At 47.2% G+C, this 287,609-nt stretch overlaps 6 protein-coding genes across 7 annotated transcripts; 3 read left to right on the top strand and 3 right to left on the bottom strand.

Annotated features, from left to right (window-relative positions):
• Window positions 1-51,730: 51,730 nt before the first annotated feature.
• LOC123932061 (C-C chemokine receptor type 3) lies at window positions 51,731-70,744 on the bottom strand. The gene is made up of 2 exons (XM_045989699.1): window positions 70,629-70,744; window positions 51,731-54,730 (listed from the first exon to the last, which is right to left on the bottom strand). Exon 2 carries the CDS (start codon window positions 54,718-54,720, stop codon window positions 53,638-53,640), a length of 1,083 nt encoding a protein of 360 aa, XP_045845655.1. The 5' UTR covers window positions 54,721-54,730; window positions 70,629-70,744; the 3' UTR covers window positions 51,731-53,637.
• A 21,646-nt stretch (window positions 70,745-92,390) lies between these two features.
• Window positions 92,391-98,741, top strand: LOC123932102 (C-C chemokine receptor type 1-like). Of its 2 annotated transcripts, XM_045989787.1 has the most exons (3): window positions 92,391-92,756; window positions 93,220-93,311; window positions 96,258-98,741. In XM_045989787.1, exon 3 carries the CDS (start codon window positions 96,320-96,322, stop codon window positions 97,388-97,390), a length of 1,071 nt encoding a protein of 356 aa, XP_045845743.1. In that variant the 5' UTR covers window positions 92,391-92,756; window positions 93,220-93,311; window positions 96,258-96,319; the 3' UTR covers window positions 97,391-98,741. The 2 variants fall into 2 exon arrangements, with proteins under 2 accessions (XP_045845743.1, XP_045845741.1); XM_045989785.1 differs by lacking the exon at window positions 93,220-93,311.
• Window positions 98,742-178,094: 79,353 nt separating this feature from the next.
• XCR1 (X-C motif chemokine receptor 1) lies at window positions 178,095-189,111 on the top strand. Its single transcript, XM_045989686.1, has 2 exons — window positions 178,095-178,217; window positions 184,187-189,111. Exon 2 carries the CDS (start codon window positions 184,204-184,206, stop codon window positions 185,197-185,199), a length of 996 nt encoding a protein of 331 aa, XP_045845642.1. The 5' UTR covers window positions 178,095-178,217; window positions 184,187-184,203; the 3' UTR covers window positions 185,200-189,111.
• Window positions 189,112-192,485: 3,374 nt separating this feature from the next.
• FYCO1 (FYVE and coiled-coil domain autophagy adaptor 1) lies at window positions 192,486-264,945 on the top strand. The gene is made up of 18 exons (XM_045989684.1): window positions 192,486-192,880; window positions 203,272-203,408; window positions 206,887-206,993; window positions 208,591-208,716; window positions 212,454-212,560; window positions 213,907-214,050; window positions 217,576-217,666; window positions 219,133-221,514; window positions 222,623-222,715; window positions 223,364-223,482; window positions 225,921-226,088; window positions 228,572-228,721; window positions 229,456-229,667; window positions 232,393-232,531; window positions 249,982-250,077; window positions 253,283-253,493; window positions 259,243-259,352; window positions 261,243-264,945. The coding sequence occupies exons 2-18, from the start codon at window positions 203,354-203,356 to the stop codon at window positions 261,316-261,318; spliced, it is 4,386 nt and encodes a 1,461-aa protein (XP_045845640.1). The 5' UTR covers window positions 192,486-192,880; window positions 203,272-203,353; the 3' UTR covers window positions 261,319-264,945.
• Window positions 237,960-242,985, bottom strand: CXCR6 (C-X-C motif chemokine receptor 6). Its single transcript, XM_045989685.1, has 2 exons — window positions 242,863-242,985; window positions 237,960-239,570 (listed from the first exon to the last, which is right to left on the bottom strand). The coding sequence occupies exon 2, from the start codon at window positions 239,547-239,549 to the stop codon at window positions 238,527-238,529; it is 1,023 nt and encodes a 340-aa protein (XP_045845641.1). The 5' UTR covers window positions 239,550-239,570; window positions 242,863-242,985; the 3' UTR covers window positions 237,960-238,526.
• Window positions 264,946-275,462: 10,517 nt separating the features above from the next.
• On the bottom strand, window positions 275,463-285,848 carry CCR9 (C-C motif chemokine receptor 9). Its single transcript, XM_045989733.1, has 3 exons — window positions 285,724-285,848; window positions 278,365-278,470; window positions 275,463-277,202 (listed from the first exon to the last, which is right to left on the bottom strand). The coding sequence occupies exons 2-3, from the start codon at window positions 278,383-278,385 to the stop codon at window positions 276,117-276,119; spliced, it is 1,107 nt and encodes a 368-aa protein (XP_045845689.1). The 5' UTR covers window positions 278,386-278,470; window positions 285,724-285,848; the 3' UTR covers window positions 275,463-276,116.
• Window positions 285,849-287,609: the final 1,761 nt, after the last annotated feature.

Here is a 287,609-nt window from a genome sequence, read left to right as displayed (position 1 = left end):
TGGTTAGAGGCCACCAATTTGACTATGATTTGGCTAGCAGAAGGGAAGAAAGATCATTGTTCTCAAAAGCTGTGGCAGCCAGATGCAAGGGCTCTGTAGACTTCTCTCTCAGCTCTTGCTTCACTGTCAACAGAACCAGGAATTTTAGTGTTCAAAGGTATTACCATAGGGTCTTATTTATTACCTGGGGCTCAAGGGGATGTGGAGGCTAGCTGGGCACTTTTCATATTTTACTGTCTTTTTCTCTTTCACTCATTAATATGGCCAGCCAATATTTAGTTGGCTTTAAAGTCAGATGGATGAGTATTACAATATGTAATGATCAGCCTGTAGGATTTTTTCAATAAATCGTCTTCTATGTTTGTTAATGACTTTGCATTGGCCCTCATTATTTATTCTTTAGGTCCCTATCAGGAGAAATTAATGGTTCACTCAAAATACATGCAAATATGACTAGAAATAGAATCTATGCATTCATTCATCAAATACTAGCTGAGCACATAAAGTATTTTGGATGCTATGCTAATGAAATCCAAAGATGCATAAGTCATGATAAGGTTCTGTCCTTAAGGGGATGAAAATATGGTGAGCTAGGGAAATTTTAATACAAGGCAACATGGGATAATGGCCACAGATATAGACCTCCATGTTTTGCAGAGCTCAGAGGAGGGAGAACCTTCTGACAGGGGGTTTCATGAAAGACTTCATGGAAGAAAGGGTGTCTGAAATGAGCTCTGAAGAATTTAAATCTTGGGAGGTGATGAGGGAGGACATTTCAGGTAGAGTAAATGGCATGAACAAAGTTACGGATAGAGAAAGTGTGATAGCATGAAGTATGTGATGAAGACCTTAGGGATGAAGCTAAAATGTTAAGTTGACTCATGGAAGTCAAGGAAGACTTTGAATGAAAAGTTCAGGAATTTTAGGCAACAAGGAGGAAGAGATTTGTTACCCAAAACTGCCTTAAATAATTTAGAGTTTTGACAAGGTAAATCCTGATGGAGGTGAGCAGTATGGATTGAGGGCAAACAAATCTATGGGGTAGTTGAGGTAGGGTAGGAGGCCATTATAAGATTTACCTGGTGTGAGGTAACTGGAGAGATGGATGTGGATGAGCAGCTAAAAAGAAAATGGCCAGACTGTGTGTATGTTACTGATTGGGAGTGACAGTGAAGATACTGGACTCTGAACTTCAGTTCTTATTTATTTGCCACATCAGCCTGATCCATCTTCAAATTAGAGTCTAGAGTCTAACAACTCCAAGTGTGGTCCACAGACTGGCCGCATCAGCATCATCTGGGACCATGCTAGAAATGCGTGGGCCCCACTCGAACCTATGGAGCCAGAAGCTCTTGGCGTGGGTTGATCTATGTTGAAACAAACCTTACAGGTGATTCTGATGAACACAAATGTTTGAAAACCATTGGTCTAGAGAAAAGATGTTTTCTGTAACAGCCAGGGCATGAGATACATAGTTGAGAACACTGACTATGGGGTCCAGGGCTGTCCCTTCATCATCTGGATGACCAAGGATGATCCATGCAGACTCCCTGAACAGACAGGCTCTGGAGATGGATAGACTACATTCTGATTCTGGCTTTTCCAGGCCCACCTGGTGATCCTGGGCAGGCAACTTCTTTTCTCTGAGACTCAGCTTCCAACCTGACAGTAAGTCTTCAGAAAATGGGAGCTCTTCATATTATTATTTCTTCTTCTGGACAATGACACAATTGACCCAGCATTATATGTTTCTAAGACTGCTCTAAAAGGATGCCCTAGTTGATAATCTTTTATTTAGAAGTGATAAGTGGTAAGTTTTATCTGGGAGTGCCTTGGAGTAACTATTAAGTCTGTTGCAGTTTGGGCCCTGCCTTCTCCAGATCTGCCATCCCAGCAATTTGGTTATCCTCCTTGCATCTCATCTCTGAGGTCATGAAATAGGTATATCAGTCCTGGACTCTACTCTCACAGATATTTTAAGAGGGCCACACCATCAAATAAAAAAGAATGCAGTTAAAAAGCTCTTTTGTAAATTGTGAAATGCATGCTGATTATTACTTCTGCAATGGATAAAAGGAATATTACTTCTTCTTCCAGTGGTTCTCAAACCTTAGTGCACCAGAATTCCCCAGTGGGCTTTTTAAGACCAGTTCTCATTCCCAGAGTTTCTGATTCCATGGGTCTCGGGTGGAGCTGGGAATGTGCATTTCTGACAAGTTCCCAGGTGCTGCTGGTGCTGTTGTGTGGGGACCTTACTCTGAGAACCATGGTCTTGGATGTACATTGGTCACTGAGGAAAACTCAGAGGGAGATGTTAATTCAGTGCAATGATTACATTACATTGATATGGGGGTCCAATGAAAAGAACACAGGACAGATGTCCAAAGTGACTTTCCAGACTGTCTCTGACCTCTGTTAACTCTGTGACCCTGGGAGAGCTTCAGAGGCCCCTTTCCTTGAGATGTGAGAGATGAACATTTTCGAGACAAGCCCTTTCATCTATAACACACCTGTAAATTGGGAAATTGCATGGCTCTTTGGGTCAGGTTGCTTGAATTCTCAACTGTAATGGTGCAGAGACTTATTTTTCTCAGAGCTGTTTCCCATTGACTATTTTTTCCCCTTTTTTGATGGAGTCGTCAGGGAAAAGGGGGAAGCTTCTGGACTTTCTTTGTAAGAAAATTAAATTTCCATTCCTCTTTTTTTTGTAACTAGAATTTTGCCTTCCTCTTTTTGTTTCTGGCTCTTAAGCCCTGCCTTCTCTGAAATGTTTCAGTTCCCTCTCATGTATTTTTAGGCCAATTTTCTTTCTTTCAACATATGTGGCAAGGGTACTTTTTGCACAGCTTTTTAAGGCCAGGACCCCAGAGGGAGACTCATTCTGGAATAGACGTAGCCTAGATTGGTCCCTGAAGTCCTTCTTCATTCTTCCAAGGCTTCTGGTTTTAAATGCTAGGTTTTGTTGTTTTAGCTTAAAATCAAGCCTGGAGTCTCCTTAGGAAGTCATTGATGGGGCAAAGCCACTTTATTCAGTGATACTCAGTCAACTTTTGGCCTCTCCTAATACCTTGCTTTATTTTTCATCCTTTTGTGATGTATTTAACACCTATGGAAAACTAGAAGTATATGTAACACACTCAATGCATTATATTCACCAGATGCTTTCTATCTCTTCTCTCTCTTTTTTTTTCTGATTGCTCCACATTATTGCTAATTAAGTTAATAAGATGACCTCCAACTTTGCAAACTTCTGAAGTTCTTTAGCTCCAAGAGTAGATGAAAAAGTCTTTCAGGCCATGGAAAACTGAGACCTTTTTCTCTAAGAGTAGGAAAAGATGGGGATGCCTGATTTTGCCACTTTTATTCAACATAGTACTGACAGTCATGGCCAGAGCAATTAGGCAAGAAAAAGAAACAAAAAGCATCAAAATCAGAAAGAAAGAAGTAAGATTATCTCTGTTTCCAGATAATATGATTTTACATATAGAAAACCCTAAAGATTCCATAAAAATACCTGTTAGAACTCTTAAATCAATCCAGCAAAGTTGTAGGATACAAAATCTATACACAAAAACATGATGCATTTTTATATAGCAACAATGAACAGACTGAAAAGGAAATTAAGAAAACAATTTAATTTATAATAGCATCAAAAGGAATAAAATAGTTGTACACTGAAACTACAAAATACTGCTGGAAGATATTAAAGAAGACAAAATAAACAGACATCCTATGTTCATGGATTAGAAGAATTAATATTGCTAAGGTATGAATACTAAAAAAATCTACAGATTCAATGCAATCACCATCAAAACCCCAAAAGCATTTTTTTTTTGCAGAAAGAGAAAAATCCATTCTAAAATTCATATGGAATTTCAAAGAACCCTAAACAGCCAAACAAACTTGAAAGAGAACAAAATTAGAGGTCTTACTCTCCCTGACTTCAGACTTCTATGAAGCTACAATAATCAAAACAGTGGCATAAAGACAGACATAAGGATCAGTGGAATAGAGTATGATATGCATGTATGGTCAAAAGATTTTTAACAAGGGTGCCAGACCATTCAGTAAGGAAAAGACAGTATTTTCATCATGGTGGCTAGATTTCCATATACAAAAGAATACATCTGGACCTTTACCTTACACCATTTACAAAAGTTAACTCAAAATGGATCAAAGACCTAAGTGTAGGAGCTAAAACTATAGAGCTCTTAAAAGAAAATGGGAAAATGGAATGGGAGAAGATATTTGCAAATGACAGTACAGACAAAAGGTTGATATCCAAGATCTATAAAGAACTCCTCAAACTCAAGACACACAAAACAGATAATCATATCAAAAAATGGGCAGAAGATATGAACAGACACTTCTCCAATGAAGACATACAAATGACTATCAGACACATGAAAAAATGTTCATCATCACTAGCCATCAGGGAGATTCAAATTAAAAATACATTGAGATACCACCTTACACCAGTTAGAATGGCCAAAATTAGCAAGATAGGAAACAATATGTGTTGGAGAGGATGTGGAAAAAGGGGAACTCTCTTACACTGTTGGTGGGAATGCAAATTGGTGCAGCCACTTTGGAGCACAGTGTGGAGATTCCTCAAGAAATTAAAAATAGGGGCGCCTGGGTGGCTCAGTGGGTTAAAGCCTCTGCCTTCGGCTCAGGTCATGATCCCAGGGTCCTGGGATCGAGCCCCGCATCGGGCTCTCTGCTCCGCAGGGAGCCTGCTTCCTCCTCTCTCTCTGCCTGCTTCTCTGCCTACTTGTGATCTCTGTCTGTCACATAAATAAATAAAATATTAAATAAAAAAAACAAAAAAAAAGAAATTAAAAATAGAGATTCCTTATGACCCTGCAATTGCACTACTGGGTATTTACCCCAAAGATACAGATGAAGTGAAAAGAAGGGCCATCTGTACCCCAATGTTTATAGCAGCAATGGCCACAGTTGCCAAACTGTGGAAAGAACCAAGATGCCCTTCAACGGATGAATGGATAAGGAAGATGTGGTCCATATACACGATAGAGTATTATGCCTCCATCAGAAAGGATGAATACCCAACTTTTGTAGCAACATGGACGGGACTGGAGGAGATTATGCTGAGTGAAATAAGTCAAGCAGAGAGAGTCAAGTATCATATGGTTTCACTTATTTGTGGAGCATAACAAAGAACATGGAGGACATGGGGAGATGGAGAGGAGAAGGGAGTTGAGGGAAATTGGAAGTGGAGGTGAACCATGAGAGACTATGGACTCTGAAAAACAACCTGAGGATTTTGAAGGGGCGGGGGGGGTGGGAGGTTGGGGGAACCAAGTAGTGGGTATTAGGCAGGGCACGTATTGCATGGAGCACTGGGTGTGGTGCAAAAATAATGAATACTGTTACACTGAAAAGAAATTTAAAAAAAAGAGCTGTGCAAAGGCTTAAAACAAAAAAAAAAAAAAAAAAGAAAAAGAAAAAGAAAACAGGGGGAAAACTTCATGCCATTGAACTTGGCAGTGACTTCTTTGATCTGACACACAGGCAACAAAAGAAAACATAGACAAACTGGATCTCTTCAGAATTAAAAACTTTGTTCATCAAAGAACACCATCAATAGAATGAAAAGGCAACCCATTGAATGGGAGAAAATTTGTAAATCATATATTTGATAAGAGATTCGTATCCAAAATATGTGAAGAACTCCTACAATTCAACAATAAAAGCCAAACAACCCAATTTAAAATTAGGTAAAGAACTTGAATAGACATTTCTCCAAAATAGAAAATGAATTAAGTACTTGAAAAGATGTCCACATCACTAATAACTAGGGAAATGCAGGTCAAAACCACAATGAGGTACAGAGGGTATAGAGTACAGGTGTAGGACCTCTACACATATTAGGATGTGTATAGGATTATTAAAGAACCAGAAAATAGCACCTGTCCATAAAGACGTAGAGAAGTTGGAACACTCATGCACTGCTGATGGGAATGTAAAATGCTGCAGCCTCTGTGGAAAACAGCACGGTGTTTCCTCAAAATTTAAATGTGGAATTACCATATGATCCAGTAATTCCACTCAAAGAAGTATGAGAGTAGGACTTGCTCCGAACAGATGTTTGTGAACCCATGTTCCTAGTGGTATTATTCACAATAGGAAAGATGGAAGCAACCTAAGTGTTCATCAACAGCTGAATGGATAAGCAAAATGTGGGCTATACATACAGTGGAATACCATGTGGCCTTAATAAGGAAGGAAATTCTACAAAATGGATGAACCTTGAAGACTTTACACTGATGAAATAAACCAGTCATGGAAGGACAAATACTATATGAATCCACTTAGCATGTGGGTCTTAGAACAGTCAAATTCATAAAGACAGAAAGTAGAATGGTGGGTGCTGGGGGCAGGGGGATGAGGAAATGGGGACTTAGTGCCTAATGGGGACAGAGTTTCAGTTTGGGAAGATGAAAAAGTTCTGGAGATGGATGGTGCTGATGACTGCACAACAGTGTGAGTGTGCTTAACGTCACTGAAATGTGCACTTAAAAATGGCTAAAGTGGGAAATTTTATGTGATGTGGTATTTTACCACAATAAAAAAAAGATCTCTCAGACTTAATTTCACCACACTGTGTGTAGTAGAGCGGGGAGCAACCTTTCTGGTTATGTGATATAACCCATCCATGTTACAGCTAAAGACTAAGGCCCTGAGAAACGGTATCACTAGACCAAGGCTGCATGGCCAGTAGTGACAGAGCCAAGTCCTGACAGCTTTCCTTCTATTGCAGTGCACTAAACTCCCATGTGGCTTCTCCAACCAGCCTTCTCCAGTTTGATGCCCTTGTCCCCAGCCCTATCTTATCTCATGTGCTCTGTAAAACCTCCAGACTGCTCATTTGAGACTATGGTTCAGATCCAGATTCCCACTCCCCAGATTAAAATCCTCCATGCTGCTTTCCCATGCCCCACTATATATTTAAAATCATATTCTCTAGTGTGGAAGCAGACCTTCTGAGATCTGGCCCTCGGTCTCCCCACCCCCTCTTCCTGCCCCTACCTCACATGAGCCCCAGCCACACCAAACCCACTCCAAGTCTCTGAAGTTATTATGCAGCTCACACCATGTCTCCTGCCTGAATGCTTTTCTTCCTCTCATCTACCTACAAAACACCATTCTAGGTGTCCTCTCTGCCGGGTAGCCTCCTGGAGGACCTGTCTAGAGTCAGCCCCACCCATGCTGATGTCAACACAGTGCTGAGTCACACAACTTCCTGTACCATTGCTGGACCATGAGTATCTAAGAGACAAGGGTCAAGTCTCTGATCAGCTGAGCAAGCAATTCTCAGCCCCAGACAAGGAATGCTGCAGAAATAACAGATGTTCAGGTCTCTCCTTAGACCCAGCTCAATCAGATTGTAGCCGCAGAGTGCTCAGCACACTTGGCGGACAGTGAATGACCAACTGCAGGGACTGACAGTTTTATATAGGAATATGCTAGGAGATAGGCCATAAAATAACAAAGGTTGGTGCTGTGGGAGGATCTGGTCCAGAGGAGTGACACAATGAAATGTGGATTTTAAGATGGTTAGTGTGGTACTGTATGTGATATGAATTGGGAGGATGAGATGTTGTGGTCAGAGGGTTGAGTGAGCATCTGAAGTGTTGTTTCACATTTGTCTTTCTGGTGCCAAGTATATACATTTTGCCTTGTACAGAATAGATGTTCAATGAATGAGTGAGTGAATGAATGAACTAAACTCACCATAACAAGAATGGAGCAGAAAATTTCGTCCTGGGTGTCAGCTCAACTGCAGACAGAGAGCTTAAGGGTCAGTTTGAAATTTTCTTCAGCATCTTCTAGCATTTTGAGTTTTTTAAATATCTAAGACTGTATTGATTACACTCTGACTCAATAGCGCCCTGACAGGAATGGAACATATGCATGTGTGCACGGGTATGTGTTCGCAAGTGTGTGCCGATGCATGCACACACACACACACACACCTCAAGTGTGAATAGTGGTTGTAGCTGAGCTCAGCAGATTTCTGCCCCACTTCCCCTGTGTCTATGAGTCAACTGCAGGGAGGAAGGAGTCATGCCTTTTCCTGGACATATATAAGGTTTGTTTAGGTCAGAGAGGAGTTGGGGTTTCAAGGTTAGGGGTGGTAAAGTGAGTGCTTCTTGATCTTGGCTATGCACAGGAATCCACGGGAGATCTTGTTAGAAGGCTGTTTCTGCTTCAGTGGGTCTGGAGAGAGTCTGAGATTCACATTTGAAACAAGCTCTTGGCAGAAGCTGCTGGTCCCCAACTGCCATTTGATTATCAAGGCTGGGTAGAGCTTTCCAACTGGTATTCCCTATAAAGGAAAGGATCCTGGGTGGACCAAGAGGCTGAGTGTCCTGGCTGCCAGTAGCTTCATCTCATTTACTCCACTATGCTGAGTAAGTATCATCTTCTATGATGGTACAGCATGGAAAATGTTGAGAAGCATGACACCAAATCATTGGTTAACTCTTGTTTGGGTACATACTAGAATCACCTGGGGATCTTGGTAAAACTACAAAGGACTATCTTACTTCAAAAAACCTGGGCCTCTAGATAATTCTGATACACACCAAAGTTTGAGAGGCACTGTACTAAAAAATCACTTCCGATGCCCCAAGTGTTGAGCTCTAGTATGTAAGAAAATAGAAAAAACAATGAGACGACTGGTTAGAAACTAGGAGACTCATTTCCACTCCAGCTTTATTGAGGTATAATGGACAAGTCAAATTTAGGGAGGTTCATCATGGTTCATTCATTCACTCGTGCATTCAGCCATTCAACAAACATGCACTGAGTACTTACTATGTATTAGGCATGATTTTGAATACAGGGAGCGTGGGTGTACAGAGATTCTGCCCTCAGGAAGTTCACAGTTTAGTCGGGGAGACAGATGTTGAACATATCATTGGAGTACTGTTAACAGTTCCTGGAGCTCATACTGTGGAATGAGATAGACATGCATGTTTATAATTTGCCAAACCTTCAGGGAACAGCTATTCTGGGTCAAGTGCCAAGGTGACAAAGATGAGTACGACAGACTCCTGCCTTCTAGAAACTCCTGGGCTGCTGAGGGAAAAGGGGGTGGGATACAAAAAGGCTTCCCTGGAGTCCTGGGTGTTAAAGAAGACAAGGACTCTTCTGACCCATGGATTCTTGGAATCGATGCCAAGTAGGTCGCCATGGAAACAGGATGGGTTCTCATTCAAAGAAGTTAGCTCTCACAAATATTCTGAAGTGCCTTCTTAATAATATTTTCTCCAGCTCCATTCTAGTTACGCCTGCCTATGACCATAATACACATTCCACAGGAAACTGGAAGGAAGCATTTTGATGTTTAATTTTTATGGGGTTTCACTTTCTTGTGATATACTATGGCCCACGATGCTGCTAGTGTTGTCCCCAGACACTCCAGCTTCGGTGCTTGGTTATGGATTTCAAATCCAGATGGGTCCTAAGTCCTAAATGACATAGACTTTACACACCAGAGCAAGGAGATGTGCATCTTGGCTTTCCTCATTAGAAGGCTACAACCTACGTCAAGCAGAAATGAGTCACTTCCTCTGGCTTTCCTCTGCTTTGATGTTAAGGCCCAGAGCTATATGGCCAAAGTCAGGGTTTAAGAAAAGTTCTGGGGGCGCCTGGGTGGCTCAGTGGGTTAAAGCCTCTGCCTTTGGCTCAGGTCTTGATCCCAGGCTCTCTGCTCAGCGGGGAGTCTGCTTCCTCCTCTCTGCCTCTCTGCCTACTTGTGATCTCTGTCTGTCAAATAAAAAAATAAAATCTTAAAAAAAAAAAAAGAAAAGTTCTATTGGTTGGACTCTGGTGTACCTTCAGCTGCAATCCCTCTTGTGATGAGCCCAGTTGAAAGGTCATGCACCTGAAATAGAATGTGTTTAAATCTCAGCCTTTGAATTCTTTCACCAAATATAATTAAATGAAGAGAGAAAGTTATCATCTATAACGTCAACAATGAGGAACAAGTGTATATTGCACATTCAATAAAGAGTTAACGCCAACCATGTCATTTTCAAAATAGACTGAAATCATTTTACATAGGAGATGACACAGACATCATTTTACACATTCTTTCTTTTCACATCTATAATTTTCCCTTGGCTCTATCTGTACAAAACCCATAAGGATTTCCTCCCTCTTCTCCCATACAAAATTATTTTTCTCCTCTTACTTTTTCTCTAAAATAATTCATGAAATTATTCTGTTTTATCTATGTAGTGATGGGTCAGCATGCACTGAGGACTGAGGGAGAAGTACTACTGTGTGTCCTCAGGGAGGATGCCTTCCAGTGAAAGAGACAGGATTTAATCACCATTGGAAGGACACTCAACAATGCTGGATTGCTTGTATTTTTAGAAGAGTAAGGTCTCAATTTATGATTAGGGTTATATTGCTTTTTGTTTACATTCATGAGAAAATATTAATGTGTCATTTTCTTACAGTGTCTTTGTATGATTTTGGTGTCAGGGTAATGTTAGTCTAATAGAATGAGGGGAAAGTATTCTCTCCTCTTCAGTTTTATAAAGGAATTTGCTAAGAATTGGTATTATTTTTTTCTTTAAATATCTACTGGGATTGAAGCCATCTGGGTCTAAAGTTTTCTTTATGGGGTTAGCTGAGGTTTCAATTCCTTTAATAGCTATAGTGCTGTTCTGTTTATCTGTTTCTTTCTAGGTGATCTTTGTTTGTGTCTTTCAGATAATTTGTTTTATTTAAGTTGTTTAACTTACTCATATAAAATTGTTCATAATAGTCCCTTATTATCTGTGAGGTCTGTAGTGATAGTACTGCTCTCATTCTTGATTTTGGTAATTCATGTCTTCCTTCTTTTTTTCTCAATCAGTCTGGTTCCAGTTTTATTAATCTTACTGACCTTCTCAGGGAACTAGTTTGTCATTGATTTTTCTCTGTATTTTTTGTTTGTTTTCTAGTGAATTGATTTATGCTCTTATCTTAATTATTTTCTTTCTTCTGTTTACTCTGGGTTCACTTTTGTTCAACTTTTTCTAGTTTCTTAAGGCGTAGGCTGAGGTCTTTGATTGGAGACATTTTTTTTTTCTTTTCTATTATTGGAGTTTCATGCTATCCATTTGCCTCTAAGCACGATTTTAGCTGCATCCCCCAGATAGATTGTAACCTAGAGTGAAACAAAAACTAAACAGAAACAAAGAAATGTTGTCCTTGAAAATCCTGAGGAAGACTAAAAGAAAAACATTTTTTGTACTCTGCTCACAAAACTTCACATAAAGGAATGCCCTGTTTCCTCTTCCTACAGAATACTTCTCAAACCAAAAGTGTGGGAGCCTCCCCCCACCATACACACACCAATCAATTCTCCAGCATTCTCCAGACATCAACTTGGCGTCCTACAACTCAATTCTGACACTACTTGGAGTTAGCGCACACCCTTCAGGTTAAGGGCTCAGTCCATTAGACTGCTTCCACTTCAGATACTAACTGCAAGTTGGGTTCAACAATTTGCTAGAACAGCTCATAAAACTTGGAAAATGAATTCTTACTAGATTACTTGTTAATTATAAAAGGATACAACTCAGGAACAGCCAGATGAAAGAGATGCATGGGGCACGGTATGGGGGAAGGGATGTGGAGATTCCATGTCCTCTTGGGATATGCCACCCTCCCAGCAGCTCAATGTGTTCACCAACACAGAAGCTCTCTGAACGCTTTTGGTTAAGGTTTTTGAGGAGACTCTCTTACAAAGGCATGATTGATTAGATTATTGGCTATTGGTGATTGAACTCAATCTCCAACCCCTCCCTCCTCCCAGGAATTAAGGTGAAAAGGAGAACAGAGAAGGTATATGAAAGGTTGGACAAAAAGTTCCAACTTTCTAATCCAGGGAATCATGGCTGGTTCCCTGGCAATCATCACCCCATCCTTAAAGGCTTTCCCAAAGTCACATCATAACCATGAACTTGTGTGGTTGAAAGGGGTTTGTTATGAATAACAAAAAATGCTCCTTTCAGCTTTATCATTCCTGAACTATTTCAGGAATTGGGAACAAAAATCAAATATTATAACAAAAGATACTTTCTTATCACTTAGGAAATTACAAGGAGTTTAAGATCTCTGACCAGAAGCCAGGAGGAAAACCAAATATCTATATTCTTACTATATCACAGTTTCACAGAAGACAAAATGAACAATTTGTTGGTAAATGCAACATAGTCATTCAGGACCTTTGAGAATGGTTGTGTAGTTGGGGTACTACTGGAAGCTGACATACAGCCGAGCCTCTCCTCATCATGCTGAATGCCAACTGTGGCTCCTTAGAAAAAATAACTTTTTCTAATTTGCCTGAAGATGCCCTATAGCTGCTCCACCAATATTTTCCTTCACTATTGGAACTGATCTTTTAAAATTTATTTTAGTTTAGTTTTGCTTAAAATAAAGTATTGTTTGCTTTAAGGATCCATGTGGGACAAATTAAAGAGACATCTTTAAGTTGAGGTATTCTTACATGAGGCTGGATAATCTTTGGTCTGTTAAACATAAATATTTTCTTCTGCTCTGTTGCCTTTTAAATTGGTTTATTGTGTCTGATTATCTCCCTTTATTGCCATGATTTTATGTTTTAGTTAGTAAGGCCTCCCTACCCCAAAGGAATAAAAATATTCTTCTATATTTTTTTCCAGTACTTAGAGTTTTATTTTGTACATTTCTATATTTAACCCATCTGGAATTTTTTTCTTATATATGGTACAGACAGCTGAACTTTATTTCTTTCCAACGTATAACCAGTTTTTGAGTAACCTATCCTTTATCAGCTGATCGGAAATACCCCTCTTACTATATGCTAAATCCCTATATGCACATGAGTTTGTTTTGACTATTTCATTTCATTTTCTTGCCTATATCTGCACCGGTACCCCCCCCATTTTCATTATTTGTCACGAGCACGCTGTAAAGGTCCCTACACAAGTTGAGTCTTTCCACAACGTCGGCTTTATTTAGTCATAAAGTGAGGTTAACATAATTGTAGAGCAGATTCAGGATTTTGAGCTCAATGACATTTCACTATGCATTGAACTTGGCTTCATACATGTCACACAAAACAAAGCAGTCGCACAAAAACAAGACACAAGGGCTAAGAAATTAATGAATAAGTATGAAGTCAGCCCATGAGGGCACCATTTAGGTGAGGCCTTGGTCTTGTCCAGATCAGCTCTAGGTGCCTACGGCTTATGACGTTCAAGCAGTGGACAGTCTCTGTTATGTTCAGAGATGAGTCAGACAGAGTCTTTGCTGCATTTGCCTTCTTATTTTTACTATTTTTTTTTAAATTTGAGAGTGAGAGTGCAATGGATTGAGAGTGATAGCGCTAGCACAAGGCAGGGAGGGCAATGGGAGAGGCAGAAGCAGGCTCTCCACTGAACACGGAGCCTGACACGGGGCTCAATCCCAGTTCATGGGGCTCAATCCCAGTTCATGGGGCTCAGTCCCAGGACCCCAGGATCATGAAGGCAGACACTTAATGAATTGAACCACCCAGGCACCCTAGTATTCTCATTTTAAATATGAGGAACTTACAGTTAAGATAGTTTGCATAATTTGTCTGAGGCCAAATACTACCAGAGGTAAGCTCCATCAGATACTAATACATCTTCCATTATACCTCGTTATCAGTATTTTGTTCTTCATATTAAAGATATTAATCAGATGAGGGTTTTGAAGGGTCGGGGGTGGGAGGTTGGGGGAACAGGTGGTGGGTAATAGGGAGGGCACGTATTGCATGGAGCACTGGGTGTTGTGCAAAAACAATGAATACTGTTACGCTGAAAAAATAAATAAATTTAAAATATAAAATTTGAAAAAAAAAGATATTAATCAGATACTTTCCTGAATATTGGCTTTGATCTGGAGAGAAAGAAGAGCATGTGACCTCATTAGAGACTTCAGGAGAAAAGAAGATACATAATTGATGGAGTACAATGCATTTAACTTTGATAATTATTATTTTGGCTTCCCAGTATGCAACCCTTTGTATTTTCAGAAATAACTCAGATCCTGCTTGAGAAGCCAAAGCAGGGAGAAATGTGCTCTTCTCACTCTCTGACACCTTGTGAATGAGTATGTGATCTAGGCTGAACTGTATGCTGCCGTCTGGACATTTTCATCTTGAGGGAGTGGTGCTTAGGTGTAGTTCATTGAGCAACGAGTGCTGGGCAGCCTCAGAAGTAGACAATTCATGTCACCAGGTTAATGGATGTGCCTTGGATTCTGCCCAAGCCTGGATTCCCATCTCTTCATCAATTATGGCAGCCACTGGTACCCTTTCTTCCATCCTCCTTCTTGTGTTTTTTTTTTTTAACATAATCCTCTCTTTATTTTTAATTTTTATTTATTTTTGTTTTAAGATTTTATTTATTTATTTGACAGAGAGAAACACAGCGAGAGAGGGAACACCAGCAGGGGCAGAGGGAGAGGGAGAAGCAGGCTTCCTGCTGAGCAGGGAGCCCCATGCGGGGCTCTATCCCAGGACCCTGGGATCATGACCTGAGCTGAAGGCAGACACTTAATACCTGAGCTGCCCACGCGCCCCCACTGGTACCCTTTCAATAAAATTCTTTGTTCCTTTATCAAATATGATGTGATGCATTTTAACTTACCCCTAAGGATCGTCCGGGTAAGATTAGCCCATTAATCAATTATTGTTAGAGACCAGTGTTGAACCAGTCTTCATATCTCCTTTAAGCTATCCCATAGGCTATACTCAATCCAACCCAATGCAATTAAATCTATTTCTCATGATTTAAGCTCCAAATGCCAAAATACGTACTAGGCAGCAGAAAGTGGGCCAAATAACTTGTTGTCACTGAGGTTCATCAGGCATTCCTGGTTTTACCAATTGAGTAACTTTGTTTAAAAAGGGAAATGTGGTTGGCGTGGCATGAATTGTTGTTAGTGGATTTAAGTTGTCCTATAGTGGAAGAGCTGGTTGTACTGCCAGAGGAGGGGATGGTGGCAATAGGCCAAGGGGTTAAGCAACAACAAAACCAGGAGTGGGCAAGTGGGGTGGAACTGAGAAGCTGTTGCTTAAGCACGCACAAGAGGGGCTAAACCAGAAGTAGTTCATAAGCATGGTGGACTCAATGCAGGAAAATTTAGGTCAGAGGCTGGATGGAAATGAAAAAATAATATTCAAGAAGTTTACAAACTTACAGTCTAGTCTTACAGTTTAGCTATGGGAAAAAGACATAAAAGTAAATAAGTAAAAACTTCCAAGGAGATGAAGCAAAAGAATTTTTCCCTGCTTTTCCCATTAAGTATGACCAAAACCCTGATCATCATATATAAAATAAATATAGGGAAACTCTCAAAGTTGGAGAGAAGGCAGACAAGCTTGAGATGTCAGGACTTGTAAGGAACAATACACTAGTGACGTCTCTGGCTTTTCTTTGTGTCTCATATATCCCTGGGTGCTGGAGAAGCTAGAAACCTGGAAATGACAACAGATAGGGACAAAAAATAACTAACTCCAACAAAAGCTGGCTCTCTCTAGCCAAAGGACTAGAAAGACAGAAAAACGTTTATGCATCAAACACTCTACTCCAGCCAAACACCACAGAAAAGCTGTGGCCCCAACCCCACCCATGTAACCAGAGGTCAAGTGGGGACCACAAACTTTCACCTTCCACAGGGTGTAACGAGACTGCCCAAACTTCTCCCTTCCTCCCAAGCTGGTGTCATGTCAGAGAAGGTCAGCTAGAAAGCAGGGACTTTCATCCCCAGCAGGTGGAATGAGGCTCATCCATTCCTTCCTGCAGAGTCAGTAGAGACAATGTGAGGAGCCTGGACTTCAACTCCCACCCAACAGTAAAAAAAAAAAAAAAATCCTCCCTCTCCCCATTGGGGTGGTGTCAGAGGAGAGTGAGTGCAAAGACAGGACTTTTACCACCACCCATCAGTGACAAGGTCTAGTGGTAATGTGGTGTCAGGGGAGACAGCATGGGAGAACAATAATGAGGCACACCCACCCCTCCCATCCAGAATGGTATTAACTGAAACCTCATAGGGACTCCCAGTTCCACCTGGCAGTATAACAGTCCCTCTTCCCCTTTGGGTGTCAATGGAGACCAGGAAAATCTGGACTTCTAGCCCTGCCTAACAGTAATAAGGCAGTGCTCTTTTCTACCAGAGCAGTGTCAAAGGAAGACAGCAAAACAGAGGGTTTAAATAAGATCCAGAGTCTTATATTATGTTACTTAAAATGTCCAGCTTTCACTAGAATGTCACTTGTCACACCACAAGCCAGTAAAATCTCAACTTGTACAAAAAAAAAAGATGATCAATAGATTCCAACACCAGAATATTTATAAGCAGTCATCATATAAAGGCTTCAAGGAGCAATTATGTACACACTTGAACAGTATGAATAAATCAAACATCTAAGCATAGACTTAGAAAGTCTTAGCAAACAGAGGCGCCTGGGTGGTCTTTAGCTCAAGCCATGATATTGGGGTCCTGGGACTGAGTCCTATATTGGGCTCCCTGCTCAGCAGGGAGTCTGCTTCTCCCTCTCCCTCTGCTGCTCCCCACTGCTTGTGATCTCTCTCTCTCTCTCTCAAATAAGTAAATAAATAAAATCTTTAAAAAAATTCTCAGCAAAGAAATAGAAGTTATAGAGAAGAACTACATGACAATTCCAGAACTCAAAAATACAACAACCACAAAACGTTGCTGGAAGGGCTCAACAGCACAATGGAAGGAACAGAGGGGAAAAAAATCAGTGAACCTGAAGAATAAACAATAGAAATAACCTATACTAAACAACAAAGAGAAAAAAGATTGAGAAATAAAGAAAAAAGAGCAGGCCTTCAGGACCTGTGTGTGTGGGGGGGAATCTAACATTCACAGCATCAGAGTTCCAAAAGCAGAGGATAAAGAGGATGAGGCTGAAAAAGTACTCAAAGAAATAATGAAAGCTTTATAAAGAATAAAGAAAATAAAGAATAAAGAAAGCTTTATAAAGTTGGCAAAAGATCTAGTTTGAAATCCACAGATTCAAGAAGCTGAGAAATTTGCAAACAAGGTAAGTCCCCCAAAATCCATACAAAGGCACATCATTGTCAAACTTCTGAAATTTAAAGACAATATCTTTTTTTTAAAAGATTTTATTTTTTTATTTGACAGAGAGATCACAAGTAGGCAGAGAGGCAGGCAGAGAGAGAGGGAAGCAGTCTCCTCGCCAAGCAGAAAGCCTGATGTGGGTCTTGATCCCAGGACCCGGAGATCATGACCTGAGCCAAAGGCAGAGGCTTATCCCACTGAGTCACCCAAGCACCCCATAAAGACAAAATATCTTGAAAGCAGCTTTACTTATGGGGGTAAACAACTAGAGTGATAGTGAATTTCTAATCAGAAATCATAAAAGCTCAGGTGAGTGGCACAACATTTTCGAGGGCTAAAAACAAAAGCAAACAAACAAACGATCCTCTATTAATTCAGAATTCTATATCCAGTGGAAATATCCTTCAGGAATGAAGCAAAAATCAAGACATATGATGAAAGAAAAGACAGAGAATTTGTTACCAGCAGAGCACTGTAAGAGAATGACTAAAGGCAATTCCCTAAACAAAAAGGAAATAATAAAATAAGAAACCTTAGAACATTGAAAAGAGGGCAAGAACAAGACAAGAGTGAAAATGTGGGTAAGAACAATACATTTTCCTTCTGATCTTGAGTTTCCTAAATGATGTTTGATGCTCACAGAAGAAATTGTAACACTGTTGGATGTGGTTTAAAATAATATGTAGAGGAAATATTTAAGACAATTTAAATATAAATGGGGAAGGATAAAGGGAAGTTAAAGGAAGTTTCTATGCGTCATTTGAACTGGTGAAATGTCAGTACCAGTAAACTGTGTTGTTATGCATGCATCATGTAGTAACTAGAATGACCACCAAAAAAAAAAAAAAAAACAAAAAACACACACGCACACACAAAACAAAAAACTGTACAAAAAGAGATACCTTCTAAGGCACCATGGCTAAATCAAAGTGGAATTCTAGAAAAATGTACAAATGTCTCAAGAAAGGCAGGATAAGAAAATAGAGAAGTGAGAAACGATAGAAAAAATAGTAAATAAAATAAATTGCAGGCATAGCGCATTAATAATTACATTAAATATAAGTGGCATAAACATACTTATTAAAACACAAAGATAGCTATGATGGATTAAAAAATATGACCCAACTATCTGCCCTCTTAAGAATCTCACTTCTAATATAACAATACATTAAAAATACATGTAGATTGAAAGTAAAAGGACAGAAAAATAGACATCATGCAAACATCAGCCAAAAGAAGCACTAATGTCTATCTTAATATCAGTCCAAGCAGAGTTCAGAGAAAAGAAAATTAACAAGGACAGAGAAGGACATTAACAGGGACAGAGAGGACAGAATGATAAAAGGGACACTCTACCAAGAAGACACAGAAATCCTAAATGTGTATGTACCAAATCAGAGCCACAAAATAAGTGAAGCAAAGACCAAAAGAAAACCAAAAACATCAATCTACAATTATATTGGAGACTTCAACATCCTTCTCCCAATAACTGATAGAACAACCAGAAAAATATCAGCAGGGTTATAGAAGAACTTAATAACACTCTTCACTTCCAGGATCTAATTGACATTTAAAGAACACCCCACTGAACAACTGTAGAATACACTAAAACAAACAAACAAACAAACAAAAAAAAAACCCAAAATCTCACAGGGCACATATGAAGTTATATACATCCTAGGCCATAAAACAAATCTCAACAAATTTAGAAGAGTTGAAATAATACAGGATGTGTTCTCAGGCCACCATGGAATCAAAATAGGAAGATAACGGGAAAATCAACATATATTTGGAAACTAAGCAATACACTTTCACAAAATCTATGCATCAAAAAGGAGGTCTCTAGGAAAATTTAAAAAAAGCATTAAACTAAAGGAAAAAGGGAATACAATGTATCGAAATCTGTGGGACATTGCTACAAGAGTGCCAGGAAGGAAATCTATAGCACTAAATGCTTATACTAGAAAAGAAGAGAAATCTCGTGTCAAGTATCAACTATCTAAGCGCCTACCAAAAGAAGCTAGAAAAAGAAGAGTTAAATAAACCCAAAGCAAGGAGAAATAAAGAGTAAATATCATAGAAATTGAAAAGATAAAAACAATCAAGAAAATCATTCAAAAACTAGTTCTTATAAAAGATCAATACCATTGACTCACTCCAGTAAGATTAACAAAGAACAAACATTGTACAGATGGTTCTACAAACATCAGTTTAATCACCAAGACAAAATGAACCAATTCCTCCAAGAGCACAAACTATCACAATTCACCCAATATAAAATTGGTAATTTGAATATTCATATAACTATTAAGGAAACTGAATCAATATTTTAAAAAGTTCTCCAAGAAAGAAATTTCCAGGTCCATATGATTTCAGTGGAAAATTAAAACCAATTCTATGCACTCTGTCAAAAAATAGAAAAGGAGGGAACATCTGTAATCTTACATGGCTAGAATTACCTTTATACAAAACCAGAAAAACCCAATACAATAAAAGGTAGCTACAGGCCAATATCTCTAAGGATTATAGACTTAAAAAATCCTTAACAAAATATTAACAAATAGAATTCAGCAATATTTGAAAACAATTATTCATCATGCTAAGTGGGGTTTATTGCAGGGACACAAATTTGGCTTAATATTTGAAAATCAATCAATGTAACCCACTATATTAATAGGCTAAAAAAATCACATGACCATATCAATAGATTCAGAAAAGCATTTAACAATATTCAACATGTATATGCAGAAAAAAAAACTCAGAAAACCAGGAATAGAGTAAAACTTCCTCAACTGATGAAGAGCTACTACAAAAAACCTACAGCTAGCATCATACTTAATGATAAATATCTTAATGCTTTTCCAATAAAGTCAGGACTGAAGGCAAGAATGCCCACTTTTACCACTCTTATTCAGCATTGCACTGGACCTTTGGTCCAATAAGGCAAGAAAAGGAAATAAAAAATACACGGACCCAAAAATAAGAAATAAACTACCCTATTTGTCGATGATTTGGTTATGTACATAGGAAATCTCAAGGAATCTACCAAAAAAAGAAAGAAAAATCACCTAGAAGTAATGTTAGTTCAACATGGTTGCAGTATACCAGATAAGCAAATAAAATTCAGTCGTGTTTCTATATCCTAACAAGGAACATATGGACACAAAAATTAAAAGTACAATACAATTTCATAATTATTCAAAAATGAAATATTTAGGCATAAGTAATAAAACATGCCCAGGATGTATATGCTGAAAACTATAAAATGCTGATGAAAGAGATCAAAAAAGATCTCCATAAATGAAGAGACTTACTGGGTTCATGGATTAGAAGGCTCAACACCATAATGACCTCAATTATCCCCAAAATGACATAAAGGCTTAAGGCACTTCCTTTCAAAATCCCAGTTGGGTTTATTGTAGCTATGAAGGATATTATCCTACACTTTATATGGAAAAACAAAGAAACTAGAACAGCTCTAACGAAAGATGAACAAGAATAGCTGTAACAATTTTGAAAATGAAGAATAAAGTGGAAGGAATTAGTCTACCAGATTTCAAGACTTGCATCACTACAGTATCAATGTTATATGGAATTAGTAGAGATATAGCCACAAAGATAAATGACACAGAATAAAGAATCCAGAAGTGGGCTACATAAATAAAACCAACTGATTGTTGACAAAGGCACAAAAGCAATTCAGTGGAGGAAGAGTAAACTTTTCAAGGAATAATGCTCAAATTGTTTCACCCACACGCAAAAGGACCTTTATATCTTATATGAAAATCAACTCAAAATGGATCATAGACTTAAAAGTTAAATATAAAACAATATAGATTTACCCAAAAAAAAAAATCTTTGGGATCTGGGGGTAAGCAGAATTCTAGACTTGATACTGAAAGACAATCCACAGAAGAAAAAAACTGATAAGTTGGGTTTTATAGAGGTCAAAAGCTTTGGTCTGCAAAGAGTCTCTTAAAAGGATGAAAGACAAGTTATAGAGTAGAGAAAATATTTGCAACTCATAAAGGACTAACATCTAGAACATACAAAGACTTCTCAAAACTCAACAGTAGAAAACCAAAGAATCCAATTTTTAAAAGAACAAAAAACATTAGCAGACATTTCAACAAAGAGGCTAAACAGATGGCAAAAAAGCACATGAAAAAGTGTTCAATGTTGCTTCCCGTTAAGCCATCATGAGCTATCACTACATACCTAGCCAAAATCAAAAGCTGGTGACAATGCAGAAACAGTTCTCAGACCCTGCATTGCTAGTGAGAGTGTAAAATTTCACAGCCATCCAGAAAAAACATTTTGGCAGTTTCTTAAAAAATTAAACATGCAAATACCATGTAGTGCAACTAGAATTTTTAGGCATTTATTCCCAAAGGAAAACTTATGTTCATACAAAAACCTGTACATGAATATTCATAGTAGCTTTATTCCTGATAGCAAAAAACTGGAAAGCACTCAGATGGCCATCAGAGGTTGAATGGGAAGCACACTGTGGCTCATCCATACCGTAGAATACTACTTAGCAGTAAATAGGAATAAACCAACACCCCATATGGACGAATCTCAAGGAAATTATGCTGAGTAAAAGAAACCATTCCAAAGGGTTACATGCTGTATGACTCCATGTACATAGCATTCTTTAAATTAAAAAATTTTAGAAATGGAGACTAGATTAACAGGTGCCCAGGCTAAGGACTATGGGTGAGGGTGGGATAGGGAGGGAAGTGGGTGGGACTTTAAAAGAGAACACCGAACCCTTGTGGAGATGGAATGGTTCTGTATCTTGACTGTATCCATGTCAATATCCTGGTGTGATATTGGATTTGATTTTCCTTGCTGTTACTAAAAAGGTATGTTACCGTAAAGAGTAAAGAGTACATAAGATCTTTCCACATTATTTCTTATGACTAACTGGCCCTGAATCTGCAATTACCTGAAAATAAAAAAACATTAATTTAAAAGAACACACAAGTGGACATGGGGAGATGGAGAGGATAAGTGAATTGGGGGAAATTGGAGGGGGAGACAAACCATGAGAGACTGTGGACTCTGAGAAACAAACTGAGGGTTTTGGAGGGGAGGGAAGTGAGAGGTTGGGTGAGCTTGGTGGTGGGTATTAAGGAGGGCATGTACTGCATGGAGCACTGGGTGTGGTGCATAAGCAATGAATTCTGGAACACTGAAAAGAACTTTAAAAAATTTTTTTAACTTTTAAAAAAAGAACACACAAGTAAATGGATAATTATGAATTTTAAAAATGGATAAAATACGTGACTGGAGGTCTGAAAATAAAGAAATGTGCTTTATTAGAATAGCAACTGACACAAAGTTGGGGGTGAAAAGTGATGATTTAAAAAAAAACAGAATTGGGTGCCTGGATGGCTCAGTTGGTTAAGCATCTGCCTTTGGCTCAGGTCATGATCCTAGGGTTCTGGGTTCAAGTCCCACGGGGAGCCTTCTTCTCCCTCTGTCTCTGCCTCTCTGCCTCTCATGAATAAATAAATAAAATGTTAAAAAATAAAATAAAAAAACTTTAAAAAAATTAAAAATAAAAAAAACAGTTAAAATTCAAAAACCCATAATAGGCTTTAATAATGGACCAAAATGAATGGGATAAAATATATTGGATTTTAAGGTAAAGCCCTGTTTTTATACACATAAAAACTATCTGCTCAAAAGTTGAAGTAATGAAGGTCCTGTCCTCAATCTTGAGAATTTAGGTTCTCTTGTCAATTTTAGTGAAAATTTTCTAAGAAACGTCAGAATTAAGAAAGTCTTCTTCCCTTTCTCTTTCTCTACCAGCCCACCTCTCAGCAACTGTAGAAGGCAAAGTTATGAATCATAATGGAAGTTCAAGGGTCAGTTCTATAATGTATTAAGTTGAAAACATTCACAAGAATATTGGTCCGACTCTGTTGTCTGTTAGGAAACAGGGTGAGAAAAGTCATTAACTGTGATCACCTTTTACTTGTATCATAAAAAGTCATTCTTGCTTTGCATTTCTAAAAGATTTTCAAGACATCTAGACTTTAGACGTTACTATAATTGCTATGAAATGTAGCTTGAAGTATCTAATTGTCTGGTTTGTGAAACTGGTTCTCTTGCTTCATCATCTGCTACCCTTAGTAATAATATTCAAACTAGCTTTTCTGATTTCAGAAGGTATAAATACTCATAATGAAAAGGGCACATATAATTTCTTTCTGAGCCAGAAGAGCGTAGAAGGTAAAAGAAACTAATGAGGCAGATAGATTTATCTTAAAACATTAAGCATGGTTGGTTACTGTCATGTCATTTTCTTACCTCTGGACCTCCAGTTTTATGAAAGAATGACCCTCCTTATTGTTGAAGTTGTTATTTTGGTTAGCTTTTCTGTTACTTGTGTCTAAAATTATGCTGCTTTAAAGGTACTCTGGATGAAATTAGTTATTAATTAATTGAAAAAGACTTTTTTTTTAAAAAAGACTTTATATTTAGTAGTTCACAACAGTATGTCTAGGTACATCTTGAATGGAAACAAGTATGCCCAACCAGTTATTGTGGAAACGCAGCACATCAATAATCCAGAGGAATTTTTCCAAGGCGTCAGAGAGAAAAGATGGTTTTTAAGCAGATGCCAAAGGAATAATAACATCCAAGTGTTTACAGAAAATGGCTGTTAACTTTGAGTTTTGATACCCAGCTAATTTTTCATTCAAGAGTGAAGACAAATTTAAGAGATCTCAAGACATATAAGGATTAAGGAATTTTACTATCTACAAACAATAAAAGGACTATCAAATAAAAATCTATTGGTAAATTTAAATGCGGATGGGAGAAAACTTGGTTCTTGTTGTTTACAAATGTAAAACAAACATAAACACAACCTTCAAGGCAGTGATGATTATATAGTAAGGAAGCGATGCTTGATGAGTGAAAAAATTGTACAAAAATCTATGTTGTGTTTAGGAGGAAAATAAAAATATTACATAATTTTAAAATCTTTTGGGGAAATCTGTAAATATGCATGTTTAGGGGTCCCTGGGTGGCTCAGTTGTTTGGGTATCTGCCTTCAGTTCAGGTCATGATCTCAGGGTCCTGGGATTGAGCCCCACTTTGAGCTCCCTGCTCAGTGGGGAATCTGCCTCTCCCTTTCCCTTTGTCCCCCCTCCCCCCGCTCATGCTCACTCTCTCTCTATCTCAAATAAATAAAATCTTTTTTAAAATGTACATTTAAAAACATAAGAGGAGCTGTGAAGAGAATTAAGTACGATATCTAGCTTCCAAAATAACACAGGAGAAACAAACAAAAACTAAAGACAAGGAAAGAGATTTAAGGATGAGGTAAAGGAGAAAAGCTCATAAATTGAAACAAAATAGGATGGCTAGGGTCATTCTGATTATATTGGTAATCACAAAAAAAGAAAAAGTAAATGGATTGACATCATTTGTCAAGAGACATAAGTCACCTGGCACTGCTTACACAGAACTGTAAGAAAACCACATGGGCTGAAAATAAAGGGTGAGAAAGAGGTATTCTGGGAAAAAACAAACCAAAAAAATATGCTGAAGTAGAATATCAAAATAGAACTTAAAGCAAAATCCCTAAGAAAAGAAGAAAACTGTTTAATTTTAAAGGAATGATTAGGAAAATAATACTCATTTTGTTAATATTATAGTTATAATAAACAATATTATATAATTAATTAGAAATTATTGTAATTTTATAGTTTTTTACTTTTATATTTATTTTTCTAATTGTATTATAATTATTATAAAATGTTAAATATTGGCTTTTTATCAGTTCTACACATAAGGTGTTTTCCCATTTTTAAATGAGAAATGAGGCTGCCCTTACAGTCATAAGCCTTTATGGTATTTTATGCTAGCGACTGCTAGGCGCCTTGCAGATCAAGAGTTTTGATGATAACAATTTCAAAATCTTGCTCATCCCCATCAATGAGAAATTTATTCACTTAAGCGGGGGATAGAAATTAAAGCAAAATGTTTACAAGCAGACAAACTTTTGCAATATTGAAATTCTGTTTGAGAAATCTAGTAGTTCTTTCGCTTTCATGAACATAGGTAATGTTGAAATTTCTTGTCATACTGAAATACGAATGACTATCAGAGGTCATCAAGTGTTTTAGACGAAGAATTTTAAAAAATGCCGCAGCTTTGGGGCACCTGGGTGGCTCAGCGGGTTAAGCCTCTGCCTTCAGCTCAGGTCATGATCTCAGGGTCCTGGGATCGAGCCCCCGCATGGGGCTCTCTGCTCAGCAGGGAGCCTACTTCCTCCTGTCTCTCTACCTGCCTCTCTGCCTACTTGTGATCTCTCTCTCTCTGTCAAATAAATAAATAAAATCTTAAAAAAAAATGCCGCAGCTTTACTTTACAAATCATAATTACATGCTGAGAACAGACCCCTGTGGCTGGTTTGGATGCCAGTAAAAGGGCGCATTAGCCACAAATGAGCAGACGTGACCAAAAATGTAAAGTAGAGAGTCAGTGCTGTTGCCTAAAGCTGTGTAGCCGGGAGCCCCAGCAAAGCCTCTCTGTTCCCCAACCTCTACCAACCCGATGCCTCAGCTGTACTCTACCTCCGGGGCCCCCTGGAATATGAGGGACCTTTCCTATAATTCTGTAGACCCCTTGTCTTTGATGGGCAGCCATGAGCTCTGCTGGTGATGTGAATGTCCCCTGAGGGGGGCCTCTTTGCCCAGGCTCAGCTCATGACCATAGAGCCCAGAAGTCATGTGCTTACTGCGCATGGGGTCACCAGGTGAGCTTTCTGGACTGAGGGGCCTGACTGCCAGGAACCCCAGATGAGGTTGCTTAGGATAAGGCCCCACCCATCTGTCCCGAGGGCTGAAGAAATCCATCTGTTGTGACACACCCACAGCCCATTCATGGCTCTCTGGCTGGGAACGTTGATGAAAAGCTGAGCGTGTGCAAGTACAGAATAGACTTATTCGCAAATGGTATCACACAGACTGCATTCCCTGACTGCAATTTATTGAATTAAAGACCATCCTAATGTAAATTCTAAACAACATGTTTCTTACTGTTTCCAAAATTCCAAAAACATGTTTTTGGGAACGGTAAAATATATTTCTAAATGCGCTGTGAGTTAAAAAGAAAAGCAGAACAAAAATCACCAAGTAACGAGAGTTGGATGAAAATGAAAGCATTGATTTGTAATCCATGCAGTCCGCGATTCGGAAATCCAAAGGATTCTGAAAACTGAAACTTTAGTTCATAACTCACTCGGTGGCAAAAATCTGACCTGAGGCTATTCGATCTTCATTTTCCCACCTCTAGCAAGATAATGAAGGGGAAAAACCAACTAACCAACCAACCAACCAAGAATAAGCATAAATAAGCAATATTGGCAACCACAACCACAAAATACATAACTACATAAAAGAGAATAACCATCCTAAGAGAGTAGTTGGCGTGACTTTTATGCCAATACATTTGGAAATTCAGACAAAATGAATAATTTTCTAGAAAATCGCACATTGCTAGAATCAACTCCTGAAAATTATATTAAAAAAACAGAGAAAACATTTTAAGAAACTGAATTGTTAAAATTTCTTCTCTACCCCAGCATATTTCCAGACTAGGAACTATAGATGGTCAAGAAACAGGCAAATAACCTAAGGGTTTTGAAGGGTCAGGGCTGGGAGGTTGGGGGAACAGGTGGTGGGTAATGGGGAGGGCACGTTTTGCATGGAGCACTGGGTGTTGTGCAAAAAGAATGAATACTGTTACGCTGAAAAAATAAATAAAATGGGGAAAAAAAAGAAACAGGCAAATATGCTGAATTTCTATCATAATCAAGAAAATAGAAACTGAAACAGTATTGGACTAACATTTCCCACCTGTCTGATTAGTAAAGATTACAAATCTTTAATAGGCAAGTGCTACAGACGATGTGGAGAGCAAGCCCTCTCCCGTCACGTAGGCCGGCGTGTAAATGGACAAATCCATTTGTAGAGCGATTTGGTAATATCTAGAAAATGCACAGATGCTCTGATTCAGCACTTCCATTTTTAAGTATATATCTGACCTGGAGGAATGCAACAGTGGTGCCCAAGGAATGGCCAGGAGACCAGCGTAGCTAGAGCAGAGGGGAGCGAGGGGGAAGATGGGGGGCGGGACCGACACTCAGCAGAGGTAGAGTTGGGAGCCACGTTAAGTGGAGGCTGGCGAGCATTGGGTGGGGCTTTGCCTTTTACTGGGGCACCAGGTGGAGAAATATTGCAGGTTCTGGGTAGTGGAGGGATTGATGTTTTAATGGGATGGCTCTGGCAGCTGCATTGGACATAACCTGTTTAGGCACAGAGAAGGCGGGAAGAAGCCCCAACCAGGGTGGCATGGCGGCAGCGCAGGTGGGGGGAAGGGATCAGAGCCTGGGTGCAGCCCGAGCCGGGCCGCATGACTGATGCTGGGCATGCGCATAGCCCTGGCCTCACTCCTACACACCGTCCAGTCGCGTGGGTGGGAAATTTTCAAATATCCTTGTGGTAAACCGGTTTCTCTTGGGGCGAGCAGCTTTCCTCTCCTGCTCCCCGTGGAAGTGAGGAGGCCACTACTATTTCTGTTGGCTTGATTTCGACCATGTAAGGAGTGGGCGTTTAAGAAGGTTGTCTAAGGAGAAGTGGTCTGACAATTCCTAGTCCCATAAAGCATGGAGGTGTCTTGGAATGACATAAGAAAGCAAATCCTGAAATACATTATCAAAGTCCCTGAGATTTTCAGAATATTAGTGGCAGAAATAGACAAGATGAAATTTTAAAAAATAATAATAATGATAATAATAGTAAGGAGAGTTTTTGACAGGCTCCAGAAGCAGTAAGGCCCCACACTGTAGTTGGGGCTCCTTCCTTAGAGCCCATCTGGTCACTCACAGTGTTCTATCAGTTTGTTCCAAGATACTGATTCGGAATGGTTGCTTGTATCTCCTAAGTTTGGGACTTTATAAAGAAAATACAGGAATTATTTGAAAAGAACCCAAGTCATATTTTGGGGGTTTTGGGGTTTGTTTTGTTTTAATTTTTTTTAAGATTTTATTTATTCATTTGACAGACAGAGATCACAAGTAGGCAGAGAGGCTGGCAGAGAGAAAGAGAGGAAAGCAGGCTCCCTGCCGAACAGAGAGCCTGATGTGGGGTTTGATCCCAGGACCCTGAGATCATGGCTCGAGCAGAAGGCAGAGGCTTAACCCACTCAGCCACCCAGGTGCCCCAGTTTTGTTTTAATTTTAAGTGAATGTGTTGTCGGTTACTTTGAACATACATACATCAAATTACAAATCCCAAAAGGATTTGTATACAACCTAGCAGTGTTCAGGGTACAACCTGCACAACCGTCCTTGGCCACCCCTCCTCCAATGTACAACTTGATAAAACCCAGCAGTGAAAGCCTCCAGAGATTTCTTGGTTTGGGTTCAGTCCACTTCCTCTTTTATCCTTGTTCTTTTTTTTTTTTTTTTTTTTTTTTTTTTGCTGTTTGCTCACCTCCTTCTGCATCCCACACATGCCACGCTGATCTACCCTAATTCAGAATGGACTTGTCACTTCCTTTTATTAAGGCTGGCACATTAACCATTAACTGCCACGAGTATTTTTCTTTTTGTAGTTTCTCAAAGGCCAGACTTTAAAGTAGGTCATTTCCACTGCTCTGTCCACGGTGTCTTAGCTACTTTCCCCCGTGGGACCTGTGAAAACACAGATCCATTTAAATCTGAGAACTTAGAGGCTTAGCTTTCTGTTGCTATGGCTCTGCAAAACCTCTTCTCCTCCCCTTTCTTAGGAAAGCCTTATGAATATTCTAATTTTGAGGTAGCCTCGAGTTTAGGCTTGCCTGTTTTACGAGAAGCTCTTAAACACAATGGCGGCATCTGAGGCTTGATAGTCGGTTGATAATTCTGACCCAGGATTCCACAAAATGACACGATAGATGCAAAACCTTTACACCAGCTCCACTGGCTGGTTCTGTATGGCTCTTAAATATTCCTGCAGCCGTCTCACAGGGCTCTGTTCTATCTGTCTTCTCAGTGACTTTTCTCTTTAACCGAGAGAAGTTCCATTTTTCATCATGGTGGGTTGAAGCCTGGGGGCCTGAGCTTCCGTCCTCCCTCTGCTGATGAATGCGAGACATAGGCTGTGGCGTGTGGCTCCTTAGGACCTCAGTTTCCCCAGCAGTGCAGAGGTCAAGATCAGGCTCTCTCCCAGCCCTGCTAGTCCATGGCATTGGGAAGTTGGCCCTTGCTAGGCATCCTGCATTAAAGCAAGAAAAGTCAAGGGGAGCCAACGCCCCTCCCCCGATGGTTTTTCTTCTCGTGTCTTTTCTGCTTATTTCACTATGACTTTAAGGAAGTGGGGTGAGAGACAGACGAGGTTATAGAGATGATTTGTCTCTCTGATCACTGGAGTTTTTGCACCTTCTCCGAGCCCACCCTGAGAGCCGTTCTCTGCCGCATCCTTGCTAAAGCCCAGACAGACAAGCACACCGGAGAGCTTCTGGTTCCGTAGGTCTGGGGTAGTGGGGCCCTAGACTGCTTTTGTAACGGCATGTGGCTAATAGCACTGCCCTGTAGGACTGCGCCCAAAGCTTATAACTCCTAAATTTCATTTCCTCACCTTGACCTCCCACGCACCTGATTGACATTCCAAGCACAGGAGACTCACACTCACTTCCATCCACTTGAGGGGTGGGGGATGGGAGGGGGAAAGGCCCCTGGGCTCAGATGAAGTGACTCAGTCTGTCTCTGGTAGGGCCACTGAGCTGCTTCCAGAGTGACTTAAATAAGAGTCGAGCCTCCTGGTCAGGCCACTTTCTGTGGCAAACACCCCCGATCCCCCAGCCTGTGCAACTGTGCAACGGGACTCAGAAGAATCTGCTTTGCAGCTGCAGGGGAGGCAGGGCGGGGGGGGGGGGGTGGTGGATGGAGAGGAAGCTCCTGTTGCCTTGGGCTCCCGTCTTGGCTTCCTGTCTTCAAGGTCCTGCTGTAGTTCTGTCCTTGGATGCCCTGAGGAGCCCCCGTATCCTTCAAATCGATTCCTCTGTTGGCTGAGACCACCAGTTTCACATTTTTTAATGCACCTCAGCTTCCCCAGAGGGCTGGTTAAAATGGGCTACGGGGTGCTACCTCCAGAATTTCTGACTGTGTAGGCCTAGTCAATCCCCCCCACCCCCCATGCCCAGGTCCTGGTTGTGAGAAGTTAGTCACCCGCCTGAGGTTCCTCTCTCTGAGGGTGCGGAGCTAGGAGGTGAGCCCCCGGCTGCCTGACTCAAGCTCCCGCTCTTAACTACTGCTCGATTTCACTTCCCTCTCCGGCCAGACTGGGTCTGTTGTCACCCTCTGGAGCGCTGGTCTGCCCCTTCATCCTCAGAGGCTGTTCCAAAGTCTCCCTCTCTCAAGAAGCTCCTCTGGATTTCCTAATCTCTGCCCACTCACCGTCCAAACTGTGGATAACATGGTCCTCAAAGCCTTGCACTTTTTAAGAATTTAAATTCAATTAATTAACATATACTGTATTATTAATTGCAGGGGTAGAATTCAGGGATTCATCAGTTACATATGACATCCAGTGCTCATCACAACACGTGCCCTCCAGTTACCCCAGCCCCCAACCCCCTCCCCTCCAGCAACCCTCAGTTTGTTTCCTAGAGTTGAGAGTTAAGATTTCATCTTATTCTATTTTTTTTATTCTATTTTTCCCTCCCTTCCCCATCACCTCACACCAGTCAGAATGGCTAAAATGAACAACTCAGGAAACAACAGATGTTGGCAAGGATGTGGGAAGGTGAACCCTCCTCCACTGTTGGTGGGAATGCAAGCTGGGACAGCCACTTTGGAGAACAGTTTTTCAGCCAAGAGTGTGCCAAGAAGTCTAACAGCTGAGACTGTGTTGGTGGAACTCTCCACACCAGGGGGCATGAACCCTTCAGCCTTATGGGGTGCTTGGGGCACAGAATCCCCATATGTGGCTCGGCCACATCTCTGGGTCCTGGTACTCCCCTTCCAGTCCCTGCCACCTGCTTTCTGCATCTTAGACTCATTTCAGGCACGTGAGGTGGTCTCTGGTGTGGGGGAGCACCCCAGCTGACTGTCCCTTGTTGTGAGAGGTTGGTCACCTCTCCTTCTTCCTTGCCAACTGCAAATATGCAACACGTGGCCTGGAGCTGCAGGTCACAGATTACGGGTCTTGGACTTGGGGAGCTGATGAAAAGTCTTGGAAGATAGGGAAGGGGTTCTACAAGGCATCTTGTGGAAGGGGCTAGGCAGCATTAAACAAGCATAGGGAGAGGGAAAGATTAACCTCAATCACCCTGGTTCAATTGTGGTCATTTCCATGGACCCTGTAGGACTAGGGAGGTGCCAAGGCAGAGAGTGGGCATCAAAGTTGGGCAGAGCTGAGTCCGAATCTTGGATTCCTCACTGATAAGCTGTGTGACCTTGCCAAGTCACTTGGCCTCTCTGAGCTTTTGCTTGGAAAAAGATTTAAGGTGACTTGGAAACAGAGGTAACCTCCCGAAAAACATCTCAAGTACATGAACGAGGAAATGAGAGAGAAGAAGCAGATGCCATTGAGTCAGGCCACAGAGGCTGTGCTCCAAGGCTCTACACATTTGCCAGAGGACCTCCGACAGTCTGGGTCCCAGTCCAACAGCCAAAAAAAAGAGCCAAACACATCCAGTTTCAGATTCTCGGGACTCACAGAATCAAGCAAGGTAGTCCTGGATTCAAGGACAGAAATGTCTCCATGGGTCTTCTTGGAGAAGACATGCGCATTGGGGAAGTCTGTTCTGAAGTGTTTTACATAAAATCATCTTCAAAAAAAAAAAAGGGGTTAAGTTTGGAAAGCCCCGTCTATCAGACATCCTCCTCGGAGAGTCCCACATCAACGTATTAAAGGCTCCATAAATCCCAGAGCAAAAAACTAGCTTCCAGAGGTTCTCGAGAATAGGAGAGTATCTTTGTCTTCTTGCTCCTGTCTTTGTTTCTCTGTAAGACCTGCTAACTAGGGCATCATGGCCCGAACTACAGCAACCACTGGGGCGATGTGATCAACGTCCGTAACAAAATCTACAGAGCCCATATGGCAGTGCGCTGGAAGGAGCCATTTTAAAACAAAACACTCCTCAGTGTAGGTCAGTGATGACACGCCGTAGCACAAATCAGGACAGGGTGTTCGGAGTTGGGGGGGTGGGGATGGAGGGCAGCACCTGCCCGCCTCACACCAGCCTTGTTAAATGTGTGCAGATTAATCTCCCCTTTTGGGACCCAGAGGACAGTCCCCTTGCTAAGGGATTAGGGCCATTCTTAGGATATGAGCTCTTTCTTTCTTTCTGGATAACTGAGTTGGAATTTGTCATTTATGGGTTTCCTCAAGGCAGAAGTAAGCATCTGGGACATAGTGAAACGGAATATACTGCTTGGAACCACACACACATTTTTCCTGACAGGAAGGTCCCGCGAGTAGGAGAAAGAGAGGCCTGGTATGGTGGGGTCATTCCCGGGCGGGCCTCCTGCAGAAACCTGGGCCTGCTTCTGGAGTGTGGCCAGCACGGGATGACAGTCTGCAGCCTTGACCTTGGCAGTCCAGGCCCGTTTCTTTGGGTGGGTCAGGTTGGGAGCTTCCACAGAAGCAGGAGGCTGCCTCTCAAAGCCATCCCACTCTCCAGCCCATTGTCTTTCCGGGCTTGGGCTGTGGCTCTTCTTTGGTCCAGAGCGTCAGGAGGCAGTGGCAGTCACGTGGCCCTCAGGTAGAGGAGAAGCCTGACCGGCGTCTCCTGGGAGTGGGACTCAGTGACCTGCCTCGGCGGAGGGATGAACTGAAAGTCTAAATTAGTGACGTATGAAACTCCCCCCGCAGGGCTCCTGATGAAAAGTCAGATGTCCAAGGAGAGGCAGACTTTCAAAAAGCAAAGGGAGAGATGAGTCACACAGATAATTTAAAACCTGCAAGAAGGAAATTACTTTAAGCTGTATATTCCACTCCACTATGTCCCAGGCCTGCATGCCAGGCCTCTCTGAATCTGAGTTTCCGGGGGAAGAACCTGGGCACCGGTAGTTTAGCAAGTCTCAGGCGGTTCTTGCGACTGGGCAGGGGTGGGGGCTCGCCATCCATCCTGCTCCTTATCTCTGCTGTGAAGATGGCTCCCCATTGTTGCTTCACATCTGAAAACCAGAGCCATTTCCTGGCTGAAAACATCCAGTGAAGTTTGCTGGAGGCGGGTGGTGGGGGCAGCCCCAACGGAGATGTCCTTCTGAGTTCAGAGGTGCGCAGCACTCCAATAGGCCTTCGTGGGTTTGCCCCGCTCCCCCATCCCAGGACTTCTCAGTTTATTCAACCTCCGCATCTGAGGCCCAGCTTGTCCACGGAGCTTTTGGTAGGACCTCGAACCCCAGGCTCTCTGTCCCATCCGCCTTAGTGCCCAGTGGTGTTTCTCCAACTTGAACACGCCTACCTGCCGTCCGGGGATCTTGCTAAAATGTGGATTCTGATTCAGTAGATCTGGGGTGGGACTCGACGGTCAGCCTTTCTGATCAGCTCCCAGGTGATGCAGACGGTGGGGGTCCACAGACCTCCCACTGAAGAGGGAGACCTTGGGCCCTGTAGCACTGTTGTTTACTGCCGTCTGATTGTTCCATGTGGAGAGTAGGTCTTCCATCGCCCCTCCTCACCCCTCCCTACCCTTCCCCAGCTCAGCACCACGTCCATGGTCATGCTTGCTCAACCTTGGTGGGTTGGTGAGCAGGAGGAGAGCTATCAGAAAATCATAAACCTGGCCCAGTCGGTCTGCAGGGTTCCATGGCCAGGAGCCGGGACCAGGGGGAATTAGAGGAAAGCATCTTTGCTCCTCTCTCACCCCTAGGCTGCCTCAGTTTGGACTCCTGTCTCTAAATCCCCTTACCCCACTTGTTCTCTGCCCCTTTGTCTTAACCTCTATAGAAGGATTGAAACTAACAACCTTCAATTTTCAGTGCTTAAAGTAATTTCCTTCTTGCAGGTTTTAAGTTATCTGTGTGACTCATCTCTCCCTTTGCTTTTTGAAAGTCTACCTCTCCCTGTCCCCTGCCCATCCCCACACCCACTTATTCCTGGGATGTGTCACCTTGCTTTGTCATGACAACTTCCTCTCCAGGGCACAGAGCCTATTGGAGCTTCCCCCATCCACACCTTATTAACCCCAGCTCTTGGTTGTTTCTCCACCTGGCCTCAGCTGTCACTCTCTTCTGTCACTCGCTGCCCTCTCTGCAGAAGACCCACACAACCTCCAAGAGGAAGGGGACAATTCACTGGTCATGGAGGCTCCCCACAAAGGGCTGGGATCAGAATGCATCTTAGAACCTCATGGATTCTTACCATATCATTGCGGTTCACCTCACCCCATGTCACCAGGCAATGTCCACGTTGTCTTAATTGGCGTCTGTGGATCAACCCATAATGGGAGGAAGTGGGGACTGGCCTGGAGCAGGGGTCGGGGAAATGGCTGGACTGCCCAGTTGCACCCAAAGGCGTGTCATATGGAGCAACTTACCCAGTGTCCATGAGGGAGTCCTGACCCAGGTCCCAGATTCCACCCAACCAGCTCAGGGCAGTGGTTGGTGCCTGGTGGCTAAAGTTACAGACACCACCTAAATGCGTATCCCAAACCCACATGACCCCGTCCTTTAGGGCCACACTGTGGATCAGGAGTATCAAGAAGGCTGGGGACATCCAGGGCAAGGGGAGAGCGTCCTCCGTAGCTCAGCAGGATTTCAGGGTCCCACATGGATGAACTGGAATTCACGGGGTGTACTCTCAAGCCAGAACCAGAAAACATTGCTCCAGAGAATTAAGGAGTGCCAAAGTTTCTCTTTTGTCTGCAGTGAAGACAGCCCGGTACAAGATCCAAGACCAGCATTTGAAGACACACTATTTCAGGTGGCGTTGGTGGAGTTTGAAAGGAGGTGCATATACTTTCCCCTTTATATTATTATTTTCAGTATTATTTATGTACTATTTATTATATTATTATTTATTCTTATGTTATTATTTTTTTAAGCGTGTTGAAAGCGGAGTTGTAATCTGATTGGCGATCTAGCACAGTTTGCTTTGCTAGAAGCCACTATTTTGGGGGAAACCTGCTCTCGGTGATAGAAAGACAAGCTCCTTATCTCATCAAGTTGTGACTTTCAACGCATGTTTCTATTGGGTTGTTTATCTTTTTCTTGCACATTTTTAGAACTCTCTACATTGCAGATTTCAACACTTTATTGGACGTGTTAGCGCAAGTGTCTTTCTCAAACAATTATGTTTACACTGAGTTTGCGATGGTTCTGCGGAAATTTGAAAAAATTATGTCATCAGACATGTTTATCCTTCTTTGATAGTGTCTGAGTTCCTGGGCCACTATGGGTAGTCTAAGGAAAAGTGATTGATTTTTGTGTGTTCTGGAAGTTTCTTTCTTTCGGGTTTTCTAGGTGTCTGGACATGCAAAGTTTTACCAATGTTTTTTCTTGTTGTACTCATCATATTTGTTAGACCTTCTAAGATAATATTAAATTATAATGATGCTGGCAGGCATCTATATGTGGTTTCTGAATCTCATTGGCTTAGTTTTAATATTCTACCATTTAGGGGGATTTTTTTCGAGGATTTTTGGTAACAGATTTCATCTCAAATAGTTCCATGATTTCCCTTATTTTGGAACTAATTGCTGCAATTTTATCTAATAATTCCTCAATTATTACAATCATTTGGGTTTTGTTCTTTAATCTTTTTTTTAAGTTTTACTTATTTATTCATTTAAGCAACCTCTACACCCAGTGTAGGACTTGAACTCACAACCCTGAGATCAAGCTTTTCCAACTAAGCCAGCCAGGCTCCCTGGTTTTTGTTCTTTTATTTATTTGTCAATCAAATGTATTAAGAGAATGGGGTTCCTAATTTGTACTACCTTTTCACGTTTACATAATATCACTTGATCATATATTATTATCGTTTTGATGCATTGTTGAATTTTATTCAGTCATGTTTGGGTTTTTACAAACTTATGTAAGTAAGGTCCATATATATTTGATTCTATCTTTGCAACAGACTGACTTCACAAAATTTAATAAGAAGTTTTCTGTCTTTTTCTATGAGCTGCAAACATTGGAATATCATAAAAAAAAATCTATTCTTAAAAGGTTAGGTAGAACTTAGTTGTGAAAACATCTGGTTCTCATGGGCTTTTTTTTTTAAAGTAGATATTACTTCACCTTCCTAATTTTCTATTATTAACTGATCTCTTCATATTTCCCTCTTGGCTGAATTTTGATAATGTAAAACTCTCCAGGTAGTCTCCTGCATCCTCAAGATTTTCAAATGTTTTGCCATGATGCTCTAGTAGAATTCACCTGTAATTGTACAATCCCTTCCACATTTATAAGTATGTCTCCTTTCTTATCCCTGATGAATGGCCAATTCACAGAAGGGCAAATCAAAATGGCAAAAACAGAACACACACACACAAACAGGTGAAAACACACAAAAGTGTTACATTCAAAGCAAAATACCACTTTATGCCTTAGACTAACCACAATGGGAAGAGTGGGAATGTCCGGGTAAGGAGTTTATGAAGCAGAGGCAGAAGTGGGATCTTTCTTCATGCACAGTCTGTGGAAAACATAAATTACTGGGATGGTTTCAGAAATTAATGGGGCAGGGTCTTTCAAACTGAGAACACATATCCTATGGCTGCCCCAATCCCATTCTTGACATTGATGCCATAGAGATAAAAGTAGCACAGACTGGTGTTTAAGGATATTTAAGTAGGGGGGGAAAAAAAGCCTGGAAAGTGATTAATTCTAAATACTAGAAAGGTTTAATCAACGAGGGCCCATCCATACCCTAGAAGTACGACGCCATTAAAAAGAAGGAATTCAAGCTTAAACCAGCTGATTTGGAAAAATTTTCTGTGAGGCATTGTTGAATGAGGAATTAGGGGAATAAGTACCATACAGTTACATATCCATAAACGCAAGCAAAGAGAACTCTGTATGTCTGGATACGCTCGTGTTACTGTTTGTATGAGCAAGGGGAGGGTAGAAGGAGAGATGCTCGCCTTTGCCATTATCTTCTTTATCCATCTCTATATATTAAGATTTCATTTGTTTCAACATGTGTATATTATCCTGGTGATCTGAAAACCATCAAAAAAGGAAAAGAATGCACAAAAAGAGAAAGAAAAACTAATTTGTAATTATTATTAACATTTTAAAATATAAGCTTCTGGTCCTTTCTTTATTAGAAAAGGCTGTCAGATACTTACAGATGGGAGTAGGCTGTCCCTTTTCTTGTGATGTTAACAGCCACTGATGACCATTGCTTGCACGTATTGATTCATTATGGGTTACAGAGTGGTAATATTACCATCCTATTGTTTTTCTTGATTTATTAGCTAGACTCCTTCTATAAAGAGAAACGTCCTCTCCTCCACTAGTTGATGGCAATAATAATTTTAATTTTTTATTATGTTCAGTTACCCACTGTATAATACAGGAGTACGTCATTAGTTTTTGATGTAGTGCTTATGCTAAGTGGAGTAAGTCAAGCCGAGAAAGAAAATTGCCATATGGTTTCACTCATATGTGGAACATATGCAATAGTATTTTTAAGGACTCCACTGGTTAGATCATCTTGCTGTGGCCGAAGTCAGTATTTAGTTTTTACACACACACGCACACACATACACACAAGCACCCCATTCAACACTTGTTCCTCAGAATGTACACATCCTGAAATCGCTCTAGTCTGAGCAGCATGCTTGACCATGGCCTTCTTTCTTATCCCACAATGATTCTACCCTTTCTCTGAATCTGCCATCTCTAGTCCAATCCAGTGTCCTCCAAGACCAGATCAAATTTCCTAAAAGAATCCACCCTTCATGTTTACATCAGTTGCATTTCTTCAAAAAGCTACTACTGATACTGACTTATGCCCCATAAGGTCTTGTCGGAAGGACGCACAGCAAAGTTACAGAATGAGCAGGGCAGCCTGGCGTCGGGAAGGACAACAACTGAAAACTCTGGGAGGGTCTCAGCCTCTGGAGTTCATGGACATGTTCTCCAGAGCTTTGAGATGACTCAATTCTACCCACCTTTGGCCCCAGAATGGTCTCATTTAAAGGTTCAAAACGATGTTGTTTGAAATTTTTGAATCTGATCATGCAATGTGGGTTAGCTCCACAGCCAAGGAGCAGAGGGATCTTCTGTGAGCTGACTGACACCTTTCTGGCAGTTCATCACAGTCCACCCATTGGCTACATGCAAACATACACTTGACCTTTCTTCCCGATTATCCAGAGGTGACCCTGGATAATAGGTCAACTGCAAAAGTGCTCAAATCCTCCATGGAGGTGGTAGGGAAATGCCCAAAGCTGTCCCCCCTGCTGCACCTAGAGTGAACCTTGAGTTCCCCGTCCATGCTCTCCCAGGGATACCAATTTCTACTGGAGTGTCACTGTGAGCCTGTTGATAATTCACAGCCTGGGAACCAAGTGCTAAACGTAACCATAACCAAAATTACTGATATACAATATAGTGAGAAGTAAATAAGGAAGAGAAGCACAGGCAGAAACAAGACTTATTTATTTTTGCAACTGGTATTTAAGACCCTCCTCCACAACTGTTGCATATTCCCCTTTCTTTTGGCCACCACCTCCGTGAGTGAAGTCCTTTGGAGTGCCCCAATCTGTTATTCCTCAGCCATCTGAGATACCCCTAGACGGTCTATATAGGACCATAGTAATTTCGGTTAACTCTTATTTGGGAATATAATAGTATAAGATGCACAAAATGTTTCCCTAGATTTCACATATATAATCTTCCAGAATATACATCTTTCAGGGGGTGGGGCATTTCTCTAACTGTGCAAGGAAATGACAGCAAGGTCAGGTGGCATTCTCAGTTTCCATCAAAGGGGAAATTTTGGGGTCACTTGGGCACTAACACCCTGTGACCAGCAGGGTCTAGAGGTGTGAGGACAGGAAGTCATGTGACTAAGTCACATTTATGAGTGGATCATTAGGTAAAAACATGAGATATGTCATCATCTCTTGCCTATGTCCACCCATCTCCACCTGTGGTTCCTGGACCTATGCCTTCTGGTTCTGGTTCAGAGGCTAGATCCTCCCAATCTCCAAGATCCTGTCTCAGCCGCTAACTCAGCTGAATGTTTATACAATTTAAAAAAATCCAGGGATTTTTGAGGCACACTAACAAAAAGAAGAGTGTTCTCCCAGTACATCTTTAGGCATCTGTTAAGACTTCCTGATACATCTATAGTTCTTGAAATAACCACGCAGATGTTGCTCTCCTTTCTTCTATTTTAACTCCTTCTGAGTCACAAGAAACAAAACAGCACATAGAGATTTTTTTGTTAATTGTTTAATTAACAATTAATTAATTAATGTTAATTGTAACATCCAGAAATGTTTACTCATTTATTAGTTCTAACAGTAATTCTGTGTAATCTTTAGGATTTTCTATATATAAAATCATTTTGTTTGTGAACACAGATATATTTAATTCTTCCATTTCAAATTGGATATCTTCATTTATTTTCCTGACTAATTGCTGTGGCTAGGGCTTCCTGTATTATCTTGAAAAGAGTTAGTGAAAATGGATTATCCATGTCTTATTTCTTTTTTTTTAATTAATTTATTTATTTTTATTTGCTTATTTACAGCATAACAGTGTTCATTGTTTTGGCATCACACCCAGTGCTCCATGCAGTACGTGCCCTCCCTATTACCCAGCACATAGAGATTTTGACGAATACCCAGGATGGATACAGTTTATGTGAGAATGCCATGTCATTCAAAAATAGGGTTGAGGGGGTGGGTAAACAGCATGGTAGAAAGAATCTAATTTTGACTTCAACTTTGACCTTGGGCATTGGAAGGGCAAACATCGAGATGCATGCCTCAGTGTCATTTTGGGGATTTCTGAACTTATGGCTACTCGATGGTCATGGGATCGTGCTGGTTCCCATTGGAGAAATGCATGCAACAGAAGCAGAAGCTCATTGCAGATAATCGGATACTCACGGCCAATATAAAGAAGCATTTAGGTGTCACTGAGAGTGAAAAATCCCCTTACTTGCTTTATGTGTTGAAGTCCTGTCAATCAATTGAAATATGAATGCACTTTGACTATGGCAAGAGCAAAATGTGACCAAAACTCATGATAACACCAGCTCTCCCTTTTAGGTATGAAAATCAAGATGTTTCAAAAGGTTAAACAAACACACAAAATAAAATGAAGTTAAAAGAAGTAAAAAGAGAGAATGCATGTCATCTGACAATATAGTAAGCACACTGTGTCAGCTTTCGGTAGACAGATGCATACGAGTACAGAAATAACACTAAAAGGCAGACAAGAAAGAAAGGAGGTCATGGAGATTCGGTGGGATCACACTGACTTCTCTCATGCTTTTACTTTATTTGCCTGTCAAGAGATTTCTAGGTCTTCTAGGGATAACAAAAAGTGAATCTGAAAGAAAAAAAAAACATGTATTTATTGGAAAATGTTGACTGGTGCCAACTGTTGTGTAAATATTGCAGAGAACAGAAAATACGGGGCAATGCAATGAGTGGTTTAGGGATTACCAGCATGGTATGTTTTGTTCACACCTTTCAGAAAGCACCCACAACACAGCATAATGCAGCAGAATTGCTGGGTGTAAGCAAAATGGCAGAAGACCACTTGTATTCAGGTTTTAGTTGAAGGCAAGCTACATGGCATTTCCAAAACAGTGAAACTGGTTTGATACACATTTATCCCAAATGCTCAAACAAATGGCATAGCATCCGTGATGCGTTAGAAAGACTGCTTGATCAAAAGAAGTGGAATCAGGGGCACCTGGGTGGCTCAGTCACTTAAGCGTCCGACTCTTGATTTCAGTTCAGGTGATGATCTCAGGGTTGTGAGATGGAGCCCCACGCCGGGCTAATTGCTTAGAATTCTCTCTCTCCCTCTGCCCTTCCACTCACCACCCACCCCAGTCTCTTTCTCAAAAAAGAAAGAAAGTGTAATCATACACTTGACAGATAACAGTACTGGCATAGAACCCGAGTTGCTTGTGGAAAAATAGCCGATTTACTGGAAGCCTTTCAAGAAGTCATGTTGAAAGCACAAGTATTTTGGACTCGACATGCTGTAAGGTCCTGCTGTCCTTCCACTCCAGAGCTGTGTGTACAATGAGAGCTGAAATGCAGACAGAATCTGAGACAATTTTTAAAAATATTGAATGCTGGTCACATTGCTTCAAGGTACAGTATTAGACTAAAGACTTAAGAATAAAGTTTTCTCAAGCACTTGTAGGGAACCCCAAGTGCATGGGGAAATATTAGAAATTTAAAAATGAAAGTGAAGGTGATCATCGCAATCCTGTGTCTTCGCTTATGTTCCCCAGAAGGCAGAGCCCGAGGTCCAGGCTTCTGTGCCAGAACCTCATCAAGGTATGTGACCTCAGGTGGCAGAGGTGAGGGATGGGGGTGGTAAACAGGGAGGGAGCAAGGAGTACAAGGGTGTTCTGTAGCCCCTGCCATAGGTATTGGAAGCTGAGGTGCTTCTTAGGATTGTCCTAAGTTCTTAGGAACTTCTTAGTTAGATGAATATTTAACTACACCAGCTGCTCTCTCCCATTGGTCAAATTTCCTCCCACTGGACACTGAGTCCCCAGCATTTGCAGCTTACACAAGTGTGGGTGCCTTGTGTGAAGGAAGCATCCTGGGCTAGGTGGTGTGAGGCATGGCCCTGAGCTGGACCAGGTGCCACCAGGCTGCACCTGTTGTGAGTGGACTAGAGCCCCCAGCAGAAAAAGCTGAGAAGATTGGAATTGGCTCTTAAGAGGTATTCAGATAGTCAGCTTCTGAGAATATTGTTCCAAAGGCATCTTTTTTTCAAACACTGCTCAATGAAATTGCATTATCACTGGTGATGGTATCTTTAATTCCAGGAGTTGAGGAAGAGATAAATCTTGGTTGATGACCACGAGAGATAAAGAAAGGAAAGCTTAGTAATTTGGTGATGACGGCACTTCCATGGACACTTCCCCCCAATGGCACAGCAAACACAAAATCTTCTACCTCCACCAACCTCAGTTGGAGGCAGTAACTGTATTTCTTACATGTGCCACGTACTGACCACAGGAGCCACGGAACACTGATGGTGCAGAGAAGTGATTATCTCTGCACCATGATGTCAGACTTTAAGAAGTAGAGCACTCACTTTGAAGAATACAACTGCAGTGATAATTATACATTTTGATTTGTTCTTCAATCTCAGCAATTTTTTTTTTTAGCAATTTTTTTCTTTGGTGGTGCCCATCCATTCGGGCCTTAGATGTGGCCAGGTATTGAGTTTCAGTTAACACTGGACCATTCAGCATTTACCTAGAAGGTGCAGTTGGTTGCCTTCTAATTTAATATTATCCTAATAGTCTAATAATATTTTAGTGACCTTACTGGGCACTGTTTGCTTGGTGCTTGGGCTACTGAGAACCATGTGGTCAAGTGTGTGTTCATCTCTGTCAATTGTCGGGGCCTTTGTCAAGTGGGCAATAATGAATTCTGTTATGGCTTCATCTCACTCTCCTACTTTTATTTTCTTTTTGCTCTCATTTCCTCATCTAGTAACATCAAATACTTTAAAGGTACTTTTTGTGAAAATTGTAACAATGTGTCATTAAGAAATACCTCTCCCCACTCCTGTACATGTCTCTGAGGCAACCACTGGTATTCCTACTGGCCATTTCTCCTGGAGCTTACCTACTTGGTGTATCATGGTGTATCAATTTTAGACATTTTTTTTTATTGATTTCCTGTTCTTGTAGATGAGGGTTTTGCTCCCTCGCACTTCCTTCCCCTCCCTGCCTCTTCTCAGTAGGGTTATTTTCCAGTTTCTGGTTGAGTCAATACTTAGCGTTCACGTTATTATGACTACATGAATAACATTCACTGTGGAGCCAATGTGTTGTGTTCCTGGAATTGGTAGCAAATTCTTCCCCACCCTCTCCCCAAACTGATAAGGGTTTTTTTTTGGTACCTGTCACTAATTTTCCAAAATGCTCCAATTTGATCTGTTGATTATTGCCTAGCAATAATTTTTCGGAGTGCTCAAACCTCACAAATTCTATGTTATTTCTCAAGACTGATCTGGACAGATCGCTCCAGGGGTCCTGAAGTTCCCTTTGCTGCTCTCCTATGTTGAACCCCGTTTCCGGGATCCTGGGACCCTCTCTTTCTCACTTGCTCCCTCACTTTGCTGATGCATATATGTTGTCTCTTCTTGAGAAATGTTCAAGTCCTTACATGTCTCAAAGTATTTGTTCTCTCCCTTCATACTTGATTCTTTACTTGGGCTTTGAATAGATTTCCAGTTTTGTTTTGTTTAAGGTTTTATTTATTTGACAGACAGAGATCACAAGTAGGCAGAGAGGCAGGCAGAGAGAGAGGAGGAAGCAGGCTCCCTGCCGAGCAGAGAGCCGGATGCGGGGCTCGATCCCAGGACCCTGGGATCATGACCTGAGCCGAAGGCAGAGGCTTTAATCCACTGAGCCACCCAGGTGCCCTAGATTTCCAGTTTGAACACAACATTGTTTGAAAACTGCGCAGTCGCTGCCCCACCATCTTTCATCAGTCAGCATTGTTGAGGGTCTGACACTAGGTACATTTCAGTTCCTTTTTTTTCTTTTTTTAAGGATTTTATTTATTTATTTGACAGACAGAGATTACAAGTAGGCAGAGAGGCAGGCAGAGGGGCGGGGTGGAGGCAGGCTCCCTGCTGAGCAGAGAGCCCTATGCGGGGCTTGATTCCAGGACTCTGGGATCATGACCTGAGCCGAAGGCAGAGGTTTTAACCCACTGAGCCACACAGGCACCCCTCAGTTCCTTTTTATTGCCCATTTCTTTTTCTTGCTAAAAGCTCTCAATGGACGTGTCTATCCCTGCTGTTCTAGAAGTTCAAAAGGGTGCGTTTAGAGAGAGTCCATTTCTATTTATTGAGCTGGGCACCTTGTACCCCCCTCATTCAAGAGAGTGCTGTACTTCTGTTCTGGAAACTTCTCCTGGCTCACTATTACCAAGGTGACATGATAATATGCTTTACAGCATTTTTTTTTTTCCTGTTCTATTCCAAACTCCTTTGGTCAAATTTTGGACACCATCCTACATGCCACCCCCTCTTCTTTCCTATGACCAACTTCTGATTTTTCCCTTTTCTCTCCCATTGCACAGTGGCTAAACATGTGGACTCTAAAGCCGGGTCTTGGTTCTGATTATTACTGTTGTCTGTTCACAGTTTGTTTTTCTACTCAGCTTTATCTTTCAAGCCTTTTGTTAACTTTTTTTACACAATTTGTGACATTATAATTTTATTTTCCAAGAATGTTTTCCAATTTCTTTTTTTTTTTTTAGGATTTATTTATTTATTTGAGAGACTGTGTGTATGCACACATACAGAGGGGAAAAGGCACAGAGGGAGAGGGAGAAAATCTCAAGCAGACTCCACACTGAGTGCAGCGTCCTGCCCCTAGAGGGGTTCCATCTCATGACCCCAAGATCATGACCTGAGCTGAAACCAAGAGGTGGAGGCTTAACCAACTGAGTCACCCACGTACCTCATGTTTTCCAATTTGTACCTACCTGCCTACCTAGTTATCTCTCTCTCTCTCCCTTTTTTCTTTGCTTTAGAAATTCAACCCTTTTTTTTTTTTCTCTGAAAATGTATACTACATGATTTTGGGGTTTTGTTTATTTGTTTGTTTGTTGTTATGCCTTCATATTTCTCTCTCCTCTGAGTTCCTTTTCTCCCAGATGTCTCCTAGTCGCTATCTTCCATGTAGGCAGTTGTCTTCAAATGTTTGCGTTCCATTTATATTTAAGATGCCACACCACCGCTCATTGGAAGCACTGAGTGGGCGGGTTTGTCCCCTGCTGAGTTTTACCATGGGTGATGGGGAGCTGATCTTTATGTTGGGGGACCCCTTGAACATCAGTACTTGTAGGTATCTTTCTCTGGGGTCATTTGTTTCTGCAGAGAAGAATCCCCTAACCTCCTAGTTGAGGGACTAATGTCTGACTGCAGAGTTTTTGAAGGTGGGGCTGAAGAAGGGGGCTGGCAGTCTCAATATTTGGCACAAGGTCCATTTGGGAAAGACTGGGCCTGAGTCTCAATATTGTAAAGCTCTTCCTCAAAGATATGTGGTTTCAAGAGGTCCTGGCTTTATGAAGACTCACTTCTGAGAATTTGAAGAAACCATATTCTCTACTAAAGCAATTCAAGATTGGTCTGGCTTTTTTTTTTTTTCCAGAACTGAAAATTTCTTGAGTAAGACATGATTTAATTTCTGGGGTTCCCATGATAAATAAGCCCTTCAGTCCTAATTACCACCCTTTTCAGACAGCTTTTATATTGGTAAGACCTGTTGTTTCTGGCAGATAAAACATGCAGGCTTTGTATGCTCTCTACCTCAAGGTCAAAGTTATATTTCAATTATAGCCCTCCCACTACCATTCTAGATGACTTGTATTCTGTGCTCTAGAGAGAATGAGAGTGAGGTAGATTGGCCAGAACCAATGAGGTGGAGGTAATATGTTCTAGTCTTCCTCTAGGTTATTCCAAGGGATCCCTGATCTTTCACATTCACCTAGCATGGACGAGTGTTTGGTCCACGTCTATATTAGTCTAATCAGCTAACTCTTAGAACCCCAGACATTGAATTCAGTACTTCTGATAAGTGCACACATCCATAAATTCAGCCCAATCCAAAATTCTACTCTGCCCACTTTTATTTAGCACTCAAAATCCAAACCCAGATATTTTTGATATAAACAATTAAACAATTTCTCTAATTTCTTCTGGAATTTTCTTCCCGACTCTGATTTTGCATTTTATTTTCTGGCCTATGTGAAATTAAAATCCTATGGAGCACAAGCATGAGGAGTGTGCCATGGGGTGAACTCTTCATCATTTTTTAAAAAGTATTTAATTAATTAATTTATTTTTTTCAGCATAACAGTAGTCATTGTTTTTGCACAACATCCAGTGCTCCATGCAATACGTGCTCTCCCTATTACCCACCACCTGGTTCCCCCAACCTCCCACCCCCGCCCCTTCAAAACCCTCAGGTTGTTTTTCAGTTAACTTCATCATTTTAAGGATGAAGAAGAGAGAGCTGTAGGAGGCAGTGTACCAGAGGACAATGGAGGATCGGGGTATCCCAGGTCCTCTGCATCCTTCCAGATATCCCCATTCCCCCAGGTTCTCTGTTTGTCTCCATTCATACTCGAAGAGTCACACGTGTTTTTTTGAATGTGTACATTCAACATTTTGAATGTGCATTTTGAATGTGTACATTCAACATTTTGAATGTGTACATTCAACTCATTATAATTCAGACACGTGCCAATTTAGGCTCTTAACTGGTTTCCAACATTCTTAACCAGGCAGCTGCAAGTAACAGAGTTTCTTTCCAACATGGTAACAGAAAGGCTCTAAGTTTTACTGTAACTTGAAGATTAAAATTTCAGTGTTTGGGGTTTTTCCCCCCTTACTTAAGGTGCTTGGTGCTTTCGGAAACACCCATCCTACCTTCTGGTTCTGCCAAGCTTCATCCTCTGTAGACTGGTGAATGACGACATCTTCCTGCCCCCCGCCCCATCACCCACTGCTGGCCGGGCTCTGTCATTAGTGGATGACTAATTGTTTCATTACCAGATCACATAGGTTGCCACTTTCCCACTCTGGGACATGGGTATGAGCCTCACCTCTGTGGAAGTCTCTGTCTGCAGCCTGCTCCCTAGCATTCACTTCCATCTCCATTAATTTTCTTAACGGATAAACAGCCCCAGATTCAGCTACAAATGACTGCATGGGTATGGTCTGGACAGCTACCACAATGGAAAAAGGAAGGGAAGGAAGGGCCACCTGGCCTCAGGAGATCATGCAGCCTCTCTCTGGGCATGAAAAGATCAATCCTTCTGTTCATCTCTGCTGTCTTCAATAGAGTTTTCGAATTCCAAGTGGCCTTGCTTATGTCAGGCTAGGGTCAAAAGCCCTTGAATCAAACAAATCAAGAGAACCTGAGAGGATCCTGGTGATGGTTATCATGAGCCAGGCAGACAACCCCCCTCCCTGCCCCCACCGTTTGTGTCTGGTGGTGTTGCCGATGACAGGGCACATTCACACCTGTGGCTTTAAGGTCCTTAATTCAAGCCTCACAGTGTCTTTGCTTCCAGACCTCTCACTCCTAATCTTCCCAATTTCTCCATTCCATACCCACTGGTAGTCTCTGCTCCCTAAATATTTCCCCTCATCCCAAGGCAGCCTTGCTTAGATACTTTCCCCAGCTCTCCTCAGGGTATAGCTTCCTGCCTTTAAGAAGCAGCCTCCTGCCTCCTTCTCCAGGAAGTCTTCCCAGAATGCTTACTTGACACCCTATTTTTTCTCTTTTTGCCAACTTCTTTTCCTGCGTTATATATCGTATCCTGTGTCACTCACGGTCCCTATAGAAAACAGCTGACATACTCAAATTGGGCAATTTGAGGAGAGTTTAAAAAAAGGTCCATTTACAAAGGTGACAGCAGGTGAGTGGAGACTGCAACCCCCGCCCCCCCTCCCCCCCAGTAAGACGAGTAGCAGCAGAGCTTGTTACCAGCTGTAAAGGGGTAAAGGTGGGGGGAACCATGTAGAGAGGTCCACCAAGGCTGGTTGGGGTTCACCTGGCCCCCAGTGCTGCCTCAGGAGGGACTGGGGGGAATAAACACTCAGACCTCACTCTGCCCCTTTCTTCCAACCTCCTGCAGGGGCTCCCAATGGGATCAATCCAGACAGCAAGATAGAGTGCTGGCCACCTCCATGCGGGGCAGCTTCTCGGGCACAGGGCAGGGTGGAGAAGGGCGCAGAGTGGATCCAAGAGCATTGGCCAGGATGTCCTGTACATTCTTTGATTAGATAGAGCGTTATCTTCTCGTGGCCAGCCACCAAGGCTTTGTTTTGTCTTTCCTTTCACCGCCTCTTCCGCCCCTGCCCCCATAAAGACTAGGACACTGTAGATGTTCAGTAAAAGTGACCAGCTGGGGTTTGGCAGATGAACAGCCTCCAGATTGAACAACACAGCATGGGCTCCATCCATTCTGCCTTGTTCTGGGCCACAGGTGCTGCTGTTCTGATCATTAGATTTCAGAACACAGATGGGACCACACATACCAGTAGCCGGGGGCGGGGGGGGGGGGGGGGGGGGGCTCTGGATATTAAAAGATCCCGCACAGGCACTAGCAACTCTGTTTCCACCCGGCAAACAGCTGCATGTTTCATCAGGGGCAGGCTCCGCTATTCTCTTTATCTCTGTTCTCTTTTATTCACACGGGTTTTTGACATACGCATATCCTTAGGCTTGGGCTTGGCCCTCTGGAATAAGATTTGAATTTTCGTTTGGGAGGACCTGGTGGAATTTTGTAAGCCTTGAACTATAAACAGTTTGCCAACATCTATATCAAGGAGCTAGGTTTAGCCCAGATCATAATAAATCGGACCCGGGGTTCCTTTCTGGGGCACTCACTGCATTGCACAATTCCTAGGGATGTAAATGGCACCCCCTAAAGTTTTGCCGCACAGTTGGACCACATCAGATACAGGCATTCCTGAGTTTCTTGCTGTACTATCCCGCCTAGCCCACAGACATCTTCTCCGCTTACTGAATGACCGCATGGGGCTGGCTGCGCCTCCGGCATGGGCGGACGCCCCCTGGTGTTCATATTTCCCACTGCACCTGTGACCGAAGCCGGTGTTAGCGTGGCGGGAAAGCTCGAGCTTCCGCTTATGGGGGTCAATTTGCCAGGACCTCAAAGTAAACCAGGAAAAATTTTGTCCTCTCTGGAAACTGAGAGTCTTTCCTCAGTTCCAAAAGTTTAGATTGCAAGAGGCGGCCATTCTTTGGATGGCACTGAGGCAGCTGTCTGTGGACTAACCCTCCCTTAGCCGGCTGGATCCCATACTCCGAGCCTCTTTAACCCAGTGACTCATCTCAAGCTCCGGGTCGGTGCCATGGACCTCATTCTTGCAGGCTTGAGGTGAGACACGAGCACCCACCTGTCTCCCTCTCTTCCCCTACAGGGGAGGGGGCACCAGCGGCCTTCTACAAAGAACCCCTTTTCAAATATCTCCCTATTTTCATCAATGCAATCCCTTTGTTCCCAATATAGTTGGCCAGGGGGGTCCTATAGAGTCATAAAACCTGTTTTTACAGTTCCTGTGTAGGTTCTGCTTATACTCTGCTTTGCAATACGGCATCTATGGAGTTCTGCTGTCTCAGTAAATATTTCAGTGTGCCATCCTAGTACCTACGTCAGCCTTTTGCGTTGGAGACCAGCCTTGGGCCGCTACACCCCCTAACCCTATGTTGTGTATTTTGAACGGCTTCCAGGGTCAAGGTAGGACTAGCCTGGGCATTTAAGCAGCTTGTCTACAGACCTACATCTCAAGTCCTCTCCCACAATCTGGTCTCCTTTGTCATGGCATGGTCTATCAGAGCCCCTGATCCTGTGCAGCAGTGTGGACGATCAGGGGTCAGGGAGCTTCTTCTGTAAAGGACAAGAAGATAAACCATTTTAGGATCTGCAGGTGGTACGGTATCTGCCACGATCCTTCCATCTGTCATCATTGTGCAAAAGAACCACAGACAATTTATAAGTCTAAGAGCATGGCTGTGGAACTTTATTTACAGAGCGGGCAGTGGGCTGTATTTGGCTCATGGGTCACAATTCACGGACCCCAGGAAGAGATCCGTGGATGGAGAAAGATGACCCTAACCATACTGGGGACTTACCTGGGAGGAAATGGGAGAAAATGCCGGTGAAGTTCTTGCAAACCCACAGCTATGAAGGATGGGAACCTGCTTTGTTAAGCATCAGACTTTTGAAATTTAGCTCTGGAATTTGAAAGAAATCTCAGAAACTCAAGCTTGAAAAGGATCATCTTTTTTAAACTAGTAGAGTGTGATGCTCGTCATGAAGGAGGAGGAGCAGGGAAGTCAGCGCTGAGGTGTGTTCAAGGCCACCTGCCATTGTCAAGGTCACTCCAAGCTTGCCGCAGAAGGTTCTCCCTACTGACTTTTGTGCCTTTGTGCCTTCCCACAAACTGACCCACCTGTCTAGACACCACTCTCAGGCCCACCCGTTGTTTTACGGAAAAGTTGCTCACAAACCTGTTAAAAAATGCAGCCAATGTGTTATCCTTCAAGCCTTCACTGAGTGTGCCCATCTGGCTTCCAACAACAAGCATCCACATCGCATTGCCTGGGAGATTTCTGCAAAGCTGGAAGGGCCTCTCTGCCAGAGCCAGTCAGGCCAGAACTGCCCCGGGGAATTAACATCCCCCAGGGGCTGCCATTAGCCAATGACTCCCAGGGCTGCAGTATAAATACCCGACCTCTTTCTGCCTCCAATGGGATCACCGAATGTGAGTTACACTGTTGCCAGGAGTTTTCTAGTGATTTTGAGCTCCAGTCACCCCCAGTGGAAGTACTTGATAATGAACCCTTTGATGGCATCTTTCCTGTCCTGTCTTACTTCCCCGCGCTCCCTACTGGATTTCCCTGCACTTTCCAAATAAATTCTTTGCTCTCCAATTCTTGCTCAGGATCTGCTCTTGGGGGAATCCAATCTAAGCAAAATGTGACTTTCTCTGGGTACTTTTTTTCAATGTTCCCTTCTACTCCCTACTGCTGGAGAAAGCACCCGTCGTGTTTTATTATAATCGCTGGCTTCGGATGAGTCTCTTCCAGAGAACAGCGAGCGAGTTTTCTGGAAGTGGGTCTTATTCATCTTTGCATCACTGGTATTTTCCCTAGTCTGTCGTGCAGGGTTCAAGATGTGTGTTTGCTGGCTAATGGAAGCCTGATGTGTAAACAGATGCAAAGGGGCAAGGCGGCCGAGGTCAGTGCTGCACCGTTGACCCCATGTAACCGCTACAAGCCACTTGTGGCTTTCAATTAAAATTAGAAATCCAGTTCCTCAATCACAGGGGCCACATTTCAAGGGTTATGTGTGGTTAGTAGGTGATCCTGCTGGACAACACAGTATAGAACATTTCTCTTTTTTTCTTATTTATTTATTATTATTTTTTTTAGTATTTTATTTATTGACTTGACAGAGAGAGACACATCGAGAGAGGCAACACAGACTGGGGGAGTGGGAGAGGGAGAAGCAGGCTTCCCACTAAGCAGGGAGCCCTATGCAGGGCTTGATCCCAGGACTCTGGGATCATGACCTGAGCCAAAGGCAGACGCTTAATGACTCAGCCACCCAGGTGCCCCCAAAACATTTCTATCCCTGTAGTTAGTTCTATTGGACAGCATGGGGGTAGAGGGCCAAATGGAGGATACTGAATCCGTGATTTGGTTACGTGCCATTCTGTGAGGGTCCCAACACTCCTAAAGGTTTCGGGGACCTGGGTCTATGACCAAGTATCTGTATTCTGCACTTGTACCCACCTAAGGACAGACGCTACTTCACCAGGCAAGAGAAACACAGTGACGTATAGTTAAGTCTTCAGATGATTGCTTTATTTACGTTCTGGCTGAACCACAAAAAAGACAAAAGGTACTTCAGAGTTTCCAATGCCCTTTTGGCTGGTAGAATGGATACCACATCAGAAGAGCAGCCTAGCTTTTTTTTTTTTTTTTAATATATATAATTCTAAAGTTTTGTTTATGTTTTTAATTGCTAACATGTTCCCATAGTTCAAAAGCCAAAAGGCACAAGGGTATTCAGAGAAAAGTCACACTTTTATTCTCCATCCTCATCCCTCCCTAAAGATAATAAAACATTGCTGTTTCCTTTACTATTTTTATAAGGGATGGGGAATGCACCCAAACACAGCACATAATCTGTTTATTCCACCCCGCCTTTTTTTTAACATAGGATACATGCTGTTTTGTCTTTGCTTTTTTTCCAGTCAATTATATATCACTCCTGGGGCTTTGACCTTTCCTTTACCGATGTCTCTTAACTGAATTCCTCTCTAGGTTCTTCTGGACCTCTCTTATTGCCCACTGGTCTCTCCTTGCCTCACATGTGCCCTTCCCTTCTAACCAACTCCCTGCATGGTTCTGGGGTCTCTACTTCATCCTGTGTTACCGGATTTATCTTCCTAACGCACCATGGTGATTATTCTCCTCCCCTGCTCTAAACCCTTCAGTAGCTCCCTCTGTCTTCCCAAAAAAACCCAAGATGCTTGCTTGAAATCCGTGGCCAATCCCAGCCTGCCCATCCCACCCTCCTGTCCATCCATGTTCATGACCTCCCCCCTCACCTTTGTACTGGGCATCCCACTGGCTTCAAGTCTCTTTCCTGTGTCCTCTCCCTTTCCAAATCTTGCCCTTTTTTCAAAGACCTACTCAAAAGCCACTTCTTCCATGAAGTCTTCCTCCCTCAGATTCCAACTAAAAACGGTCTCTCCCTTCCTGGCCCAGGGAGAGCACTGAGGATGTTTCTTTTTGTTCTGGAGTTATTTGTTTCTGTCTCACACCCCATAGCAGATGTTTTACAGGGCAAGGACTGTGTTTATCTTCCACACTTTTTGCATCCTTCACTTAACTTAAAGCAATGTTGGTGCAGACTGTCTGTATCACCTGATACACAGTTGTTGAATGAATGGTAAGCCTAGTGTTTAAGAGGACAGTGTCTGCACATTTCAGGGCTCCAAGAAGTTTCAGTGAGCAAGGTCTTTATTCTCTCTACTGAAAATATCAAATTGCTCTTCTTCTACTGAGTTGCTCATAAGAAATCTGGTCATTTGGTATAAACAGGAAACCCATTTACTAATAAACACACTTGAAAGGGGGGGCACCTGGCTGGCTCAGTCAGCAGAGCATGCAACTCTTGACCTCCGGGTTGTGAGTTCAAGCCCCATGTTGGGTGTGGAAATTATTTAAAAATAAAATCCTTAAAAAAAAAATACTCGGAACAAGGATGGCATGTCATTATGCTGCTTGAGAGTACATATACACTAAAAAATAAAAAGAAAAAAGCCTTTTCATCAAGCAAGGAGAGAGCTAGTCATGTTAAAAGGATTGTGATTGATATATTGTATTTTGTGAAATATGTTTCATTTATACAATAGCTGGCTGAAGTTAAGGTTTACATTTAAAAGGATTTACCTGTAGGTAGCTGCACGTTGTAACTCTCTAATACTTGGGGGCATTTCAATGTATATAACTCTTCAGAGAACCAAGCAAAGCTCTACATTTTGTGGTAGACAGTAAGTGAACGGACTAGCCAGCAACCCCTGGTCAGCATATATACTGACCCCATTGTGTATATATTTTAATGTCTTTAAGAGTTTCAGCATTGAGCTGGAAGTTTAAGGGCTGGCGTTGAGGTCAATGTGATCGACATAATGCTTCTGCTCCTTGGGTCCAGCACATTAGGTCATTTTCCACATCTGTCTTAAAATACAAAAGAGAATTCCTGCTCCCCTGTTGATGGGGATACAGAGAAGCTGGCTCTGTCTGACTTCTCGCTGGGAAGGAACGGGATGTATTTTCCCAGGTAGGTGACCACGTGCCTGCGGAAGAAGTGGCAGAGATGCTTCTGGAACCTCTCCCCGACGAAGGCATAGATGATGGGGTTGACGCAGCAGTGCGTGTAGGCGATCACCTCTGTCACCTGCATGGCCACGTCCAGCTGTTTGCTCTGCTCACAGTTTGTCTCAAAGAAGATTGTTTGAAAAGCAGAGAGGAGGAGGACCAGGTTGTAGGGTGTCCAGAAAATGAAAAAGACCACCATGATGACAAAAATGAGCCGGATGGCCTTGTACTTTTTCTTACTGGGGCATCTCAGCAGTGTTTTAATAATTCCAGAGTAGCAGACCACCATGATGAGCAGAGGCAGAGCAAGACCCAAGATATTCATTCTCAGGGCATGGAAACGCTTCCATCTATCTTCTTGGTTTTTGGGGTAAAGAGGCAAGCAGACATGTTGGGAGGCCTCCTTTTGGGACTCGTGGAAGATAAATTCAGGGATGGTTGCTAGCCCTGCCAGGCCCCAGGTTAGAAGACTCGTGACGACACCAAAAGTGACAGTCCGGGCTCGTAGGGCGAACACGGCGTGGACGATGGCCAGGTACCGGTCTATGGTCAGCAGGATGATGAAAAAGATCTCACTGTATAAGCCCATGTAATAAAGCCCAGAGAGGAGTTTACACATGAAGGGACCAAAAACCCACTCATTCCACATAACATAGTGAATCCAGAATACCAGAGAGACTAGAAAGAGCAAATCAGAAATGGCCAAATTGAGCAGGAAGATGTTGGTCATAATCCGGAGCCTCTTATATTTTGTGAGGATGACCACCACCACCACATTGCCCAGCAGACCAACCACGAACACTAGGGAGTAGAGCGGGGGCAAGAACTGGGCTCCCAGCTCCCTGATGTTGACTTTTTCACATGGCACCGAACCCTCATAGTCGAACGCTGTGGCCTCAACAGACTCATCCATGCTCTTCATCACGGCCGTGAGGGTCTCCATTATTTTGTTCCTGTGATAGATAGATCAACAACAACAAACACCAACCGCACAATTAGGCACGATAACCCTTAGTGAGCCACACCCACTGATTTACCCATTCGGCCACCAAATTACGTGTGATTAAACAGCCTAGACATTTAAAGTTTCTTCAGCATGTATTTCAAAGGTATGTTGGAGAGTGGGGGGAGCGAGGTGTCAGGAATGAAAGATGTGAAGTTTTGAAAGTCAGCGCGACTCATATGGGAAAAGAAAAAGAAATGCGATGGACGGTGGTGAAGAATGGGGATGCTGACTTCTGCAAGCATTAGGAGGGAGGAAATACAAAGCCAGAAAAAAGCAGGCTGGGGAATGAGAACAATAATATTATACTGGTTATTATTGCTGTATCTTTTCAGGCATTTTGAGTTTTATGTTTCATAGTTTATATATGATTTCCAAAAGCATCTTCCCTATTTAAAAACTAAACGCTAATAATAATAATAGTGATTGTTATTATTACAAATAACTTCCCCTCTGTGTGGCCCCTTAACAAGGCACTGTTCATCATAGCTGATGGGGAAATTGAACTTTCAAGAAATTTAGTAATTTACCCCAAATCCTCTAAGAAGTAAATATACAAGTTCAGGCTAGGTCTTCAGTATCTATGAACAATTCTTTTCTTACTAGATTCTAGTGCAGTGGTTTTTAAGTTCAACTTTTGAAGACTTCATCATTGTAATTATAATTAACTAGTGTGACAATTACAGTTCTAAGCACCAGTAACCTAGGCTCCTGCCCTTTACCTGCTCCTGATGATGCTGAGATAAGCCAGTCCTGTGCCAACAGCAAACACCTTGGAGTTCCTCCTTCATAAAGGGACTGAGTGGGAGGGATAGGACAATGGAATTTCTTAGCGGATTTGATAACTTTTAGACTGGGATCCCTAGGTCCAGTGGCTGCCTTTCTTAAGATTACAGACTTTACTGGAGAAGAAGGTGTTCCGCAGAGGGCAGTGAGTCCCTGCACTGTTTCCTTGGAAGACGTTCTACTGACTTCCTCTGAGGAAGGGACAAGTGTGAAGACATGAATATCTGTCAGTGGGCATTTCTTGAGGTAAGTATTAGAAATGCAATAATTGGAGCCAAAGGCAAGGCACTATCTTTGCTTCTTAATAAAATACTGGGACCGCCTCTCCACCCCCCACGTGGTCAGCACCTGTCAGTGTCCTGTGTAGCCAAAGTGAGAATGGACAGGGGCAGGAGCTGTTCCCAGCCATTCCTCTCACCAGCTGTAGGACTTGGACGAGAACTTAACTTTGAGCCTCATTTACTCATCCCCAAAATGCAGATCTTGATACCACTTGAAGTTATGTTCAGGATCAAATAAGATTTAAAAAAAAAAAACTGTAAAACTGGTAGGAAATGGGACTGAAAGAAAAGCAACGAGAAGCCATTTTATATAAAATTAGTAAGGAAGTCAGGTCTCTTGGATAGAACCTGATCTATTTCAATGGCTCTGTCCTAATACATCCCACTGATCAGTAACACATCCAGGCTTTTGTGGTGGAAGACAGGATTGAAAACAACTGATTTCTATGATCTTATCAGCATTCTTATTACTAATGGTATAATCCACAGTCGTTGAGGAAAAAAACAAACACCCATTATTTTGTCTGTTACATAGTTACAATCACAGAGAGCGTCCCTCTCTAAACTTTAGTCACTAAAGAAAAAAAAAGAACAGAACTACTTGCTCCAGAGAGCAAAAGTATAATACTCTCCACTTAATTATTTCTATTATCTTCCCTTTTCTCTGAGACAGATCTAAAAACAAGTCAAAGTAAAAAAAATATATATATATATATATATCACTAAGGTTTTGTTTAACTTGATGATCATGTCTTGAATTCATGTGTCACTTTCAACATGACCACGAGAAAATTACAGAATCTTTTTGGGGGCTCTAGAGTGCAATGAACAGGGAAACCAAGAAGCCAAGTCCTTGACTACTAGTTACGTGGGTTCAGTGATATGAAAACTGAAATGGTTTTCAGTCCAAATCAAAATGACTATTTCAGTGTGAAATAGTTAAGAGGTTTGAAGTAAGTTCTTAAAAATCTTTTTTTTTTTTTCATTTTGGAAATATGGTACAATAAGAGTAAGCAGACAGACAGCACCAATAATAAAGAGGCAAAAAACATAAAAGTAAAAACCACCCCAAATTCCCCCATGCAGTCTACTACTAGTAACATTTCTCTATGCAGATATGCATATACGGATACACATTTTACCCAGAAAATGAGTTCATATGACTTCAGCTGGTTCACTAAAATCACTCACAGGACCACCCAGCTGTGCATGCAATGAAATTTCTTTAGTCTCCAAAACAGTTTGGATCTTACCAACTTTCCGCTGGGAAGTTGGAAAGAGGATTCAGAGTTTAGTCCAAAGGGGTGTAAACTTAGACTGAACCATTCATTTGAAGGGTGATTATGGTTTTGCTCATCCTCTTTACGTTGCCAGCTTATTTATTTGGGTTTCTGATCTTTTCTCATTAGTCCTTTCTAAGATGACAGGGGAGATATGGGGGAAGGGCAAGCACGGGCAGAGTGGGAAGAAGGTGCCTTGGTCTCCTGTTGGTCCTGTTTATGAGGCTGGTGTCTGCTGAGGAAGGACAACCCCATACCAACCCGAACTTTTGGTTGGCATCTGCTACTTTGTAGCTAATGGCCTCATGATCCATTCATTCTCCATCCTGCCTGGGCATAGCGACCTCTCCAGTTCTGGCTGGAATGGAGGACTGTTTCTGTTCCTGCCACATCATTAGGCTGCTGGCCCAGGCTGAGCATCTTCAGAATTGGCAGGAACCTAGACAGACATACTGCTCCTTGACTCCACATCCTCACCAGGTACACTAAGGGACACTCAAGGGTACAAACTAAATTATTTTTCTGCCTGACCACCAGTTAACCATGCTGGCTACCCATGAGGGTAAGGAAGCGACTTGCAGAAAAGACATCCTCTCAAAGGGTCCCCCTCAATTTATCAAACAGGCTTTCATACCCCCCAACTCTGGTCAAAACCTGGATGGGAAAGATAGGAACCCATAAGCATGACTGCTTCCTTCTGTGACATTTGACTCTTCTCTCACAATTCCTGGAGTCAGAAGGAGAGGAGCCCTCCTCCCTGCCCCCACCCCTACCCCCAAAATCTTTAATTTTTACTGTGTAAAATGTAATGTATACCCTCCATGGAAACAAGCAGAGTTTTACATTCACCAGTTTAAAATTTTAATGACTGTTGCAAAGTGGAATTGAAAATGAACAACTAGAATTAGAGATGCTTCTTTTTTTTTTTTAAGATTTTATTTATTTATTTGTGAGAGAGAATGAGCAGGGAAAAGGGGCAGGGGGAGAGAGAGAGAAGCAAACTCCCTGTGAGCAGGGTGCCCAACACAGGGTTTGATCCTATGACACGGCGATCATGACCTGAGCTGAAACCCAGAGTCTGACCCTTAACTGACTGAGCCACCCAGATGCCCCTAGAGAAGCTTCTTTAGAAAATAGAGTGAAGGGAACCTGAGTGGCTCAGTGGGTTGATCCTCTGCCTTCAGCTCAGGTCATGATCCCAGGGTCTTGGGATGGAGCCCCGCATGGGGCTCTCTGCTCAGCAGGGAGCCTGCCTCCCCCCCCCCCCCCGCCCCGCCGCCTGCCTCTCTGCCTACTTGTGATCTCTCTTTCTGTCAAATAAATAAATAAAATATTTTTTTAAAAAATAGAAAATAGATTGAAGTTTGGAATGTCATTTTAATCATCAAAAAAAAAAAAAAAAAAGTAAATGATGACCCCCAGTGCTGGTGAGATTGGAGTGACCCTGGAGCAATTATGCATTCTGGATACAACATAACTGGGTTCAGTAAGTTTAGGAAGTCTTGCACAGAACATGTGCAAGCATGTTACAAGCATGAGATACACATGGCTTTGACCCAGGGGTTCTACTCCGAGGAATTTACCCTAAGGGGAAGAAGTCCCCCAAACCAAACCAGGATGTTCTTTGCGGCCTCATTTTCATGATGGAGAGAAATAAAGAAATGGAAAGGGTTTAAATGTTTGACAGTGAAGGAGACTTTGGATAAATCATAGTCCACTTACTGCAACAGATTATTATGTAGTCATTAATAAAACTAGTTTTAGAGGGGCGCCTGGGTGGTTCAGTCAGTCAAGCATCTGCCTTCAGCTCAGGTCATGATCTAAAGGTCCTGGGATAGAGCCCTGCATCTGGATCCCTGCTCAGTGGGGAGTCTGCTTCTCCCTCCATCTACCTCTCCTCGACACTCCTGCTCTCTTCTCGCCACTCCTGCTCTCTTCTCTCACTCTCTCTCAAATACATAAAATCTTTCAAAAAAAGAAAAAAAAAAAAGAAAAACAACTAGTTTTGAAGGGGCACCCGGGTGGCTCAGTCCATTCAACTTAAGTGTCAGACTCTTGGTTTCAGCTCAGTCATGATTTGAAGATCCTGAGATTGAACCCAATGTTGAATTCCATGCTGGGTGTGGAACCTGCTTAAGATTCTCTCTCTTCCTCTCCCCCTGCCCCACTTTTTCCCTCTCTTAAAAAAAAAAAATGGCAATGGGCAAATAATGAAAATAGTTGTAGAAGGGAGGTGGATGATCATGTTTAAAGTTGCAAGATGTGGAATTTTTCTATATCCCCTTAGCCATTAAACTGTAATAAAAAGCCAGTGCCTTCCTGCAGGCACTGCTGGGGATTTGGTAAACACATCTTCTAAAGGTAACTGGGTTGAAAGTGTGGGCAAATTTCAAGATGAAGGGTTTAGTCATCAGAACCTGAAACCACAAATTTGAGATCTAAGAAACTTGAAGTGGAACTCCCACGCTAGGTAGAGCATTTGAATTTTGGTTTAAAGATCTTAACGTTTGGTCCTCGTCGATCTTGGGTGGCGTTAACGTGAAACCAGCAGACCGGGGGAGGGGAGATTTCTCTTAGAAATTTCTCTTTAGGTCTTGATACCTGAACTGGCCAGCTTCCACGGAAGACTGAGAAGCCCTTCAGATGACCTAGCGTGCACAAACTCGTGGATGTGTGGGCTGTGTAGACACTGGCTCCCAGAATGCTTCCACATTATCTTCGCAGTGTAACACTGCGACTCCCACATTTTCCTCCTTCTACTCTGTGAGTCTTAGTGCTTTTGGCAGATGCTGAAGTTGGAGGATAATCACGGGGCCCTGCACTTCTCTTGCTGGCCCCAGGCCTTCAACCTATGTGACTGGACTCTGCGTTTAGATGTCCCTGAGTAAAATGGGTTTACAGTAATTCACACCTCTCTGCCTTTGAAGAAGCAGAGTCCATTTCCCTGCACCCTTGAACACCTTCCCAGATGCAAGCTGGACCTTCTCCTAATGAGTCAGCTCAGAGAGGCCTGTTAAACTCCAAAACCATCCCAAGTAAAACCAGTGAGCTGTGACCCCAACCCCTTTGTCTTAGGCGCCAGCCCTCACGGTACTTCTGAATGAAAGAAATACTCATTTTCCAGCCTAGATCAAATAATGCATGATATGGTCCAATTCTTTGATGCTTTTTTTTCCCTTATTGTCAGCAACCCCCTGCCAAGGGACAAAATATCGGGAAGAAAATGGCCTCTGCATTCCGGAAGTTTATTTTCTTTACACATAACCAGTGTGAGATAAGAGTCAATGATAACTGAGCCTTCCTTAGGCCAAGCGCTTTACATATGTTTGCTTGATCTCACAACTTCACAAGGTATAGGTTTATATAATCCCCATTTTACAGATGAGCAAACAGAGGCTTGGCAAGTCTTGGTCACTCACCTGAAGCTATTCTGTGCGTGGCAGAGCTGAGACTCGATCCTGTGCCCTTTTGCCCTAAAGCCCACACTGTCATTGCCTTGGGGTTCCATTTAATAAGGACCTACACACCCCAAATTGCATGAATGTTTATATATATATTTTGGTATTTGTGTGGTTCAATATCTCATGCATATAAATCTCTAATCCTTTTTAATTCAGTTTGATATGGCATAAGTGCATTTCCTTTTTTTTCTCTATAAATGGGTGAATAGCATCACCTTTGTTATATAATATTTAGTATTGCTGATTCTGTTTGTGTCCTTTACATTCCACACCTCTAAATCTCTTGATTTGGTGCCAGAAACACTCTTTTCACTATTTGGATGTATTAGGTCTTTTATGCGGATTGTCTGATTATGTGGCTCTTTCATTATTCATTTCCAAATAGGTCTTGTCTGTTAGAGCCTTCTGTCCTATTAGATAAACCTTAGGATCATTTGGTTAATTACTTATAAAGATATAATTTTGAGTGGAATTGTATTACATTCATAAATAAATTTGGGGAGAATTGATAACTTTACAGTATCAAGTGTTCATTATTTGGGAACCTGATCTGTGTACTTATTGTACTTATTGTTGTTCTTTTAGTTCTCAGTCTCACACATTTTTTTATTGTTTTTATCTATCTGGTTTTGTTTTTTTTCTGAGGTTAAGCAAATGAGATATTTTTTTCCCTAATGAGTTTTCTGAACAATGGTTGGTATGTAGGAAAGCAAATTACTTTTTTTTTTTTTAAACTGGTCACCCTACTGATTTTTTAAAATAATTTCCTTTAGGACTTTTAAATAATCACATTAGCTGTGAAATAGGGCTGACATTATAACTTCCTTGTTCATATTCCTCCTTTGTTTTTCCCACCTTGTGGCTTTGGTTGGAATTTCCATAACAATGTTAAGTAACAGTGGTTCCTGATTTTAATGGGACATGATCCTCTCCCCACCCTCAGCCTTTCAAAGGCCTCAAAGCACAGACTAATTAACAGGCCTTCATTGGCCTTTAAGATGGTTTAATATTGATCAAAGCTCTGAAGAATTTCAGTAAGGCTCCCCAAGAGTGGACGGCAATTTAAAAACAAAATCATTGGACATAAGCCTGAAAAAAATTCAAACAGGAGGCTTTCTGAATACTTGTGGTCTTCAGGGGGGATGAAAGAATGAACATTTTTGAGTCACACCTGTTTAAGGTTCTTCCCTAGAAACATATTTCACGTGATTACTTATCACGACAGCCATGGGAGGTCAATGTTTTTATTATTCTTATCGCTGAAACAAAACAACTGAGCTCAGAGCAATTCCATAACTTATGATCACACAGAGAGCAAATGGCTAAGTTGGGACTTGAGTCCGGAAACTTGACTCAAAGAAACCTAGGCTCTCTATAGCCACACCTGCCCGTCAGCTCCTACCCATGGGTGGGGACCTTCAGTGTGGCAGTGAACACCTTTCTCAGTTTCAGCATCACTTCCTCAATGTGGACATGCACTGTACATGGAAGTCATGACCCCCCCCCCCCCACAGTTCCCCTCACCCCCACACCCCCCTTGGCATCAATGCTAGAGCCTGGGGTCTGTCTATGGCAGTCAAAGCCAGAGACACTCTGAGCTGATCTCTTGCAGTATTTCTCGGGCTTGTCTGAATGCTTTTAGAAGTAAATGTCAACAAACTCTAGTCAGATGGATGGAAAAAGGTACTGCTAATTTAAGATCCATTTTATAACATTATGGAAGTGGAAATCCATTATGCTACTAATGAAGAGTGCTGATCCTTGGCAGTGAGGGAGAGATTGGTTAAAACCAGGCATGTCTGATAGAAGACCACATGGGGAATGATATTCCAGTTCAGTGAAGTTACTAATCTGGATTGTATGTGTGTGTGCATGTGAATATGTGTGTATAAGTGCTTTGTCTCTTTGAAGGGATCATCCTCTCCGGTGAACTTGATAAATCATCCAAAGAATATGGAGAGGAGAACAGGTGTGACTGCCTGAGGGTCTGGCATCACAGCCTGCTACCCTGACTCTACTTGCCCATCTGGAAGAGCCCTGTCCATAGGTGACTCCCACTAGTGATCATTCCTGCAAAAACCACCTGGTGTTAAGATCATGTCTTGTGACCAAGACCCTAGATACTTTTTTAAAAAAAGATTTTATTTATTTATTTGACAGAGAGAGGAAAGAGAGAGAGGGAACACAAGCAAGGGGAGTGGGAGAGGGAAAAGCAGGCTTCCCGCTAAGCAGGGAGCCCGAGGTGGGGCTCAATCCCAGGACCCTGGGATCATGACCTGAGCAGAAGGCAGATGCTTAAAGAATGAACCACCCAGCTGCCCCAAGACCCTAGATACTTTTGACTTCATTAGTATCTGGTGCTAAGAGAATCTGTAAGATTTTCTTTCTTATGTATCCTTCGTCCTCCTGAGTGTGGAATAATAATTCATTACTGTGTCTGAAGAAATCACTATGTGACCTAGAGCAAAGAACTTAACCACTCTGTGCCTCAGAATTCTCATGTGCAACATGGTGATGAGAAGAGTGACTGCCTCGTGGGGTTCCTCAGCCGTTCATTCAACAATTACTTATTAGCACCTATGACAGACAAGGGGACACAGGCAACATCAGGGAACAGAACAGACCAAACTTCCTGACTTCGTGGAACTTATTTTCTAGGTGGGGACCCAGAAAATAAGTAACTAAAAACAACAGGGTCTCAGATGGTCATGAGTGCTACAGAGAGAGATGAAGTAGGAGATAAGGAAAGGGGATAGGGTGGGGTTGGATGTGGACACTTTTAAATTGAAGGAGGGGTCAATAAGGAGCCCACTGAGGTGACATTTGAGAAAAAACTTGGGAGAAGTGAGGGAATAAGTTGTACAGGTATCTGAGGGATGAGAGCCCTTGGCACAGATATAGCAAGTACAAATGTCCTGAGATGGCAGGCATCTAGATATGTTCTTAGAAGAGCAAAAAGCCCAGTGTGGCCAGAGGAGGAGTGAAGGGTGAGTATATCTAGAGAAGGTTTCAGAGAGATGTAGGGGAGAGGTGGGCAGGGGTTCAGGTAGCTGTGCATCCCCTGAAGAATTTTGGCTTTTCTCTGAATGGGGTGGGGACCAATGGAGAGTTTCCATTAAAGCTGTGACATGATCCAATTTATGTTTTGTAAAACATTTTCTGGCTGCCATGTGGAGATAGACTATGGAATTAAAGTTAGAAACAGGGGACCAATAAAGAGGCTTCCATGATAATCCAGGCAAGACAAGACACTGGATTGGACATGGTAGTAAGAGTAGAAAGATGAGAAGTAGACAGATTGAGCATAAATGCAGAAGGTAGTACCAAAGGATATGTTAACAGATTGGATGGGAGTGAGAAATGGTCAAAGAGGCTCTGAGAGTCTTGACCTGCATGACTGGAAGGATGGAGCTGTCACCAGCTGTAGTAAAGAAGCCTGGGGCATGTCAAGTCTGAGATGCCTGTGTGTCATCCAAGTGGAGACGGCTAGCAAGTAGGTAGTTGGATATATGGCTCCAGAGGAGAGCTCTTGGTTAAAGATCTAAAGTGGACAGTTGTTGTCATATAGATGGTGTTTGAAGTCATGAAATGAGTGTAGATAGTAAAGGATGGCATTCTCAGGTATATCAAAAATCAGAGGTCAGAGGAACAAGGAGGACACAGCAAGACAGTCTCAGAAGGAGTGGACAATAGGAGAAAAACCAGAAGAGTGGGTGTCTCAGAAGCCAAGTGAAGATGGTGTCAAGGAGGGAAAAGTGGTGTGAGGATAACATGAACTAACACAGATGAGAACATCTAGAACACAGAGCCAGGCAAGCATATGTTGGCTCTTCTCCCATGCCCCACCCATTGAACTTTATCTTTCAAGTTCTCAAGCCTTTCCAAAATATCTTAGATTCTTGTCCAATGTAGTATAATATGACTTCAGAGGAGCATGTGTCTCTTCCACCTAAACAGAAATGCTTATCTTTCCACAAATATCTAGTCAGGAGTCCATTACCCAAGGTTCTAGAAAACCTACAATGATTGGCATCCAATAATTTATTTTAACCAGATATTTCAGTCTTCATTAAAATCTTTAGTTACTCTAAATGAAGAGTTTGAATTTCTACAAACAAGTCTGGATCTCAACCAAATTATATAACCTAATGGGAACCCTGGATTATATTAATCCATTTACTCATTGACTTGCCCAATGGAGAGCTATCAGAGGTCCCATTACCTTTCACAAAGATAATGTGAGTGATAAGTAGAGATAGAGATAGAGATAGAGAGATAGATAGACGAATTCTCAGAAAACTGAGGACAACCAAAAACCAGGGAGAGTTCTACTGGACACTTCATTCTGACCACCTTAGGATGCTGAGAAGTGATCACCTCCCATAATCTGCATGCAACACTTCCATTAACTTAATCTATATTTGTATGAAAGAAGTTGTTTTCTTTATAAGAGGAACATTTTTATTTCAAATTACATGATATTTATGATAGAAAAGGGAATACACACAATCATATGGTTCAAAACATAATACTATGAGAAGATACGCAGTAAGAAGTCTCATCCTACTTCATCCCTGTACACCTCTTCTGCATCAACAGCTGTGAGGGGTCTAAGATCTTACCTTACCCACAAGCTAAAAAGCAAGCCTGCCACTTTTTCACAGATACCAGAGAAAGGCACATGACAATTAGATAAGGACAAAAGACCTACAGCAGGCATGTGGCTAGATGTCCTCGGTTCATGCTGCCAAGTTGCTCAGGAGCCATGTGGAGTGGCCTGGGGAGTGGGGAGCCCCTGCACACAACAGGATTGGCTCACAGATGAACAATCTGAGTGTAGGAACCCCCAATCTTTTACACTGGGCTGATCACAAACTCGCCCACTCTTTGCCTGGGAGGGAAACATTTCCATATGCACTGTAAGCAAATATAAATGTATCTTCTAATCTTACCCTGTCGGTTGCATAAAAACAAAGCATTACATTCATCATCCTGCACTTTGCTTTTTCAGCTTCACAACTTAAGTTTTTCTTATTCTTTGTTACTGCTGTCTAGAATCCATTGTGTGGATACACCAGTTTATTTAGCCAGTCCCCTACAAACAGGTACTCTTTGTTATTTCAAATAATGTTGCCATTGATGATCTTACACAGGAAGTTTTTTCAAAAAAACAGGGATTTAAAAAAAAAAATCAGGGATCTCTGGGTGGGGTTGTAGGGTAAGCGTCCAACTCCTGGTTTCTGCTCAGGTCATGATTTCAGTGTCATGAGGCCCATGTCAGGCTCCATACTGAGAGCAGAGTCTGCTTGAGGTTCTCTCTCCCTTTCCCTCTGCCCCTCCCACTGGTGCTCCCTCTCTCTCCCCCTCTAAAAAACAAAAAGAAATCTTTAAAAAATAAATAAAAATTTAAAAAACCCCATCATGCACTAACTTTATGGTCAACTGGAATTATAGGTTAGCATGTGATGGGATTTTCAAATGGTCTGAGACAACATCCAGAGCACTGTGCTAGGTCCCAGGCAAGACATTTAATGTGAACACTGTCTGACTGAAATGTAGGGGAGAGGAAACCGCACCTGATAAAGATAAGTTGAAGAAGCCAGAGGTATCCATCTACCCAGGAGAATAGACACTGCAGGTAGGAAAGAGAGCAAATGCTGGGGTATATATAAGAATCAGAATCGGATTCACAGTGGTGCCCTCCAGAACCCATAGGAGGTTGTTCCCAGAGGCAAACTGAAACACTACATAAGAAAGAGCTTGAACAGGATTACCCAAAATGAAAGGATGCCTTTCGAGAGGCCAAGCAAACTGTGCCTGAAGGCATCCAAGCAGAGGCTCAGTGGCTGCCTGGCAGGGACATTGCAGAAGGGGATTTCCATGGTGAGAAGAAGTTCAACTCCAGCAGTGGTTATCAGCCCAGGTTGCACACGGAAACCATGGGGGAGCTTTTGAAATCCCGATGCTAGGCTATACATCTGAGCAGTTAAACCAGAATTTCTGGAGGTGGGATCCAGACCACAGTGATTCTTAAATCTCCCCCACTCTTGGACGAAGTGACATGAAGTCTCTTCTAAATTTTATGAATCTATTTCTGTCTCTGAGCTACATACCCTCCAACCTCCTTAAGCTTAGATGAGGAGAAAAGGGGAAATTCAGGGGTGGACTAAAGAAGGTCAACAATGTGACACAGCAAGCGAATTCAGTTTTAGTCTGTGTTAGTAGATCATCCAGAACAAGAGAAATCTACCTACCGGATTCTCCACCCACTTCTCTACCCAGCTCCCCCTCCCCCTTCATTTATCCATCCAATTACCTATCCAACTAGCAACTCAAATTGCTTCCCACCTATGCAGTTAAGCCAGACCTCCCTCCCCTTTTACCTTTTTGTTTTACTTTGTTTTACAGAGAAACTGGAGTCGTCAGAAAAAAATAATTACCTGGCAGAGCACCAACCAATAGAAATTTTCGGCAGTGATGGTAGCGTTCTGCCTCTGTGTTGCCCAACAAGGCACCACTAACCAGGCAGCTGTTGGACATTTGAAATGGGGCTATTGCTGTTGAGAAATTGAACTTTTCATTTTATTGAAACTTAGTGAGTTTAAATTCAAGTAGCCACGTGTGGCAAGTAGTCACCATACCGGACAGTGTGGAACCAGTGACTAATATCCGTATAATATGCCCAACAATTAAGAGCTGCTTAATAAACACGTCTGAAATGGACAGAAGGATGGACCAGAATAATTTTCATTCTGCTTTTTACTGTGCAGACTACACTTGTCAAGTATTGTGTTTTGGTACCCCATTTTAAGGGAGCTAGTATCCATCTGGAGTACAAGACAGGCTAGAATGACAAAGGTCCAGAGACATCAGAATAGCAACTATGATTGACAGAACTTGGAATGTTTTGTATGAAAAATACAAGTCTTCTAACTTTTGTTTTTGTTTTTTTTTAATGTATTTATGTATTTATTTATTTAATGTATTTATTTGACACAAAGAGAGCGAGCACAAGCAGGTAGAGCAGCAGGCAGAGGGAGAGGGAGAAGCAGGCTCCCCACTGAGCAAAGAGGCCAACATGGGCTGAGCCAAAGGCAGAGGGCCAACCAACTGGTCCACCCAGGCAGCCCTCTTATTTTTTAAATTAAATTAAATTTATAATTTAATTCATCTTTAAATGGGGCAATGTTTTAGGTCTGAGATGGAAGAGTCTCTTTGAGATAGACTGATAACTTTTCTTGCAGAAAAGCGATAACTTTTCCTGCAGAAGAGGAGGTTGACTCCTAGAGCACAGCAATCTGACTGCATTGGAGGACACCGCATTCAGTCCCACATGGGCAAGGATTGCGGGAAGCAAGGTTGTGTGGGAACAGAATGGGCTGCTTGGCGAGCCAGGAAGCTCCCTCCTTGGAAACACACAAGAATCTCTCAAGCTTGAAACCGTGAATAAATACAATTGTCTTGCCAGCTGAAGACCCAACCCAGCACTGTATTTTAGGGCAGCTGGTGGACTTCTACAACCGCTAATCATTATCATTAGTTACTAGAGCTAAGGCTATCTATACTCCGTTCTTGGAATGTAACCGGTTCATTTTAAGTGACTTGGTTTTATCTACCTGCCAAATAATTTTGGATTATTTTTACCAACTTCTTTGTAAAAGATTAGATTTACTCCTTATAGTTAAGCATTAGGTGTTTCAAATGTGGCTGAATTTTCATTCTATACAGGCTGGCATGTTATTTAGTTGAAAGAGATGATTGTGAGGAATATGTTTTCATAGGGAAGGCATGACTATGTAATCAAAATAACATGGTTGGGGGGGTTGTTCAGCATGAACGGAGGGGTCAGCTTCCCGGCCACTGGTACTGGTGCTGGTACTGGACCACGTCCACCTGAGTCATGGAGAAAGAACCATTGTCTCGGGGCCCTGGGTGGCTCAGTGGGTTGAGCCTCTACCTTCGACTCAGGTCATGATCTCAGGGTTCTGGAATCAAGCCCCGTATCTGGCTCTCTGCTCAGCGGGGAGCCTGCTTTCCTCTGTCTTTCTCTGCCTGCCTTTCTGCCTACTTGTGATCTCTCTCTCTGTCAAATAAATAAATAAATAAAATCTTAAAAAAAAAAAAAAGAACCATTGTCTCTGCCTCTTTTCTAGGTACCACGTTTGTTAGAATGGATATCACACTTCTATATCAGTTTTCGTATTCTGATATTTTCAGTTGCATATTCTGCACCTTGTTCCATGTTGTTAATAATTATTTGAAAATGTAATCAGTAGGGGCACCTGGGTTAAAGCCTCTGCCTTCAGCTCAGGTCATGATTCCAGGGTCCTGGGATCAAGCCCCACATCGGGCTCTCTGCTCCACGGGGAGCCTGCTTTCTCCTCTCTCTCTGCCTGCCTCTCTGCCTAGTTGTGATCTCTGTCTGTCAAATAAATAAATAAAATCTTAAAAAAAAACAACAAAAAAAGAAAATGTAATCTGTAGAAGCTCCTGGGTGGCATCCAACTTTTAACTCTTGGTTTAGGTTCAGGTCATGATCTCAGGGTCCTAGGCTTCATGCTCAGTGTGGAGTCTGCCTGAGATTCTCTCTCCCTCTCCCTCTACCCCTCTTACCTGTTCTCTCTCTCTCTCTCTCTCAAATAAATAAATATTTTTAAAAGATATAATTTGTTAAGATTCCAAAATATTATATAGATATTCATGGTTATACAATCGTCTTATTTTTGTGTGACCAAGTTGTCCCAGATATACACTTTTATAAATAATGCTGCAATGAACATCTTTGTGTTTTTAAAATTATTTCCTTAAAGTAGATTTCCCAAAGTGCAACTTCTACCTATGATCATATTTCTAAGTCTGTTGATGAATTTTGCTGTATTGTTTCCAGAAAGTATGTAGCAATGTATATATTTTCTTGGCACTCATAGATGTTGGTGTGGGTCTCAGCAAGCATCCATCAACACCAAGAAATCAGAAAAGAAAAAAAAAACTGGCCAATTATATGGGTTAAAGTGATGCCATTATTGTGTAACTAATACTTATTTAATTACCGAGAAATTTTTTAACTGTAATTAGTAGTCATTTGTATTTCCTTTTCTGTGAATTATGAGTTTGTGCCCTTTACCCATTTCATTCCCCTGAGTACATCTGCTTTTTTCTTATTGAGTCATACAATTCTTCCCCCAGGAAAATAACTCAGTCTGCATTGTTCAATGTCATCCTCGCCACCTTCTGAAAAGAGTGGCCAATACCCCTACCGCTTCCACGTACCAAAGACACCATTTTCCCATCTTCCTTCCTGGAGACGCTTGTCAAACAACAGTTAGCTTCCGTCCCCATAAATCAAAGTTTTCCCAAAAGATTAGGAAGGATTTCTACCCCTGTCCTCTAGTTACAGGTCCAGGAAAAACAAAGAGTCAACCTTGTATATCTAGATGCAAAGACCAAATCAGTTAACGGGTTCATCTCATAGCCTTAGAGTGGATTTTCAATGAGCACTTAAAAAAAAAAATACGCAGACACACACAAATTCTATACAAATGTAATATATAAATGTATGTACACACACACTGTTTCATACAAGTCAATATCCATAAACACAAAACTATGAAGTGTAATCCTTTTGGGGTTCTCACGTTCTCAACAGTTGGGAATTTATGAAAGCATAGTGAACACACCACGCACTCAGCCATGGCCATGTTGACTACAGAGGTATAAAGAGCCAAGTTTGGGATGACTGGGAGTAGCAAGCACATCGTGGTAACGTGTGGGAGAAAAGAAGGGAAAATGGGAGAAAAGCAGAAGAAAATGGACATATGTCACAACAAACTTTCCCACTTTAGCCCTACATTATCTACTAAATTGTGATGGGGCCCCTCTCCTCTGCTTCCTCAACCCAAGAGCACCTGTCTAGACCCCTCTCTCCAACTCCTTGTTCTTAGAAACCCGACAGTCTACCCAGAAATCATGTCTAAACAAACACCATCTATCCCATTTAATAAGTTCTTGCCCAGATGAGAACAGAAAGAAGACAAGAGTACCTGCTACTTTAACAAAGTCCGTTATGCATCCAGTGACAGCTAAGTCTCGCACTCGAAATGAAGATACCATCTGATCAGAGACATTGGTAAGGTAGGAAACAATACGGCTTCCTCTTTTAAACAGACCAGCTGCTCAGGTTTTGCAAGTTTTCAGAAGATATCAAGTTTGCTACAGTTCTTCTTTTCTACCATTGACATGACATTTTAAAGCACTCAGTTGAGTAATCCTTGAGATGAATGCTGCTGATGTTGAACAGCTATTTTAGGGGTTCTGCATTCTCTTGGCCTTGTTCTTTTATTTTTATTTTTATTTTTTTTTAGAGATAGTTCTCGAATAAGCATTGCCTTGACCTGGGGGAGGCAGAGTTAGAAGTAAAATCGAGTGACAGATGGTGACTACAGCTGGCAGATGGTGGTGAGCTTTGTAATGTATAGAATTGTTGAATCACTATGTTGTCCATGACAACATACAACAAATACAACAAGTGACCCATGACACTAATTGTGTGTCAGTTACTCTTCGATACTAAAAAAAATTTTTTTAAATATTTTATTTATTTATTTGAGGAATAGAGTGAGTGAGAGAGAGCAAGCATGAGCAGGGAGAAGAGCAGAGGGAGAGAGAGAAGCAGACTCCCCACTGAGCAGGGATCCGGACTTGGGGCTTGATCCTGGCACTTCAGGATCGTGACCTGGGCCCAACCAACTGAGTCACCCAGGTGCCCCATACTAAAAAGATTTTGTTGTTGTTGTTGTTGTTGTTTTTAATTGCACCCACATGCTATTTGTTTTTTTAATAATTTTTAATTTTTAATAAATATATAATGTATTATTAGCCCCAGGGGTACAGGTCTGTGAATCATCAGGTTTACACATTTCACAGCACTCACCATAACACATACCCTCCCCAATGTCCATCACCCCACCACCCTCTCCCTACCCCCCTACCCCCGGCAACCCTCAGTTTGTTTTGTGAGATTGAGAGTCTCTTATGGTTTGTCTCCCTCCCGATCCCATCTTGTTTCATTTATTCTTTTCCTACCCTCCAAACCCCCCACGTTGCATCTCCACTTCCTCATATCAGGGAGATCGTATGATAGTTGTCTTTTTTCCTATTGACTTATTTTGCTAAGCATAATACCGTCTAGTTCCATCCATGTCGTCATAAATGGCAAGATTTCATTTCATTTGATGGCTGCATAGTATTCCATTGTGTGTATATATATACCACATTAAAAAGATTTTTTTAATAAAACCAGAATTTTCCTGTCCAAAGGAACACGTAGACTGTGGGATAACCAAATTATTCTACAGAACTCAATAGGAGACTTTGATGAGTCAAGGTGGAGCCCATGGCTGGATGTCCCAAGAAGACCTGAGAATGCCTTCCAGCTGTGGCCCCCTTGAACACAGCATGACCTTGTGTTCATCATTAGGTCTTGCTGGACCTCAGCCTTCTCATCTGTGAATCATAGGGTAGACATAGAAACAACTAGAATATGGGGAAAAGCTCTGTGGAATATATAGGGCTAAGCAAACATAAGCTGTGAGTAGAATACCACTGTGCTATGTGCCTGTTCTGAGTGCCGATGTGTCCAGGGGACCTTTCATGAGGCTGGGCACACAGCACGTGTCACCCAACATTTGTGGGAAGAGATCTGATAAACTGGCAAAGTGGACATGCCAATCAAATTCACCAAACATTTTTCACACATCTGCTATGTACGCAGGGCTGAGCCACATGCTTCAAAGGATAAAGAAAAGATAGGGGAAAAAGCAAGGACTCTGCCGAAGAGGGCTCACGGGCTTCCTGGAGGCTGGAGTTTGAGGGAGTTTGACAGCCAGCATTCAGTGTCAGGTGGTCCTAGAAGCCCTGCCAGAGAAGAGTTAGGGGAACTAGAAGCTTCTTTTGTGAAGAAGAAGATAGGAAGTTGTTGTACATTATAATGGAGTTGGCCTTTCCCTTGGGCTCTCCGCCCCAGAGAGCTAGAAATCTCAGCAGGGTGTCCTGCGGGGGTGGGGGGCATCTTGGGAGCCCCAGAAGAAGCTGGGGATGCATAGCCTGGGGCGCTGTGCACTCACGGTGCGAGGGCAGCTCCCTGGAACTCGGAGCCAGCCCCTCCCCCATCACCCCTTGCCCTGCCTCGTCTCCCCTGCAAACCAATGGCGCTGGGTGAATACCCACTGAACAAGTGAAACGTACAGGAAGGACCTCATTTTTGTAATTGTTCTGGGGAAGATATTCACAACAGCAGTGTTTTGGGTTTCAAAAGAGAAAGAAAACTGTGTCATTATTGTAGAAACCTAATAGAAACAGAAGAGGAAAGCAATCTACACATACATGAAGGGAATAGAAGGTAATAAATGAGAACAAGGCAAAGTTATGTCAAATCGGGTGCTTTCGACATACGACCTCGCTAACTGGGGAAGCCGGGTGGAGACAGTCAGGCTGGGGTCCAGATGGAAAGGCCTAGGTGGAGGGTCCTCTCCTCTGCCATATTTATATGGCAAATGACAGGGTTTGAAGTTACCCATTTGTTGCCGATGTGCAGTTTGGAGTGAGCTGCATTTCTGTATTATCACGCTTTTAGAGTTTCAAGGAGCCTGGACTATGGGTGTGTGTGTGTCTGTACCCCACTCCTGGATTCCACGCCTGGATTTGTAGTTCTTCCAGAACGGAGGGGCCAGTTCTGAGCTGGAGGCCAGATAATATATTTTAAGTAACCAGGGCCCCAGGGTCACTGACACAGCAAGAGTCTCATAAACAACATTTCTCAATCTGCTTGTGTACGTACGAGGCCAGGTGGTCTGTTACGTGACACAAATCACAGAAACAGCCATCCATTTGGAGTAGTCATGCAAATTCTATTTGAGAATAAGGATAACTCTCTCCGCATGTCAGGGGCTGGATTGGAAAATCCCAGGATTTCCAGCTGCATTTCTCAGGACTCTCTTTCTGCTCCAAGTCTCCCATTCAAGCCCCACGGGGGACTCAGAGCTGCTTGAGACAGTCCCACCGTCTCTCCCCTCTGCTGGTCTGCCCCCCATCTGCAGTCAAGGTCCAGCTCCTCTAGGAGGAGCTCCCTTTCTGCTTAGGATGACTGGACTCCGAGGCCAGGTAGCTGGCACTGTGCTTGGCTTCCTCATCCGCGAACAGCACACACGGATGGGAGCGTCAGGCGAGATGGCCCATAAAAGTGCCAACCACAATGTCTGCTTGTGGGAAAGGCCCAGCCACTGCTGACCAGGACTACAGTGTCTCATCCCGGAGCAAGCGCTTGGTTCTCACCTCCTCTGTTGAACTTCTGCGGCATTTGTGGCTGACCTAGACTTCTGGTGCTCAGCATCATCTGAAGAGAAGTCAGCACCCCTGCCCTCTCCACCTGTCCTGTTTACTCTCTGGTTCTGAGCGAGTGAAGGCACGAAGAGGCCACAAACAACCCTGTTCCCCAAATCGCAGGGCTGGATGCTTTACTGAAGCAAAGGCAATACCAAGACCTGCCAGCGGCTCTCCTGCCTGGGGAAGGAGGACAGAGCTGAGCCAAGCCTTCCCTGCTGTGCTTTCCAAACTTTCCAAATTCAAGTCACTGCACCTCCTGCAGCGGGGAGGATGGAAGCTGGGTGATCACGCCGAGTGTCCTTCAGGAGGAGGCAGGTCGGTGGCAGGGATAGGGCTGGGTAGGGAGTGGGCTCTCTATCTCATACTTGGCCAACTGCCCCTGAGCTCAGTCCCCCCCCCCCCCGCCCCTGCCACTGTGGACTTAGGATTCTTCTGGAATGATTTAAGCAATCGAAGAACTTCTTTACGTTGTGGAACAAGCCAAGTGCTGGCAATGATGATAGAGAAGAGCTGACAAGAAGACGTCGAAACAGGTTTGGGGTACATTGCTGGGGCGTGTGGAATCCAGCAGTGACATGGATCCTCTGGGAGGGACACCACAGTGCCCTCAGCGTGCAGGCAAAAAACCTTGGGAGCCCTTTCCCTGGGGACTCTGGTCAGGGGCATATTTTCTCATCACTTGAGAGATGAAGCTTTAGAGAAAGTTACTGATGGGAGTTAATTTATGTGAGGATAAACACAACTACAGATGATTTGGGTGGAAACAGGACTCGGGAGCCTGTGTGGGCTGTGGAAGGGCATGCGGTGACTCTGGGAGATCTTGGTCAGACTCTTCACATGTCAAGGATCCTCCTGGGCTTGTTTTGGTATCAAGAAGCTCAGGTCCCTACAGCCTGTAGCTCCTCATTGCCCATCTGTTGCTTAAACTAATCCGTCCCAATGTGTTTGATGTCTCCTATGACCCGGCATTAGCACGAGAGCTGGCCCCAAATCTGAAGCCAACGTCCTGCAGGAATCGCTGTGTTATCTCCTATGGCATTTCCACTCTAGGCTGCTGTGTGGGAGCCCACAAGGTCCCACATAAAGATCGTCTCATACACTAGTGGAAAACACTCATGGAGAATCCACAACACACTAAAGTCTCTGAGAAATCCTCTAGTGTAGAACCCATTTAAGCTTTGTTAACCCAGCATTTCCCCCAAACTATTTTTTTTTTTTTTTTAAAGATTTATTTATTTGACAGAGAGAAATCACAAGAGAGGCAGGCAGAGAGAGAGGAAGGGAAGCAGGCTCTCCGCGGAGCAGAGAGCCCGATGTGGGACTCGATCCCAGGACCCCGAGATCATGACCTGAGCTGAAGGCAGCGGCTTAACCCACTGAGCCACCCAGGCGCCCCCTCCCCCAAACTATTTTTAATGCAGGAAAAAAAATTGTTTTCTTTCAAATAACACCTGTTCTCATTCTTCAAGACTGGGATTCCTTGGAGCTCTGGAAGTTGGTGGTCTGATGATTGCTGCGTACATGGACGCAGCAGAGAGGAGCTAGCTGCAAACTGCCTTCCGGCCCATTCTGTCATTTTGATGGGGATCTCCAGAGCAGCCCACAAGGTTGGCGAGGATGCTCTTGTTACGTCGATGTTGTGGATGACACAAACGAGAGACGTCAAGGGACTTGGCAAAAGCCACAGGGAGGGTGAAGAGCAGAGCTGGGCTGCAGCCCACAGTGTAGACGACCCACTGAGTACTCTCTTTTCCTGTGCAGTTGCACCATCTGAAGGACAGGGGCCCATGGGACTTCAGCTGACCGTGAGGATGACATTGTGCCAAACACAGGGGCAGAACCCAGGGAGGTTTTCCTGAGGACCGCGGGGCTTGCTCTGTCTTGACTCTTCCCAGGAAGGACAAGAGACTTTTGGTGCTTCCTTCAGGCCACTCGGGGCATTAAGCTCACAGGAAAACCTGACCCCAAATGCTAATACCCGGTGATCTTCTAGATTCTCAATGTCACATAAACTAAAGAAGAAACATTTCAGAAGAAAAACAATCCAAACCACCACCACCACCACCACCACCACCACAGACCAAACACAGGACACCTTAGGAAGGTAGGAGCAAGGGCGGGAGAAATAAACAAAGACCTTTCAGGAACTAGGAAAGGGCCAGAAGTCTTTTGCAGGAGAGGTCAGGTCCACCCCAGCGGTGACCGTGTGAAAGGAAGTGATTGCCAGAGTAGCAGAGAGTATGTGGTTCCTTGAATTGCGCCCAGCTTCCGGTCAGCAGCTCCTGGGTGCATGGTCTTGGGGCCCACCTGGGGCACAGAGGCTGAGCTCGGACCACACACCTTCTGGGGCCAACATTTTCCCAATGGGGTTGTGGAAGCGGTGAGGTCGGCGGCTCGCTGGTGGCCCAGTGTTATCTCTGAGGTCCCCCCATCCACAGCACACTGCCCTTCTGTGAAGCTCAAAAATCTATGGAAGCAAGCCTTCCCCCTCCTAGACGGTTCGCAAGAAAGACTGGAGGGAGGCGGTGGCCTTGGCGGGATGTGCAGAAAACAGAAAAGCAGAGTCTAGTCTCAGCATTGGCCTCCAACTCAAATAAAGCCAGCTGGACCAACCCCCCCACCCCATGCAGCAGCCATGAGCATGTACCCCGACCACCTCTGGCTGCCATGTAGGGGCCTGATCTTTGCACCCTGCTGGGCTCCAAAACCAGGGCTGTGCTTGCCCCAAGGCCCCACGTCTCCTGGTCCCCATCTGCCCCGGACCTAGGGCAGTGCGGATGCTAAGGCAGGCCCATTCCCGGGACACCTTCCTCCTCTGCTGGCTGAGTTCAGGAGGAGGACTCCTCAGTATGACACCCGACATCCCTCTGTCTGTGTCTGCGTGATGGCCAGCAGGCTTCCGCTGTCCTGCCCTGTTCTGCAGGGTTCCTGAGAGCTGTCCCAGCTGCCCCCCTCCCCAATTTCCCCTCACAAACCCTAACAGATATAAAACCTCCTTGGTGCCCACTTTCCAGGATCTGGGCTAGCACTACCTACGTATTCTGATTAGCCTGAAAACAGACCCCGGGCCCCACTAGGCCATTCCTATAAGGCTCTGGGCTCAGCTGCTACTGTCCCTCTAACCATTATGTGTGTTTCGTTTTGTTCTTTTTTGTTCAACTGTATAAACAGCATAAATCTAATGTGAAAATTAGTAAATAAATAGGATGGGGAAGAAAAAACCATGCAGTAATTAGAAATGGTGCAGAAAATACAGTTTTCTCCCCGGAGGTATGGGCAAGAATACAGCAGGAGCAAACTTGTGTGAGGTCTGTGGAGTAGAAGAGTGAAGTCCTTTCTTCCGTGTTCCTTTATACTCTGAGATGGGCTGCCCTTGGAAATGAAAGTCGGGGGAGGGGAGGGGAAGAGGTGGAGAGAGGAGGAGGAGGAAAAAATAGATAAAACAGACAAGAGAAACAGGAGCTAGAAGGGATGGGAGATTATAGATCATCATGCTCATTTCTTTCTCCAAACAGCAGCCAGAAATGTTTCTCCCATTCGAGAACAGTTCATTTCTGCTTCATTCACGACCTAGGAGTATGGCATGTGGGAGACTTCTACAAACCCCAGGGGCTGGAGGGACACCCAGAGCGGGAGCTCAGGGTAGAGAGGTTTGATGGTTTTCTTTCACAAAACAAGATTTATCTGGACCCTTTTGAAACGTGTCAAGCTTCTGTTTGGCCCAGTGCAAATCCTGCATGAATTTAAAAACATGCTCAAGTCTCTGCTCTGGGGAAGATGAAAAGAGCCAGTGTGGGGACTGGGGGAAGGGTTCATCAGTCCGGAATGCAGGAGGACACAAGGGACTCAAGGCCACCGGGAGTGACAGGACTGGGGGCTGTTGTCCACTGTAGGGGAACTGCAGGAGGAGAGGATGGTTTAATAATGAAAACAGCTTTTCCTGAGCACCTGTGTCACAGCAGGGCCTCCGCGGAGGGCTTCACATGCTTGGTCTTGAGTAAAGGTGTCTCCCTGAGCCTGTGAGGTAAGTGAAATTGTTTTTTAACATTTCTCAGAGGAGGAACTGAAGCGAGTTGGTTAAGCAATGAGCCCAAGACCACACAGCCAGAACACAGTGGGGCTGGGTCTGGATCCCCTTGCACAGGATCCCCAGCTCCACCCCCCATCCCCCACCAACGCCTCCCCCCCCCCACCCAGTCCCTTGCAGCTGCTGCCTCCCTGGAGGTCAGGGTGTGCAGCTGGCCAGGACCCCATCCCCCTGCAGCAGCCCATGCCCAGGATCCAGCCATTGAATTCTATACCTGAATACCTTTGCTTTAATTCTACATCTCTTCAAAACCAATCAGAAGAAAATGTGTACATTATGTACGTGGGGCAAAGAGGGGGCTTTGCTCTCCATCACTTGTGCTGATTTCCTCTTGGCCTGTCCTGCTTTCTCACTCCCTTGCTTGCTGGTTGCTTCTGAGAGCACTCAGAGAAGAAACTGAGGGTTGATGGAGGGGTGTGGGTGGGGGATGGGGACCGAGGAGGGCCCTGCTGCATGAGCCCTGGGCTTTGTGTGTAGATGATGAATCACTGAATTCTACTCCTGAAACCAACGTTGCATTTTATGTTCACTAGAATTTAAATTTAAAAAAAAAATCACTCGCATGTGATTCCTCACCTCAAGGGTCTGGGAACCTGATATAAGAGAGGGAGTTTATCATAGATGGTGGTTGCTTTTTTTGCATCAGCTTATTCAGATACCATTTCTGGACAATCAACTGTATCCATCTGATGAATTTTGACACTTCCATGTATCTGGAAAACAACTGCCACAGTCAAGATACAGAACTTTGAAATATCCCCGAAGAGATTCCTTGTGCCTCTTTGTTGTCCAACCCCCGCTTTGCCCCCAACTCCAAGCAACCACATCTTTCCAGTTCTTAAGATCAGTTTCTCTGCAGCCCACTGCCTGAACATAGAGCCAATACTACATGGTTTAAGTTTTTGAATGGCACTCCTGCAAGGTACGAGTTTCTACCTCAGTTAAGAAAATGCTAGCTACTCACAAACACACTCCAAAATGCATAATGAGCTTAAAGACACATTTCTGGATCATGTGTAGCTAATCAGAAATCACTCACCAGTGGCGGTCTGCTTCCAGGCATTAATTCAGGGATCAAGGCACCTTACACACCACCCTAGCTGGCACCCAGATCACAACGTATGCAGCCGCCTCACCTAAGAGGTAGGTCAAAGAGTATGGAAAGGTTTTGTGAACAGGCCTAGAAGTTGCTCACATCATGTTTGTCCCATTCCATGGACTAGAATCCATGTGATACGACCACACATAAATGCAAGAGAGGCCGGACGGGCGGTCTGTCGGTGTGCCCATTATTAACACTCTCAGGTCTGCATACAGCTCTCTGAAGGTGAAAGGAAAGCTGGGAAGAAGAAGGGGCAAGACATACTGACATACGCCTCCAAGTAACACAAGAAGAGAACTATCATCTTTTGAACAGTCTCATGCCAAGGGTTTACCATGGGTTGTCAGGTTCTTGTCACGATTTACAGGTGTCCAAGTTATAGGCGAGGAAGCCATGTGAGCTAACACGACCCACAGTGGCTGCACGGCCATCCAGTGGGATGGCTGTGCAGCATGGGATATAACCGTCCTGTATCAGTCAGGTTTTTTTGTTCATGGAAAAGTCTTCTGCAGGTCACTTTGGCCAGGAAGGGAATTAATATAGGATTTCAGTGTCTTCATATTTAGTAAATATTTTCCAGTGCCCATGAAACATTCCCCAAGATAAACCACATCCAGGGCCTCAAAACTAAAAAAAAAAAAAAAAAAAAAAAAAAAAAAAAAAAAAAAATTGAAATGACACAGAATACATTCTCAGAGCAAAGCAGAAGAATCAACTGAAAATGAATCACAGGAACGTTTCTAAACACTTGAAAATTTAAAAATGCAGAGGTCAAAGAGGAAGTCTCTAAGGAAATAACAAAAATACATAGAACTAGATGAAAACAAAAATATAATGAGTCAAAATCGGCGGGGTGCAGCTGAGGCAGCTCTGAAGGCCAACACACAGCATGAAATGTTTAGGTTAGAAAAGAGCAGTCTCAAATCAGTAATCTAAGTTTCTTTCTCAAGAAACTAGAAAAAGGGGGAAAATTTAAGGAAAAAAAACCAAAATCCCAAGGAAGCAGGAAGAAACAAATCAATAAAACTGAAAAAAGAAACAACACACAAAATCAATGAAACAAAAAGCAGTAAAAAAAAAAAATCATTAAAAGTGGTAAACCTCTAGCAAGACATGAAAGAGAATAGAAACAGAGAGAAAAGACTAATCACGAGTCCACGTCAGGACTGAAAGGAGATATCACTACAGATCCTTCAGCCAAAAAAGGGATCAGAGAGAATACTTTGAACAACCTTACGCTCATAAAATCTTACAGGAAATGGGTTCATTTGCCAAGTAGTAGCACAGAGAAAACATTTGGCAAAATAGTTCACCCATTCATGGTAAATAGTGAACCGTGAATATAAACTTCCTTGACACGATAAACAACATCTACAGAGAGCCAGTGACTACATCGCACTTGCTGGTGAGAAACTGGGTGCTTCCCTCTACCCATCAGGAACGAAGTGAGGTGCCCATTCTCACCACTCCTACCCAACCACAGATCCTAGCCAGCGATAAGGAAGAAAAAGAAATAGGAGGTGCATCAACTGAAAAGGAGGAAATAAAATCTAGTACCTGTTTGAAGATGACATGGTCATCTGCGGAGAAAATCCAAAAGAATCTACCGAAAAACTCAGAACTAAGGACTGAGTTCAGCTAGGTTGTAGGAAGACAAAAACCCAACAAACAAAAATCCATCACGTCTTTATTTAATGAACAACTGGAAACCAAAACTGAAAACACCATACCGTTTACAATTGCTCAGAAGGCTTCGGGACCACTCTAACAACACATTTGCAGGACTTGGTGCTGGAAACTGCAAAATGCTGGTGAAGAAAACAAAAGACCTAAATAAACGGAGAGAGACAGGCTATGTTCATGGGTGGGGAAACTCAACATAGTAAAGAGGTCAGTTCCCCTCCCCCCCACCCCATGCCACAATTGATCTATAGGTTTAAAACAATTTGGGGGACCCCTGGGTGGCTCAGCGGGTTAAAGCCTCTGCCTTCAGCTCAGGTCATGATCCCGGGGCCCTGGGATCAAGAGCCTGCTTCCCCCTCTCTCTCTGCCTGCTTCTCTGCCTACTTGTGATCTCTGTCTGTCAAATAAGTAAACAAAATCTTAAAAATAAAAGAAAATTTCAGCTTAAAAAATATATAAAAATAAATAAAACAATTTGGATTAAATCCCATCAAGGTATTTTGTGTAGAAAAAGACCTAGACGAGCTGATTATTCTTAATTTACATGGATAATCACAGGACTTCGGACCCGCTAAAAACAATTTTGAAAACAAGGACTAAAGCCAGAGGAATCACTTTATCTGATTTCAGGGTGTCATACAGAGCTACGGTAATCCAGGCACTGTAGTTTTGACAGAGGGACCAACAGATCAGTGGATTGAAACACAAAATGCAGAAATGGACTCACAAAGATGCCCAACTGCTTTTTTTTTTTTTAAAGATTTTATTTATTTATTTGACAGAGAGAGAGATCACGAGTAAGCAGAGAGGCAGGCAGAGAGAGAGGAGGAAGCAGGCTCCCCGCGGAGCAGAGAGCCCGATGCGGGGCTTGATCCCAGGACCCTGGGATCCACGGGCGGGAAGAAAATAAGACGCCTCTGCCTCAACCTCACATCTTACACAAAAATGAACTCAAATCGATGACAGCCCTAATTCTAAAATGTAAAACTAGAAGACTCTGGATGACAACGGAGAAATCTTTGGCATCTGGGCCACGGCCAAGTGTTTGCAGACTTGACACTGACAGTACCATCTGTAGGAAGAAAAACTGATAAATTCGCCTTCATCAAGAGGAAAACCTTTCCTCTGCAAGGGACTCTATTGAGCAGATGAAAACACAAGCTCCATACTGAGAGAAAATATCTATAAACAACATACCCAACAAAATATCTGTGTCTAAAATGTACAGTACTCTTAGAACTCAAAAGCAAAAAAAAATCCAGTTGGAATCCGGTAAAGACATAAACAGACTTTTCCAGGAAGAAGACATACAGATGGCAATTGGGCACATGAACACATCTTCAATATTATTAGGCGTTAGGGAAAAATGTAAATGAGGGGCACCTGGGTGGCTCATCGGTTAAGCATCTGCGTTTGGCTCAGGTCATGATCCCAGGGTCCTGGGATCCAGTCCCACATCAGGTTCCTTGCTCGTCGGGAAGCCTGCTTCTCCCTCTGCCTGCTGCTCCCCCTGCTTGTGCTCTCTCTCTTTCTATCTGTGTCAAATAAATAAATAAAATCCTTCAAAAAAGAAAAAGAAAAATGGAAATGGAGACTACCGTGAGATATTACCACACACCTGTCAGAATTCCTGAAATAAAACACAAGGACACAACCAGAGGCTGGCCACCCCCGCCCCCACATTGCTGCTTGTGGATATAAAACAATACAGCCACTCCAGAAAAGAGTATGGCAGTTTCTTTTTTGTGTGTGGTTGTTATTTTAAAATAATTTTAATTTTTAATCAAGCTTGTTTTATTATTTTCTTCAGACCTTATTTTATTTTTTCAGTGTTCCAAGATTCATTGTTTACGAGTATGGCAGTTTCTTACCAAACTCAATCATGTGCTTACAGTGCAACTCAGCAGTCACATTCTGGGCAATGTATCTCAAAATAAAAAAAACATATATTTAAAGATTTTTCTTTTTTATGATTTTATTTAGTTATTTGACAGACAGAGATCACAAGTAGGCAGAGAGAGAGAGGGGAAGCAGGCTCCCTGCTGAGCAGAGAGCCTTATGTGGGGCTCGATCCCAGGACCCTGGGATCATGACCCGGACTGAAGACAGAGGTTTTAACCCACTGAGTCACCCAGGCGCCACAAGATTTTTTATTTATTTATTTGACACAGAGAGAGAGATCACAAGGCAGAGAGACAGGCAGAGAGACAGGCAGAGAGAGAGGAGGAAGCAGGCTCCCTGCTGAGCAGAGAGCCCAATGCAGGGCTCCATCCCAGGACCGTGGGATCATGACCTGAGCCGAAGGCAGAGGCTTAACCCACTGAACCACCCAGGTGCCCTATATTAAAAGATTTTTAAATTGAAATGCAGGATGCATCTAGTAAAATGCTTGAAGGACACTAATCTTGGGTTTTTGCAGATGCATACACCCATGTAACCACCAGTTAGGATGTTGCCAGAAGCCAGAATGTTCCTTGACTGGGTACTTCCCAGGCAATACCCATGGAGGTAATTGCTATTTTATTTCTATCACCATGGATTAGTTTCGACTGCTCTTGAACTCAATAGCAATGGAGCAATACAGAATACAGCAGCAGCAGATTATACCTTTATGCTGTTGGGTAGCACTTCATCATATGAAGATACCACAATTCACCCATTTTATTGTTGATAGGAATTTGGGATTTCCAGTTTGGGACTCTTCTGAATGAAGTTCCTAGCAACATTCTTGAGCATACCTTTTGGGTTCATATGCCCTTCTTTCTCTTGGGTATGTAGCTTGCAGTAGCATTCCCGGCTCTTAGAGAAGCCCTGTGTTTCGCTTTACATAATTCGGGTTGGTGCAGGAGGGAAGTTTTCAGGGCACTCCCTTGAGATACTCTCTCATTCCCCTTTTCCAGCATGGAGGTGGGGGGAAGGGGACCCTAGGATAGTTTTTTTTTGCACATAGGAGGCACTCTACCCATGTTTGCTGGTTCGATTGAGGTTTGTGTTGAAGACTTAGAGAGCTACATAGCTCCCATCAGCTGAACACCCACCAGATGTCAGGCACTTAGAAAATCACATTTAGTTCTTGCAACAGTCCAGAGAAAGAAATACTATCATCCCTGTTTTACAGACGGGGAAACTGAGGCTGGGACAAGGGGTAAAGAAAATTGCCCACGATCCCATGGTTGGCATCTGATAGAGCTATCATTCGAACCCAAGTCTGGCATGCTGGGGTGCTTATTGCTGGCTGGGAGATGCTTGGACAATGAGGGGAGGCAGGAAAAGTGTACAGAGGGTAGAATCTATCCCTTAACCAGGCCTGGGGCAGCCAGTTCTCTGAGGCAGGGGCCCAGGAGAAGGGCACCCTGGAGGCTTTTCTCCTGAGCTCTCCACCAGCATGGTGGCACCCTTTGAAAGGAAACCTGAGGGTGCCTGACCAGCACTCTGAATGGCAAGGCAGCGGCAAGAGAGAGACAGACAAATGAGATGAGAGAGCAACACAGCCAGGCTGTCGGGCCCTCTCCCTGTCACATCCCAGAGTGGAATGCTGGACCCCTCAAGTGCCCAACGGGGCTAGAAGTCCCCGTGATGCCACCATCAACTCCCCTCCACCCTGCTTACCCAGGAAAGCCTGAGGCCGTGCTCCGGGCGAAGGGGAAGGGTGGGGCTTCTGTGTTGATGGGGAGCCTTGGCGATGGCATAGCACTCAGTGCTGGTTCCTCGGGCCTCACCACTCTGGAACAGGACTTCAGCAGCCCAGACCTCAGCAAGATCTTCAATGTCAGGGCCTTGGAAGAAGCCTCTGGCAGGCTCCAAAACTGTCCTCGAAAGGACTGAGTCATGGCGGGCCCGGGAAGTCATGGCTCTTCGAGCCAGAGCCACTGTCCTCTCTACTCTTGCACAGCTCTGGAAAGGGCAGTCCCTTGACACTGTCTTTCCCAGGGGTAATTTGTTTAGACTGCCCCCTGGGCCCGCTTGAGCTCCGGGAAGAAGGATGGGAAGTCTTTGCCCCTTCTCCCTGGGAGAGTCCCTCCGTGTCACTAAGACCACTAATGATGAAAGTCCAGAGTAGAGAGGCCCAACTGGCCTCGAGTTCACCCAATCTGGGGAGGCCCCCAACAGCCATCTTTGTAAAGGCCTTTGATGGGACTCTGGGTCCTCCTTACAGAGACATCAGGAAACAGGCAAGACTGGAAGCATCAGAAAGAGGACAGGAAGCTCCAAGTGGGAGTTAAAGATAAGAAAAGAGGGCTGTCCGGACAGTAGGGAAGAGGGGAGGGGAAGGCCCTGGAGCAGGAGGAGGGGGACATGCTGGGGGGGGGAGGGGAAGGCCCTGGAGCAGGAGGAGGGGGGCATGGTGGGGGGAGGGGAAGGCCCTGGAGCAGGAGGAGGGGGGCATGCTGGGGGGGGAGGGGAAGGCCCTGGAGCAGGAGGAGGGGGGCATGCTGGGGGGGGGGAGGGGAAGGCCCTGGAGCAGGAGGAGGGGGGCATGGTGAGGGGAGGGGAAGGCCCTGGAGCAGGAGGAGGGGGGCATGCTGGGGACACTCTGCAGGGAGGAAATGCTGGTGCAGGACAAAGGAGGCCAGGAGCTGCTTCCCTTCATGAGCTCTCCCCTTGGCTGTCCTGGGGGACCTTGGGGAGGCCTGGTCTACAAGAAGCAAAAGAATACAAGATTCTCAGAAGAAATATTTAAACATGCCCTTCAAAGACAGGAGAAGCTGCCAGCTGGTGCTAGTGGGGAGAGTAAACACCAAAGACGAAGGCCAGAAAACAGAACAAACTAGGACCATCCCCTCCTCGTTCCCCCGCGAAAGCCCACAGAAGGAAAAGGAAGACTGGAGGGAGGTTAGAAAGTCCAGAAAAGGGAAGTACAAAGTGAGTACAAGATGCCCGGTACAGACCCGGGGCTAGAACTTCTGTGTGTGTGACATGACCCGGAGCCCCTTCCCCAGCCGTCTCCCTCCCCCCCCACCCCCACACACAGGGCAGCGGGCAAGGCCAGCGCCTCCCTCCACGGAGAGGACCAGGCTGATGAGTGGTGGTCTTGTAGTGTGGGCGGGTGCACCTCGAATGGGAGGGAATCCCCCTGTGGTTGGGGAACTGGGCCCCAGCTAGTTGTGCAAGGGGCAGACATTCAAATAAAAGCGAGTTTCTGCCCAGACCAAAGGTCTGTACCCACTCAGATGCAAAATTTCTTGTTAGGTCCCTCTGCCCTCACAGGTGTACCATTAAAGCCCTGCCAACATTATCCCTCCACACACCCTCTCCCCCTTAGTGCATGGCCTGTGGTTGCCCTGCAGAGGCGAGCTGGTTTCAAATCAGCTCTCTGGCAGGGAGGAATGAAAAAGGCATTGACATGTAGCGTTAGCGTTGGCCAATTCCTGGTATGAAGGGGACCAAGTTCCATCTGTCAACTTAATGTCCCTGGAGGGTCCGCTGGGTAGCCTGAGTCGGCTGTGGAGTTTAGGGACCTATCATAACAGCGTTTACTAAGTATATACCATGTGCTAGACATCTTACGTGCACCATCTTATTAATGCACACAGAGCAAAGCTGAGAAAAGTAGTTAACTTGCCCTGGGTCCCTAACTACTAATGGCAGAGTCAGGAATTCAGAAGAACATACCTGTATCGGTCTGCCCAGCACCCGCACCGGGTTTGCGTCTCAGGAACGTGGGTACTCTACAGTGACCGCAGGCACGAAAGACCTTCTGTTGACACAGGTTATTAATATTTACTGTTGCAGAAATAAAAACTGAGAACTTATTACAATGTCATTCTCTTAAAATAACAGGAATAAAAACTGCTCCGTAATAACATAAATAATACTTTCAGGAAAACAGTTATATTTTCCGAGATGAGAAAAAAGGTCTGTGGGAAGAGTGGCCGGATCCCCGAAGCTGCTGCAGCCCCGTCCGTCATGACTGCTTCGGCTGACACCTGCGGAGGGAAACCAGCCACCCAACAACTAATAGTTGGAAAAGGGAAGGCGTCAGGGGCCCCTGAGATGGGTTTGGGAGACCCCTTTGGACCACATTTTAAGAACAGCCCGGTAGATGCAAGCCAAGAGGTACCAACTAACACACAGTGAAAACTAAGCTTCCTCTCTCCCCACATCACCTGTTTCCCTCACAGGGCACCTGCACCAGCAGCCCCTCCCCCACTGGGAGCATCCTCGGTCCCTCCAGTCTGGAGGCATTTTGTACCGACACAGAAGTTTGCACACTATTCCTGAACCAGTCCCCACAAACCAGGGAGCATCCTTGTCGCCTGTATCTTCTGCCCCCAGTGTAAATACTCGTAAGATCTATTCCTACAGGCGGAATTAGAACAAAAGAAGCACACATTGGATTTCTTTTCCTTTTGAAAGATTTTATTTATTTATTTGACAGAGGCGGAGGGACAGTGAGAGAGGGAACACAAGCAGAGGGTATGGGAGAGGGAGAAGCAGGCTCCCCACTGAGCAGGGAGCTCGAGGTGGGGTTCAATCCCAGGACCCTGGGATCAAGACCTGAGCGGAAGGCAGATGCTTACCAACTGAGCACACCCAGGCGCCCCCACATTGGATTTCTCTCTCTCTCTTTTTTTTTAAGAGTTTATTTATTTGACAGACAGAGATCACAAGTAGGCAGAGAGGCAGGCAGAGAGAGAGGGGGAAGCAGGCTACCTGCTGAGCAGAGAGCTCAATGTGGGGCTCGATCCCAGGACCCTGAGATCTGAGCCGAAGGCAGAGGCTTAACCCACTGAGCCACCCAGGCACTCCCCACATTGGATTTCTAATGGACATGGCCAAAGAGCTCTCCCTGGTGGGGGACCTGATTTCTACTCCCTCCAGCAATGGGTAGGCGTGACTTCCTCAACTTCAACACACGAGGTCAGGGCCCAGGGTAGCCCCACTAAGCTTCAGGGTGGGGCTTGGAAGTCATGTCTATCTGGGCAGCCCAGCTGGCGCTCTCCTTCTGTGCGACAAGCAGTCCCCCAATGTTTACCGAGCATCTTCACCCAGAGGGGCATCCGGCTTAGGTGTCACCATCTCTGCAGGATGCTTTGGGACTCCACCCATCTTCCTCTGGGCATCTCTTGGCCCTTAACACAGATATCATCACTGGACCGTGACGTTCTAAAACCAGGGTGTCTCACACCATACTGTGCAAAAAATCCCCAGGGGGGGTCTGGTGAAAATGCAGTTTCTCCTTCTGCAGGCCCGCGGTCTGCATTTCCGGACGTGGGTTCAGGTCTTGCCATCACACATTCATCAGCAAGCGTTTAGCAACGATTCTCAAACTCCAGCATAATAAGTAAGATGCCCTGGAGGGCTTCCAGCTTCTTGGGTCCAACACCCAATCCTGGGGATTCTCATTCAGCAGGTCTGGGGTGGGGCCGGAGAATCTTTCTTCCTAACCTGCTCCCAGGTGATGCTGATGCTGCCCGCCCGCAGACCACCCCCTGGAGTGAACGCGGCAGTGCCAGGCCCTGCCTCCCTCACCTGGGGCCTGTGATGGCCCCGAGCGTGACACAGACACAGGGCACGTCCTGGGTGGGGGATGGACGGAGTGGGAGGGAACCAGTGCCCGCAGGAGCCTTCTCCCCCGCCCCGCCCCACAGGGTTCAGCTTTCAGAGGAGATAGAGGAGGCGGCAGGTGCATGCACCTCACAGCCTGCCGCTTCGATCTGAGGCACGAAGGGTTATGATCGCCTTCTTCACAGACCCCTGCCTCCTGACAGTGAGTTACTACTCAGTCCTTGCCGGCATTTCCCCCTGCCACCTGCCGTGGTCTGGTGGGCAGCGTCTGCAGGCCCAGCGGCTGGGCTCTGGGGGGCTCTCGACCACCCCGGAGACTAGGGGGTCTGGTGGGCAGGAGGGGGAGAGGAAGGAGACTAGATGAGGATCATGGGCTCGTCCTTGCCCTTGTCGGTTGGTTCTAAGCTTTCAAACCCTGCCCTCCAGTGTCTGTTTCCTGCTAAGCGTTGCCCTGTGACAAAAGAATGGGGAGGAGGGTTCTCCCTCCTGTGACGGTCACCCAGGCCCTGCCCCTGGGCTCACTGGAGAGAAGCGACCTCTCCAGAGGCTGTTTTCTCAAAGAACTCCCTGGAGCTTCCTTTTTCTTCTAAACTGACGAAAGGAAGAGGCAGCCCTGTCTTCTGATAGATGTCACAATGCCTGAAGGTGTCGCCAGCAGCCCTCTCTGGGCCCGGGCCGGAGCTGGTCTGAGTGCGCCAGAAAGATAGACAGAGCCATCACACTGCCCATGGGTGACCGTGGGCCCTCCCATGGGGCCGCCATCCCTTTCGAACCATCCTGGGCGGGATGCTTGCAGGGTTCCCTCCGGCCGTGCTCAACTTTGTGGGGGTATGCGTGTGGTGTTGGTTCTGCCCGGGACTGGATGTTGCTGGGCGGACACCACAAGGTCAGAAAGGAGCCTAGGAAGGGAGGGAAGGTGTGGGTCAGGGAGGGACTACAATGATGGACAGCAAGGGCAGGAGGAGGCGGATGGTCTGTGGAAAGCTGATGACTGGGATCCAAGAACCACTGGTGCAGGAGGGAGGAAAGTGGGAGTGGGGTCAGAGGCTGGGGTGCTGGGGAACCGAGGTATGAAGGCTGCAGATGGTGTGATGGGGAGAGCCAGGAGTTAGGATCACAGGAGTGAGCGGCTGGGGAAAGTGGAAGACATGGCCAAGGAGGGGAGGACTTCAAGGAACCCATTGGCCCAGGAGCTGGAGGAAATCTGCACTTTGGGGGAGGATAAAATAGGGCTTCCAGGTCCCCCCTGTCCTGGGGCACATGGCCTTCTACAGTGTGCCTTGATGGCTCCAGCTGAAACATTCCTTCCATCCCCCGGCTCCTTGGTTGTGTCTGGGCTCTGTGACTTTCTGTGACTGATGGGATGCAGCCGAGGGGACATCGGTGACTTCTGATGCTATGCCTGAAGACACTCTTCAGTCTCTGCTTATGCCTGAGGACCACCCCCCCCCCCCAACCGACCCATCACCACCACCACCAGGCAAGGAAACTGGTGTGGCCAGCTGGAGGACGGGAGGCCGTGTGGAAAACTGGGTCACCCCCGGTCGAACACCAGTACCCACTGCCACACAGGGACACCCATGCCCCACAGATCCACGCCACCGTGTCAGCACGATGTAAAGCCCCTAAGTGTGAGGGTGTCAGACTGCAGACATGTGTGGATTGTGAAATCATCAAGAATTATTACAAGGGGATGTTAGAGATTGTTAGCTAAGATCTAGGTTCAGGAGACATGAACAGTTTTTAGTCTTTTTTTTTCATTTTTATTTTGAACTATTTCGAGTGGACTGCCTTGCTATTTATTGTCAAAAGTATCCAACATATGTCATTAGGTGTAAATAAAGGGACCCCCACCACTCCCCCAGAAAACTCTCAGAGCTCCAGCGTCTGCCCCTCCCGGATGGACTTCTTGCTGCAGCGTGGGAAGGCTTCAAGACACGAGGTGGCGTCTTGCACGATCCAGGCAGGAGGAAAAGGGTCATGGATGTGGCCAACACCCTTGATGACATTGGGACGTGACACAGCACAGTAGAGAAACAAGCAGAACTTAGGGGAGAGAAGATGACACATTGAGCAGCAGATAGAGCTCCATGGTCCTGGCACCGCCAGTCCCTCTTGGAAATTTACCTACAGGTGCACCACTTGAACCTGAAGGGTGAGCCTCCATGAGAACCAGGTTCCACACAGTCCATGAGCCTGGACTTGCCCTGTCTTGATTAAACAGAGCATGAGATTTCTGGGATGTTGAGGTTGAGACAGGAGAGGAGCGGCAGAAATGGCAGGGTCAACATCCGATGCCCAAATTCCACACAATGGAAGTGTGTGAGATGAAAGGGGAGGGTCAGCAGGCTAGGTCAGGGGTTGACACAAATGAAGGGCGTGCCAAATGAAGGGGTCAGAGACCTAGGCGAAGTCAAGGTCAGAATCTTGGGGTGTGCACCTTACTGATACTTCCACCTGTCCCCGCTATGTCTAGGGCGATGGCCAGTGCCCGAAGGGCCGGCCCTGTGCCCTGGTGGAGAAGCTCCTGGGAATGATATTCAGTGACACAAGCCAATGAGAAGGAGTCCTCTGCCAGTGGTGGGCAGGTAGAGGTTTAATAGATACAAGCCTGGTCTCCTCACCTCTGGCCCCACAGTAGGGGTGACTCCCTGAACTCCCCCTAAGGTCAGGATGGCCCTTGCCTTCTACAGTGCTACCCTCATCATCACATTCCCTTCCCTGGCCCGCTTTCCCCTCCCCTGCAGTGCTTCCTAGGATCCCCTGAAAATACACTACTTGTGTCTGCATTCCACCTCAGGCTTTGCACCTAACCGGGAAACCCAAATTAAGACAGGCATCGATAACGTCTCAGCACTCCACCAAATCATTCATTCATAGGCATGTCTATATCTTCATCTAATCCTCTATAAAGTCGGCATCATTAGCTTTGTTTTACAGAAGAGGAAAGAGACAGTCAAAACCATAGATAATACACTCAAAGTTACCAAGAAGTGGACTCAGGATGTGATGCAGGTCTGGTTTGCCAGGCTCATCAGAGCGCGCCTCTCGCACCCTGCTCTCCGCACAAAGGCAGCAAGTTCTTAGGCCCGTCTCCCTCTTCGTCCATCTCGTCACCTTTGGCGTCCCTCTTGCCCCATCTCTCCGTCAACAGGCTACTGAAGAGGGGAGACTCGATCCCAGGAGACTCATGGAATGTTCCTTTGAAGACCTTGTCTAAAGTCTTCATTTTATGGATGAGGAAACAGCCTTGAAGGGACAAGTGACATTTCCAAAGCTCACAGGCATCCCTTTCTGAATTGGTGCTTTGCACCATCTGTGAAGAAGGCTAGCGGGGTCCTGTGTTACGGAAAATGAGCAAAACCCAAGCAGGCTGCAAGCTAGTGGCAGAGCAGGTGTTGGCCGCCGCAGGAAAACTCACAAGAGGCATCTTCCATCAGACCTTTTCTCTTGCGCCAGGTGCTCTAGGACACCCTTCACCTACAAGCTGACCTGGGCCATGCCGCTACGAGCCAAAGCGTTCAGCCTTCTTATGTGATGGAGCGGGAGCCAAGACTTATCAAGGCATCCTTATCTGCCTTTGGCTCCGGGACCGAGCTGGAATTTGGCCCTGGCCTCTGGTTGGATCATCACACACAACAGGAACCCGGAATCAGAAAGGAATGGCCAAAGCCCAACCTAGAGACCTGGGCTCACTCCAGGCTGGGGGTTCCTTGAGGTGAAACTGTTCAGTGGGGTCTGGTCCCGCAGGGAATGGGGTGCAGAGAGGGACAGCAAATGGTCAGAGGTGAAGGACCTAGGGGCCCAAAGAGAAAAATGCCAACTCTCTTGGGCTATCAGCCCTCTCATTTTGAGGAACAGGACTGAGTTCTGGTTTAAACCCTTCCATCTGCAAGCTTTAAGAAAAAAAAGGCTACTCACTGACCACAAGACGTCCGCGCCCCGCCCACCCTCAACCCTCAACACACACACACATAATCTCAGCCTTCAATTGCTTCACAAATTCCCAGAACACCTCATACCACCTCTCCCCCACTCAACTCCACCCAACCCCACCCAGCCCAGTCCCCTTAAGGCAGAGCTCCCCAGGGAGAAGCACAATCCTTTCTCTGTGCTTTCAATCATTCTCACGATCTCTGTGAGCAGAGACAATCCTTTGAGCAAACCCAGCATCGAGGAACAGCCACTGGCAGGTGTCGTGGCCACTCACGGACACCCAACCAGATACAAAAAGAAGAACTCTATCCCCTTCTTGTCATTCTGAAAGACTGTGAACCCTGGAGTCCTCAATCATCACACAGGAAACAGAAGACTTCCTGCTCAGTAAGGACGTTGAATCTTGAATTCATAAAGATTCTAAAAGCTCCAGAAACAAAGACTTCGTGGACAAAACCCCTAGGGACCAGAGTAAGTGGCACTTGTCTGTTCTGTCTCCTCAGTTACCATGAGGTCAATCTGATTTGCAGACATGCATGCAGCCAGGTGGGACTGTGGTCCTCGTGTTGCGGGACATTCTTTACCTGTCTCCTCAAAGGTGAGGAGTTCTTCGAGGGTCAAGCAAATGCCTAAGTAGACCATCAATGCACCTATAAGGCAATTAATTGTATAGCAATACTCACAAGGGGTGAATTTATAAGATGGGGTGCTCAGATGTAAAATGGGTTCGTAAAAAGCTTTCCTGAATGATGGGTTTTTGGTGACTGATTTGAGAAAATCTGCCTTTCTATAGTCAGTTAAGAACAAGAGGATCTCTGAAAAACCATTCAAGAGGAAATCACTTGCCAATCTGCTCTGTGTAAACAAAAACCAAACACGGTGTATGAAGAAATTGTAGCGAAAGGGAAATACTAATTAGAAAAAAACATTGCAGATGCGAGGATGATTTGATACTGGACCAGTTTCTTGAGAAGACTAGACCCAAGGAGCCTTACAATCAGGACTGCTGGTTTGTCTTTTGAGGAGGTAGGATTTTACCCTCCCAAAGGCAGGGAAATGTCCCCTTGGGATGCATCCATTCTGCTCTACTAACAAAGAGGCAGGTCAGAATTTTCTCTGAGGAGAGAGAGGTATGGGGGTTACTTGGAGGTATCTATTTCAACTTTTCCTCCATAAACTCTGGAGTGGCCCAGAATTTCAGAGTTAGAAACTCTCAGAAGTTTGCAGAGGTTTTCGTCAGGCTGTGTACCACTTGCTGGCACTTCAGCCCCCAATCTGACTAGCAGGACAGCTCTAGGCTATGCAGACTGTGGGGAGTGAAGGACCAGTAAATGTTTAACAAGTGGCTCTCCTGGGGGGCGGAGGGAGCCCTGATTTCTAGTGTTTGTGGATTTCTATGGGGTAAATAACCTCACTTCGGTTGATTTCAAGTTATGGAGCCCCTGAATGTTGAGCAGGGGAGATAAAAACACGATTGGTTTTTTATGACCAGGATAAGCCAGCCCCTACACACCACCACTTTTGGGTGTCTTATCCCTACAGCTGCCCTTTCTCGGCTCAAGGCCTTCATCAACTCCCAGGCTAGAGGATGCTGCCCCTACAAGGTCCCAGATGGTGTCCAGGGCTCCAGCTGTCTGCTGCGCAATGGCCTTGGGGCGGAATTTGCAGCAGACTCCAGCAGGGCTGGGTGGCAACAGGGTCCTTCTGCCTCCCCCCACCGCCCCATGCCAGGCCATCTCTCTCCCAGAGTTGTTGAGTGGTGCCTGGCAAGTTGGCAAAATAGTTAATACAGTTAGAAGTAGATGGGGGAGGGGACTGGTGTTAAGCGGTTCTCTGTTCAAATGGCATGAGCAATGCTGACTCGGTTTGCCTTCACCTTTTCCAAAATTCCCCAGAAACTGGGCTCCTGGGCTCAGTCTTGCACCAGTTGTTCCTAGGGCTTCCAAGCTGCTTGGAATTTCTGCTGAAAACCTGCCAGCCCAACCAAAAATGCTCTCGGCAAAGCCGACCTGTCCATATCCGGACGGGAAATCAGAAATCGTTCACACAACTTGCACGGTCAGCCTGGGTTTCTCCAGAAGCAGGGCTGGTCGGGTAGAGGCAAGTCCAGAGCTGGAGGAGTTGGCCATAAGGGGGGGATTTGACTGGAAATGACAGTCCCCCAGCCAGGCTGTACGACACTCTCGTTCCCTCTGCCCCCAACCCCATGTGCCTAATTTTCCAACATCCACTGCAGAAATGTGAATTTTGTAGGAAGGAAACATTCATTAAGCAATTTAGAAGGAAGAGTGCGAGAGACCCCGATTCAGGGTGCAAATTATGATGTAGGAACCGGCTACTTTTCAGACTGGTGAGAACCTACGGAAAATTTCGAAGGGCAATTCGCATGGAGGGGACTGTCCTGGTTCACCACTCTTGAGTAGAATTCATTTTCCAGATTAACTACTGAGAGAACTGGTGGGGGAGCTTGGGGAGCAGGGTACATCAGCCAGAACAGGACTGGAGCTGGGGACTGGTCTCAGAGAAGGATCAGTGCAGGGAAGGAGGAACCCCAATATTTGCTGCGGGCCTGGTAAGTACTAGGGGGTGGCTTTTCTCATACATTATAGTAGTCCCACAAGGGGTTACTTTCTCACATTACGGATGAAGAACTGAGGTGCTCGCTTCGGCAGCACCTATACAGGTGAGGAACTGAGGCTCAGAGAGGTAGATGAACTCATCCAAAGTCACACACTGGTAGGTTCTACGAAAGCCCATGCTCCCTTCAAGGAGGTTTCTGTCGTAAATGGAAAGGATGGAAAACGAATGCTGAAAATCGGGGGCTGGGAAAGTCCCACGAAGGCAAGCTCTCTAGAGGTTTTTTTGTTTTTCTTTGTTTCAAGCCAACCCTGGGTAAAAATATCTCAGAGCGCATCTCAGCAGAACTCCAGCTACTGGTCGTCACATGATGCCTCATGGCTCGAGGCTATTCTGAGCTCTTCCCCTGCCCACCCCCAACCCTTCTTCCCATCAGGTTGCCCCACTCCTCCCAGACTGTACTGTCCTCTGAATCCTCCTCACAGCCCTCATGGGAGGTCTACTGAGTGACCTGTAGGTCCACGTGGGCTCCATCAAGGCTGTATGATGTGAGCCAAGCTGACCTGCTCTGGTGTCCTCAGGGTCCTCTTATACTAAGAGATGGGGCTGGCCTTCTAGAATTTCACTATGACAGCACTATGGGCCTTTGGGATATGATAATTTTTGCATTAGAGGACATCCTTGGCCCTGCCTACTGAATGACCAGACAGTAGCATCCCCTAGTCACAGTGGCAACCAAGAAATACAATAAATAAAATAAAATAAAATAATAACCCTACACACTTTCATGTGCCCCCACCATGCTACATAATCCCTGGCTAAGAACCTGTTTAGCCCCCTCAGCCATGAAGACCCATTTGCAAGTCTGGGACGCTCAGCTTCCTTCCAGAGAGCCCACAGTGCAAAATCATTGCTCCGTGATTGGACGCAAGGATGCATGTGGCTTCAGGAATGCACGCGAGAACAACTTCAGCTCTCGTTCTCCTAGATACGTATCCTTACCACTTCTGACTCTCGCATCATCACTCTAAGCCAGGGAACGATAGCAGCACCCCTCTGGTCGGGGTGGGAGGAGTTATCTAGCGCTAAGTCCAGCCAAGGCCGTGGGCAGCACTGGTTCGGGGCAGCGTGGCCGGATCTCCCTCTGTCTGTGCTGTGCAGCCGGTGGCCTTTTCCTTCACGACACTTAGTGCCAAAGTAATTGAATTAACGACTGATGGGCTTGTTTACTGCCTACGCCCTCTGTTAGACCACAGGGTCCACGAGGGCAGAGAGGACCTGGATCCCATCTTGCTCAAGGTTGAGTCCCAGGGCCTGGTACATAGTCGGTACTCAGTAAACAGTTGTCGGGTGGGTGAAAACCTATAATCACCGCCTCGTCTTTGTTGTCCGCAGCCCACCGTCTTTCCTGGCCAAGTAACCACAGAAATCCTCTTCCTTGACTCGTGCAAAAATCCATGATGGAAACCTCGGCCCCCACAAAGAACTATGACATGACGACGGAATATGACTATGAGGGCATTACCCCATGCCAGAAGGGGGAGGTGAGGGCCTTTGGAGCCCAGCTGCTGCCCCCCTTGTATTCCCTGGTGTTCATCATCGGCCTGGTCGGCAACATCCTGGTGCTGCTGGTCCTCATGCAGCACAAGAGGCTCAAGAGCATGACCAGCATCTACCTCCTCAACCTGGCCATTTCCGACCTGCTCTTCCTCTTCACACTGCCCTTCTGGATCGACTACAAGCTGAAGGATGACTGGAGCTTCAGTGATGGCACCTGTAAGTTGCTCTCGGGGTTTTATTACACGGGCTTGTACAGCGAGATCTTTTTCATCATCCTGCTGACCGTGGACAGGTACCTGGCCATCGTCCATGCCGTGTTTGCCCTGCGGGTTCGGACCGTCATCTTTGGTCTCATCACCAGCGGTGCTGCCTGGGCCCTGGCCCTCTTGGCCTCCATCCCAGGCTTCTACTTCTCCAAGATCCAGTGGGAGTTCTCCCACACCACCTGCAGCCTCCACTTCCCTCATGAAACCCTCAAAGCCTGGAAACAGTTCCAGGCTCTGAAACTGAACATGTTGGGTCTGGTTTTGCCCCTGTTGGTCATGATCATCTGCTACACTGAGATCATACGGATTCTGCTCAAACGACCCAATGAGAAGAAGGCCAAAGCCGTCCGTCTGATCTTTGTCATCATGGTGGTCTTCTTTCTCTTCTGGACCCCCTACAACCTGGCCATATTGGTCTCTGCTTTCCAAGACAGCCTTTTCACTGACGAGTGCAGGCAGAGCAAACAGCTCGACCTGGCCATCCAGGTGACGGAGGTGATCGCCTACACGCACTGCTGCGTCAACCCCGTGATCTATGCCTTCGTCGGGGAGCGATTCCGCAGGTACCTGCGCCAGCTGCTCCGCCAGCTGCTGTCCACAAGCTTGGTTAAAAGGCTCCCCTTCCTCTCCACGGACAGACTAGAGAGGGCCAGCTCTGTGACGCCCTCCACCGCGGAGCAGGAACTCTCCGCTGGGTTCTGACTCGGGCCCCTGGAGGCTGATCCGGGACCCAGCAAGGGTGACCTGCCAGGCGCGCTGACCCAAGCCGAGGCAGGCTGGGACACCTGGCACAGTGTGGAATTGCAGCCGTGTGGGGGTGAGTGAGTTTAAAGGCAGTCTAGACTAAATCACTTCTGGGATGACTGAATCCTCTCCAAGAACTCCTCCCTGGTAGAAAGGAAGTGAATGAGCGAAATGGGACATTCCAGAAGACTGGAACAGAGGGTGCCAGGGAAGAACTTGGGCCCAAATGGGATTTTATGATTTGTGAGCATTAACGTTTGTAAACAAGCCACTGAGCATCCCGGGCCCCTGCCCCTGCCCCCACCACCAGTGAACTTGGAAGTGGGGATTTCCTGCTGACTCCAATCTGAGTGTTGTAGGACCCAGCAATCTCCTCCCCACCCTCACCTGCCCCCACCCCCGCCCCACTGCAGGGTTCAGGCTCTTAGAAACCCCAAGGAACAGAGGACTCTATGATGGAACAACTCGAGCCCTAGTGGGAAATAGGATTGGGGAACAGCCCTCGGCAGTGGAATGGAGAAAGCCCTTGGCCAGAATCGTTACATTTGCAAAAACCAAACAATCCAGGCCCTGGGCTAGACACAGATCACACGCATAATACATTTGACTTCTTGAAATAGCCACGGAGGGGAGGGAGTCATTATTTCCATTTACCAGTTTCTTCTTTCTGAATATTTTCCAGAATCTCCCTTCCTTGTAAATTGGATGAGGCGGGAGTACATTCTGCTGGCTTTATTGCAGAAACTCATATAAGGCAGAAGGAGACAGGGTCAATTTCCCTGCTCCGCTTCCCCACCCAACCCTTCTGGTTTTACCAATCAGAGCTCCGGCTGTTACCCTGGACCCATCCGCAGGAAAAAATGACCTGGTGTGCAAGCTGACAGTGAGGCTGAGAGAGAAGGGGGTGAGGTGGAATCTCACCTTCCCGTGGAAGGTTGAGAGGACCCTTAACTCAAAGAAACATATTTCCCCTCAATGTCCTTAACACCTGATCTCTCACCAGAGACCTCCTGGTCATCACGTCTTTCTTCCCTTTTCCCTAGGACGTGTATTTCTTTAAAAATAACAACAACAACAACAAGAAACAAACAGCTTAAAAACTTCAAGGGGAAAAAGAAAACACCCAAAGCGCCCAATTCTCACCACCCAAAGACAACGACTATGCCCTCTTCTATGTATTTTCTGTCAGTTTGGTGTTTGCTCTCTCCTGTGTGTATTCACGATGATGACAAAGACAGACTTCAACTGTACTCCTGCTGGGTTTTTTTCAGTATGTTGGGGTCACTTTCCCAGGTGAATAAATCATATTAAAGCACTTTCTGAAGGCTGCACTGAGTTCCACAGCAGGGCCGCACCCTAATTTATGCCACCCATTTCCCCATTATTGTTTGCACAAGTCAGTTCAATCTAGCAGTGACCACTGTCGACTTCTCTGAGTCCTCTGAGCCGTGGGAGGCACACAGGTACAGGGACACCCGGAGACCCCAGCCGGGGTGAGTGGGGCTGTGGTGGAGTCTATGGAGCTGGGCAGCAAAGGGGAGGAAGGAATTCATCAGTCAGAAAGGACCCTGAGGGAGTGGGTGTCCCATCTTACAACACAGTGACATCATTGGGCTGGCTGCTCTCTTTTTGGACCCTAGAATTGTGCTTTTATCCAGCCACCCTCCCCATCATGCAGGGACCTACTATGTAGGCGTGCTTTCTTTGTGTAAAGAGGCCGGTATCATGAAGGTCTGGATAGTTTTTATCTGGGAAGGAGATGGTCACACTGCCCTGGGCTTATGTTTCCATCCAGAAAATGGGGACAAATCCAGGCTTTGGGAGTCAATGGGGAAGTCCGTTTTCCACTTGTAAACCTGCCAGTTAGTCTCTGCAGCGTGGAGAGAAGTCATAACGGAATTTAAAAAAAAAACATTTGTCTGCCACTTTGGTCAAATAAGACAGCATCAAGAAACAATGTTTGAGCCACAGAACTATCCTAATGAGAAAAGCTGTCATGACGACGTCCTCCAGGTCCGTTTCTGAAAGAACGCTTGTGTTTTAACTTGTCACAAAGGCAATAATGTTCATTGTAGAAAACTGCAAACAGATAAGAAGGCCAAAGAAGAAACCAGAAGTCTTTGTGGTCAGTCGCCGCTACCTGCGTGCAGCGTCTCTTAGCATGTTAATGTCGCAGGGCATCTCCTTCCTGTGTTGGTTTACACACACACACATCTGCAATCACACAAACACTTTTTCACGTAGCCGTGGTAAAACCGGACCACAGTGAGTGCTTACTAAATGCTGGTTGAGTGGTTGGATCTCTGAGCTCCCCGTTTCTTTATAAATTGAGGCTAAGATGAGTATCTACCCCCATGGGGAGCAGATTTAACCTGAGGACTGAATGAAGCAAAGCAAGGAAAGTGAGTGATTTCTTTGTAAGTTTTTATTTATTTATTTATATTTTTATTTTATTTTAATTCCAGCCAGTTAACACACCGGTGTACGATCGAGGAATTCAACACTTCATACAGCAGCGGGTGCTCACCCCCAGTGCCCATCACTGATTTCACCCACCCCTCCCCCACCCCCCCCAGCAATTTGTTCTCTGTAGTTAAGTCCGTTTCTTTCTCCAGATCTATCAGCTAAGAGATCTGACGCCCCCTGCCAGGACTCCTCCTCAGTCACTCCAGCCCTTCCTGAGATGCCTTCCTGCCTCCAGCTCTGCTCCTTGCTCCCGTGTGTGGGGGTCTCGCCCCGGTGATTGCTGTTTCTAGCATTTCGTGCTTCAGAAAAGTTGTCAGAAGAGCCCAAAGAACTTCCGCCTCTCTCACCCAGATTCCCCACCTGTCAGCATTTTACCACCTTTGCTCTAATTTATCATTCTCTCGCTCCCTCCCTCTCTGTCTCAAAAGATAGACAGGGAGATCACTAGCTATAAATGTACTACCTTTCTCCAGCACCATTTGAGAGCAGGGTGCAAATATGATGTCTCATCAGCCTTTTGTACTTCAGAATGATTTTACTAGACACAAGGATGCTCTCCCACGTGATCAAGGCAGAAACAAACTAACACAAGATCACCAGGTAATCGTAGCCTTCTTTCCAATTTTGCCCACTTTGCAAATAATGTCCTTCATAGTCCCAAGACCTCGAATTGTTTAGTTAGTTGGGATGCCTTCTTAGTTGCTTTCAATCAGGTACAGTTCTTCAGGCTTTTCTTGTCCTTCCTGACCTCAACATCTTGAATGCCATGGTTACCTGGCTGATGGTTCCTTGTTGTGGGTTTCCTGATGTTTCCTGATGATTAGTGTCAGGTTATGCAACTAGAGCAGGAATCTCACAGAAGTGATGCTGTGTTGTTCTCAGTGCATCATATCGGGAGGCGTTTGGTGCCAACCTGTCCCATCATGAAGGATGTTAAACTCCATCACCTGCTTTAGAAAGCCTCCACCAGGTTTCTACACTGTAAATTATATTATACTTAATAATTAGTAAGTGCCCATTATTAGAGGGCATTTCACTGTAAAAAATAAAAGCATCTTTTCTCCTCTACCTATGTATTCATTCATTCATTTATTTATATCATCATGACCTCATAGATTCCCTTTTTATTTAATGGGATAGAATCTGATATTATCTTTACTGTTTTGATGCACAAACTGTCCCAGATTTATCTACTGGGAGCCCTTCAAGCTGGATCCCACGTCCTTTTGTTATCCTTTCTATCAATTTTTAAGCCCTTTCTTATTTTTTGACATATAAGGTATAGGTTCTGCACAGCACAAGGAAGCATCAACAAAATGAAAAGGTCACCGATGGAGCGGGAGAAAATATTTGTAAACCACATATCCATATGACGTTAATATCCAACTTATACAAGGAACTCATACAATTCAAAAGTAAAAAACCAAATAACCCAATATGTAAACAATGAACCTTGGAACACCAAATCAAAAGTAATGACGTACTGTATGGTGACTAATATAACATAATAAAAAATAATTTAAAAAAATAAGCAAAGAACCTGAATAGACATTTCTCCAAAGAAGACATACAAAGAGCCAACAGATACATGAAAATGTGCTCAACATCACTCAGGGAACATCATCATCAGAGAAATGCAAGTCAAAATCACAGGAAAATATCACCTCACACCCATTAGAATGTCTATTATCCAAAGACAAGAGATGACAAGCGTTGGTGAGGATGTGGGAAAAAGGGGGCCCTGTACACTGTTGGTGGGAATGTCAGTTGGTACAGTCACTATCAAAAACAGGGTGAAGTTTCCTCAAGAAATTAAAAATAGAGCTACCATATGATCCAGCAATTCCACTTCTGCTTCTAAGTCCAAAGGAAGCAAAATCCTTATCTCAAAGAGACAACTGTATTCCGGGGTTCCCCATAGCATTATTCACAGTAGCCAAGGCATGGAAACAACAGAAGTCTCCATCAACAGATGAGGGAAGAAAATGGAATGACCCAAGGTAGAAGTCCCATTCTAAGGGTTTTTTCCTTCAGTTTTATCGAGAAATAATTGAACATAACCACATGTTTACAGCACACAGCATGATGGCTTGATTTACATATATTGTGAGATGACGACCACAGTAGGTGTGGCCAACATCTACCTTCTCATACAGATATAATTTTTTTAAATGAAGGAGAAGAAAAGAGGAAAAAATTTTTTCCCTGTGATGCAAACTCTTAGGATCTACTTTCTTTTCTTTTTTTTTAAATTTTTAAAATTTCTTTTCAGTGTTCCAGAATTGATTGTGCACTACACCCAGTGGGATCTACTTTCTTAACACCTTTCCTATATACCCTACAGTAGTGTTACCTGTGGTCACTATGTCATACATCACATCCCTAAGACTCATTAATCTTTTAACTGCAAGTTTGTAACTTTTGACCCCTTTCCTCTGATTCCCTCTTCTCCACCCTCTGCCTCTGGTGACCACAAATCTCTTTTTCCATGAGTTTGTTGTTCCTGTTGTTTTTAGATTCCACATGTAGGTGAGATCATACAGTGTTTGTCTTTCTCTGTCTGACTTATTTCACATGGTATGATGCCTTCTAGGTCTATCCATGTTGTCACACATGGAAGGATTTCCTTGTTTTTAATGGCTGAAAATATATATCACAATTCTTGATCCATTCATCCACTAATGGACACTCAGGTTGCTTCCATGCCTTGGCCATTATAAATAATGGGGACATGGGGGTGCAGGTATCTTCTTGAGCTCGTGTTTTCATTTCCTTTGGATATATTCCGAGAAGTAGAATTGCTGGATCATATGATAGTTTTATTTTAATGTTTTGAGGAAACTTCATACTGTTTTCCATAGTAAATGTTCCATATACAATCCCAATGGTGCCCAGGCATTCTCTTTGGGTCACATCCACACTGGCATTCCTTATTGCTTGTCTGTTTGATGATGGTCTTTAAAACAGGTGTGAGGTGATACCTCACTGTTATTATAATTTCCTTTTCCCTGATGACTACTGATGCTGAGCATCTTTTCATACACCTGTTGGCCTTGCATACATCTTTTTTGGGGAAATAGCTATTCAAGTACTTTGCCCATTTTTAATTGGGTTATTTCTTTTTGTTTTTGCCTTGTTTTGTTTGTGATTGATTTCCATCAGTTCTTTATAGATTAGATACTAACCCCTTATCAGATATGTGGTTTGCAAATATTTTTTTTTCCATTCTGTAACTTGTCTTTTCACTTGGTTGTTGGTTTCTTTCGCTGTGCAGAATCTTTTTAGTTTGATGTGGGCCCACTTGCTTATTTCTTTTTTTGTTAATTATACTTAGGTATCATATTTTTAAAAATCATTACCAAGACCCATGTGAAGAAGCTTTATTCCAGGATCACCTGGATGGCTCAGTGGGTTAAGCTTCTGCCTTCAGCTGAGGTCATGATCCCAGGGTACTGGGATCAAGTCCCACATACGGCTCTCTGCTTGGCAGGGAGCCTGCTTCCCCCTCTCTCTCTGTCTGCCTCTCTGCCTACTTGTAATATCTCTCTGTCTAGTAAATAAAACCTTAAAAAAAAAAAAAGAAGACGCTTTATTCCAGTGTTTTCTTGTAGGAGTTCCATTGTTCAGGTCTTATATTTAAGTCTTTAATCCATTTTGAGTTAATTTTTTTGAGTTAATTTTTTTTCTTCCTTTTATGTGTAATATCCAATAAGTTCTGGTATGTTGTTTTCATTTTTTGTCTCAGGGAACTTTTGTATCTCCCCCTTTAATTTCTTTCTTGATCTATCAGATGTTCAGGACAGTGTTATTTAATTTCCATATATTTGTGAATTTTGCAGTTTTTCTCTTGTTGCTGATTTCTAGTTTCATGCCATTGTGGTCAGAGAAAATATATGGTAGGATTTCAATCTTCTCTGATTTTCTAAGACTTATTTGTGTCCTAATGTATGATCTGTCCTGGAGAATGTTTCATGAACACTTGTATTCTACTGTTGCTGGATGGAATGTTCTGTATATGTCTGTTAGGTGCATTTGGTCTAGAGTGTTGTTCAACGCTGTTGTTTCCTTATTGATTCTCTGTCTGGATGATCTATCCATTGTTTGGAGTAGGGCAACAAAATCCCCAACTATTATTGTATTCCTGTTTAGTTCTCTTCTTAGCTCTGTTAAAGTTTGCTTTACATAATTACGTGCTCTGATGTTGGGCACATAAATATGAACAATTGTTTTATCTTACTGATGTATTTACTGCTTTGTCATTATATAATTACCTTTTTCTTTTTAAAATTTTATTTTTTCAGTGTTCCAAGATTCATTGTTTATGTACCACATCCAGTGCTCCATGCAATATGTGCCCTCCATAATACCCACCACCAGGTTCACCCATCCTCCCACACCCCTCCCTTCCAAAATACTCAGTTTGTTTCTCAGAGTCCACAGTTTCTCGTGGTTCATCTCCTCCTCCGATTTCCCCCAATTCACTTTTCCTTTCCTTGTCTCTTTTGCCATTTTTCGTTTAAGGTCTATTTTGTGTGGTGGAAGGATAGCTACTCCGGCAATTTGTTTTGGTTTCCATTTGTTTGAAGTGTCTTTTTCTATTCCTTTACTCTCAGTATGTGAATGTCTTTAAGGCTAAAGTGAGTTTCTTGCAGGCATTATATTGTTCAATCTTGTTTTTTATATATTTAGAATTCTATGCCTTTTAATTGGAGAATTTAATCCATCTATGTTTAAAGTAATTATTGAGGGGCGCCTGGTTGGCTCAGTGGGTTAAAGCCTCTGCCTTCGGCTCAGGTCATGGTCTCAGGGTCCTGGGATCAAGTCCCGCATCCGGGTCTCTGCTCAGCAGGGATCCTGCTTCCCCCTCTCTCTCTGCCTGCCTCTGCCTACTTGTGATCTCTCTCTGTGTGTGTCAAATAAATAAAATCTTTTAAAAAAAAGTAATTATTGATAGGTAAGGGCTTGCTATTGCCACTTTGTTTTCTGGTTTGTTTGTTTTTTTTTAAATAGATCCATTGTTCTTTATTTCTTATACTGCTGTCTTTTTTTGTGGTTTGATGTCCTTGAGTATCAGTATCTTTGATTTCTTTATCTTGTTCTTTTTTGTAATTACTTTAGGATCTCCCTTTGTGATTATCATAAGACTTACATAAAACAGACCCTAACAACAACCCATTTTAAACTAATGACAACTTAATTTCCATAGAATTCATACACATTACACTTTTACTTCTCCTCCCCCTCTCATTATAGGTTATTACTGTTACATTTTACATGTTTTTTAAGATTTTATAGCTAATAACAAATTATTGTAGTTATAACTTCTTCCCTACACTTTTGTTTAACTTTTAAACTAGAGTTGTAGGTGAATTATGCACCACTATTACCATATTGCAGAATCTAACTACATCTTTACCATTACCATGAAATTTATGTTACCTCTTTATGTTTTTATGATGTTAATTAGCATTCTTTTACTTCCACTGAAATAACTTCTTTTAGTATTTCTTGTAAGGTAGATCTGGTGGTAAAGTTTTTAATATGTATCATTTTCTTTTCTTCCCCATTTAAAAAAATTTGGTAAAATACACATAAAACTTACCATCTTAACTATTGTTAAGTGTACAGTTCAGTGGTACCAAATACATTCATAATGTTGTGTTAGCCATCACTATCATCCATCTCCAGAACTCTTTTCATCTTTTAAAAATGAAACTCTAAACCCATTAAACAACATCTTATTCCTCCCTCCCCTCCAAACCCTCATATATGTGGAATTGTGCATAAAATATGTGTATTTTGTCTTTTGTGTGACTGGATATTTCACTCAGCATAATGTCCTCAAGGTTCATCCATGTTATAGCCCAAGTCAGAATTTCCTTCCTTTTTAAGGCTGAATAATATTGCCCTGTATGGATGGACTTCTTTTCTTCTCTATTTATTTGTTAGGAAACACTTGAGTTGCTTCCATGCTTTAGCTATTGTGAATAGGCTACTATGAACATGAATGCACAAATATCTCTGTGAGACCCTGCTTTCAATTCTTTTAGCTATATATTCAGAAGTCAAGATGCTAGTAATTCCAAATCATTCTTTCTTTTTATGTATTAAGGGTAAGTATTTTTGTTTTTTATGTATGTGTTTTATAGTATGTGGTTTTCAAGTTCAATTCCCACCACCAGGCTCACCACCAGTAGAATATCCAATCCATTTCTTTCCCCTGCTGCCACTACTCCATAGAGTGTATCTTGCACTAATCTACTCTCCTAAAGATGGGTGTCAAGATTGCCTCCAACTCAGTGCTCTCATAAATAAAGCTGCAATATCCTCATACAGACTTGGACTTGAAATGCTGGATCACGAGGAGCCATAAATCAATTTGGTCCATATTTCTATTCCCTGTGCCTGAAGTTTCCTCTTCCCACATCCTTACCAACACCATGTTATACTCTTTTCTAATCTTTGTTAGTCTAAGTAAAGGGACACTCACAGTTGTTTCATTTTACATTTCTCCAATTATTGGTGAAATAGAATATCTCTTTACATGCTTGCTAGGCTTTTGAGTTTCTTCTGTAAATTACTTGTTTTTATCATTTTTTCAATTGGGTTTGCTGTCATTTCTTGTTGATTTGCTAAAGTTCTTTGTATATTTTGGATTTTAAATTCTTAATGCCTTAGACATTGCAAATGACTCTTATCATTGTCTCAGCTGTATTACTTTATGTATACATCCTCATTAATTCTTGATTTTTGATGTAATAAAATCCATGAAACTTTGTCTTTTGTTTTATGCCATTTACATGTAGTTTAATAACTCTTTCTCTCCCCTTACGTACCAATGTTATTCCATTTTGTCCTATATATTATTGCCTTTTAGCATAATAGTATTCCATTTCTCATTTAGGTCTTTAATCAGGTGTGTTACTATGATAAGTTGTTTAATGTCTCAGAGACTCCATCTTTGAAATGGAGATAATAGTAGTATCTAGTTAACAGGGTGGTAATGAAGCTTAAATGAGTCAATGGATTTGGAGTGCTTAAGAGAGTACCTGGCACATAGTAACTTATAAGGGATAACTATTACAATGAAAGTACACTTATTTATTTAAGTGCCACATTTAGTAAGTTATTCAACATGTGAAAATGTAGTAAAAGTTAAAAAGATGGTTCTAATAACTAAAGCTTGAGAAACACCAACCAAATGGAATACATTTTGATTTTTTCCATAGGTAGAGGATTCAGTATTGGCAGGGGCAAATAGAAACCCTGATATTGTCTGATTTTACATTTCCTTCCCTGTCACAATCACTCCTCCTCTTAATGGGGCACCCCAAATTCAGTGCAATAACTAAAACTTTTGACCATGAAACTCTCTGGATAAAATTTTGAAAAAGAAAACTGATTTTCAAGTCCATAGCTGTCACTCTGTTCAGACATAGTTCAATGCAATCAGATCTCTGTCATGCAAGAATCTGGATAGAGTAGGGTCTTCCTGCTCTGAAGTTGTCCAATCTTTATTCCAGTCCTTCATTTCCCATCCCTACTTTCTGTGGTAGAAGCTGGGGAATGGTGTAAAGACTGATACCTGGATGGCAGCAAAAGAACAAGAGCCATGACTGTCTAAGGAGAGCCAATAGAGTTTCCATTCTGTCCCCACTCCTGGGCACTGTGCCTCTTGGAAGAAGAAAGGGGTTATTCAGGTCCCCCCCCTCAGCCCCTTGCCATCCCCCATGGGAGGGAGCGCCTGCCCATATGCACTACCTCAACCAGAGTTTCCCTCCAGTTTTAGCCTCATGCAGCTGCTACCCTGGCCCATCCCTCTGAAGCATCTGTATCCTTTGGCCACCATGAGTGGGTGGGCTTGCTTGCCTTGTGCCAAGGCTTTAGGATCATTTAAAGCACAGGGACCCTGAAAGCCCGGAGCTGTGACATGTTCTGAAGCCATCAGCAGAAGTTTTGGATATTGTTAAATTATAGAAACCCTGTAAGTCTCTTTTGCTACCTGTCTTCATAGGAAAGCAAGAGGAAACAGTCCCGGGAACAGGGCAATGAAGGGGGAAAAGAAAAGCTAGCAGTAAACTTCATTTATCCATCTATGTGTTTATCCACTCATCCAAATGCCACCACTCACATGTGCATTCATTTATCCCTTCATTCAGTATAAGCTCCTTGAGCAGATACCTGGGGCACATAGAGCACTGGGAGAAGCACCTGCCACCCCCACGGGCACTGGAGCCTTCCATGTGCCGAGATGGGATAGGAGTTGCATGGTGTAGTCAGTTCAACACAGGGGAAACAGGCTCAGTGAACTGATTTTGGCTAGAGACTTGGAAGTTCAGCACCAACTGACCTTGTAGTTTTTGTTCGACCTCCAGAGCATTTTTCTTGGCTCTTAATTTAACAAATCTAAAATTCACTTGGAAAAACAAGATGTGAGGCATTCTAAGCAAATTTCGAAAAAGAGAAGTATTTTACTGAAAGAGAAATGTGCCTGATTGTATAATGACACACAATACAAAGCATGCAATACAAAGATGTCAGGCAAAAAACAAAAACAAAAATAAACCCACCCAAACTAAAAATTAAGATGACAAAGGTCAAACCTCTAATACATAAGGCAATCTTACAAAATCTATAGGAAAACCACTGGGATTTTCCCACTACACAATCATTCCATATACCCAACGATTTTAGGTTATGAACAGAGATATAAATAGATAGGTCATAGAAGAAATGCAATAGTCATTAATATAAAAATACTCATCAGAATAGTAATAAGAGAAATGTTAACGAAAATGAGATACTTCTTTTGCCTGATAAGACAGTGGAGAGAGTTTATTTCATTCCGTTAATGAAAATACCCAGTGCAGGTATCTATGTGGCGAACGATGTTTAACAATCATCTGTGAAAGCCATCTGCCCCAGAGTGTTCCCTACTTTTCTTTTCACTTCTTATAAGTTCTCCTCAGAAGGAAGGTTTGGTGCATTTTCTTTGAAACAATGTCACACTCCAGTGATTTCCTCCTGTTACTTTGATGCCTGAGACACTTTAAGGAAGCTACTAAAGCACTGTGGTGTTCACACCTAACCTCACTGTGGTGCCTTATCAAGACAACTCTGTCACCCTGCAGCAATTGGTTTACTTGGTTCCCAAAAGGGAGGGGGAAAAAAAGGAGAAGTCACTCCCATAATTTAAATTTTGAACATGCGTCTTTGTAAAATTGCAGAAGTTCAAGCAGCTTCGTACTTCTGTTTTGTCAAAACTCAATTTTCTTTATCTTCACCAGGAAGCAAGGCTCAGAGTTGTCCTGAAAGTAAGTAGAATGGGCATCACTAAATGTGACCACAGAAAATCTGCAAGGATGTTGTCCACAGCTGTGCTCACCATGAGGGAGAACTAGAAACTCCCTGGAGGGCCAGCATTCATTTATAGCAGTGAATAAAATAGCCTGCTTCTTCCTGCTTTGGGGGGGGGTGTCACCTCTTATATATTGAGGGTAAACAAGGGGACAAACAAGAAGCAAACCAAAACCAAAAAAAAAAAACAAAAAACCCCAACATCCTATAATGGGCTACAGTCAGCTTGAAATAATTCAAAAAACCAATTGTGCAATCTCTTCCCAGTTCCGTGATGAATTATGTAACATCTAGGTTATATACTTTGAAATCAGATGTGGTTGGAGTATTTACACCAGGGAAACTGGCAAATGCTACAAATCAGGGCTTATTTTGAAAGCCAGTTGTCAAACACTTTCCAGGTCCCCAGTGTTTATAGCATGTTTGTGGAATGGAATATTAAGCTGATATCAATATTCACATTATGGAAAAATGTCTCATCATAAAACAGCATGTGAATGCAAAAAAAAAAATGAACTTAGATCCTTACCTCACACCATACAGGAAGATTAATTCAAAATGAATCATAAACTTAGATATAAAAGCTAAAACAAAAAACTTGTAGAAGAAAACACAGAAGAATTCTTCAGACTTTGAGCTAGGCTAGCATCAAAAAGCATCAAAAAGAATGGAATACTTAGGAATAAATTTGACCAAAGAAGTGAAAGTTCTATACATTGAAAATTACAAGAAACTGAAGACACAAATAAATGGAAAGACATCCTATGTTCATGGATCAGAAAAATTAATACTATTAAAATGTTCATTCTGCCCAAAGTCATCTATAGATTGATCAAATCAATCTCTATCAAAATCCCAATGGCATTGTTTACAGAAATAGAAAAAAAAGTATAATTTGTATGAAACCATAAAAACCCTGAGTAGCCAAAACAATCCTGAGAAAGCAGAATAAAGTGGGAGGCATCACAATTACTGATTTCAAACTTTATTACAGAGCTATAATAACCCAAACAGTTTTACAGATATACATACTAAAGGAACAAAACAGATATACAGACTAAAGGAACAGAATCAAGAGCTCAGAAATAAACCCACAGGTACACAATCCACTAATATTTGATAAGGGGGTTAAGAATAGTTAATACTTCAATAAGTAGTACTGTGAAAACTGGACATTCACATGCAAAAGAATGAAACTGGACCCCTACTTTACAGCACTCACAAAAATCCGCTTGAAATGGATAAAGACTTAAAACATCTGACCTGACACTGTACAACTACTAGAAGAAAACAGGGGAAAAGTTCCTCGATGTTGATCTTGGGGAAATGTTTTGGATGATACGAAAAGCACAAGCAACAAAGCAAAAATCAACAGCTGGAACTACATTAAACTTTACAGCTTCTGCAGAGCAAGAGAATAGTCAGCAAAATGAAAAGGCAACCTACTGAATGGGAGAAAATATTTGCAAACCATCTAACTGAAAAGAGGTTAATATCCAAAATATGCAAGGAATCATGTAACTCAAAGCACCATGAACATTCATATGTTGGACCTATCTGTTCAGGTTATTGATAGGAAACTTTAGTTAAAAGTGTGGAGCCCTTTCCTTCTTAGTCCAGCCTGCTGCCTCCCTTTCTGAGAAGAATGCATCTCACCTGTGCGGTGCAGGGACGGCTCTGCCAAAAGATCTGAGCTGGGGGTCCAAGTGTCCCCTTCCTCCCTTGACTGATTTGAATCTACCCACATCAACTTTCCTGCCTCTGCCTCCCCTTCTCCCTGAGTTGATCCCTCTGCAAAAGATCTCAGAGTTGCAGAGGCTCCTTTCATTCTACAGGACCCCAAAACAAAACAAAACAAAAACAGATTCCTTTCCAAAGACTATTACGTATCAGAACACAAGGAAATAGCCGATTAAATGAACATTGTGAATGATGAGCTGATAAATAAAATGTGGTGTGTCTATATAAAACTATATTATTCAGCAATTAAAAAAATGAAGTTCTGATATATGAAACCTTGAAATGTGCTAGGTGAAAGAAGCCAGTCACAAAAGACTACTTACCATATGACTCCTTTTATGCTAAGTATCTGGAATAATTGGCCAATCTATAGGGACAGAAAGTAGGTGAGCAGTTGCCTAAAGCTAGGGCAGGGGTGGAGGGTTGGCTGTTGGTGAGAAAGGAGGAGTGACTGCTAATAGGGACGGGGCTTCTCTTTGGGATGATGAGAAGTTTTTAAAATTGTGGAAATGGTGGCACAACTCTGAATGTACTAAACACCACGGAGCTTTATCTTTTGTATGGGTGAATTGTATGGCATGTGACTCATATATCAATAAAGCTGTTATATTGAAGGAAGGAAGGAAGGGAGGGAAGGGAAGGAAGGAAGGAAGGAAGGAAGGAAGGAAAGAAGGAAGGAAGGAAAGATAGAACACTAGCTGACAGAAGTTGAGATATAAAGAAGAATACGGCAATAAGTGGGATGGAGTAAAGGATGTGTGACGTCAGCAGATGCAAAGACCTGGAAGTGAGAGGGAGCTTGGCTCATTTCAGGAACTAGAACTAGCCCACAAAGACAGAAGCACAGAGTGGAATGGGATGAGCCAGGAGAGAGAGGGGACCAGGGGTCCAGCAGGGACCTGACCACCGGAAGCCTTCTAGACCAACTGAAGTTTAGGACCTTACCCAGTCAGCAACCAAGTCTTAAGCTTAGGAGTGCCATGATCAGAGTTGCATTTTAGAAAGATCGTTTTGGGTGTAGAAAGGATTAAGAGGGTAAGACAGAAGATGGGGACTCTTTTATCAAGAGGAGGTTGTATTTCCCAAAGGATGAAATGATGATGGTCCAACGTAGGGAAGTGGCACTGAGGGTAGAGGCAGGTAGGTAGGAATTTAGGAGGAAGGATCAGCAACACTGTGCTGATGAGGTCTGTGTGAAGGGCAGGGACCCCCAGGTGTCTGTTTCTAGTGGAGGGTGTCGCCATTTGCTGAGACTGTGAACCCAGCTGGGGGTCGTGGTGTACTGATGAATTGGGTTCTGGGTGGACATGTTTCCAGTGGCTGCAAGATGTCCAGGGGGTACCTGGAGACAGGTGCTCCCAGGAGATCTTCTAAATGTCAGCATTTGGTAACCAAAAGATTTCAAACAAAATCTGGGTTTCTGGCTTCTCTGGAAAACCAGAAGTTCTAGCCACCATGGTCTTACATTCGGTCTTTACCAGGGCTTAGCAACCTACATTCTGCACACCAAATCTGACCCTTGGCTTGTGTTTGCATGACTTGTAAAGCTAAGATTGTTTTTTTATACATAGGGTTGTTAAAACAAAGAATAGTGACAGATGACACGCGGCCCATATACCTACAGGGCTACCTATCTGGCTTTTTAGAAAAATGTTTGCTGACCCTGCTTTTGGAAGTTATCTACTCATGCTGAGTTCCTGTCACCACCTTCCCAAGGCTCTTGTGCTCCCCGATTGCCCCAGACCCCACTGCTCCCTATCACTCCCACCCAGCCTAACTCACTTGTGTACAGTTTCTCCCTGGCCCCTGGCCAGACCCTGACTAAGGTATTGTGACAAGTGAGAATAAAGCCAGAAGCCAAGGCAAACAACTTTCCAGAAACAGGCAGGGAGAAGCCTGAAAGAACAGTCAGGTAGGTAGGAGGACCACTAGGGAAGGGAGTTTCCTAGGTAAGAAGTTAGAGCGTTTCAGGAAACAATTGGTGGACAGGGTGTTGGGTTGGCTAAGCAGCTGGGCTGGGGGAGGCTTGCCGAGGGAAGGTGGGGCCATGAGCTTCTATGGAATGCGGAAAAACTGGGAACACAGATGTCAGATTGGAGTGGGTTGGGAAACAGGGGGCTTGATGAGGAGGAGGGAAGGAGACCGGGCAGCAGCTAGAGGGATCAAGGGAAAACTTCATCAGATGGAAGAGGCTTGAGCTCAGAGAGGGAGAGGTGGAAGTTGAGGGCAAAGCTGATGGGGCATAGTCTGCCGAGGGGACAGGGACAGGCAGGACTCGCCCTCACTGTGTGTCCGGTGAGAACAAGACTGGGACGGGTGAAGTACGGGTGAAGTGGGAGGATTTCTAGCAAAAATTGAGCGTTTTGTCCCTATGGCTTCTATTTTCTTGGTGAAATAAATGATGGGGTCACCTACTGATGAGGGCAGGGGGACAGATGGAGAATTCTAGACTGAGAAGGTTTAAGACACATATGACCCAGAATACCCAGAAGAGGGAAACTCAGAAGTGTTGCTAGGTGGCTCTGAGAAGTCCACCAGGCCTGGAGGCTGTAGCTTGTGGGGGCTCCGACTCTTCTAGGCTTCACTATGTTCCCCTGTGCCCAGGGAGTAGCCTGGGCATTCTGGGCAGGAGCCTGAGAGTCACCAAGGCATGACTATCTTCCCCTCCCTCCCTCCAGAGACACTGTACGTGTGAACCGGCAGGAAGTCAGAGCTCTTGGCCAACACAAATATTTGAATCTGCATACTTCAACCAGAATTTTCAGCAGAATAGGAGCTATAAGTTCTTTCTTAGAAATGTGCTATGTTTACAATTTTAAAAGCAGAAGAAAAGAAAAGCAGAAGGAGCCCTTTCTTAAACCTTCCTTAAAACCAATGCAATTAAACATGAGTTCCAATTATCATTTGCCAAGTAGCTCATCATTTTTCTTCAGTTTGCTGTATATGGTTTTAATTGGTCTTCCTATGTACAAATGGTTGTTTGTATTTATTTATTTGTAATTTGAGTATGATTGACATACAATGTTATATTAGTTTCCAATGTACAAATAGTGATTCAACATTACATACATTATTAAATACTCACCATGGTAAGTGTACTTAGCATTTGTTACCATACAAAGTTATTACAATTGTATTTACTATATTCTCTACTCTGTACTTTACACCTGTGGGACTTAATTTATTTTATAACTGGAAGGCTACAGCTCTTAATTCCTTTCCCCCATTTTGCTCATTCCCCCAAACCGTCCCCTCTGGCAACCACCAGACTGTACTTCTGTATCTGTGAGTCTGTTTCTGTTTTGTTTCGCTTATTCATTTATTTTTAGATTCCATGCGTAAGTGAAAGCATACAGCATTTGCTTTTGTCTGACTTATTTCACTGAGCAAAACGTCCTCTACCTCCACCCGGATTGTCACAAAGGGCAAAATTTCATTCTTGTTTATGGCTGAATAATATTCTATTGTGTATATACCACATCTCCCTTATCCACTCATGCGTCGATGGACACTCGGGTTGCTTTCACAATTCAGCTACTGCAGATAATGTTGCAATGAACATGGTGGGTGCAGATAGCTCTTTGGATGGGTGCTTTGGTTTTCTTGGCATAGATGCCGAAAAGTGGAACTGATGGTATTTCTTCCTTTTTTGAGGAGCCTCCATTATCTCTTTGCTTTAAAGAGAGTGGTCACACTTAGCAACAATCACACAGATCTGGTAGCACCTACTCTCCCATCTCACCGCACAATGGCGTTGGGAGGCAGAGAAGGCAGAGGGCAGGGCAGAGGCACAGGAGAGAGGAGTGTGATATGCCGCAGGCAACTATGTTAGGCTTCGGATAAACCCAAGTTATCCCAAGCTACCCTGTGAAGGGAAAACTGAAATCAGAATTCTGAACCCTCCCAGCTCCTGCGATAGAGGAAACGACGAGAGGGTGCTGTTGGCACTGGGAACCCTGAGGTCAAATTCCAGCTTTGACCTTGGTGTGAGGCTTGGTTCCCTTGTCTGGGAGGTGGGTATTGACGGTGGTATTGATTACAGAGGGTGCAGGGAGGTTCAAAGGCGCTGGGGTGGGGCGCCTGGGTGGCTCAGTGGGTTAAAGCCTCTGCCTTCAGCTCAGGTCATGATCCCAGGATCCTGGGATCGAGCCCTGCATCGGGCTCTCTGCTCCACAGGGAGCCTGCTTCCTCCTCTCTCTCTGCCTGCCTCTCTGCCTACTTGTGATTTCTCTCTGTCAAATAAATAAAATATTTGGGGCGCCTGGGTGGCTCAGTGGGTTAAGCCGCTGCCTTCGGCTCAGGTCATGATCTCAGGGTCCTGGGATCGAGTCCCGCATCAGGCTCTCTGCTCGGCGGCGAGCCTGCTTCCCTCTCTCTCTGCCTGCCTCTCTGTCTACTTGCGATCTCTCTCTGTCAAAAAAAAAAAATAAATAAATAAATAAATAAATAAATAAATAAAATATTTTAAAAAAAAAAAAAGGGACTGGGGTGCATGGCGTGTGGCAAACAGTCAATAGGGCTGCTGTTTCCAGTTATGATATGGAGACAGGAAAAGGGGGTTTCCGAAGGCCTGGCCCTCCGTCTAGCTTTAACACCAGCTTCGGGACCCGAGGGGGGTCCTTTTCCCGCCCTGGACCCCCATTTCTTCATTTACAAAAGGAAGCCCCTGGATCCAGCACTGACACCTCTGGGTGTCTGAGCCTCAGGTTCGGGAAGCTGCAAATGAGGAAACAGAGATCAGGGGTGTCCTGCATCCTTGCTGGTAAGTAAACTGGAACCGTCTGTCACTGAGCCTTAAGCGGCTCTTAATAACCTCATTATTCAGGCTTCTTTATATTCTCTGTCTCATTCACTTGACCCACTTACACTACTATGTGTTTGTTGTCAGTCGCCACACTAAAACAACAAAAAACCCCTAAAACTTCGTGCTTAAATTAACCAAACTCTTATGTGTCAGGATCCCGCAGGTGGCCGAGGGCTGCTTCTGCTTCGCGAGGTCCTGGCCAGGGTGCTGGGATGGCTGGAGGGTCCAAACTGGCCCCCCTCACATAGCTGGCAAGTTGACAACGGTTGTCCCCCAGAAGGTCAGTCCCCCACATGGCCTCTCCATGCAGCTAGCCTCTCTGTGCAGCTCAAAGCTGGGCACTGGCTTCTAGAGGCGGCAACTAAGAGCAAATGTTCTAGGAAGACGAAAGCAGAAGTTGACAGGCCTGCAACCCCGGGGCCCAGAAGTCCCACCACTTTTGGCCAAAGCATCACAGGACCAGCCTACATACAAGGCAGGGGAAATACGCTCCATGCCATTGATGCGTGCGGGGAAGGACAGAACTGATACTGACCTCCTTTGAGGATTAGCCACCACCTGGGACAAATGCATATATATATATATGTTTTTTTAAATTTCTCCCATTAATGGTCAAGAAGACTCAGACACAGCATCTGTCTGAGGTTCCCCCTCAAATTGTGCAAGAACCTTGAGGACTTGAAAGGCTCTAATCTTTCTTCTGAACTCAGGCTGGGAGAGAGCTGAGAGGGCCACACTGCATTTGTGTTCTAGAGCTAAGCCCAATGAGCTCAGCTGCAGGGACACCTGCCTGCTCATGAAGGGTTGCCCCAGCTGCTCTGGCTCCATCTAGACCGCAGAGCAGGTGCCACACACTGGCCTCCAAGACTGCGGCTCTTTACACTCACACATGCTCACCCATTGTTACCGACCCATGACACCAACACCATGCCACCGTCACTTGTCCCGGGGGATGCTGGTCTCAGCGGCTTGCTATTCCAGAATCACACACACACACACACACACGCACACACCCCAGAGCCTTATGCTCTTGCATTAACCTCTGATCTCCCTCCCTCTGATGAATTTGCCTTTGACCTTGGAACCTTTGTCCTTTCCTGTCATCCCAGGCCACTTTGCCAGATCTCAAACGTCAAAATCTGCAATTCATCCCCTCTCAGGACTACTGGCACCTTATATGTACTCCCTACAGCTCCAGGCACCAAGGAGTCCCAGAAGGGGCTGCTTTCATCAAATCCCACACAGCACATGTATGTTGGACCTTCGAAAACCAATGCTCCTTGCCGCCATAAGTTTACATGGCCAAACAGGGACACTCCGGAAAGACGGCTCCCAGGTTACCATTCTGGAGGCCTCTGGTCAAAAACTAATACATAATGTAAACTCTGTGAAGACGATAGCATAAACAAGACTACCTGGGAGTCAGTAATTATTAATATCATTACTGATAAATTATTATCATTAATCAATATCAATATTAACAAATATTATTATTAATAAATAGATTTCAGTCGATCTTCCACAGAGGAGGATTTTTAAGACAGCAAGACAACAACAACAAAAACCAACGTTTGTTCTGTCGTCCCCTCATAAATTTAAGTTATTCTCAGCCCTGAGTTGAAGTCCCAGCCATAAACAATCCGACCCCGAGCCTTGCTTTGTTTCCTCATAACTTTTACATTTGACGTAATTTCACATTTACACCCAAATTTCGAGAATAGTTCAAAGAATTCATGTTCAAAGAACGTTTCATCCAGATTCACCAATTGTTGACATTTCGCCTCCCTTCGTGTGTCCTTTCTCCTCCTCCTCTGTATTGAATGGGTGTGTGATTTCCCTGCACTGTTTGAGAGGAAGTTGCACACATTGAATTCCAAAGACTTCCTACACAGTCTGGCATGCGGTTTTGAAGAACAAGGACATTCTCTTATGGGGGTACAGACCGATGACTGAAATCGGGAAATTCAACAGCCTTCTGATGTGGTTTTCCAACCCAGAGTCCGTATGCACATTTTGCCAGTTGCCCTAAAATACCCCCTTGGGGATGGGTACCTCCCCACCATCCAGATTCGATCTGGGACCATGTTTTGCACGAAGCTGCCATGTCTCCACAGTTGTTGTCCATCTGGAAGAGCCCTGAGCCTCTCTTGGCTCCCACCTTGTCTTCGGGCAGGTGCGTTTCTGTGCGCAGAGCCCCATCCCTTCCTGCCACACCTGTGGCTGGCCCCAGTTAGAGCCACTGTGCCTTATTAGTCCCCTAATCTTTCTTAGGGCATGGCAGGAAGTCCTACCCAGCAGCTTCCCCTTGAGGTGAGAGAAGAGATACAGACCCAAGCGTTCTGCATTTTGCTGTGACTTCTTTCCAGCCAGGAACATGTGATCTTGGTAACCCCATACTTGTTCCCTTTTTACTTTAACCACATTTTGTTGTAAAAACAATGAGCTGGCCATGAGGAAGATAACTTCCTGAGAAGGAAAGAGAACATAATCTGTGAAGCGGTCTTGCGTTGTATAGTTGGTCACTGTGCTTTCTGTTGTGGTAGTTGCCATTGTTGTCTGCTTTTTCACATCTAAAATGCATATTGCTCCCTGTTCCTCCCCTCCACACCCAACACGCAAGCCAATGCACAAACATGACCTAGATGGCTTGCGACGGCCCTGCTGGCCCTCATCCCCCACCACGTGGCTCCTGTGCTCCCCACGCTAGGCCACTTGGGAGCCTCCGAACACACGAGGCTCTTTCTGGGCTGTGTCCTTCCCCACCCACTGTGGCTGCTGATCTGCCGTGTCCACCGGGGAACATCCCTCAGGCTGACCTGAGCATTGCCTCCTCACTGCAACGGCTGTGGCACCCAGCAGCTGTTATTCCGTTTGGTTTTGGGGCTTCTAGATGGGCCACCTGCCTGCCTCGCACCCTGGGCTGTGAGCGCCACATTCCCGTGCAGGGCACAGCCCACAGAGGTCCTGGGAGTGAATGGTGCTGGTGTGAGGTCTAGTCCCAGTACCTCCCTGATTTCACTTCTCAGAACTGCTTACAAACACACCTCTTTTTTGAGAACCTCCATGGGGTTTGAAGGTTTGAGACCCCTCCATGAGGGATGACTGTGCCTCCCTCCACTGCTCTCAATCATTCCCACTCATGCTTTGCCCTTTGACAGCTTTTTCTGGATTTCCAGTGGGGTTTAAATCCTACAAAAACTCTCACTGTCTGACTGACTGGATTTTGTCAGGCTCCTGGACTTTCCACCAGGCCCATCTGTGCTCTTCCTTGTAAGATCCCATTTGAGCAAGGACTGCAAAGTCATTTGAGCAAAGATGTACACCCCCCACATCTGAATGAGCCCCTCTGAGGCACCATTCCCGAGTGGCATCTGATCACCCTGAACTGCCTCAGCAAGAACCGCCCCCCTCCCCCACCACTGGTGTTTCCTCTCTGTGACTTTCCATCCGCCTGCCCCTCCCCTGCTCCTCCACTCCAGACTCCCTCTTGCCCATTCTGAATTTGAACGTGAGCCTTATCTCTCTCCCTCACTGCAAAATTCCATCACACCTATCTGGATTGCCTCCCCTGGAGGAAAGCCCGCCTCACTGTGTTGAACAAGAGTCATCGAATGTTCCTTATGCTCTCCAGCAAATCCAACCTCTCCCAGTGAATGGCTGTGTTGTCTTGGGGAAGTGACTTTACCTTTCACCCTTGGTCTTCTTGACCTCGATTCCTTTGCCTCCCCCTTCAGCCACCCACACTCTTAGTCCTTGTCACCTCCAGGATCTGCCTTACCAAGAAGTCTTTAACTCAACCTCTTCTTCTCTAACCACAACTTCCTATGGTTCCTGTCCTCTTATACCCGTACCCTTATCCTCCCACCTGTTTTCCACCCTGTCAGGAGTTCTGGCTGCTGGCACCCGCCATTTTCCCTATTATCATCCCCTAACTGTCTTGACTTAACTCTTGATCCAACTGGGACCCACGGTCACTACCTCAGTCCATCTCTTGCCAATATCCTTCTGACATTGTCCTCCTGACACATCAGCCTGGAAGTACCCCAACCTGGACACTATCTAGCAATTCCACTTCTGTTTTTATGTCCAGCCTTCTAAAGAAATTCACCCAAGTGTGAGGACACCACAGATCCAAGATGTCTAATTTCAGCTGGGCCCCCAGCACCCAAGAAAGCTGGATCTATAATTAGAAACCATGAGGTCAAGTCCTACCTCTGCCATTTCAGGCCATGAAATGCTAGTTACCTTATCTCTGTAAGGCTTGGTTTTCTCACCGCCAAGTGGAAATCCCCCAGCCGTGCTCCTCTCTGCAGTCTCCATGAGGATCAGGGCCTGGCACACAGCCCACCTTTGGTGATGTCAGCATTCGTGACTGTGATCACTGTTGCTGGCCAGCCTGCTATGTGAGCGAGCAGAGGTCTCCATGAAACTCCTCACAGCTGGTCCAAAGTTTTGTCATTATTCCTCAGTCCCTCACTCTGCCTCTTCCTTCATCCTCTACACTCAGCCTCTGCCCTTATGGAGGAGACAGAGCCACAAAAGCAAGGTTTGGCAATCTGTCTCATTCCCATTTCTCTGCACCCTCTGCCCATTCTTATCTCCACTTTCAGAGTTTATCCTTGCCCTGCCCAAGGTTAATCCCTTCCTGGGGTCTGCAGATCCATCTTGCCTGTTTCCCCAGCATCAGCTCCAGTAGCAGACCCCCAGTGTCTTGTGCCTTCAACCTCTCCCTCTAGCCCACAGAGCGGGCTCACGTCTCTCCTAACAGAAAGCAAACGTCTAAAGAGATTTTCACATCTATGAAGATGGAGTCAATATACTTTTTCCTATTCTCTTTTCTAGGCACAATGGAAAGCCCAGGGCACTGTATATAAGACAGACGTTAAGACTCTGGAAGGTGGAGAGTAAAAGGCCAGGGAGGCCAGGACCGCAGGAATGATGTGACGGTGAGTTCTTGTGTTATCTCTTTGACTCATATATACTCAGATTAAAGCTGAAGAAGCTGTCAACCAGAAAACACCAAAAGGCAAGTAGAGGGGGGAAAAAAAGAAGCCCTGACCAAAGTCTGCTCTCCCCAACTCCCTACTGGGGTGGGGCCAGAGGAGGTCAAGTAGGTAGAAGGGACCCTCATCTCCACTGCACTGTCATGAGACCCCGCCACGCTCCCTTAGTGTCAGTGGAGACCGTGTGGGGGTCCTGGACCTCCACCCCATCCGACAGGAACCAGGTGGCCCTTCCATTCCCACCACCCTGACAAAGGGGGTCTCCTGAAGAGTCAGGACTTTCACCATTGCCCAGGGCTGGCTACCACCCCATCCCCCTGTTGTCAGTGGAGGCCACATGGCAGACCATAAGGAGGCACTTCCATTTCTCTGGGCCAAGAGTATCAGTGGAGGCCTCTCAGGTGGCTGGAACTCCCAGCTCTGCCCAGTAATAAGGAGCCTCGCCCCCTTTGGTATCCGCAGAGGCCTAATGGGGAGCCTGGGCCTCCACACCACTTGGCAGAAATCAGGCAGTGCCCTCCCCTCCCCCTGCCAAAGCCAAGTCACACAGAAGGTTCGAATAAGTTCCAAAGTCTCCTGACAGAATGCCCCAAGTTTTCAGGTTTTAGAAATTGTGATAAAACATATATAAGACTTACCACTTGACCATTTTTACGTGTACAGTTCAGTGGCATTAAGTACCTTCACCTGATTCTACAACCATCACCACGAGCCATCCCCAGAGCTTGTTCATCTTCCTGGTGAACGGTCTACCCATTACACACTAATAAGAAAAGCATTCAGAGACCTCACGACCAGCCCCTGGCACCCACCATTCTACTTTCTGTCTCTATGAAAATGACTATTCTAGGGACCTCACATAAGTGGAATCATATGGTATTTGGTTTTTGTGTGTCAGACTGAGTTTCATTAGGCATAATATTTTCAAGGTTTAACTATGTTACAGCGTGGGTCAGAACTTCCTTGCTTTTTAGGGTTGAAGGATAGCCCCTCATAGGTATATACCCCATTTCATTTATCCATTCATCTATCTGTGGGCATGTGGATTTTTTTCTACTTTGGCCAATTAGGAATGGTGCTGCTATGGAGATGGCTGTACAAATCTTTGATGCCCTGCTTTCAATTCTTTTGGACGGAAGTAGAATTGCTGGGTCATAGGGTGTTGTGCACCCCTGCCTTTCCATCCTCCCATGAATCTTCCTCTTCTTATAAAGGACACCAATCATGCTAGATTAAAGGCCCACTCCCAAGACTTCATGTTAACTTAATCACCTCTTTTTTTTTTAAGATTTTATTTATTTATTTGACAGAGAAAGAGATCACAGGTAGGCAGAGAGGCAGGCAGAGAGAGAGAGGGGGAGGCAGGCTCCCTGCTGAGCAGAGAGCCTGATGCGGGGCTGGATCCCAGGACCCTGAGACCGTGACCTGAGCCGAAGGCAGAGGCTTAACCCACTGAGCCACCCAGGCGCCTAACTTAATCACCTCTTTAATGACTTTCTCACCAAATGGAAATTTACCTTCTGAGGTACAGGGGTTGGGGGCGGTTAGGACTTCAACATATTAATTTGGAGGGGACAGAACTCAGCACTCCTGTTGAAAAGGCTTTTTTTTTTAATATTTTATTTATTTATTTGACAGAGAGAGATCACAAGTAGGCAGAGAGGCAGGCAGAGAGAGAGAGAGAGAGGGAAGCAGGCTCCCTGCCGAGCAGAAAGCCCGATGCGGGGCTCGATCCCAGGACCCTGAGATCACGACCTGAGCCGAAGGCAGCGGCTTAACCCACTGAGCCACCCAGGCGCCCTTGAAAAGGCTTTTTGAGAGTTTGATCTTAGTTTCTCTATTCAACTGATCTATATGGCTGTTTTTATGCCATTACGGTCCTGTTTTGATTATTGTAGACTTATAGTGAGTTTTGAAATCAGAAAGTGTGGGACTTCCAACTTTGTTCTCCTTTTTCTTCAGAATGGTTTAGCTATTCAAGGTCCCTCGAGATTCCATATGAATTTTAGAGTAAAATTTTCTGCTTGTGCAAAAGAAGTCTTTGGGATTTTTATAGGGCTTATACTGAATCTGTGGATCATCTTGGGTAGTACCGACATGTTAACTGTATTAACTATTCCAACCCATGACCATGGGATGTCTTTCCATTTATAGTGTGCCTTCTTTAGTTTCTTTCAGCAATGTCTGTAGTTTTTAGTGTGTGAGTCTTTCATCTCCTTAGTTAATTCCTAAGTGTTTTATTCTCCTTAATGCTACTGTTAATGCAGTTGTGTTCTTAATTTCATTTTCATGTTGTTAATTGTTCATGTGTAGAAGTGCAAATAATTTGGAGGCATTGGTTTTATAACCTGCAACTTCGCTGAATTCCTTTATTAGTTCTTACAGTTTTTGTGGGGGGGGGCACCTGTAGAGTTTTCTACATATAAGATTAAGTCATCTGTGAACAGAGATAATTTTAATTCTTTTCCAATTTGGATGGATTTGATTGTTTCTTTTTCTTCCCAATTTGCTCTGGTGAAGACTTCCAGGACTATGATAAAAAAGAAGCAACAAAAGCAAGCATCCTTGGGGCACCTAGGTGGCTCAGTGGGTTAGAGCCTTTGCCTTCGGCTCAGGTCATGATCCCAGGGTCCTGGGATCAAGCCTCACATCGGGCTCTCTGCTCAGCAGGGAGCCTGCTTCCTCCTCTCTCTCTGCCTGCCTCTCTGCCTCCTTGTGTTCTCTGTCTGTCAAATAAATAAGATCTTTAAAAAATAAATAAATAAATAAATAAATAAATTTTAAAAAAGCAAGCATCCTTGTTATATTTCTTTCTTGTTTCTCTCTCTCTCTTTCTTTTTTTTTACCTTTTTAAAAATCAGCGTATAATGTGTTATTTGTTTCAGGGGTACAAATCTGTACTCAGCACTCACCATAGCACATACCCTCCCCAATGTCCATCACCCAGATACCCCATCCCTCCTACCTCCCACCTCTCCAGGAACCCTCAGTTTGTTTTTTGAGATTAAGAGTCTCTTATGGTTTATCTCTCTCTGTATTTCTGATCTTTGAGAAAAGAAACTTCATTTTTTTCACCACTGAGTCTGATGTTAGCTGTGAATTTCAGCCTCTGTTATGTTGAGGTACTTCCATTTCTAGTTTCTTGGGTATTTCTCCAATGAAAGAGTGTTAAATTTTGTCAAATCTTGTTCTACACCAGTTAAGATGATTGTATGGGTTGTTTCCTTTATTCTGTTAGTGTGATATATTATTATCGATTGAGTTTTATATCTTGAGACATCCTTGCATTCCAGGAATAAATCGCACTTGGCCTGTGGTATATAATCTTTTTAATATGCTGCTGAATTCAGAGGGCTAGCATTTATTGAGGGTTTTCACAATATAGATACACAGGGATATTGGTTTGTAGTTTTCTTCTCTCTTCTCCTGGCTTTGGTATTGGGATAATGCTGGCTTCACAGGTCTGAGTTAGGAACTCTTCCTTCATCTTTAATTTTTTTTTTTGAAAAGTTCAAGAAGGATTGGTATTACTTCTTCTTCAAATGTTTGGTAGAATTAACCAGTGAAGCCATCTTGTCCAGGGCTTTTCTTTGTTGAGAGGCTTTTGATGACTGATTCATTCTCCTAACTAGTCTATTCACATTATCTGTTTTTTCATGATTCCATTTTGGTAATGTTTGTCTTTAGGAGTTTATCCATTTCATCTAGGTTATCCAATTTCCTGGCTTGCAGTTGTTTATATATAGTTTTCTTATAAACCTTGTATTTCTGTGAAATTGGTAATAATGTCCCCACTTTCATTTCTGATTTTAGTTATTTGAGCTTGTTCTCATTTTTCTTGTCAATGTAGCTAAAGATTTGTCAATTTTGATTTTTTTAAAGAGCTACATCTTGGTTTTGTTGATATGCTCTATTGTTGTTCTGTTCTCTTTTTTAAAAAATTATCTCTACCCTAATCTTTATTATTTCCTTCCTTCTACTAGTTTTGAGTTTAGTTTGCTCTCTTTTTTTTCTAGTTCCTTAAGGTGTAAAGTTAGGTTGTTGATGTGAGATCTTTCATCTATCTTAATGTAAGCATTTATAACTATCAAAACTTCTAGGTCTTAATAAAAACAGTCACTGATCTTACTAAAGACGAGGAAGATCTGAAACTGAATTTTTTTATTAATTATTTTTACTAACATAAAATGTATTATTTGCCCCAGGGGTAAAGGTATGTGAATCATCAGGCTTACACACTTCACAGCACTCACCATATCACATACCCTCCCCAATGTCCATAACCCTAACCACCCTTTCCATACCATACCCCACTCCTCCCAGTGAAACTGAATTTTTAAAGAGATATTACAATTATCTGACAATGATTTCAAGCAGCTATCATAAAATGCTTCAGCAAGTAATTACGAGAACCCTAGAAAAGAAACAAAGTAAGTCTGAGCAAAGAAATAGAAAACCTAAGAACCAAGTGGAAATTTTAGAACTGAAAAATACAATAACAAACAAACAAACGAAAAAACAACCTTAGAGGATGAGTTCAACAGTAGACTGGAGGATGTCAAAGAAAAATTGCCAGACAGAAATAAAGGCAAGAAAGATTTTATTCAAGACAACCCTGTTAGAGATCAAAACTGTTGCATTGGAAGATAGATTGAACTCAACTCTATTGAAACAAAAAGCAGATGAGTTTTAAGTGCTGGAGTGAGACAGTGAAAAAGTACTGGAGAATGTAAGCTGGGTGACTGATCAATGGGATTAGGACCATCTATGTTTGCAATTGGTGCTTATCAAGGTTAGGCTCCTACTTCTTTCTTGATGATGGCATTTCTAAAGGATGGCACCAAGTCCTCAAGACAGACATTCCTGGTTCATAAAACACATGAGGCTGGGAGAAGATTTATATAAGAAAGTTTGTCTATGTAGTTTGTTTCAGCATATTTCTGTTGTTGACATACTAATGGAATCATGTGTTGAGACTTAACAAGGCAAGAAAGCAGGTGTCAGTGAGGGGGGTGGTTTCTATGGAAAGAAAAAGAATACTAATGATTGGAGCATCATAAACCCAGTTTCTGGGTTCAGAGGACAGCCAGTTGAGTTTGTTTGTTTTTTTTTTAACAATAGACTGAAACAATCTTTGGACAGTTGAATGAGGATGGCAATGTGACAAATTTCCCTATTTGCAGCTTGAATGCTTTTGGTGATGGCATCAACATTAAAGAAATTTTTATAAGATTGCCCACAGTCATGAGTATTGCCTGGAACAGAGCATAGATGAGGTGGGAGGTAACCTTCCTGAGTGGTCCACAGAACAGCAGCTCCAGGCACAAAGACTGTTCACAGGCTCTGCTGTGGGGATGAGTCCTATATCAAGCAATCCAAATTCAGTTCATGGGGCTTCTTTAGATCCTGAAAGAAAATCCAGATACAAGGCAATGGAGACGCTCAATAATGATCTGGGCAGTCAGGTTTTAGTTCTCATCAACACCAATTCAGGAGGATTGGAGAAAAATTGGAAACATTAGTTTGGATAGTTGATCCAGACACTGAAGTATAGTGGAAGAATTGAGAATTTGGTAACGACTGACAAAATGTCTAAGATAACATGTTCCAGTCCGATTTACAGGTAGGTAACAAAACCACCTACTTTATAAAGAGGTAAAAAAATAGCTCAAAAACAACGAACAGGATGAGGATCTAATAACCCAGAGGGTGTGCTATTGTTTTCTATTAAAATATAGGATTTTTATGGTCACTTCCCCTTTGGATCAGATAATCAAAATAAGTTTATTCTTGTTTGCAAAATATGTACAACCTCCTTATTTACACAAGTGAAGAAAGAAAAGTTATTGACCACACAGGCTTTTTTTTTTTTTTAAGTTTGTTTTGCTATGAGAAATCTCAGATTGAACTTTTAAAAGCCTCTCAAGGCTAAGACATTAATCCAAGAACTCACCACTAGACTTCACCTGCAATACCTACTGATTTAAGTGAATTCCTCACTTCTTGGGGACCCCAAAATATCCTGGGCCTGCCAGAAAGTGACCTTTTTACTCACTCATAAGGCTTGAGAATGCTATAAGCCAAGATTTCCCAAGAGAGTTTTATAAACGAGGACTGTTTTCTCGAGGGCTTTGTAAACATTGATTCCATAAAGTCATCATTCACTCCTTAAAACTGTCAGGTCATATCTGATTCTACCCATTTTTCTTAAATATGACATTCCAGTCCAAGTCTTGGTTGTACAATCATTTTTCCCCAATAGTTACAAGGAAGGCAGATTCTTATTGAACCTATGCAAATAATTGTATTGCTATACAAATGAGAATACTTGGGCGCCTGGGTGGCTCAGTGGGTTGAACTGCTGCCTTCGGCTCAGGTCATGATCTCAGGGTCCTGGGATCAAGTCCCACATTGGCGGGGAGGGTCTCTGCTCAGCAGGGAGCCTGCTTCCCCATCTCTCTCTCTGCCTGCCTCTCTGCCTGCTTGTAATCTCTCTCTGACAAATAAAGAAATAAAATCTTTAAAAAAAAAAAGAATATTCAATAAGAGTATTTCTGAATGCTGGCAAGGAGAAAAAGATACATGTTTTGCTTCTGCTTATGGTTTCACTTACTTGTGGAGCATAAGGAATAACATGGAAGACATTGGGAGATGGAGAGGAGAAGCGAGTTGGGGGAAAATGGAGGGGGAGACAAACCATGAGAGGCTGTTGACTCTGAGAAACAAACTGAGGGTTTGGGAGGGGAGGGAGTGGGGGTTGGGTGAGTCTGGTGGTGGGTATTAAGGAGAGCACATATTGCATGGAGTACTCACTGAGTGTGGTGCATAAACAATGAATGCTGGAACACTGAAAAGAAATAAAACAAAATAAAATAAAACGAAAAAATATATAATCTACTAAATTGTCATGAGTTATAGGTAGTATAAGAAAAAAGAGAAAGGAATTCTTTATATCCAGAAAATAGAACACTAAAGCATCACTGATATTCCAAACAAAAGCGAGAAATCATCTGTTATCAATTAATTTCATCTTTATTATTATTTTTTTATTATGTTATGTTAGTCACCACATAGTACATCATTAGTTTTCGATGTAGTGTTCCAAGATTACTTCCTCAATACCCATCGATTCCATTTACAATAGCACCAAAAACCACATGATACCTTGGAATAAACCTAACCAAAGAGGTAAAGGATCTGTACTCTAGGAACCACAGAACACTCAGGAAAGAAACTGAAGAAGACACAAAATGATGGAAAAACTTTCCATGCTCATGGATCAGAAGAATAAACATTGTTAAAATGTCAACGCTGCCCAGTTAATTTAGTCTTACGTTATTAATTCTTGTTATGCTTGATCTTCTGTTAGCAGGTTCATGAAACAATCAGTTTATGTTTGAGAGTTCTGGAAATCCTGATTCAGTCCAATGGTACAGGTTGAAGTTATTTAAGTAACCATCAGAAGCCTGTGCTCCAGAGTACCTGACATAGTTCTTTCCGTGGGTTTCTGAGATGAGACCGTCCCTTTTGGCTTATGACAAGCACTTTGGCCTATAGTTGATTGTAAATGTTCTTAGGGAAGCATCAGAGTAAAATAAAAACTGTCTGTAGATAACAGAAGACTTAAAATGATGTGACGAAAGATCTGATTAGTGTTCATTTGACAAAGAAATACGGTTGTGTCTAGGCATTCAACTTTTTAAAATAATAGCTATAATTATGGCTAGTAACTATTGTTTAAAATCAGACAAAGCAGTCTCTGGACGTATCATGGACTGAGAGGGTACTGAAAATTTTAGGAACTTCAGACAATTTATACAATATTTGTATATATTCTTAAGATTTTATTTATTCATTATTCATTTGAGTGACAGAGCAGAAATGGAGAGGAGATGTAGAGGGAGACAGAGAAGCAAACTCCCCACTGAGTAGGGAGCCTGACATGGGGCCCAATCCCAGGACCTGGAGATCATGACTTGAGCTGAAGGCAGACACCCAACCACCTGAGTCACCCAGGTGCCTCCAGTATTATATTAATAATATTTTACCCATACAAGTATAACCTAGTGAAGTTTAAAGATTTCTTCTTATGTGACATATTCTTCCCATGCAACTCAACCTATCCAATAAATCTAATTATTTTTAACATCTCTCTTTTTACAAGGTGAAAAAACAAATTCTTTTTTATTTTCCAAGGACCCTTTAGGAAATCTCAAGGTCAGTTTGAACCAAGATTTCATTTAGGATTTGATTTGGGAATGCAAAATATCAAAAGTTGTCAAAAATATAAAAAAAATTTCAAATACTTAGAAACTAGGATCATGGGTCACTAAGAATCTACCTGGCTCTCTATTTAAACAAACTGATAATAAAAAATTTAAACATTTGATAAAATTCAACACTTGTTCATGGTAAAAAAAAATTCTCAGGAAAGTAGTAATAGAGGGGAATTTCAACTTTATAAAGAGCATCCACGAAAAACCTACAGCTAACATTATATGTAATGGGGAGAGACTGACTGTTTTCCCTAGAAGTCTGAGAAAAAGGCAAAAATGTCCACTCTCACCACTTTTAGCTAACATAGTTCAGGAAATGCTACCTGTGGACTAAGTCAAGCAAAGGAAATAAATGCACAAATATTGGACTGAAAGAAATAAAATGGTCTTTATACCTGCAGATGCCATGGTTGTCTATACAGAATATACCCAAGGAATCTACCAAACAACAAACAAACAAACACCTCTGAAACTAATAAGTGACTTCAGCAATGTCACAAGAATCAAGACAAATATACATAAATAAGTTCTTTTGTGCATTTTAGCAATAGCAACAGTCCCCCAAATTAAAAATACACACCATTTATAACCACTAAAAACAAAAAACAAAAAACAAAAAAACAGCAACTACTTAGGTGTAAACCTAACAGAGCCTGTTTGGGTGAGTATACTGAGCACTACAAAATATTGAGGAAAATAAATAAATGGAGAGACTTACCATGTTCATGGATTGGAAAGCTCAACATGGTAAAGGTGTCAATTCTCCCCATATTGATATACAAGTTTAACATAATTCCTTTCAAAATCCCAGAAAGATTTTTACAGATACAGACAAGATTGTTCTACAATTTATATGGAAAGCAAAGGAACTAGAATAGCTACAACATTTTTGAAAAAAAGAATAACAAAAGGAGAGGAACCACTCTACCCTATTTCAGGACTTATTATGTAAGTACAGTAATCAAGATTGTGTGGGATTGGCAGAAGGAGAAACACATATGATAATGCACCCAGAAAGAACCCATCCAATTATAGCCAACTACTTTGACAAAGGTGTTAAGCCAATCATTAGAAGAAGGACTATCTTTTCAATATAGTGAGGTTGAGTAATTTTATATCTATAAGCAAAACACTAACCTCAACCTAACCTCACATTTATTTAAAAAGTAACTCAAAAATCCCAGATTTAATGTAAAACATAAAACTAAAAACTTTTATAAAAACTTCTAGAAAATAAGATAAAAGAAAGTCTTTGAAACTTATAACTTGTGAAGAGTTCTCAGGCATAACACCAAAGCATAATCTAGAAAATGAAAAATTGAAAGGTTGGATTTCATCCAAATGAAAAAACTCTTACTCTTCAAGAGACCCTGTTATGAGGATGAGAAGTCAAGCAACAAACCGGAAGAAAATCAGCAAACCACTTATCTTATAAAATCCCTATCTCTGATATATAAAGCTCTCTCACAACTCAACATTTTTAAAAATCCAATTTAAAAATGGGCAGAGACATGAAGACACAGTTCACTGAAGAGGACATGGAGATAGCAAACAAGCACATGAGAAGATATTCAACATCACTAGGCTTTAGGGAAATACAAATTCAAGGATATATCTCCATACCTCCCGCTGGCCAGGAGCTGAGAAACTGGACTACTCATATAATGCTCGTGAGAATGCAGATGTTGCAACCACCCCGGAAAAGAGTTTGTTAGTTTCTTTAAAATCAAAATATGCAACCACCACATGACATAGCAATGAAAATACTTGGCATTTATCCCAGAAATATAAAAACTGATGTCCATGAAAATTTATACAAGATTGTTAACAGCAGCTTTATTTGTAATAACCCCAAACTAGAAAACATCCAAAATGTCCTTTAGTGAGTGAATGATTCAGCTGTAGTCTGTCCATGCCATAGGGTGCTACTTAGCAATTACTAGGAATGGACCACTGATACATCCAACTTGGGTATGGATCTCAAAGGGGTATCCTGGGGGGGAAGGGTGGGAAGAAAATCTCAAAACATTCTATGCTCTATGATTACATTGGTTTAACATTCCTGAAACGAGAAAATTACAGAGATGGAAAACAAATTAGTGGTTACCAGGGGTTAGGGATTGAAGGCAGGGGGCACTCAGTGTGATTATCCCGGAGTAGCCTTTTTGTGGTTTGTGGTAATGGAATGGTTCTGTATCTTGATTGTGACGGTGATTTCAAGAATCCACACATGCAAAGAAAATGATATCAAAATGTTACATAATTTTAAAATGATCATAAGGTTGTACCAGAATAAGATTTCTGTTATTATTATTATACTACAATGACCTACTATGTAATAATTGGAAAAACTGAGTGAAGGGTCCTTGGACTTCTCAGTACTTGCTATTCACTACCTGAGATCTATAATTATTTTACAGTAAAAAGGTTTTAAAAAGCTTTTTAAAAGAATAATAGTTTTGGAATCAGGTAGACCTAATTTTTTTTTAATCACCTTCCTTTCCCCCTAAGTTTTAGCTCAAACTTTGCCTTTTTTCTTTACATGGCCCACCGACTTTTCCACCCTCATACTCAACACTTCACTGGCAACTTCCTCATTGCAAGATGGGACTGAAACTGCTTGGTACTTGTTGCTCCCAACTGGAACAGTAAGAGAAAAGAAGAAACGAGCCAAAGATTACACTTTAGAGTGTAATCCAACTCTTTCTCTCCAAACTAGAATGTCTTCAATGGATCTATCCTCATCTTTATGACAAAATTCTCCCTTTGGTTCAACAAATTCTTATTAAGCACCTACTATGCATTAGACAGTGTTGTAGGCACTGGGAATAGACTATTTGGTAGATTTTATTTGGTTGAACAATGAAAAAGCCAAGTCCCCATCTTCATGGAGTTCCCATTCTACTAGATGGTAGGCATAGGAGACAGACAAGAAAACAGAAGAAAATTATAGAAGGGTTAGAGGACAGAGAACAGCAGCATAAGGGGCCAGAGTGGCAAGCCATCTGATATGCTTGTCAGAGGAATTGCCTCTGCTTAGGCAATGACATTTGGGGCAGAGTCCTGAGGGAAGTGAGGAAGAAAGCCTTACATCTACCTGGGGGAAGAGCGTCCCGGGCAGAGAGAAGAGCCAAGTACAGCGGTCAGGGTCGGGATGGAAGTGTCCTTGCAGAATAGCAGAGACACAATGTGGCTAGAGCAGGGTTTTGGTTGGGGGGGCGGGCATGGTGGCTGAAGAGGGATGGACTCAGAAAGGTGGTGGGACCAGATCTGGTAGGGCCTGGAAAGGATAAAGGGCAAGCCACAGGAAGCTTCCCATGACTTGGCCTTTTCCACCAAGCTCTCCATCTTATATCCTGCAGTCTGTCTGTCCTGTAGTTACCACAAATACCTGTTCCACTCTTGCCTGGCCAAGCAAAGATCCACCTGGACATGCAGTCTTCTGGGAGACTGTCCCTGATGCCCAAGCTACGTGGGGCACCCCTCCCTGTGCTTTCTTAGTTTTCTATAGCTGGATCCTATAAGACCTCTCATCTCTGGCACTGGGAAATTTCTCTCTAGGCTGGTCACATTTGTGTTCCCAGCCTCTGGTGTGGTGATGGTTAATAACAGACACTGACATGTTAGAATGAGTGACCATTTGGCCCCTCAGGCCTCTCCTGAGCAGATCGGCAGGGCCCCAGTGCATTCCTCTTTTGCTCTGAGCAATATCTCAGTCTGAATCCTTCCTATGTCCCAAACATCTGTGCTTGGCTCTTGGTTCAGACTCCATGTAGCAGGGTGTTGCCCCGGGCAGGAATGGCCCCTATGTATTGGTGCAATTTTTGTGTTTGTTTGTCAAATAAATTTAAGAGGTAGAACTGAAGCTACTGCGTTAATAAATTACTACTTTTCCTCTTGCTATGTGCTTCTTCCAAATTCTGTGTTCTCCTTAGCATGTGATCCTATTCTGACTCGATGAATCATCTGAGATTGGATCATTCCTTTATTTCAGCAAGAGCATGAGGATGAAGCATGGGGATGAATGGATCTGTTCATGCACAGCTGTTCAAAATGCATTTTAGATCTTAACATTGTTCATATTTTGACCCCAAAACTTCATTTCTAGATATGATCCTAAAGAACTAATAAGAAATATTTGTACAAGAATATTCGGTGCTGTGGGGCATCTGGGTGGCTCGGTCGGTTAAGCATCCAATTCTTGGTTTTGGCTCAGATCATTATCTCAGGGTTGATAGAGCCCCGCCTTGGGCTCTGTGCTCAGCAAGGAGTCTGCATGAGATTTTTTTTCTCCTTTTGCCTCTGCACCGCCCCTGACTCACACGTGCACACTCTCTCGCTCTCTCAAACAAATAAATAAAATCTTAAGAAAAAAAAGAAAAGTCAGTGCTGTACTAGCATTCATACTGAAAAGTTGGAGACAGCCTAAGTAAGTGCCTGGTTAAGTAAATATGCGATCCTCATAAGACAAAACTATATGTAATCTTTAAAAATTAGCTTGCATAATTTGGCCATAGAGAAGTACGATGCTACGCTAAGTGAGAAAGCAGTTTGATTTCAATTTTGCCCCTCCCCCTTCACGAGGTTGTAAGTGGTTATTGTTAAGTGGTGTTATTATTGGTGAAGTTTTGTTCTTATTTTTGTTGTAAATCTACAGCAGCCACGTCTTTTTAAAAAATGACTAACGTTCATTATGAAATATTTCAAGTATTTAAAAATACAGAAAACAAGTTAGCAGAAATGCATTAGGTCTCTACCTCACACAATAAAAAATTAATTCCAGATCCATTATAGTATGTTAACAGGGGAAGCAAAATGGAGAAACCTTGAGAACAGAGAAGACGTTTTAGGGTCTCAAGAGAGGGAGAACTCTCTTCAACAAAACATGTCTTGCTTAAATATTGCTGCCTAATGAACCAGCCCAAAAACGCAAGAGTGTAACAGCCATTTTTAATTGTCAGTGATTCCACAGGTCAGCAATTTCAGCTGGGCTTAGCTGGGCAGTTCTTACAGTCTTTGCTGGGCTCATGCAGGCAACCATGGCCAGCTGCCAGGTTGGCTGGGAGCCGGCTGTTGGCTGGGGCCACTGGGGTGACAGGGCCATCTATCTCATTCTCCAGTAGGCTAGCTTGGGTTCATTCATATGGCAGCTGGCGGAGCTCCAAGAGGGAGCAGCACCAAGGTCCTCGGTGCTCGGAACAGCCTCAGCATCACTTCTGCCATCTTCCTTTGGCCGAAGGAAGTATGGAGACTCAAGGCTAGAGATAGCTCATACCTCCCAACAGGAGGAACTGCAAAGCCACACTGCAAGGACATGAGTACCTACACTGAAAATACTACAGCCATTTATGCAATCTACCAGGAGAAGTAAAAATACACAGACCATCAAGGGCAAGATGGATACAGTCAGATACATTAAAATGTAAAACTCCTGGATGAAAAAGGATACTGTGAATGTATATTACTTCCATAACCTTAAAACAAAGTTAAAATCAAGATTACAGGATGCTATACCAGACCTCATTATTCTTAAAAAAAAAAAAAAAAAAGCCTGAAGAAAATATCTACATAAGTATCTGAACTTCAAATTGGGGAAATTATTGGATCAATAATGTCATTATACCTGGATACTTTCTCTACAGATAGGTGTATCACAAGACTAAATTAAATAGTAAAACCCCCTTCCTGCATTTGAAAAACTTCCTCCCCCGGAAAATTGTTAATCCAGGGTCTATCTATTGTACATAAGAAGGTGTGCCTATTTGAAATTGCATTTATCTTTTTTTAAATTTTTAAATTTTTTTATAAACATATAATGTATTATTAGCCCCAGGGGTACAGGTCTGTGAATCGCCAGGTTTACACACTTCACAGCACTCACCACAGCACATCCCCCCTTCAATGTCCATATGAAATTGCATTTATCTTAATTCTTCTCCTTTCAGATAGATTCCCAAACCAATCACCAGAATCTCCAGAGGAAGCTCTCTTTTTAGAGAAGCAGAAAAATAGAGGGAATGGATCTTTTCTGTCTCCAGGAGAAGGAAGAGCAAGGAACTAAGTCAAGGAACAGATGGAGGGAGGCATGATATTTTTTCCTCACCTAGTACTCAAGACCCCAACCTCACCCGCTGCTCTGACTCTGGATGCACCCCAAACACCAGACCACCCCATGGCCACTCCGAGGCCAGGTAGGAACAATTTGGGATCAGACTGTGTAATGAGTCATCCTAGTGGCTTATGCCCCTTAACAGTGTGGGGAGTGGGGGATGTCCTTGTTTCTCAAGGACGTTCCCACAAATGCACCTCTGCAGCCAAAAGCTGCTGGGTGTGTCCGAATGACTAGAAGGGAAGCTTCTGGCTGAGAAATGCAGCCTTGGTTCCAATCTGGTTCATCTCCACAGCAGAGAAAAGAGAAAGGAAAAAAAAAAAAAAAAAACAGAGAGAGAATGGGGGGGGGCACCAAATCTTCCAGATGCCTCTGTTTCATCTGGCCTCTCTTGAAACCACCGCAGCAGCCAGATTCCTGGAAAGAGCCTGCTTTAGGCTCAGAGACCTCTACGTAAAGAACACAAGTGACTCACCTCTGACTCTGAAGGGCCAACAAAGGTGACAGCTGAGAGCCGATGTGGTCTCTTTACCCAGCTGTGCACAGCCCTTTCCCGCCAAAGGGGGATATGACACCCATCACACCCCCTTGCTACCTGCGGGCCCAGCATTCCAGGGGGGTGGGGGGGCGGGATGGGCAGGTGCCACCTCATTTGCATATGTCAGGGCCGGGTTTGCAGGGATCCTTGGCAGCATTGTGGCTCTAGGACAGCTGGCTCAGACCAGAGAGCCCTTGAAGCACGGTAGGGAAGGCCTGGGAAACAAGGGAGGACCTGGTCACTGCTCCCAGGCACATGGTCCTGTCTGTGCAGGGCCAGAAAGTTGGGGCCCAGGGTTGCCCCCGGGGGGAGCAGGCAGAAAAAGGGGGTGGGGAGAGGGATTCACCTGTTCAGAAACACCAGGTGCTGGGGAACTGGTCCCAAATTGTTACTGTTCGTACCGCGTCACAGATGGCCTTCTCATCCAGTTGGTGCTCATAGGTGTCGGGGGCTGTGAAAACTCTGCCCCCCCACCCCCTAGATAGCCTTCTCCACAAGAGTGAGAAGAGAAAGGAAACCATTTTATTATTGAATAAGCATTGAAGCGGATTACAGTGCGGTCCACCACAATTACAAAACCAGAAAGAGAGCATGCCATTTTCATGGCCACCAAGCAGCCACGATCCACTAAGAACAGGAGTCCAAGACTCAGGGTAACTGGTCTTCCCACAGGAGGGCCTGATGGCGCCTTGTGAATCTCCCATGGTTCACCCAGGTTCACCTGCCCACGGTGGGAGCCCGGTGCTCTAGCTGATCGTCTTTGCCTCTATGACAAACAGGTGGTTACCCCTTGCTTCGAGGTGACAGGCAATGTCTGACCACAGACACTGAGGTTTGCATTTCAAAGAGATGTAAGAAACATTAAACCCTAAAAGAATATGCCGGGGTTTGAAAGCTGGCAAGAAGTTTACTAATATTTACCTACATGTCAAAGGCACAGGGGAAGAATTTCACAAACACCAGGATCCCCCCACCTCACCCCTATTTGCACCCCGGGAACCCTCTGTGAAAGGGAAGGGAAGGGTCTCTTTCCCTTTTGGCAACTAGGAAAGGGCAGTTTTAAATTTACCTTTACATGGCTGATGGCAAGGTACCAAGACATGAGTGAGGCACAGGCCTCCTTCCCCAAGTTCTGGGAGATTTCACAGCCTGCTGCCTAAGGCATTTCCAGAAGCAAATAACTAGGGAAGCATGTGATGACCAACGGCTGACACAAGGGGAATTTCTCCGTGACCTGGGAGGCGGGCACTGCTTTCCTACTGGGGAGACGGATGCCTCTGGTTTGGTTAGCGGTGATGTTTTTTTCCAAGGAAATTGCCAGATGCAGTTTGGTGTCATCCCTGTGAACAATGTCTACAGTCCTCTGTGGGGTCAAGTTGCTGAGATGCTCTGGTGGGGGTTCTGTGTCCCGGAATTGCCTGGCCAGGTGTGAAACCGACTCTCATCACAGAGCCGGCCTCAGAAGGACCACTCCTTGGGCCCCTAGAGGGTATCTTTCTGTGGGCTCAGAGTCCCCGTGGTGGGGTGTGCTTTTTGACATTTAAGCCATCTCACCTCTCTGCGTGAAGTGCAGTCATTTCCAGCAATAGGAAATTGCAGACATTCTAAAGTGTCTTCTACAAACCACAGACATACCCCAGCCTACTACCTCGAATCTTGGGTGTCATGGAGACCACCATGACCTCAGCAGGGGGAAACGTTCTATCCCCAGGATGAGGGGTGTGCCCACCCGCCAGCCCAGATAATTATGGATATCATGCTCCTGCATCCTGGGAGCCCCTTCCCCAAAAGAAAACAAGCAGATTTGGCAGCACAGACACTCAAAGACCCCAGGGAGATAATATGGCCGTAGGACTCCAGAAACAAGAGGATGCGTTCAGAAGCAGCAGAAAACCATCATTCTGTCCTTGGTTTTTCTCTGTGTTAATTTCATACCACTTTAAGACCCAATTCAAACACCTCCTCTTCCCTGAAGTCCTCCTGCTTCCCCCAACTCCCAGCCCAGAGCCCGCATTTGCCCTCATATATGGCACTCTCATATAGCTGAATAACTGAAGGACAGTGATACATTAAAATTTTTCTGACTTCAAAAGCAAGAAATGGTCATTATAGAGACATCTGGAAAAGCATGAAGAAGAAAATTGAAATCGCACATAATTCCCCCATCTTGACAGACATTTTCTTTGTCCTGTGCATTTTATACATACTGAAAAAAAAAAAAAAGTAAGAACCAAACTGAATATATTGCTTTATCAGCTGCTTTTGTCCTCTTAATCTTACCATGTGCGTTTTCCTGTGTCCTTCTAGGGCATCATTTTGTTGATTATGGACCACAGTTTATTAGGGGCAGTAGAGCAAAGCGAGTAAAAGTGTGGGCTCTGGGGTTTGATCGCCTGAGTTGACATCTTGGCTCAGTGACCTTGGGCAAATTACTTAATTACTTTGAGCCCCAGCTTCCTTATCTGTAAAATGGAGATCTTCCTCACAGCAGGTGCCAAGAAGAAAATGAGCACTGCCTGCAGTTTTTTGTACAATATGCATTACAACATAATATGTGCATTTTATCAGCTTATTAACCTTTATTTTCATAACAACATGAGTGTCCTCTCTCTTTATCAAAATCTACAAGGAGAGGCTAAGAGAGAAGTCCATCTCTGGAAAATCCTGGGTAGGACACAAAGTGGTTTATTGATGAATTATTTTTAATATTGAAAAATCAGGGAAAATATCCAGCAATTAGGAAATAAGTAAATTATGGTATAGTCAACAAACACTCTATAGTTCTTGAAATGATCTCTGTGGATAGTTTCCAATGATGCAGGATCAATTTTATGATGGACTACTCAGGGAAGAAAAGCATACAAAATTGTATGTAGCACAAGATTTGGGCGATGCGTAATAACACATGATAATATATTAGTTTTGTCGATATGGGAAGAGATTATAGGCAATGCTTGATTCTTCTTTGTACTTGCTGTGAGTTTGTTTTTATCCTCAATACGCTGGTAGGAAGGGTTTCTACTCTAGAACCTGCCCTTTCCCATCTGCTGCCTTACAGCTGGGGATTTCAGTAATCCTTTTCAGAATCTGTGCACTTAGTTTTCTGTCCACAGCCTCCAGCGCCCCCACCAACTCCCAGTCATACCATTTCTGGGGGGAAGCCACTTGATGATGTCAAGAATTTTCCAGATCTGCTTTTGACAGCACTTGGGACAGTAGCATGAACTGTGGCATTTGCTCCTTCGTTGGTTTGAGACCTGCCTGCAAGGGTTCCTCTGTCTGTTTAAAAAAGTAACATGGGGAGGTGGAGAGGAGAAGGGGGTTGTGGGAAATTGGCAGGGGAGATGAACCATGAGAGACTATGGACTCTGAAAAACAACCGGAGGGTTTTGAAGGGGCAGGGGATGGGAGGTTGGGGAACCAGGTGGTGGGTATTAGGGAGGGCACGTATTGCATGGAGCACTGGGTGTGGTGCAAAAACAATGAGTACTGTTACGCTGAAAATAAATAAATAAATAAATAAAAATTAAAAAATAAAACAAAATAAAAACCTTTGGTATTTATTAGATTTGTAGGCAAGGGAGAATTTCAGATCTGTTTCAATTCCCACACCTTCCCTGCCACATCCTATAATTAATATTGGAAAGCCCAGACACCTCTCACTTCCCTCTTTCAATGAGAAGAATCCCTTTTTATGTTGGCTTTATTTTGTTTGGTTTTCTTTGTGTGCCATAGCTGTTTACACAAGTGTACTAGCCGGAATGGGGTCTTGATTTGACCTATAAATAAACAGGCGCATGAGCAGGACACTAAGCAGCTTTCTCTTTATTACGACAGGACCTAGTGGATAGGTCAGCCGAAAGAGTCAGGCCCTTGCTGCAGATCTGAAAGGTGACCCCCGTCCAGGGCAGGAAATGATGAAATGGAGTGACATCGATCTGGTTACCTAGAGACCTAGGTTCTAGTTCCATGTCACCTACCTATCAAGTGTGCAGCAGTGGGGGTGAAGGGGTCATAATGTCAGTGTCCTCATCTGTAAAATAAGTAGGTTAGCTCTGATGTTCCCTTAGCTTCCTTTCAGGTTTTAAAACTTCATGAGTCTTTCTCTAACAGGAGAGTAAGGGAGCAGGCATGGGGTGGGAGACCGTGTGAAGTGGAAGAATTTGAAGATCTTAATTTGTTTAGGAGGGTTTCGTTAATAACGGAAGTAACAACTACCATTGATGAGAACCATTTATGTTTCTGGACCAGAAACATTTCTTGCTCGTGGAGTTCTGCTATCAAAGGAGTAATTTTGTCTGCTGGAGTATGGACAGGGAGCTCAAACCAGAAGCACAGAGTCCCCGATTATAGAACACTACTTTGAATTTTTTTCCTTTTTTTTTAAATTTAATTTTAGGGGCACCTGGGTGGCTCAGTGGGTTAAATCTCTGCCTTTGGCTCAGATCATGATCTCAGAGTCCTGGGATCAGGCCCCGCATCAGGCTTTCTGCTCCGCAGGGAGCCTGCTTCCCTTCCTCTCTCTCTGCCTGCCTCTCTGCCTGCTTGTGATCTCTGTCTGTCAAATAAATAAATAAAATATTTTAAAAATAAATAAATTAATTTTATTTTATTTTTTCAGTGTTCCAAGATTCATTGTTTATGCACCACACCCAGTGTTCCATCCAATACGTGCCCTCCTTAATACCCACCACCAGGCTCACCCATCCCCTCACCCCTCACCTTTCCAAAACACTCAGCTTTTCAGAGTCCACAGTCCCTCATGGTTCATCTCCCTCTCCGATTTCCCCCAATTCACTTTTCCTTTCCTTTTCCTAATGTCCTCCCTGTTATTCCTTATGCTCCACAAGTAAGTGAAACCACATGATAATTGACTTTCTCTGCTTGAGTTATTTCTGCTCAGTGAGTGCGATAAACGATTATTAAATGCATTAATAGAGGCTTGTCCTAATTAGCTATGGCTAATGTGTGTTAATGTGTAACAAACCACCCCAAATGGTGATCTCGAGTAGCTGGGCTAAGTAAGGTGGTTCTTGCTTTGTCTGTCATGCGGTTGCAGAAAGACAGAGGCTAGGCCAGGGTCATCCTGCAGGGTTCTTCATTCACATGTCTAGAGCCTAGGAAGACTGAAATAACCAGGGGTTCAATCTACTCATTCCACCATCTATGGATCTATCCAGCCACCTAAGAATCTAGCGATTCATTTCTGGATCCATCTACCTACCTACCTGCCTATCTTTCTATGCGGTCTCTCCCCAGAGAGGTTTAAGCACAGCCAGACCTCCTATGGCACGTGGGGCCTCAGAGTCAGTGTCGTAAGAGGGACTGGCAGAAACTGCATGACCTTTACTGATCTGACTTCAGAAGTTGCACAGCACCACTCCTGTCACATTCTTTCATTGAAACAGTCATAAGAGCTTGCCTAGGTTGCAGAGAAGAGGAAACAGACTCTACCCCTTCCTGTGAGGAGTGTCACAGGTGTTTCAAAATCACCACAAGGTACAAGGACGAATTAATCAGTATAACTAACATAACATCAATATTATACAGGTACAAAATGAAACCTACAAATTCTGACAATCATGCAAATAATATGCTAACGGTGAGGCTGGAAAAAAAATTTTTTTAAATAAACAAAAGCTGGCCTGAAGGGCTAGGGTTTATAGCACCAGTGGGGGAGGGGCGTTGAGGGGTGGGGGTGGGCAGGGTATGGGGTGAGGGTGGAGGCTAGATGCCTCTGCCCACTCTCCAGCTTACACTGAAGCCTGTTGGTCAATGCCTCCTCCACGGCTAGAGAGCTTGCAATCAGCTCTTACTCACAGAAGAAGAAACACTCCCCAGTTACCTCAGTTACAACACCCAGCCTGGTGTATGTAAATGGTAAGGGCTGCCCCCGGTCACCATTCACACAGGAAAATAAAAGACAAAGACCAAGATAAGTAAACAGAATACATGAATCTCAAGGAGGTAGAGCTAAGTAGTGGAAGAAGAATTAAGTAAAAACCCCAGACTCTAATGATCCTCATGGAGAGTCAAGATGATACACCCATAACACTAAAGCAGTCTATTTAAAAGGAGCCCCCCTTGGAAACTAAGATCCCGTTTTACATCCCTTTGGAGGGGCATCTGGGTGGCTCAGTTGCTCAGGTCATGATCTCAGGGCCTTGGGATGGAGCCTCATCGTGCTCTCTGCCCAGCAGGGAGCCTGCTTCCTCCTCTCTCTCTGCCTGCCTCTCTGCCTACTTGTGATCTCTGTCTGTCAAATAAATAAATAAAATCTTTTAAAAAAATAAAAATAAATCCCTTTGGAAATGTACTTTTAAATTATTATAACAAATTTTATATTTTATTAAATAATTTATTATAAAATACTGTGTATTAAATATTTCAAATAAATTTTAATTTTAATTATATAAAATAATTATTAGCATCATTATTATAATATACTTCATGCCATTAAAAAAAACCCAAGCAAGAGAAAGATGACATCAAAACATCAAGAAGATCTTGCAGAATAGATAGTAAAATAACAAAAGGTTTATAATTGGAGAAAAAGAGAAAGGGTCAGTGGAGATGGGCCAACATTTATGGGACAGGGGCTTCAGAGAAGGAGGAAAGTGGAAATGGAGAGCAGAAAATTATCGAAGAAATAACTGAAGAAAATCCCCAGTGTGGAAGAAAGGCAAATGTTTCAGATGGACGCACCCCAGGGACCCAGCAAAGGGACCAGAGAATGAGCCACAGAAACCACCTAGTGGAATTTCAGAGCCCGGATAACAAAGATGATCCTAAATACATTCAAGAGAGACAAGAAACAGAAAGCCAACGGAAGAATAAGAACAAGACTGGCATTATCCTCAGCAGCAGCCCTTGATGCTGGAAGCCAATGGAGCAATGACCTTCAAAGTTCAAAGAAACCATTTTCTACCTACAATTTGACATCTTGCCAGACTATCCATCCAGTGTAGAGGAGAAATAAAGGCTTGCTAGACATGCAAGAACTCAGAGAATTAACTCCTGTATATTCTTTGTGGAAATAAACAAAATTACTTGATGATGTGTTACCTAAGAAAGAGGAAGACAAGAGAACTTAAAAAAAAAAAAAATTAAACCAGCCTGGAAATACAATGAAAAGAAACTCAAACTTCAGTACAGATGTGCAGTTGGCTTCGCCGGAAGTCCATATATTTTGGAGTACCTAATAAATGATATAATCAAAGAGATGGAAGATATTTGTGGTATGAAGAAGGCATATGCTTCTATTGCCAACCAACTAAAAACTTCAGAAAACAGTAAGCTGTGCAAATATATATATGTTTTATTTATAATATATAATGTATACTTATATATCATATGTATTTATGTATTAGAATATAATATACATACCTGCATCACAGCCCACATTAAAACCAACTCCCCCCCAAAAATTGTGATTTTTGTATAATTGATGGAGTCTAAGAAGACCCACTTGACCTTGACATTGGAACAACCCCTTCCACAGACCTCACCATAACACCTACTTCTTAGAGAATAGTATTTGCACCATCTATGTACTTCACATACCGTTTGTTTGTTGGCTTTCGGTGATCCGAATTAACTTACTGACAAAACACGGGGGACAAACTTACTAAAGAGAAAGTCGGTTCTATAAACTTGACAGGTAAAAGAAGTGGGATAAATGAGAGAGGGTGGGCAGCAGAAGAGAGAGAAGAAGTGGAGGGAAATAAGGAGTATCTGTTACCTATCTTACACCGTGAGGGACGGAGAATTACTACCTGCAATTAGCGGGTCAGTATACAGAGACTGACTGATATATCAAATCATAAAATTAACCAGAAGAAATAAAAATACACACCTATCAACGATGTGGAGGTGGAAGAAGGAGGTTCATAAGTGAATCAGTTATTCACCTGTCACAGCTAAAAGTCTGTAGACAGTGCTTAAAATTGCCATGTGAAGTCATGAATGGAGTATGTTATTTCACATTATCAGTCAAGGTAACTACACCAAAAAATAGAAATAGAAACAGTGAAAAGGAGTACCAATCAGAAGGAAAAGTAGTAAAGGACTGGGGAAGATTTACTTTTTATAGCATTCTGTACTGTTGGAATTTTTATTTCCAAGCACCTGTATTTTAATAATTAAAAAGCAAAATAAAATTAAAAAAAAAAAAAAACAACCAAAGGATTTGAAAGTAAAAGGCACTGGGTCAAAAAGAGATGGTGTGGATGATTTATTTCCCTCTGTTTTCCAGTCGACTGTAATATGGTTTGTGTTCTTTCCATAATGGAAAAACTCATAAAGAGAAGAGAGAAATGGTTAATACATTATTCTTATCACATGGTGCTTAGAAGTTGCAGGAAATGGCGGGGGCGGGGGTGGGGGTGGGGGGTTGACCAAACAAAACAATTCACCCGAAGTATTTGTGGTGTGATTCTAAAAGACCATGAAGGCCGGGCTAGCTGTGGGACCTTAGACAAGTCGCTTGACCTCTCTGGACTTGAGTTTCCACCGCTGAAACATAGAGGAGCTGGCTTTAGTAGTTCTCAAGTCCTGTTCAGCTCCAGCAGGTTATGGATCTCTGAATCTAGCAACTGTGAGCACTGCCATAGAACTCGTGGGACCCAGGCAATCCCAACTACAAAAATGGTTGGCTTCTACTTTCTGTCATCCTTGGGGGCGCTGAGCGGGAGTTCCACTTGAAAGCTGAAGCTGTGAGGTGCTGCCAACCTCGTGTTCCTCTAACAGAATTGCAACTGTCTGCTCCAGTAGAAATTAAAAGTCCATGCGAATCTTAACCCCGCCGTTCAAATGGAAAAAAGCCAAAGGCCTCACACACCGAGAACCGATGACATGTGCCTAGGCCCTGCTCAAGCCCTTGAGGAAACCTGAAATCATTTGGGCTTTGGCCAGCAGCAGAGGAGTAAGCAGTCTTAGTTTTGCAAGAAAAGCAGGAAGTGTGTTGAAAGACAAAACCACAGCAAAACTGCCACATCAAACCGAGAGGCAGCCTCTAAACAGGAGGAAATTGGGCACCACAAGAAACCCAGAGGGAGCCGGATCCCACCGTCATCACTCCCTGTTTGGCCAGGAGATAGGCATTTTATCCAAAATGAAGTTCTGCCTTGAATACGTTATTGACAACAAAACAGAAACAGAAAGCTTGTAATGGGCCCAGGCAGCAAGTGGCAGTCCTCTGCTTTCTGTAACTGCAGGAGCTGGGACAAAAGGATACTCACCAGTCACTAGCAGAGAGTTGACAATCTTGCGTCCTCCGTGGGGTCACCAGCAGCATGGGGAAGCTTTCAGACTGTCCACTCCACACGGCTGGGTCAGAAACTGCCTTTTACAAAAATCCCCAGGTGATGGCGTTTGGGCATTACTCTCGAGAGGTGCAGACCTGGGAAGCTGGCACACGCCTGCCCCTAAAACTAAGGATTTAGTGATGCACAAGGTCAAGTACCTGAGCCCACGGCAACCCTCCAAAGAAGATTTGTTTTTTTATCATTGTTATTACTCCATGTACAGATGAGGAAACCCAGGCCAACTTCAGCAGCGCTGGAATTTACTGAAAGTCTACCCCATGCTTGGAGAGAAGGCTTAGAGAAATTAGAGACTTGTCCAAGGTCGGAAGGGAGTCAAGGGCAGAAGCAGGGCTTGAAAGCAAGTCTCCTGGAATCCTAGACTTGTGTTCTTAACTGTTGCTTTCAGTAGCCTCACTAGCATTGGATGCCCTTGAGTGATCCCCTCGAAGAGCTGCATGCAGTTGGTAGCATGGCAAGAATCAGTTTCCAGAATGCCGTCCTCGGGAACTTCCTGTCCACCCCTCCCCTGCCCATCTGAGCAGATATGGATGAGCTGGGGAGTTCTGCACCAGAGGGCGTGACCCTCCCAGGCAGTCAAGTCTGAGTCACAGAAGGGCTGAGTGTGACGGCCGCCCCAGAAACAGAGCCTGGAAACGTCTGGGGTGTGTGTGTGTGTGTGTGTGTGTGTGTGTGTGTGTGTGTGTGTGTGTGTTAAACAGAAGGCCAAGGCTTCTGGGAAGGATGATCTATTTTGTGATGTCTTAAGGTTTCAGAATGACTGTGGGCCCCCTCATCTACCTCCTCCAAGCTCATACCATCATCTGTCCTCTGACACCCTTTGGACTAGAGACAGGAGTTTGGGGGGACGTGATAGCAGCTCATAGCACCCTTGCTTTTCAAGAACGTGGACCCCGGGACAACCCTAGTCAGGGATCCCCAAGACCCTCATGGTAAGACTTGGGGAAATGAGGGTTTTCTGGAAAGTCATACATACAAGTGGGAGAGCCCAGTGGCAAGCCCAGTGGCAAGCAACCTTCCCAGCGGATTCATTCTTCGGCCCCATTTTCTTGGTGACCCTGCATGGAAATCATCTTCTCTATCCACAAGAATGAGAGTCAGCGGGACGCCTGGGTCACTCAGTTGGTTAAGCAGCTGCCTTCGGCTCAGGTCATGATCCCAGCATCCTGGGATCGAGTCCCACATCGGGCTCCTTGCTCGGCAGGGAGCCTGCTTCTCCCTCTGCCTCTGCCTGCCACTGCTTGCTCTCTCTCTCTGACAAATAAATAAATAAAATCTTAAAAAAAAAAAAAAGAATGAGATTCAGCTACAAACAACAAGATAAACACTAATAATAGTGGCTTAAACCAGCGCTTCTCAAACCATCATATGCACATACGCGAATCACCTGCGGATCCTGTTAAAATGCAGATTCTGATCCAAAAGGTCTGGGGCAGGCTCTGAGCTTCAGTATTTCTTTTTTTTTTCCCTAAGATTTTATTTATTTATTTGACAGAGAGAGAGAGACAGAGAGAGAAAGATCACAAGTAGGCAGAGAGGCAGGCAGAGGCAGAGGGAGAAGCAGGATCCCTGCCGAGCAAGGAGCCCGATATGGGACTCGATCCCAGGACGCTAGGATCATGACCTGAGCCGAAGGCAGCCGCTTAACCAACTGAGCCACCCAGGCATCCCTGAGCTTCAGTATTTCTAACAAGCTCCTGAGGGGATGCCGAAGCTACTGGTCCACAAAGAACACTGCTTCCACAAGATAGAAATTTATGCCTCACTTAGGTACAGAAAACCTGGGAGGTGACCCCCAGGCTATGTGGGACCTCATAGCAGCATCAGAGACTCTGACCTCTCTGTTTTTCCTTCTCAGCATGGGGCTTCCATCCATCAGATCACCTCGTGATCCCAGACGGTTGCTGGGATCCATGCTCCAAACCAGCGGCAGGAGGACATGGGACAGGGAAAAACAGCAGTTCTACCAGCCGAGCCAGCTTCTCTAAAAGATTTTTCTGACAGGCCATTCCTTCTACTTCATCCCTTGGCCACCCTGAGCTGCAGAGAGGCTAAAATTGGGTTTCTTTTCCTAAGAAAGAAGAAGAGAATTGGTAGGGCTGTTGGGCAATTAGAATGTCTGTTCCATCTCATCATTTTGAAACCTTAAGGCACAGAAGCAAGTGAACTTAGTAGCCTCTCTGTTCCGGCAGTCACTCTGAGGAGGAGGAAGCTGGACTCTGCTGTGCCTTGTCTGGCTGGCCGGTGAGCCACGGTTAGGAGCCACAGTGAGAATAATTGAAAAAAATACTGGCAACAGGGCAAGAGGGAGGATGAATCCAGCAGAGTGGATTGGACTCTTCTATAGTCTTGCTTCTGGGCATTAGACCTTTGTACCCCAAGGGGTTGGCTCTTTCCCCTGGGCCTGCAAGCCAGCTGCTTTAGGTTCCCCTGGAATAGAATTCCCCTCTGCAGTGTTCTGGCTAGAATCTTCCATCCTCTCTCCCTGCTCAGACAGAGCACTACTGTGCATGCTCCAGCTGAAGCCAAGGGCTTTACTCTTGGCTCATGCCATGGACACCTGGCCTCACCCATACCTGGGTCCCTTCTCTTGCTTTGAATAGAACCCTCTCAGTGCTAGAACCTGGCTGAATCACCAGATGCAACTGCTGCCAATTCCTTGATGCTTTAGGTATTTTTCTTCATGCCCAATGTCCCCTTCAACTGAAACTCCCTGGCCTATAGCCCAGTCCACCCACCCACCTAGAGAAAACAGTTCTGGGATGACAGCTGGACAGGGGTACTCACTGAGGGGAGCAGGGGTGGACACCCCACCATAAACTGCGAGTGGCTCATGACACAACCTGATGCAGAGGGAAATGACCAAACCAAGTAGACAGCATTAGCTAACCCAATCAGAGTCTCTCACCAGGAGGGAGGACATGGAATTATAGGAGAGAAAGAGGCAGATATGTGGTGCCCACTGAGTCTGGTCGATAATGCCACCAATTCCTATTGCTGATGTCCCCAGCCACTGGAGTCATTAGGTCTGTATTTCCGGATGTCCAACCTGATTGCATTTCATCCTGCTTGCCATTTGGGAACTCCAGAGATTTGCAAACAAGCCCAGTTGACGCCCTTTTCTATTCACCTAATGAAAATGACCCATGACATCTTGCAAGTGTGACTAACGCCACACAGTTTCTTGTTTTGATGCCTGCCCTGCTGTGCTATATATCCGTTCCTGACTGAAACTGCTCTTCCCATTGTCCCTACCCCAGGAAGCAGTGCTGAACTATTCTCTGTGCAAAGGTCACCACTGATGGGATCAAGGGTGAGTATCAACCCAAGGGAGCCCAACCATAGGTTTTCTAGTTGTGGCAGCTAGCTTGAAGGCAACGTGATTTTCTAAATGAACAGTGGCTCAGCTGCCCAAACCGAAGCCCAATGACATGGCTAAAACAAATGTACATTTACTTTTTTCTCATGTGAAGTCCAAGCTGGTAGGGCAGCTCTATTCTGCAAAGGTGTCAGGGGTCCAGGTTCTTTCTATCTTGTTGCTCTGCCAACTCTGGTCTTGTCCTCACCTGTACTGTCCAAGATGGCTTTCCAGTGTTTCCACTTTCTGCCAGGTGGGAAAGGAGAAATGAGCCAGAGGACATGCCTCTTCCCTTTAAAAGCAGAGCCTGGAAGGGGCGCCTGGGTGGCTCAGTGGATTATGCCCTGCCTTTGGCTCAGGTCATGATCTCAGGGTCCTGGGATCGAGCCCCACATCGGGCTCTCTGCTCCGCAGGGAGCCTGCTTCCTCCTCTCTCTCTGCCTCTCTCTCTGCCTCTCTCTCTGCCTCTCTCTCTGCCTGCCTCTCTGCCTGCCTCTCTGCCTGCCTCTCTGCCTACTTGTGATCTCTCTCTCTCTCTGTCAAATAAATAAATAATAAATTTTTAAAAAAAGCACAGCCTGGAAATCACATAGATAACTTTCACTTGAAGGAATCACTGGCCAAAATGTGGTCACATGACCACACGCAGGTGCAGGGAAGGCTGGGAAGTGTTAGTCCTAGGCTAGGCAGCTGTGTCTGGCTAAAAGCCCAGAACTAGATCATATGAGAAAGAATGAACAGTAGGGGACATCTCCAGTGTCTGCCAGTCAGACCACCCACGTCAGAGATGTGGGGCTGGAGAAACCAGAGACAATTGCCTTCCTGGGAGTAAGAGGAGAGGGAGTGCACATGCAGCCATTAGGTCATGAGGGAATTCAAGAGCATGGATGGGCCCCAAACCACCTGTGACACCAGACACTGCTGTCCTCTCAGGAAACCCCTTCTCTCAAGGGCTCTGGGGCATTCCGAAGTTTCTATTGCATGTCCAGAATATTCAGTCCTGTTGAAGATGAGGTCCAAGCAATGTTGTCATAGTGGTTCCATTCTACAGATGGAAAAACTAAACCCTAGGTTCTTCCTCAGCTGTCCTGGGGCCCCCAGACCTAATTAATCAAAGGAGAAAAGATGCAGCGGAATCTATTGCTTTCAAGCTCTTGATCAATGAGATAGAAACAAACCATTAACACATGATGCTATCTGGCTTCCTCTGTGTGGAAAGTACAGATACAGATCAAGAGGGTCCTGCTTGCTGAGCCCACAGCTAAGGGTGAGTCAGCCGTGTACTGCATCAGTAGCAGAAACGTGAGGCTGGGGTGTTCACATGGGCAGAGAGCACCAGGCACACAAGCCTCACTAAGCTTCCACAGTATGAGGCCTGTCTTGGAGATCACAGATGGGTTAGCCATGGTGTGCACACTGGGGTCTGGGGATGCACAGGAAAGGAGAGTAGGGTAGCGCTGAGGGAGTAGATTAGCCTCAGGTCCTGGGGGGAAGACATCCCTCCCAGGAGGCAGAATTGGTTTCTGAAGAGGATGACAGGGTGATACCTCGTGAGGCAATCAACTTTTGGAAATAAGAGACCAACATCACTAATCGGGACTTCGTGGCTCTACAACGTGCATGAATTAGTTGTGGGCAAGCCCAGAGGTGTATCCACCCTGTGAATTCCAAGAGTGGGTGGGCATCTACCAGACACTCATCCACAAGCCAACTGCACTGCAATACTGGGGTCTCTGTTTGGGCCAAGATGGTCCCCAACAGCAAGCGCCAGAGGCCTGGCAACATGGGGCTCCCTCAAGGAGTGAAAGTTTTGTCCTGTAAAGCAACTGCTGACTGGTGATGGTGGACAAATTAATCATAAACTTAGCTCAAACCAGTATGAGCTAAAAAGGGAATCTGTGGGCTGCATGACCAAACCACACAGAGTGCAGCTGGACCCAGGGAGGACTGGATTTAGAGATTCATCAGTTGGGAGGATTTCCTCTCTCTGTCTGTTTGGATGCTATAACAAAGTGCCACAGGCTGGGTGCTCTGAACAGCTGACATCTTGTCTCTCACAGCCCTGGGGTCGGGGAGTCTAAGGTCAAAGCACTGGCACGCTCACTCTGGGTGAGCACCTGCTTCCCGGCTTGTAGACAGCCAATTCCTCATCTCCCCTCTCGGGAGCTCTGCTTTGCATGAGTGCATGATGGTACAGAGAGAGTGATCGTGGGGCCCTCCTCTTCCTCTTCCTGTAAGGGCACTAATCCCACCTTGGGGGCCCCATCCTCTTGACCTCATCCAAACCTACTTGCCTCCCAAAGGTCCTGCCTCCTAATATGTCAGTCACCTTGGGCATCAGGACTTCAACATGTAAATTCGGTGGATGGGACACAAACCTTCAGTCTGTCACAACCTATGTCTCTGATTCTCTCTCTGCCACCTGGATTCATTCTCGCAAGGTAGCTGACCCCACAAAGCCAATGTCCCCGAGCAGGCAGCTCTAGACCCAAAACCCAGCCAGGGGGCCATCTTCTCCACCACTGAGCTGAGACAACCGGGAGCTCTCCTGATTGGCTTTGCAAACCAAGTACCCTTTCCTGGCCAAGCACTTTGGCCAAAGGATGAGGCCCCTATGATTGGCCGAGACAGGTCACTTGTTCATGTGGTCACTGGCCACAGGAAGGGTTGGATTGGGGAAGAAGCAGGTTGCCTCTGAAAGGTTGCTTGCCATTGTAGGCACTTCAAGCAACGCATGCGGGTTGCCAAGGGGGCTGGAAGTGGAAGGAGATGAAGTGGGGCATGCAGAGCCCTAGTTAGTGGCCCTGTTGGTGAGTCCATGTGAGATTCCTGGTCGGGGGGGGGGCGTGGAGGAGGAGGCTTAGAAATAATTAGAAATAATTCAGGCCACTTACTTTGCAAGGGGTGGAAATCCATGGCATGGCATCTCGTAAAGCCAGAAAGGCTATTTATTTATTAATACTAATATAGAGGCCCTGGAATCTGCAATTGACTTTTAAATGTTTCGGCACCGACTCCAATTGTGAGTCTGTGCCATTTCATCTACCTCCTCGAGAAGGCCAGTTGTCCCAACCAGGGCAACTCCAGGGGTGGTAATTTGAGCTTAATCAGAAGCCCAGAGGACTCCTACAGTGCTTCAGCTGTGTTTCCAATCAGTGCCAGAGGTGTTGCTAGTTTGCATAATGTATAGAGGGATGGGTTCTCATTGGTGAAGCATGGAGAAACTCCACAGGACAGGGTGCTAGAATCTAGTGAGACTTTCCCCACTTAGGAATGTTTCCCAGGGCTTACACGTCTAGCTGCTGATTCTGGAGGGTGTGGGCCAGCCTGAGTCTCACCAGGTTGCTGGCCAATCCCACTAGTAGAGAATTACCACATTTGCCTCAGGTGAGACTTCCTTTCATGGGCCATCTTGTTGGAGCGCCCTAAAGAATGGAGAGTTTGGATTTCATCAAGCACACAGGAGGTGCTGTGATTGATTTGTGCCTATTTGTTAATCAGTGTTTGTTTGGAGGGAAGAATTCACTCTGAGACTTGCATTTATGATAACCTAGAGTGTGAGAAGGAGCTGGCCTTTGACTCCTACAATTAATGGCAGCTGCTAATATTAACCAGAGGAACCTCATGGTTGTATGTGACCAAACTGGGAAGTGAGAGGTACCCTTGAGAGCACAGAAGCCCATCAACTTTCATCAGGAAGATCTGGCATCCTTCAAGTCTCAGAGTCCCAACTGGGCTGGAGTTTGGGGCAGGAATCCAGCCCCAAAGATGTGGAGAAGGGTCTTGGGAACAAGGCAGTGCCCATTCATGGTAAGTCTGGGGGATGAGCAAGCGTCCTTGGGGGAGAGAGAAGATCTAAGAAATGAGGCCAAGACTGGGCAGCCAGAACTGGAGCATGGTTAGAACCAGAGCACACAAAGAGCTCCAAGGATGTGAGCCTCATGGTCTGGGCTGCAGCCTCCTTAGAAATCTGGCAGAAGGGGACTTGGGGGTGATGTCGGCTGCAGAAAGGAAGAGGCTTCAGAGATGGGGAACCAGGCCAAGCTTGACAGCCTTCTGTCCATCCTTGACACCCCGGAACCACTACAAGGAAATGAAGAGAGATTAGAACTCATGATGCTTCAGTCTTCATCAAGAACTTTGAATCTTCACCCTTCATTTTCACTGGTCAGCATTTTCAAGGTCATTGCAAAGACTACGAAGCTGGCATGAAAGTTACTTTGAGAAGTTCACCATGCAAAGGGTAGAGAGGGAGATTCTAGCCTGGACTTTGAGCTGCAAATTTTCTGCAGAAGGAAGGAGTTTTTCCAGAACATGAAAGAGGAAGAAGGAGGATAGGGCTGAGTACTGGGGGCCAAAGGCCAGGGAGGAAGAGAGGACATAACACCATAGCCCAGAGGAAGATTTCAAGGGGCTTGCTGGACACATACATGTGAGGTTAAGTTTCCCTGGTCCTCCTTCACCTCAGTGAAATCTTGAGCAAATTCCTTGCTGCTCATTAATGCATGTGCTTCTTCTACTTCCCAGTGTGAGAACTGATCTAAGCCGGTTTAGTCACGTACAGTCATGCAGTTCCTTAAGTCAATACCAATAGCTGTCATTATTTAAAGGAACTGAAAGTCACCTACCACCCTGTAACCTCGTCCCAACTCCAAGATTACCACAAAAACAAGCTTCAGAATGAATTCTGCCCTGAATGCAGATTTCTTTTTAGCAAACAGGCAATACTTCCAAGTGCAGGGGGATCATTTGGGGCCACAAAGAGGTGGTGAGTGTACAAGCAGAGACCTCAAGCAAAACATATCCTAGTGAGAAATGACATAAATGGATTTTCTTGTTTTGCTTTCAAAATCCCCATGTGACCTGACTTCCCAACCAGCGGGGATGAAATATGATAAAACATGTGCCTCGTGCACTATGAAGTATTTGCAGGTATAAATATGGGATGTTGTACCTCCCAAACCAAGGATTTTCCCCCAGAGTGTCTACCAGGAAGATCTACAAAAGACCCCCACTTCCATGAAGATACAAAGGGAATTGTGGGAGGGGCAGGCCTCATCCGCCCAGCTGCAGGTACAGGGATGAAGTCCAGTCCAGCAGGCAGGACTGGGGGTGTACACGGGGTCCAGCCAGCCATGTACCAAGAGGGATAGAACTTAGAGCTCAATGCAGAACACACCAACAGCAGTGATCCTCACAATTCCAGGAAGATGAGGAACAGGTAGGAGAACACCTGAGACAACAGTGGGTCATAGGGTTATAGACACGGGTGTGAAATTTTGGAGGAGGAGAGGACTTTAGCCCTGAGCAGGAACTGAAAGTAACAGTAATAAGAGTGGGTTCTGGAGGGACTGAGCCACTGGAGATAGAGACTGGGCACAGAGAGGGAGAGGAAATCCCAGTTACCAGAAACCAAGTTCAGGTCAGGACACACTGGCCATACCTGAAGCTTAAGCCTGGGGTGTTGAGCTAAACCTCCTTAAATGTCCCTTCTAAGGTCAGGATTAATCCCAGAAATAGCAGTATTTTAATTAGGATGCACTTGACTACAAGTAATCGGAACCTGAACAAAATGGCTTTGACAATAAGGAGGTTGTTGACTTTCAAGATGGGAAGTTCAACAGAGCAGGCCTGGGGCGGACCTCATCCAACAGCAGCAACTCTACTTTCCAGTGACTTTCTAGACTCTGTCTCCCTTGGGATTGTGGCTTTGTTTGCAGCCTAGTGGCCAAATAGCTCCTACCATATTTACCTTGGGTGCGGACAGAGAAACACCACAGGGTGAGCTCCCTTTGGAGCCATAAGCCTTGTGGGAAGAGAAGATACCTGAGCAAAATCATTCTCCTGTTAGGAAGAAGAAAGGGGAATGATGCCAGCAACGACCAGAGTTTGCCAAGGGCAGGATGGAGCACAGGTGGTTAGGAGACTGGGATTCCCAGTGCTGCTGTCCCCTCCAACCAGCTATGGGGTCTGAGGCTAGCCACTTCAGCTCTCAAGTCCTCAATTTTCCTCATCTAAAAATAAACCAATTAAACCAGAGAATCTTTAAGACTCTATCCAGCTTTAAATAGTCTTTGACTCTATAAAGCAAGTTGTGCAGTACTCAACACAGGCCTTTGAGTATGGGAAATGACTGTTGCCCTTTGTGGAAGATTATACCTTCTAAAAATGGCCACAGCGACTTATGGGACCTTGCCACTCTGCCATCAAGAAATGGAGTCTAATTCTCAACCCCTTAAATCTGTGATAGCCTGATGGCTCACTTATACCTAGGAGGCCATGGTAGTATATCATTAATGAAATGTGGGAGAAGTGACCCTGATGACCTTCCCAAAAGGCTATGTGGATGCCACTTCTCTCAGAACACTAGCTGCAGAGGAATCCAGTACCATATAAAAAATCCAAAAACCCTGAGACTGCCATGCTGGAGAGGATACGTGTAGGCATTCAGCTGAACTTCCAGCCCACAGCCAACCTCAGCTGCTAGCCGTGTGCATGCCGCCATCTTGGGCATCCAGCCCAACCTGACCTTCAGATGACTGAAGCCTCAGCTGAGATCATATCGCAACCACATGAGAAAGCCCACAGGCGAAGGGTCCAGATGAGCCTTTACGGAATTTAAAAAAAAAAAAATCATGAGCAAAATCAAATAGCTCTTGTTCTACACTGCTGTGTTTTGGAGCAATTTACTATGCAGGAGTAATAACCAGAATATACATATGGAGGGGTGGGCATCAGTGAGCCAGAAAAGATTTAGGGTCAACTCCAAGAAGTTGTTTCTGATTGTTGCAAAACATTGACGACATCTAATTTCTTTTTGTGGGTTTTTAAGAAAATAGGTGGAGAGATCCTTTGAGAAATGATCTAGCAGAGTCTTGCCAGAAGGTAGTGACAATGGTCCTTCCCATTTATGCACCCATGTAGTTCGTAAAGAACATACCAACTCATCTAAGTGTCAGGACTAAAGGCTAAGGCACAATTCAACCACCATCTTGGCCTAGCCTCCCTCCTGGAATTTCTTTCTTTTTTTTTTTTTAAAGATTTTATTTATGTATTTGACTGACAGAGATCACAAGTAGGCAGAGAGGCAGACAGAGAGAGAGAGGAGGAAGCAGGCTCCCCGCTGAGCAGAGAGCCCGATGCGGGGCTCGATCCCAGGACCCTGAGATCATGACCTGAGCCGAAGGCAGAGGCTTTAACCCACTGAGCCACCCAGGTGCCCCCCTCCTGGAATTTCTGAGACTGTGGCCCACCTGCTTTCATTAGAGAGAACACTAATGGATTAAAAAAAACTCCCTTTGGTGAGCACCCATATGCAATGAGGACATTGCCAGACACTCTCCTAAGTGCCCCCAAATTGTACCCTCATATGGGACAACAAAGAGGGCTGGAGGCCTCTGAGCTATCGAGTTTCCCAGTTGTCCCCCCACCTTTTGCTCCTCATGGAGCTTCATCTAATGGTCTCAGGGTCCAGCCCCAATAGCCCCCTTTGACAGCTGTTTTCAGCAGCTGCTGCCTTGACTCTTAGCAGATGCATCCTCTGGTTAATTGTTTTCTTTGCAGTGGGTAAGCAAACAAAACCTCACAATGACTCTGTAAGACGGGCATGGTGGATGCTATTAACACCACTGTAGCATTCAAGATGGCCCCCAGTGGGTCGCTGTGGTATTCACACCCTTGAATAGGGTTGACCGGTGTAACAAATAGCATAGTACAGGAATGACAGGGCTTGACTCCACAGGCTAGGTCCTACAAATAGCGTGGCCTCTGTCTTGTTGTCTTAGATTGCTCACCCTGGGAGAAGCCAGCCATCGTGTCAGGAGGATACTCAGGCAGCCCTGTGGAGAACTCTCATGGCCAGGAACCAAGGGGTTCTGCCGGCAGCGTTGTGTATAAGCCATATTAAAGGCCAGTCCTCCAGCCCCAGTCAAGCCTTCAGGTGACTGCAGCCCCAGTGAACATTCAGGCCTCATGCCATGAAAGCTCATGAGCCCAAACTTCCCAGCTGAGTGGCAACCAAATTCCTCAGCCACAGATACTGTGTAAGTTAATCAGTGTTCTTGGTGGAAGACACTAAGTTTTGAGGGAGTTATTTTTTTTAAAGTGATAGATAATTAATAAAAACATCAGCTGAGAAACTGAGATGTCCGGTGGCTAGCCCAAGGCGGCACAGCAGAACTCAGGAGAACCGTCATCTTGTGACTGCTGATCTACATGGCACGGGTCCTCTTACGGTTTCATGATTCAGCTCTTCTCTCTGTGGCCCCAGAGCCAGGAGAGGGGAAGTTGCAGGCACAGCACAGTGACCCTGGCCAAGCATCCCTGGACCCACATGGCAACTCGACCTGGAATCCAGGGTCCGGGATTCCTGAATTTTTTCCCCCTTGCATAGGGTGTCTGTGATGAGGAGGACACAAGCCAGCGACAGGGCTGTCTTCTCACTGGGGCAGACACACACATTCACACCTGTGTTCTGGACTTCAGCCCCTACCACAAATACCGCTACCCCAACCCATGAGGCTGTAGCTCTGCTGGGTTTTGGGAGAGGAGGCTTGTGCCTCGACTGTGACTCGGGGCCGGGCTCACCTCCCCATTTCCCTGCTGCTGATTCATGCATCTGCTTTCGAGAAGTCGCCACAGCAAGGGGCATTTTCAGTTCCTGTGTGAATCACTGGCCATATGATCACCAGTCACCCCTCTGCAGGCAGGACAGAAGGGCTACATGAGCTCTCCACAGTTGCCCGGCATAGTGGTCATGGGGTCAGCCAGTGGCCCTCTGGCTGGCCGTTTCCCATCCTTCCAGCTGGATTGGATGTATCCCCATCAGATCTACCCTGGCCATTGTGTAGGACTGGGATTGGACAAGTCAAGAGGGGAGTTAAGACAAAAGAACAAGGAGGGTTCAGCCATCACAGCTTGTTTTCAGGGTCTCCAATCAGGCCATCAGCTGTGTAGAGGGGGAGTCAGATAAAGCCCTAAAACTATGGACTAGAGGAGTAGGGTTCCTAGCAGGAAGCAGGAAAATGCTCAGGCAGCAGAGAGAAGCCCCTTGGAGTGCAGGAGACGCGCAAGAGGGAACCAGGGAGAGAACCTGAGGTGGTGACATTTCACAGTAAAGGTGCCTGTGTCTCCATGTGGCATTCAAGGACCTACAAGATAGGAAAAATTAACAGAGTGTAGGACACCCTGCTTCTAATCTAAACCCAAGATTCCATCACTTGGATGATCTTGGAAAAGTTGTGGGTCAGTCTGGGCCTCAGTTTCTTCATGAGTAAAGTCAAGCAAATGGTTTTCAAACTGAGTTCCTTAGAACCCTAGGGTTTTGCAGGGCTACCTAGAGTTTGCCATTGGGAAGGAGCCTGTAAGCCAGGACCGTCCAATAAAAATATGAAATGAGTCACAGATGCAATTTTAAGTTTTTCAGTAGCCACATTTTTTAAAAAATCTAAAAATAAATAGGTGAAATTAATTTTAATCTAATGTATCTAAGATATCGTTTCAACATGTAGTCAATTTACTACATTTATTAGTAGGATGCTTTACATTCTCTTTTTTGTACTAACTCTACAACATCTGGTGGGTAATTTGCACTTAAGCGTGTTTCAGTTCACACCCATCCACATACCCACTGCAAAATAGCCAGGGTTGTGTACTGGGCCTGTGAAGAGGGAGGAATGGAGGCTATAAGAAGCAAAGACTGCCTCCTGGTGGATACAATGGGAAAGTACATGGAAATGCCCAGAGAAGCCATGTGTTTGGGGGTGCAGGTGCCTTGGGGGTGAAGGTAGGGGAATCCAGCAGAGGTCGTGAATTCATTTCGCCCTTCCTGCACCATGAGATTCCCATGACATCTGGCTAGGGTCTCAATTTCTGGGAAAATGTCTTTGGATTATGAACTAGCACTCGGATTACCTTGGTCTGATTTGTGATTATGAACCACGAACATGAGTGAGGGCATTTGGGGAGAGCTCATAGAAATCAGAGAAACAGGGCAAGGCCAGACTCCCGAGGAATTTGGAAGTGAGAACTCATGGCCGACCAGCTGCCGGACTATTCTTTCAAGGAATTTTGCTGTGAGGAGCCTCCCAAGGGTGGGGCACAGACTTGAGGGTGTTTTAAGTGGGAAAAAAAATATTTGAAGAACAATAGAGGATGCAGAACAATTTTCCTGATCAGATCAGAGGAATCAGAGGCATTCAAGCTGGGTAGGAATAGACCCTGGAGCCAGCTTGGCTGCTTCCCAGCTGTGTGATTTTCAGCAAGTTAGCTACCTCTCTGTGCCTCACGTCCCTTGTCTATATAACATATAGTACCTGCCTCTTGTGTTTGCAGTGAGATGAGCTGTGTTCAAGGTGAGGATTGACATATGTCAAATGTCTAGAACAGATGTAAGAAAGCGCCACATACCAGCTACTCTGATTATAAGAATTCCTTTAAGGGGCAATATTTTCTGTGAGTGCTCACAAAGAGGTCAGTCTCTTCCCCCAGTGAGCGGAAGTTCAAGTGGAATTACGTGGCAAGTTTGAGTATTCTCTACTCAGAAGTGACAGTATTATTTCAATAGAGGGCAGTGGCCAACAGTGAATTCTCTAGCATCTTCAAACTGTAACTGCCAAGAAGTCCAGCTTCCTGACCTGGTGGGGACATTGAGAACATTTGGGGACATTGAGAACCAGTGAGGTTCCCCCCCCCACCTCATTTTTACCAATATGGAAGCTTTCCTCCTTCCCAGGGAAATATGTGAACTTACCAGGATTCGCAGTTCTATTTTTTAACTTTGATGTTGATGATCTCAATGATCTCTTTTTTTTTCCCAAAATAGTGTTTACCATTTGTTGAGACTCTAAGTGACAACCAATGACCAACATCACACCTAACCCGTTGACTCTGTAAGATGAGTGCCTTTTCCATTTTACAGCCATGGGAGCTGTAGGCTCAAGAGTCTTTCAAACTCGCTTAAATTACAGGATTATCTGGAGTAATTGTTTTACTTACAAAATCTGAGCCTCTGGGCAGTGGCTTTCAATCTTGGCTGCACCTGCAGGGGAGGGAGGGATGGAGAGGGGTGGTCCAGGCCCCACGCTCCAGGTGGTCCAGGCCCACACTCCAGGCCAATCAACCTGAAATCTCTGGCTGTGAAGCTCAGACTTCAGCATTTCCAGATTCCCCCAGTGATTCGGTGTAGCGCAGATTGAAAACCACCAACTCTGAAGATGTCTTCCCGGTTCTGGATCTGACCAGTCCTCAAAATCATGCCTGAAAAATGGGATATATATTTATATTCTTAAAAACCCCCACGTGCATGCATTTAGCTTACCTGAATGACACTGTGCCATAAATATAATCTAGAATACTTTTTTTCGGGGTGCCTGGGTGGCTCAATGGGTTAAAGCCTCGGGTCATGATCCCAGGGTCCTGGGATCGGCCCCGCATCCGGCTCTCTGCTCAGCGGGGAGCCTGCTTCCCCCTTTCTCTCTCTGCCTGCCTCTCTGCCTACTTGTGATCTCTGTCAGATAAATAAATAAAATATTTTTAAAAAATAGAATACTTTTTTCTGCTCAGCCATGAGTACTATTTTTTTCAAACTACAGCCACGTAGCTGTCGTACATCTATTTCTGGTTGCTGCTTTGCCTTACTGGATGTGTACAGACCAACATTTTATATATCTACTCCCTAGTGTCAGACCCCTAGTTTCTCTCCAATCTTTGTCATCAAACGTCCATCAACCATCCATCTCCCTGCCTGTCTCCTTATGGCAGGTGGCAGATTTTCTCTGGATGAGGATCCCCAGAGTGACACTGGGGTATCAGAGGGCATTTGCAGCCCTAACTCCTCCCAGATGTTCCTTCAAGTGCTATGTGGTTCACATTCCCACCAGCCTTGGCCCAAGGGTCCTTACACTCATGTGAAGCATCTGGGGTTCTGTTTGTTTTTCTGGGTTTTTTTCTTTAATCAACTTCACAGAGATCTATAATTCACATATGATAAAATATACTCACGTTAAGTGGACATTTCCACATGTGTACACCAGTGGAAGATGGGAAACACCGCTACCAGTCAAGATATGACACATTCCTGATGCCCCCCCGAAAAGTGCCCTTGTAATGTCCCACCTGCCCAGATAAATCACCCACCCAAGGCCCCCACCGATTTGCTTTCTGGGAGTGTAAATCAGCATAGTCTTTCCCAGAATTTCTATCACTGTAGATTAGTTTTGTATTTCCCAGAGTTTCCCTTGTTTTCCTCAGAATATGTCCTCTTTTGTGATACTCAGCATACCGTTTGCGAGAGACACGAATATTGTTGCACGTATTAGTAGCTTGTTCCTTCTCATTGCTGACCACTATCCTGTCCTATGACTCTACCACAATCTGCTGGTCCATTCACTAGCTGACGGACATCTGGTTGTTTCCAGTTTGAGGGTATAATGAAGAAAGCAGCTGTGAACCTTTCTGTCCAAGTCCGTGAGTGGGGAGCAGGGCCAGGACCAGGTGGAGGCAGCTAAAGTGCCGAATTTCAGCAGGCACTTGCTCTCAGAATCAGGACGCTGCCTGTTCTGCCCTTGCACAGACCTGAGAGTGAATGCCTCCTTAAATATCACACCCTCAGCTCCTTGCTCACCTTACTCTGGTCCTGAAATTGGGGAGAAAAAGTTTTTGTTACACAGCAGGGTTTTTACTGTCAATTAAGAGCTCAAGAGCAAAGTCAGAGTCTGGGTTTCTCCCCGAGTAAGCCAAAAACCCCTACCAGGCCCCCCCCACCCCGCCCCCCATGCAGGTGATGAGCTCACCTGCTGAGCTCATCAAATAGGCAGAACCCCGCCCCTTCCTGCTATCTACTGCATTGGAATTTCTGGGCCACCAGCCTGGAGACCAGCATGTTTAGTACAACAGAAGTGATACACAAATACTATGAAGTTGTAAAACCACGGCTGGTGGGCTAAAAATAATTATTGAAGCTTCTAAAGCCGAACAGGGACAGGATCATCGCTTGTTCTTTTGTTGAACTTTGAAGTAACCGAAGATTCACAGGAAGTTGTAAATATAGCAGAGAGAAATCCTGCCTAACCCTCCTTTTCCACCAATGGCCTCATCTTGCATCGCTACAGTGAGACGTCAACGCCGGGGATTTGACACCGGTACGATGTGTGTGGAGTTGTGCTCTGTTGTAGATTGTAGTTGTGTGTCCGTATGCACATTCCTACAACCACCCCCTCCATCAAGATGCAGAACCGTTCCCTCGCCAGGCCATCCCCATATCCCCTGGCAACCACCGATCTGCTTTCGGTCTCTATCATTTTGTCATTTCAAGAACGGTATGCAAATGAACCTGCACAGCATGTGACCTTTGGAGATCGCAGGTTTCTTTACTCACTATAAAACCCCTGCGATCTGTCCAAGGAGTTGCACACACCAAAAGCCTGTTCCTTTTTATCACCAAGTAGTAGCCCAGGACATGCAACCGAGCCATTCATTCACCCCTTAGGAGACATTTTGATTGTTTCCAGTTCGGGGCTCTTAAGAGTTCATCTTCTGTAATATTCATGTATAGGTTTTTGTGAGAACAGGAGTTTTCATTTCTCTAGAATACATGCCCGAGTGTGTTCAGTTTGGTGAGACTCTTCCATACTCTTCTCCAGAGTGTCAGTGTCCATTCACATTTCCAGCAATGTAAGGAAGACCTAGTTTCTCCACATCCTTGCCAGAATTTGGTGTTGCCGCAATGTTTGCTTTTATCTGTTCATATAGGTATGTGGTGGTACCCCATCATAGTTTCAGTGTGTATTGCCCTCACGGTTAGTGATGTTGTCTCTTTGTGCCGTTGTTTGCTCTCTGTACACCCTCTTCAGTGAGATGTCTCTTCAAGTCCTTTGCCAATTTTTAACTGAATTGTTTGGGATTTTTTTACTGCTGACTGTTGAGGATCCTATATATATTCTAAATGTATATATTCATATTTGTCTCATATGTGGTTTGCAAGTATTTTCTCCCAGTCTGGGGCTTCTCTTAACAGGGTCCTTTGCAGAGCAAATGTTTTTCATTTTCATGAAGTCTCATTTATCTATCTTATGCTTATTACACTTTGGTGTTATGTCTGAGAGCTCTTCACCAAGCGGTAGGTTCCCATAACCATCTCTGTGTTTTTATAATTTTACATATACATGTATGTCCATGATACATTTTGAGTTAATTTTTGTGTAAGGTCCAACATTTAGATTGAGGGTTCTTTCTTTTCTTTTTCTTTTCTTTTCTTTGTCTTTTCTTTTCTTTTTCCCTTATGAATATCCAATTTCTCCATTTGTTGAAAAGATGAATTCCTTTTGCTCATTTGTCAAAAATCAACTGGCCATCTTTGTGAGGGGCTATTTCTGGGTTTCCCATTAGTCTTTGTGTCCACCATTCTGCCAGTAGCACACAGTCTTGATTATTCTAGCTGCATAATAAATCCTGAAATAAAATGGGATTTCTTTCCCATTTTGTTCTTCTTCAAAATGCTTGAGCCATTCGACTTCCTTTGCTTTCCATATCCACTTTAGAATAAGCCTGTGTATGCCTACAAAAAAATCTTAGGGCATTTTGATAGGAATTGCCTTGTAACTATATCATTTTGGAGAGAATTGACACTTTTCCTGTGCTGAACCTTCCACCCCATGACCATGGTATGTCACTCCATTTATTTAAGTCTCCTGTGTTTGATTTCATCCACATTTTGTAATTTTCAGGATACAACTTCTGTACACGTTTTGTTGATTTAGGTGCAAATATTTCTTTCTCAAGAGAGAGAGATTGTAAATGATATTGTACTTCCATTTTGCTTTTGTTGTGTTTATTGTTAGTGTATAAAGATACAAATAATTTTTATATGTTGACCTCGTATCATGCAACTTTCCTAAACTCCTTTATTATCTTAGGACTTGTTTTAGTCTTGTTTTGCTTTTGGATATTCTTTGGCATTTTCCATGAAGACCATCATGCCATCTGCAAAATGAGCAGTTTTCTTTCTTCCCTTCCAATCTGTGTGCCTTTTATTTTCTTTACTTACCCTATTGTACTGCCTAAGGCTTCCAGTACTATATTAAGTGTAGTGAAAGCAGACACATTTCTCATTCCCAATCTTAGTCGAAGCATTCAGTCCTTTACCATTTGTGTGGTGTTAGCCGCTGGTATTTGTTGTAGATATTCTTTATCAACTCAAGAAAGTTGCTCCATCCCTAGTTTTCTGAGAGCTTTATCATGAATGGGTGTTGAATTTTTTCAAATTCTTTCACTGTATCAGTTGTTAGGATCACATGATTTTTCTTCTTTAGCCTTTTCATATAGTGAATTACACTGATCGACTTTGAGTGTTGATCCAACCTTCCTTCCATCTCTGGAACAAACTCCATATTCTGTTTGTTAATATTTAAAGATTTTTCACTTATATTTGTGAGGAATGTTGGTGTAAAGTTATATTTATGTATCTTTTGTACTATTTTTGCCCAGTTTTGGTATCAGGGTAACACTGATCTCACAAAATGAGTTGAGAAATGTCCTCTTCTATTTTCTGGTGGGGATTATGTAAAATTAGTGTTCATTCTTTACACATTTGGAAGAATTTGCCCTTCAAATTATCTGGACCTGGAAATTTATTTCTAGGAGTTTTTAAGTTATAATTTCTATTTCTTTAATAGTTATAGGGCTATTCAAGTTATTTGTTTCATGTTGGGTGAGCTATGATAGCCTGCGCTATGAAACCAGCCTGCTTCATCTAAGTTGTGGAGTTGTTTGATTTGATTACTATCTTGTGATGTCTGTTCATTTCTGATATTAGACTTTGTGCCTTTCTTTTTTCTTCTTTCTTTCTTTTTTTGGGGGGGGGTTAGTCTTTCTAAAGAAGTATCACTTTTATTAAACTTCTCAAAGAACAAACCCGTTTCATTTCTCAGTTGTTTTTATGTTTTTTTCAATGTTATTAATTCTGCTCGTTACGTTTTTTCTTCCTTCTATTTGCTTTGAGTTTATTTTAGCTTTTCTTTTTCCAGGATCTTAAAATAACTTAGGTTATTTATGTGAGAGTCTCTCTTTTCCAATGCAAGCAGTTAGAGCTATAAATATCCCTCTCAGTGCTCCATTACTGACTCATTTTTATTCCATCTAGTGGGTTCTTTTTTATTTCCCTTGAGACTTCTTTGATCTTCGCATTATTTTTAAGTATGCTGTTTCTTTTCCAATAATTCCCTTGGTGAAGATTTTCAGGCACAGGAAGTTGGTTTGCTACTTTTATTATATTCTTTTCAGCCATTGATCTCGTAATAAGGGTGTGCTGGAATGAGAGGCATATCTTCATTATTGAAGGATCCCAGAGTTTTGTCAGCTAACTTGTATTGGCATGGAAACATATATGAACCCCCACACACACATGAACACACGAACGCACACATGCCCATAGTACACTCATACCCATACCTAACCAGCAGAGCTCATTTTCAAAAACAAGACGAGTGTAAGACACCATGGTAAGTGAGAAACAGGAAGAGGAAGCAGTTTAGGGAAAAGGTATTAGGTCAGCATTGCATTTCTTAAAAAACTAGGTCAAACCAGAAACCTCCAACGGAAGTTATCAGAAATATGTCAGGGTCTGCGTTGATGGTAGACAAGGTGTATTTCTTGTATATGGGTGATACCTGCCTTCAAAATCCAGCCCCTTCTCCACTCCCCACCATGGCTGCCCCCTTCATGACAGGTCAAGCCAACTTCCTCTGCTTTGAAAAATTGAAAGGAAACAAAGACATTACATATAATACAACGCTGGAATGGAAAGTCCAGTAACTAAAGATGTATTGGGGAGAAAGAAAGCTATGTCCTGCAAAACAATTCAGCGTGTGACAGATAATAATGCCCTTCTCGAATGGCCTGTCCTGAGGATATTTATGATTTTATGCAACAGAGGTAAATATATAAGAAAGTCTTTCCCCATCCATCCAATAGCTACTTCTGGTTTCCAGGTTCTATGCTTTCATTCCTTACCTTTCAGTCTATCTAGAACTTCCAGTGATTGAAGCTTGATTGTACATTTGCATATCTAGCCGTGTCTAGGGTACCTCAGCAGTGGAGCCATGAAACTAGATCTTTGGGCTCCAAGCTCCCAACGTACAGGAAGGGGAGGCAACTTCACCTCCCCATACAGACCAAAGGCACCCTATCAATTTAGACCAGGGTTTCTCAACCTTGGTGCTCTTGCCATTTGGGTGATTTTCTTTCATGGGAGTTTGTTCTCTTTGGCAGCGTCCCTGGCCTCCACCTTCTAGATGTCAGTTATGTTAACCAAAAATGTCCCCAGACATTGTCAAATTGCTCCCAATGAAAGCCACTAGTTTAGACATAATGCGTCCTTATTAGCTGCACTGGATGCTGTACAAAGCCATAATGCCTGGTGCCACAGCCGCCAGTTTGCAATCATGAGGAATGATTCTCCAGAGGCACTGAGATAGAAAGGGCCTTGGCTCCCGATGACATTGCTGAGTTGCTACACCTACCCTAGTATTACCTTCCTATGGGATAGTAATAGCCTCCCATTGCTGAAGCCACTTGAGTCGTGTGCTTTGCCACTTGCAGCCAACAGCATCCTAGTGAATCCACTGATCACCTTATCCCTCTGCTGAAGACCTGTCACTAGTTCTCCATTCAGGATAAATTTCAAACTCCTTAGCTTTCCCCGCCCTCTCCTGCCTCTCTCCCATGGCTCCTGCCAGTACACATTTTCTTCTCTTGAGCCATAATTCGAGTCCTTTGAACCAGTCCTGAGGCTTCCTGTCTCCGGGTTTCTACATGTGCTGGTCTCCAAATGCCATGTTCTTCTTCCTCTTCTCTCTCTGTTCACTTCTACTCACTCCAGACTTAGCCTATGCCATCACCTCCAGGAAGTCTTCCCTGGATCTCCATGTGGTAGTTTTGAAACAAGGACCCCAAATTATTTACCAATTCACCATTTGAAGGGGATCACATGTTTCTTCTGGCAGGGATTTGGACCTCTGGGACTTTTCATACTCTGAGCACCAAAACAGGGTGCCAATGGAATAACCCAGGTGGAGTGTTATTCAATGACACACGAGGTGACTTTTTTTTTAAGTTTTTATTTAAATTCCAGTTAGTTAACATACAGTGTAATATTAGTTTCAGGTGTACAATATAGTGATTCAGCACTTCCATACATCACCCGGTTCTCATCACAAGGGCATTCCTAAATCCCCATCACCTATTTCCCCTATCCCCCATCCACCTCCCATCTGGTAACCAGCAGTTTATTTGAGCAAAGGGGAAAAGAGAGAGAGAGAGAGACTGACTTTTGTGGTAAACAGAGCTAAACAGAACTGAAGGCATCAGGCAACCCAACTCAACCCAACCAGCTGATCCTGCTCATCTTTCAAGCCATAAACCCTGACAGCCCTACCTCTTACGCACATACCCCACTCTGAGTCACTTGTGGTCCAGGATATGCGCTATTACAGAAGCATCCCCTGTACCTGGCATTCAGTCCCCTTTCCCTGGATAACTTCCACTCATCCCCCTGATCTCCCTTTAACATCACCTCCACTAGGAAGCCTTCCTTGCCTCTCCAAGACTGGTGTGCCTAGACCCTGCCCCTTACATCACACTTAACATATTGCACCCAAATGTCCATTTCCACATCTGTGAGTCCATGAGCATCTCAAGGGCAGGAAGCAATGTATTCCTTTTGGAACACCCAGCACCTAGAACGACCAGGGCTGGGGCCCCTGGGTGGCTCAGCTTGTTAAGTGTCCAACTCTTGATTTCAGCTCAGGTCATGATCTCAGGGTCGTGAGATTGAGCCCCGAATCGGGCTCTGCATGATTCTCAAGCACGGAGGCGGCTTGAGATTCCCCCTCTCCTTTTCCTCTGCCCCTCCTCTGCTTGCTCATGTGCTCTCTCTCTTTCTCTATCTCTCAGTTAATTAACTAAACAAATATAGAGAGAATAATACCAGGACTGGCTGCAAAATTAAATGCTCATGGCATGATTGGGCCAGGGGTGTTGCTGAATATGTTTTACTCTTGTCTTCCGTTCAGACATGCCTTGAGATCTGACCAGACACTGTAGGTACAGGTTCCTGGCTTGCAACTACCGCTATCATCCAGGTAGCTGGAGTCTGCAGCTGCTGAGCACTCTCTGGGCATTGTTTGAAGTACCAACTCATTTACTTGATTTAATCCTTATTACAAGTCAGTGAAGTTGATGCTGTCATGATCTTCCATGCATACAGGGGAACTTAGGCACCAAAATTACATGGCCTCTGTATCCTGGGGTCTGAGTTTGAACCCTACAGTCCCACTCCAGAGCCCATGATACTAATCTCTACCCTTCCTGACTTCCTTCTTCTGACCCACCAAGACACTTGTTACAAATGCAGAGACCAGACCCGCCCCCAACAAAGAGCTTGTCTTTATAGATCTGAGCAGCGCCATGAGCCCCACATAGTGCAATTTCCACACTGACTTCCCACTGAAAAACAATGGCTGTGCCCTGGGAGCATCAAGGAATGTCCAAGACCTGACAAGCCGTGGCCTTGATGTGCCTGTCTTGCTGCATCACAAACACATTCTGTACTTACTCTTCGCCAAACTCTATGACCCCTACCAGGAATCCTGTCACCACCACCACCTACCCGTGTGTGTTTGAAGAGCCACCAGGGGGTGAGACGAGGGTAGACTTCCTGCTCAGAATGAGCTGGCAAATGCCCCTCGCCCCAGGGGCAGCCCCACACAACCCCTTCAGAGGCCCTGGAGAGGCCAAGAGCCCTCAAGCTTCTTAAACGTTTGTGGAGTCCTTGGTACTGCAGAAGACCTTTGGAAGGTTCCATCCAGAACTCTTCATGCTGTCAGAGCACATCCGCCAGGCTCCAGTCCTCTCCCGCACCCCATGGCCACCCTCTGAAACTCCTCACGGACAAATCCTGGTGACTCTAACAGGGCTTTGCTCCACCTGGGACAGGTCCGACAGGGCTGGCCACAGCTGCCTATGCTTCCCCACAGTGACAGTGAAACCGTCTAAGGAGGCTCGAGCATGGTCGGGTGGGCACAGCAGGCTTCAAAGGAAAAGGGCCTCCACCCGGGAGTCGGTGATTTCCTTGTCACCCAGGGTCGAAGGGGCCATCTGATGATGGGGCAGATGACCCAGGACAACGCAGCTGTTGGAGCTCTGCCACAGAGCAAGGCAGGTCTGCACTTGGGGGATTTCCAGGCAGTGTTACAAATGGAAGCTAAGTAGAAAAGGTACCTCTCTGCAAGCCACATCAAAGGTAAGTTGGGGGAGAGTTAGCAAGACTTCTGGTGGTGACAATCCTCGAGGGAAACCCAACAGTGTGGGATGGGTGAAGGTGAGATGGAAAATCAACCTGGGGATTTCCCCCTAACCGATATTATGTATAATGACTCTTGCTTTGTAATGAAGTACCCAGATAGGCCAAAATAAGACCTATTTAATTCTGTCTCATAATTTGGTGGCTCAAGAATCTGAGCAGGGTTTCTTTGGCATGTGGCTTCAACAGAGACCCCTTGGGACTATTGAGCTGGTCAGCGAGCTTCTCCAGGGCAGCTTCCATCACAGGTCTGGCCCTCAGCGGAGAAGGCTGGACACCAGATGGCTGAACTCGGTCGGAACTACCAGCATCACACATGCAGCCTCGCCAGCATGGTGACCCCATGCAGCTGGACTCTGTAGGTGATGGTTCAGGGTGCCCAATGAGACCAAGGGACCAAGCTGGAGGCAGCCAGGCTTCTTATAACCTAAAAATCCCAGAATGTCACTTCCAGCACATTCTGTGGGTCAAGCAAGTTACCAAGACCAGCCTGCATTCAAGGAGAGGGGAATTAGACTTCACCTCTCAATGGAAGGAACAGTAAATCATTTGCAGCCATATTTAATCTCTTATACTACAAAAGCACAAGGAAAGCCTTGCTAGGCTCATTGTGGGGATTTTTACTCCACCCATGTTTGTTGAACTTCTAGTATGTTCCAGGCACTGTCCTAGGCCCTGGAGAGATAGAGCACAAACAAGACAGAAGATGCTCCTTGCCTTCATGGAGAGTATAGTCTAGAATAAAGTCTAGCAAATGGTTACACAGTGCTTGGCATGTGGTAAGCGCTCAGTAAGTGTTGGCTACTGCATTATGATGATTAAACAAGTCATTATTGGATAAAAATGTTGCAATGAGTAGAGAAATGCCTTGGTACAAAAGAACACAATCAACAAAGAGCCTGACATGTTCAAGAGGATGAAGTTTAAGCCAAGGAGGGGTGGTAATGAACTAGGAGAGGGGGAAGCAAGAGAGTCTTAATGCAGAGGAAGCATCATGCGTGGTGGAGTGCAGTGGGCAAATGCGAGCGTGCATCAAAGGAGACTGGACTGGGATGGGTTACCCAAAGCTCTGAAGGGGAGTCTACCATTCATCCCTCCAGGTCTGCCTTTCACCTTCTGCCTGCATGGGCACCAAGCCACCCAGCTGGAGACAGTCTGGAAGTTCCAACAGAGAGGTGGGTGGGCCTTCTGAATGCTGTCAGCCTCCTCATCCTGCTCCTTGCCCCAGGCCCTATTCCTCCTGAGAGAAGGATGGCCCCATGCCAGACTTAAGACCCTCAGATGGCCCTTGAGCTTCTCCTCCCTTGGAATCTCAAAAGCAGACACCAAGTGAGGATCATTTGTACAGGAGATTTTTTGGGGGAAATGTGAAAGGATAAAGGGAGAGGGAGCAAGGGGTTGGCTGGGAGAGCCCTTAGATCACAATGCACATGCTTCTACTGGGAGACAAATGATTTCACTGAACTAGAAGTTGAGAGGACCACCTAGCCACTTTGGAATCTTCCTGCCTCTGGGTCAAAAAAGGGAATTACTGTGCTGGCTGGGTGATTGATCCAGGCCCCCCAAAGGAAACTGATCTACTGCACCAGAGAAGTAAAAAAGAATATGTCTGGAGTACAGGAGATCAGATCCCTTAGGGTGTCTCTTATCATGTATTACCGAGTCCTGTGCTTAAAGTCAGTGGGAAACCACAACAACCCAATTCAAATAGAAATGCTAATGGTCCAGGTGTTAGGTATGAAGGTTTGGGTCCCCCCTAGGCAAAGAACCACAGCCAGCTAAGGGACTTGCTGAGGGCAAAGGGAATATGAAATAAGTAGTAGAAGATAGCTGTAAATGCAAGCTGTGACCATGTGACCAGATACAGAAATGAGAACTATTTCTTCCTTGTTTCATTATGAATATGTTTATATACATATATATGTTATATACACATGTATTAAGCAAATATTTTTGTTCTCTTCCCTCTCTTGCTTTCTTGTCTGCTAACGTGAGGTGTCATAATAATAATAATAATAATTAACTTTACATTGCGTATTCAAGTTACACAGGATCAAGGAAAAGAATGAATATCACCCAAGGACTTTGCAACCTGTCTGGGGGAGGAGTTACCATTTTTGCAGCTGTATGCAAGACAGTTGTATCACGTCAGGTGAAAGTATGACTTTATGCTTATAAATGTATGCACATTTGTTATTACAAATGTATATATCAGTAAATGTACAACCACCTTACACATACCTCAATTTTTACCAAAGGAACGAACTTTGGAGGGGACACTGGTCATGGGTATTAAGGCCTCAGCCAAATGGAAGTGAAAAATGGCCAAGCATCCTTTCCTCTTTTTGGTAGAAGTAGGAAAGGAACCTGTAAACTGCATGTCCCATAGAAATGACAGGGTTCTTTACCGCTCTGTTCCTGAACGTGGAAATCAGGGAAGTAATATTTTCTATCTGAAGTCAACTAGCAAACTTGCTCTGTACAGGATGAGGTCTGTGGGGACAGAACTCAGAGGATGTCTATAAATAGCAGGACTGGGTGTTTGAGTACCTATTTCTCCTTCCAAGCAAAATGAACAACCAGGTGCAATGCTCAAAATTCTGCTCACAGAGAGGATTTACCTTCATCACTGTCTTCCAGGGATGTCCCAAAGAGAGATGCCACCATTTGTGGCTGGTGCCTGCATGTCATGCAGAACCAGCTGTAAACCAGGCATGAGGTTTTTTTCTTCTTCATTCAGTGGATCCTAGGGAACTGCTTGTGAGGTCATAAGTGTGTAGCTGGAGAGAGAAGGCAGTGTAGCAAGAATAAATAGGGGCCTGGGTATTTGAGCTAATTCCTCATATGACTTACTTTTGCCTTCAGGGACTGCCTGGGCCTCATCTCATATGTACCACATCCATTTAATGACTTGGTGAGTCAGACAGAGGTAGAAGGACTGCTTCTATCAGCAAAGAAGACTTAGGAGGCTTTAGGGATTCTATACCCTCAGGTTCCTTGAGATCTTCCTATATGTCCCCATTCCAGTTATCAGAATCCCAGGACATCCCAGCCAATGCCCTCACTTTAACAGAAGACATCTTGTAGTACTGTGGACTTAATTTACATTGTAATTCAAACACTCGCAGGTTGAGAATTGTTTGGTGTTCAGAAATCTCGGGCTTGTGACTGTAGGAAATAAAGTTTCTTTAAGGACAAATACAGAAGTTTTCAGGTCATTTATGCAGAGCTTGAGCTGGTAAACAGAAGCCCGGAGCTCATCCTTTTCTTTGCCCTCTTTCTCATTATATACCTTGGCTTGACTAAAGTGTCCTAAGATATCAAATACATGATCTCCCAAAACTTCACCTGTATAAGTATTTGATTAAGAGTATACATTAGTGGGGCATCTGGGTGGCTCAGTCAGTTAAGCCTCTCATTCTTGATTCTGGCTCAGGTCACGATCTCAGCATGGTGAGGTTGAGCCTTGCATCAGGCTCTGCACTGGGCGTGGAGCCTGCTTAAGATTCTCTTTTTCCCTCCTCTCCTCCCCCTCCCACTTAGCTACTATTTTCTTGGTCTTTGACTGTGGGCAATTGACTTTACATCTGGGCCCCTCTGCTGGCTCATGGGTAAAATCTGAATATTGATAATGTCTTCTTCAGAGTGTTGATTGTGATAAGGTCAATACTTGACAGAATGATAGTGGCTCCCTAAACAGATGTTTCTCTGTGTGTACCCTCCCACTGGATAGGTGAGAGTCCCAATTACCTTAGACACCTTGCAGTTATGGAATCAGAGTCTCCAGAAGGGTGTCTGAGGATCTCTATTTCCTTCTTGCTGGCTTGAGCTCCATGCTCCATAAGACACCAAGGAATACAACTTAGAAACTCTCTTTTTCCCACTCCAAGTTACAGATGCCTTCGTTACCTCATTTCTTAGGTCAGCCATTCCAGCTTTTGGCTGATTATCAGCTCCCAAGATTCACCTGAAGAGTCATGTATATAGACCACTGCTTTAGACCGGCCAGTGCTTTCTAGGATGAACCAGAAGAACTGTGGGTCACTCACCTCCACAGGGAGTCTCCACAAGATGTCATCATGACTCGGTATTTGTTATTGCTGACTCAGCAAAAGGGGGACACCTCTGCATGTTATGCTGATAATAAAGACTTGTGGAGAAATTTAAAAAGGAAGATTCTATTGATGTGGCTTCTTGAGAGGCTAAAAATCTCTAGATTGTGACTTTATGCAAAAATAACTTGCGTGTAAATGTCCATACTTGATTGTGTTTCTAAAAGGACACTTTAGAAGGGAACACAAGAAATTATTACAAGTGTTTGGGGCATGGGATGGATTGGCAGTAAGATTTTTGCACTGCATACATTTGGGGTTTTTTAAGCTTTTTCACTATTCATTTGAAAATAATTTCAAACAGAAAAACTGGCAAGTGTAAGAACCATGCAAACGGCACTTCCAATCTTCTCACAGATTCAACTATTATTAACATTTTATCCCACAGGTGGTGTCATGTGCATTCAGTCCAGACCTTCCTTTCTGAGTTATGTGAAAGGAAACTGTAGAACCTGTTACCCCTACATATCTCAGGGTGCACTTCCAAAGAATGGGAACATTCTCGTACATAACCACATTGCACTGATCAACATCAGCAGGCTCCGTGTTAACCTAGCCCTTGTATCTAATCTACGTATGGGTGTCCCGGCTTAGTTGGTTGATGCGATCATGTTCTTCATAACACTTTTTCCTCTAGCACAGGATCTCCCGGTCTAGGGCCCCGTGCTGCATTCAGTTGTCCTATCTTTTACCTCCTTTAATCAGGAACTTCCTCAGCCTTCTTCACCTTTCTTGACATTGACATTTTTGAACAATAGAGCTCCCTGCTTTTTAACAGGACATTCCTCACTTGGATCTATCTGATGATTCATCATCTTCAGATTCAGGTCATGCATCCCTGTCTGGATATTATAGGAGCCATATTGTGTCCTCCTCTGGACATCGTATCTGGAGGCACTTGGCATCCATCTGCCCTTCATTGGGGACGTTAAATCTGATCATTTGGTCAAAGTGTTGTCCGATTTCTCTGCTATACAATTACTATTGCTGTCTTTGTAACTCAAGAGTAGTCTGTGTGGAAACCATTCTGAACCATGCAGATATCCTGCGCCTCATCAAAAATGCCCAATCCTAGAGTTAGCAACCATTGGAGGTTCTTCCCTGAATTATCCTTCTCTCTGGTGGCTGTACAGTGATCTTCCAACCCCAACTCCACCTCCACAGTTACCTACTGACCTCTCCCATAAGCAGAGCCCTCCCCACTCACCTATTTACATACCTACTTATTATTAATATAGAGGTGTGAATTCCTGTGTTTTTCAATATAGATCTTTGATTTTTTTTTTTTTAAGATTTTATTTATTTGACAGAGAGAGACACAGCCAGAGAAGGAATGCAAGCAGGGGGAGTGAGCGAGGGAGAAGCAGGCTTCCTGCTGAGCAGGGAGCCCAATGCAGGGCTCAATCCCAGGACCCCAAACTTAATGGCTAAGCCACTTAGACACTTAATGACTGAGCCACCCAGTCACCCCTGGATCTTTGATTTTGATCTGTGATCCACATTAATTCCTGTGACTCTATTACCTATTCAACGATAATAATAATAATAAGATAAATTTAATTTTTAAAAATAACTCTGAGGCACTATTGTGCAGTGACATACTGTGACCTTCATGGAGTCATGTCTTCCTATAACTCTTGAAGCTAAGACTATTTAATTTCCTCCCAAAGATCTAACTTTGCTTTAGACTCTGGTGTAACTAGAGGGACCCCAAGCTCTCCAGCCTCAGTTTCAAATAAGATCATGCTAACCTCAAAATCCAGATTACAATGGCTCTTGCACACACTCCACTCCCCCGCCCCCAGGACTTCAGCACCATCCTCCCCAACCCCGAAAGCCAATTTCAGTTAATGATGAGGTTCCTGAAGTGGTCTCCTGTGTTGTCATCCACAAACTGTGATGTTCTTCCCTTCTAACCCTTCCATGAGATCCTTGGCCTCTGTGGCTACTCAAGGTGGCCTTCATCACTTCCATGACTGAAGATGTTCCCCGTGAGTGTACCACCCAGTGAGGCCAGGATGCACTTCCAAGGGCTCTTAAAGCTGCAAGACCTTTGATGTGCATACACTTCTGCCTGGTCTCATGTGTATGGTCTTAAACAAAATCATCTATCTTATACTTGGCCCAGTTAGATTATGGGAACCAGGGGATCTAGAGTCAACACTTCCTGTTATAGAAATTAATTCCTGCCAAGAGTCCCACTCCGATGCTGATGCCAAAGACCTCTGATGCTGGTCTCTGCCCTGAATCCCACTTCCCCACAGATGGGTCCAGACCCGAACTGTGGTAACCAGGTCTCTGTGCACTTTGTGCTGTACCCAAGATTGGACTTCCCTTCCGTCCGTCCAGTCTGCATGAGGCTGGAACTCAGTTCCACCTTCGTCCGGCCTGAGCAGTATTTTAGAACTTTCTGTTTAAGGCAAAACCATGACTTCTTTTTCACACTGAAACCAAACATGAGGAATTATGAACTCCTTAGTTTCAAATTGTGTCTTCATATTTAGGGAATAAACATTTGTTAAACACTTCCTATATGAGTCCTCTCAATAATTACCTACTTTGGCAAAGAACAATCACACACACCCATAATTGGCCAATAAAGCTGTGGAAAAAAATGTCTAGCTAAAAATAATATATAGTTTGAATCAAAACAACATGATACTTCTCTACTCCTTTCAAAATGACTAAAACTTTTAAAGCTAGTAACATTCAATTTTGACCAGATGCATAGAAATGGGGACATTTGTACACTATTGTGGAAATGTAAATAAATGCCAACTCCATAGAGGGCAATCTGGCAATATGTACCAAAATGTAAAATTCACATACATTTTCACATACACAAAATGTAAAATTCACATATGACCCAGAAATCCACCACTTCTGAAAAATCCATCCTATAGAAATAGCAATACAGTGCATTAAAGGTATAGCTTCAAGGATGTTCCCTGTATCATTGGAAATATTTTAAAACTTGGAAGCAAATCGGGCATCCATTGGTAGGGAAGTAAGTAAAATATGGCACCACAATGTGGTGGAACCCTTTTCAATGGCTAGAATAAAATGGGCTTGGAAAGATATTTGTGCCACTTTGCTTAAAGGAAAAAGGATATATCAGTGGGCATAATATGATCCTATTTTTGTAGAGAAAATCAATAAAACCAACGGTGGTTCTTTGAAAACTTTGATACAATCAATAAGTGTCTAGTCAGACTAAGAAAGAGAGTATTCAAATTACTAATATCAGAAACAAAAGAAGAGACATCACTACAAACTACATCAATATTAAAAGGTAATAGGGGAATATTACGAACAGTACTATGCCCACAAATTTGATAACCTATGGACCAATTCCTTCAAATATACAACCTGTCAAAACTTATACAAGAAGAAACAGACAATGTGAATAGGCTTATATCTACTAAGAAATTGCACCAATAATTAATAACTCTCCAAAACAGAAATCACCAAACCAGATGGGCCTGTGGGTGAATTCTACCAAACATTTAAAGAAGAAATTACATCTATTCCCTATAATCTCTTTCAGAAGATAGAAGCAGAAGGAACACTTCCAAACTCATCCTGTGAGGCCAGCATTATCCTAATATAATTTATCACAAGAATTAAAAATGTATATATAAATGGGTCTTCATCAAAATTAAAAACTTTTGTGTATGAAAGGACACTCTCAACAAATTTAAAAAGTTCTCACAAAATGGGAAAAGTTATTTGCAAATCATATATCTGAGAAGACTCTAGTATCCAGAATATATAAATAATGCTTACAATTTTATAATAAAAAGCCAAATAACCCAAACTTGAGAAAGGGGAAGTTTCTGCATGGACACTCCTCAAGGAAATACCCAAAGGACCAATAAGCATATGAAAAGATCCTTAACATTGTTATCCATGAAAGAAATGTACATCAAAATCATGGTGAGCTACCATTTCATACTCTGTAATTTAAAATGAAAAGAAAGAGAGAAAATGAACAAGCATTGGTGAAGAAAGGGAGAAACTGGGGCCCTCATGCACTGTTGGTGGAAAAGCAAAATGGTACAGCTCTGTGAAAAGCAGTCTGGAAGTCCCCCCAGAAAATTTAAACATAGAGTCACCATATACCCCCGCAATTCCACTCTTGGGTACATAGGCAAGAGAACTGAAAATACATGTCCACACAAAAACTTGTCCATGAATGTTCAGGGAAGCATTATCCATAATAGCCCCAAAGTGGAAAGAACCCAAATGTCCCTCAGCTGATGAATGGGTAAATGAAATGTGGTGTATCATACAGTGGAATAGTATTCAACTGCAAAATGGAAGGAAGTAGTGATACATCCCAGAATATGGATGAGCCTTCAAAACATTATACTCAGTGAAAGAGGCCAGTCACGGAAGGTCACATATTATAAGATTTCACCGAGATGAAAAGTCCAGAATAGGCAAAACCATAAGGACAGCAAGTAGATTAGTGGTTGCCGGGGGGATGGAGGGAAATGGGAAAGGGATTGACTGCTAACAAGTATGGGATTTTTCTTGGGGGGGGGGGCTGGAAATGTTCGGGAATTGAATAGCAATGATGCTTGTAAATATTGTGAATATGCTGAACACTATAGAATTCTACAACTTAAAGTAGTAAATTTTTGTTCCATGAATGTTATCTCAATTTAAAATCATCATCATTGGGGGTCCTGGGTGGCTCAGTCAGTTAAGCATCTACCTTTGACTCAGGTCATGGTCCTGGGGTCCTGGGATCAAGCTTTACATCCAGTTCCCTGCTCATCAGAGAGCCTGCTTCTCTCTCTCCCTCTGCTGCTCCCCCCTGCTCATGTGCTCAAGTGCTCTCTCTCTCTCTCTCTGTTAAATAAATAATAAAATAATAAAATAAAATCGTCATCGCCATCATCATATGTAACTGGTATGTTAATAAATATAAATTTTACTAAAATACAGATGCAACTTTTAAAAAATTTATCCTTTAGGATTCCTTGCAACTCCAAAATTACCTGACTCTTTTCTTAGGGGGACCCAGGGGCCCAGATGACCCTTAAGTTGTGGACAACACCTGCCTTTGGAGACAGGTCAGGTGATCAGCAATGGGGCCAGTTCTGACAGGATGGCTTGGGTGGGAGTCGGGAGGTTGAGGGTGGGTCAATCCAGGAAGCCAGGAGAGGGAGAGGAGGGATTAGTTAAGACTTCCTGCCTCCCTCCTAGACTAAACACAACCGTCTTGCCTTACCTTAACCTTCTGGGCAGGGCAGTGTTTCAGTTTCTTGGAGCACAATATGCAACAGAGAAGTGCCATTTCTCCCTCAAGACGCATCTAAAGAGGTGTAGATTTAGGTGAGTTCCTTTACAAGCATTTCTAACTTATGTTTTTCTTTGATGTTAATAGCTTGTACCAGGTGGGCATGAGAATCAACTGGAGAGCTAGTAAATATGCAGAGTCCTGAGCCCTACTTCCAGAGCCTCTGAGGCCCTAAATCTGGGGATTTCCCTAAACCTACATTGCTAAAAATCTGGTCCATGCACTTTGAGTAGACATATCATGTACGTGTTTTTCTTTTCCCTCTGCTGAAGAAAGAAAGTATAGGGGGTTATCTGGTGCCTAGCCTTTAGGTCAGGCATTATTATCAGTGGTTGGATAATTTAGATCTGTGTTTCTCTATACAGAAGCATATTGTGGACTGGAAAGCTAACTTTGATCTTTTGGGGTTGAGCAAGCAGAGACAGGGAGGGAGGGCAGTGACAGGCAAAAGGGGACTGGGCTCCTAGAATATAACTCACAGTGGTTTGGGGTTTGGCACCATTTTCCCTTGTGCATCCCCGAGACCTCCCAACCCCAGACCAGAAGCGCCTATGACATTTTGTGTATAGGAATGAATAACCAACAGAAGAGTGAAATAGCTTTTGTATGTCCAATATCCCTTTAATTTCTGATTTGCTCAGAGTTTACATCATGAATGAGTATGGGGTTCAGTCAAATACTTTTCTGCATTGATCAAAAAGTGTCATGTAGCTTTTGTCTTTATTCTGTCAATATGGTGACAACTTGCTTGATTTTTAAAAAGATTTTATTTTTTATTCAAAGGAGAGAGAGAGCAAGTGAATTGAGGAGCAGAGGGATTAGCAGACTCTCTGCTGAGCAGGGACTCCGATGCAGGGTTCAATCTCAGAACCCTGAGAACATGACCTGACCCAAAAGCAGACGCTTAACCAACTGAGCCACCGAGGTGCCCCAAATTACTTGATTTTTCAAATATTAAACCATTCTCATATTTCTACGATAAACACCACTTTGTCGTTGATGTATAATGCTTTTAAAGTATATTGCTGGATTTGACATGCTAACACTTGGTTAAGGAATTTTTGTGTCTATATTCATGAGTGATATTGGTTTTGTAGTTTCCTTTATTGTGATGTTTTTGTCTGGGTTTGGTATCAGGATGATGCTGGCCTTCTGAAATGATTTGAGAAGTGTTCTGTACTGTACCTCAGATTGTTTGTAAAAGATTGGTATTATTTCTTAGAAGTTCGAAAGAATGCATGAGAAAAAATCATCTAGTTCTGGAGTTTTCTTTGTGAGAAAGTTTTTTTAATAGTTAATTAAATTTCTCTAATAAAAGTAGGACTTCACAGATTTGCTGTATAACCTCTTGTCAGCTTTGGTAGGCTGAATTTTCAAAGAAATGTGTCCATTTTATTTAAGTTGCTGTATCTAATGTAAAATTGATCATAATATTTCTTATTAGTCACTTAAATCTACAAGATCTGTAGCAATGCCCATTCTTCCATACCTGCTACCAGAATTTGTGTCCTCTCTCTTTACGTTCTCAATCTAACTAAAGTTCTATTACATTTTTAAAAACTTTTTCCAACAACCGGTTTTAGTTATGTACATTTCCTCTCTTTTTATTCCCTATTTTTTATTTCTTCTTTTATCTGTATTTCCTCCCTTCTAATTCCTTTGGGTTTAATTTGCTCTTTTGTTCCGCTAGCTTCTGAGTCATTGATTTAAGATCACTAATTTTAGACCTTTCTTTTTTCCAATATAAGCATTTAAAGGTATACATTTCTGAGTATGCTTTGGTTGTGTGCCATGAATTTTGATAATGTGTTATTTTCGTTATTATTTGGTTCCAAATATTTTACAATTTGCCTTCGATTTTTTTTTCCTTTGACTCGGATTCTTTAGAAGTATGTCATTTTACTTCCAAATTATTTTGGCTTTTCCAGATATCTTATTGTTATTTGTTTCTACTTCCTTTTGGGCCTTTCATATAGTTTGTCTTTCTCTTCTGAGATTTATCTTTCCATTCATTAGGGATATAGTTTCCTTTAGTCCTTTAGTCCCTTGAGCACAGTGAAGAGAGTTGCGTTCCCATGCTTATTTCATGAATTCTAACATCTGGGTCATCTCAGGGTCAGTTTCTTGATGGGGTTTTTTTCCTTTTGAGGGTGGACCATGTTCTCCCATTTCTCCACGTGCCGAGTGATATTGTATTGTAGCCTGATCATTGCAGATGCTATGCTGTGCAGACTGGATTCTGTTTTATTCTTTTGAAAAGTAATCATTGTTTTATTTGTTGTTTGTTCTATCACCCAATTAAAGTGGCCAGCTCAGACTCCAAACTCTGCATCCCGTGAAGTAGGCAGCAGCTCAATTTCAGTTCACCGCCTCCACATTCACAGGGGCATTCATGGTTCAGAGGTCAGCCAAACATTTGGGCAGAGTAAACACACAGATCCTGGGGTTCTCACTATCTAACCCTTTCCTCTCTGTGATGTCACCTCATCCCCTTTCCAGTGGCTGTGATTGCCCTAAGCTCACCCTTCTAGTTTTCAAAACCAAAAAAATTGTGATTTTGCTACTGGAATTTTAGCTGCCCCTTATGACCGGCTCCTGTGCTGAGGCCAAAGCCAAAAAATGGGAATCCCACTTGTGCCATTCAGTTGCTCTCCTTTTTCAAATGCCTGGTCCCTTCCAGTATTCACCATCTTTTGGTTGCTCAATAGTGCCCAGAAGAAGGTTTTGGGGTTTGGTTTTGGTTTCTTTCCCAGGGTTTATAGTTCTTATCTGTGGAATGGTTGGTTAAATCTGAGCTTACTCAAATATTATTGAGAAATGAAACCCACTTACGTTATCTTCTCCATGGTAAATAATTCAGTACTTGATAACCTGGCAAAGCAGGAACTAGAAAGTCCTCTTAACAACCCATTCAAGCTGTATTATTCAGGACCACAGATCTGGAAAAAAAACTAGGCAAAGAGGTAGAAATGGAAGTTGAGTTGATTGGCCATTGGCTCCCTGCCATCCCAGACCAGCCCGAGGACTTCTTTTATTCTGGAGAGTTGAGGAGAAAATGTGAACTCCACTCAACGTAGAGACCTATGATTATCTTATCTTGGCGATGCAACACAAATCATCAGCCAAGGAAGCCAAATCAGCTCTCTGTTGTTTTGTTCTATATTCATGAGATACACCACAACACTGAGATTTTGTCAAGCTACTTGTTTTTAGTAAACTGCAATAGAAGAGGGACACGATATCTTCATATCTTCATTGTCAGGATAAGTCACTTAATTTTGAGAAATTTCTACCCACGCAGCGAGGCTGATGATATTAATAAGATGGGTCAGCCTACACTGGCACTACGTCAGGAGAAGATAAGAGCCAAGCAGCAGACTTTGGGGATCACCTGTATGATATGAGGGGTGCTTACAAGGCCCCTGTCCCAAAATATCTGCATTTCCAACTCATCACACTACAGGAAATCCCAGACATTTGTATGATTTCTAATTTCCTTCTAAACTATAAGCCTCTTAGAGACTATTTTTTTTTATTTTTTTTTAATTTATTTGACAGACAGCACAAGCAGGCAGAGAGGCAGGCAGAGAGAGAGGAGGAAGCAGGCTCCCTGCTGAGCAGAGAGCCCTATGCGGGGCTCGATCCCAGAACCCTGGGATCATGACCGGAGCCGAAGGCAGAGGCTTTAACACACTGAGCCACCCAGTTGCCCTAGAGACTATTTATTAGTTATTAGTTATGTTTCCACCCTAAAATCCAGCATCTGTCACAGGGCCTGGCATATGTCAGAAGTCATCAAACACAATTGGACCGAATCAGATGAGCTCCTCTTTAAAGTGTAGACTCCCACTTTCTAAATGTCAAAAAAAAAAAAAAAATGAAAAAACAAGGACAGAATTAAAAGCTAAGAAGCACAACGGGTTAACAGTACTAAAAAGTGCTCTTAAAAATTCATAAGGAAAACATTATTAGTCCAAGCAGGAAAATGAACAAAATTCATAAATACTTTCAAAATAAGAAACATAAGTGGACAGTAAACATACAAAAGCTTATGTATTATGTATTATGTGTATTCCTCTTGGGAATCAAAAGAATACAAAAGAAACGAACCATATGTAATATTTTCAACCATCTTCACTTTGGTGTTTGGAGACATGAATTGACTTACTACCTAAAACAGGACACGTCTGAGACCCCCCCTCCCCCGCCGCCGCCTTTTATTCCTCCCATCCCAAACTAGGTAAGTGAGAAACTCGGGCTATTTTTCCCTTTCTCCTTCTCCAAGTATAAGACAGGTTTGGCTCCTGGCTGGGCTCTCCTTCCTGCTTACTGGCTTTATACTGTTGAATAGGTCACTTTACCAGTCTGAGCCTTGATTTCCTCTTCTATAAGGTAGGGGTGGCCGTGCCTTACAGACAGTCGCAGGATGGAAGGAGCAGGTGAATAGCCTGTGCTAGCACAGTGCCTGGTACATAGTAGGTCATTAGATGGTTCTTACTTGATGCAGACAGCTCCTTCACCCAATCTCCTGTCTTCCTTCCTAAAGGCCTGACATCTTCACTCACCTCATTCAAACAGAGTTCTGGCTCTTAAGTCACTCCTGGCCTTCAAGTCTCATGGTTTCCCAAACCTCACTAACTCACAGGATTGAATCAGTGTGACTCAATACAGTTCTCTTAGCTACTCCCCTCCAACTGGGCACTTAGGTTATTGCCATTTGTTTGTCTCTATAGGATGTTCTGTAAACCAAACTCCCGAGTGAGGCAGCCTTCTGCTCAGAGTTAATCTTCTGTGTTAGCAAGTGTGTGAACCAGCCTGACGCCATCCTGGACAAATCTGCCATGATGACCACTCTGTGACCTGGAGCCCTCTTGAGCACAGTCCCGCCACACACTACCACAACCACCATTATTTCCTTTTGTCTAGCCACTTGCATAATAAATTACCCTTAAGTATACCCTTGGAACATAAAGGGCTTGATCTACTCTGGAGATACAACAATGACAGACAAATATTCTCAAACATTTCCTCCCAGTCATCACCCATTATGCACTCCCCAGCTTCTATGGCTACAAAATCAGGTGTTACAGGAGGTCTCGGAGTACAGAGATACACTCATCTTGCAGCAATCCAAAACACACCTCTGTCCATAAGCCCCTTTAATAAGCCATTTCTTGGCAAGCTGGACTTTACTGGCCTTTTTTCTTTGGCCTCATGGCTCCTTTGGCCTTTGGAGGTCACTCTGCATATACTTCCCTTTCAGGGGACATCTGTATTTGTGACTATTTGGTCTCCCAGAATCTCCGTGTTCATCGTTGTCTTGAGGTTATTTCATGCCTGAGTTTACATGACAGATGTTTCCTCCTTTCCTTTTAGACTTGTTTCAAGAGACAGCAAGTTTCCTGAAACAATCCTGATATCAAAATTTCTGTACTTTATGGAAGAAAGGAAAGGAGGGAGCAGAGGAAGTAAAGAAAGGAGGGACAAAGGGGGAGACAAAGGGAAGGAGGCCAGGAGGCAGTAAATGCTCACTAGATATTTGCTAAATAAATGAAGGAACAATTTGGGGGTCATTAGCTCTATTTTATAGATGACGACCTGAGGTTCAGAAAGCTTAGATAGTTTTCCCAGAAATATAGTAATGGGGCCCAAATTTGACCTCAGTTCTTTGAATCCAGTTCCATTGCTCTTCCTCACACACCTACGGGAAGAAGGGTCTAGTTTAGTGCTACTCAAATGCCAGTCTCCAAGGAGAAATGGGGTGTATGACAGAATGGAAATGAATGTACCACTTCCTTCATCAGGAGAGCCTTGCTAAGAAAAAAAGCCTGCCAAACTAAACAGAATGCTTAGTGATTTTGTGTTCTGGCAAAGTTCCTAGTCACCTTACAGTTAAGTGACCACAGGTAGCTGGACCATGGACCACACACTTTTTCTGTAATATGGGTCCTATGGATCCTAGCCTAACCACGTGGTCTGAAACTCTGCATCTCTGTCATTTCAGATGCTTTCTTTGTCTAGATGGAGCCCTCAGGCACCCCAGAGTCCACCACCCCTTTTGAATATGATCTTCAGAGCTTCCTGTGTGAGAGCAAGACCTTTACCTTTGCCACCATCAGCACCACCATCCTGTACTTCCTGGTGTTCCTCCTCAGCCTGGTGGGCAACAGCCTGGTGTTGTGGGTCCTAGTGAAGTATGAGAGCCTGGAATCCCTTACCAATGTCTTCATCTTCAACCTGTGCCTCTCAGATCTGGCGTTCTCCTGCTTGTTGCCAGTGTGGATCATGGCCTACCACTGGGGCTGGCTGCTGGGGGACTTCCTCTGTAAGCTCCTCAGCATGATCTTCTCCATCAGCCTCTACAGCAGCATCTTCTTCCTGACCATCATGACTATCCACCGCTACCTGTCGGTGGTGAGGCCCCTCTCATCCCTGCGTGTCCACACCCTCCAGTACCGTGTGTTGGTGACCATGGCTGTGTGGGCAACCAGCATCCTGTCCTCCATCCCTGATGCTATCTTCCACGCAGTGTTTTCTTTACACTGTGACTACTCAGAAAGGAAGTGGTTCCTAACCTCAGTCTACCAGCATAATGTCTTCTTCCTGTTCTCCATCGGGATTATCCTGTTCTGCTATGTGGAGATTCTCAAGACCCTGTTCCGCTCTCGGTCCAAACGGCGCCCTCGGACAGTCAGGCTTATATTCACCATCGTAGCAGCCTACTTCCTTAGCTGGGCTCCCTACAACCTGCTCCTGTTTCTGCAGACACTGCTGAAACTTGGGGTCATCCAGAGCTGTGAGTTCAGCCAGCAGGTAGATTATGCCATGCTCATCTGCCGCAACCTTGCCTTCTCCCACTGCTGCTTCAACCCAGTGCTCTACGTTTTTGTGGGGGTCAAGTTCCGCAGACATCTCAAAAGTCTGCTCCGGCGCTTCCGGATCTGCGGGCAGCAGGCAGCCAGCATTCCTCATCACGCAGCAGGCTCCTTCAATTACGAGGGTGCCTCCTTCTATTGAAAGGGAGTTCGGTGGTGCCAACGGAGGTGGACAGAGCTGCTGGAGTGGGAGCAGGGAGAAGCAGGGCAGGAAAGGGCATCATGGAGGGCATGCTGGGGAATGCCATGGCCACCTTCCACAAGTAGGTCCTTCATGTCTCCTCTTCTGCAGATAGTGGCTCCCACCTGGAAACTGTATATTGCCATCCAGAAAAACATTTCTTGGATTCTGAGTTCATCATTCATTCCTTCATTAATTCATTCCTTCAGACATTGCTTAGTCCAGAAGGCTCTGAAACTTGGAAGGATTCCCAGAAAAGATTCCCTCCAAGGCTTTCTGAGGGTCTAAGGCTCCATGTGTGTGCTAATTGTATAGATGCTGACTGATGGTAGATGGTCTGTCCCCCACTCACCTGGAGGGTTGTGCCAGCTGACTTTGGAGGGGTTGGCTCTGCAATCCTCAGTGACTGCTGGGTGAGACTGTTTCACTGGGCCAAGATAAGCACATCCTCAAATAAGCAAGTCAGAATGCAATCTGGATCCCGAAGACCCAACTAGACAGGAGATACATTCCATGTCATATCTCTAGTGTTTGCCACATGAACTAGCACGTGAATATTCAGTCCATAAATAATCTTTTGTGGAAAGAATGAATGCAATACGTGCCACCTTCTGCATGAAGCATTTGTTTGCAGGACATAAAGATAAGGAGATACCGTCATGACCCTCTAGGTACCAATAGTCCAGCTCTGAAGGTCCAGAAAACTAAACACCCACCTCAGCCAAGGCAACCAGGGTGAAGATTCCTACATCTCATCCTCTCTGGATGGATATCGAGCTGATACTTCAGTTTCCACCTCAAATGTTCTCCATCTGCGTGGTTGATGGCATCAGCTTCCCCCAGCCAACGACACTCCAAACCCGCATCATCTCTGAGTCCTACATTTCCCATCCCTCCACTCCCACAGCCAAGTCCTGTTGCCTCTGCCTTCCCCATGTCCCTCAGAGCTGTTTCTGCCCATGTTCATTGAATGCCTGTGGTTCCATGCCCAAATGACCTTACTTCCTCAGCATCTTCCCACTCCTCACCTCTTTCCCCACAAAGTGTCCTCTGAATGGACACCAGGGTGCTTCAGAACCCTTTGTGGATCCTCACACTATGCAAATAAAGCCCAAACACCTCAGCAAGTCTTTCAGGGCCCCGACAATCTGGTGCCAATGAACTTTTCCACTGTTATTCCACCTTCTGCCACCCCCCCCCCCATGCAGCTCAGGATCCAACCACAGAAAAACCACACCCTTCTCCCATCCTTCCAGACACCCCTCCCCCAGTCTCCTCTGGGCCTCCGTCATGTGGTCACCAGGGCCTGGAACACCTGTCCTTCTACTCCACTACGTACAAGCCCCAGCTGAAAGGCCAACTCCTCAGGAAGACCTTCCCTATCTGAAAATCAGAAGAGCACTCTCTGGTGTGCTGTGGCACTCTGCTTGTCCCCTCTGAAATAGTATTTGTCACTCTCCACCATGTGTCATAGTTACACTTGTGCATGTCTTATCTTCCTGCCCCATTGGAATGCAAAGTGCCTGAGGTCTTGCACCCAGGGCCCTAGTGTTCTAGCAGGATGTACTGAGTGGGAGCAAAGAATGACAGCTGTCATTATTTTTCTAATGTATGCATTTGGGGAACCCATGTCTAGGGAACAGTCGAGCTTTCTTGCCCCAGGCCACTGGAGTGACAGTAACCCTTCTTCCCTAATCTATGCTCTCAGAGCACCATGCTTATCCCTCTCTTTGGCAACGTCTATACTTGACCTTGCTTTTTAGTTAGCGGTACACGTGTCTGTCTCTCACACTGTCCCATAGCATCACATCTCAGGACACAGATAAAACCCATCTTCAAAATTTTCCCATACCACACAGATCTGGTTCCAACCTGATTTAGCTCTGGAGTGGGGCCTTTGGAAAAACTCCCTAGGTGATTGTAACCTGCACCCCAGTTGGGTATGGTTGGCTGTAAATCCTCGAAAAAGAATTCCGGAGTCTTCCCACAGTCCCTTAATAAGGACTTTGCACACAGTAGTCACTCAGTCTATGCCTTTTGAATAAAGTAGCTACTGTTACAGCCTTTGGCTGGCACATAGAGAGCATGTAAAGCATTCACCCCTTCAGCTCCAGCTACGGTTTCAGTGATGCATTTGCAATTGGGTGGCCAGCCTTAGAGGCATTTTATCTGGCTGGGGAAGACTGAAGGTCTAGTTTTTAAATTAGGCCAGTAACACCTGCTGGAGAGGACTGGGTGGTGCGCCAGTGAAGGAGAAAGCTCTCTTGGTCTTGCCAACTAATAGGTGGGGACATCACTCAGCATGGATAAAAGAAACAGCAAAAGGAAGGAGACAATGAGTAGTTGTGGGCTCAGAGCTAAGCGAATGGACTTCTGGTTAGGATAATCATTCAGTGCCCCTTTCAAACCTAATATTCTTAAAATTTTGTTCGACTTTTATTCAGAGGGCAGGCTGAGTCCAGGGAGGGGAAAGGCAGAGGACTCCAGCTCCAAAACCAAAGCTGCATGTTCTCAACCCCACTCTTCCTAGAAGGCAGGTTTCGGGGTCTTGCCTTACTACAGAGCTTGCCTTTTGACAGGTTTGCTTCTTCATCTCCTCACCCCATCCCATTCCTTCCCAGCAAAAGCTGTTTTGCTAAGTATTTCTTTCAACACATTCAGCCACACCCCTGAGAGCCTGCCACTAAATACAGTCGTGTCCATCTCCTTACATTTCTAGTGATTTTTGTCATCCCCAAGGGTATAAAGTGGAGCCTCTTCTCTTAATGTAGTTCCTTGGGAATCCAAGAGCAGAGGCCCAGAGAAGCAGAGATGTGAATGGTTAGACAGAGGGGCATCCTATCAGAGAGGGAACCATGAGCAAGACTGCCGAAAAGTACAGCCAGAGAGCTACACATGGGTGGCCACTCTCTACATACCTTGACCACACCTTCGTTGGCCACAACCTCCTGCTTTCCCCCTCTCCACCCACAGAACCACGGTTCGACCCCAGCTAGACTCTTGTGGGCCTTTCTCTCCCCCTGTAGTCAATCAAAGTGCCCTGGATACTGGGCTGCAGATCTCTTGCCACTCCTGGCACATAAAACATCCACAGTGGTTCCTAGAAAAGGTGTCTTCATGGCATTTCAACCTCCCTGCTCTCTTGGACAAAATCAGGAAGGGAGGAGGAACCTTGCTGGTCTCTGAATGGGAACTTTAAGCCCAGGGCAGTCCCAGACCTCAGATGACCCCAGCCAGAGTAGAAGTTCCTCAAGGGCACAAGCCTCCTGCTGCAGCTCTAGAACCTCCCTTGGTGCCCCACAGGGTTTGTGGTTGGTTGAGTAAGTGGATTGGAGACCATCTTTTTGGCTTTTTCCTACTTCTGTTTTTTTTTTTTTTTTCTTTCCACACTTGCTTACATTACATCTTCTGGTCAACCCCAGGTACCACCAATGGCTTCCCACGAACTCTTTCCTAGAGTCCATCAGCCCAGACATTGCCTGGTTTGCTGACCTCCCGACAGCTTTCATTTGTGGAACCTACCTGGGACAGGACAAGGAGGCCCACAAGTCTGGGAAAGCCCAGCAGAAGAGACCCCAAAGCAGACTATCTGAGAAGGCTCTCAGGATCTGAGCCCTGGACCCAAACCCCAATCTAAGCTCCTTTACTGACTCACTGTGACCTTGGGCCTCTCAGACCCTCAGTGTCCTCCTCTGTAAAACTGTATAAATGCCAACAACACAAAGGCAGACTACCCACACGATGGAGGTGCACATGAGGTCATACGCGTAAAAGTACTTGCTTTGCCAATGATTCAGCTCCAAGGAGGAATTACTATTGTAATCATCTCATAAAGACAGAAAGCATCATTGTATCATATGCATAAATAAAAGATTTGCACGGACGCACCTCTGACTCTGTTGCCCTCATTTCTACCCAAGGTCATTAGATAAGACTCCTAAAAATTCTCTGCTTATGGGGATCTGGGTTAGGATTTAGGGTACAGGGAGGAATACAGGAGGAGGATTGGAGATAAAGTGTGGAACCTCTGGATGGTGGGAAATTGGTTCTTTCAGGCCTTAAGCAAAATTGTCTAGGAGGCCAAGTGTATCTTGAGTGCTCCATGGCTCATCTCTCCCCTGGCCTGGCACCTAATTTGGCTATCTTCAAGTCCAAGGTTTTTTTCCTATTTTATGACCCATTGTGTCAGAACAAGGACTTTTCTGAGACTAGCTTTCCAATCAGAAGGAATGATACACTTCCTGCTGGGAATTTCGGGTATCCTGAAAACTTGGTGGAAGATATTTTGCAGGTTTGGGAGAAGTTTGGGAAGGGGGATAAGGGTTATCCTGAACTCCACTCTCTACCTTGGGGCCAGCCCAGATTTTAGGTCCAAGGTGCCTATAACCCCCTCTCCCACACACCCAGCCCCTCCACAAAAGAAAGTGTGGCCAGAAGGACCGAAGGACAATGGCAGTTTGGTTCCTTGACTTTCGCCATAACAGAAAATCAGACTTGAGCATCACTCATGGTTAGAGAAAGGACATGGGCAGTGGATGGGCACTGGAGAGTTGCAAGGATTAGAGATGGGGCCAGGGTTGAGAATGGAGGGGGTATGTAAGACCTCCAGAATGTTCCTTGCCACATATGGAGGCCCACTCTGTGTGAGGGCAGCACAAGCCCATGTTTGTGGTGGTGGACGGGTATAAGACCACAAAGGCAAATTAGCCCTATTCTCAAGTTGACCAGCCTCTGGTCATTTGGCCTATTTGAGGAAAGATTTCCATAGTATTACTCTAGGCCCAGGGAATTGCTAGCCCTCTTTCCAGATGACTTGGATGAACCTTCTGGACTCAGAGAAAATAAAACAAGGCTCAATTGTCCATGCAATTGGGAATGTACACCTTAAACATGTCACCTTAAACATGTCATTAAAACTATTTCAAAGTACTTTCCAATGAAACTATGAGAGTTTGGAGAAGTACCCACCTGTATCTTTCTCCTCACTTGGGTTACAATTGGTTCAACAATCTGCCTCTGATTTTTTCCAATAGTAAGGATAATATGAGTTTAAAAAAACAAAACAAAACACTGAACATTACTAATTTCTCAAAGCATCTTCTGTTTACTTAAAAATTAGAGGAAACCCACAAATATGGGTCTTTATAGGAAGTCACACTCACTTTTCTGGCTGGATCTTTAGCAAACCACTTCCCCTCCTTATTTATTCAACATAACTGGAGAGGTTTAAACTCAGTTATCTCTAAGATCCCTTCCTATGATTAAAAAAACGAAGTGTATGGGTGTATAATTTCATTAAGTTGCATTTCCATGGGGTTCTTTAGGGTATACAAACTTTTAGCTTCCGGCACGAATGGGTTGAACTGTGTCCTCCTCTTACTCCCCACCAAATTCTTATGTTTAAGTCCTAATTCTCAGTGCCTCTGAACATGACCTTCTCTGTCAGGGCAGTTACTACATATGTAATGATGTAAAGTGAGGCCATATAGGTGAGGGCAGGCCCATAACCTCTTAAGACTGGTGTCCCTATGAAAAGTGAAAATTTGAACACAGACCCAGACATCGGGAGAATGCCATGTGAAGACTGGAGTTATACTATCAGAAGTCAAGAACACCAGAGATCAGCAGCAAGCACTAGAAGATAGGAGAAGCATGGAACAGGTGCTCCCTCACAGCCTCAGAAGGAGTCAATCCTACAGACACCCTGATCGTAGACTTCTGGCCTGGAGACCTGTCTAAGCCACCTAGTCTCTGGGACTTTCTGATGGCAGCATGAGCAGGCTAATACAGGGCACTGATCTCCGTGGGTGTGCAGGGAATTCTCGTGCATCTCAGAGCCCCTTGGGAGGTTTCAGTGACTACCCTGCCCACACAGAATACTGCATCTGACCGAAGACACCCACCGGAGACTGGAAAGACAGATTTTTACTGAGATCTGCTCGGTGCCAGGTCCGGACATTCTTACATCTCACAAACACCTTGTGAGGTTTTTGGTTCCCACTTAGACCAAGGAGGGTATCAGGGCTCAGAGAGGTCACACTCCAACATTCATAGCCCCAGTCATATGGGGTCAGTGCCTGAGGCAAGGGGTCACAGCCCCAAGGATGTAGGGTCACCACTGTAATCCAGTGGGGTCACAGCCCCTGGCACAGAGGTCACTACTCAGAGGATAGAGGGTCATGGACCTGAGCATGAGTTGTCACAGCCCCGAGGATGTGAGCTCACAACCCTGATCAAGTGGGCACAATGGACTCAAGCACATGGGGTCACGACCCCAGGAACAACATGGGGTCAACTCTTCTGGCATGTGGGGTCATGACCTGTTCACTAGGGCCACAGCTCTGAACATGTGGGGTTACAGCCCCAATCATGTGGGGTCACAATTCTGAGGATGTGAGGTCACAGTCCTGAGAAAGTGATATTAAAATCCGACATTAAAATCCCTCCCATCCATAATATGTCACAAAACCCTTCAGACTGTGGTCTGAAGGTCTTTCCATTTGCCGTCCTCCCCCTCATTCCTCTTCCTTTCATAGTTTTTTAATAGGAAGAATGGAAATCACTTCCCTGCCACCCCCACAAATTGGCTAGCCCATCCATCTAATCGCTGACTTATCTATACCCAGTTAATTTATAAAAGAGCACTAATTTCATGCCATACCCTAACCTTAAGTAGAAAATCTCTTTGCTTTCCTCTATTATCCCACCTAGGCAATGCTGAGGCCATAGCAGCTGACTGGACACCACTAGCTAAGTCCTGGGAGAGAGAAGGTATTTCTAGTGTGAATGGTAGGGCAGCCAGAGTTAAGGAAGGACAAGAGCCCGGGCTTCAGTCGCAGGCTGAAGTACCCCGGGTCCTGTCGCTCTTCTGTCTTGTGTCCACAGCAGACGTCATGAACGAAGAAGGCGTTTTGTTATCTTGAGCCCAGCCTCAAAATGACTCGCAACTTACAAATAGAAAACAGAACCTATAAATAGAAATCGGACCGAGAATGAGGGAGAAATCAAGGGTGGTAGTTTATTCATAAACACTTACTTTTTGAGCACTGAATTCCAATAGGTCCCGGTGTTAGGAAATGAGGGGATCAAAAGATGCGAAGCCCAGTAATACATGAATGCTTTCCATTTAGCCTGCCCAAGGTATCAAAAATATTATCGTTTCAACATGTAATCTGCATAAAAGTAGTAACACGATAGTTCGCATTATGTTTTTCATACCAAGTCTTTGGAAGTCAGGTGTATTTTGCACTTACAGCGCATGTACGATTCAACACGAACTAGCCGCATTTTAAGTTCTCAAAAGCTGTACGGGGGACAACGCTGCTTTCAAGGTGCCACATAGATGACCTGCGGACACATGACCCGCGGGAACTGCAAGCCTTAAGCTAGAGCCGGTGGCACCGTGCTCCCAGGGGGAGATGCAAAGCTCAGCCCTGCTGAGCAAACCGGGAATCGTAGTCCGCCCGGTTCTGTGGGGTCCGTCGGGACTTGTAGGCATCGGCCCTGCGGAGCATGACGGGAGTTGTAGTCCGCGCTCGCCTGCGGCGGCTCTGCGTATCATGGCGGGCCACGGCACGCTACCGCACTCTTCCGCTGGGCCCCAGAAAGTTTCGCTTCTGCCCAGCGGTGGACCCACGAGCGCGTAAGTGCCGCGGGGGGCCGGCCGGACCTTGGGGGAGCCTGGGCCGCTGTCGGCCCCGGAGCTGAGAACTTCCCTCCGTGCGCGGCTTCTCACCTGTTGCCCTCACTGTCCCCGCCCATCCCGGGTCTCCCCGAGACCCCGCCCGAGCCCTTGCCCTTGCCCTTGGCCGGCGGGCCTGGGAGGCACCTCGGACCGGCGCTGAAACTAACCCTGGAACCCAGGCTGCCTCTAGTGATCAGTTAGAAAGACAGACCCCCCCACCCCCCCCACCCCCCCCCCCCCAAACACCAGTTCCAGGACCTACGATGGCCAAGGGGGCGCCAAGGAGCCCACCATATGGGAGTCTCAGAACAAGTTTTGGATCCTTTAGTCACAGGAGGACAGGTCCCGGAGTTCCTGCTTGCGTTGTCCGGGAGGCTGCTGACCTTAAAAAGCGAAGTTCCCGACTTCGCTGGGCCGGGACAGCCCATACCATCTCATTTCGCCCTTCCAGCCATAAGGGGACAGTTTGTTCATCCCTTGGCCCATTCTCTTTACCTTGTGTCCAGGTGCAGGATCTCGAGATAACCCCCAGTGATGAATTCCTGAAAACACCTGTGGGTTTGGGATTGTGGTGTGGCTGCATGGGACTTGGGCTTAATAAGAGCCTATTCAGAGCCTGGGGTCGGGGTTGTAGGGAGAGGGCTGGGTTTTATTTTTGTGTAAGGAAAGCGTGTGCGGTTGACACATTAACCACGTGGCTCCCTGTTAATGCACATGTGTCCGCTGATGCCCCTTTTCATTCTTCACAGCTCCCACTGATTGCCCCCTCTAGAAAAATATAGAGCACTTAGAGAAACTGCTCGTGTTGGCCGCAGCCTCTGTCTCTCTGCTTGTCTCACCGCGGCAGTTTCCTTTCCCATAGAGAAATGGGTCAGGGGCTCTTTGAGGGCAGAGGATCAGGCTGTAATCTTCTCACTGCCCTCCTGCCCCTGCAAGCCCTGTGGTCTCTGTAGCAAGCTTTACTCTCCTGCCATCTGCCTAATGCGGCTTCCCCTGTGTGTTGGTGCTCAGAAAATGCCGTCTCACTGAGGTTTAATGCTTTCTGTGGCTCACACCTTCCCAAGTGGGCCCATGTTGAGTGGCCCCCACTCGACCCTCCCTTCTGTGACAGCTACTGTTGATGGGTTACTGAATTCCTTGCCCATTCGTGGGCCATCTCTGTGATCACTCTGGAAATCACGGTTGATTGTCTCAGTGAAGGGACATGGCCCCTTCCGTGATTACAAGGATCTGAAACGGTTCTTGCTTTAGGAAACAGGTTTCCTGCTCCTGTTAATAGTGTTCATCTTTGTGTAGTGCTCCATTTAGTTGTTAAATTGTTTTCAGTATTTTATTAGGAAAACATAATCATTGTGAGAGTTGTGTAGTGAACATGTGCCCACCTGCTAGAATCCACAAGTCGTATTTGACTTTGGTTATTTTTGTAGTTGCTTTGGAGTCTATCCTCTAGCTGCTCCTTGGATGGTCTTTGCTTCTTGTGGCGCTTTTAGGGCCCTTTGAGAGTGGGCAGGATGACCCCACAGATGTTTGTGATGAGAGGAGTCACCCCGAACAGATATGATCAGAGCAGCTGGTGACATTGACCCGTATCAGTCACTGGGGCTGTGGGTTGCCGCCTCCAGAACACATAGTAGGCGCCTGAGGAATGGCAGTCCCTCTCTTCCTTTAGGGGAGAGGTTTGGCTGTGGATAACCTGTACTTTCTGATGAATCCAACGACGACTTTGGTGACTCAAAAAAAAAAAAAGACTGGAAGGTCTTTAAACACGAGGCAGAGGAAGCATGTAGCCTAGCTATGGTCTCGTGGTGAAAATCACTGATGGGAGCTCAGAGTTTGGGGCCACGTTCCCTGGAGCAGCCCCAGCATGCACGCAGGTCAGGTGCATTGACTGGTGCCTTGTAATGAGCCAGACGCCACCTGTGAGCAGAGAGGAGTGGAGTCTGGCCTTGTTGGCATCTGCTCATCTCCTGCGGAACGTCACTGTGCTGCTCCAACGATGAACAATATTCCCTCTTTGTGATCTTGGTGCCAGATTTTTGGAGTTTTTGTTTTTTTGTTTTTAAAGTTTTTGATTGGTATAAGAACCTGTGGTTGAAGAAGTAAACAAATCAGTATGGTGGATATGGAAATGTCTCCATGGGCCTGTATTTAGCCTTTGGCTGCTTCTAGACATACTGTTTGTCACCGGACTGCCCCATAACACGAGCTTCAGCCCCAGAACACATGAGCTCATGGCTTTTAGCAGAGGAGCATGGTGGAGCCGTGCTCAGTGGGTCAGGAGGTGTTTTCTCCTCTTCCGCAAGTTGACGCCAGTCAGCCTGATGGTTTGTGTGACCACCTGTGGTCCTCCCCGTTCACAAAGGGCTTTGTGGCATTGGAAAGACACCAAGTACCTGGTTCTGGTTTGGCCCGATCCTGTTGGCAGGGATGAGCACGTGTACATCAGCGTGGTTCCGAGGGGACACTGTGGTCTGGTTCTGGGGCCCCAGGGCAGGTCTGGCTGGCCACCACAGGAGCCTGGGGTGCTGCGTCTTTGGCCTGGGGCAAGAAACCGACTTAGGGGAGCCTGTGGAATCCAGAAGAAAAACGTGAGGTGAAAAAGCAATCCAAACAAGCCATTCGCATGCAGGGGGTTAGGCCAAGAGGAGCATCCCATGGGAGGTCCAGGGTGGGCTGGACAGCTGAACCAGATGTGGTGGTTTCACAAGGAGCCAGAAGGATTTCCTCAAGCTGAACCTGTAGCCCCATGGGCTGCTGCCAGGGTGCCTGGAGCCTCGGTCAAGAGCAGGGAGCGGGCACTTAGAAGCCTCCGCCAAAGTTAGCCACTGGGAATGTCTGCTTCTCTCCTTCCCCGCCTCTTCCTTAAGGAAGATAAAGGGTAATCTCCCCACACTGCACACTGGGGGAAACCAAAACCAAAAACGGGGAAAAGAAACCCCACCCAAGATAGAAAAATGTCAAATAACTTCCCCAAGATAGACAGATTTCCTTAAATTGCCAGATAAGAGTTTGGTGAACTAAATACAGCCCCTTCTCACCCAGTCATGGCACGATCTATATCACATTACCGATTGCTTGCGAGGGAATGGACATTTCACATGACTAGTCTGATTCCAAAATCCGAGTAGGGTGCAAATTGGCAAGCCTAGGCTCCAGTTGGTAAAAAGAAAGGACAGTTTTCTTGCCCATTGCCAAACTCCAGCGTCAGTCATCCCGGGCCTGGCTCGGGCTTCCCGTCTGCCGGCATAGCCCCACCCCCTGCTCTGTGCCCGGATGCTGCTCTTGTCACCCGAGGGCACAGCGGAGCTCAGACCCATCAATACCTCCCCAACCCTGGGACTGTTCCTGGCAGATGGTTCCAGATCCAAAGGCCCAGGGATGCAGAGAGGGAAGGGCTTTGCGAGGGTTGGGTGAGTGGGGGGAGGTGGCCGGGGGTTATCCTTGTCCGGATAGGGTGAAGGAGGCTTCTGAGTAAGGCTGCGTCAGGCCAGAGCTGAGAGGCACACGTTCTTCCATAGACACACTTAATCTATCCAGTCCATAAGTTACATTATTCCATTCCTTCTTGGGATAATAATTCCGTACTATTTCCACAGTAATGACGATAGACTGTATGTAATTACAACCTGATTTTTAAAATATGTGTTATTTTAGTGAACATAAAAGTAATTTATGTCCAGGAAAGGAAAACTGAAAAATCAGAGAAATCGAATTTTTTGAAAATTTACCCATGTTTCCTACCATAGAACGATGGTTAGCACTATTTACCTGTTGGTACATTTCTATGCCTAAAATTTAGTTTGGTTTGTTGGAGCAAGCGTCTCTGTTTCAGTTTTGTGTGACTGATTCATTCATTCATCAAATAATTTATCGCGGGCTCTCCATGGGTCTGTGCTGTGCTGGGTGCTGGGGAACTGGTGAGTACAGTGGCGCTTATAGACAGGTGGGTTGGTCAAACAAGAAATTCCCGTACTGGCAAACGGCCACAAACGTGGAAGAAAGGCAGTGGGGCTTAGAATCCTGAGCAGAGTAGAATCTGGTACCTTCTGTGCTCGCTTGCTTTTCATCAAAGCCCTTCTCAGGCATCAAGTGATCTCTTGGTCTCCTGTCAGCTTAGTAGGGCGGATGCTGTCTGTTCTTCCCTCTGGAGCTTGGGTTTCTTCAAGGCCACGGCCCACCGGCCTTGCTCATGCACGGCTGTAGCCCCAGCCCCTGGCTCAGGCCTGCCACTTCCTAGCAAATCCTTCCTACCTGGCTGGCAGTCTGTTAACACATATGGGTTGCATGTGCCCTTAAGGCCATGTTTAGTGGCCAAAGCATATTCTCTCAGGGATTTAGTTTGTGATCCGTCACTGGCCGGACTGACCCCCCCTTGATACTCGGGTCAGGAGCGTCTCCCAAGCATATGGTTTTTTGGAGCCTATAATTTTCTCCATCTGGGTGGGCTTTGTGCTGTGTGGGGACAGGAGGAAATAGGTGCTCCAGCTGACTTCCCAGGTGTTCGCACACCTGTTCCGGAGACTACCCGGAGTTCCACACAGCCCCTCGCCACCTCCTGGATTGTTTCTCTGGGCCTTCCAGTGGCAAGACCTCAGGTATGGATGTGTGGCTCCTTCCAGGGGAGCTGTCCCCTTCCTAAAAAAAGACAGCTTCCCCCAGGCCCCCAGAGGCAACACCTCCCATCCACAGGTCTCTCGACCCTGCCTTCGTGGGCCGGTGGACTGGACCCAGAGCCAGTTCTCTGTGTGTTCCAGAGGCAGTGACCAAGAAGCCTAGAATCATTGGTGAGAGGGCAAGAGCCAAGAAGAGAAGGTTCAAGAAAAGATGGCAGAGGCTCAAGTCTCCCCTCCCTTTATGAAAGGAGATCGCAAGCAAGGAGTGTGTGGGAAAAAGGACCCAGGCATGCAGTTGATCAACACTTTAATTAGATCTGAGGGGTTGGGTCACCTCCCGAGCCTCTGTTCACGTGTGCTCAGATGTCTGCCTCTGAGCTGGCCTCTTACAGACTCCTGAGCACTCTCCTGGGCATCGTCTGGAGGCTCTGCTGAGGGCAGCCTGCCCTGCGACTGCTCCAGGGCTGAGCCAGCAGAACCGCCGGGCCTTGGAGCTGCAGGTACCAGCCAAGGACACCCTGCGCCCCGGAGATGGCAACTGAATAGATGCTGTTGGGTGTGCCGAACCAGGCAAAGGCAAGGGACTCTTCCAGAAAGGCTTTCTGCCCTGGGCTGATCGGAACTGTCCTTGTTCGCATTCTTTCTTGGTCTGGGTGGAAGTCACTGGTCTGCTTCCCTTTGTCTGGGAGTGGGGGAGGAGCTCGACTGTATGGTGTGGGGGGGGGGCGGGGGGGTTTGGGGGGACTTCTCAGCTGTTAGGTTAGGAGCAGGTACAGAAAATTCTGAAGACAGGGCACAGTTGTCTTCCACGCCCCAAGCCTCCTCCTCCCCTTCGGAGCCTTCTTCTCTTAATGGGACTTGTCAGATGCTGTGCTGCTCCTGCCAAGTCGATTTCTGGGCAACATTACAAATCGGAGTCAATAGCGCCAGAGTGTAAATAAGTTTACAGGAGTCAGTTGGTGTCTTTGTATCTTAGTTTGGGACTGAACTGCTCTCTCTGTTGTTAGGGCCTCTGGGCAGGTGTAGGAGAAATTTGGCATTTGGGGAAGGTTCTTTGCCTTTAAACTAAGACTAAAGCTGTGACTAGGAATTCAGGCAATAGTCCCAGGTAACGAATAATAAGAGTTTTTAAAAATGCACTTAGCCCCTTTTGCGCTTTATCAGAATATCGGATGCTTTTAGACATGCGGGATGAGCTGCAGCGTAATTCTGAGTTGTTCCCCACGTTTTTAGAAAATGAACTCTCTGGTATTTGAAAGAGCTTGCCAGAGACAGGCGAGAGAGGTTTTGACAGGTCCTGCAGGAAGGACCGTGGGTTCGTGGAGGTGATTTGCACTTTGGGGGGTCATGGGAGGTGTGGGAGTCCTGGAGTTATTCCCCTGGTGCCGAAGCAGCTGTGACCAAGGCCATGTGGACAGAAGCTCTAAGTGTCTCCTGAGTTAAGAGAGCTGTTTGCTAATGGATTGTCTGGATGGGTCTGCTTCCCGCCTGAAGTCTGTGGTCTCTGTGATACAATAAAAAATGGATATTTGGTATTTGGCTCAGTTGGCATTTGGCTCAGGTTCCCGCCACAGAGCTTCTGGAACCCTAGGAATTTCCTGAGTAATGGAAGTGTCTTTTGTTATTCATAACAAGCCTCTTTTAACTGTACCTGAGTTTATGCTAAATATGGAGAATCTGTGGGCCCCTGGATAGCTTCGGGATGGGGCTGGTTGCCAGAGGAACCAACCACGTGGTTAGAGATTTGACCCTTTTAGCCCCACCCAGACCTCTGGGAGCAGAGAGGAGCTGAGGATGGAATTAATCTCCAATGGCCAGTGATTAACCAGCCCTTCCCCTATAATGAAACCTCCACCAAAAACTCCCAAGTGATGGGGTTCTGAGGACTTGTGGGTTAGTGAACAGCTGAGGTGCTGGAGGGTGGGGACCCCTGAAGGCAGGGAAACCCCACACACCTCAGACCAACTACCCCCCCCCCCCCCCGCCCCTGGCCCCAACTCTGCATCTCTTCCGCTTGGCCGGTCCCAAACTGTATCCTTTAAAATAAACTCATCATAGTTGTGTTTTTCCAAGTTTTGGGAGCTGTTCTAGCAAATTATCGAACCCAAAGAGGGGATCGTGGGGACTCCCAGTTTATAGCCAGTTGGTCAGAAGTGCCGGGAGAAGCAGCCTGGGTCTTGTGACCGGCGCCTGAAGCTAGAACAGTCTCGTGGGCAGAGCCCTCGACCTGTGGGGCCTGGCCAAACTCCAGGTAGGTAGTGTCAGCTTGGAATTGAATTAAAGAACACCCAGTTGGTGTCCGAACTGGTTATCTGTGTGGAAGAAAGCCACAGTGTTGGTGTCAGGAGCATTGTTGATAAAAAAAATCTCTCATCCCCCCCACCCAAAGGACAAGTTTTATCTCGAGGCACAAGGACATTGACCATGGTGTGCTTCGTTCTGTGCCTTTCAGTGGTTACTAATAACCTCAGACCCGGGGAGGAGGGCAAAATGCCAAGAGCCATCCTTCCCACATCCTGATGGTAGCCATGACCTTCCAAGGAAGCTTGGATTAACTTCCCGAAGCCCTGTGAGGTGGGGCCCATATCCGCGGTGGGGAAGCCCACTGGGACCGGCAGCCCCAGCAGCCAGCTTCCTGGGGCGCATTACCTGGGTGGTGACTCGGGCTTTTTGGAAAACCAGCTTGCGTCATCAGCAGCTGGGCCCAGCTCACCCCGTGACCTGGGAGCTTGGCATAAGCGGAGCTTATGACTCTGAGGGTCAGGCCTGAGGGAGGAGGCCTCCCAGGAGCGTGGGGACACACGGCCGCCTCCCCAGAGGCCAGCAAGCCTCCAGGAGCCCGTTTCTGCCTGTTGAGGCCCATCAGGCCAGGACACCGCTTTGGTCTGCAGACCTTGTTTTCGTCCTGCCCAGCCTCAGAGAGGGCTGGTTTCCACCGTCGGTGCAGAGCCCTGGCCAAAGCCTGGGTGAGGCGGCTCAGGACCTGTTGTTGGTGTTGCTCCCTGCCCTCTTCCACATGTGTGGGTCTCCCCCAACTCTGAAGTGTGCACATGGACCCAGGGGGCTGCTTGTGAGGACTTGGGGGGTGTGGGTCCCCTTCCTCTCAGTTTATTTCTCCCAGGCCCTCTGCTGACCACAGTCAAATGAGAGAACCTGGGGAGAAAAGCTTCTCTGGGCTTGCTCTCCCCACCCTCCTCCGCCCCATCCTGGTGCCCTTTCCTCCTCGGGTCCCTTGGGAGGCTTCACCCTCACTCTGCAGGCCTGCATAGCTCCATCTCCACTGTCTCTCACCTTCTCCATCTCCCAAGCAGCCTCGATTTTCCCTTCCTTAGGTCCCGTCTTTCCGGCGTCTTTCCGAATTCATCACGGTGCTGCCTTTTTTGCTGAGGCCCCATTCATGATCTGTGAGTTTGGACAAATCCATGTTTATCAGACACATACCGTCACGCAAGCGCCGCCCCTAAGCAAGGCACAGAACAGAACTGCCTTTCCCAGTTTCTGGAGACTCTTAGAGTCCACAGCCCTGGCCCTGGCAGCCAGCCACCCAGGGGATCGCTCCCCGAGGTCTTGCCTTTGTAAGAGTCGCCTGCAAATGGAATCAGCAAGTTTGTAGCCTTTCAGGCTGGCTGTTTTCACTCTGCAGAAAGCATTTCTTGCATGGATCCTCAGCTCAGCCCTTTTCACGGTCAAGTACCCATCACTTTTTATTCCTGTCTCTGTATGGACCTCTCCTGCCATGTCCAGATAGCTGGATGTTTTTCTTTCTCCTTGGCCACAGCTGGGCTCCTCCAGGACTGGACGGTGCCTTGTGTGCCTCTGTATCCCCAGCCTGCACATAGTTGGCGCTTGACAGAGTGTGGAACTGAGGCAACTGGCATTGACAGCGAGGACCCTCGACTCTCTCTACCTCTCCGGGAGGGGCGGGGGCAGGCACTCTGTAGAAGCCCTGCAGATGTCTCTGTAAGGCCCTGGCTGGTCCCCGCTTAGGCTCTGTGCTCAGCAGGTAACCTGGAGAGATGCCCAGGAATGGGCAGGCTGCTTCTCGAAAACCACTCCCACCCTCACTTTGGTGTCTGTGCTGGGCAGGGTGCTGTCCCTTCGAGGGGGACTTTGGAGGGCTCTGGGTGGATCGCCTGCATCTCTTGGGACTCCGAGTTAGGAATTCCTGGGAGTGTGTGCCTGTCTCATTCCGTCTCTGCCAGAGAAGCCTTCTTTTTGGGCCTTGTTTGCCCTGAATCACGCCTGAGCGGCTTTGTTAGTTAAAAATAGACCTTGGCCTATCCGCCCAGTGACAGGCCCTTCTTGCTTCAGGCCCAGGCTGGAATGCTTATGTAAATATTGGGAGGAACTTGAGACCTGGGACCATTTCTATCCCAGAGTCTTCTCTCCAGGACTCCTAAAGCAGGAAGGATAATATGGCAGCGAGAAAGCGAGGGCCTGCTTGTGTCAGAAGCACTCAGGGTGGCGGCACATTATTTGGGAGACGCTGGAGGGGGCGGTTCCGAAGCCAGTGGAAGTGGTTGGTCATTTGCAATAGTGACAGCGGCTCAGGTAGAAATCCACAGGGTTTAAATCGGACTGCCCAGGGTTCAAACCACAATTCTACTTCCTGGCCCATGGCCTTAGACAAGTCACGGGACTTCTCGAACCCCAGGTTCTCCTTTGCACATTATCTACCGCACGAGGGTGATTGTGAGGGTAAAATGATCACTCATGGCAAGCACCTAACAGGGCCCAGCACCCAGCACACAGTAGGCCCTCACATAGTGGTGGCTGCCCCCTGCGGCCCCCTTAGCCTAGCTAGCGGCTGTCACCGGCAAGCATTGCCCAACCTTGCACTGACCATCTGAGGAAAGAACTGGAGGTTCTAAAGAGGGGACACAGGAGTGTCCGAGTGCATCTCCAGACTTCTCCCCAGCGCCCCTCATGTCTTGTCACCTCCATTGGCCTGCAGCCACTACTGTGTCCTTAGATCACTTTAGCAGCTGCCCGAGCAGAGTCGGTAACTCGGGACTCACCAGCTGCAAGAGGACTGTAACCAAGCTTAAAATAGAGCCATGCCCCTTGCTGGACCGAGGGCTGCGCAGGCCCCCAGTGCAAGCCGGGCAGTGTCTACACAGCCAGGCTGAGCTGGACTCCAGGCATCTGCTTCCCCCACCAGGCAAGGCCGGCTTTCCTTGATCCCGAAGCCCCAAGGGCCCTCAGCCTCCTCCCTCCCCCGCCACCCGGCCAGAGGTTACTGACCATTCCTCAGAGCAAACAAGCTGGGGGAAGACGTGGGGCCGGGCGTGGGGGAGACAGGGATCTGGTGGTGGCCGGCATGGTGGGCTCAGCGGCCCTCTGTGTGTGGGTTGGGCGGGTTCTGGCCTTGGTGTGCGTGTGGTAGCGGGGGGAGCCCCCAGGGGGCATTTCTAAAGGTGGAAGGAGAGTGAGGCCATCCTGCCTGAGAGGGTGGAAGAGGAGAGACGCTCAGAAGCAATGAGTCATGCTGTTTGGTTGAACTTGCTGCTTCTTAAGCCCCAGCCCAGGTCACTGTGTCTGAATAGAAGCGCGTCAGAAGCCAGCCAGAGAGTGCCCACCGAGCAAGGCCCCCGTGGAAAGGTCAAGCCCTGCCCGTTGAGGGAGGACGCCCAGATGGGGCGACTTTGTGCCCAGAGTGGTGCTCCCCTTCCTGCCGTCATCACATTGTGTCTGTGACTGCCTCCTCCACGGTCTCCCTCCTCTCCCCTCGTGCAGGTGCCACCATGGAGTCTGACCTCTGCTGACCGGACCCAGGCGGGAGGCGCACAGGGGAGAAGGGTGACCTGCACCCGTCGCCATGGCTTCCCCCATGGCAGAGAGCCAGCTCCAGAGAATCATCCACGATTTGCAAGGTGCAGCGGTTTCGGGGGCGGGGAGGCACACGGGGCTCGGGTGTGGGGGAGCTGGGGCTGTGCTCCTCCTGTCGTTCTCTCATCCATGTCACACGGGGAGTAATGGGAGCCCCCGGGACACAGCACGTGGAAGCATTTGGGGCTCGGGTGTCCACCGCCGGTCAGGCTGGCAGAGCTGGACTGGTCCTCCTCTTAGGGCGCTGCGAAGCCAGTTTGTAAACAATATCCAGTGCCCTTTCTGGGGTCTGGGTCTGCTTTCAGCGTTTGTGCATACGTGTGTTTTCAAGCCACCTATTACACCTTCAGCTGAATCCTGAGCCCTCGGGCCATAATGGAGTTGGCTCATCGGGGGAGGCGTGTTCTCCTTCCTCTGAGCAGAATGACCAGCACCCGTCTTTCTTGTTTTGCTGTCCTCTCTGGTCCTGGCAGGCGGACAGCCTGTCCTGTGACGCACTGTGATTCTGGGCCTGCTGCCTCCCGGACTTCCTGAGCTCAGCAAACCCGCCGACACTTGGAACTCTCATCTGGATAGAGGAGGACAGGGCAGGGGAGGTGCACGGGACGCAGAGGAGACTCAGGAGGAGAGTCCAGGGTTTGCGGTCACCCTTCTAGGTGATGTCCCGGGGGTCAGAATTCTGGCAAGTTTCCGGCCCGTGCCACAGCTCACCAGGGCGGGTCTGTAGGCCTCTGTGGAGCTCCAGCACTTTGGCTACCAGACGGTGTGAAGGTGACTGCCTCCTGCGTGTCCCAGCAGTGACAGCGTACTCTCCTGACAGCCTGAAGGTCCAGGTTCCTACCTGCCCAGGTGTGGTCGGTCACAGCCAGGGCCACCGGACACTTCTTCTGCAGGTCAGAAGGCGCCGAGATGAAAATCACTCCCAGGCTTAGCTCCCCATTTATGTAGCATCTGGGGCCTTGACCTGCTGATAATCCATGGCATTTCCCAGGTTCAAGGCCCTGTCCTGCACATGCCTTATGGACAAAGACTCATGGGGTCCTCACATTTGGTCCACGAGGTAGGAACCATTACCCCAGTTCTGCAGAGGCAGAAACAGGCACAGAGAGGTTAAGTGACTTGCCTAAGGTCACACACCCAGTCAGGCAGAGCTTGGGTTTACACACATACCAGGTGCCAGAGTCTACACTCTTAGACCACACCAGCCTACTTCCAGCTAAAATATTAGCTGGTTTTTTTTCTTAAATCTACACACACGCCGAGAAAGTGAAATAACAGTCTGCCAATCTGAGTTCACCTCTGGCCTTGAGAAATATCTCCACAGAGTAAGCCCTCTCTCCTGCCTGTCAGTCTCTGGTTCTCCAGGATGACTTTGGGACCCAGAGAGCTTTATTGGGAGGGAAGAGAGAGGAAGAGAGGACCCCCTGCTCGCACTCCTGATCCAGGAAGGAAGACATTGTTCAGCTGCCCTTTTCTACCCCATGTCCTGGCTGGTCTGGTCATCCCCGACATCCCAAAGCCATCTCAGTGTCCAGTACCCAGCCCACTGAGCGCTTTGACATACCACTTTCTCAAGGCCCTTCCCTTGCATCTGTTGGTAACTGTCTTCGTGGGCACACCAGAAATCTCTGGCATGGAACAAGGGAGTGGCGCGTCCCTAACTGAGGTGTCCTTGGGCAGTGCTTAGCCTTCGGGTCTCGGCAGGGCAGCCCGCTCATCCTTCTGGTGACAGCAGTGACGACGACCTAGGGGTCAGCTCCTGGCTCCACCTTTTTTTTTTTTTTTTTTTTAAAGATTTTATTTATTTATTTGACAGAGATCACAAGTAGGCAGAGAGGCAGGCAGAGAGAGTGAGAGGGAAGCAGGCTCCCTGCCGAGCAGAGAGCCCGATGCGGGACTCGATCCCAGGACCCTGAGATCATGACCTGAGCCGAAGGCAGCGGCCTAAACCACTGAGCCACCCAGGCTCCCCTGGCTCCACCTTTTAACCCTGGAAGATGTTGGACAAGTCCCATCCCCTCTCCAAGGTCCCATTGCTTCCTTCACATGCTAGATCAGCTTGGTAGCACCCGCTTCTCAAGATTGTTGACAGACGCAAGTATATAATTCACAGAAAACTCAGATTATTCATAAGTAATGCATTTGGATTAGCAGAGATTAGAGCTGAAAACTTGATATTTTATACACAAGGCTCCTTTCAAAATTTCAAGAGTTCCCAGTTCAGGTTATGAGGGCTAACCCCGCCTGAGGTGGGGGGGGGAAGGCTGTGCATCTTCCCTGGTCCCTGTCCACACACCTCCCGCCCCGGCTCTTGATGTCAGCCGCAGCAAACACTTCTAGAGGGTGCCACTGGACAGCAGTCACTTGGTGTAAGAAACCATCCCAAGAGCCTGTCTTCGCCATTTGCTGACCTCTGCCGGAGAGGTCAGTGTCGATTAAATTTTAGCAGTTCGGGTTCAGTATCAGTGCTGGGCAGGTCTGCTTTCCAGCCATGGTTCTAGAGCGCAGGGATGGGGGGCTCCTCTCCTTACGAGCCCTCAGAGAGCAAGATGGTTTTGGGCAGCGTGCCCCAGCCATCTCAACTGGGGGTGCTCTTCCCAGTGTCTACACCAAACCCAGCTTCTCGCCATCCCTCTGTGCCACAGCAGAGGCTGTGAGTGACAGTCACGGTGGTTTTCCCTCTATTCTGCCCAGGAAGGTCAGTTGTCTTAGAAGTGGAGAGGCGGGATCCGGAGTCAGAAAGCCCTGGAGGAACCAGGCTTCTCATTTCAGCTCTGCCTTTTGTATCCCGTGGTCTTTGGCCAAGTGCCCTGACCTCTCCCGGAATTCCTTATCTGCCAAACGGGATGATGTTATCAGCCTTTGCCAGTCTCTGGTTGTACTTTCTTTCCCACATTTTCACAGCTCTGAAACTGGGATTATCTTAAAACCAGCTGTGTGTTGGATTTGTGGAAATACAACCATGCCCGCCTCGCCAGTGCTCTATGAAAGGAGAAAGATGTGCAGAAGCCTGGCCCCTGATGGGCCCTTGGTTCACAGAAGCAGGTGTCATTGTTGTCATTCTTGGGATTGTTCTCGTTCCTCTTATTTGTACCTTCTGGTCTTCTTGAAGCCAGGACTTAGCCTGTACTGAGCAGGAGAGTTAAAGTGAAGAACAACAAGCCACATGGCCAGAAGAAAGGTGAAGCTCCCTGGACATCAGTTTGAGGCGCCTGCTGAGTGGTTCGTGCACATGGCGAACCTTCCCCGACCAAAGGCTGCAAGCAGGTTACACGGCCTGCACGGTGGGCCTGCAGGGAGGACGGAGAGATGTGCTGGATCAGGGGGCCGTGGGAGAATACCTGTGAGCTCTCAGCACACCTGAGCACCTTCAGGCTCAGCCTTCCCTCCCTCTAGCATCACATCCCACTTTCTGCTTCCCAGGTGCTCTGCCGTCACTGATTGCTTGCTCCCCATGCGTCCCAGGGTTATTCTGCTTCTCTCTCTGAAGCCAGTTACGTGTTCCTGTTTGTTGTCTTAAAGATGCGGTGACGGAGCTAAGCAAAGAGTTTAAGGAAGCAGGGGAGCCCGTTACGGACGACAGCACCAGCCTGCACAGGTTTTCTTATAAACTTGAGTATCTCCTGCAAGTAAGTGACTCCTGTACCGTGTTGATTTCTGCTCTGTTCTCTTGGTTCCCTCTCGAGTGACTCATGAGCGTCAGGATGTGGTTCAGACAGCTCTGGGAAGCCAGGAAGCCCTCCTGGTTAGACTGAAGGTCGGAGCAGCCCCGGGTCGCTTGGAGCTCGAGCCTCCCAAGCGCGATCCTCTGGAGAATCGGAATGTTGCCCCTTAGCATGGCTGTGGGCATCAAGAATGTTCTTTACAGATTTAGACCGTCTTAAGGCAGGTCACAAGGTCATGGGCTAGCAGAGATCGTAACTTTGGGGCAGTCGCCTCCCCCTTTGAGAGTCTGGGGAAAGCTGTGGGATCTCTCCCGAAACAGACATGCCTATGTGTGTGTCTGTGTGTGTGTGTGTGTGTGTGTGTACATGTACATACACAACCTGTCGCCCGCTCTCCAGGAGTGTGTGGACCCTCTGAAGATTATCCAGAAGCTCCAATTTTAGAGCCTTGCTGCTCAGAGTGCTGGGGTCCACAGACCAGCAGCGTCAGCATCCCCTGGGCGTGGGTGAGAAATCTGTTCTCAGTGCCCACCCTGACCCGCTGAATCAGAATCTCTGAGGTTAGCCCAGGAAGTTTTGTCTGCACACACTCGCCCTGTAACGCTGACGTGTGCTTGCTTGAAGATGCACGGATCTAGAGAGCTCTGCAGATGCGGAAAAATACAGGCAATCACAGGAGGCAGGAAGGAAATGGAGTGAAGCATTAACAGAAGTTATCTTAGGCAGGGGCTGTTAGCATTATAATTTTTTTTCTTTTCTACTCTTGTCCGGATTTTCTAACATGTATGTATCTTAACTTCCATAACCAGAAACAAACACTATAAGATGTTACGTTGTAGAAAGACACACCTTTGTCCTTTTTAATACCGGACGTGTGCATCCCAGCACACTCCAGTCACATCCCAGCAAAGCCCGGCTAGAGAATGAGCTCCTGCTGGAGGCGAAGCCCCGACGTGTCGAGGGACTCCCCCTTCCCTTTCCAGCTGCTTCTGTCTTACACTGGGACATGATTTATGAACCTTTTCAGTTTTCAGTCAGCCCGTTTTGGTTTTGGATTTGAAACAACTCATAGTTGACATTAATTGGGATTTATTACATATTTGGGTATATTACAGTGTTGAGACTTTAAGTAGCCAGGGTAAGAGTCTCAAATTCACTTCCCTGAGTTGAGATAAAGTTGACAGTCTTCATGTTGTCCTTCAAGACTTTTCTCTCAAATGTCCTCATCCTGTGTGAACAACGCCTCTGGTGGTCTTCTACCCATTTCTGTGCACCGAGGGCCTTTCAAGAGATAGTCTTTCCTGGGGGGCTATTACTCCTGAATTCTACTAGCTGTGTGACTCTGGGCCAGCTGCTTAACCTTTCCCAGCCTCAGTCTCCTCATCTGTAAATTGGGGTTTGAAACACCCACCCTTATTTGCCAGCCAATAAAAATGGCGCCAGTAAAGGGCCTCATCCAGGACAGGGTGACTAAGAAGCTGTTGCTGTTTCTGATCACTTAAATGGTGGGATGATCAGCTGCAGGGGTGGCCCTCCTCTCTCTGTCCCCCGGTCTCCACAGTTCGATCAGAAGGAGAAGGCCACCCTTCTGGGCAACAGGAAGGACTACTGGGATTACTTCTGCGCCTGCCTGGCCAAGGTGAAAGGAGCCAATGATGGGATCCGATTCGTCAAGTCGATTCCGGAGGTAAGCAGAGTGGCCAAGTTCCTCGCATCTTCCTCTCTTGCCCAACCCGTGCTGCAGCCCGCTCCTTGAGGAGGAGGGTGGGGAGCAGACGGCTGGCGAGGAAGTAAGGAAAGTAAGGAAATCCAGGCGCACTCAGTGCCCAGTGCTCGCTCAGGGAAGCCACCCAAGTGAGCACTCGCCAAGCAAGGGATGGCTCAGTCCTGACTGTGCTTCAGGCCACCAGCATGCGCCGTCTCAGAGTGGACTGCTCACACTGAGGCCGTTCGTGGGGCCCATCGGGGGCCTACAGCACGGGACGCCTCTGCCTTTTGAAGAGAATTTGTTCCTTAGATAAAGTGCTTACAGTTTACTGGATGCTTTCCCGATAATTTGCACAGGAAACTTGTGTGTATAATGAAGAGAGTGATGTGCGCCATCAAGGGACTGGTTACGCTAAGCAGCTCCCCACATTGAGCTCTGAACCCCTTGAGCAGATAGCCAGTGCTTTGCTGTTTCAGAAAACTCCAGAACAACACATTCTCCGCACTCTCCTTCCTCTCTCTCTCTCTCTCTCTTTCTCCCTCCCTTTCTTTCTCCCCCCTTCCTTCCCTCTCTTGCCCTCTCTCCTCTTTCTCTCTCTCCCCTTCCCTGTCTCCCTCCCTTCCCCCACCCCTTCAGCCTAGTCCCTCTGGGAGGGAAAAACTGTGCACCCTCAGGAGTGAGAAAACCCCTAGATTTCGGGCAGGAGGCCTAAAGGGTTTCTACATTTCATCTTTCTTCTCAGCATCTTGTCAGTATGTTTGGAGTCCCTTTAAAGCCCGTAGCCATGCTCCTTGGCTGGCCTCCCATGAAGGCCGCCGAGTCAGGTGCTCTGAGATCCCTTCTCACTCCCTGCCAGCTGGAGTCAGCCGGGTTTCTTCTTGTAGAGCATGACGGCCTTAAGTACGCTGACAGTGAGGGCCGAGCATTTCCCACCCTCTAGGAAAGACCTTGGTTGTGAGGAGTTAGTTCCTTGGATTTCTTTAGTGGCCATGCAGCACCACGGTCTCGTAAGAACTTGCCTGGTGGGACAATGGGGCCCCTGACGTAGAGCGTTTTCATGCATCGCACACCTGGAGAGGGGTGTCATCTCCTCTTAATGTCCTTAAAGTTCTTAATGTCACCGTCCTGTCTCCCACTCCTCAGAGCACCAAAGGCCTTTGGCTTTATGGCTTCAGACAACTGAAGTCTGGAATAAGTTTAACTTAGTCCTCACAGCCCAGAGTTACAAAATGCGTAAATCTCCTTTTCGCATAATGCACAGACGTTTAGACAATCTGAGGCCAGGGAAACTGACTTCTCGAAGCAAAAAGCACTCACTGCTTGCCCAGACGGCCCTGGTTCCTGGTGGCTGCGTGGGTTCTGCTTCCCATAGGCCCCCGTTGTCTCGTCCCCCTGGAAGGCTCTGCTCTCGGGGGCTCTCTTGGGTGGAATGACTTGGAAGGGCACTGGGCACCAGGGCTTCTGGGTACTCGGGCCAACCGTGATAACCAAGTGTTGTCCAGGCCGCCGAGCCAAAAGGTAAAAGTGAATGGATAAGAAGCCTTGCTGGGCCCCTCAGGCCCTCATGGGGCGGGAGGCAGCCTCTTGGGCTAAAATAGCCTAAGGCTATAATCAGCCACTTCTGGAGGTTCAGAAAAAGTCCAGCCTGAGCTGTGCGACTTTCCTCCAGATGGACCCAGGGTCTGAACCAGGGTGCAGCTTGGTGTCTGGCTCTCGATGCAGTGATCTGACTGAGAGCAGAATCCATTCTCGTGCGCCTTGCAGACTTCCTGCCCTTCGTGGCTGTTGGGTAGCTTCTGGGTATCGTGCAGATGCTAAAGATTTAATGAATTAGGTCATGAACCTGGAGCCGTGATGTCAGAACAGCAAAAATAAAAAGCTGGGCAGTATTTTCACCTGCAGTACAAAGGAGCTATTGATCCCCTCCCCCCAAGCATATTTCAAGATACGTCTTATAATAAACAGCTCCATTTATATGTACACATGTCAGATCAGTTTGCTTGATAGGGCTGATTAAAAACACGGCCCGAATTGTTTGGCACTGAAAGTCTTCATGTTCTAAATGCTGTTACAGTGGCCATTTTGCTGTTAAGGACAAGCCCATCCCTTGGGAGCTCATGGACATGGGCTGGCGTGTGAGGGTCTTATTGAATTCTGCAGGGCCTGTGTGTGGATGTGTCCGTCTGACCAACACACATGGCGCCACAGCGACTTGCCCAGCTGTTCTGCGCTGCCCTGAGTTTGCTGGACATCACCACTGAACACTCCATTCGCTCTTGATCACCAGTGGAAAAAGTATTTGGATGTGGCGCTGTCCTCACGACTCTCCCAAGGACGTGTGTCCTGACCAGCTCTCTGCAGACATGCCATGATGGTGTTTCTAAGGCCTGTGTGTCAGGCCGCCACCAGCCCATGCACTTCCACTCCTGGGTATCCCGACCATGCCCCAGACAGAGCACACATGGAGACCCAGCTTACAGCCTCTCTCTTAACTCATAATATTTCACACCTTTTTATTTTTTTAAAGCGACTTCATACTGCGGTATCATTTCCTTGAGTCAGCAGTAAGGAGGCCTACAGCTCTGAGCTAGAAGGTGCTATGGCCCGGGATGTTTATATCTTCATTAATACGTCGGTGCTCGGGTCTGTACCGCACATTTCCTGTCTCAGTGCAGTGCCATGATTGGTTTCTCGATAGTGTGGGGTGTTAGGACCATCAGTCCCCGGTCCCCGCCACCAAGTTAAACATTTCTAACCTCTGAAGAGGCAAGGAGAGTATATGGGTCTTTACTTATCCGACCCAGACTCCGAGCCTGACAGAACTGGGAAGTTGAGAGTTTTCAAATTCCTGCCCTCTTACCTTGAACTTCTGGGGCCGAACCATCGGGAATGAGCCCTGTTTGGCAACCTGCCTGTGTGAGCCCATAGTTGGCAGTCTCTGGCCAGCACAGCCCATCTCCCTCCCAGAAGCTTCCAGAAACCTCTGTAGAAGCCACGTTTTGGCACGATGAGGTGAGATTTTCGATGGCAGGCCTGCATCTGGACCTTCCTGTGTTGTCCACCTCAAACAGAGCCACACCCATTTGTTCTTTACCCCAGGGTGACCGGGCCACACCTTCTGACTAATGCAGCGAGCTGGCATAGCTTAAACGAATCCAACCCGGCAAGCATTGACACCCACAGATTTTACTGAGGGTTTCAGGAGAACACCAAGAAGGCTCTCGTACATCCATCAGAACTTCTTAAAAGTCCCCCTGATGCACCCCTGCCCATGACCTCCCCTCTCCTCCCCCACACTCTCCCCCAACGACGCTGGGGCTCCAGCCAAGCCTCTTGGCCTCTCGCCCTGCTCCTCTTCTCCCATCACCTAAAAACAGGCCTGGACATTAGCCAGGCTGAGACCATCTCTTGCTCAAGCTCACTTCTGATGCGAGGAGCTGTTCATTCAGCTGCCTAGTTTTATTCTAAATATTCCAAATTAAATCAGACAGTCTCACATGCGACGCTAAGCCCAGAGCTTCTGACGGAGCTGGGGCGGGAGAATGACATTCTCTGGAGCAGCCGCAGAAGTTTCAGGGGTTCTGGTGAACCGGTCCCCCCTTGCCACGTTTACCGGAGTCTACAGGTTCTTCTCAGATGGGGGCCGTCCTGAGGCCACGTCTGCCCTTGGCATTAGGCCAACAACTCTTCTTTTCAACATTGCCCACCTTTTCCAGCTCCGAACATCTCTGGGGAAAGGAAGGGCCTTTATCCGCTACTCCCTGGTGCATCAGAGGTTGGCGGACACCTTACAGCAGTGCTTCATGAACACCAAGGTGACCAGGTAAGGGTGAGGCAGAGCTGGGGTTTACCCCGTGAGCGCGAGGGGGCCCCCAGCCATCCTCGGTGCGTGTGGAATGGTGGCGCGTCTTGTGCACCGGGGAAGACAGGAAGCTCAGGGGGCCCGAGTGCCTTTCTCTAGCCCCACCGATGCCGGGTCACAGGAGCTTAGATCCAGAGCTCCGAGCTCCTGATGCCGGTGGATTTCCCTCGTGGGTGGCATGCCCTCGGTGCTGGCCCTAATGAAGGGACAGACCCCGCCGGCCACCAGGGGCCTCACCCGAGACCCCATGTCAGCGTCTGCTGTGTGTGTCGGGGCTTCCCGGACATTGCAGTGGGCGGCCAGATTGGAGCCCAGGTTGTTGCTGGGGTCAGCCTTTGTGTGGCTGGTGCTAAAGTCTGAGCGGGGGAGGAAAGTGGGGCTTGAGAATGTAAACGGGGCATCCCACGAGGAGCTGCAGCTCAGGCCCCAGCAGCCAAACCTCTTGCAGGTTCCCTGCACCCTTTTCCACCACCGCCTCCCCTCTCCCCAGGGAGTGTTCTTCCAGTTAATCACAGAAATCCCTTGTGGATTGAAAAAAAAAAAAAAATACTGCTTGAGGGGAAAACACTGTGTTTCGTTTTGTCACCCTGAAGATTGATTTGCATAAAGACGGATCTCTCGTGCTTGTAGCAGGCTCTGTGAATTCACGTGAGCGGAGAACCTTCGCACATTTGATCTGAAGGTTACTTGGTTCTAGACGTTTGGTGAGAACCGTCCCCAGCCGCTCGACGTCCAGGGTGGCACCTTTCTTGGGCGCCAGCCAAGCAGCTCTTGACACGCCCAGCGGTGGTGTCTTCCCCACTTCTTGCTGCTTCACGTGGTGCAGCCACCGGCAGCTCAAAGTGCGGCCGTTCCATCCCTTGGCTTTAAAATTGGTGTCTGGACGGACCTTGGCCACGAGCTCGCCGTCGTGCCTTGAATCCTCTCAAAGGAATAGAAGATGAGGTTAACGTCTCACAGAGGAAGCGTTCTTTCCCCTGTAACTGTCCCTTTCCTGGCACATAACTGAGATTTCGATTTTCTCGTATCCTTTTTGGGGACTGGATAGGATGTCGATAATACATGAATAAGCATCTAGTTCATTTCAGTGATTTCCTTGAAGAAGAGCAAGCGTATTTGAAAGTTACATGCTCCTACGGTGAAAATCAAATTGGGGTGTGTGTGTCCCTGTCTATCTGTCTATCTATCTGTCTGAATTTATCTCCTTCGTAAGGAGTGAGAATTTGATAAGGCAGAGCCGTATCAAATTCAGTCTTTGCTTTCCTTTGGTATTCTTGTCATCCATCCCTTTTCCTGATTCCCTGCAGTGACTGGTACTATGCGAGGAGCCCCTTCCTGAAGCCGAAGCTGAGCTCCGACATCGTGGGCCAGCTCTACGAGCTCACCGAGGTTCAGTTTGACCTGGCGTCCAGAGGCTATGACTTGGATGCTGCCTGGCCGACGTTTGCCAGGTATTTTGAAGAATCGCTTGGTGGAAAGCACGGGGGAAAGAGATGTTCGAAGTTCTGAAGGTTGCCGCCAGTCGATGCAAAGCGGTTCAGTCACTCAGTAGACTACAGAAGCCTTTGCAACTCTTCTGCCTTCGAGTTTTCTAGGCTTTGTTGAATCGTGACTAATGATAACATCTGAAGGCTCCAACCAAACCCTCTAACCCCCGCCAGGTGGTATGAGTCAGTGGAGATGCGTATGCAAATACCGAGGTTTCTTAAGTGTGTTAAGGGACTTGGGGGTGGGCAGCGGGGGAGCCAGTGGGCTTTTTCCTGGTCCTGTTCTTACAGAGTTCCTTGGAGGCCTTGAGGCCAGTGGGAGAGGGAGTTACAGCTCCCCCATGGGAGGGTAAGCACGCTCGCCTGCCACTCCAGGAGGGGGATGGGAGGGGACAGGCTCAGACATTGGGCGACTCGCCCACAGTTGCCCAGTACTGCAGGGCACAGACTTGAGTTCAACGCCAGTTCAGCACTTTTTTTTTTGAGAGAGGGAGATTGCACGGGCGTGCATGGGCATGTGTGAGAGCATGTGTGTGCGTGCACATGGGTGCACATGTGGGGAGGGGGGAAGCAGAGGGGAAGGGGAGAGAGAATCTCAAGTAGGCTTCATGCCCAGCGCGGAGCATGAATCTCACAACCCTGAGATTGTGATCAAGAGTTGGTCACTTAACCAACTGAGCCACCCAGGTGCCCACCAGTGCGGCATTCTTTGCTTTGCTTTCTGTTAATACAGGTCGTTTTCAATGTCCATTTTTGTATTTTTTATTTAAAATATTTGCCATGTGGAGAAAAGTCCTGAATCTAATGATGCCCGTGAGCCGACCACTGAGTTGAAAAGCTAACATTCTGCCATATTTACTGCACGTGTCCTTTTTATTTTTTATTTTTTCTAAATAATTTTATTTATTTGACAGAGAGAAATCACAACTAGGCAGAGAGGCAGGCAGAGAGAGAGGAGGAAGCAGGCTCCCCATGGAGCAGAGAGCCCGATGTGGGGCTCGATCCCAGGACCCTGAGATCATGACCCGAGCTGAAGGCAGAGACTTTAACCCACTGAGCCACCCAGGCGCCCCCTGCACGTGTCCTTTTTAAAACTTCTTCATTTTGAATTCATTTCGTAATTACAGCACAGTTGCCCCCAAAATGCCACAGAGCATCCAGCCTTCGACTCCCCAGTTCTCAATACTTTGCTACAACTGTTTTTATCACTCTTTCTCTTTAAAAATACATGTTGGTTTATTCCCTAGGCCATTATAGAGAAAGTTACAGACTTGATTCCCCTTGACTCCTCAGGACTCACTGTGTACTTCCCAAAGTCAAGGACACCCTCTTAGGTATAAGCTCAGTGCGGTTATGAAGATCAGGGATTTAACGTGGATACAATGCCACCAGTTTACAGATTCTGAGAATTATCCCAATAATATCTTTTATACTCCAGGAGCCTGCCCAGGAGTTAATGCCAGTCTCTCCAGTCTTCTTGAATTTGGAACAGTTTCTCAGTCTTTTAGACATTTAAGCACAGGCCAGTTATTTTGTAAAATGTTCCTTATTGGAATTTGTCTAGCGCTTTCTCATTGTCAGATTCAGGGTAAAGCATTTCTGCCAGGAGAACCCGGATGTTGTGTCATCCTCAGCACAGTCCGGAGACCCTCATGGTGATTTGTCTCATCACCGGGGCAGTTGCCCGTGACCACTGGGTAAAGGTGGTATTTGCCAGATTTCTCTAAAGTTATTGTCTCTCCCTTTGTAATCATTAGGTTTCTTTCTTTTCTTTTCTTTTTTCTTTTACAATTTTATTTATTTATTTGACAGAGAGAGAGATCACAAGTAGGCAGAGAGGCAGGCAGAGAGAGAGGAGGAAGCAGGCTCCCCACTAAGCAGAGAGCCCAATGTGGGGCTCAATCCCAGAACCATGGGATCATGACCTGAGCCGAAGGTGGAGGCTTTAACCCACTGAGCCACTCAGGCGCCCCAATCATTAGGTTTCTTCTAGGAAGATACTTTAAGATTAGGTTAACCGACCAGGGCTTAGTCGGCTAAGCATCTGCCTTTGGCTCAGGTCATGATCCCAGGATTCTGGGATCGAGCCCCGCATTGGGCTCCCTGCTCAGGAGGGAGTCTGCTCCCTCTCCCCCTGCTCGTGCTCTCTCTCTTGCACTCTCTCAAATACGTAAGTAAAATCTTAAAAAAAAAAAAAAAAAAGATTAGGTTGTTAACCTCGCTTTTTCCTTAATATTTATATACCCATGTTTGTATGTATTTTTGTGAGCTCTGTGCCCAGCGTGGGGCTTGAACTCACAATCCCAAGATCAAGAGTCGCATGCTCTGCTGACTGAGCCAGCCAGCACCCCTGTGTGTTTATTCACTTATAGCAGAGTTGATTCATGGATTCTTATTTTATTCAGTGGGTTATATTCTGTCACTCTAATCATTAATTTGATGCCTAAATCGTTCCTTATTTGGCCAGCGGAAGCCCCTTCGAGCTGGTTCTTTTGGGTTGGTTTTTTTGTTTCTTTGGATGTTGTTAAGTCTGATACCATGTGTTTAGGAAATAAAAGATCACAAATCCAAATAAAGACCCACCCCACTGTCACGCTGTCCCCTTTAATTCCTGTCTAGAAGTAATGTCAGCCCTGTAGTTGCCACACGTCATTCCCAAATATCTTTGTGTGTTACCAAGTGGGTATCCCTGCATATTTTATATACATGTGGTTTTATGTTGCATGCATTTATAAATTTTGCATACATCGAATCATAGGTAGCTCCCCTTTTGCAACTTGCTTATCTCACTGCTCGTTGTTCGTATGGATTTCTGTAGCTGCAGAGAGGAGTTGACCAGAATCGCCCACAGGCAGGCACGGTGGGGGGTGGAGGTTGGGGGTAGATTGGGCAGCTTCACCCGTTCACTTACCAGTTGTCCACGGTTGCTGTCACGCTGCCACTGGAGCATGTGTTGGCACCAAGACCAGAAGGCGCACAAGCGTAAGATACGTCCTGGCCCTTCCTAAGAGAAGATTGCTAACCCCCAATGCAGAGCGTTCTGTTGTACGATTGAATGCCAGCTTATCTGTTTCCCGGTGGTACGGAGTTAATTAGGCTGGGTCTGCTGCCCCCAAGCCCACTATCACCTTGACTTATCAGACTGATTGCTGCTTTTCCCTTGCTAGAAGACAGACTGTGACAGGCACCCAAGGGGGTGAGGAAAATTTCTGCCCCCAATGGGGAAATGATACAGCCACTTAGTTCTTCCCGGGCAGCAGGTGGAAAGGCCTGTTACCTTCAGACTCAGCAGTGGAGCCGTCAGCTGCAGACCAGCGTAAATGCGATCTCTGGTAGAAGCTGATGGGGTTTTGCCTTTCTACACTCTTTCCAGGAGGGCAGTGCCCCCTGCCACCACCTGGTGCCCTGTGATAATCAGGGCCTCTGTGCATGCTTATGCATGCGTGTTTCCTGCTCTTGATGCAGTCTGTCTGTCCTGTGGCCCCGCAGGAGGACGCTGGCCCCTGGCTCTCCGGCTTACCTGTGGAAACCTCCCAGCCGCAGCTCCAGCATGAGCAGCTTGGTGAGCAGCTACCTGCAGGTAAGGCCAGCAAGGCTGGGAGTCTCCTCACTAGAACACCAACCGGCCTGAGCCCTGGCCTCTTGCAACTCGGGGCGATGTGCTCAGATGCCTTTTTTTCTTTTTTTTTTAAAGATTTATTTATTTATTTATTTGACAGAGACAGCAAGAGAGGGGACACAAGCAGGGAAAGTGGAAGAGGGAGAAGCAGGCCATCAAGGCGCCCCTCTCAGACACCTTTTATTCCAACTCAAGTAATATATACCCTCTGTTACCTGTGTTATTTCCTAGAGGCCAGGTTTTTATGACCCAATAGAACTTGGGCTTTTTATTATTCTTTTTTAAGATTTTATTTGTTTATTTGACAGACAGAGATCACAAGTAGGCAGAGAGGCAGGCAGAGAGGGCGGGGGAGGCAGGCTCCCGCTGAGCACAGAGCCCGATGGGAGGCTTGATTGCAGGACCCTGGGATCGTGACCTGAGCTGAAGGCAGAGGCTTAACCCACTGAGCCACCCAGGTGCCCCAGAACTTAGGCTTTTTAAGAATTAAATTCTATTAGAAGCTTTTGAAGTATTTTAAAGGAAGCAATTTAGCTCTTGGGTTAAAAGCAGCAGAGTCAGGGGTCCCTGGGTGGCTCAGTAGGTTAAGCCTCTGCCTTCAGCTTAAGTCATGATCTCAGGGTCCTGGGATCAAGCCCCGCATCAGGCTCTCTGCTCAGTGGGGAACCTGCATCTCTCTCTCTCTCTGCCTGCCTCTCTGCCTACTTGTGATCTCTGTCTGTCAAATAAATAAAATCTTTAAAAAAAAAAAAAGGCAGCAGAGTCAAATGCTTCACGTAACCCTGGGCAGACCGCTTACCTTCTCAAAACTTCAGTGCTCTCATCCAAAAGTGGAGGTCCTGGAAGTCATTCTAGCTCAAAAGGGGACAGTGCAGATCAAGTGAAGGAGCCCTTAAGGGCTTGATGTAGGCAAGTAAGTGTTCGGGAAAGGCAAATTTCGTTAATTGTGTTACAAATGTGAGAGTATCATAGGCGCGTATAGTTTTAAAGGTAAGAACAGTGCAGTTAATTGATAAAAATACAACAACTAAAAGTAGTAGAAGCATTAAGAGTGGAGAATAAATTGAGCTGGAACCCTATCTTGTGGTTGAATCACAGCAGGAGCTGTAGGTACGGTGCAGTGGCGGGCGGGAGTTTAAATGTAACTTAATGAATCTAAGTGCCACTGTCCGTTATGCTCCTGGCGCTCCAGGAGGCTGGACGGGACGTGCGGGTTCTGAGTGCCCGGAGAGCCTGCGACTGTGACCTTGTGTCTTTAGGATGTGTTCTGACCTCCTTTGGCAGGTGCTCCCAGCAAGGCGCTTCTAGCCTTTTGAATAGCTCGATAGGCTCGCTATTTAATGACTCCTCATTAAACTCTAAAGCTTCTCCCTGTGGCCGTGTAGCTTCTGTCCCAGACCCACTTGTGTATGGTTTCTCCTCCGCAGACTCAGGAGATAGCCTCCAGCTTTGACGTGAGCAGCCCCCTAAACAACGAGGCGCTCGAGGGCTTTGACGAGATGCGGCTGGAGCTGGACCAGCTGGAGGTGCGGGAGAAACGGCTGCAGGAGCGGCTGCAGCAGCTGGACCGAGAGAACCAGGAGCTGAGGGCGGCGGTCAGCCTGCAGGCCGAGAAGCTGCAGGCGGAGAAGGAGAGGGGCCATGCCGTTGCGGAGGACAAGGCCCGCCTCACCCACGTGGTGGCCGAGCTCCAGAAGCAGCGGGAGGTCACACAGGCCGCCCAGAGCACCATGGAGGAGTTCCAGAAATGCCTGCAGGCCCTGGAGCTGGGGACAGCAGAGAAGGAGGGGGATTACCGCTCGGCCCTGCGGCGGCTAGAGTCCGTGCTGGAGCCCCTGGTGCAGGAGCTTGAGGCCGCGCGGGACCCGCTGGTCAGGAAGAACCAGCATTCGGCCGATGTCCCGGACCGGCCGGGCGCGGCTGAGCGGAAGGCAGATACGGCACCGGACACAGAGGCGCAGCGAGAGCTCCTCTCCGGGGACTCGGCCCTGGAGGTCCAGGAGCTGCGGGAGAAGCTTCGAGCCCTGGAAGGAGAGAGCTGCAAGGTGCAGGAGCTCCACAGGCAGCAGAGTGCCCAGCTCGAGCAGCTGGCCGGGGAGCTGCAGCGGAAGGAGGAGGCCCGGGCCGGCCTGGAGCGCCTGTTGGAGGAGATGGCCCCGCTCCGGGAAGAGCTGGCTGGAAAGGGGCAGGAGGCGGCCCAGCTGCGGCGACAGCTACGGGAGTCCCTAGGCCACCTGAGTTCCCTTGAGCAGGAGCTGGCAGACGTGAGGCAGGAAGAGCGGCAGTGGCGAGAGGAGAAGGTGCTGCTGGAGCAGGAGGCCAGGTCCCTGGCGCGACAGCTGCGGCTCCTGGAGACCCAGGTGGCCCAGCTGAGCCAGCATGTGGGAGACCTGGAGGAGCAGAAGAAACAGCTCATCCGGGACAAAGACCACCTCAGCCAGAAGGTGGGGATGCTGGAGCGGCTCGCTGTGCAGCAAGGCCCGGAATCGCCCATGGCAGGGGAGAAGCCCGCCACCCAGGGTCCCCCAGACTCCAGCCTGCAACAGATCTTCCAGAAGCCGAAGGAGGAGCAGAGAAGCTCCCAGGAGGGCCAGACAGGTGACACCCAGATGCGAGGGAGCGGCCAGGAGGAGCAGCTCCAGCAGGCCAACAGGGAGCTGGAGAAGGAGCTGCAGAACGTGCTGGAGCGCAACCAGCTCCTTGAGGGCAAGCTGCAGGCGCTGCAGGCTGATTACCAGGCCCTGCAGCGGCGGGAGGCAGCCATCCAGGGCTCCCTGGCCTCCCTGGAGTCTGAGCAGGCCAGCATCCGGCACATGGGGGACCAGATGGAGGCAAGCCTCCTGGCCGTGAGGAAGGCCAAGGAGACCATGAGAGCGCAAGTGGCCGAGAAGGAGGCCGCCCTGCAGAACAAGGAGACCGAGTGCCAGCAGCTGCAGGAGGAGGTCGGGCGCTACCGGCAGCTGGCAGAGGCCCAGGAGAGGGAGCTCAGGGCTCTCGAGAGCCAGTGCCACCAGCAAACCGAGCGGATCGAGGCCCTCATGGCAGAGCAAGGCCAGCGGGGGTTCGGCACACCTGCCGACAGTGCGCGCCAGGAGCCAGCCACCCCACTGGCCCTGTGTCAGGCCCAGGTGGAGACGCAGCAGGGGGAGGCCGGGCGCCTGCCAGCTGGGGTGCTGGACCTTCAGGCCAAGCTCCAGGCAGCCCTGGGTGACCGGGAGAAGGTACAGGGCCAGCTGAGCGTGGCCGAGGCTGCTCTGAGGGAGCACAGGGTCCTGGTGCAGCAGCTGAAGGAGCAGAACGAAGCCCTCAAGAAGGCCTCTGGTCAGGAGCCACTGTGGCGCTCAGAGCAGGAGAGGACTGAGGAGGAGAAGGAGGAGGAGCAGTCCAGGACACAGTCCAGCTCCCAGGAAGCCCGGCTGGAACAGGCAGAGCCGCCGGAGCAGCTGCCTGCGGCCAGCCCAGCCACTGACGAGCCCAGCATCCGTACCTGTGCACAGCTCGCCGAGAAAAAGCAGGCCGAGGACGCCCTGGCCCGCGCCCTGCAGGAGCTCCATGACGCCAAAGAGGCGGCCTCGAGGCAGCGAGAGGGCCTGGAAGAGCAAGTGGCAGGCCTGCAGCGAGAGAGGGACAGCTTGCAGGAAAGGCTGAAGGTGGCCGAGGAGGCAGCCCGCTCCCTGCCCGGCCTGCAGGCCCAGCTGGCCCAGGCCAAGCAGCGGGCCCAGAGCCTCCAGGAGACCTCACACGAGGAGCTCAATGCCCTCAAGTTCCAGCTGAGCACGGAGATCATGGACCACCAGGGCCGACTGAAGGTAGTCCTCCCTCGCCTTGACACCCCCGGGCCGCAGTGGTCTCCCGCGGTGGGGCCTGACGGGTCCACGAGAGGATAGGCTGTGCCTTCAGCCACGTGGCACCTGGGGACCCCGGAATGTACTGGGCGGCCGGGCACACGCGGCGGTCCTGCTCTGTAGGTCCCAGTGCCGTTCCCTTCCCAGGGGACCCTTCAGAGGCCCATGTCAGGAGCTGGGCCCTAGCCTGAAGCCTAAACTCAGTGCGGCTGCAGACAGGTTTGGCTCATACGGAGTGGCTGTTTTACATCAGTGGCCAGCTCTTAACGAACTGGGTGTTTCCACAGTAGTGTGGGGGCTCCCTTTGAAATCTCAGATCTTAAAAGCTGTGCCCTCGTTCACCCCCTGCAAAAGCACCAGGAGCTGGGTGGCGGGGGCCCCCTTCAAAGAAAGCATGCACTCTCGGGTGTTTTCCTTACGCTCCTTTGTGTACGTACCCAGCACCTCTGGGCCTGTGAGTCTGCCCTAGACCCTCTCCCAGCCTCTAGAACCTACTAGAGATACCAGCAGGCCCCACCTGTGAGTCTCGTCTATGGGTTTTCTCTCCCTTCAGGTGCCATCCCAATGGGAGGTGCTGTTGTGGAGACTGGCTCAGTGCGTTTCCACAAAGCCCTTGGGGTAGACAGGCTAACAGGAGCAGTGCTTACCGTGGGCCTTTACTGCTGCACAAAGGGAAAGGGGTAAGGTGGCTGAGAGTGAGGACACAAGCAGGACGGCCGTGGGGCCTTGGTTTCCAGAACTTACCACTGGGCCGTTAGCACTGCAGTCTGCGCTCGCTCCCAGACACACAGCTATGGCATTTCTACAGACAGGCCTCCAGTACTGTGTCCCCATCCCGTGCGGCCCTGTGTGGCTCGTAGGGCCCTCGTTTCCTTGCAGAAATTGAATCCTAAGTGTGAGGACCAGGTTAAGTCTCCAGAGACCTGAAAGGATGTTGTCACCAGTCAAGCCCAGAGCTTATTGAGTTTGGTGGAAAAGAGAGAGAGAGCTTGTTTTTACCCTTCTGGGGGAATGGGGCTGAGGGGGTGTTCGTGCAAGGACTCCACTTCCACAAGCCCTCTCTCGTCTCCAGACTGCCACTGAGGAGTGCCGGAGCCTCAGGGAACAGCTTGAGGAGCGAGGCCGGCAGCTGCAGGCTGCCAAGGAGGCGGTGGAGAGGCTGAAGGTAGGCCCCGGGGGGTGTGCTGGTCGGCGGCCTGGCCGCCTGGGCAGGGAAGACTGGCGCACCCACCTCTGCCTGGTCGTTCCCAACCCCAGGGTGCGGGCCTGTCAGGGAGCGGGGTCTGGTTGGGTTTCTGCTGGACCCTTGAGGGCCGCATGCAAGACTCCCAGTTCCCAAGCCAGAGCGCCCATCCGTTCCCCGGTGTGGACATCTTGAGTGCACCTCTCCGGGCCCTCCCGCCTCCCGGACACCAGGCTGGGGCCGCCAAATGTGTTTCTCAGCCAGCCAGGCAGAAAGGATACAAGGTGTCCTTCTTAGCTGCCTCTGCTGGGATCCCTGAGCCAGTGGTCCTGAACCATGGGGATGCAGTGGGGGGTGCTGCCCGTCTCCAGGGAACCCCGCTCTCTGCCATCCCTCCCCCGCCCCCACCCTGAGATGCTGATTCCTGCTGCCCCTCCAACCTCCACCGCAGCTGGACAGGATGACAAACAGGAGCGGGTCACTCAAAGGTTCTCAGGCTCTTGAATTTAAAACCACCTCCAGTTAGAAGTGACCTGGCCAGGTGGCAGAGGAACTCCCACCCCCAGTCCCTTTCTGGCCGCGGCTTGGGCTCTTATCGGCTGAGCATCCTCTCCCCCTGTCCCGTGCCAGGCCGCCCAGGCGGATCTGGGAGAGCAGCTGAGCAGCACCAGCCAGCGTCTTTCCGAGAGCCAGGCTGCCATGCAGAAGAAGGACGAGGAGGGGGCTGCCCTGCGCGAGAGCTTGGACAGGTTAGTGATGCGGTTTCACCCACACGGCCCCGGTGGTGGAGGCTTCAGGGAAGGGGGCGTTTGGCACAGTCACTTAGAAACTCAGCCACTCATAGCGGGCTAAGGAAGTCCTCCTGCAAGAAAAACCAGACTCAGGAGGCGCCTTGCCGGAAGCACTCCACAGAGGGCGGGCAGCCCACCCCACACGCCCCTGCAGGCAGCCGCCAAGCCTTTCTGGATGCCCTTTTCCTGCCTCTGGCGGGGGGGGGGGGGGCGTTTCTGCTTTGGAAGAGCTGACATGAAATAAAAGTCGGAAGAGAATAGTGGTAATGACAGCAGCAAACACTGAAGTAGCGCCCAAATGGGCCAGGCGCCGTTTAAACACTTGGCATCTATTTGTCCTTTTTTCCTCCTAACTGTCCTTTGAGGAAATTATTACTTGTCCCCATCCTATAGATGGGGAGAGTGGGGCTCAGAGGAGTTAAGTCGCTTTCTAAGCGTCTGACAGCGCATGGGTGGCGCAGGGGAGGAGTGCCACACAGGCCACTTCGCTCCAGGGTCTGTTTGCTCAACTATGACCCTTAAAAGCGCAGACAGATACTTCTTTGTCTCATCTCGGGTTAGGGTGCCCGTGTGCGTGTGCACGTGTGTGTGCGTGTGTATTTTCCCGCTACAAGCTGTGACTCAAGCTCTTCCTGGTTTCCTTTGTGAAATGAGAGGCCGCAGGGCTGGGGGTTGGGATGGGGGGAGGTCTCCGAGGTGTGTGCCAAGGGTGAGCGAGGGTGCCTGGCACCAGGCCAGCCGGTCTGCCTGCAGACTCTGCCGCCGTGTTTGTGTTATCACCCTTCACCACGACGGCCCTCCCCTTGGAGTATGGCCCTGCTTGTGCAGCCCCAAGACCTCCGTGAGACCCTTCGTCTTCGGGCTAGGGGGCCACATGGAGTTATGAGCATGAGCCCACACCATTCGGTGAGGAGACCAAGGCAGTCATGCCAGGAGTCCCGGGACCCAGTGTGTGCCCCCAGCAAAGACTATCACACCAGATTGTCCCAAGCCTTTACCTTTAGCGTGCAAGCCTCATGGCTTCCTACCAGCCAGCTTCCAGGGTGGGTGCAGGCTCAGCAGGAGATCCAGAACGTGCTGGGTGTCCACTAACCCAGATGCAGATTTCTCCTCGTCTGATTTCTTCCAGAGTTCAAACGCTGTAGGGCTCTGGCTGCCCAGGTCATAGTCACGTGACAATATAAGTAGCAAGAGCCTCCTAAAAGTTGGTGGCATTTTTTTTTTAATGTTACAACTGGGCGCCTGGATGGCTCAGTGGGTTAAGCCTCTGCCTTCTGTTCACGTCGTGATAATAGGGTCCTGGGATCGAGCCCTGCCTGGGGCTTTCTGCTCAGCGGGGAGCCTGCTTCCCCCTCCCCCTCTGCCTGCCTTACTGCCTACTTATGATCTCTCTCTCTGTCAAATAAAAAAATAAAATCTTTTTAAAAAATGCTACAACTGTTCTTATCCCTAAGATCTCAGAGCTGTTGTCTTAGCTGCTCGATGTTGCATAACCTGCCTGTCCTGGATTGGGTGTGCGTGCACGCATGTGTGTGTGTGTGTGTGTCTGTGTGTACACCCATGAGATCACTTTGGCAGACAGTGGCTCGTAAACAACCTTTAGGCAGCTTTATGCTGGGTGTGGGAAGGCGGGATTAGACACAGATATCTGGCTTAGTCTCCACAGAGCCCTGTGTCTAGTGGAGCTTTTGCGAATGCCCTGCTGGATCTTGGGGTTTGTAGAGCATTCCTGGGGCACCACTGCCCTCAGGGACAGGGGAGCGGGCAAGGGCAGGAGGACCATGCTTCGTTCTGGCAGCCCCTTGGCTGTAGACTGAGCCGAGGGAACAGAGCCCCTCAGGCCTCTGGACTGTCGGGTCAGGACCTGGCAGTGACCATCGAGTGCCCACTGGGTAGCCCAGCACCACACCCTGTGCACAGAGCCCCAAAGACACGTGGGAGACAGGTCCTCTTCCATGTGGTCACCTCCAGGGAGATGCACCTGTGTTCTTTCTATCCCAACTCCATTTCCTCTTGCAAACCGCCCCCATCATCGGCCTGTCCACTACAGCCTTCAGCTTCCCCCATAACCTCAGCCCCTGCTCCAAAACCAAGGTGCAGAGTTCACCTCACCTGGGGTGCTCCTGGCGGCCTGAGGTCACCTGCTCTCCCAGAAAGCCTGCTTTATTTGGTGTGGGGGGTGTGGTGTGAAGAGTATGGGGCTGTGATGGGGAGTTTTGAAGGCTGGGACTGGTGATGCACAACCTGGTAGTAGGTCATGCCGAGGGGCGCCCGACTGTGAGAGGGAAAAGGCTTGGAGGGCAGCAGGACCCCTGGTCAGGAGTCCGAGTTAGCCCAGAGGCACGGGGAAAGCTGGACGCAGTGGCTTATCGGTAAGCTTCCCACTTCTCCACCAGGACCCAGAAGGAACTTGAAAAAGCCACAACAAAAATCCAAGAGTATTACAACAAACTCTGCCAGGAGGTGACTGACCGGGAGAAGAATGACCAGAAGATGCTTGCGGACCTCGATGACCTAAATAGAACCAAGCAGTACCTGGAGGAACGGCTGATCGAGCTACTCAGGTGAGAGCTGGCGCCAGCAGCTGGCTCGGGGCCTCCCTGGAGTGGGGATTTTTTTTGAAAGACGTGCAGCTGCGCCTTGAAAGGCCTCTCGAGGGAAATGGGCCCCATGTCTGCTTGTGTTGTGTCATTGAGGCCCTCCTCCAACACAGATGGGACATGCCCGGGCCCTTGGCCGCCTTGAAGGGTGGATTTCACTGCTCCCATCAGTGCTCATCTGGGTTTATGTTGTACTTGCTGGGGCATTATTTTCCAAATCTCTTGTGTGCTTAGCCACAGGCATGACAGTAAGTGATGTCTCATATCTTTAGGAAGCTCTCTTGTCCCTTGTCCCTCTTTCGTGAGCCCCTTTCCCCTTCTCCCCCCTCCCGCTGTCCCCCGATACCAGGCCTCCCACGCTCCAGTGCCCACGGGTAGCAGACAGTGCAGGTAGCAGCGTGTGAGCGGGGCCGGGAGGGCACTCAGGAACTGGAGGACGCGCGTCCTGTGCTCCTGACACTTGTCACCACACAGGCGAAGGGCCCAACTTCCCAGATCACCTTACTTCTCGAGTGAATGTAATTTTTTCTAACGAGGCTCTAGATCAGATCCATACGCTATTAGGTTTCTCTTACTTAGCCTGTGATTTGGCCACCATCTCACCAACTTTTTTTTTTTTTTTTTTTATTGCAATTTACTTTCGAGGAAGCTAGATCATGCATCTGGCCGAGTCTCCCACGGCTTGGATTTTCCTGATTGCATCCCTGTGGTGCCGTTTAACATGTTCTTCCAACCTTGGGATGTCTGTAAATTGTTTGTTTGTAAATTGTTAGTTAAAACCACAGCACTCGGTCCCCCACCCCAGCCGCAGGTTAGAATCCCTAGGGGAGCTATTAAAATGATACCCATGTCCAGACCCTACCCAGACCAAGCCAGCTGGAGCTCTCAGAGTGAGGCCCAGGCATCAGTGAGCCAGCATCGAGATCCGCTGCTCTGATGAAGGCTGACTCAGACCCAAGTTCAGCATTTTCTCAAGAACGCTTCATAGAATTGGTTTACAGTTTGGGCCTTGCTTTCAGGAGCCACATAAGATCTGATGACCCCATTCTCTGCAGTGTTGGCAGCCATGGATAAGCGATGCCCGAAGCCACTCATTTATTTGGGGTTGCAAAATGGTGGTGGTTGCAAGTGTGAGACCTCTGCCCACATGTCATCAGTTTCCAGACTTGGAACTCAGGGCATCTATGACCTCTGAACTCAGATCTCTTCCTGAGGTGTGGGATGAAAGGACCCTGGTCCTGACAGCATCCCACATTCCAGGGTGTGGGTGCTCGGCCTCCAGGGGACAGGGGGGATGGGCTGAGAATCAGCCAGGAGGACGATGTTGGACCAGGGCGTGAGTTGTCCTGCTTGCTGACAACTTCAGCCTTCCTTGAAGAGCCAGTTAATTCCTGGCTTCTGTCCTGGCTTTTGAAGATTGATTTATTTGAAAGAGAGAGAAAGCGAAAGCATGGGGAGGAAAGGCAGAGAGGGAGGGAGAAGAAGGAAAGAATCCCAAGTGGACTCCATGCTGAGCGCAGAGTCCAACACGGAGTTCGATCTTACAACCCATGAGATCAGGACCCGAGCTGAAACCAGGAGTCTGATGCTCAACCAGCTGAGCCACCTCGGCAGCCCTGTCCTGGCTTTTAGTATTTAAGGGGAGAGCTCTGTGGATTGGGAGTCTCCGGCTGGTAATGGAATCAGTTTCTCACAGGACTTCAGTGAACCTGGTGTTGGTCTTTGAGACTGAGGTGCTTCTGGGCCTACAGGAACCTTAGGATGGTGGCCGGGGCTCCGTCTTGGAAAGAACAAAGCTTTCCCAAGTTGGAAGCCATAAGCCTCAAAAATGACCATGATCAGCAACATAGACGTCTCCGCACCTCGGCGCTGGTGCTTCGGGCACGTTCTGACGCTGCCAGACCTTTCTGAAAAGCCCCCCTCTTCCTTCATTCTTGCCTCCTAGAGTAGGTACCGTCTCTCTGAGGAGCAGGGGCAGTTCACATCCCATCAGACTCTCAGGCGGGGCAATCTTTGGTCTCCTCCACCAATCACTTGTTACTTAAAACCTAAACCCATAAAGCTTCCTGAACACATTTAAGATTTGCGTGGGCAGTGCATCTGTGGTCCTCGGGCTCACAGCATTCAGACCGTCATGTGACCATGACAACCTGTTATAGCTGCCACTCCAGGTGACCGAGAAACACCGTCCCTTGGATGCCTGAGCAGCGCGTGACCCTTGTGGGCCTACGTACATCATGGGCGTCCTCTGCCTTCACTCGCGCACCGTCCTCTGAGTCTAGGAGTGATGTGGGGGCCGGACGAGGCCTAAAGTGGGGGTGTTTCCAAGGAAAGTCAATCTTCCTGCCATGTCTTGGGAACTTTGGAATCAGGCTTTGGAAATGAATCAGGGATCATCCCGTTGTTCTCACGGATTCTTCTCTTTTTCTCATGCGGCTCTGTCTCAGGGACAAGGATGCTCTGTGGCAGAAGTCAGATGCCCTGGAATTCCAACAGAAGCTCAGTGCTGAGGAGAAGTGGCTCGGGGACACAGAGGCGAGCCACTGTCACGACTGCAAGCGAGAGTTCAGCTGGATGGTGCGGCGGCACCACTGCAGGTCAGCGGGTGGGACCCAGCACCGAAGCAGGTGCCACGGCAGGCGTGGGCCTTGCCGCCGTCTTTTTGGGAAACGCACTTTGCCGCTCGGTCCTGAGGGAACCAAACAATGGGGCGCATTAGGCAGGGTCCTGGCAGGACATGCAGGGATCCCTCAAGGGGAAGAGGGTTTGATAAAGGGGTGTGGGCAGAGTCAAGAGGACCCACAGGGCCATGGAGCACCCAGAGACCAGCAACCCTTGGCCTCCCCCAGCCCTTGGGGACCTAAGGGGATGCGGCGTTACTGGAGCCCCGGGAGAGTGGGGGCGGGGGCTTGGCTGGGGGACTGCGGACAGCGTAGACCTTCCTAGGGCCCAAAGAAGGGTAGGCAGAAATAAATCTCAGTTGAGGCCAAGCGAGATGGAATATCATCCGCACGGGCCCAGGTGGGTCTGGGGTCCCTTGGAGCCTCAGCCCCCGAGGCATGAAACAGGACGCCTACATTCCAGTGGCAGAGAAGGTGGGCTCAGCCCATACTTTATCCCCCTGCCTCCCAGGACCTTGGGAAAGAAAACATCTTCTCCCAGGGCCTTATCAAGGTGGCTTTATGGGAATCTTACCAGATTGGCGGTAAGGCCGCACTCCTCAGTGAGGGCAGAGCCAGGTCTGACGAGAGCCACATGGCATCTAGAGCCCAGTGCAGATCATGGGACCCATGGTGCGTCACCCTCACAGCCTGTGCTCGTTTCACCCCAGGATCTGCAGCCGCGTCTTCTGTTACTACTGCTGCAACAACTACGTCCCGACCAAGCACAGTGGCAAGAAGGAGCGCTGCTGCCGAGCCTGCTTCCGGAAGTTCAGCGATGGCCCTGGCTCCCCCGACAGCGCCAGCTCGGGCACCAGCCAGGGGGAGCCCAGCCCTGCACTGTCGCCAGCCCAAGCTGGGTCCCAGGCCACCAGAGGTCAAGGTCAGGCTCCCACTCCTGCCCTCTGTGTTCTTGGGTGCCACCCGCCCCACCCTTCACCACCAGCCCAGTGTGGCTAGTTAGCTGTAAGGAGCTGAATTCATGGTTTTCCAAATGGGCATTAAAGAGGAGCTAAAAATGTATTATACCAGTTTGAGACTTTCTTTTTTATGTAATTAGGCTTGAAAGAGAAGTGAAAAAGGAATTAATTTCCTCCTGGTATGAGTCAGTGTTATTTAGTATGAGGTCTGTGTACCTCTTAACTCACATGCTGCCAGTGGAATGTACCCCACACCTTGGGAAATACTGTCTCCTGTGTCTCACCCCAATACCCAACCCTCTTGCCAGAGTAACCAGAGACCAAAAGTTGTGTGTGGAAGTGACCACATCCTTCACCTTCTTCCTGTGGCTCACACGATCTCTCAGGGACCAAGAAGGATGTATTCTCCTCATCCTTTCACTCTGCTCAGTAAGAGGAGGTGGGATCTGGTTCTTGTTGTTCCTGCTCCCAGCACAGGCCTGCAGAGTAGGCCAGGCTGTCCACTCATGGACCAGACTGTGGATATAGAATACTAGGGACGCAGAGCCAAGATGGCAGGGTCTTTGCTCAAGCATCCCCACCTCCAGCAGCTGGTCCCTATGGACTTTTCCTTGACCTCTGCCTGAATGAAGGTCAGCCAGCATTCAGAAATCCTGTTAGTTACTCTTTTGTTTAACTGGATCATCCAGGAAGTTGGCAGATGCCATTATTTATATTTGGTACAAAGAACAGGGATGGTGGAATGTACTGGGCGTAACATTCTTATATCTTCAAGCTCATTTTAAATTCTTTTTTTAATTATTTAAGTTTTGAGCATTCTTTATATGTTCTGGATAGAAGTTATTTATCACATATGTGTTTTATAAGTACCTTTTTCCTAACTAAAAACCTCTTTTTTACTTTCTTTCAAAGAGCAGAAATGGTCTTTAAAATGGAGACAGTTTTAATTTTGATGAATCCATTCCATTTTTTTCCCTTACGGATCAACTTTTTTCTTTTCTTTTGGTGTCATATCTACCTTTGCTTAACCCAAAGACACAAAGATTTTCTGTTTTCTTCTAGAAATTTCATAGTTTTAGGTCTATAATCCATTTTGAGTTAAATTTCTGTATATGCTACAAGCTATACAGAAGATTCATTTTTTTGCACATGGTTGTCCAGTTCTTCCAACACCATTGGTTGAAAATGGTGTTCTTTCCTCATAGAATTGCCTTTTCACCTTTGTCAGAATCAACTGGGTTTGTATCCAGACTTGCTGTCCTATTCCATTTATCCATGTGCGTTTTTCTCTCACCGATACCAGACTGTTGAGATCACCATGGTTTTCTAATAAGTCTTTAAATCAAGTAGAGCAGGTCTTCTAATTTTGTTCTTTATCAAAATGTTGGCTATTCTTGGTTTTTTTGCTTATCCGTATCAATTTTAGAATTGTCAATTTCGATAAGAAATCCTGGTGAAATTTTGATTGGGATCATGCTGAGTCTCTAGAACAAGTTGGGAAGAATTGACATGTTAACAAAATTGAGTCTTCCGATCCATGAACATGGTATAGCTCTCCATTTCAGTCTTCTTTGATTTCTCTCCTGATGCTCATTGTACCTTCCTTCCTTGTCCTCCTTCCTTCCTTCCACCAGTCTCAGAAGGCAGGTTCAGAAGCGTGGCTGGGTGAATGAAAAGAAACCAGCCCTTGGTCCCCTTTTTCAACCTGCGTCTCAAGTCCTCCATCATGCAGGCCTCAGACAAGAAGAAGGATGTTCCATCTAAAGCACAGCCTGTCCTAGTAGCCTTGTGGCAGGGCCAGCTGAAAGCTTATAGCTTGCAGCTTGCATGAACTGCTCTTGGTAAAGCGTCCAGGAATCTCCCCCTCCCTGACTCACCATCAGATGTTCAGCAATGACAGGGTAGCACTGTGCCAGAGTACTGAGGTCACTTGTTTTGATTTCTGACATTTCCTGTCTCCTTGTCTTTTTGCATTTCTTTGTCTTTCCTTTTTCCTGTCTTCCTTCTCTGCCTTTCTTTTACCTCAGGCCTGCCATCACATTTTCCGTGACACAGGCAGGAAAGTACTTGTAAGTGGGTGACTGGCACAAGAGTGTCCAGAGGGCCTCCTTCCTCCTGAGGGGCCTGCAGAGTCAGACTCCAGGCCCCTGGTCAGAATCACAGTGCTTGCTGCCACCTTGAGCAGATGGAGGTTCTTGCCCATCCCCCATTGGATGGAGGTGAGAATGCAGGTCAGACAGAATCTTGCGTTCAAACAGGCATGATGGATAAGTCATATCTGTGTCTTAGGGAGCAAGATTCAGGAGCACAGAAGTGTGTTTACTCTTCTCTTAGGTTCCTGCCCAATAAGGATTTGACAGGTTGTTGGTTTTTTTCTTCTAAATAAGAGACCTCAGAGAGTATGTAAGAGCTGGAAATCTCTTTAAGGCCCAACTGAGGAGCTTAAGAGAAATCTTGTAGTTCATCTGTGCAGTTTCACCTGTAGTCCCCACTACTTTCTGGAATGTCCTTGCCACCATTTCTCTCCCACCCAGACAGAATAGCCATAGGTTGAGTGGGCCCTGAGGGCGTGTCCCAGTGGCCCATCCCGTGCAGCCGCAGCCCCTCACCTCCCAGGTGCCCTCCCCATCCTGTGCTTCACGGTATGTGTCTCTTCTCTCCCCATCTGCCTCCGTGGCCCGGGTGTAGACGCCGACTACAGGCCGCCGGACGATGCCGTGTTTGACATCATCACAGATGAGGAGCTGTGCCAGATCCAGGAGTCCGGTTCCTCTTTGCCCGAAACACCCACCGAAACTGACTCCCTTGACCCGAACTTGCCTGAACAGTGAGTACACCTCGCCTTTATTTCCTACGTGCTCCCCGAGTGCTGGACCCTTGTGCCTTCTGATTAAAGGACCAGGAAAGTGAGAGTTTGGAAGCAAGATCGGCTGTCTGTGTTTAAGGGAAAGTGCCTCAGAACAGTGCTGGGTACCATTCTGGAGACTGGAAGGCCAAGGTCAGGGTATCAGCAGGGTGGGCTTCTCCTGGCGCCTCTCTCCTCGGCTGGCAGATGGCCATCCGCTCACTTCCTCTTCACCCCGTCACCGGTTGTGTGCGCGCCCTGGAGTCTGTCCGTGTCCTGAGCGTCCTTTAGTCCTTACCGTCCGCCGGCCGTCTCATCCGTTTTCCAACAAGGAAATAACCACACAAAGTGCCACCCCATTGAAACGTCGGGATTTCGTGCCCGGGGACCTGTAGGGACAGGCCAAGCCCCCTCCCCCCATGGCAGCCTGGCTCAGTGTCTCCCAGCCCCTGGTGTTCAGGCTTAAATGCAGTTTCTACGGCAAAGCACTGGCTCTTCAAAAGCCAAGAAAGAATTTACCCACTTTGCCTCCATTTGGGGAGTTTGGTGATGCTCTTGCCAACGTCCACATTGAGACCTCTGTCCCTCTCTTCCTGCCCAGAGTTCAGGAGGGCCAGGATTAATCAGGATTTCTGCTGTGTGGGAGGAGAGACATTTAATCCTCATGAAGCTCTCAGGGCAAGAGGGTTTTAGGCTGAAGCGTATCCCTCCACTCTCCCCTGTTCTCTGACGAGAGGCGACTGAACCCGCATGTCGTGGCCTCACGGAGAGCGCCAACACGATCACCCAGCCCTTCAGCCCCGCGCCCTGTTGCTTCTGGAACTTTGGACCTCGCCTTTTCCTTCCCGGAAGTCCTGCCTCCCCTTCTGAGGCCCCCCCACCCTCCACCCACCACATAGCCTGCGACGTTCTCCCGGGGGCCTGCTCTGTTCCAGCAGCCCCGAGTCAGTCTGCCACCATCACCTGGTCACCGTACTCCCTGCCAGGTGGCTGGCAGGGAAGGGAGCAGGGCCAGAGCCTCAGTGACCCCCCCCAGCTCCCTGTCTCCTTCACCCTTCACCTTCCCCTTTCCCAGTAAGAACAAACACAGAAGGCTCTCTGACCGCTGACACGTAACTGTGTTTTGGTGCTGGGAAATCGGGAAGTGTTCCAGGGAAAGGAAACTGCCAGCATGCCGGCCTGCGGTCTCCAGGGTGGATCTGGGGCTGGTGGACAGGATCCTGCAGGGCCTGCACTCCATCTGTCGGGGGCCAGTCAGCCAAGGGCCTGCACCCTCACACACCATCTTTGTGCGTTAGAGAAGACCTCAGGTTCTCTGGCGGGTCTCTCGTCTGTTCCTTTTCTTCGTGAGTTTAAGACCAATCAGAAACACCAGGACTCCTGAGAAAGTGCAAGTGGTCTAGAGCCCTGGGTTTGCGTAAGCCTCCCTGACAGGAAACTTCGAGAAAGAAATGAGCAAGTCCAAAGTAAGAAGTGAGCCAGAAGGGATTACGCGCCCTGTGTGTCCAGATCCCTGAAGGAAAGCAGGCTGCTTGACAGCAGTGTTGTTGAAAATGACTGTCGGGCCTCTTCCCTGTGACTGCCACGTCTACATGTGGTCCCGCTCAGTCGCTGTCCAACCTTCCAGGCCAGGGAGGTAAAGCCCGGGAAGCCTCCGGAGGCCAGATCAGCCGCTCTGGGTCACGTGGCTGTAACTGTCAGGGCTGGGCTTTGAGCCCAGAGCTCCTCCCTCCATCCAGCGGCTGCAGGTTCGTTCTGAAGAGTTCAGTTCTCTTCTGGGGGTCCCACTGCCCCATCTGCACAACGGAAGCCTGCCCACCCTCCCTGCCCCGTGTCCACTCCTCCCCACATGGACACATTCTTAGGCTAATGAAGTTCTCTGCCTTGGCCCTCCCGGCACAGGGAGGGGACAGGGAGAGGTCCCCACACTCCCAAGCAGCCGCCCACCAGAGAGGATGGCGGCAAGAAAGAGAAGCACTGCCCTTCCCGTGGGGAGAAAAGCTGGCTTTCTTCAGAGCCCTCCAGGCACGCCTGTTCTGTTTGCACTGTTCCCCCGCGCTCAGCCACGCCCACCCCAAGCCTTCTCCGTGGACCAAGTGGTCCGTCTGTGCTCGGGACTCAGGTGGCAGGACAGACAGAAAGAAAGCTCTTCTTGGCCAGTAGCAAGGCTGGGCCTTGGGTCTCTGGCCTCTGCTCAGAGACTCAGTCCCTGTGCTCGGGACTCAGGTGGCAGAACAGACAGAAAGAAAGCTCTTCTTGGCCAGTAGCAAGGCTGGGCTTTGGGTCTCTGGCCTCTGCTCAGCCTTCCTCCAGGCCTGGTCTCTCCTGGTTACCAGACAAACAGACCATGTGACGGCAAGCACTGAGCCCAGGGCCTTGCACCTGGGAAGCCTTCCTGGGACTGTCATGCTCCGTATGCATCGTGGTATCAGGGGCTGAGTTGTGCTCTTGTCCCCAAGGAAGACCGTTCAGATGCCCAGTGATACTGAGCCAAACTCGTAGAGACTGTCCCTGCGCCTCCAAGCCCCTTTGCTGGTAGTTGCCCTAAGAGCAGCGATTCTCGGTCCCAGTGCTTCGCAGGGGCTCTGGTCGGTTTGTCACCAGCCAGGAGATGTGATGCCTACATCTCAGAAACAACCCGAGAACAGGATATGGTAAGGATGGTTACAGTTAGAAAGCCATCTGTGCTTGGGGTGACCCAGCATCTCCTCCTGGGTGAGAACAACAGACCTGGCGGTACATCGAGTCCATCGGCGGCAGGAAACTTCTACTGGCCTGCAGGGGGCTGCTCCCTGGGGTCCTAGCCCTCGCTGTGCTGAGGGAGCTCCGGCAGGTGGGCCTCTCTCTGAACTAGTGTCCTCACCAGAAAAATGGATATGATAGCACCAGGTCTCCCCCCAAACAGCACTGGGAGTTATCCCAGACTGCAGAGGACCGGGTTCCCAGAATGGGCGCAGCCTTGAGGGGCCCTTGGTGGAGAAGGTCAGAGCGAGCACCCCCTCCACGCCTGGACCCCGTGCTCCCTGCCCTCCCTCCACCTGCCGCCCACAGGGGCAGCTTCAGCCCTTTTGTGCCTCTGTCCGGAATGCCTACCAAAATCACCTGGGCTTCTGGCTCCCAGGCAGCCCCTGGAATCGGGGTCCCCAGATGCTCCCCATGTCTCAGAGTGTGTGGCTGTCCAGGGCCTCTAACCACCACCCGCCACCCCCACTGCCCCACAAAATGCTGGGAACATGGTAGGGGAGGAGCTTACCCTCAGGCCCTGAGGCCACCCTCAAGGCAGCCCAGCCCCCTTCTGCAGTCCCCCACCTGTACCCCATCATGTGCTGGTGTGTGTGTGAGCAGAGTCAAGGGGAGGAGCCCAGCAGGGTTGAGGCTAGGAACTAGTCCTTCATGGGGCTATTAGGTGGACAGAGCAGTCAAGACATAAAAAGTGCTCTCTGTAAGCTGTGTGGGCTGTGCCTGCCTCTGTAGGCAGCAGTGCTGGGTACCCAGCGGAGGGCTTGGGAAGATCTCTGCTCTCGGGTGTGGCAGATAAGGGCCCAGAGACACAGGCATGATGAGAGACTGAGGATCCAGAGAAGGTCAAGGAAGATTCCATGGCTGTGCTGTCCTGGGTTTCCCTAAGCTACAGGAGGAGAGGCACGGCCTTTCTGCAGGGAGCCTGGAGAGGGCATGTAACACAGGCCCGGGATGGGGCATGGCCTGATGGGCACCTGGTCTTGTTTGGCTCAGCCTGGCAGGCCCCTGGTTAGGAAGAAGCCAGCGGCCCCTGCAGCTGCCGCTCAGTTACTTTGGACCGGCAGCCCCCAGCTTGACTGTGCAGGCCTCATGAGCACTCCTAGAGGGAAGGAGGGAGGGAGGGGAAGGGTGGTGTGGATGGTGAACGGGCCTTGGGGAGGCGGAGTGCCCAAGGATGCACAGAGCTGGGACAGTCACTGAGCCACCGTCCAGGTGACCCCAGAGCCCTGCCGTCCCCGTCACACCACGCTGCTTCCCTTGAGGGCTGCAGGGCCCCTGGCTTCCTGCCTCTTCACGTCCTCCTTTCCAGGTAGGGCTCTGTCTCGTTCTGGGGAAGCCAGGGGCTGGGGGGTCCCACTCTCAGCTGGGCTAAACCAAGGATGAACTCACCAGGTCTCCCACTTGGAGACCATTTATGTTTTGTCCCCGGTTGGTTTTTTTATGTGGTTTTTTGTTGTTTGTTGTTTTGTTTTAGTTTTTTGTGGTTTTTTTTTTGTGAAGCCAATTTAAAGACGATAAAGGTCAGCCTTGTCACCATCGAAAGGGCAGATTTTGTTGAGCGAGAAGGCTCTCTGTCCATATGGCCCATGGACACTGGAGGCAGCTGCTCTTGCGGGTGCATTTAGGCGTGAGCGGGAGACAGTAGGGAGGGTCACGTGGGCCCGGCTAGGCCCTGCCCATGCGCTGCTGGACCAGGCTATGGGGCACGGCCCCCACGGCCCCGGACGCAGGAAGCACACGCCCCCACGCCTTGCCAGCTCACAGAGGACAACCTGTGGCCTCGATGTGTCTCTGGTTCTCGGGCTGCCATTGCCATCCTTGCAACCCCTCCCCCCGCCGAGCACACACCGTGCTGAGTGCACCTTGTGCTCTTTATCCCAAGTCCCCGGCAGGCCAGCCCTCAGAGGCGAGCGCCCGGGACAGCCCACGTTTCACCAAAACAGAAGAGGTTAAAGGGACTGCCAACCGGTCTAGCCAACAGGTGAGGGCCGGAGCTGGGATTCTGCTCTGGTCAGTCTGGACCCCAGAGCCACACCGCTAAGCCAGGCCAACGCCCACCCCCCCCCCCAACCTGTGCACCCGCTTTCACTGCTGGCGATTGGTTCTCTCCATTTTGGTGAGTGGTTTTGGGAAGCATGAGCCAAAAAAAGCAACTTTGCCTACTGAGCAGATTGCTCGGATCTAATATACTTACTCAAGTGTGTGACATTCCTAATGGCCTGTGACCGTATCACAGAGGTCACATGAACACACTTCACAATTTGGGCAGGAGGTTGCAAGCCACAGCAGAGGAGGGAACACTGGTATATTCTATTCTTTGATAGAACAGTGTCTTGAAAGTGTACAGTTTTAACTCGTTTCCTATGCTTTGAGCCCCCAGAATAATCACTTTCCTGTGTGTTCCACGCATACCACGTTAAAGTAGAACGTGCCTGAGGATAAGCATCGTTTAGAGACTTTTAAAAAGGTTTTATTTCTTTGTCATGAAAATCATATACTATTTGACACAGGCGTGTTTGTGTTCTATATACACCGATAATATGATTTATATGTGCGAGAGTATATTAGGCATTGAACTATTTGAGTTTTTAAATGAGCAAACCCACCAAAGAATCCATTTCAGAAATGCCGCGCAGACTCAAGATCGTCTTAAACTCCGCTTGGCCCATTCATGTTCCTCTGGGATTAATCAAAGAGAACATAGGCATCTCTATAAAGCCCAACACCAAGGGGAGGCAGAGCCCCGTCTCATTTGTGTCCAGTGCCTGCTGACTGAGGTCCCAGCCGTGTGGCCTGGCACTTGTTTTCATGGCCTCCCTAATCTCCCTGCTTCCCAGTGGCCAGAGGAGTATTCCAAACTGGGGAGCCCAAACCATCATCTGCCCTCAGCAGCTGTGTGGCAATGGTCCCCTCTTCAGCCTTCAGCCCCAGTCGCCATGAAGGAGAACCTGAGGTCCTCAGGCTCACACATCATTCCCTTGGAGCCAGCGTTCTTGGGCGTAGAGGAGGGAAAGCCCTTCCAGTTTTTAGAGCGTCCCCCCAACACACACTGAGCTTCAGGCCTGGGGGTTTAAAGGAAAGCGGAATGTGTTCATGCCCGAGAAGCAGCGTCCCACACCAGCTGCAGGGTTCGGTGACTTCTCTATGAGAACGCGCAAGCCATGAACAAAGCCTTCCTTGTTGCACCCAGAGCGCGCAGCCGTGCTCCCGAGCAGCTCTCCGGCCCGGGCAAGGCCTACAGCTGGAACATGCTGGTGGCCTCCACGTTGTGAGAGGCAGAACAGGTCTTCGAAGCCTCCTCGGAAGACTTCCATGGACCTGAGACCCCCAGGTAAGGCAGGCAGCCAGTGTCCCTCACGAGTTTCCAGAAGTTCCTCCGAAACTTCAGGCCAACAAAGGCGTAGAGCACAGGGTTAAGGCAGGCCCGCAGGTAGGCGATGGCCTCTGTGATGATGATGGCGTAGTGGAAGCTGGTCATGGTAGAGTACTCCCAGCTCGTGCTGTGGATGAGCTTCACGAGGTTGAAGGGCGTCTGGGTCAGCAGGAACACGGCCACCACCAGGAAGATGATCTTCAGGGACTTGTGCTTCCGGAAGCCTCGGGCGTGAAGCAGGGTCTTGATGATGACCGAGTAGCACACCGTCATGGCGAGCAGGGGCAAGAAGAACCCCAGCGTCATCTGGGCGGCGAGAACTACAGTGGAAATCTCTTCATTGTGATAGCCGCAGACAAGCTTGTCGAGGTCACGGACGTTGCCATAGATGATCTGCGGCAGGGAAACCAGCAGGGAGACCACCCAGATGAGCAAGCACATGGCCTTGCCCCAGACCATCCACCTGGCCTGCTGGTTGTAGGCCTTGGTGGCCCGAACCACCGCAACGAAGCGGTCCATGGTGATGCAGGTGAGAATGAGCATGGACGTGTAGAAGTTCAAGGTGTAGATGCCCAGCAGGGTCTTACACATGACCTTGCCGAAGACCCACTCGTGGATGCTGGCGTAGGCCCAGAAGGGCAGAGTGCAGACGAACACCAGGTCAGCCAAGGGCAGGTTCATCAGGAACACGTCGGTCAGGCTCTTCAGCTTCTGGTAGGAGATGTACACGATCAGCACCAGCAAGTTCCCCAGCAGGCCGCAGACGAACACCACCAGGTACACGGAGGGCAGAAAGAACTTGCGGAACTCCAGGAAGCGTTTGTGCCCCTGGCTGCTGTCATTGGAAGTGTTGAAGAACACAGGGTAGACGTAGTCATCCTCCATGGCGCGCGTTCCCGTGAACGCCTAGGAGGCAAACACAGCAATTACAGGCGGGGCCCAGTGCGACACTTCTGTTCTCCTGCAGTCCTGTTGCCCCACTTTTAGGGAGCAGATAGTCCTTTCCAGAACCCACCTATTTTCTGCTCAGCAACAGCACAGTCCTGTGTACTGGAGACAGCCAGTGCTGAGGGGGTGGTTGCTCCAACGGCACGAGGGACCCTTAATTAGCCCTTAAATCATAAGGCTCGCACCCACTTGGGAGCACAACATGTAACTGACCCCATGCACGGCCCAGAAAATCCGGTGCCAGCTGGTCTCGAAAGCAAAGGTCCCTGTGTGGTAGGATGGGGATGGTGACCTTCTGAAAGTACAGAATTGCTTTGTGGTGGGCAGGCTTGCCTTCGTCTGCCCATACTGTGTCTCGCTTTCTATTAAATTAGACCCCTGAACTGCTCTCTGTGGAAGCTAAGATGTGTATCCCCCCCACCGGGGGTGGGGGTTTCCATTGAGGAGACCTCCGGAGACCAGAAGGGGTTTGGAGGATGACCAGGACTTCTCTGTCTGGGTAGACAGTCCATCCTATCTCTTCTCGCCCTCCACTGCCTGGATTTAGGTGTGCAAGAAACCAGGCGTGGTGGTAGAGCCGGCCACAGCCAGGGAATCGGGCAGCCCGGCCTCGCCTGCCCCTTATGGACTGGCACACCCCGTTCCACCACCAGAGCCTGGCTTCTGGAAGACTTCTCATCTTCGGGAATCTTTTTTGAAAGATGTTCCCAGAAGGGAACATTACATTAGCTGGTGTGACTGGCAGCTTAGGCCCAAGAGGTCTCCTTTAACCAGTGGAAGATCTGGTTGAAATGGGACGCCAGATGGATGGGCTTCTGCAGGGGGAGCTGGGGCCAACTTTGCAGCAAGGTTTGTAGCAACAACCAGAGAGCCGCCTTTCCTGCCCGGGGCTCTCAGCCTTTCAAGGCCATCCCTTCCGTCTGCCCCCATGACCGTGCTGAGGACCACAGACGGGACTTGAGGGTGAGGTGCTGTGGCATGGGAGCAGGGGCGGCTGTGGCGGGGCTTCGGGCCACTGGTCTGCAGAGACTCAGCACACAGTGCGGCTCACCACTGGTCACCCAGGGCCATATCCTGCTAGAACCTTAAGAAGTCTCCAGAAAAACAGGCATTTGGTTTAGCAAAGTCAGAATGTCAACTGGCCAGACGAGGGCCTGTCCAAGGAGAGATCACGTTCTCCTTTCTAATCTACTCGAAGACTTTTTGTCCTGCCTGGAGATGCTCTCAGCTTTGGCACTGCCTCCTCGGTCCTCGTGGGGACAGAGCGCCCTTCTCTCCAAGGAAGGACCTCGCCTCTGGGATGCGACTGCTCAGTGAAAGGTCCCTGCTCTTAGACCGCAGAATGTGCGATGTGGGAGTGTGACGGGCCATCCGGAGTCCTCAGGCCCCACCAGCTCTGTGGGCTGCTGGGTTAAGTAGGTCAGATGAGGGCATGTTTGTGTTACTGCTTCATCGCTTGGACAACAAAACAAGCGGCTTTGCTCGCCTTCTGAGTAATATCAAGTCTCCATTCCTGCCTGACTTACCCTTGCCTGTTTATAAGAAAATCCTATCACAGCTGCTGCTGGTACACTCACACTGATGTTGACTAGCTTCCCAAAGGGCCCGTGCAGGTCCGTTTGTACTAAGTTATGTTATGCTGGACAGATTGAGGCCGCACAGTTCTGTGCAGATAGACTAAAAATTAGTTTCCCTTTGGGGCGCCTGAATCTGTTAAACATCTGACTCTTGGTTTGGGCTCAGGTTGTGATCTCAGGGTTGTGAGATGGAGCCCCACGTCGGGCTCCCCGCTCAGCATGGAGTCTGCTTGGGATTCTCTCTCCCTCTGCCCTTCCTCCCCGCTCGTGCGCTCTTTCTCACTGTCTCTAAAATAAATGGGTAAATCTTCTTTTAAAAAAAAATCAGTTTCCTCCTAGACATGTTAAAATCACTCATTTCTTTATCTTTAATAGCCAAAGTCCTATGTTGATTTATGCAGGGTTTTTTAATTTAAAAAAGAAGTAATATGTTCAACTTTGGAAGCAGTGTAAATGTCTAATAATAATAAATAAATTAGCAAATTGCAATTCAGACATAAAATAGAACACGACTCAGATGTTTAGGAAGTGCTTTAAATGGTCCTGGAGAAAGCACTACATGGACACGACTCCAAGCAGCGGAGGCACAAAGTCTACATGCACCGTCAGCCTTGGCTGTTTCTGCCACAACGAACAGATGACCAGAAAGGTATAAAAGTGGTCATGGTGCTTAACTTTGATTGCAAACCCTTTGAGAGTCTTCTGAAACCACAGACATTTTCCTCAGGAGTAACGTGCCTACCTGCCTGTCATTCCGAGGGCTGGTGAGCCCTTTGAGTCCCTCTTCCACAGATGAGGGACAGGTGAGTCCCTCTTCCTCTTCTGTGGACCCTTGTTTAAGAATCCATGATGGCGGGGCGCCTGGGTGGCTTGGTCAGTGAAGCGTCAGACCCTTGGTTTCGGCTCAAGTCATGATCTCAGGGTCCTGAGATCAAGCCCCATATCAGGCTCTGTGCTGGGTGTGGGGAGCTTAACGTTCCCTCTCTCCCCTTCTCTCTATGCCCCTCCCCCCCAAAATTTAAAAAAAAAAAGAATCCATGATAAGTTTTGTGATTTTGATGATATATATATTTATATTTATATATTTTAAAGTAAGTTCCATGCCCAAACGTGGGACTTGAATCACGACCCTGAGATCGAGAGTCGAATGCTCTACCGGCTGAGCCAGCCAGTAAAAGTGAAAAATAAAATGCCCAGAGTTCATCAGCAGTTTGTCTCTAGCTGTGAATTCGTGAGGATTTATTTCCCTTCTCCGTTTATGTTTGTCCATCTTTCTGAAGTTTTTGCAGCGGTCTATTGACTCACATTGGGAATAGAAACGAGACAACCATCTGAGAGCCTGTGTTCTAAATTATAATGCAAAAGAAACGAAAACCAAGAATCAGAGATTATTCGGTGAACAGATGTGGCCAGTGGCTAGACTCTCCCCATCTCCCTGGGAGGCCGCTACCGATGCCATCAGCTTATGAGCCCTCTGTGCCCAGAGCCGCGCTAAGTCACTTCACGGTTCTTGGGTCGTGGGGCGGAGGTGGAATTCGAACCAAGAGCAGCCGAGCCCTAAAGCCCGGGCATTTTCCCCCCACACTGCACCGCAGGCAGGGATCAGAGGACCCCAGCAGCCTGAGGTTACTACCTGCCTTTTAACTCTATAAACAAGAAGATAAATGACTCACCGGCGAAGAGACTCTGTCAGTTTGTCCTAGAAGTGAGCTCGTTCAAAGCAGCAAGGTCTGCCTCTGTCTCTCTGTGATGTGGTCCGTGTTTCCGTTGACTGTCTTCTGAGAGCCCTTGGTTGGTGATCATAAGAGACCCAGCCCTACCCACCCCTGCCTTGTTCATCAGAATCCACATGACCAGCCTGCATCTGTGTAATTTGGGGGTCAGAGATAGGAAGCGGTGGCTCTCACGTCCTGCCCTCCCTGCTGCCTGGCTATGGACATAATCACCTGTCAGGACCTCAGAAGGTTTTTATTTGTAAATGAAGGGGGGCAAGAAGTAGGTCTGGCTCAGGCAGCCCGCTGGAGACTCATGGCATTTGTACCATGACATCATTTCCTTCACTAATCCTGTCTCTTTGGAGCCGTTGGGGCCTGGAGCAATGCAAAGTCCGTGTTGTGCCCCAGGTTCGGGGTATGCATGCTGCTCCCGCTTGACAGCCCCGGAACCTCACAGCGGCCCGGCAGAGTAGGTACTGTCCCCATTTTACAGATGGAAACACTGAGGGCCCTGGCGAAATGGACAGCCCTGCGTGCACAGGGCTAAAAACTGGCACTTCCAGGAAACAAACTAAGGTCTCTCTCGTCTCCAGAGCACCAGAGGGCTCCTAAGGGGACAGGTCAGCCAGACGGACACCTAAATCCACATGACCCGGAGTCCTCTGGCTCCCTGAGGCTGTCCTCACTCTTGGAACACCCCAGGTACTGACCACCAGCTGACAACACAGTTCTAGTTGTTGGTCTCCCTGCCCCAGGAATGCTGATGCTTCTGGGGAGGAACGCCCCGGAAGGCAGGAGCTAGAGGGACGCTGAGGGCAGGAGCCGTGAGACTCTGTAGAGTGTGTGCCTCTGGACAGGTGGTGGGTGGACGCGGGGGCCGACAGATGACAAACAAGTGAACGGGCCGAACCAAATACTGCAGGGCAGTGGGCCAAAGCACCCATCGTATGAAAAAGACCTTCTAAGGCAAGATATCCCTTCGGAGTGAGCCTGCCTTTCCTTTTGGAACCTCTTGCGCTTGGAGAGATGAGCTTTTCCTAGGGACAAGCCAACTGTGTCATTTGGGGCCAGTTCCCAGAACAGAGTTAGAACAGCCTGAGCCTTGTCAAACACGCTCACATGGCCAGGACCTTGTGTCTTGGAAGGACAAGCACTTGTACTCCATGGGAAGCAACGGGCGTCGCCCTGGCCGCCTCCATGACCATGTGTGGGCTCACGGGGCGGGGGCGGGGGGGGGCAGGTTCGTGTGTCTGAGAAAGCATGGCTGCATTTGGCATCACCGTTCTCCAGCGGAAAGTTCTCCAGTGGAAGACTTGCAGCCAGACTAGAGGAGGAGGAGGGAGCCACTCACCCTCTGGGGGCCAGAAGCTTATTTCAACCACTTTGCCTTGTGCCAGTGTTATCTTCTTATCTGCCCGTTTGTAGCGCTTGGTGTTTCAAGGGCATTACTTTTTCTTTGAAACAAAACTCTGAACTTCTCAAAGGCAACGGCCCAGTCACATGTCTTAGATTTCCCCTGGAATACTTAAACGTTTTCTAACTAGAACTGGGGAAGGCTAGATGGGAAGCAGCAGCCATGCCCCTTGCGGGTTTATCTTGGAAGTCAGAGTGCGCGGACCTGCCCACTTTTCCAGAACCCCTGATGTTCCTGATGCAGAGCCCCAAGTGGGACGTCAGTCCCAGGATCCAGGATGGAGGCAGTTCCTGCTGCTGGCAGAAGCCTTGGTGCAAAGTGCTGGCAGCTGATGGGGGCCGTGGAGGATAAGTTTGGACCAAAAGCCTCAGAAAAAGAGCCCAACTAGAAGGCAGCTTCGACCAGAGCCGGGGAGGCGCGCCTGGTGCTGCCTGGCTCTTGGTTCTGAGGCTGGACATGCGAGTTTGGGTATTGTGGTCAGACCATGGTTACTAAGTAATCAGAAATCAAAATATCAGAAGTGCTCTTCATCACTCGGGTTTTGAAAGGCAAAAAGGAAGCCAGTGACTGAAAGAAAAACTACCAGGAACTTACTTTTAAGAATCGAATGGGAAAACGCCCCAGAGCCCACAGAGAGTGGGCTCAGCACCACTCCTCCGCGAGGACAAGCCTGTCTTGGGTCTGCACCATCCCACTCGGTGGCCCTTGAGTCCCTGCGGTGGGGCCAGTGCCACCGAGAAGCCAAATGGTTGGCTTTTCAAAAAATTGTGATGGGTCTGAGTTCAGGCGTCCCCATGAGGCTGGTGGCTGTTGTACGGGGCAGGGTGTTATAAACATAGAGCCGTCTGCTGACCACGCTAGCTTGGGGACCCTGGGTAGTTGGGCGAAGCGGCCCTTACCATGCTGCTTGGTGAGGCCAAGGAGCAGCTGGAGCCCTCCGAGGAAGGCGGTCAGCAAGACATGCAGGCCGTGGGGGCTTCCTAGGCATCCCTTCTTCCTCTGCCAACCCCAACAGCCGAGGATCTGCCCCGCCCAGGCAGTCTGCAGGGCTGAGGTGGTACCGTAACTACATGAAGAGGTAGCTGAGGCATTTCGATTTGTGAGAGGGAACTGTTGTAGATTCCAGCCATGGAGACCAAGCCAGGGGACCCTGCCCCGTCCCCTGTGACCCCTCATCCAGGCAGGCATGGACCCCTGGACTGCATTGCTGGGACTGGCTCACCATCCACCTTGTCCACGGACACCACTTTTCAAGTGGAGTCTTGTTTATGTCCTCCGTTTGGGGACTTGTGGGACAGAAAGCCAGCTCACCGTCGGGCACGTAATCTGGACGTTGACTGATCCTAGACAGTGTGCAGGGCAGGATCTCTGGGGGTGCCGGGATGACCGGCCCTAGACGTGTGCGCCCCAAGACAAGGTCAGCTCTCCTGACCCCAGGGGGCTCAGGGATGGGAGCTCAGCAGGAAAGGGTGACATGCCATCAGTGGTCACCATCGGCAGCTGGAGGCTCACATGGCCAGAGCAAGGGGAGGAAGGAAGGGCGCTGTGGGTACCGAATGGGTCTCAACGTCTCAGGAAAGCCCCCCAGTGGCAACAAAAGGAAATGGTGCTGGCAGGAGAAAGGGTGCCTCCTAGTGGCCGTACTTTTGTTCTTGGTCCCTCCCAAGCTAGTTTTCCCTCAGCAGAGCTCCGCGGTAAGATACGCCTTTTACCTGACTACCGAGGGGCGTGCATGGGGACACGAAGGCAAAGCAGGAGCCCCGTGACGCAACACTGCCCCTGACAACACACAGTATACTGTTGCTTAGGCATTTTCTATTCGACTTCTTCTAGTGTGGGTCATGGCTTCCTAAATTGGTTTGTGACCCACTGAATGTGTCGTGAGCCACGGTTTGAAAAGCCATCGAAAAGAAACCCCTGTGCCCCTAATCCTTACCCTCGGCACACATCACCCACCCACGCCCGCCTCACTCAGGGCCTCAGCCAGGGTCGGGAGGGGCTGGGAAGCACCTGCTTACAGGTAATGAGGGCTTGTCTGTCATCAGGGCCAGAGAGGGGGAGCTGGAGGAGGAGAGGGAGTGATGGGTTTGGACGTCTTTCTTCTCCGTGCCGGAGAAGGCGAGAGAACCAACCACAGCTTCAGAGTCTGTTCCATCGAATGTTACTTATCTTCTTCTCATACAGTGTTTGCACTTTACGCAAGGATGAAGGCAAGTGACCTGAGGCAGGCCTAAGTGGCCTTGGGCACATCTTGGCTCCTCAGGCTCCCATATCCGTGGCCATCAAGTTGGGGTGGGGATTTAGTTGACCTCTTGAACAGCGTCTCACACTGGCCTTTTGTGACTGTGTTTCTCCTGGGAGAAGGATAGGGGATCTGGAAGCCCGTGGTCTCAAGAGCCATGGGAGGAGGTGAGCAGGGAGGAGGTCAAGGACTGGGCCAGGGAGGAAGAGGAACAATGAGGGACCAGGCTTGCCCTCAGTGGCAACAGGCAGGTCAGGCGTGTTCTTGCTGCACCCTCCTTGGGAAGCCTGGAGAAGGCCGAGGGAAGAATCCTTTGGAACCTACTGCTTTTTTCCAGCCAAGCACTGAACTTGGAGCAGAGCCCGGAGTCCATCTGATTCCATCTCCTTCTCCCAGGTAGAGAAGGGAGAACCTCAGAGCAGGGATGGGCACCCAGAGTCACAATTAGTCATAAACCCAAGACTGGAACCACCTGGGAGTGAGGATACCACCAAGAGCCACACGGCCTCTCCTGCCCTTGGGAGCCTCTGGGAGCTCCAGCTGGACAGATGGAGCCTCCAGTGCTTGGGGCTCCTGTGCTCAGCCCCCAAAGGGTGGGGTGTTTGTGAAGATGGGCTCCCCCATTTACCATGGGCTGACAGGGACTGTGCCCAGACAGCCCCAGCCAGGCAGTGGGGTGCCAGTGCGTGTCTGGTGATCCCACAGCCCTGGCGGCTCCCCGTGCTGGCCCTCACCACTGCCCCCTCGCAGCGGTGCCCTGAGAGTAGAGTCTCACCCCCCAGTGGCCTCAGCATGACAGCAGACAGGGATGGGGCAGGGACGGGGAGCTGAATGGCAGAGAGACTGCTGGGCCTGGCAGAGAGCAGGCATGACATCGGGCCTGGTCCAGTGACACCCTGTCTTGTGCTCAGAGCTTTCCCAAGAGGACAGAGGCCTCTCCCTGGGTATTACCCATCCCTCTCCGGGCAGAAAGGCCTTGTAAGTCAGTGGTGGGTGTGCCGCTGCTGACCCCGTGTCTGCCACTCCATGCAGGGCTCGGGGGGTCTCCTGGCCTCTGTTCTCTCTTTGGTTTATCAGCATTCCTCTGCCCTTTTCTGAATTTCCACATGCTTCTTAGCACGTGTCACATACACTGGTTCCTGCAGGTGGCAGGGCCTGAGCCGCTGCATGCCAGTCCTGCAGGGTAGGGACAGCTCAGCTGCTGCCCGCCCCTACTTCCAAATGATTTTCAGCCTGGGGGAGACAGCACCCAAAAGAACCAAGTACGGCCCGGCGTAAGGAGGGCTGTGACAGACTGGGGCCCCGGGGGTGAGTGGGAGGGAGGAGCAGGCCGGGTGGGAGCGGGCTGGAGGTGGCCGTGTGTTGGCCCCAGTTGCAGCCCCAGACGAGTGGCATGGGACTGTACCTGCCGGCGCACTGTGACGCACTGTGACACATGGGAGATCTTCCCGCCCCCACAGCGTAATGACAGCTGGAACGGGCTGAGGGGAGACTCACTGAATTTTGCCCGCTCTGCTCTCCTGCTTTCTGCCACCACACGGATGGCCCCCGGGGCCTCAGGTGGACATTCGGGTTCTCCTGACTGAGCGGGGAGCCTCGGGCTCAGATGCAGGATGTGGACTGTGGTAGACCATCTGTAGCCTTTCCCCGCAGGCAGGTTGGACACTCCGACCTGTTGAGGGCAGTGAAATACGAGCAGCGGGTACCGGGGACCCCTTCCCAGTAGAGGTGACTGCTGCCGCTCCGGGCAGAAGCACCATGAGCAACAGGGTGCGGCCACTGGGCTGTCCTGAATCTCCGTCCGGTGTCCCATGGATGTTAGGTTAGGTCCTGAGCTCATGTGAGCGCAGGAATTCACCGGGAATCCCACAGAGCCCGTCCCAGGTGTGGCTGTGGGTGGCGTGCCACGCAGTCCAGACAGCGCTGTCATATTCCAGCAGAAGTCACAGCTGCACTCCCAGGGGAGCCATGAACTCGGTGCCCAAGTGGGTGTGAAGGTGGCGGAGGCAGAGCCGTCTGAGCACGAGGTCTGGATGCTTGCTGCGGGCCACCGACTTTCCTGGGCTGCTGTGTGTGTGTGTGTGTGTTGCCGACTGAGACAGCGTTTGCTGGGGGGTAGGGGGGACATGCCCGCATCAGTGTCCAGCACGGACCTGGGCGGACATCTCTGGGCACCACAGTGGGAGGGGTGGGGCTGGACTGCATTCACTCGAGTTCCCTTGGGGGCCTCAGAGGTTGGGCGAGTGTCTCCAGGGCTGAGCTGGTGAGAGCCCAAAGGGTACCTATCAGGGGAGGGAGGGAAGGAGGGAGGGAGGGAGGCACATTGACCTCCCTCCAGAGACATGTGGGGACACTCCTCTAGGGCAGTTGAGAAGGGGTTATTGTGACATTTGGGAAAAAGCTACGGTAGGTGGGAGATGTTCCTTGTTAACAATTGCCCATGAGGCAGATGGTTCTTCTTTTCTGGACTCAGTTTCCCCTGACCAGGCCTGGGCACTCGAGCTGCTTGGGCTCGAGGCGCCTGAGATCACACAAGCCCACTGGCTGAGCCAGCGTGGGGCTCTGGCCGGATGGGCGGTGAGCTCGAGTCAGGGTGTGGGGCACTGGCCTGCGTCTCCAGAGCTGCCTGGGCGCCCGTGTCCCCGTCAGTGAAAAGGGGGAACTGCCGTGTGCCTTCCCAGAGTAAGCAGTTCAGTAAGCGTTTGAAACGTTCCATGATGGAATAAACAAACGAGCGCTGGAGTTCAAGTCCAGTAGATGTCTTTGCTGCCGAGCCTCCTAGAGCCTCGAACTCATGTTGCCGTGTGCTGGGGCTCTCTGAGATCCCTCTCAGAGAGGGATATGGTGCCCTCCACCCCTGGCCCTGGCGTGTCCCACCTCCCACCCGGAGCATGGTGGGAAGCATGGCGTGTCTGCGCTGCCGGCTGGTCCCCACTGCTGGCTCTCAGTGCAGCCGACCGTGGGTGGTGAGCGAGAGAGGCCAGGTGGCTTCGTCCCACTGCTCCCTCTTGGCCCATGCCATTTCCTGAGTGTGTGTCCTTGCTCCCCAGAGATGGGCCAGGGCAGGCTTGGCTAGCCCCGGCCAGGCGCCGGCCAAGCAGGACCCCGGGATGCTGCTGATGGCGCTCCGCTGGCGTGGGACAGGAGGGCGGCCCTTCGGAGTCGCAGGCAGCCCCTCCCCATGACCACCGAGAAGACCCTAGAGACCTCATGGTGGCCCTGTTGGCTTCTCCCAGTCCTGCCTGCTCAGCCCTGGCCCCTCTGCCCCTCCCTGCTGGACCCTCTGCCATGGCCTCTGGGACTGAAGGACCCTGAGCATTTGGAGTTTGGCTACGCAGCTCCAAGGCTGGGGGCCCCCAGGATGTGGGACTCTGTGTGCCAATGGCTAAATGGCTGTGTATTCTTGTGGGTGACATTCCAGGGACACCATGTCAACCTCGCTAACCCCTGAGGACACTGAAGACATGCCGCCGGGACAGGATGCTGAAATCTGCCTGCTGAAGTCTGGAGAGCTGATGTAAGCGACAGGTCTCGGAGCAGGACTCCCCAGGCTGTCACTTTAGGGGAGGCAGAGCTGGAAGCACCCCAGAGGCTCTGATTGGCACCAACGGTGGCTTCCTGTTGGTCCTTTTTTTTTTTTTTTTTTTAGTACAATTTACATAAGGTAAATTCCCCCTTTATGTGCACGGTGCTTAGATTCTGACAAATAATAACAGTGTAACCACCCATTGTCCTGTCAACCTCTGAGCCCAGCTGGCTGCACGTCCTAGTTCTGCCAGAGACGGGAGGGTTGCAGGTCCGGAACAGAACAGTGTCGCCCCCATGCGACCACAGTGAGGACCGAGAGCAGGTCTCTCACCCTCCGAAGCTCCCCGTGCCCCCATAGCCATCCCTTCCTCACACCTGTGCCCTGTGTGCTGCTTTTTTGAAAATAACTTTGTTTTGTTCTCTTACTGTAAGAGCAGTACTTTTTCATTATAAAAAAAAAGAAAGAAAAGAGAGACAAGCAAACAGCTTCCGCGTAGAGCTCTCCAGCTTTTAAAAATACGTATGTACATCATTTTCTATACAAAGAAAACATTCTGCATCTTACTTCATAGTCTTTTAAGACTTAGGACTGCGTGAGTATTTTCACGTATATCCTGTTCTTTCTCTCCTGGGTGGTGTCTAATGGCTGCATGATGGTTTAATAGTCACTGAGTAGATTCACAGATACCGAGCACCTAGGAGGCAGCAGGTATGGTCTGTTCTAGGTCCTTGGAGTACATCAGTGAGCAAAACAAAGATCCCTGTCCTCCTGTTTAGTTTATATTCCAGCAGGGGTGGATAGATGTAAGTAAACAAGTGAATTACATTGTGCATTACAAGGTACTACGCTCTGGAAAGGAAACAAAGTAGAGCGATCTTGAATAAAGCGCACTAAGAAGGTAAGACGGTAGGGAGTTGCCATGCAGCTCTATGAGGGAACAGCATTCAGGCAGAGGGAACAGTTGGTGCAGAGGCCCTGGGGCAGAATGGTATCAGCCATGTTCAAGGAACAGGGAAACGGCCAGCGCGGCTGAAGCAGAGGGAGCGAGAGAAACTGAGTCAGAGAGGGAAGGGGGCCCATGTCACATCAGGCCTTGTGGACCATTGTGAGGACTTCGGCTTTTAATCTGAGAGAAGGGGGAGCCCAAAAATGAGGTTTGGAACAGAACAATGACTTAATATAATTTACATTTGAAAAAAGATCATTACATTTGAAAAAAAAAAGAAAAAAGATCATTTGCCATGTGGAGAATGACTATGGAGGGACAGAGAAGAGCAGGGAAACCAGTAGAATTTACATTTATGATGTGAGTTCTGTAGACAGTGGGCTCCTTTTATTTGATTATATTTGAGGCGTGCGTGGGTGGCTCAGTTGGTTCAATATCTGACTCTTGATTTCAGCTCAGGTCACGATCTCAAGGTAGTGAGCTCGAGCCCCACATTGGGCTTCATGCTGGGCAAGGAGCTCTCCCTCTTTCCCTCCTCCAGCTTCCTTCCCCGCCCCACCCCCCGCTGCACTCATGTTCTCTGTCTCTCAAAAAAAAAAAAAAAATGATGATGATGATGATGATGATATTTGAGCAGAGATGGCAAACCCTTGATTTATTTTCATTAGCGTCTCCTCTGGGGAGACTGAGTATTGTCCTCCCAGTGAACAGATCAGGTCTAGAAAGGTTAAAAAAAAAAAAAAAGAAAAAAGACTAGAAGCACAATCTAAGCGACTGGGTGCAAGGGGAGAATTCTGGAACATAAAATTATAAAATGGCCCAGCATCACTGGGGACTTCTCTCGGGATGACTGCTCGCATGGCCATGCAGTAAGAGTTCCATCTTACAAGAAAGACCTCTTTTCCAAAATGGACCCTTCTGCCTACTCTGAGATCCTTGAGAATTGTGAACACTGGGCAGGGCTTTTTGTACCATAATCACAAATGAAGCTTCAGTGAGCACATGGGAAAACGTGACGTCGAACTAAATTTTCACAAAAGTGGAATGATTTTTCTCAGGGCTGGCTGCCCTGTAGAGCATTTTGGGTTTTTTCATCCTTGGCTACGCTTCTCATTAGCATAGTCCTGGGGAGTATTTCCATCCATCTCCACAGCTTCGAAGGCAGACCTCTCAGCCCCGTGACTTACTTGCTGTGCAGTCTTGGGCGAGTTTCCTAACCTCTCTGAGCTTTAGTTTCCACTGCTGCATGAAGGGAGACAGAAATAGATTTTGGCTGCAGAAGGCAGTTTGGTGTAGGGGACAGGTAGTGGCTTCAGATCCGACCTGGGTGGGCCCGGAACAAGTTTCTTAATCTGTTTGGATCTTGGCTTCCTCGTGTGAGATGGGAGCATCGAGCTGCTTGACACAACCGTGGAGCTGGCACATCAAGCCTGCGAGCGCGAGCGGAGGGCCTGGCAGGCCCCGGCCACCACCTTCCGGGCTAAGGAGGTGGGACTAGCCCAAAGCCACACCCCCGCCCAAGGCCGCGCTAGCATGCACTGTCCAGGAGGGGGCGCCGCTCAGTCAGGAACAGGCAGCCGCAGGGGGACAGGCGGTTCACTCACTCCCAGCGCATCCTGAGGCCCTCCTCACACCTGACAGCAGACAGGCAGAGGAGCAACCTCAGGCTTACGAGGAGGTGAGCCCTGCAGCAGACAGGAAGCAAGGCAGGTCCTGGAACCCATTTAAGAAAAGCCAGGGTGCCCCTTGGAAACTTCCAGCAGGCACAGATTTCCACTGAAAAGAGGGACGGCCCAGAGGGCAGGAAGTTTCTAGTGCTAGGTGTGCTTCCTGCCCGTGCCGGTTAACATAGAGGGCAGCCTGGACCTGGAGAGAGGAGAAGGCCAGCTGAGCAGCAGGAAACTTCGGGAGGGCTCTTGGAAGCTAAGGCCTCTGTAGCCACTTCCCATGTGTGGGGGCACAGAGCACCTCAGGCCAGCCTTCACCTCTGGCCACCTTTGGGGATGTGCCAGCCCCACACAGGCAAGGATGATCATCCCCATGTTTGACTTCTGTGTCCCCAGTGCCGGCCACCATGCCCAGCACCTGGTCAGCGCTCTCTGTGGATGGGAGCTGCACATCCAGGCTTCTCCCGTAATCAAACACATCGGGCAATGTTCCCCCCACCTCTGAGCCACAGGGGAACTTTCCAGCGGGCTCAGGCACATTGCCCGTTTGATCAGGGCCCCCTCTGCATTTGGATTTTAGGATAAAACTACCTCTCACGGTGGAAGAGATCGCCAACTTCGGGGAGAGCAACAGGGAGCTGTTCGTGCGGTCCAGTACCTACAGCGTCATCCCCATCACCGTGGCCGAGGCAGGCCTCACCATCAGCTGGGTCTTCTCCTCCGACCCCAAGAGCATCTCCTTCAGCGTGGTCTTCCAGGAGGCAGAGGACACACCGCTGGATCAGTGTAAGGTAGGCCGGCTCCCCACGGGGGGCTTGGGCTGACCTTTCCCAATGCAGGGCCGCAGCCAATCCTGCCTTCTGCTGAGCAGGCCTCACCTGGACTGTTTGGGACACAGCCATGAGAAGGACACGTGGAGAAAGCAGGGGGACAAGCCCTCTGGGCTGCATCCCATGGGGCAGGCAAAGCACCTGGCCTTAGCTGGCTTGAGGGAACGGCCTAGAGGCTGGACAGTGCTGTCTTCGGGTCTCTAAAGGTTGCTCCTGCGTCAGACAGCTTCTGTCTGACTTGGGGACAGATCACCAGAGGATATAGACGTGCGACCGAGTCTCAGGGTCATTTTTGTTCACAGAGCCATGCAGAGCAAGAATGGGTCACTGTGAAGGGTGTCATGAGCTTGGGGTGTTTGACCTCTCACCTCAGAGACACCTAGCCATCGTGCACTGGGGCGGTGGGGCTCGAAATCGTGGTGGCAGATCCCAGTCCATGAAGTCCTAAGACAGTCTAAGCATGGGATGCTGATGATGGCCTGCACTGCGGGTCCCAGTCTTGGCTACATGTTAGAAATACCCACTCCCAAGGCCACAGCCCACCACTCCGTCAGAGTCCCTGTGGCTGGGACACAGGCTCCCCCTAGGTGAGTCTGGTGAGCAGCCAAGGTTGAGAGCCATGGACCTAGCTCGAGGGATTGGGAGCCAGAGCCCAGAACAGAAGGTTGAGGAGGACTTGGCAGGTGGCTGATTCAGTACAAGGGGAGGCAGAGCTCGTTTGGGTGGAAACTTGAGTCCCATTTGAATCAGCATTGGTGGAAGGACCGGTGAGGCCAGCCGGGAGCTTAGGGTGGACATCAGGCTGTTGTACCGTGTAGAAATGTCCATGTTCCAGCAGTGGCTAGAAGCAAGGTGGGGGAGAACAACTTGAAGGCACATCATGGAAGGAGATTCCTGTGCAGTGTGCGTGAGAATATCCCTGATTCCCTCCGGTGTGTGGGCCACCAGCTGCGGGAGGCTCAGGCAGGGGCCTTTGCCATGCCACCTGCCCACATGTGGCTGAGCCCTGGGCCTCTCCCCTTGCTCAGTCACTCATGGCCCTGGGAGATCCGTGTGGTTCCTACCAGGATTTGGGCCTCAGAGACCTGGAGGAGGAGCCTTCTTCTCCAGCCTTCAGATGGCCTCTGGAGGTCAGGACTGCCAGTGTGTTTCTCAGAGTGGCCACCAGGGGGCAGAAGGCGCCCGTAGATAGGGCGAGCGAGCCTGGTGGTCAGGTGCGGTCTACGTTCAGCCAGCCATGCGGTGGCTGTTTTTAGTGCCTGAGGAGCCCTGGATAGACATCAGTCTGGGAACCTGTTCCCAGAGCCACGTTCTCAGCCTCTGTCTGGGGAACTCCCCCGGGATCCCTGACTAGCCTGGGTCTTACAGGCTTATGTGCAGAGAAAGTGACAGCGCTCAAGGGTGTGATTGTGGAAGTGTAGACACAGGGGCTTGCCTTCTGCTCAGAGTCACCTTCCAAGCTTCTGCTCAGCCCTGGGCTCTGTTGGCACCTGTCAGAGCTAGGAAGAGAAGGGACAGTGTGGCTCTGCCCTTAAAGAGAGAGCCCCCCCCCCCCGCCCCCAGTAAATAGACAACCACGGTTCCGGATAGTGTCGTGCTGAGGGTAGGCAGGCACCCGGGGGCAGCCATCAGGGCAGGAGGCCTTGGGCCAAACCAGGACACGTAGAGGGAGCCACACGGATGAGGTCAGCCCCGTCCCCAACAGCACCCAGCAGACACTGCCCAGCCCCCCAGGGCCACCTCCTCTCCAGAATGCTTCCTCGGTCAAGGTCATGCCTCGGCACTGAGATTAGAAGCTGGGAATTTGGGGAAACCCTTGACTGAAGAGATGGTCCATCCAGGACTTGAGGCTACGCGTGTGCCAACCCTGTCCTGAAGCCTGGGGACCGAGTGGGGAACAGGACCCAGACCCTGCCCTCTCTCTGGGCAGAGGACCCATGTTTGGCCAGAGAAACTCAGCACCCACCTGGGGCCGCAGAGAGTCAAAGGAGGAACCAGGACCAGGAGCAAGAACCTTAACTTTGTGGTTTTTTTTAGACAGCTTTTTTAAGATTTAATTCCTATACCAAATAATCAACCCATTTAAGCCATACCGTATATTCACAGCGTTGTGTAATTGTTGCCACTCTAATTTTAGATCATTTTTATCATCCCCCCCCCAAAAAAACTATCCCCATGAGCAGTCACTCTGCAACCCTCACCCCGCAGCAACCACCCCCCTCTTTGTCTTTTTTTCATCCAGCATAGAGACCGCACTTTGCACCAGAGCCCCGGCCCACGGGAGCCCATCCAAGTATCCATAAAAGCAGCTTGGGCTGTCTTGCAGACATGTGGCATGAATGAGGGCTCGGCCGTGGAGGCCCCGGAGGCCCGGAGGCTGGTGGGAGGTACTCCCAGAGCTCACCCAGCAGAGACCTGCCTCAGGTTTATTCCAGACCCCCCATCTTCTCCCCATCACCTCAGCTGCCTGAGCTTTGGCACCAGAGATGACCTCATAGATTTTGACCATGGTGAGAATACCAGAACTGAGATGAATGAAAAGTCTACGATCTAGAATGTTCTAAAGAAATGAAGCACATTGTCTTAGACATACCCTAATCAGGCGACCTGCCTAACGAGCTCTCGGTTGTTGCTTTACAGTCAAGGTAGTAAATGCCGAGGTTGAGGGCTGGGGTGCCCAGACACCCCTATGTAAACCGCAAGCCTTCCTGTCCAGCGGCAACTCCCCACCTGTGGTTGCTGAAGTGCCCAGGCTCAGCATTGTTAGGTTACAGACGGGAAGCAGACCCAACCTTGCAACCTCCCAGAATTCTCAGCCCCAGGTGGAATTTGAATACAATAGAACATCAGTGGAATGTAATGAGACCTAGCACAGAAGTGGCTAGCCCCAGATCCCACCCAGAGTGTGTCCTCAGGCATCTTTTTCCCCTCCAGGCTCATCTCCGGCCCTTCCAACTCCCTCACCACCGCCAGCTCCCAGCCAGTGCAAATGTACTGTGGTATCGGGAGCACTGCTTACGCTCTCTCCTGTGCCTGCGGGATCTCCCTTTTGACGTGTGCTCTCTCTTTGACCCATATGTTATTTAAGAGTGTGTTCTTTAGTTTACACATATTTTTGGTCCAGAGATGTGTTTATTTCTAACTTAACTCCATTGTCTTCAGAAAACAGGCCATATAACTTGAATCCTTTTAACTATGAGGTGGGTTTGTTTTGTGTGTGTGTGTATGTTTGATGGCCTAGAAGATGGCCTACTGGGTGTTCCCAGTGTACTCGAAAAGCAGGTGTGTCCTGCCGTAGTCAGGTGGCATGTTCCATAAATGTCACTTGGGTTGAATTAGTTGATACTGTTCTTCGAAGCTTCCATCTCCTTACTGAGTTCCTGTCTGTCCTTCCATTGATTATTGAGGGGCATTGAAATATACAACCGTTAATTGTGAATTTACCTATTTCTCCTTGGAATCCTACCACTTTCGGCTTCGTGTGTTTGAAGCTCTCATGAGGGGCATCAGAGTGAAGGGTTGGTCCATCTTCCTGATGCATGAACACCTTTCTCATGAAGTTATCCCTGGCCATGTCCCTTGATATAAAATCTATTTTGTATGATAGTAGTCAATCCAGCTTTCTTCGGATGAGTGCTACTACAGTGTATCTTTTTAACATGCATTTACTTTTAATCTATTTGTGTCTTTATATTTAAATTGTCTCTGCTTGTGGGCATGATGAGGGTTGAGTCAGCCTGATCACCTTTGCCTTTTATTTGGGATTATAGACTGTTTATATTTAATGTGCTTATTGATTGGTTAGGGTTGAGTCTGTCATCTTACTGTTTGTTTTCTGTTTGTCCCCTCTGGTGGTTGCTCCCTTCTTGTCTGAAAGTGGTGAGCTGGGGCAGGTGTGGGGCCCACCTGTTCCCTCAGAGATCTTTGTCCTCCGTTGCCTGATGTCCAGTGTCTTACAGGTTTATTCTCTTGGGAGAGTAAATCTTAGGTCTTCTCCCATGTCTCTGAAGATGTTTTTCCCTTTGCCTGGGACAGCCGGGCCTCTCTCGAGCTACTTACCTCATCCAAGCTGAACGTCCCTTCCTCCAGGATACCTGCCCTGACCCTGTGTCTCTCTCCCCTCCTCGCCCAGGGCTGGGATGGGCACCCCTCCCAGTTCTCCCCTCACGACACACTCACTGTTGCAACCGAACGGTTTTTTCGTCTGCTGTCTCTGTTAAACCACAAGGTCTTTGAGGGCAGAACCTTTTGTGGAAACTTAACTTCACGTTAGGAACCCTGTGGCCAACGTGTAGGGTTTCCAGAAATGTGCCTCTGTATTCAAGCGTAAGTTGAAAAAGCCATCACATCGTTAGAAGCATTTTGGATCCAGTCATTTTGTCCAGGGTAAAAAAAATGTTTAAAAGAATAGATAATGGAATTTCACAAAGTTGTGTTTCTGAGAAGGGGGCCGCACTTCATTTCATAAAGAATAAAAATGCTCACTTTGGGGGCAGCCCGCCACGCTAGGAGCTCCCAAGTTGCTCGGTGTTAGCCATGGTCTGCAAAGCTGCTGTCTGTGTGACCTTTCACGTGTAGTTGGCCTACGTGGGCGGCCGAAGGACGGTTCCTGAGACCAGACCCACTGGGGTATCGATCGCTTCTAAAATCTTTCTGAGTTTCAGCTGGCTCTGTGTTGTTTCCCATTTCCTTATTTCCTATCAGCCAGGCACCCGACCATATCTTTAGTTTTATATAGTGTCTTAGCTGGTCAGCAGCAATTAGCAGACGTGACCCTCGTGAGAGACACTGGCCATCCAGAGGACTGACCCCCCCACACACGCACACACACCCGGTCCCATCCAGTGCTCAGCCTGTGCTCAGCTTTGCCCCCCAACAGTGAGGCCCTTAGAACATGTCCTGAAAAAACAGCTATTTCCTGGAACTAATCTCTCATTCTTGGGGAAGGCAGAGGGTAAATAGGAGGCTGAGGCTGATGCCTGGAAAGATGAGAGGGCCGTGGGGCCCATGGACCTGCAGGGGGGTGGCAGGAGAGGCAGCCTGCTGGGAGTGAGAAGCCACAGGTGGGGCCGGGTCTGTTTAGGCCAGAGCGGGCAGGGCTCAGTGGCTTCACAAAACGCTTGTGAAGAGACGGGAGTGGGTAGGGGTTCCGTCTGTCCTGTGAAACACCCCTTCCCCCGGGCAGCACAAGGCCCAGCAGGAGCCAGACAGATAGATTTCACCTCAGATACACCCCGGCTTCCTAAAGCCAAAAAACGCCTGCTCCTCCAGGTGGTGGAACGTTCTGGCATGGGCTGTGGTCAGAGGAAACTGGGACCACTCCTCTTGGGGCGCTGATGAGTTCATGATTCTAAGTGAAATTCATGCCCACAGCCTCCTCCCCTATGCCAGGTCGTCCTCCCTCCCCCGCCCCAGTCTTGGGGCTGATCCTAGGTACCATTCCTACTCCTGGGCTGATCCCAGATAGCCCCCCCCCACTCCTGGGACTGATCCCAGATGCACCTCCTATTCCTACGACTGATCCCAGGCATACCCCCAACCCCAGTCCTGGGACTGATCCCAGCCCCAACCTTGCTCAGCTGCGACCTCAGACAGGAACTCTACCCTCACTGGGCCTAGTTCCGTCCCCAAAATAAAGGGTCTGCCCAGAGGACCCATAGGCTCTCTCAGCTTCTGTAACACTTGTTCTCTGATGTGCTCTCCCTCCCAGGTCCTTATCCCCACGACCCGGTGCAGCTCCCACAAGGAGAACATCCAGGGCCAGCTCAAGGTCCGCACGCCGGGCATCTACATGCTCATCTTCGACAACACCTTTTCCAGGTAGGGCCGCCTCACCCGCCAGCATCCGGAAGAGCTCACCTGCCACCTGGCTGCGAGAACGGGGGTGGACGTTTGAAAGAGACTATTTGATTATCAGTAATTTATTATTAATAGTTTCTCTTTTTTTAGAGCCCTATACTGTGGTGGTCTAGTGTCTGCTACCGATTTATTGAGACACAGGCTAGTACTTACAGAGTCTGAGCACATGTCACGTGAGTCCCTGACGCTCCACTCTAACTGACTCACTTAAGCCCCACAGCTCATCCACGGATAGGAACTACTCTTTTCTTCATGGTTCCGTCAAGGGACTGAGGACCAGGGGCTAACACCTCCCACGTCACACAGCTGGTGGTGGTAGAGACAGGTTGGAACCCAGAGGACCTGCCTCCAGGCTCTGGATTTAACCAGTGTACCCTCCTGCCTCTCTCGGATGTCCAGGCTCCCACTGCCCAGCCCAAAGGAGGGGCTCAGTAGAAACAGTGGAAGGAAAGAAGGAAGAGAAGGCTAGGGTAGGGTAGGGAAGGGAAGGGAAAGGGAAGGAAGGAAGGAAGGAAGGAAGGGTAGGTGAGTGGATGGGTGCATGGGTGGGTGGATGGGTGGGCAGACAAGCAAGAAATGAAGGCCAGGACTAGAGCTGGGTCAGGGAGGCCCTAGGCCTTCTTGTCATGGCAGCGGGAGCATGGTGTACTGTCTTGGGGAAGCGCTGCATCGAAGCCCCAGATCCAGGTCCAGGAGTAAAGGGCTGGGGGCAGGAAGTTGGGAATGAAGACAGACAGGCTAGAGGGGAAGCCGAGGAAGGAAGCTGGGGAGAGGAACCTGTTGGTTGAGATCTGCCGGGAGCCTGGGCCCCCGCTTCATGGAGACATGAGATGGGGCGGTTAAGGTGGCAGGGACACATCCCTTGGGTGAAGACGCACCCAAGTCTTCTGGCTTCAGCAAAGCCCTTTGTTGGGGCCACCTTTTTTAGGAGCCCTGCCTGACTGGCACCCAGCCACATCCTCCCTGTGTAGGGCCCTGAGCTAGCGCCCACATCCCCCCACACCAGGCACTTGGCTTTAGGCAGAGTAACTGGCTGGGGTGCTCTAGGGGAAAGCTGTGCCTCCCCCCTCAGCACCTCCTGGCCTTGAACATCTAGGGATTGTGGCCAAGGCCATCTGCCAAAGGAGGGGCTGAGAGAAGGAGCTTCCCACTTTCCCCCTCTCCCGCTCCTCCCCTGCACATCCCCGTGAACACAAACATACCTTGAATTTGCTAGACTCGTGGGGCACAGGCCCGGGTTATCCAGAGAGCTGCCCTCAGAGCTCCAAAGGTCCCAGAGCCCTGTCTCTGCAGAGGCAGTGAGCACTGTCACCACGTCACCGAGATTCCCGGTGGGCTGTCGGAGAGGCCGCGGGGAGGCACATTCAGGGCAGAACACAGTCCCATGCCCCAGGCAGGCCCCTAGTTCCCACCAGAGGCAGCCACGGTGCTGTGACCCACCCCGGCCTTACTCCGTGCTGGAGATTTCTAAACCATGGACGACAAGATGGATTTTGGTGCCCAGCGGGGCTGAGATCCATACTCGCCTCCTCCAGAAACCTCATCGCAGAGTCCACTCCCTGCATCGCACCCCTACAGCCCCCAGGTGCCCCCACAGCTTCAGAGTAGGTGTTTGTGTGTTTGTGTACCAAACCCCAGGGAAGGCTCCCCAGACCCATGCCTGGGGAGAGCTCTGCTGGACAGACAGGAGACGGGGCGAGGGCCCCAGGCCTCTGCTCCCCCAAAAGGCCCCCCGACCAGCCCAGAGGCATGCAGCCCCCACACACGCCCAGCCAGGCCCCAGCAGCCACTGCTGCCCCCGGCTTTCGGCACTCCCAATGACACCCTCCTTTCCCGCTTCTGTTTCCTCAGGTTTGTCTCCAAGAAAGTGTTTTATCACTTGACGGTTGACAGGCCTGTGATCTACGACGGAAGTGACTTCCCGTAGCCTCAAGCACCTGGATTCTAGATTCTGATAGTTTCACTTTATCCACAGGAAACACTACTCTTGCTCACCTGTCACAAAAAGCACTAAAAAAAAAAAAAAAAGCAACGGCTCCATATGTGACCAATGCGTGACTCTGGGAGACAGGCCTCCGGCCACCCCTCGGCACTACGCCGTCTGGAGCGCGTGTACTCGGCACTGTGCACCATCACTCCTAGCCCCCGTGGCTTTTAAGGGCTCAAACAACGTTTCCCAACTGTCCTCACACCCAAAGGGACACTCTGCCAAAGGTTTAAACACTCAGGAACCTTCTGCCTCTCCCGGAGCCACGCTGGTTCCCGGCCTCCCATGGAGGATTGCACAGGCCGGCGTCAGGGATCCCAGCTTCTGCCCGTGGAGAGAACTGCGGCAGGGGGCCCAGGGACGCTGGGTGACCACAAGCTGGGATGTCCTGGCCAGACCCTGGGAGTCCTCGGGCTGTGAGGCCCTCTTCCCGGGCAGAGGAGGCCACAGGGCCGTCAGGAGAGTCAGGGCACCTGAGGCAGAGGGAGAGGGGCTCTCCCAAAGCCCCCACCAGCCTCTTCTGTCAGGACTCTGTCCCCTCCTGCCACACTAAATTTAGGGTTACTTCAAAGCACAGCAACTCTGGAGAGGCCTCTAGGTGCACTTTCTTCCCGGCCCTTCTGTCTGGGACGTCCTGTCCTCACGCAAAGCCCTTCTCTCAGGCAGGCCCCGCAGTAGTTGAAAACATCCGCCTAGAAATCAGAACCGAAGATGCTTGGGGAAACCGAAGCCACCACACGGAGGACACGTCCTGCAGCGGCTGTCTGTGCGGACAGCGACACCGTGACCACAAGGCAGCCCTGAGTGTGGCCCTTAGGACTCACTACTGAGCTCCTGGGCTGTCTCTGTTTGTCAAATAAGACCTGCTGCCTCATCCACAGACATGTTTACTAATGATCATAATCAGGGTAAGAACCACTTGCAGACATCCGGGCCTTCTCAGCAGAAGTCTTCGGTCACTCGAGTTTAACAGGCATAATTCATGGATCTGCTTGGAGTTCACTTCTTGGTCCCCACTCCTCGCCCCTCTGTTCCCCGGCACCCCATTTGCCCACTTCCTGTTGTCCGTGGCCCTTCTCTCCTCCCACCGTAGGGAGCTCACCTTCCAGGGCCTCTTGGGGCCGGAGCCTGAAGTCAGGGCTCAGACACTTCACAGTGAGCAGGCCATCGGATGACGGGGCCCACTTCGGCCAGGGATGAGGGAGCGCGCCGGGCAGGGTGTCTGGGGATCTGAGCGCTGGGCCCAGCCCGTCTCCCAGCTGGTCTCTGGTGACCAGTCCAGTCACACCACATGGAAGCTTCATTCTGTCCCCCACAGTCCTGGTCGGGCTGATGTTGCGAGCTCCAGTACAGGTGAGGACCCCCAGGCCGGGTCCAGCGCAGACGCCACAGCCACCACCCAACAGAGGTGACTCGTGGGGCAGGGGTTGGGGGGAGGTAACCTCCATGGTGGGCTCAGAGCATTCCCTCAGATAGGGGGCTTGGCCACTTGCAGTCAGCTTAGGCAGAGGAGGGGAGGGGGTGTTGAACAGAACCTTCCGGAGAAATCAACGCTGAGAGAAGCCGAACCTCTCACGCTCTTTCCTTAGCGCAACCAGCCACCTCTGGCAGAAAACCACCAGGGTCCTTGCATCTCCCAGTGGCCAAGGCCTTGACTGTGCTCAGCACCAAGGCAGTAAGCAGCCAGGCTCCCAGAGACTCCCTGGCCTCACGCTTGTCCCCAGGTGTGCCACACGGCCTGAGGATTGTTCCAGAGCAAGTTTTCCCGCCTTGGAGCCCAACCTCTCCTCTAGGAAGGGTAATCGGGATGCGTGGTTTACCACAAGAAGGAAACTAGCAGAAGAGAACCCAAAGCAGTCTGGGGTCTTGTTTTGAATGCTTTCCCAGGATGCCGTGGAGACCGGCCAGCTGATTGTGTCACCACCATCCTGTGCAGCTAACTGCTCCTGAGTTTCCCGCGAAAGGCCTGGAACATTCCATCCAAGCCCCCCGGTGAACCTCTGTCACTCAGCCCGGCAGGGGACCAACTACAGCTTAAAAACCACTTGGCTCTTGCAAAGCTGGCCCAGAGCCACTCCTCCCCGAGAGCAGGGGCCCCTCGTGGTGTGTACTCCCTGGAACATTGACTACAGTCATTCAGAGGACTGGCCGCTCCCCCAGCAGTCACGTTCTGACTCCACGGCCTATTTATTTTCGTGCTGGACAGACTTTTTCCCTCGGTACTTTGCCATGCGAGGTCAGGTTTGCTGTGCATTATACGACTAGAGAACGTGGTGGCCTATTTCAGCGTGATTCGTACAGATAGCTTTATTTTTATCTTAAACAGTTTCCCAGCTTCACTGAGATATTTTGGGGTTGGGATACTTATGTAAAAAAATGCAGATGACAATGAAGATCAACTATTAAAGGCAGTAGCCCAGCCAGTAGATGGAATTATACTAGAAATCATCAATGGGACCCCAGATCACTATACAACACAAAACAAAACAACAAAGCAAAACTCCAGCAGCCCCGATGGCCCAGCTCTCTGAATAACAGCCGCTCGCTTTGTAGCACTGATCCCACTGCCTTGTTCACCTCTGCCTCAGGAGCCACTAATTGACCTTGACCGAGAATGTGGCTAGAGCCTGCTGTACTCCAGGTCAACTAGACCAAGAAGGAATCTAGAACTGAAAAACCCTCCAGGGTTTGAAAAGTAGAAAAGGAAAAGCCACATACTGTAACTAAAAAATCAAGGGGATGGTTTTTCTGAAATTCTTCAGTTCTCCACTCTCGGGGTAGGTGAGCCATTCTAGACTCAAATGGAAGGAAATCCTGATGGGGCGGGGGTGATGTCTCAGAACCTGTGCTTTACGAGATACTGGTTAGATAGATGTCTGCTGATTTATAAGTTTTTTTAGGAGTTTAATTTTTTTTAAGTCCACCTTCGTAACTACAAGTGAGATCCCTATCCCTGGCTCCGAGGGGTTGAAAGGAAAGCAGAGAGAAGTGTCCGTGATTCAGAGAACCAGGGGTCGCCTTGCTTAGACCAGTGAGCCAGTCAGTCATGTTTACAAAACACTTAGCAAAAGACGCTTCTTAGTGGAAACCTGGAGTTTTTTTCATTGCATTGTGATTCTTCCTAGGAGACTGGAAAGACTGAATTAATCATGCCTTTTCCCTCCTAATCACTTTTTTAAAATAATAGTCTAGCTTTCAGAAGACATGGCCGATGAACAGGGTTTGTTAGAACCTCATGGTGAATGTTCTCCAGAGATGCTCCTGCCTCTGGGAGGACGCCGAGCAACATCCACGCCTCCCTTGGGTGGCTTCCGAATCAGAATCGCACTTTGGTTGACGAATCCTCAGTTCTCAAGGCCTTAGAGGATAGTGGGTCTGGGGACCCGTTGCATTCTTACCTGCCAAAGAATTACCCAGAAGCACATCAAATGCCAACACCCACCTGCACAGTGGAGGTGAGAAACTTTTGTATCCCAAGACATATTCCTTTATAAAAGCATCTGCTGCACCGTTTGGAACAGTTTTATTTTTAACCTCAGGATTTAAATAAAGCAAACATTCTGACATTGGGAGTAGCCTTGTCTTTCATTCCACCGAGACATAAGGCCCATTGATCGAGTCACCCAGGCCTGGGGCGCCTGGGGGGCCTCAGTTGTTAAGCCTCCGCCTTTGGCTTAGGTCATGATCCTGGGGTCCTGGGATCAAGTTCCACATCGCTCATCACTGAGCGGGGAGCCTGCTTCTCCCTCTGCTTCTGCCTGCCCCACCCTTGCTCATTCTCTCCCTCCCTGCTCCCCACCCTCTATCAAATAAATAGAATCTCTTTATTTAAAAAAAAAAAATTTAGACCAGACTCAGAGTTGAGTTGCCCTGCCAAGACAGAGCATCAGCTTGTACTCTGGCTTCTTGGAAGGGCTCAAGCCGGCAGATACTCAGAGGTTGCCCTGTGGCCTGGGATCTGGATCCTTCCCCGTCTACCCCGAGGTCAGTGTTCAGACCCACTGGAGCCAAGGTATTATCATCATTCCAACCTACTGCCCTCCACCACCTAAGCTGCCTGGCTCTCCTGGGCTGCTCACAGAGCGCCGTGAGCAAAGAGCACACTGCTGACCTACCAGAACAGTGAGGTCAGGGGGAAGGTCATGGACTTCTTCAAACCACCATCAGTCGATCTGTGGTACAAAGCTCAGCAAGACCACTGGGCCAAGGCAGCCAGCAGAGGAAGGAGTCGCATTCTCGCTGCAACTTAGCTACTCGGACTGGGTCAGCAGAGACCAGACACAGACCCAGAGGGGCGTGACGCAGTCACTCCTGGACCAGCCTGAGCTTGGCCTAGACAGTCCATCCACACTCACCCTACACCCTGCATCCAAGGATGACAGGGACTCCTTCCCTCGAGTCACTTGAGCCCCACAGAACACCCCCAGCCCCCTTTCCCTCCATCTCCCTTCCTCCTCCCTCCGTCTCCCTGTGCCCAGATTCTTGTGTGGCCTCTTCTTGAATCAGGCAGGAAGAAGGCAAGGACAGTGTCTCCTTCTTCATCTCCCTCTCTTCCCTCACCCCCACCGCGTGGAGCACCACGCCCGACACAGACGTGCTCAACAGCGCTCAGTGAGGATACTGGTCCGTCCCCATGCTGGGTCAGCTATAAGGCCGTCAATAGTCCCATTGGCCAACTTGGCCAGGCACAGAAGTTCCCAAAACTCACATGGCAGAGAAGGGCAAAGGGCAAGCCTGCAGGGGGAGGTGCGGGGAGGATGGAGGGGAGAGGTCTCTGGATCCTGCCCCTCCCCCCACCCATACCCCCCTCATGTACTAATGGTGCCCTCAAGTCGAGCCTCTTCCTGTCCAGTGAGCCAGTTGAAGTAATGGAAGATTGGATTATCCAGGGCCCAGAACAAAGCAATGGGAGCTCCTTAGTAGCAGAACGGTCCTGCCAGAGACAGGTGGCCGCGCAGCTGGAGGCTGAAACAGGAACCAACAGAGACCCTTATGGCTGAGTGTGCTGCACTGGGGCTGGGACCTGGGGGCCTCCATGTCAAAGCCCCCACTGCACCCCACCCCATTGACCAAACCACGGAGTGACCAGAGATGACCAACGTCTGCTCCAGGCTCTCCAGACCCCACATTCAATGCCAAGAATCCGGGCCCAGCCCAGTGTCTGCAGGCTCTGTGGCCCTGGGACATGCCTGCATCTCCTGGCCATGCTGCCCAGTGGGGCTGAAGGCTGTAGAGGTTCCCCAGGGGACCCAAAAGGAAACTCTCAGCAGGTCAGCCCTTTCGCTTTGAAGATGCGTGGGAAAAATCTGGTGAGAGGAGCTTGCCACCCACACACCTCTGAAAAGCAAAGAGATGGGTGAAACCTGTCACCCAAGATGAGCAAATGGACTTTTCTTTTGAGAGAGCAGTTGAAGCCCAAGCCATCAGAAACCACGGGGTGAGCACAGCTATTATGAAAGCCATTCAAAGTGGGTTAGGGTTGACAGAAAGGTCAGCCTTCGACGTTTCCCACACCAGTGGTTTCTGGAGGATGGTGAAGCTAAGCACGAGTGTGATCGCTAACCTCGGGCCTTTGATGTCTCTCCCCCGTCCCTGCCCCGTCCTCGCATGCTTGGGGGGAGAAGGGGGCCTGGTGTGGCTTTCTCCTACCTCCTGGCACAGACTGACTGTGGTTGCCTGTGACACGGCTGCCCCACCTGAAACCTGGAATTGACTGTCCACTTAGCTCAAAAACAAGCAAAGGGAGTCAGGCGTCGGCAAACCAGACACGCGTGAGTGTCCTCACCGAAAGGAAGGCCTCAGTGCCAGACCAGGTTTTGTTGGGGGGCCCGGGGCTCCCTAGAATCATCAAAGAGAAGGTGATGTCAGGTCGGGGGGTTGGAAGGGGGCGTCCCCAGCTTTCTGCTGCCAAGGAGGTCTCTGAGTGAGCCTGGAGGAGAGAAGGAACCTTCCCAGGGAGGCAGGAATGGCCATGGGCCAGGTCAGTGAGGCAGGCACTGTCTTCTCCCCCGGAAGGAAGGAAGGGGGTGAGGGAGGGTTGGGGGGGACAGAGGCTAGGAGAGCAAAGAGGCGGGGAGGAAAGAAGGGTGCGTGGGAGGGGCCTTCCCGGAGGCCTCAGGGAGGTCCGGGCAGGAGTCTGGGTTAGCAGAAGTCCCCTTTCTCATCCGAGGAAAGGCACCATGTGGAAAACGGCAGCATCCATGTGGCCAAAGCCAACCAGCACATCCAATGAAGGAGCATTTTAGTGGAAGCAAAACCCGGACGGTTTACCAAACACAGGAGGCGGTGGCGGCAGACACGGCAAAGGTCATCGGGCCTGTACCTCTGGCTCGGGGTTGGCCTCAGGACTTCCCTCGCTCTCACAGAGAGGTACTGAGGCAGGGCAGCCGCCGCTATCCCCACCCCCCTCCCACCACCACCAGGAGACCTCTGCGTAAGAGACGCATCCATGTGGGGGGCCAAAGGTCTTTGTAGAGAGGACCCTTCTCCACAAGCTGGGAAGCCCCCCCAGAACTGCGGGGTGTTCTCAGAGAGGATCACACATTCACGTCCATCTCAAGTCCGGTTCATCAGGCTGCTTCCCTCACAAGTCACCGAGCAGGTCCTTGAGGGTCGCTGCCGTGTCACCGCTCTGGTTAGACCTTGAGGAAAGGGGTAAACCAAGCTCGTCGGTCCTTCCCCAGATTTGATTCCACCTGGGACCCCTAAATATGGAGCCAGGACTTCTCCCTCTGCCCGCTGGGCCAAGCACTGGGGGTGGGGGCGGGGGAGGCAGAGGTGGAGATTTCGTTCTTGGAGAAGAAACTGCTTCTCCACCAACACCTGAAAGGAAACTGTGCTGAGGTCAGAGCCTTCCGTGACCGCGATTTCGCTCATGGCTTGCGTCTGTCTCCAAGGACATAGTGCTAACCGGCAGATCATTTCTAAACGGAAAAACATTCCCCTCCCCAAATCCCAAGTGGTCCCCCTCCTGCCCAAAATGTAAGGGTTACAGGAAGAAATAGGAGTTCGGTACCGATGGATGCACGTCGGAGGAGATCAGGCCGAACGTGGGATCCTCCCCGGGCCCATCCCCAGAATTCAGGAGGCCCATGAACATGGATGGGGTGGGGGAATGCCACCGGTCCCCCAACTTAGAACTAAAATAGAGCTCTTCCCTCCATCGTGGATACGAAGATCGTGTCGCCCCAGTATATGTCAGCAAGACCTATGACTTTGTCACCAGTGACATGGACATTTTCCTGCCACACGACAGCTATGACTCTCCAAATGTCATTGCCACTCTGAAACGAAGGTTGTCATTAGACCTGCTGGTAGAGCCTACGTGATGCATTAATAATAAAAGGCATGTACGGGGCGCCTGGGTGGCTCCGTGGGTTAAAGCCTCTGCCTGCAGCTCAGGTCATGATCCCAGGGTCCTGGGATCGAGCCCCGCATCGGGCTGTCTGCTCAGCAGGGAGCCTGCTTCCTCCTCTCTGCCTACCTGTGATCTCTGTCTGTCAAATTAATTTTTAAAAAAATTAAAAATAAAAAAAAGTTTTGAAAAAGGCATGTACATTCCTAGTTCATACATTTGTTCTAATTTTTAGAGAATCGTATCTCAACCGACGTTTTCTTTGTAATCCTATATGTTTTATTTTATTCATTTTACAACATTCTGAGAAGGGGGCAGACGGCCTTATCAGAGGCCCAAGGAGTACACGGGGGGGTGGATAAAAAAGGTTAAGGAACTGACAGGTCTTTGTGCAAAAAAAAAGAGGCAGGTCAGCTCATCACAGCACTGGGTTGTTAGTAACCGTCGGTAGGAAATACAGTCAATCTCACAGGCTCTGGCCATACGTCACCCCGAGACCCGGGGCGGGGGGCGGGCTGGGAGGGCTGAACCATTTATAGAGCTTGTCACAGCCACTGCACTGTGCTGAGACGGCTGTGGGAGCGGTTTTCTCTAAACCCATTTCATTTTACCAGAATGCAGATTATCCAGTGATTTAAAAAAAAAAACAAAAAAGAAAAAATACCTCTTCCCTAAAGCAGGGTTTGCTGTGGCAGTCCTTGACCTTCACACCCTACCTGGGCACCGTCCTCCACAAAAAGGGCTGGATGGGTTATTTACTCTCACAATAATTCTGCATAACAAGCAACCTCAAAACCAGCGACCTAGACCCGAAGCCCTTATTTAGCTCCCCAGACCTGCAGGTTGACGCAGGCGTTCTTGGGGACTGACGCGTGCCGATTGCTGAGGTCAGCAGCCCATCATCTGAGCTCTCCCTGTCTGGCAGTTAGCTGGCTGTCGTCTGGTGGTGGCTGGGCTCCCTCTCGCATCTGTGAGGTGGTGGGTGCAGGAGGGGCGAGGGGAGGCACCGGCTGGCCTACGGAGGCCTTGGCCAGGGGACCGTGGCCTGCTCCTCATGGTCTACCCCACCCCCAGCAGGATGGCCAGGCTGGTTCAGGTGAGGACTTGGGTGGGTTTCCAGAACAGCCAAGGCACGTGCACAATCTCGTGCTCTCTCAGAACTGTCACTTCCACTGTATGCTGTAGACCAGAGCAAACATCGAGGCCAGCCCAGATTTGAGACGTGGGAAGAGAGACCGCTCTCAATGGGAGCATGGCAAGGTGGTGCGGGGACCACAAGGGGCAGAGGCCACCTCGGAGCCTGGTGATCTGTCCTTCTTGTACCTTCCCTTTTACCCCGGTCCCACCTCCCTGGGGAAAACACTTGCCTTCTCCTCCAGGCACCCCAAACTATGTACACCACGCCACGCATGGGACTTTCCATGGATGCATCATCTATGACAGCAACAGCAAGGAAGATGGTGTCACGCGGGCGGTGGCTGGAAGGAGCGCATGCAGGAGCGCATGCCCGAACACCGGAAGACGACGCAGGGGATGGTGTTGTCCATGTTTCTGGAAGAAGACACTGGAAACTTCACAGAGGCTCCCCCTGGAAAAGGGGATAGGGGATCTGTCCAGGCTTTGGTGGTTGGGTTGGTACCAAGGTAGAGTTATTTTTATTATTATTTTATTTTTAAAAAAGATTTTATTTAGGGGCACCTGGGTGGCTCAGTGGGTTAAAGCCTCTGCCTTCGGCTCAGGTCATGATCCCAGGGTCCTGGGATCAAGCCCCGCATCGGGATCTCCGCTCCACGGGGAGCCTGCTTCCTCCTCTCTCTCTGCCTGCCTCTCTGCCCAGTTGTGATTTTTCTCTGTCAAATAAATAAAATATTTTATAAAGTAAAATAAAAAAATAAAAAGATTTTATTTATTTGAGAGAGAGAGAATGAGAAGGAGCATAAGTAAAGAAAGGTCAGCGGGAGAAGCAGACTCCCTGCCAAGCAGGGAGCCCGATGTGGGATTCGATCCCGGGACTCCAGGATCCTGACCAGAGCCGAAGGCAGTAGCTTAACCAACTGAGCCACCCAGGTACCCCTGTTTTATTTATTTTATTACATGAAGGCATCTGCCTTCGGCTTGGGTCATGAACCCAGGGTCCTAGGATCGAGTCCTGCATTGGGCTCCTTGCTCAGTAGGGAGTCTGCTTCCCCCTCTCCCTCTGCCTGCCATTCCAGCCGCTTGTGCTCTCTGACAAATAAATAAATAGAATCTTTAAAATTTGAAAACAAATTCACATCAGCTCATGGCTGTCTCAGTTTCCCCAGTGAACAACCAAATGCCCAGTTCCTATAAGCTCAAGTCATCACAACGTTGTTAAATTAATGTTTCTCTACAGTCACCCAGAGGGGCAACAACTCAACAGTAAGAGTGACCCCATGAAGCCAGGAGTGGAAGGCCCAGGATGAAATCGAAGCCTGGGCAGGGCTCTTGCTCCCCGGCCTGGGGCCAATGTCACCCCACACTCCTGACTCAGGGTCTCTGCAGCAAGCAAGCCACGCCTGGATTCCACCATGTGACCTGACCCCTGGGACAGAAGTGCCTGGCCTCCAGTGGGGGAGACAGTATAACAGAGCACCTAGAGGTCAGATTCCAGTACAGGAAACCGTGAATGCATTCCGGCTGCCACGACCTCCTAGCTATGGCTACAGGCAAGGGAGGGAGTCACTCCATGCCTCAGTTTCTCCGCCTGTTAAGTGGGAGATGTAATAGTAGCTACTTCCGGAGACCGCATAAGATCAGAAAAGGGCCTTGCGGGGGCGCCCGGCTGGCTCTGTCGTGGAGCAGGTGATGCTCGATCTCGGAGCTCGTTCTCAAGGGGAAATCCAGCCGGTGTCCCTCCATCTGCCCACAGAGATTTCTCGCTTAGCCTGCGGTGCCAGGATCGAGCGTGACAAGTAAGAATGTCAAGCGCGGAGGGAACTCATGAAAAGTCAAATGGAGAGACACATTTCCGTGTCTTTTGTAGGCTTTTGTAATAGAAAAAGCCAAAGGAAGACATTGAAGGGGACCTTAGCTAGGGAGGTATCTGCAGAAGAAAATAGAAAGGATGAGAGAAACACTCCCAGTCCCAGGAGGGCGCAGCCACTGACCTGACCTGCAACGGGCGGGGGAATGGGAGAGAAAGAGACCGGCCTGCGGGAGCACCGTGGGAGCTTGGATGTGATCACGCCCACACTCTACAGCCCCGTGCTCATCTCTCATGCGTGGTAAACGAGTTGCCAAAGAAGGAGATTCCTTTTGAGCATCTAAAATGTGTGAGACCGGGGCCATATTGTCTCCCTTTCTTCAAAGTTATGTAGAGCCCCTCGACCAGAGTGTGGAAGGAAGAGGACGAGCCCAGCGCGGGACAAAGGTCCTCACGCACCAGAGCCGGGGTGTAGGGGGAGGAGGAGGATGCTTTGGTCATCCCATGACCTGGCCCCGTGGGAAGCTTCAGTGTATGAGGCCAAGTCAGGATTGGAACGCCAAGCTACCGTTCAAAGATTACAAACACCAAAGAGCCATCTGGACACACGGAGCAGATTTTCATTTATTGGAGCAGGAAGTCGGTGTCCAAAGGTTTCATGCTTCATGACAGCCTTCCCGGGGGCCTCGAAGCCCATGGTAAACCCACTGCCCATCACCACCACGCTACAGCGGTGATGGCCTCCAGAGAAGGGCCACCAGAGCAACGGAAGGAGCTCTCCGGGGCTGGTGGCTTCCTTGCGCAGAACCATTTGTAACAATGGCTGTGGCCAAAGGAAGACATTATAAGCACATGCCTGTCCCACGGGAGCCAACAGGCAGCCACCGGAGCCTCTCGCCAGGCCACAGGGAGGCACTGTGCCCAGTCCCGCTCTAGCCAGCCCTCCCTTGACCACCCGTTCCTGTCCGGCTGCTCGTAGGGAACAAGACACCATTACTACCCTAAGGACGTAAAGGCGTGTCACTCCAGGTTGCCAAGCTCTCTTTTCCTCAAAGTTCTCTGGCAGCCAAGGTCTGACATTCGAACTACACATTTGAGAAATGACCACTTTTAAATTTTAGCAAGGTTACCAGTTCAACGTAATGTATCTGCCTCACGCCAGGCATCGTGTGTGGGGTGAGGGGGTTTGGCCCCTGCCGTGGGTCCAGGACACACACAAAGATGCTCATTCAGAGGCCACCCAGAGGCACTGCCATGTGCAGCTGGTCCCCGCAACGATCTACAAACCAGTCTGTCAGCCATACGAGGCCTCTTCACGCATCTCAGCCAAGGGACAGCACCTGACAGAGCCTTGCATGGTGTCCTCTGTGTCTGAGTCCACACAGTGGACTTCCATATTTCCAAAAGGTTAGCGTCTTGAGGGAACTGGCTATCGTGAATCTCTTATTGCCTCGGTGAGGAGAGAGGGTCCGGCTCACAGTGTACACACCAGGGTTTGCTGAATGAACGAACGTTCCACAGGCCTGAAAGACAGCCCCAACAAAGCAAATCTCCAGTCATCCAAAGGGACTATGTCAAAACAACCCCCCAGCTGGAATGCACCTGCTGGGACAGGTGGACTTAGAATTAGTTTTTAAAAATTTTTTGGTAGGAAGAAAAAAAGATGATTGCTTCTTTGATCATGAAAACACACCATCTTTCATTCATTTTCTTGATTTTTTTTCCATTTATGAAGTTCTCGTCAACCGCAATTTGATACGATAACCCTCTTTTATCTTTATTTCAAGAAATACTCACACGGCGTATTTTTCTGGAAATGTCCGGTGAGTCACGGTTCTGCATGGGTTTCCCCGTGTTGGCTCTTCCAATGTTTTTATCTTAGGATAAATCTGCTACCAAAACCTAGATTCGTCTGAATGTAAAATGGTTCTGTTTATGCAATCATTCAAAAACCAAGATAATTTGCCATAAAAAGTACTTAAAATCTTCACTGTGGGGTTCAATGGCAGCCTGTCTAATCCCAGGTTGGAGCTCTGTTAGGTGTGGGACAGTAGGGACAGTCATGTCCTAAAGGAAGCCCTTGGAAGCAGGCATGACCATTGTGAGTTGGGGGCTACCCAGTGGTTTGTCGTTCTCAGGGTATTTGTTCTCTCTAGCATTTTGTTTTGTTTTATTCTGTTTTGTTTTGTTTTTCCCAACTAACGTGCCTTGGTCAAAAACACACGACCTCTCAGCTCATAAAAAATACCCATTCTGATGTGTCTTAAATAACTCCAGGCTGAGTGTAGACCTAGGAGGCACAATCGGGCTCAGCCCCTTCCCCCTCCACCCCTCCCCACATCCTCAGCTCCCCCGCGGCCCCCGTGACGCGTGGTCAGAGAAGTGCGGTATCGGAAGGGCACTGAATGGAAATGCCAACCCCAGTTGTGTTCTTTCCACCTCATGGCACCATGTTATTCAGGTGTGTCCCGTGCTTGTTGCTTATTCTCCTGAGTTCCTTAAAAGCCACCCGGAGTCTCCTGGAAATGGTAGCCAAGCAATGGCTCTGTCCATACACTGGCCTTGGGGACGTCACCCTCCCCTCGACTGTAAGTGGTGTTTGTTGCACGGGAGCCCATGTCACTGTGCTGGTCCCAGACAGACGCTTACTTACCTCCAGACGCCCGTGCATAGGACGGGTTAGCAAAGCCTGTGCGTTCGTTGCTGCCCCTTTTGTGCTCCCTCTACTGCTTGGACTGGGAGGAGAAGGAGGATGTGGCAGAGTCCAGGGCATCTGTGCCCCTTTCGGAAGTCACTCTTGGGACTGAAACCCTAGTGAAGCCTCCTTGAGACCAAGCGTCAAAACCCAGTTCTCTGTGTCCCCCTCGAATAGTCCCCCTTGGAAATTCCACTGGACTGATTGGGACAAGCCTGGGAAATAAGCTTGGTCAGAGAAGAGATTAAAAACCAGGCACCCAGGGACCCCTGGAGGGCTCAGTCAGTTAAGCATCTGCCTTTGGCTCAGGTCATGATCCTGGGGTCCTGGGATCGAGCCTGAATTGGGTTCCTTGCTCTGCGGGAAGTCTTCTCCCTTTGTCTGCTGCTCACCTTGCTTGTGCTCACTCTCTCTCTCTCTCCCTCTCTTTCTCTGTCAAATAAATAAATAAAACCTTAAAAAAAAAAAAGCACCCAAAGAGAAGTGTGGGTAGGGTAGCGTCAATGGGGGATGGGCATTAAGGAGGACACTTGTGATGAGCACTGAGCATTGTAGGCAAGTGATGAGTGGACTCTGGCCCTGAATCTAATAATACACTACATGTTAACTGACTTGAATTATTTTTTATTTTTTTAAAGAATTTATTTACTTGAGAAGGGGGAGCAGAGGGAGAGGGAGAGAGAGAATCCCAAGTGGACTTCCCCACCAAGCAGGGAGCCCCCTGTGGACTTTGATCTCACCACCTTGAGATCATGACCTGAGCCAAAATCGAGAGTCAGATACTTAACTGAGTCACCCAGGCACCCCTAATTATCTTGAATTTATAAAAAGTGAAAAGAAAAACAAAAACAAAAACAAAACACAATCTGCAATCCAGATGGCTTTAAAGTGTTTCAGAGATTTTATTTCCTTATCCTGATCTGTTCTTCACACTCTAATGTGGCTACGGGACCTCTCATGGGGGCACTTCTACAATACAGAAATGACAAAGAAAGTGACCGGTAATGAGTATTTTACACAGTCATTAAAAAACGCTTTTCCTGGTATATAAAACATTTTCACAGGTGAGGGCCAGATGGAAGACACAAAGCAAAAGTGAACTGCGTTACTTTATTTTTTCAGCCTCGTCTAGGAATTGGAAGCCTTTGTACAATAAGAAAAGGAGAAGCAGCAGGGAGGCAGATATCTTTCCGGCAAGCTCAGAAAAAAGGCTCAACCCATTTTATAGGGAGGAGACAAAGCAGACCATCCCAAAAGCCTCTCGGCAGAGTGAGCCCAAGACAGAGCCAGAGCCAGTTCTGCCAACTTGGGCTCTCGGGGTCCCTCCGCAGGCTGACCCACCCCTGTGACACGAGTGGACAAGCAGAGTCCTTGGGCAGGTCAACCCGGCAGGCAGGTGTGGAGTTAAAGAAACCCTTCCGAGGTCAGCTGCATTAATGCTCCGTCGGGTGGCAAAAAGCCCAGGGGGTCCGCGGGACAGTCTGTTAGTCCTCCTTTGAAAATTGCAGCCATTGTAGCCAAGAGCCAAGCAACAGTCTCATGGGACAGCCAGTCAGTTTGGAAAACTCTGGCTTGGAAATTCTAACTAAAGTAATCGTCCAAATTCATCCCTTTCTGGGTTTTTCTTTATCCCCACTTCCTTTTCCTTCTTCTTCATTGGTTTCCCTCCGGTTGCATCTGGTGCAGGTGTATCCATATTTCTCGTGACTTCCGAAAAGGGCCATCCATGTCGGAGCGGAGACCCCTCAGTAGGAGAGAGCACCGGAGGTCGTCTCCAACAGCATGGATGACAGCTTTATGCTTCCCTCTCTCCTCGTGAACGAGACCCACTGTGCCTGGCTGATGCAACCCAAGTTCTTCAGGGTCTTTATGAGATCCCGGCGGAATCTCTCGCCCACAAAGACATAGAGGACGGGGTTCAGGCAACTGTGGAAGAAGGCGATGGTTTGAGTGACCTGGAAGCAGATGTCAATGTTGATGGAAACGGTACAGTCAGAAATGAATGTGGTGTAGGCATCGATGGTCCGCACCAACAGAATGCAGTTGTAGGGGAACTGAGACAGGACGAAGACCGTAAGGACCGTGATGGTCACCTTCAGGGCCTTGTGCTTGGAGGACTTCCTGGCTTGTAACAGAGTGTGAATGATGATGGTGTAACAGCATGCCATGACCACGAAAGGGAGGAAGAAGCCCAGGAGGACCTTCAGGGTCAAGACCGTGGACTTCACTCTGGTGCTCTGGTCACTGGGATAAACCATGGTGCAGATGGTAATGTCCGATTGCCTCTTGAGTCGACTGTACAGGATTTCTGGGATGCAGAGTGTGGCCGCCACTATCCAGACGGTGAGGCAAATCATTTTACTGTACAGGAGCCTTTTCTGCCTCCAGGTCTGGGCTCTCATGGCCTGAGCGATGGCGATATATCGGTCCACACTGATGCACATGATCAACAGCACACAGCTGTAGAAATTCATCTTGTACAAGCTGTTGACCACGTTGCATAGGAAGGGCTGGAACCGCCACTGGTCGGCGGCGGCGATGGCCCAGAAAGGAAGGGTGATGAGAAAGAGAAGGTCGGCGATTGCCAGATTCAAGAGGAACATGTCGGTCATGGTCTTGACCCGTGTGCAGTACCAGTAGACGAGGATGACCAGACTGTTGCCCACGGTGCCCACAATGAACACAAGCCAGTACAAGGGGGGGAGGAAGTAGCTCGCAAACTGCCTGACGTGGCTTTTCACACAGAAATAGTTCTCAAGGCCGCTCATGTCATCATCCGTGGAAGACGTGGAGTGGTAGCTGTAGTCATCAGATATGTTAGAGAAGAAGGTCTGCAAGGAGATATCAGATACCGTTTGGTTAAGGACAAGCCTTTGGAAGATGGCGGGATGACAGAGGCATGGACCACGTGGTCCTCCCCATCCCAAAAGTCTATTATTTTCCACATGTGCGTGGAAAGTAAGCATTTATGAGAGCGTCTGTCTGGATCACCTGACAGATTTATATATTCAATGAATGGTTATCGTGCGCTGAGGCTATGTCAGGAGCTGTGTGCACGCTAACACCACAGCTGCGGCTGAGTCAGACATGGCTCCCACTTGTGGAACCCACGTCCTAGCGAGGGCACACACAAGCAAACCAAACGTGACAGGACATGTGGCAAGTGTTCAGATCCCTTTGGGACCCATGATGGGCACAAAACTTTTATCAAACCCTGAATGATTCTGATTTCTCCTCTCCATTCCCTACTCCCAAGGGGTCCTCAGAGGCTCCTAAACTTTTCTAAGACCAGATTCCTCTGAGTCTTCTGAAAGCTATGTAGCCTCTGCTCATGAAGCACCAACACACTCACACGCAAACTCACATCCATACCCTCTCCCGTGCACACACATACACAAGTGCTCGTACGAGCAACATCATTTTCCGGATCCTTTGCTCAAAATTTGGTAAGAATTTCAAGACAGCAGAGCATGAAGTCAAGCAAGTGGCCCTTCTAAGTATGGGCCCTGTACAGTTGTGCAGGTTGAGCATGCACATATCATAACTTTGGTCTCTCTAAAGGCTCTGTCCTGTTAGGCAAGAAGCCTAACCAATGGGCTCACCAAGGGTTTTGTTGTTGTTTTTTTTTTTAAACCAAATTATGGATCGTCCGTCACCCTTGTTTGTCTCAATTTCAGAACAGACACACAGAAGCAAGCTCATCTAGTTAAAGATCATAAGCACCCTTGCCTGTTCACAAAATCGCAAATAGCATTTACCTCTCACTTCGCCACATAGCCCCAAGCTCTTCTGGTTTTGCGTGTTTGCAGAGCCCTCTGTGCTGGTGTCAACGGCCCCTCCAGGGCACAGCTCAGCAGAGATCTCACCCTGGGAAACCACGCAGAGAAATCGCTCCCCGCAGCAGTTTCCTTCCCACAAACCTCCCCCCGCCCCCCACAAACAGGCAAGATGACAGTGTGTTTCAAGGAGCCCAAGGAATGTGGATGTACTCACTGTGAATTCTGCGGCCGCCATGATGGACAAGATTCAAGCTCACTTCCCAAAAGAGAGGACACAAATCAAAAAGGGGTCTGCCTTGCAAAAGAACAGCAATAAACACCTAAAGACGAAAACTGAATGTTAAATTCGTTTGTTCTTAAGAAAAGAAAGAATTGGGGCACCTGGGTGGCTCAGTGGGTTAAGCCGCTGCCTTCGGCTCAGGTCACGGTCTCAGGGTCCTGGGCTCGAGCCCCACATCGGGGGTCTCTGCTCAGCAGGGAGCCTGCTTCCCCCTCTCTCTCTCTGCCTGCCTCTCTGTCTACTTGTGATCTCTGTCAAGTAAATAAATAAAATCTTTTTAAAAAAAAGAAAAGAAAGAATCCCAAGCAAAAGTTAGAATCTGCCTGACACTGATGTCAAACCAAATATTCTCGATTTCAAAACGACCTTGGTCGTTAACATAGGAATAAGAGAGACCTCTCCCCTGAGAGCCCTTTGGGGCCTTAACATTTTTCAGCACGTGCTTTTCACATTAGTTCTTTTTCTCTTGACGCAACTTTGCAATCATGGTCTGTCTTGCTAAATGTCCCACCCTTATTTTATCAACCAGGGGGCTCCTAAAGATCACGGGATGGAGGTCAACTTGAGAACCGTCTGGGCCCAGACTCTGCAGGATAACCAGGTGGTAAGGACACGGGGGACCAGGTCCCTCTCCCAGAGGGGTTCAGAGCCCTAGCACCTGCCTACATGCTCTGTTTACAAACCCAGGATAGGGAAATGGGCCCTATTTTCTCCATCTCCTGACTCCAGCAGGAAAAGGAGGTCACAGGGTTTGTTTAGCAAAGAAAACGTAGTTAGTTCCCTAACACAAAGGGCCTGAAAGCTGACTTAAATAAATCTTGGCTGTTGTTCGCATGTGTTTTGAAGCTCTGTAAACCCACCCCGATATGACTCAGGGAACAGCAGCTTGCCTCTCTTCAAGGAAGGGTCTCTCTACCTGAACCAGGCATTTCTTTGTACGCCTTAAGTGAGTATACTCCAAAGATCCATGTCCAGCGTCACACCCTAAGTTTCTTGAAGAAAACAATTCCCCTTCATAGATCCAACCCTATCCTATTGGTTTCCTTTCCCTAACACGACATAGTGACTCAGCCTCCTTTTCTGAAAGTATAGTGGTTTCAGTACCTGACATGTGATGCAACCACTTTGGAAAATCGTTTGTCGGGTTCTTAAAAAGTTAAACAAACGCTTACCGTGCGATCTAACCATCAAGTAACCATGTACTTACCTAAGAAAAATGCAATCCTGTGGCCGTAGAAGACTGATATACACACTAGCAGCTTAATTTATAAGAACCGTTACTGGAAACAACCCAAATGTCCGTCAAGTCTCGGGAAGGGATACGTGAACATTGGCATGGCCACACAATGGAATCAGAATGAACAACAGATACACACAGCAACACGGACGGCTCTCAAAATAATGAGGCTAAGGAAAGAAGCCAGACCAAGGCAGCACATACTTTGTGATTCACTTACATGAAATTCTAGAAAATGCAAAGTAATCTATCGTGAGAGAACTCAGACCAGTGATTTCCTGGTAAGAGAGAGAAGAGGCAGGGGAGAGCGTGGGGGTGGGAGGTGCAAAGTCACACAAGGAAGCCTTTCGGGGTGTTGGAGATATTCACTCTGCTCATCGTGGAAAGGTTCGTGGGCATATACATAGGTTAGGACTTACATTCTGCACTTGGAATATGTGTAGTTTCTTTGTAGTTGGACCCCAAAACAGTGGTTCAACTGAAGAAAGGAATAACGGTGAAATCCTCACGAAAGCTTTCTGGCTTTCTTCCCTCCCCAGAGTCCTCTCCTGCCTTTAGCAAGCGAGGAAGAAGGTGGCCCGAACTGGTTCCTTGCAACGTTCTTGCCAGCAGCGTATGCCTTGGAGTGCCTTGTGCTATTTATTGGAATTGAGGGCTCAAGATGAACAGTGTTTTTATTTTTTTTTTAAGATTTTAGAGGCATCTGGGTGGCTCAGTCTGTTAAGAGTTGGCCATCGGTTCAGGTCATGATTGTGGGGTCCTGGGATCGAGCCTGCATCAGGCTCCCTGCTCAGTGGGAAGCCTGCTTCTCCCTCTCCCACTTCCCCTGATTGTGTTCTCTCTCTCTTTCTCTCTGTCTGTCTGTCCAATAAATAAATTAATTAAATCTTTAGAAAAATAAAAATAAAGATTTTATTTATTTATGAAAGTGAGAGTATGAGCAGAGAGGAGGGGCAGAGGGAGAAGCAGGTTCCCTCCTGAGCAGAGAGCCCGATGCGGGCCTCGATCCCAGGACCCCACGATCATGACCTGAACTGAAGGCAGATGCTTAACCCACTGAGCCACCCAGGCGGCCCTGGACTCATGTTTTTAAAGCTTAGGTAACTTGTGTGTATATGCACGTGTATTGTCTCCTGAGGGAACCCAAGAACAATGACACAACAGAATAAGCCGTCATTGCTCAGATCTTAGTTTCCAAATACCTTCTTCCACCAAAAGGAAGCAGACTCTAGAGAAATGTCTAACTCCAGAGCTGGGGCAGGAAGACTGCAAGATGGAGTCTTGAAGATGGAAGACTGCAAGACTGGAGCTGATTTATTTATTTATTTATTGCATCAGGAAGCAAGTGTTGAAGGACCATGAGGACTTGTCAAAAGGACGTAGGTGCCAACCTTCTGGGCTCCCACTAGCCAAATCAAAGGTGATTTGGGCACCAAATTAAGTAATGATGGCAATCATTCTAGCTCATTCAACTCTGTGAGGCTCCAGGAGTCCATACTGATGCAAATGAATGACAAAATAAATGAAGAGGAGAGAAAGCTCTTTTTAAGGTGCTAGCTACTAAATATAGAAGGAATCCTGGGATTGGAAACTTGCCAATGGTTGCTGAAATTAGTGGATGGATGTTTGGCTGGGAGGTGGGGTGTTGGCCGCATCTCAGAGGATAACCCCCTCCCCCAAATTTCACATTGTCCTGTTGACTTTACCGTCCTCTATTTTGTTTCTGAATCGTGCCCTTAAGAAGGAAAATCTCTCTTTTTTTTTTTTTGTTTTTTTGTTTGTTTTTCTTTAATGCCTGGTTAAATGCGGAAATTCCCAACTCGGCTCCTGTAATTCTATTACAGCTTGGAAAACAGGAAGATGGGGTTTTTTTTGAGACATTAGCCAGAAAACACTTTATATATTTCAAGTACTGGGTTCCTTTCTACCTGCATAAGAAGACTGAATGTTGGGCGTCTGGGTGGCTCAGTTGGTTAAGCGGCTGCCTTCAACTCAGGTCATGATCCTGGAGTCCTGGGATTGGGTCCCACACCGGGCTCCCAGCTCCACAGGGAGTCTGCTTCTCCCTCTGACCTTCTCCTCACTCATGCTCTCTCTCACTGTCTCTCTCTCAAATAAATAAATAAAATATTTAAAAAAAGGAGAAGACTGAATGTTAAGAAATAATATGGAAGAAAATAAACTCCCAAGGGAATAAAAAAGTCACATAAAGAAGAAAGAATGGCATTGGTTATAATTAGTTATAGCTACTTAGTGGGGAGTGTAAATCATGTGTCCCCCTGCTCTCCGGCCTTTAAGGGCCAGCAAAAAAATGTCACCTCCTCAGTGAAGCCCTCCGAGATTTCTCTGGTGACGGAGACAGAATGGTTGATATTTGCACCCCTCCTGCCCTCTTGCCCTTGCCCTGCACAACCTTTTCAGAGGCTAAAGCTATCTCTTGTCAAAATTTACAAAGCCCAACAGCTCTGACTCAGCTCTTGATCCCGGAAACATACCCTATTGTTATTCTCACAAAAGAACATAAAAATACACCTTGGGAGATGCGAGAAAGAACCTTAATAACCAGCAGTTGGTAATGTTTTGATCCGTCCTTCAATAACACACAAGTAGTCCATAACTAGAATGCGCTAGGCCTCACACTGATGAAGGGAGGTCACTAAGAGTATTAGGTAGCGATACAAGAGAGAAGACCATGTCGCAAGATCTTTTTTAAAAAAATGTATGTAACAGTTACACACTTCACTGCTTAGCAGTACTGAAACATTTTCTGGAAGGAGATTGAACAATCATGACCAGCGGAAAGTGAGACTTTCATTTTTTTTTTCCCTTCAGGTTTTGTAAACTATTTAAATATTTTACTTTGTGCATGAAATTTTATTTTAGGAACTATTGTAAAAAATAACCCATCACCTCTTTTTTTTTTTTTCTTACAGAAGCCCCAGTGTGCTTCCGTTCCCTACACCATACACCTGTTTGCCAAGCTCGGCCCAAGAAGGCCCTCACGGCCCGCTTCATTTGGCCTGGAAGGTAGCCACGATTAGTAATTAAAAGTAATTAAATTCTCTAGGGGAGCCTGGGTGGCTCAGTGGGTTAAAGCCTCTGACTTCGGCTCAGGTCATGATCCCAGAGTCCTGGGATCAACCCCTACATCGGGCTCTCTGCTCCGCGGAGAGCCTGCTTCCTCCTCTCTGTCTGCCTGCCTCTCTGCCTACTTGTGATCTCTCCCTCTCTCTGTCAAATAAATAAAATCTTAAAAAAAAAAAGTAATTAAATTCTCCATAGCTACTTTTTGCAACTTTGAGCTCCTACAGGAGCATTTTGGGAAGGCTTATCTTGCCGCCTCTCAATGTGTTTCAGGCTCATGGAAAATTTAGGGAGAGCCAAAAAGTGTAGAATCAAAACACAGTCCTCCCTGGAGCCACCGTCAAAAGACACTGCCGAGGGTCCTCCAGCTAGAATTCCCCTCTCCCATCACAATACTCTTGGGAGATTTTACTGCACCAGTCGCAAAATCTCCGGGCTCGCTTTCATTTTCTTGTCACCCCTGAGAAGGAGGCAAACACCCACATATAACAAAACATACTGAAAGCGGGCCCCTCTCGGGTCTGCTGGGAGGGCCCCAGTTTCTGGCTCAGCGCTGCCCCAGTCTCTCCTCACCATGCTCACTATGGGGCTACAACTGCTCAAATCTGAAAGGTCTGCCCGCATCCTGCAGCATAATGGGTGCGGTGAGGGGAAGCATGACAGACCCCCAGCTGTCCCTGGCTCCATCCCTTTCTGCATGTGGGACCTTAGCAAGAAGGGGCATGTCCTCACCGAGCCTAGATTTCCTTGGCTTGCTAGGGTTTGTGGCAAGGGGCGAGTGCAACGCTCTTTGCAGAATGCAGAGGGCTATGGGAGAAGGAGGGAACATTCTTCGTCCCCCAGCTACTCCTTCAATGTGTCTTGACGCCGGATACCCCGGATGCGCCTCTTCCACTTAAACACTGTGTGAGACCTGATCCATGTCCTCAAGAAGCTGACATTCAAGTACAATGGATATGTCATTGCGGCAAATACCAGCAAGGCTAAATGCTACCAGTCGCTTTGGGAATCAGGAGGAGGAAGTCATGACTCCAGCGTGGGGGAAATCCAGGAGGGCTTCTTTGAGGAGGTGACATTTTTTGCTGACTCTCGAAGGCTGGGGAGGATCGGGATGTGCAATGAGGGGAGAGAACATTGCTCGAAGGCAGGGAAAGGTATGCACAAAGACGTGAAAGTCAGAAAACAGATGTGTACAGGAGTTTTGATGGTAGTATAAAGAACCAAAGATCTGTTAATTTACTTTAAAAAAAAGGGGGGGGGAGTAACTCTGAGAAAAGTTAGGCTGGCATCCGTTACCATCCAACAGTTATTTTTCTGTTCTCTGCTGTCCTTAAGTAATTGACGTGAAAATCATCCTGGAGGGGCTCCTGGCTGGCTAACTCAGTAGAACACTGGGACGCTTGATCTCCAGGTCATGAGTTTAACCCCCGTGTTGGGTGTAGAGTTTACTTGAGAAAAACATCACTATGGAGCCCCAGCCCCCCTGGTCAACCGTCGCGGGTGAGCTGGATACAGACACTAATGTGAGTCAGGAATGTGGGTGTTGCTCTGATTTTTGTTCACTTTACTACACCGAGATTGAATCATCACTTGCATTTTTTGGTAGGCCTGGAAGCGGGGTCTCTGAGCTGTCTACCTGGCCATCTGCAGGCCAAGCCTGGGTCAGGTGCCCGCTCCCTGCCCTGTTGTGGGCGCAGCGCTGAGCAGCCTATGAGCCCAGAGTACTGGTGGGGGGTTTCAGAGCAGACAGATATGGAGAAAAGAGGCATCTAGCCCCAGGGGCTTATTCAGCAGGGGGAGGAGGAGACGGGCTCCAGCAGGCTAGCAGCCGTCCCCAACGTCCAGCTCTGGGCTTGGCGACAGCTCACCTGCCACACTGGCCAGCTACAGAACCTCGGCTGCCGGGAAACCAGAGAGGGTGCATGTGTTGGAAAGGACAAAGCTGTAGTCACTGAGGAGTCCTTAAAAATAAAGGAGCTTTTGGGGCGCCTGGGTGGCTCAGTGGGTTAAAGTCTCTGCCTTCAGCTTAGGTCATGGTCTCAGGGTCCTGGGATCGAGCCCTGCATCGGGCTCTCTGCTCAGCAGGGAGCCTGCTTCCTCCTCTCTCTCTGCCTGCCTCTCTGCCTACTTGTGATCTTTCTGTCAAATAAATAAATAAAATCTAAAAAAAAAAAAAAGGAGCTCTGCTTATTTCCGATTCTAAAGGAGATTTTGTACATTTCATAACACACAAGCAATAACAACAACAACCCCAGAGCAAATCAAGACGATGACGACAACTAAAACTGCTCCAACAGCCCTCTCTTGGGTTGGTTCTTGGTCACTCCCTGAGATGTATCGTTTTAGACATTTTCTCTGCAACATAACCTCACACGCACACACACACACACACACACACACACACACAATGGGAAGGGAATCAGGCTGCACAAACCATTATTGACCCGGCTTTCTAGTTGACACTCTTTCCCAGCCCACTTTTGCCAATGAACATGGAGCCGTCATCAGACTTGACAGCTGTGGGGTGTTCATCGTCTGGCTACACCATAGTTCACTTAAGCAGTCACATCCTCGTGCAAACTTAGCTTGTTTCTCGCTGCTACAGAGAATGCTACCCCAGACATCTTTCCATGGGGCAGACTCTTGGACCCAAGGCCTGTCTGGGGGCTTTACGTTCCTAGTCCCCTTCTTATCACCTGTCCCGAGTGCTGGCTTCTCCCTCCTATAAGGCACAAATCACAGAACAGACTGCCTTGAATCTTTACTTCCCATGTGTGGGTGGGGAGGTATCTTATTACTCATCCTTGAAGCCTGGGCAAGTCACTACCTGACTGACCTTTGCCTCCCTGGAAGCTTCTAGCAAAGTGCCTGGTGCTCATGAACACTGGACAAATAAGAAAAGCCATCGAGGCAATGCACAAGGGAGGGCACGGGAGGCCTGGGAACGTGCAGAGGAGAAGGGCGATACTCACTGTGGAGGGTGGCGGGCAAGGCTCCAGGAGAAGCTGGCCCCACCAGCTCCGTGTGGAGGAAGAAGGCTAGTCTGCTCTCTGCCTGGGATGAGGGACAAGGCTTCTGTGGGTTCTGTGCAGGCAACTTTGCAAAAACACTATAAAGGAAGTCAGCTACCCCCCCGCCTGTGTTGTCACGGGTGGGGTGGCCCGGGAGGGTGGGGACGGGGAGTCACCAGCTGCAGCTCCAGCAATCAGCAGACCTGATGATTTGCAACCAGAAGTGAAAAACCAAGAACTGCTGGGCTAAGGGAAACCATCTTTTCTGAAGACTTGTCTATGGACGGGAGAGTCTAAGAACACAGTCTTTTCCTAGACAGCACAACTGCTTGCAGGGGAAGGGGGCAAAGAGGGGCTGTTGAGGGCGGTCAGCCTCGCCAGCTTGCTGGGCTGGGGTGGGAGACGGGGTCTGGCTGGACCTGCCGGGGACCAGCACCCCCACCCAGCACGGCACATCACCGCGTCACCCTTTCTGGCCTTGACAGCTTGACCCAAACCCACAGAGCCCTCCCACCGAACACAGACACAGTCGCTACTGGCCACAGGGCCTTTTCAAAATCAAACTAATTGAAATGTAACTAGTTCCTTGGTCGCAGCAGCCCCACTGGAAACGCTCGATGGCCCCGCGGGCTAGTGGCTTCTGCAGCAGACAGCATGGGTCTCTGAAAATCCTCCTTTAGAAAGTGCATGTGATGCCTGTCTTGGAAGCCAAGGAGCATTGCGTGGGTGGGGGGGTTCACAGACCCCTTAAAGTTGGGGTCAGGTACTGTAAGCTTTCATTTCGATGTGACCACTCTCCATCAGATACACGGACACCGACAACAACGTTTCATCTGATTAACAATGGCTGGTTTTTTTTCTTTTGTTTTGTTTTTTAAAGATTTTATTTATTTATTTGACAGAGGTCACAAGTAGGCAGAAAGGCAGGCAGAGAGAGAGGGGGAAGCAGGCTCCCTGCTGAGCAGAGAGCCCGATACAGGGTTTGATCCCAGGACCCTGAGATCATGACCTGATCCGAGAGAGGTTTAACCTACTGAGCCACCCCGGCGCCCCAACAATGGCTGTTTTGATGACGTTTTTTTTAAAAGCCTAAACATATGAAATGGTATGTTCTTAATGAGGCCCACAGATGAAGCTCTCCAGTCCCCAGCTCTGGTAGGGCCCTCGATCAAAAAGTGGGACCAGGTCCCAGGGTCAGGGGCTGTGCCTGGCAATGAAGGGGCACATGGGGAGATAATCGTGGAAAAGAAGCTACAGCCGGTAACCTCTGCTAACAGAGGAAAGACCCAACCCAGCTCCTTGCTGTCATTACAGAGAAAACCTCTCTTTTATCTTTGCTCTGGGGGAAAATCACAGCGGCACTCTCGTGGAGACCGGTTTCCTCTCTCCGGTACGTTCCTCATCCCGTGGGGTCACCGGACCGGCAGGGTGGCTGTCCCCTGATGCTTGGCCCATTGGTCACCGTCCGTTCACGCAGAGCGCCATCAGGCATCAGCAGCTCGGCTGACTGTCTCCATGGGAAAGGCCAACGAGCAGCACGTACAAGAGCTACAGACCGTGAGCAGTAAGAATGAAAGCGCTGGTTGATTCAGCAGCCTTGAGGGGGGCGTGAATTCCCTGCTCTCGGCCCAGAGTCGTTGAGTATTGGTGTCTAAAACGGTACCCTAGCCAAGGGCTCTGGCCTTCCATTTCTCCCTCCACATTGGTAATTCTGGACAGAAAAAAAGAAGGAGCAATAGAGAAGAGAGATGCTTCCTGAACTGGTTTTTGGCCGTCCTCGGGCCAGCGGGGAGTCGTGCACCTGCTTCTCCCCGCCGGGGCTGGCCTGGGGCCTAGGAACACTTTCT

This window comes from Meles meles, chromosome 20 (genome assembly GCF_922984935.1).
Source record: "Meles meles chromosome 20, mMelMel3.1 paternal haplotype, whole genome shotgun sequence".
NCBI classification, from domain to species: domain Eukaryota; kingdom Metazoa; phylum Chordata; class Mammalia; order Carnivora; family Mustelidae; genus Meles; species Meles meles.
Note: the sequence above shows the minus strand (reverse complement) of the source record. Positions and strands in the feature narration are given on the sequence as shown.

Excerpts from the sequence above, each read along its gene's own strand:
- LOC123932061 (XM_045989699.1), bottom strand. The coding sequence starts at position 54,720 with ATGGAGACCCTCACGGCCGTGATGAAGAGCATGGATGAGTCTGTTGAG.
- FYCO1 (XM_045989684.1), top strand. The coding sequence starts at position 203,354 with ATGGCTTCCCCCATGGCAGAGAGCCAGCTCCAGAGAATCATCCACGAT. Across the intron at positions 208,717-212,453 it reads TCGTCAAGTCGATTCCGGAG|CTCCGAACATCTCTGGGGAA; the intron begins GTAAGCAGAGTG and ends CACCTTTTCCAG. Across the intron at positions 221,515-222,622 it reads ACCACCAGGGCCGACTGAAG|ACTGCCACTGAGGAGTGCCG; the intron begins GTAGTCCTCCCT and ends TCTCGTCTCCAG.
- XCR1 (XM_045989686.1), top strand. The coding sequence starts at position 184,204 with ATGGAGCCCTCAGGCACCCCAGAGTCCACCACCCCTTTTGAATATGAT.
- CCR9 (XM_045989733.1), bottom strand. The coding sequence starts at position 278,385 with ATGGCGGCCGCAGAATTCACA. Across the intron at positions 277,203-278,364 it reads TGGCGGCCGCAGAATTCACA|ACCTTCTTCTCTAACATATC; the intron begins GTGAGTACATCC and ends ATCTCCTTGCAG.
- CXCR6 (XM_045989685.1), bottom strand. The coding sequence starts at position 239,549 with ATGGAGGATGACTACGTCTACCCTGTGTTCTTCAACACTTCCAATGAC.
- LOC123932102 (XM_045989785.1), top strand. The coding sequence starts at position 96,320 with ATGATGGAAACCTCGGCCCCCACAAAGAACTATGACATGACGACGGAA.